General features: G+C 42.9%; 1 protein-coding gene across 3 annotated transcripts; it reads right to left on the minus strand.

The window, feature by feature from the left end:
• Positions 1-254: 254 nt before the first annotated feature.
• Positions 255-191883, minus strand: ATP11C (ATPase phospholipid transporting 11C (ATP11C blood group)). Of its 3 annotated transcripts, XM_088465807.1 has the most exons (30): positions 191277-191883; positions 116061-116180; positions 98742-98831; positions 96261-96341; positions 95250-95357; positions 90701-90829; positions 87350-87453; positions 82773-82820; positions 82354-82418; positions 81915-81996; positions 74148-74298; positions 71741-71938; positions 70918-71067; positions 68905-69062; positions 66188-66259; positions 52948-53021; positions 49722-49825; positions 48129-48310; positions 42144-42407; positions 41122-41290; positions 40208-40310; positions 37999-38144; positions 36255-36314; positions 34557-34684; positions 32292-32427; positions 25762-25827; positions 25193-25296; positions 23508-23661; positions 20016-20117; positions 7155-7232 (listed from the first exon to the last, which is right to left on the minus strand). In XM_088465807.1, the coding sequence occupies exons 1-29, from the start codon at positions 191301-191303 to the stop codon at positions 20019-20021; spliced, it is 3372 nt and encodes a 1123-aa protein (XP_088321933.1). In that variant the 5' UTR covers positions 191304-191883; the 3' UTR covers positions 7155-7232; positions 20016-20018. The 3 variants fall into 3 exon arrangements, with proteins under 3 accessions (XP_088321930.1, XP_088321933.1, XP_088321932.1); XM_088465804.1 differs by lacking the exon at positions 20016-20117 and having other exon boundaries at positions 255-7232; XM_088465806.1 differs by lacking the exons at positions 7155-7232; positions 20016-20117 and adding an exon at positions 22143-22232.
• Positions 191884-288358: the final 96475 nt, after the last annotated feature.

The raw sequence follows: 288358 nt of genomic DNA on the forward strand, positions 1-288358 counted from the left end.
TTAATGCGTAGGATGAACAATCCATGGAATTGATTTCTCAAAATGGCTGCCTCACGTCTGTATTATGTTTATGGTTTCTGTATCTTCTGTAAATGTGAATTGCTCTGAGTCCTACTAGAGAAAAGCTCTATATAAATTTACATATTTAATATTCTAAGACATCATCATTTCCTAAAATGCTATTTGTTACATTTTATTACTGTATCAAGTAGTATAATTAAAAACAAATGCAGTACAAATTGAAATCCGTATTTCTTTTTTTTTTTTTATTGCAATAAACATCTATATAAAAATGCTTGCAAGAAGGGGACACATTTAGATCCAAGCATTAAAAAGAATTGCAGTCATACATCCAATATTTGCAGCATATCACAAAGTAAAAAATAGGCTGTTTCTAACATGGTTAGGTCCTCATTACATTCTTAGATCAAACATCGTTCACAAATTTGTTGTCAGCAACCCTCCCCTAAGGGCGTGCTCACACAATAGTGTGTTTCGGTCAGGCTTCATGCAATTTGCATCTAGAATTTTTTTTAATTAAAAATGCAGGTATTTAAGCGAAAAAAGGAACTGTTCCTACTTGTGCAGTGGAGGCAGAGCATTTCAGCACAACACCTTTATTATGTGCATATACTACCGGTTTCTACCTCTGACTGTTTAAGTCATTACAAATGTGCCTGAAAAATACGTAATCGATTCTTACTAACTGTATAACACACAAAAGTGTGAACAAGCCCAAACATCGGCGCTCTGCACAGGAGCACAGACAAAAATTATTTGCATAAAATCACTGTTACATAGTGTTAGTGGCCATGATAAAAAGTTTAAAGTGTTCTCATTGCCATCATACAGTTCCTCAGTGATGTCACTTATTTCTAATGAAATCAGTGCTTACCTCGACTGTGTGCTTTATTTAAATCAATATATTCCAAATAAGTTGATAGAAATCACAATTGCAAAGACTGGTTCTTGTATAGGCGATGAGTACACTTTAAAGAGAACAGATGGCTTGTGTAACTAGAGGATTTTGAACAAACGCGGTACAGAATTTTACGTATAACCCTGAAACAAAGAATTAATTTGAATTGAAGCAGATCAATATTTTCATCATTCGGAAAAATTGTTTGATTTGTGGCTATGGGTCATTGGTTCCTTTTTTTTTGCCACAAGCTTATACCATATAAGAGAATATAAATAGTTTACATGCAGCTAGCTAACAATCATTCAACGTTATGCTAACATAACGTTTTAAACAGAAATGTACACTGACATAATGTCATTTAAATACACTTTATCAAAGAATACTTTATTTTATTTTATCAAGGCATCTTGTCATCAATTATAATCTTTACAGTGAAGAGTCTTGAGTAGACATTTTTTGCCATGCTAGTTTTTTGAAACGCTTTATACGTTTCTGTGTGTACAAAAATCAAGTGTGCATTACATTGCAATTTGACTTTGGGTATAAAAACAACCTGATTCAAACTTTGAGTTAAATACTTTAAAAATGCTAATTCACAAAGGAAAACAAAGCCGCAATTGCTCAGGTAAATCTAGTCTAAGAAGAAACATACACACTGCTACATGCTAACACAGACACACAATCAGACATCAACATAAGTCCAACAAAAAACTATAAACATCTGCGATCATCTCATTTTCTAATAATATATTCATTCAATGTTTACATTATTTACACTTTCAGATGAAACTAGTGGAAGAGTTGCTCATGCCGATATAATGCAATAAACAAAATAAATCTGATTCTCAAGTCAAAATATGTATTTTTTAATGTTAGGCTACCTGGCTGTTCTGAATTTGGTCTGTGGTTCTGGTTTGCATACTATGGTAAAATAACTTACACTTCATTACCATTCATTTGTAAAAGTTCAGCGTTTAATAACACATAAACAACTAATATAGTAGTTGATAGTTGCAAGTTGGTCCCAACTCAGATGTTGCACAATTTTTTTTTTTTGGGGGGGGGGGGGGGGGGGGTCGAATATATTATACTTTGGGGGCAGTTCAATTCTGTGGGATGTGTGCCTGCCATGTTCAGCTGTTCATATCCCTAAAAATGATGTTAGGCCAACATTGCACATTTTCCTGGGCACCTCTATGGGGTGCAAGGTAAACTGTGATTTTGGTGTCCAGTGGGGGGGGTGGGGGGGGGGCACAGCATTGCAAACACTTTTCTAGCACTTCATGGCTATTGCTCTGAACTGAATCGCCCCATAGAGAGCAAGTAAAACCACTATTTTAAGTTAATATATATCAAAGACAATGAATTACCAAAATGAATAGTATACTTGAAATAACTACATATGCCAAATAAGCTTTCTATCATTCCTCTGCATAGATTGACATGTTGCGAAGGTGCTTCTCTAACTAACTAGACAGAAAGAGAGTGGCAACACGGCCCACCCCACTATTCCCCTTTAGGCCATGAGTCCAGCTTCACAAAAAGCTGGTGCTGTGTAAGCAACCTAGCAGGTGTGTGACCATGCTGGCCCACAGGAAGCTACCGGTTCACACCCTTTCCCCATACATAATCTAACCGGAGTACCAACCCTCCCTATAAGCGCTACCACTTGGCCCATATTTCTTAATCTCCTAAATTTTTCTCAGAATCCCTGGCATTGTGAAATGTGCTCCTGCAAGATGCCCAAAGCTGAGTGAGGGTGGTACAAGATCATTTCATAATGATCCCAGTAAACACAAAATGGCACTGTACGAACACATACGTTTGTCATGCATCTGCTTTCCCACAGTCAGTAAAGAGTTTTGTGGTCACGATGTATACTGGGCAGTAAGCAGACCAAAGACAATTGGCATGAAAGCACACAGACAGCAGTGAAGATACTGTATGGTCGATGTATGGCACATTGGGACCTGTAATTCCAGGGATACGAGGGGAGAATGCAGGGTACAAGAGTAGATACGGACTACATATAGGGACACTGAGACCTTAGTAAGGCATTAATGTGACAGAGACCCATGTCTTTTACTACAGCTCCCAGCATTCAGAAAGAATGGAGAAAGGGGATTCAACTTGAGCATCCTCAATCATTTTGTAAAGTTAGCTCCTGTGAGCAAGATTGACTTATATTATGTTTATACTAATGGAGAGGTTCTTGGCTGAGCCAGCACCTCCCCACCCATCCCCCAGATTGTGCACATAGATAAATACGAAGTCTCAATGTGAAGAGTGGACGGGCTAGGAGGGCGGCTTGTAGAAGGGTAACAATGCCCTGTGTGGATTTTGTTCACCCCAACCATGATGAAGAGTAATGTTCTGCCCCACCAAGGGCACTAAAACCTCTAGTTATGGCTCTGACTACATGGTCCACTTTTTGTACAGTAGAAGATACAAAGAGGTCTACAGAGCGTTGTCTGTAGTGGAGGGGTGAGGTAATACTTCACTTTTTAACATAGCTGTAGGAAAATCTTGTCAATATTGAAGTAATCTATACTTCATCCATGGTTCCCATCTTAAAACTTTTGAGGTTTAGCAGTCCTTTTAAGGCTAAGGTAAGAGTCCTTTAGGAACCACAAAAGTGTAAAACTGCAGCATAAATGCCCTTTGTGGGGATGTAGTTATATTACCGCTGCCCAGAATGCAGAAGTTGGAAGTCCGACCTGGGACCAAATGTAGTTGTTGAAATCCTGACGCCTTTTTTAAGCCCGACAGCAAAATACCGTCGGCCAGCATCCCGAACGAAGTTAAGCGGGGATTGTTAGCTCTTAGCCACAGAGCGCGGGAGGGTTAGGTTTAGGCACCCCCAGGGGATACTTAGTGTTAGGCACCCAACCGGGAGGGTTAGGCTAGGGGGAGGGGGGTTAGGCACCACTGGGAGGGAGGTTAGGCCCCCCAAGAGGGTTAGGGTTCGGGGAGTGGTGGTTAGGAACCACCGGAGGGGGGGTTAGGCACCACCATGGGAAGGTTAGGGGGGGAGGAGGGGAGGGTTAGGATACTTACGTGCCCCTGTCGGGATATGTCTTCATCGGGCTTCCAGCGTCGGTATGAGAACTGGCAGCTATTCAGCCGTCGGTATTTCATACAGATTCCCCCTTTGTGACACCTATAGTAGTCTTTGCACCATTACACCAGGTTTCATGGGCAAGCTCAGAAACAAGATTTAATTTTGTGGCATGCCATTACTTAAACAAGATAAGGGGCATGGAGGAGGCACATTCTATAGGGGGTACCCAGACTTTTCCTCCCCTGCAAAAGGACTTTAGAGATGGGATATTATCCCTGTACTTATCATTGTAATCACATTGCACCTTCCAGAGACATTTGTGAGCAAACTTCAATCAATGCAATACAAAGCTTCAAATGCACTAAAGTGCCAGATGCACAAACAAAATACAGTTCTGATGTCCTCTAACAGTTATGATTAATTCAAGACATAGATGAGGCTCATAAGTATTTTAGGAAACAAAATGAAAGGTTTACATGAATTAAAGGGGTTGGACTGAAGTGGGAGTAGACTGGACTTTAATGTTACACACTTTTCATCCTGTGCTTTTTCTGGTGCATTCACCAACCTGAATTTATGCTCGAGTTTATACAGATGGTGTGGAGTAGAGATGCACTATGGACAAGTAGATGCACATAAAGAAGCATTTTATATCAACGGAATTTGCTGTTTATAAATTACCATATAATTGCCTGATCCCTGCAATTGGTTATATACAATAACCAGCAGGGGGTATCTAACGCTACCTTTGTAGGGAAGAGTTGTCTCTCTCCAGAGAGGACTAGATCACTCGCAGTCTTCTGCATACTCCCAACCCCAGCCCCTATCAGCTTTTAATATCATTGGCACAAATATTATGCTGGGTATGTCAGTACTGCTAATGATTGGCAGATGATGTAGTGTAGGGGGCCTGGGGATACACAGAGGACTACAAACAGTGCTCTAAAGTGACAATATTTCAGAATCTGCTCCCAGTAGTATCGTTGGATACATTCTGGTTGATAGTATCTAGCCAACCAGGGTTACCTAGAGATATCTACTTAACAATCTGACCCGTTTGATCTATTATCTTAGGCGAAAAAACATCCATGAGAATGTCTCTATTAAAAATCCTTGGACTACAACAACAAAATATATTATTTGTAGTTTATAAATGCTAAATATTTAGTGAAAAATCCCCCAAATTGATAAACAGGGAGACTACATCATTCGGACCACCAACATGAAGCAGACTTTCTAGCCATTACAAGACGCATCTTGTAATTCACTCCAATATCCCAAGCTAAAGCATAAAATGACACCTTATCCAACAGGCGACAATTTTAGCTACCATATACAATAACTGGTGAACAAATAAAGGGCAAAGAAAAATCAATTAGTAAAGAGACAAATCCCCCTCCCCAAACTATTTCTAAACAAAATCTATCTTTCTTTGTACTAACATTTTTCTTACATAAACAGGAAAATAACCATTTACACTGAGCATTTTACGATTCTTACTAACCTGGAAAATTGTAACGTACAAAGACAAAACATAACATTTGCAGTGTATTCATTTATAACAGGGATGGGGAACCACAGGCCCGGGGTCGTATAAGGCCCGCGGAAACATTTGGTCTGGCCCTCTGAGCATTTTTCTGCTAGCCTCATCTGGCTAGCAGGGTGCCTAGAATGGCACCCTGCAGCCAGAATCTATGCTGCATTGCCGCCTGGAGCATCCTTAGGACGCTTCAGACGGTCACACTGCTGCCCTTACAGCATTGCTGTAATCACCGGCGATTGTGGCCGTGCCCCGTGTGACGTCACACAGAAGGGGCGTGGCCTGCACCAGGTTCGCGAATAATGTTTTATATATATATATATATATATATATCAAAATGGCAGAAAAAAGGTTCCCCACCCCTGATGTATAACATAACAAAACATACCTCTTCATGTATGTTACACAATATTAATATCTGGAATGGTATTGATGGGTAAAATATTACACTAAAATCAGTGTAGCATAGAGATTACATGTAAAGTAAACACAAACTTTATTGTGCGTTTATTGTGCATTCTGAAAAAAAGGTTGTGTAATAGTACGATATAATTCAGATGTACTGCCAATTAGTCAAATAGTATTTTCATTACTGCTCTATTTTGAGAGCCCATAAAAAAATATATGTTTTTTTAATAAATAGTTTATATTTTTTCAGAGCACTATGTAACAAACCACATTTGACAGATTCTAGCAACCCTCTCCATAGGAGGTCAGAACACTACATTTGATTACTGTATTAGTGCCAAAACGCCCAAGTTCTTATATAAAAGACTGGATTTCAGAACAGATTAAAAAAAAAATAATGAAATTACACAAAATCAATAACATAGTAAAAACAAAAAGGCATGATGGAATGTTGACAGCAAATATAAACCACTGGAAAACAATAAACATGGAAGTATTCTAAAAAAAAAAAAAAAATGTTATGATTATATAAGAGATTAGTTTAAAAAAAAAAAAAAAATTAAAGTTAGATTTTTGCCCAATGAGCTTCTTTGAAATACAATACCAATAATGCATAAGAAAACTGATATAGCAATATTGTACAATGTGTGGAAAAATGGACAACAAAAACAAAACAAAAAGATATTTTCAGTGCAATAATGCCTGGATAGTCTGACATAAATTCGCTTCTCATGAATAAAAATAATTATAACAAAATAAAAAAGCGGAATACACATCTTTACATGTCAAGGGATGTGTAATATTTTTGCATATATGAGAAGTTATTGTATACGGCTCATGCACCAAGAAGTAGTTCAATCTGAAAAAAGCAGCATTGTCTGAACAAGCAGAAGTCTTTGCATCAAGTACAGGGTAGAAGTGTGTAGGCGTTTGTTTACAACTCAGGTCCTGTACTCGTTTAGTGCCATGTTGTCATCTTGTGGACTTTTGGGTTCCTGGCTTCGTTTTTTGTTCTGGTCACAGGTAAGAGCTCAGGCATGTGCACCCTATTTAGATAACAGTGTGTATGTGTAGGGGGGCTGTTTTCAAAGTTGTCTTTCCTCCCTAAAATATTCATTATAGATTTTGCACTGTCATTCATTAGTGGTTAGCATTGCACAGTGTAATCATTTATTTCATTGGTAAAGGTCTAGAGAATTCAACAAAGGGCTCCGTTTGTATTCCTCCATCTTCATTTGAGAGACTAACCCATTCTCCATGTTTTTGTAGGAAACCAGCATTGGCATCTTGAATTGTAATTTCTGAAAAATACAATAAGTAATAATTAGCTTTAATCTAATGTTATAGATGAGAATGTGCACAAATAATTGTGCTGATATTGTTTTGTTCTAGGAGTAAATATACCAGGATGACAGTGGTGGACAGAACGTCGCAGATAAACAGCCATCATAGAATGGGTACAACATGGACCATAGCCTATACAGAATATAAACCCAAGATAATGCGATCATGCTGATCAATTGGTGACAAGTGACCAATAAGACAGTGTAGAATACATTTCTGCCATTTCATCATTTCATACAGACATGGATGGAGCTTCAGGTTAATATCAGGATCGATTGGCAAAGGTGGATGATCAACATTTCATTCTGACCAGGGGGGTGAATGTGAGCTGTAGAGCCACCTATGGGCACCATTGGTATGTGACAGAATTGGTATTTGTTTAGTATCAATGATTTCTCCCCAATTACTGTTCTGATAATGTCATACATACCCGCAGAGAACTTAGAGATGATCATTAGGAGAAACATGGCAGAACTAAGATAGCAGCAGCACTGATAGAACAGACATACATGCCATTAATAGACACTGACTACATACACTGTATTTGAAAGCACATCTGTTATGGTTGATAGACACAGTCAGATCAGACAACGATAAAGATATCGTTGTCTGATCGTCCTGTGTGTGCTGGATGATCGTTATGGAACATCCAGCACAGCACCAACGCCCAAACGACTAAACGATCGCGGGTCCCTATAGTAACCTGGTCGATATCGACCAGGTTGGACTGCATGCACGGGCGAGGGTTATCGGCCATCCATGCCCGATCACCGTCCGTCGTTTGGGGGTTGGAAGGAGCTTAAAAATGGACGATATAAATGATCTAACGATATCGTTATCGTTTATATCGTCCTGCTAAATCTGACCGTGTGTATGCACCATTATACTAAGGCCCTCATTCAGAGCTGCTTGCAAAAAGCGAGCGCTCGCTCCGAATGAGGGCAGCCGCTTTTTTTTAAAAGCCGGCCTTCTGGCCACTCGCTAAGCTGTGGGTGAGCTTTAGCGAGTAACCAAGTGATGGTCGCGATGGTCTAGAAGATCGGGGCTTGCGACGAGACCCTTGCGGTAGGGTCTCGTCTACTGCAAGCCCCAGGTAGCTTCCTGCTCTAACAGAGCAGGAAGCTCCCTACTGACATCACTGGTGATGTCAGTAGGGCCGCCTACAAACGGCAGGTGTTCCTTCAGGAACGCCTCCGTTTGTCCGGCCACCCCGCCTACAAAACGGGGCGAGCTGTCGATCAACATCGACAGCCGCCCCGATTGTAGTGATCCCTGGAGCGAGTGAATTTGTCACTCGCTCCAGGGCTTGCGCACGCGCACTGCGAGCGCTGCGCATGCACAGACCCTCACCATCTACCCATTTGTGAGCGCATAGCGCTTGCGAGCGGGTCTGAATGAGGGCCTAAATGTTTCCCTTACATTCAACTCTTGAATTATTTCCCCAACACAAATAAATTCAAATCTTGAGTTTGTAATGTAGAAAAAACATTGCAATGTTTGCCTGTAAAACTTTCTTTGGAAATTTGGAATTTGGAAAGTCCCTATCCAGCAATGCCTCAGGAACCACAAAATTAGTTGTAAGCCTAGCAGAGTATTGGGACTGCATGTAGAAGACATCTGCAATGTTCTTCCATGTAAAATAAAATTGCAAAGATACCTCATTGAATGTGTCACAGAAAAAGAGAAAAGAAAAACTGCTTACACTACAGGATACTATGGAACACACCACAGTGTTTCTTTTATCTATGTACAATGCGTGCAGTGCTCTTTATAGAGATATGACATGGTGACTGCACACGGCTTCTGTCTAATGTGCATGGTGAGGTCCTGGACAAAGCCCACTTGCTACAGCTACTGTAACATTGTGTTAATCAGAGTCACACTAGCTATTTGTGCATAGTAACTGAAGCAGGTTGTCATACTAATCTCGAGGGTGACCTAAAGAAAGGAACAAACCAATGGAAGGGGCAGGTTATTGTTCACACTATAACAGGTATGCCTAACCCAAGCAAGGAATAAGCTCCAACACTAATCAACTAAGATATAGGGTTATATTTACTAAAGGTCAATTTTAATCGATTTGAAAATTGATCGAAATCGATCAACATTGATGTTGTGTTTATGGGGCTAAATCGCACATTTACTAATTCTTAAAAGAAAAATAAATCAAAAACTGTCCATTAGTATGATTTAGCCCCAGAATCACAACATTGATGTTGATCAATATAGATTGATTTTAAATCGATTAACATCAACCTTTAGTAAATACACCCCATGATCTATATTGGATCTGTGCAATTTAGGACTGTCATGGGCATTTCAATAGTAATAAGAAACTACTGGATCAAAGACAGCTCTATGCGAGTTGTAGACCTCCTAAATGTCATCATGCCCATTCCAAAAGGATTTGGTTAATGAAGGATGGGGCAATAAAGTCACAATGTTAGACCAATGTACAAGAACAACATCAATAAAAAATCTGCCCATGTGGCCAAAATTAGGGCCATATTCTATAAGAGTTCCTCAGAAGATGCTCAAATATTCAAGTATGTGGCATATATGTTAAGCCAGAGTTTCCCAAAAGCAGTTCTCAAGGCACCCCAACAGTTCAGGGTTTAGTGATATCTATAGTTTAGCACAGATGGCTCAATTCGATTTAACAACCTGTGCTCAACCATAGATATCTCTAAAACCTGAACTGTTGGGGTGCCTTGAGGACTGTGTTTGGGTACCTCTGTGTTAAGCCTATAAAATAAATCCTTAGTTATTGCTCCGATTGCATATGCAGTCAAAACTGTTGTCAAAACTGGATTATTGGCTGAGACAAGATCAGTTTAAAATTGAAGCGTGCGCGACGCCATCTTGCAAATGGCAGCTAGACTCCATTTTAGAAACAAGAATCTGCAAGACGCCATTTTGTGACCAGCGTCACTTTAAGTTACAACTCAGGAGCTAAGAACAGATGGCAATGTTTTTGTTAATCTACCAAGGGCAACTGGAAGAATAAGCTTCCTGAGTAAAAGTAAATAGAATAGACAATGGGTATTTTTACATACAAATTGGGAATCCCTGGATGCAGACAAAGTATAGTTGTAGCAATTGTAATATAATCCAGGCATTGATCTACACAATTGGATTTGTCTGAATCCTAAACAGGTCTTAGCCCCACACACAGACAGGATGAAGAGTGTTAGACCGTTTCCTAGAATTGGTAGTTTTGATAAGGATGTATTAGATAATGTCTGGGATCACATCAGTCTGATGCGCTCCCGAGAGGAAAAGGTCAATAATTTTGAATGTTTAAAATTGTGGCAGCATGAAGGGGATGTGTGGCTTAAAAATGTGCAAGCGACGCAAACTAGCGTTGCGAGCGCATTGCCAGAAAATACATCCGCGACGCTAAATTGCAATGCGGGCGAGCCGCAAAATGGCGCGCACGTGCGTCAAGGTAGCGTTGTGGAGAGTATTGCCAGCAGTTCACGCTCACCTCCCCCACCTTATGTGGATGGAGGTGCAAGTACAGTTACCGAAAATACCCATAAAAATGTAAAATGTAACAAGCAATTTGTACCCTCTCTTAAGCAACCATAAAGAAAATGTTTATGATATGGATGAGCCAATTGTAATGTCTGCCATTTCCCATGCTGTGCAAATGATAGATGCTGCATCACCACAATCACGGGTGGTGCCGCCTTCTCCATCGGTAACAGCAAGGGAAGTGTTAACACACTCTGCACCCGTAGAGGAAGTTGTTAATACCATACGTAGCAGCAGCAGATTAAACCCCCAGCCAGGTAACCAGGTCAGAGGTAGCAACGCTGCCGGTCTGCATCCCATTCGGACGATAACTGTTCCGAATGGAAATGCAGACGCAAACGGTGTGGTGCCCACGAGGGAAGTAGTAATGCATTGTCCATGGACAAGAGAACTAAGGCCCTCATTCAGAGCCGTTCGCTATTTGCGGTCGTTCGTTTAAAAACAAGGGGTGGCTATTCAAATGATCCGTACGCACATTGTAGTCTGTTCACACCTCTAAGTCTGAACGAGCGAGCAAAACATACGCTCGTTTATTTGTTAAAAACGCCCCCTGGCCGCTCGCATCCTACGTCATGTCCGCTATTTATTAGATTAATCGAGTACATCGACCAGCGTATGAACTGCTCGCTATTCTTGTGGTTGGTGTTTGCTACCACAAATTTGCGAGCAGTTCTGGCTATAAAATAACCCAGTGACGTGAACAATGACGCTGCTGTTTTAAATATACACACCCATAAAACGCCCGTTTTGACCTTTAAGCACGCCTGCGTTCGGATCTCCACTCCCCATTTTCAAGCACCTTCCCCTGTTACCACCCACATACGCCTCATTCTGTCATTCAAAATAGCAGGCACTCGCTATATTGCGTACCAACGATTTTTGGCCGCACTGACTGGTTCGCGCATGCGTACTAAAAACCGTACGCATGCGCAGATGTGCAAACATCGCTCGGAACGAGCGTACTGCCGCTAACGAGCGGCTCTGAATGAGGGCCTAAATTCCATCATAAATGATTTCCCCGATCCCAAAAAGGAACTAGCCAAATGTCAAAGATTTTTGAGAAATTTGGGTAGTTCACATGAGCCCACTAATAAAGATTGGTGTGTGGTCTTAAGGGCCTGTCTGCCACGCAATACCGACGTGACAAAATTTATCACGGATTGTGTATTGGATGGTGACGTTTCCTTAACAGACCAAGTAAACCAAGGTAACATTTCCCGCATTGTAACTCAATTGGGTGTATATTTTCCAGTAGTAGTTAACTGGAACAAAGGCCGTCAGTCAGAGCCGGACGCTCTGAGCAGAGCGCACGCTCTGAATGAGGGCCGTCCTCCATAAAAATGGAGCGTCCTCCTGGACGCTCGTATAGCTGTGGGTCATCACCCACAGCACATACGAGCGTGCAGGATGATGGTCGCGATGGTCTTGACCATCGCGACCATCGCCAGTGCGACCAGAAGCCTGTGGTCGGGTTTTTCGACCACAAGCCCTGGAGTGATTTTGGCTCTATCAGAGCCAAAATCACTCCCACTGACATCACTAGTGATGTCAGTGGGGCTGGCTTCTGACGGTAGGCGTTCCCTTGGGAACGCCTCCGTCTGGGAGGCACGCCCCCGGCACGCCCACCAAAGGGGGCATGCTGTCAATCAACATCGACAGCACGCCCCCTTTGATCAGACACAACGAGCCTTCGCTCGTCGCGTCTGGCGCATGCGCACGACGGAGCTCCCTCCGTCGTGCGCATGCGCAGTGCACACCATCGACCCACTTGCGAGCGGACAGCCGCTTGCGAGTGGGTCTGAATGAGGCCCAAAATTTTCACAATTAAGCAAAAGAAGAGTGAAACTGCAGAAGACTATTGCGACCGGGCTCTGCAGGCTATCACCCAGTACACTGGGATAGAAGATATTAAAGATAGCACTCACCACAGGGGAATGATAGTCACGGTACTCATGGACGGTCTGAAAGACGATTTAAAGATTCGGGTTCAGACCTCACAACCTGGCTGGAGGGGACTCACAATAGATAACCTCATAGAGTCTGCCATAGAACATGATAAAAAAAATCACAAAGACGAGAGAGACCCAGAGCGAAAAACTAATGGCTGTCAGTATCCAGGCTCTGGAAGGAATGACAATAACATCACAGCCAACCAACACACCTGCACCCACACACACATGCACCTGAACAACTACACGTCCTCACCAATCCCTCACCACAGCAAACACATCCTTACCCCACATATCATACACCACCACAGGACAGGCCTCATACTACCCACAAACTTCATACCTCCCACAATACCCTTATCCTTCACATCCTTACCTCCCTATCCTGACCCATACCCACCATCTTTCCCTCTTGCTCAAATCCCACAACAATCTTTTCATCCATGCGTTCAAAATTATGTTTTAATTGTCACCAAGTGGGACACATAAGTAAGTACTGCAAAGTGAAGAACACCACACAGGAACACGAGTTTCCCATGGGTTCATAGGTAACCCCAGTATCTTCTCCCAGGCCTTATATGACTGTTTACAATCTTTTCAACCTGCCAATGTATCTGTTCTAATGTAAAATGTGGACGATTTATTGTTGTATTTTAGATCATGTTTAAATGATATTAAACTGTTGTGCTTTATCTCCCACTCATAGGACGCAAGGTTGCTAAGGATAAACAGCAGCCATGCCAGGCTGAGGTCGACTACTCGGAATACTATCCAACCCAGTGGCCCAGACATTATTTAGAGCAGTAGCTATTAATAACAAGATTTAATTGCAGGAACCTGTATGAAGATACTATATCCCTAGAATTATTAAAAATGATAGGGGGGACTTATTTTACAGGTGACGTTTCCAAGAACATGTGTAAGATGATGGGTAACAACACTAAGATTATCCCAGACTATCTTTTCCTTTATTTGCCCCCCCTTTGAGATACTGTTCAAACAGGCAGCCTCATGTGAAAATATGATAATGAGGTTACTATGCAGGGTCTCACGAAGATGAATTAGAATAACCAAAATTGAAAGTGTTATTAACTAACATGTGTAATGCAACCTGTCATGATGTCAAATCTGGAAGAATTTGTTATGATCCAAATTTTTTTTAGCTCAGGTTGTTTGACTGATCGGTGGAAAGGGCCGTATCTGACGATACAGCATCCTCAAAGGGTGGCTGAGGAAGATACATGGGTCCATTCCACTCACTATCGGGAAGTTAACCAACCGGTGGAGATACAAGGCGGAGACAAGGCCGATAACGTGGACCTGTCGATTGCGAGCTTGTGCCGGAAAGGATTAAAAAGGTGACAGTGAGATATCTGAGCTAAAGAAATGTGTAGATCAGTGCTTCCAGCAATGGAGTGGTCTGCTGTGGTCATCCTAGTTCTTTTTTTCCAGAGTTTTTGTCGTGATGATCTGTTTGGGTATACTCAGTGTCTGTGATGGAGGACCGATAAAGGAAATGTGAGCTGACGGCAGAGCTGATGGAGTGGATTCAGGAGGAGGAGTGCAATGCCAATCAGGGGAGTGTCTGACCAATTTTAGTATTGTAATTGTTATGTTATTTGGGAAGAATACTTCCAGAAGTTATGACCCTCACACATGATTGAAATGCTTGGTATACATAAAAACACACCATCACCATATCTTCACACGCAATATGAACACAGAGGCAAGAGAAATATGATATCTGGGGACGTGCATAAAGCCGCTCAGTTAATTAGTGAGACAACTGGCTTTGAAGTTTTAGTCGCACTGGATCCCACCAGAATTGCTCGGGGTACATAAAATTTTAGATATATTCAGGAACTTGCTAAATTGATAGATAATATCACCGAGATGTACGATGACACATTCAGGTATACAGGGAGAGAATTGCAAGCGTACAAGAACGAACTGGTGCAACACAGGCTAGTGTTGAATTATTTAACTGCTGTTACTGGAGGGTATTGCGTAACGTTAGCCACCCAATTTGGAGTAAAATGTTGCACTTATGTCACCAATGAAACCAGCGACCCCAAGGAGGTGATAGACCGGAAGATGGATGAGATTCTGCAGCTAAAGTGGGAATTTCGTAAGAACCATAACGCTTCAGTGGCTGAAGTGGGGGAAAAGATAGAAGGATGGGTGTCATGGCTGAACCCAGTGAAGTGGTTCTCAGGTCTAGGGGAATGGGTCCAGGAAGTGATCGCCAGCATAGGCAAATTCTTGATCCTTATACTAATTGTCATCATAATAATTGGCATATGCGTCCGGTGTGTTCCTATTGTGTTGAAGTGTGGAAAATTTAAAAATAGAGTAAAACGAAAGAATGAAATTATGATAGTGGCCAGTATGAATATCGAGGTAAATACAGAACTGCATTACAACCCTGAGCTAGGAAATACCATCATTTAATGTATTATATTTAGCCATGAAAAAAAACATTTATTATTGAAATGTTTTTTTTTTTTTTAAAAACACCCCAAATAATGTAAAGTCTAAATTCCCCTTCAAGACTGCTTTTATAAGACTGGTGCATCCCCACACCTTTCACATGATCTTCCAAGATCCGCGGTGTGTGTATAATAGTAGTTTTATGTCCCCACTCAGAGACACATTATTGATGGATTAAGAACCACCTTGTGCCATCCCATGATAACACTAAATAATATGTAAATGTAAGCCTAAATTAAATTCTAATAGCAGATTGTGATAGCATGTTGTTCGCTATCAAAGGGTGGACTGTCAAAACTGGATTATTGGCTGAGACAAGATCAGTTTAAAATTGAAGCATGCGCGACGCCATCTTGCAAATGGCAGCTAGACTCCATTTTAGAAACAAGAATCTGCAAGATGCCATTTTGTGACCAGCGTCACTTTAAGTTACCACTCAGGAGCTAAGAACAGATGGCAATGTTTTTATTAATCTACCAAGGGCAACTGGAAGAACAAGCTTCCTGAGTAAAAGTAAATAGAATAGACAATGGGTATTTTTACATACAAATTGGGAATCCCTGGATGCAGACAAAGTATAGTTGTGGCAATTGTAATATAATCCAGGCATTGATCTACACAATTGGATTTGTCTGAATCCTAAACAGGTCTTAGCCCCAAACACAGACAGGATGGCCCCAACTTCCCAGCTTGAGATGATAACACAGTTTCCTTTGAACACAGGAAAGGTGGGGGCCTGCTGACAGAGGGCATGTGGAACTATCTGGCTCAGTATGTCACACTGCTAAAGTGCACCCATCTTCATACACACATTAATACTGTACGTCTTCATATCAAACCTCGAATACTCACACATTACATATTCACACATAAGGTTTAACAAGCTTTAAAGTGTATGATTTAAGTTGGTTCAGTTAGTTTAAATGCTGAGAAATAAAGATATTTGATAACTAAGGTATTATACATGCTAAACAAGTCGTGTTTGGTCTTGTACTGATGCGTACTCTTTTTACAGTATTCCGGTGTTATCGGTGGGGAGATCGCATCATGCATTCTCGAGTTATGGATCGCAGAGCCTACAAGCAACAAAATTTATATTTTAGGAACAACTGTTAGGATGCAGCATGGGGAGGCGGGAGGGAAAAGACCCTCAGTTGTTAGAGGCTGGGCGAGTCTATTTGAACCAGCCTGTTAAATGCACTGTAGCTTCTCCCCTGGGAACCAATGGCATACTTGGGGGTCTGTATAATTCCTTTGCGTCTAATTGTGTCTGGATCAATAGCGTGTAACTGACTGTACTTTTTACTTGAATAATACTTTGTGCTTTGGAACCACATGTTCTAAGTCTGGAGTCTCTATTTACTGTATGACTGCGTACGCAAATTAAGCGTCATCCTTAGAGGTTTATAGGTAGGATTTTAGAAGGTACAGGTAGGGGTATATAGAGGTTCAATTTTAAATATCAACACTGTCTAATAGTAAGGAGGAAACAAACATCTAATGGGGTGGTTATTTCATGTCACAATCTTTAAAATGCAACTATTGTTGTATGTTCACGGTTTGTGTATTGGTTAGCATTGCTGCCTCACTGTACTGAGGTCTTAACTGTGTGGAATATTGCATATTTCCCCCATGCTTGCGTGGGTTTCCTCCTACACTCCAAAATATACTGGAATGTGTGTGTACATATGCAGTAGGGAATATGGATTGTAGGCTCCACTGGGGCAGGGACTGATGTGATTGACTAAAAATATTCTCTGTAAAGCACTGCAGAATATGTGTGCGCTATATAAATAACTGTTCATTTACATAATATATGAGAAAGTATGTGTATCTATCGGTCTGTCCTTTATGCACGGCCAGAGTTTTGTATCTAGTTCCACCAAATTTGACATGGTGGTGTAGTTGACCAGGATAAGGTTTTTGGCTATGTTTAGGGTTAGTCAGGGCCATGGAGTCTCTGATTTGAAATTTTGGTTTAAGCAAGTTTGCTCAGTATGTCTTGTAGTGCTTAAAACTGCACTGATCTGAAGGCACAGAGGCTGATATGTACTAGTGGGGGGCAGGCAGAGCTCCAACAGAAGAGCAGTAAGTCGGAGGATCAACTGTCACACTGCACCTGCACTGACCGTTACTAATTTCCTTTTCCTCCAAGCACACTTTCATATGACATGGCCTCCAATGTTAGTCTGCAATATAAGAAATGAAGGCTGCAGATTTACTTCAAAGTCCATTCTTCAACCCGAGCAACGCTGGGTATCCCAGTTAGTAAATAATAATAATGTTCAATGTTGCAGTGACAGTGACAGAGAAGCTCACTACTAATACGCTGGGGCTTCCTTTCACCATTGGTTTGAAAATTTTAGGGAAAAATTTAAAACACGGGCAATTTTCATGCTTATATAGATGACCCATCACCAGCCAAAATTGTCTGCTTCCCTGTCTTGCAGAAAATGGAGTGAAAAGATCTTCTGTTTTTCTTGCGAGGGTATGCTCCATCCCAGATAAACTCGGTTACACACTTCTGAAAATTATATTACAGCACCCAGACCTGAAATGGGCTCAATTATTTCAAAATAAATAACACAGTATTTATGCATTAGTAAGAACAAAACTTATAGCCAGGCTAATGCAAATTGGAGGCAGATTCAATTTAAATCAATGTTATGTTACACTGTTTTTTTCCGGAGTAAGTGCCTGGAGCTATTCAGAGATCCATGAACAACCCAAAGGCAGCATTTAACATTTATTTCTGCTCACACTTCCAGAGGGTGCTGCTTTGTGGTTGATGGGGGGTCTCTGATTGAATAGCTCTGGGCACATCACCCAGTATACGAGACCACACAACAAAACCTGTGGGTAAATGAATCTGCTCCTAGAACGAGACAATTCATTCAGCAGCCTCTGTTGCGGAGCGACACATTGTGTCCAGCAACATTGCAAGTCTTTACTTGTACCCCATAGAGCTGCGCAAGAAAACCTGCGATGCATAGGGTACTGTAATGGGCAAACATTGTTGGAAGTTGGGTGGCAATCACCCTTAATCGAATTGGCCTGTTAAAGTCATCACAAAGTCAATGATATTGCAGTGATTTACTAAACAGATTTATGCCAACTGTCAGGCACGTATGGTATAAAGAACTGGAGCAAACCTATGCCTCCCTGATAAATATCCCAAAGAAATGTGAACCAATATTAGTTATTGCTTCTAAAACTGTGCTTTAAGTTGGCATATGCGCCACAAACTTTAGATTTAAAAAAAATAAATAAAAATAGGTACAAAGCTAATGCTGGCCATACACGCTACAATTATCGGGACGATCCGCCCGATATCGGCGGATCGCCGTGATAATTGTAGCGTGTGGGGGGGCGACCGAGGGTTAAATATTGCTCGGTCGGGCATGCTAGATTGTCCAGCATGCCTGTACGATGCGATATTTAGCGGGTAAACTCTCGGCCGCATCGGGCAGTGTATGCCGAGCTCAGCCGACAGACAGACATTTCCTGTGTTCCTTCCTATGGAAGGAACAGGGAAATGTCTCCTCCCCCGGGGGCGGAGCGCGGATGTCAGGCTATACACTGTGAGATTTCTCTCACAGTGTATGCCGGCGACATCTGCGGCTGGCAGCCGGCCAGATAAAATGTCTGTCGGTCTGACAGACATTTTATCTGGTAGTGTATGCCCAGCATAAGTTATAATATTGTTATTTATGACTGGATTGAGCTCTTTAGGACTCGGTATTTACACAACAAACGTATTTCTTTGCCAAAAGTTGCAGTAAACAATTCACATTTTAACTCTTTACATTATTGCTACTACATTAAAAAGGTATAATCTACAGTACGTAACAGTTTTAGTGGAACACCGACTTTCAATGTACATAAATGTGACTGTAAACATGGCCAGAATACATGTTTCCATGGTTTTAGATGAATACCTTGAAATATTGCAGGAAAGCAAAAATAAGAATAATCAATTAAGTTTATTAAGTTTATTTACATAATTGGAAGGATTTCTCAGAAAATATTAGTTTCATTACAATAATTGTTAAATAATATAAAACCTGTTTTGAAGTTTTATTTAGCAAAATGCTCTTCCATAGAGTGACTGATCTTACGGTCACCTACCACCATGCACTCAGCTAGCAGCACATGTTGCAATCTGATCTTATCTGACATTTTTTTTAGATAACTGTTAAAAGAACCAAAGACGTGTCTGTGTGACCGTCTGTCCTAGATCATAGATTGAAATGTAGATGGCAAAGTGTCTCACACATTTTGAATGGCAGGAGGATTGGCTTGAAGGGGCCTGACTGTATTGTAACTGCATGGTTAAAGGCTAACAACCCCACCAAACCTGCTACACTATGAATGCATTGCAAATGTTCCTGCTCAGTCAGATCATAATTGTAATGTGTGTGTGAAACAAATCACTTTTTTTTTTTTTTTTTTTTAAGATAAGATCTGGTTTAAAGCTATCACATTGCAACGTGAGTATCTCATTCGTATATTGATGAGGCTACATAGAAATTGTATGTGACCAGCCACAGACATTAAAGAAGAGGGGACAAGGGTTATATACAATGTATGCACCAATACCAGTTATGTAAACAAACCCTGCTACTTATTAAACAGATTCACTGGGCAGAACCACTAGGTAATTTGGTGGCCTCACCCCACTCTCAAATTAAGTATCAATCAGCAAAAATGAAATTGATTAGAGTTGATTGGATAAATTATATAATTTGGATTATGACGGTGTACCTCTTACAATACATTAGACTCATCTGAGAATGTTCGTAAAAGTAGAGGTCTGACAGTCGAACGGGCAGACTCTGAACCCACAGTTTTGGTGCTCATATTCCTCTAAAACAGTGATACAGACAAGATAAAAATAAAGAATGAACATGCTCGGTTATAGCAGAAAACAGGTGTATAAATTAGCTTTAAAGTCATTATCCTTGGTAACAAATGAGTGATAAGTAAAATCTACTCTCAGTGACAGGTCCTCTTTTGTTAAATAAAGGCTATTTAAATCATGTAGGAGTAAAAACTAAATCCCTGGGTTTGCCCAGGAGAGGGACAGTGAAAAAGCGAACTGAGTATGCAAATAAACAGTGATCGGCACACTTTCATTCCCCCTGCAGCTTATCATAGCACCATGCCAGTGTATATAGCACATTCACTGCTGTAAAGCACATATACGATGCACAGGGATGGCAGATGCTGTAAGTAGTATGTTGGTTCAAGCTGTTTAGCATGCTAGCCTGTTAGATTACCATGCCAGAAACCTGATTAGCATGCTAAATGCTCAAGTAACAAGCTACACCTGGGCTAACAGTGTGGATTTCTGTTTTGCTACAGGATATTCAAATTCTGCACTTAACAAAAAAGAACCTCTCATAAAAAGGATAGGTCCTCTTTAAATGTACATATATGACAGAGAATAGTAAAACACAGTCTAATGGTGCATACACACGGTCAGATCTGTCAGATGAACTATGAAATTTGAATGATTTTACCAACGATTAGAACGATTTTAGACAGTATTAAAATGAATGAAATCGTCAAAAACTGACTGCAAACACAGACGATGTTAGATATCGTTATCTGACATGCGGGAACGCACATCGTTCATCGTTGCAGGCCCACATGTCAGATTTTCTTTCAGATGTGAATGATTTTTACAATCGTTATTGTTCAGATCTGACACAAAATCTGACCTTGTGTATGCACCAATACATTGGTTTTTATACTTCCATACAATGTCATATTTGTTCTTCATCACCAAGAGCAAAAGCCATATCTAACAGCTCTTACATAATGTTCCCAAGATTGTTTGTCGAGCCAAACTATCAAAGTACAGTATAACAGTAACAATTGCTATATTACCATCATCCAGACCACTTAGTGATAATCCACTATCTGCGCACACTGCTTGTTACCTAGGAGACTGAAAGCCAAGCACAAGCTTCTGTACAACCCCTGAGTGAAGAGAGAGATTCTGCACATCTAAAAAAAATATTTAAAAGCCATCTGTTGTCGGCAAAGGGATGGACAAATTTAGGTAAATATAACTGTATTTGTTATTTCCGGTGTATGATTTAGCTGAGTAAAATACAGTCTTTGCAACATATTAATGTCTAGTAGTAAGTTTATTGCTCTTTAAGATATTAGCCATGAAAATCAAACCTAACAAGTGATCCTTAAATATTTATATTCAACAATAATGATTAAAGTGATCCAAAAGTTAAAAAATAAATTGATGTACGCTAAAAAGTAAAGGGTGGGTAAGTGAAACTTTCAGGCTCAAAGTTTTGCTTTTATACTGTTAAATAATGAGTATGAGTGGCTATGGCAATGTATTTGAAAGTGTGTGTGGGTGGATGCCCTTTAGCCAAGACCGATCAATGCATATAATGATTACATTAGCTTACTAGCGTCACTGAAAGTGTATCAATCACCTACTATCAGTGCCGGCAGACCATGTGATGGGTTGAACAAATATTCTTGAAAATGCAACCTATCGTCAGTACACTAGTGACATCACAGAAACAAAATGTACATTAATCCTCAATGTTGTCACTAATTTCTTATCAAGGCTTATAAATTGAATATTGGATTAGCCACAAAATAGCTCTCCCCACTGCAAATAGGTGATCAGTAACCTTAACGGGAATAATTGGTACAATATGCAACATTTATAGATGAATTAGGCAAACAGACAATGAATAGATTCAGTACGGCAATACTTATCACTTACATTTTACTATGTACTTATTTAGGTAAAAATCCACATACTTTCTAAAGGTGTTAGAGAGAAGTTATAGCTATGGAATCAAAGACATGAATAAACAGGACAAGGAAAGCGCCAAGGAAAGGAAATTCACCTTAATCGCTCCAAGGGAAACTGTGAGTGCTGGAGGTTTGAGAAAGCATGAAGATAGTGGAGGTTCCTGAGGAAGGCAAGTGTTTTGCAACCTGTTCCGCAGCAGCACAGAAGCACAGGGAAAGTAATAGGGTCAATTAGGGAAGATATATACAGGTAACAAGAGTAATACAAACACACAGAAGGAATAAGCAAGGAAAGCAGATTAAGGGGCAACGCAATTGATAGCTATGCAGATAGTGGTCGAAAGGGACACTGCATCAATACTGTTCAGTGAAAGGCATATTACTAAAGCACTCGCTGGGATACCAGCATAAAGTATAGTAGACTGAGAAGTTGAACCAGCTGAGTTATCTTATGTGTGCAGATTAGTTATTTCTGAGATCTAAACTGGATTAGTAGCCAAAATGCATAACTGTACTGTACCACCATATCCTTTAGTAAGATAACTTCGTCATGACTTGTACCCCTTTTACACCGACCTAAAAATCCTGGGTTGAGGCACAATGATCCAGGGACCCGGGGATCCAACTCGGGTACTTTGCAGGGTTGGCCACTGGTCGTTCTCGTGCCACCCTGCAGTGTAAACGACACAATCCGGGTCATGATGACCTGGATTGCGCCCTATGCTGCCCGATTGGCCAGCTTCAGTGGCGCTTGGAGATTACATCATCTCCAAGCGTCCACTGCAACGCCGGAAGAGCCGGGTCACTGCAGACCTGGCTGTGGGTTGCACGGCGCCGACTTGGGAATATCCAGGGTCAGCGCCGCTGTCTGAAAGGGGTTAGTTCTACTCTGATCCAGATTCGAACCCTGTTTCAACCCTGTTTTTGGTATAAAATAGGTATTAGAGTAGCAATTTGTATGATGTTTAGCATCAATGTAGGGCTGATATCACATGCTATGATCTGTTATAAAACGTACAGTACAGTTTGCATGAAGCTAGAATTTTAAAGTAATCTATTCAGTTTAGTAAATATACTGTACCATGAAAGGCTATAAGGGGAATTCAATTCAGCCCGTTAAGTTTGCACAGGTGAAAAAGGGAGGTAGCATTGGGCTATTCAATTAGTCTCCCTTTTTCACCCGAGCCAATTTTTAACGAGTGTTAACTCATAGAGCCCGTGAAGAGTTCACTGACCTATGCATCAACTGGGTGTTTTTACCCGTTAACTGCACACTTATCGGGATTTTCTGTTCAGGTCTCAGGAGACCCAAACAGAAATCCCCATTAGTGCGGGCTAATTGAATAGGTGCCGGCAATCAATTCGTGTCCATTAACTTAACGGGGCTAATTGAATCCTGGCCTATATAGGCTAAAATGAATACTTCTTACACATACAATGAGTAAATCCATTTTGTCTCACCTTTTGGCCTGCAGTCTTAAGGTTTTTTAGAAGTATCAGTAATATTTCTGGATAGAGGCTGACAAAAATCAGAAGAATGATTGCAAGCCAAACGGACACCGATGTCAGCATGTGAGAAAACACAAAGTACATTCGTTGCTGTCTGAGGAATGGCCTACAACACAATGACACAATGCATATAAAGGTTACTCTAGTACAATAAGAAAACATGACCTAATGTGCAATGCAAGCACTAAGTTGTATTAGGAAATTTACAAATGGAGTCCGTCTGGGGAGTATTGTGGGTAAAATGCCAAACTTTATTTAAAAAACAAAGTCTAAAGTAGAAATAGATTAGGCCTATGTTTATGTGGAATTGGAGACTCTCAAAAGATAAGAGGGGAGACGAACACGGATCATTGCTTCAAGTGGAAAAGTGTATTAGTGTGTAAACAAGGTTTTTACTAAAACAAATTATGAACATGGAAGGAGTTAAATACAGCAATTCAGATTTGTCCTTGTCTATGTCTAATATCTATTTTGTTAAAAATGTTACATGGTTCTGATTTTCTGTGGAGATAAAGAAGATTGCAGAATATTAGACATTATTATCTAAATAATTCTATCAGAAGACAAGAGGCAGTCTCTCCTGTGCAGAACCCCTGCCATCACCTGGATATTCAGAGTGACAGCGCCAGAGATAATAACAGGTAAGTAGTTGCTTCTTGAGACTGCAATTGACAATACTACTGCTGCAATATTATTTTACAATATGAAAAAATATTTTTTGTGTGGGGAATGAAAATATTTTCATAGCAAGTGTTGCTAGTAACAACTTTTAGAAGGATCCTGTTGTTCTCTTCTGGAGATTTTCTGTTGGATTGTTTAAGGACCACTGGACCAGACCCATTGCAGACGTATAATGCAGTTTATCCTTTTGCTTATATTAATTACATTCTTAAAATAGAAGTGCAATGAAACATTTTCGTCATGAATCAGTCTGCTCATAGAAAGTTATTAATCATTCCGTGAGAAGCCGCCAACCTGACCAGACAGTCGTCTCTCTTTGATCAATTAAATAATGGGAAGCCATTACAGACCAAGAAAACTTTTATCTATATTGACATAAACAGGTCTGAAGAAGTGGACAGCGCACCAGCGAAACGCGTAACATCAGTTTATGCAGATCTCCTTGTACATGCCTTATACAAGTTGATACACTGCTTTATTATAACATCTGAACCCACTATGATGAACTTTTAAATAAACTGGGAAGCCATTTATATAAATAAGTGGTACTTAGTAATTGGTAGGACCTGCCCCTAAAAAAGGATCTGCTATTTTCTTCATCTATGTCACAAATTACTGCCCCACCCCAACAACATCTGTCTTAAAAGAATACGATAACATATCCATTTAGGAAGGAAATTATTAAAAATCATGTCTAGAGATGACAGAGGGCTATCAGCATTAAGTATCAGATTAATAGTCACATGTATGTTACAGTGTATTAACCCCAGAGTGAAGAGACCATAACAAGAGAGTATTCTTAAAATCTTACTCATTTTATGTCATTTACTAATAACTGAGGAAGATTTGTAACCCACCCTAAGATCACATTTCTGTCCACTGCTAAAACAATGAACAATCTATATTAATTTCAACAAACCTGAGAGATAATTTCATGTAATAAGTGACACACTTACCAAATGATACCTCCCCAAAATATTGAGAAGATAACGTAAAACGCCAATGAACCCCATATCACCAAATGGTTCATCCATGTCCAGTATCGTGTATCTAATGCAAGCTGGAAAAAAATATGCATTTATATACTGAAAGTACAGAACATCTTTGAGTTTTCATTAATTTTAGTATCATTATCATCTCGGACAAATAGCAACGTACTAACAGCACAAAAACAAAACCTAGTAAGTCTATGAAGTGCTACTTTACCACAGTAAATATTTATTTACTGTCATATATAATATTTGAACTTTTACATTTAAAGTTTGATGATGATTGTATAAATCCAAATGACATTTATTTAGCAAGGCAAATACATGTAAAGGACATGATGCATTCACAGGTAATGTCCCTATACAGCACAAGGAGTAAATTGCTAGTTGAATTATTAAAGCTTTCTTCATCTGTCAAAAAAGGACTATAATTGTTACACATGTATACACAGACAACAATGACCCTAAGAGCCAATTACAGCCAAGACCATGCACCGTGATACTAGAAGTGTGCAATTATATAATTGTGCGCTTACCTTTAATGTAACTGTAAACACTAATGTAGTGAACACTATTGTTCCGAAAGACCAGTTTCCAAATACCTGAAAATAAAAAAAAAATTATAATCAGATTTTGATTCATACTGTTTGTTTGCTGACTAATATTATAAATCAGTGTATGATAGATCAGTAAAAATATAGCGAGCAGGCACATAAATATATATATCTTTATTTATATACATATACAGAGTGGAGGCACATTATTATAACCACCAGCTATTAGCCAGAGTAACCGCCGTGTGCAGCATGGGCAGCAGCTGATGGGCTGGGATTGACTCAATACAGTGGCGTCACAAGGGGGGTGCGGGCCGCACCCGGGTGTCACCCGCCGAGGGGTGACACCAAGGTGCAGTCTTCCCCTCATTGACAGGAGCAGGGTGCTGCACTGTATCATGAAGTGCAGCACTCGGTCACAGTGAGGAAGCCTGCACTGCCCCTCCACCACTCTCCATAATCTACACGGGCCGGGCACCGGGTTCGGGCTGTGAAGCCACGCCCAATTACTTGAGGCTGCGCACAAGGCATACCTCCCCGCACCAGGGGTCACCGCAGGGAGGAACGCCACTGACTCAATAAGGTGCTGGTAGATTGGCACAGGTATATGGAGCAGAGCTGACTGCAGTGCATCCCACAGCTGCTGGAGGGTGCGTGGTGGAGAACCCACAGAGCGAACACAACGATCGAGGAAGTCCCACAGATGCTCAATTGTGTTAAAGTCCAGAGAATTAGGGGGGCAGGGAATTACTTGGAAGGCTTGGTCATGCTTGTCCAACCACTGTCGGACATTTCTAGCTGTGTGACATGTCACATTGTCTTGCTGGAAGATCTCATCTGCCTCAGGGAAGGCAATTAGCATGTATCGGTGTACGTGTTCTGCAAGGATGGATTCATAACCAAATCGGTTGAGGTAGCCTTCCACATGGATGAGTGGGCCCATGAAAACATTCCCCAGACCATAATGCTGCCACCACCAGCTTGTGTTCTTCCAGCAATGGTTGCAGGCTGTTTGTTCTCCAATGTTTCTCGCCTGACACGCCAAAGTCCATCCGTTCGATGAAGCACACAACATGACTCATCAGAGTAGGCTACCCTTCGCCAATCAGCAGAGGTCCAATTCTGATACTGCACCTTTTCGGAAGTGATGCGTTAGTTAGTGAGGCATGATGAATGCCTGCAAACAGTTTTTTAAACTTGCAGCGAGTTTAAAACATAAAATAACAAGTGATAATTCTGAAATAATAAATAGGCCATTAGAGAGCAAACAAAGTTGGTATAGGCATCAGTTATCTTACCAACCCAATATACAGAATGTTCCCAAAATAAACAATTTCTGCTTTTCAATAGTAATAATGCCATACACAATGGGAGAAGCACCAATAACATACCTCCCAACTGGCACGCATTCAGTGGGACAGTCCCGTTTTTTTGGGACTGTCCTGCTGTCCCCACCCTCGGGCCGCTGTGTCCCGTGGTAAGGGAAAATTGGGGGGAGCACAAACCGCTGCGCATGGCATCTGTTCACTAGTGTAGGGAGAGCCCCACAGTGGCATAAAGTTTGGAGATATGCCAATAAGCAATTTAGTAAGAAGGGCAGTATAGGGAAAGACATGATTTATTATTAAATATGTGCACCATGCTCTCTCACATTTCTGCAGCAAGTTGCCCTGCTATGCACTTCTCTAGCTAAACTGGCCGATAGTGACTGACCTGCCCTGTAGACATGCACTGTGTATATTGCTGGTGCACAGGGACAGTTTTGTCACAACAACTCAAAAGGCTGAAATCACAAGCTTTGACCTGCATGACATCCCATCCGGGCCTTGGCCTGTAGGACATTCTGTAATGCAGCGTACAGGTAATATTTCTCTTTTTAACAAAACTGAATTGTGAATGTCGACATATGACATGTCAAACATCCTGAATGTCGACATTCAGGACATGTCGACATTATTCTGTTGACAAAATGTACCACACCCTTATAAAAATATAAGGAGGAACACAAACTGGTGATGGTGTTAGAATGACAACTGGAGATATGGGGAAATCGCCTTAATTAAGGACATGTCCTTACAATGACTACGTTTACAATGAGTAATTTGCTAAAGGAGCAATAATATTCCATTACTTATTCAAATTAAATATCTACAGTTGCTATATTTTCTACTAAAATATCATAATAATATGTTTGCACTGGTATAAGAGAGGAAATACATTGTGCAAAGTACCACTCCAGTCATGAATAATAAAAGAGATTATACATATATACATACATACACACACCATATATTTGCAGTACAGCAGAGCTAGTTCATGAGAAACACCTTGACAACAAATGAGTAGCTATCAGACTTTTCTTTGATCTTTATATATTTAGTTTTAAATGTTATCATTTATTTTTGGAGTTTATTTCAAGCACACAAAATATAACTAGTACACTTATTTTTAGCTGGGAAAGGTAAAGTTTCAAACAAATATTTGGATAGCAATACAGCAAATTCCAGGTTGTTTTGCAGCATCAAGTTATAGTCATATAATGATCTACAAATACAAACAAAATATCTAAGATACGTCACTGCATTCAAGGGGTGGAGAAATGTTCATAAATTTGCTTTTCAAGAATAACTGTTAAAGGTCATTTTGTTAAATGCGTGAGAGTAAAGCATTGCATTGTCATTTGTATTTAACGGGTGCCGGACTATAGATAATACAGTAAATAGGTAGACAATGTCTAGATAGATACCAGGGGTAAATTTACTAAAGTGAGAGTTTTTAGAAGTGGAGATATTGCCCATATCAACAAATCAGATGCTGCATAACATTTAAAAAGCACCTTCTAGAAGATAATAGCTAGAATCTGATTGGTTGCTCCACTTCTAAAAACTCTCACTTTAGTAAATTTACCCCCCCTTCCCCCCGGATGTTAGACAGTTAATAAATCGACTGGGACAAAAGGTTGACAGAGATAAAAGGTTCACACACTAAAGGTCAACATGTAAGAAGGTCGACAGGTACAAATGGTCGACGGGGTCAAAAGGTCATCATGAACATGGTCGACACAAAAAAATGGTTGACACATGATTTTTTGTTGTTTTTTTAGGGTCAGGTTTAGGGTTAGGCACTTACTGGAGGGTTAGCGTTAGGCACTTAACGGAGGGTTAGGGTAAGGCACTTATCCCGGTGGTTAGGGTTAGGCACCAGGAGGGAGCGTTAGGCACTAGAAGGGAGGGTTAGGGGCAGGCAACCACCCAGATGGTTAGGGTTAGGCACCAGGAGGTAGAGTAAGGGTGAAGATTAGGGCTAAAAATAAAAAATAATAATGAGTCGACCATTTTTATGTCGACCCTTTGAGCCTGTCGACCATTGTACCTGTCGACCTTTTGTCCAAGTCGACCTATTGACTGTCTAACATCTCGTGTCTATCTAGACATTGTCTACCTTTTTACTGTCTATCTGTTAATCCATACCCGTATTTAACATGATTTGCAGATTTGAAATTAATTTACAAATAGAAATGTGCTATGTAATATACAAATAGCAAATGAACAAAAAAATGTGAATTTGATAACCCTAAACTTATAAATTGCATATTTTTAAGGTAAACTTATTACTATATTAATGTATTTTTTTATACTTATAAGTCTAAAAGTGGTACAAACTATTGATATATATATGCAAAATACTAATGACTATAGGGGGTAATTTAGACCCGCTCGTGAGCGGCAGTACGCTCGCAAGCGGGTCGATGTTCCCCCACTGCGCATGCGCACGACGGAGGGAGCTCCGTCGTGCGCATGCATGAGACCCGGCGAGCGACGGGCTCTCCATCGCTCCGGGTCTCGCACCAAAGGGGGCGTGCTGTCGATGTTGATTGACAGCACGCCCCCTTTGGTGGGCGTGCCAGGGGCCTGCCTGCCAGACGGAGACGTTCCCATGGGAACGCCTACCGTCTCAAGCCGGCCCCACTGACATCACTAGTGATGTCAGTATGAGTGATTTTGGCTCTGATAGAGCCAAACTCACTCCAGGGCTTGCGGCAGCGAGACCCTACCGCAGGGTCTCCGTCGCAAGCCCGATGGTCGCGATGGTCTTGATGGTAACCCACAGCTATGCGAGCGTCCATGAGGACGCTCCAAAAAAGGTAGGAGGGCCCTGATTCAGAGCGAGCGCTCTGGTCAGAGCGTTCAGCTCTGAATCAGGCCCATAATGTATGCATCAAGAAGACTGTAATTTAAGAAGGCGAGATCAAAGAAAGATTCTCACCAAAAGCGCTCATGATCTGAATGCAGACATTAAACAGGAAGTGAAATATAAGAGAGTTCTCTTTTTTCCCCATGATGAAAAAACACCAAAATGAAGCTAAAACCCAACACAATTTGATGTAATAATGAGTTCAAAAATTACTTCCCATAGAATTTGTAATAAGAAACTGGAGTGGAAATGGTGCTATTATAATATGAATGTGTACTGTTTAACAAAATGCTATCATATAAAGGAGCAAGAAATCAATTTAAAATGAGTACTGGTTCCTTTTGTAAACGCTATTGTTTCTAAAAAGATAAGTGTACCTCCCCCTCCCGGTTTATCAGGACAGAAAGATAGTGCACTCAATATCCCAATAGCATCCAGAACAGCAGTGTGACCTTCCCCTTTCAGTAACAAGGAGGAGTAACATGGTGCAGGGGGCTGGCACAGTGCAATTAGCATGCTGGCAAAGCTGTTGTCCATCCTAATCACAATGCTGAATCGCCCTACCCATTGAGCTTCTATTGGAAGCGATTGTTTTCTTACAATAAATATGTAACAAGTTCTCTTTAACAGGTGTAGGCTGGTGTCCCAATTGCATGCCAAGTTCATTGCCAATTGTAAAGCGCTAAGGAATATGCTGGCTAATATATATTTAGTAAATATTAATAAAATAAATTATATACATGAGAGGTTTCAATCACTACAGGAATTCTAGTGCACATGACTGCAGTTAAAATAGTTATAAAGATGGAACTATACGATCAAGGAGGCCACCAAATTTACAAGCAATGTGTGTTTGAAGATTGCGATCAATACAATTTAAACATTTAGTTTAATCTATAAATGAATATCAGTCTGTACAGATGTGTACTCACGTACACTAGCCTCAATACGCCATGCAGCGCTAGATGACTGGCATGAGTGAGCTGCATGGTACTGTGAGACTCTACTTGCGCAGAGCGTCTTTTTCGGCCAAACATGTGTCTTAGTGGCACCAGGAGTCTGCACTGATTAATTTCATATGCAACACTGGTATATCTGTGTGCGACTGAGTCTGTACATGAAGCACAATGTAACTTGGCATGGAAAAAAGCTGTGGACGCTGAATCGAAGCACTTTGTATACAGATTCAGACTCAGTCGCACACAGATATACAAGTGTTGTGTATCAAATTAATCAGTGCAGTCTCTTGATGCGTCTAAACTTGCATCACTTTGCCACTGGCGAATGTTCGGCCAAAAAAGATGCAGAACCTGGCGTGCCGAGAGGGCCTGTTTGGCATGACTGCAGCAGGCTCTGTCTTAGCACTGACCTATGTCATGATTGGAATATCCATATATCCAAATATTACAGCACTGACCAAAAGAACAGCTGTATAATAGGTGCAGCCTACTTTTCCTGAAGATTAGTTCTCATGTGCATATTGTTACTAGGGAGTCATTTAAAATTTAAACCACTTCGTTGTTTCAGTGAGACACTCTCTATTTCAGAAAACCCCTATACTACACTGAGGGTCTCATTCAGACCAGCTCGCAAGCGCCTATGCGCTCGCAAGTGGGTTGATGTTGATGCCCTGCACACGCACAGCGGCTGCACTGCACGTGCGCAAGCCCCGGAGCGAGAGAGAAATTCTCTTGCTCCGGGACTCACTACAAAAGGGGCGGCTGTCAATGGTGATCGACAGCTCACCCCGTTTTGTAGGCGGGGCGGGTGGCTACACAAACGGAGGCGTTCCCGACGGAATGCCTGCCGTTTGGGGGCGGCCCCACTGACATCACTTGTGATGTCAACTTGCGGTAAACGAGACCCTACCACAAGGGTCTCGTCGCAAGCCCCGATGGTCTTGACCATCGCGACCATCAACCTGGCCACTTGCTAAAACTGTGGGTGGTCACCCACAGCCTAGCGAGCGGCCAGGAGGCCGGCTCTGACCATAGAGGCGGACGCCCTCATTCAGAGCAAGTGGCTCTGAATGAGGTCCTGAGACCCAATGAGGCTGCAACAGGCTGTCATCGCTCACCTGCATAACACTCCGACCACCCAGCGGGTAAAACAGTGATGGGGTGACCACGGTATAAATGGCATTTTACTGACCCCTTCTTTTGAGGAACAGATACTTATAAACTATTAAAAAGATTAACTGTGGTCTTAGGTGGGGGTGGAGGGGGGGAACAAACTGAAAATGTTGAATCAATTTTAGATACACAGGTTAATAAATATTTTAAGGGAAAAGAATTATCATAAATAACAGAATATCTTACCTGCCCATTGCCATCCAATAATGGATTCTGGAATAGCAGGTAAACTCCAAAGAAAAATACCAGTCCCTCAAAAGCCCCCAGTATAGTCCAGTATAAGAAAGGCAACCACTGCAACATCGCATTGTCAGATATTCTCCTGTATATTACAAATGATGAAAACAAACAAAACACCATTACAATATCCATGACTATACAATCTTAGCAAAGGCGTTGCTCTATTTGAGTGCCAACAAAGACGCACAATGCCCTGCTGAGAAAGAAAATATATAGAGCTATACATAGATCAACTATCTTCAATTTTCCTTCAGAAACAACCAGTCTGTGACATTGTGAAGGTGCTCAAACTACCATACTAAGCAACATCTAGATTATAAATCATCACCTTACATGAAAGAGTTGCTAGTGACAATCACATGTACATTTAAAAGACGTAGAAATTTATTAGGAAAAGTTATTTAAGATACTGTAAAGTTTTAATGGTTTGGGAGATTTTTCCTATGCTCTGCTGGCTTCCTGTATTAAAGTCTATAAACAGACACTGTATCCAGCTTGTCTGTCTGAAGTTGACTACTTTTATGATGGACCAAGTGCGAAGCAAATATAAGTATAATATCAAATATATCATGTTATGGCATTGCATACATTGATGATCGTTACAGTTTGACCTTTAGAGATGGATGTACTGTACACAGTTAAACTTCTTATTCTTCTGAAGATAATACAATTATACTTAATCCAATGGATTACTATCTCCACTGATCAAAACATCATAAAAATCATGGTTTAGTAAACAAGTATTGGGGGTTAATTGCATATCTGATACATGTTATACGCACATATTGTTTGTAAATACTTAACAGCACAGTGCAGATATAAGTACATGCTCTTAGCCCAATTTTGGGAACTGCCCCTATTAAAAATTATCTGCATTTATGTATTTCAATAGCAGATGCAAATGTGTGTGGTGGAAAAAGTGATACCATCACATAGAAAGTACTGCCCTATGTCACTTTACAAACACCTCCCTCATCCACTTAGAGTTTCTCCTAAAATACTGCTCACTGGAGCTTTATATGTATTAACTAAGTGAATATACTGAGGAGATATGAGTGTGTGTGTAGCTATATTTGAATCTCTTTATTAGATAAGTAGAATTACACACTTATCTATGCGTGTGAGTCCCTCCCTTCCTGGAACACTATCTTATAACACTTAGGGTTCAACTCAATTAGATACAAGTTAGCAAAAGCAAACTCACATCACAAAATACACATACACTATATTAAACCCCTCCAAGTTAATGATTATTTATTGGGAGGGGTGTAACTAGAGGTTTTCCTTACATTTTCCCCTGCTCAGAGGGGGTGCGCATAAAAAAAAACTTTTCTGGGAAAATGCAATGCGAGTTTGGAATTGAATTGCCCATGTAATTAGCTGTGCAGGATCCAACTCACTGCTAATTGAATTGACCCCTTTCAATCTCACGTATTTAAATAGGCCTGTAAATTATTTGGCTTTTACATGTGGCTGCAATACAAGGTGCATTTCTGCACCTGAACCGCACTAAAGGGCTGATGCATTAATAGTCACATTGCTTATTGCTGCACATTGTGGTAATAATTATCGGTGGTATGTGTCATTATTTCCTGCCAGGGACATGGGTTTGGAGAGGAGCCTGTCACTGCATAGTGTAAGAAAATACAGTGATTGCTTATGCATTCACTTTACGTCCGGGTTTTCGGACCTGGCCAAGTGGAAGCATTCCTCTCTGAATACAATCACAGTATAGTAGCCTATATAGGCCATCAAAGATGGTGTTTGCTGTAGGGACCCAAGCTTTAAAAAGTTATGCTTTTTGATGCTTAAACATTTAGCCGCATCGCAGTCTCCATAGAAACCTATAGGGACAGCTATGCCAAACGAAAAAAGAGGAACCACAGCGGATATCTCCGACAGCAGTTTCCTGGGGACTTTCCTCAAAACTGCATAGATACATCAGCCCGAGTGAGGGATACTCTGAATCAGCAAAGCTTCTCCGATCAGATGGTCCAGAATGTTGCAGTCTTCTGATGCTGCCATCATGACCCACTAAACCATGTACTTTCCCCTATAAGTGGGTGCGTTCACAGATAAAGACAAATCACATCACACAACCGGCTCCCCGGGTCTGGTTTTTTTTTTCAGCTTTGTTAAAAACTTTTAAATAACTAATTTTAAGAGGAATGCAACTATATTTAAAAGGTACAGATCATTGTTGAAACTTACATATATAATTTAGGATTGGCAATTAGGGTTTCAATGCTGATGTGCTGCTCCAACAGACTGTAGGCCAAGATCGGTAGTGAGGTAAAGCAGATGTTGTACATTGTCAGGTAAGCAGCATCATAAAGTGGCTATAACACAAAGGGAAGATAAACAGATTATATAAAAAAAAGTGAAATAAACAGTTATACTAATAAACACCTCTGATATTATATAATAATCATAGGACGCCAAGCACTTAAATGTGCAGAACTACATTTTTATACAATGTTATAAAAGTCTAAATATGTGCTTGCTATAGTAACTGCAAATTTGTGTACTTCACACCATATTGTAAAACACGCCCTACTTAGATGTTGGATAACATATATGAAGGTTGTGCGCACAAGAGAATGTTTTCTCCATACTTGCCGACATCCTGGCAGTCCCCTCTGGGAAAGGGCAGCCAGGACGGACAAGCAGGGGGGTGTGGCGCGGTAGAAGGGGGGCGCAGCCGGCAATGGGGCGGAGCAGGAGGCGTGGCCATGGAGTCGCCTCATCTTGGCCCCACCCCTGCTACACAATTCTGAGATGTTCAGCATTGTGAAGCAGGGTCATGATGACGTAATTCAGCACAAATCACATCATCAGACCCAGCTGCGGGGGTTTGTCTGGGATCTGCAGCCGGCCGGGAGGTGTACCTACTTTTCCGGAGGGCCAGGAGGCTCCCAGCCAAATCGGGAGAGTAGGTTTTCTCTCCTTAATTTATCTATCAATGTATGGTGGTCTGTGTTTTGTCAACCTGGACAAACAAGATCTTTTTAGATCAATTAGTTTTGTACAATATAGAAATCACACATACAAAACGTGCTACTCATCATTCTGTATGGTGCAAAACACAAAATTAAAAACTATGAAATTAGGAGAAAATAACACTTAATGAAAGTTCAATGTTTTTCATTTGCATGCATTTCAAATGTTATGTTTTTCTGGGGACCAGGGAAACTTAAATAAAATTTTAAAAAACTCCAAAAAACAACAAGACGTAAATATATCAATAACACCACAAGACTGACATAACAGGCCAGTAGAAGATAACAAAAAGATTCCCCTTTTCTGTTTTTTTTTATATCATAACAGAAATTAAAGTTTACGCTGTGCTAAACAAATCCACAGCTGGGCAAATTACACAGGGTTTAGGTGATGTAGTGCGGAAACAGTTGGCTTTACAGCAGGGGCGGGGAACCTTTTTCCTGCTGAGGGCCATTTTGATATATATAACCTTATTTGTGGGTCGTGTGCAGGCCACGCCCCCTTGTTGTGATGTCATACAGGGGTGATTACAGCAGTGCCTTGAGCATCCCGAGGATGCTCCGGGAGCTGTAAAGGCAACCGTGTGACCGTCTGGAGTGTCCTACGGACGATCCAGGTGGCACTGCTGCATAGATTATGGCTGCAGGGTGCCATTCTAGGCCCCCTGCTAGCCAGATGAGGCTAGCAGAAAAAAGCTTCAAAGGGCCAGACCAAATGATTCCGGGGACCTTATATGGCCCCCGGGCCTGAGGTTCCCCATCCCAGCTTTACAGCAATGATCAAGTACACCACACTCGGCTACAACCCTCAGACTCATTGAGTTTCACTTACTCAGTTACAGTTACTTTGAATCTGAGTAACACAAAGTACCAAATACTTTGTAGGGAGCAGTAATGAATATGTACATACCTGTTGTGAAAACCCGCAAAAGAACTGATACAAAAATTGTGGCAAAATGAAGCACAGGTTCTGAAAAAGAACAAGAAAGTGAGGAATTGGGAATCTTCAACAGAAATATCTGTATAAAACAACAAGGCTCTAACCCAGAGTTTCTCAAATCCCACCATTACAGTCCAGGGGGTATATTTACTAAAGTGAGAGTTTTTAGAAGTGGAGATGTTGCCCATAGCAACCAATCAGATTCTACTTAACATTTAACTAGCACCTTCTAGAAGATAATAGCTAGAATCTGATGGGCAACACCTCCACTTCTAAAAACTCTCACTTTAATAAATAAACCCACAGGTTTTAAGGATATCTATGCTTGAGCACAGGTGACAATTAGTATCTCAGTCAATTTGATGTAACCATCTGGACTCATCCTTAAATCCTGGACTGTAATGGCAGAGTTTGGGAAACTCTGCTCTAACCAATAGAACTTTGATGGACTTAACATTAAGATCTAGAAGGACGTCAGGGGCTAGGAGTACCTGAGGAGCTAGGAGGACGTGAGGTGCTAGGAGGAGGACGTGAGGTGCTAGGAGGAGGACGTGAGGGGCTAGGAGGAGGACGTGAGGGGCTAGGAGGAGGACGTGAGGGGCTAGGAGGAGGACCTGAGGGGCTAGGAAGAGGACCTGAGGGGCTAGGAAGAGGACCTGAGGGGCTAGGAGGAGAACCAGAGGGGCTAGGAGGAGAACCTGAGGGGCTAGGAGGAGGACCTGAGGGGCTAGGAGGAGGACCTGAGGGGCTAGGAGGAGGACCTGAGGGGCTAGGAGGAGGTGAGGGCAGTATCTTAAGATGTGCTCTGAGACATATGAAGCAGGGGTACTGAGGGATTTGAATCAGATTCTAGAGAGTATAGGGAGACAGTTTAGGGATTTTGAGAATGGTACAATGGATGGGGAGGAACAAGATGAGATTAATCTTGCGGTGTGATTTGGAATGGATTGCAGTGAGGGAAATGCCAGATATAACATTTCAGTAGCTGAGGTGGGAGATGATGTGAAAATGGATACCAGATCTGGATGCATCTTGCATAAGAAAAAGTGTTTTCTAACAGTGGACGTTATAACAATTGTAGCATAAGGAAAAAGATTTTAGCTGTAAAGTTTTTCATGTTCAATTTTAAAAAATAAAACAAATTTCCTATTGGACAGCTATAATAAACACATTTTACTTTGCACCACTTTTTATATTTATAAATGTTCTCCATTAGCTCTTCACTTAACAAGGCTGCAAATTGTTTCATGCTCTGTTATCACTTATGCCAGTGCATCTCAACTCCAGTCCTCAAGTACCACCAACAGGTCATGAAGAGAAAGCCTCAAACCAAGACCTATTTGAAAACTTGAGGGTTGAGGTTGATGAACTACTGACTTATGTGATGCCATTAATTACATTTTTTAAAGCATACCCGAACAATTTATAATTTTATATAATAATATTCAAATACTTTACAGAAAAGCTTTAATTACCTTCGCTAACAGTGCCTCCTGCAAATAGCAGCGACACAGCCTATTTGTGGGTTCACTATAGTTACTTTTTTTCCTATATATGGGTATTAAAAATATCCCCCCCCTTTCATATGCACCCCTCCTCCTTCCCATATGCAGGGAGAGGTAGGTCACTTCCTTATCATACATTTATGAGGATGGATAGACAGGATCACTCATGGCTATAACAATAATCATAGTCATACTGGTGAAGACCTTACCTTATAAAAGAAATACTGTACAAGGTGCGCTATTCTCACATAATACAAATGTCCATGAACTAAAAGGAGTTTTTTTAAGTGCTTAAATTTTGGCACGGCGTAGTCACTGTTTCTCGACGCTTGGCGACCTTCTTTTCCTTTAATACCTAGAAGTAAACGTTATAAAAGATTTATTTTTTTTTTCAATAGCAAAGCATGCACAGGAAGATAGCCAAAGGAAAGCAAGAGAAACGTCAGATTTCAAAACATAGAACAGATTAGAACAGCTAAATATTTGTGAAGTAGCATTGTGACACAAACACAGAAGTGTACCTGCTGCCCGCACATAGCAGAGATGGACATTCTGGTGGCCAAACCAATATTTGTAAAAATGCAGCTGGCCAGTTATGGATTCACTAACTTCACTGTCTCCCAATGAATTGAAGCACCGCATTCCACAACAAAATAACTACCTCCACTTTGCATATGAAGGCATTTATTTAAGAACCTGCTTTAGTGATTCTATAACTAGTATCGATCTTTATAGATTAGACCTCGATAGACAAAATAACTGCCCAATGAAGAATAAAGACCAGAAAGATCCGGTTTCTTTTTAGGAAATGAATATGGTCGTATAAAACACTCCTATACTAAATCTAGCTTATTAGTTTAGTTGCAGGTAAAAATATCAAATGATCATAAATATTAAAGAGTAACGTCATTTAAAAATGCCTTACTACTACTATGCAGTGTAGCACATATTGGGGCTTATGCTAATACCACGACTGATGTCATTAATACTGAGACGCCAGCTTGCAGTGTTGCAGTTCCGTCTCGGTTCATCTATAGACGCACCATCAGATACACCATTGAAACTTGCATCAGACCTATGGCAGGTGCAGTTTCTTCATCTGATCATGGCCTCATATGGAAGCGGCTGTGCGTCTCTGGACGCAGCAGCTAACAGCGACACGTCCGCATCTGCTTAGCCACCCTCTGTTACTGCTTAGGAACACCCACTTTCAGAGACTGTGTTTCTGTGCAGCATCGACACTGCATAAGACTCGGAATCAGGCCCATTATGAACATAAGTCCTGATAATTCAGATAGGACTTCTGCCCTAGACTGGCCATTGATGCCATTTGGCAACATCTGTAACCATGTAAAAACTGTGGAATGTGATGGTGGCAATAGTTGCCTGTCTGCCAAAAAGACAGTCACGTACGAGACTTTATACAGCTTATTTCAGTTAAAAGTCCTATTTCAAGTATCCGTACATGCAAAATGCTTTTACACAATTTTGTATTTCGTATCAGCGGAGTTACTATTTGCATGTCCTGCGGTGTGACACATTATAGGGGGGAGATGTACTTAGCCTTGGAGCGTGAGAGTGGAGAGTGATAAATTACACCAATCAGCTCCTGTCACTTTACAGGCTGTGTTTGAAAAATGTTAGGAGCCGATTGGTCACTTTCCAAGGCTTAGTACATCTCCCCCATAGCGAGATACAGTCTATGGCCCTCATTCAGAGCCGCTCATTAGCGGCAGTACGCTCGTTCCGAGCGATGTTTGCACATCTGCGCATGCGTACGGTTTTTAGTACGCATGCGCGAACCAGTCAGTGCGGCCAAAAATCGTTTGTACGCTATATAGCGAGTGCCTGCTATTTTGAGTGACAGAATGAGGCGTATGTGGGTGGTAACAGGGGAAGGTGCTTGAAAATGGGGAGTGGAGATCCGAACGCAGGCGTGCTTAAAGGTCAAAACGGGCGTATTATGGGTGTGCATAATTAATACAGCAGCGTCATTGACCACGTCACTGGGTTATTTTATAGCCACAACTGCTCGCAAATTTGTGGTAGCAAACACCAACCACAAGAATAGCGAGCAGTTCATACGCTGGTCGATGTACTCGATTAATCTAATAAATAGCGGACATGACGTATGGTGCGAGCGGCCAGGGGGCGTTTTTAACAAATAAACGAGCGTATGTTTTGCTCGCTCGTTCAGACTTAGAGGTGTGAACAGACTGCAATTTGCGAACGGATCATTTGAATAGCCACCCCTTGTTTTTGAACGAACGACCGCAAATAGCGAACGGCTCTGAATGAGGGCCTATGTTCTCCAATGCACAAGATGAAATACATTTTGTCCATTTTCAAGCACAAGTTTTCTATGATGAATGTTAGGAAAAGCAAAACTGAAAACAAAAATGCTTATTGATCCCTTACCTATTCCAACATGTGCTTCCAATATCATACTAACATCATTTGCGCCATCTCCCACAGATAATGTGATTGGGTTCCCTTTGGTATTCTTTACCATTTTAACAATCTGTTTAAAAAAAAGTTGATAAAAAAAACAACAATGTTTTAATACCACAAAGGCAAAGGATGTCACAGACCAACAAACTAAGGATTTACTTTGAACAATACTTTGTGTACTTTTTCTTTTTACATTTTTCTTGCGGAAATAAAGTTTGAAAAAAACAAAACAAAACCCCTCCCCATCCCACTCTCTAACCGTAACCTCCCAGTGGTGCCTAACCCTAACCCTCCCCCCTAGGGGTGCCTAACAATAACCCTCCCCCTCTAGGGGTGCCTAACCCTAACCCTCCCCCCTAGGGGTGCCTATCCCTAACCCTCCCCCCTAGGGGTGCCTATCCCTAACCCTCCCCCCTAGGGGTGCCTAACCCTAACCTCCCCACAAAAACCTAACCCTAGCCCCGCTACACTCCCTAAACCTAAAGGCTAACGCTAATGGCGCCCCGGACTTACCTCGTTCGACTTGGCGTCCTTCGGCATCGGGATTAAGATAGGCATCGAAATACCTATGCCTATCTTAAATCCCTTGTCGGGATTCCCCTGTCTATATTGATATTTCATAACTACCCCTTTCATGCACCTGAACAGTATTGCCAAATTGATTTGAGCAGCTTCCACTTTGTTATGTTTGGAACTCAAGATTGCAAACGTTTTGCCAATCTATTAACATACCTAAATGTATTTGTCGTGTACTAAAATTAGCATAATGCCACCTACATCTAGTTTTTAAAGCTGAATGACAGAGAAAAGCTATTTTAGTGCAACAAGTTATTATATACACATAGCATAATAACATTTCCTGATTGTGATATAAAACGTACCTGTGCTTTCTGCAGTGGAGCCATACGGCAACACAAGACTGCTGTACATTTCTGACAAATCTGAAGAAATATATTTTTGTAATGACTGGAACTACAGTTGGAATTTAATATAAGAGATAGTGTGAAACCATCAATTATCAACCCGTAATCTTGGTGTTCAGACCAGCTCCTGAAATGCAATGATTCGCAGGTTTATTCATACAGCACAGACAGATAGTGTATATACTCACACATAGTAGTACATACAGTAAACTGCGATAATTAATAAACAATAAAGCAAACTTACAAACAAAATGAATTCACAATAAACTAAATCAGTCACTGAAAAAGGTCTCTCTGTTATTATTTCCTAGTATACACAAGTAATTCATTCTCATGGACATCAGCTCAGCACTCCACTAGAGGTCATTTAAGAATCCTCTATTGGATTAATGTTTAATATGTATTTAGTACATGGGCTTGCAGAGCTAGACACTGGTGTTTGCAGAGGGGCCCATGGGAGGAGGTGGTGTGGAATGAGCGCGTTTTGCTTTTCCAGTAAGTAAAATCCTCAAGCACACAAAACTGACCTATGTAAAAAGTCATCTCAATGTCCCCTCACTCGCATTATTCATTTAAACCGCAAAACAGACTAAACTAAGCAGATATGTAGGAGAAAAAGTGAAAGGTAGAGGTCTCTAATTCAAATAAATGGGTGATAATGAAGTGGTAAAGATTGGACATTGGTGATGGTTACACTTTTGCCCAATGTGCTTTTTTCTCTCTCTTTCCATCTCTGAAAAACTAGACACACTACTAGCTGGCAGAGGAATTGCCAAAGAGTGGGACGTACAGTACGCCGACACCTTGATGTGCGCTGGGTGGAAATACAGGCTCGCCTGTGAGCAGTCAAGAGATTTGCAGTGCACATCCAGTGTGAACTGTAAATGAGGTTCACAATGCGTAGTAACGGGTTCACTTTAAAGTTTCTCATAATACTTTTAATAACAAAGTTTATGGTAGGGCCTGCATAAAGTTCTTACCCTTTACTGCTTCCTTTTATTTTAGGTGCATCTTGCACCAATTTTCGATGGTACTCTAGGAGTAGTTCTTGCAATCGATCCTCTTTTCTTTCAAACTCTTCCAAATTTTTAGTGGTCAGTTCCAGCAGTTCAGTGTTATTCTGGAACAGCCTACAGGCGTAACATGTGGACTTTGCAGTTTCCATTTTGTCTCCTGTTAACACCCAAACCTTCATCCCTGCTGCATGAAGAGCCTGAATAGTTTCTGCTGCTTGCTCCTGGAGCCTATAAACAATGGCAAAAACACCTCTAAATATGATCATCAGTGTAGTTCCTGCTTAAATTGACTAAGTGTATATATAACACACAATAGTGGCACTCTTCCTAACTATAACATGACATAATTAATTTGGATTACGACCGTTTACAGTGGTTTGAGGGAGTGCAATGAGTTGTGTCTTGGAACAAGCAGTTCAACAATAATAGCTGTAGCTGGTGCCTGTCTGACACAAAGATACAAATACACACTAGACATAAAAGGTTGATGCAAAGTTGGAAGTAAAATGGATATAATTTACTTAAAAGAAACATGCATGAATAAAATGGCGTTATTCCGCTGATATAGAGAGCTGTACGCACCTTAGGTTGTACACATCGCTGTATTGGAGGCTAACTACAAGTAATCATTATCAGTCTGTACTGCCACTTGCCTTATACAAGGTGCAAATAATAAGTCTCCTTACATGCTGATCCACATGAGCCGCATCTGTGTGAACACGTCCTTAAATGCAGGGTCAGATTAACAATGGCGGAGAAGACGCCTACCCTAGGCCTCCACATAAATGTAATCACAGCATGATGATGACTAGCCGCCCGCCCAGTTGACCACATGGTTGGTCAGAAATCATAAGTATCAAAATGTAATTACTATTTTGCTCACAATATTATGACTCTGTTGCTGCCCCACGGCCCTATATCTGGCTAAGAGGGTGCCTGGTAGGGCACACTGGAGCCAGTAGCACTACTGTAGTGCTGCTCAGAGCATCCAAAGGACACTCCTGGCACAATCCTACAGTACTTTATATAGAGTCGTCTGGGCAGCTGTACACGATCTCCTGCCGGCGGCCCTACCCCCACATGTTATGTCAAGTGTTCAGGGAAGGGGACCGCACAGGGCATCGGGGAGCCCTGCACCTGCGCTGATAGTGTACAGGGTGTATACTCCCACACGGCACTTGTCACACCCACAAAGCACTGGTCACAGCTCCACTGCTTCTCACAGCAGGCCCTTTATCATTTTTAGCCCCAGGCCCATGTAGCTCTTAATCCGGCCATGCCTACATGTGAACGCCCCTTCACATGCCTGTTCTCTCTACGGTCGTTAGTGTAAATATAATGAGCATGAGTGTGACTTGTAGTCTCGTGTTTGTGTGTAGATTTTCTGAGCATGGGAACCCAGGATACACTACGCAAACGGGCATATGTTCAGCTCCGCATCAGCCCCAATGTTAACACAGAACACTGAAGATGTGAATTCTCTCTCCTACATGCATCCCATCTGTGACACAGTATTCTGAAAAAAGGGGGAATGTTTTTCCAAATTTTTTTTTATTGGGATATGTTTTATGAAGCTGAAAATACACTAACTAAATAACTTTTCAAATGCTATCTCATACAATGGTTACATATGAACGCTATTGCATGTATTAGTCAGAACGTGGGTTAAAAAATAAGATCATCATCTGGGTGTAACCAATGTACTGGCCCACAAGCCATTAGATCAGTGCTTGTACAGCTGACAACCACAAACTTTGTATTAATATACGTTCAGTAATATGTACATTTCCTTTTCCAAATTTAAAAATTTGTTTAAAGGTAAAGGATGGAATGTACTAAAGGAAAAATGCAGTAAAAACCCAGTTTTCGGGGTTTTTACTGCATTTCCATATGTACTAAGCCCCAGCCGCCCTTTTATCGGTGCAGAGGGTAACACCAAAAAAACCTGGTGTTACCCTATAGAAGCCTATGGGCTTCTTGCCGCATCCTGCACCCGACGCCTCGCTGCCCAACACTGGTCCCCACTCACCTGATTGTCCTGGTCGCCGGCCCATGCTCCTCCTGGGTCCTCTGCCTCCTCCTCCTCCTAATCTTCTTCCGGGTGCAGGGAGGAGGAGGAGGAGGAGGAGGAGGAGGAGGAAGAGCCCGGGACTTCCTCCACCAGTCACCAGCAGGAAGTTCCTAGGGCTCGGAGGGGGCGGGGACCCACGGGGATCCCCTCACCCAGCATCGGCTGCTTCGCAAAGGGCAGCTCTTATCACAAGAGCTGTCCTTTGAGATACTAATCATATATGTTAGTACATATGTGATTAGTAAGGTTGTGGTGACTGGTGGTATGTACACTGCAACCTTAGTACAACCCGCCCAAAGTCCTTCTGGCATAAACATTTTCCGTCTCAGTTCGCCCTCCAATTCTACAGGTTCTAATATATGTGTTTGAGGAACAACCAAAACAACTAATTTTACTTACCTAGTTTAAATATAATAATATATATTTCATGCATATAGGCCTCCATCAAAACCCCTCCATTTTCAGTAAATGATATGCGCGTAAACATTCTCAGACTCGGTCATTGCTGTGGCCCTAATAGGAGTGCATGGGGTTGTGGCTTTAGTTTTATCCCCCACAGAGCAGCAAGAATTGAAACAGGATGTGACGCTGAGGACTAATGTCACACTGTCAGGGGCTGCCTGCGTGTCATTGTCACAGAGTCTGTGTATCGGTTATTGTCACTGCCTGTCTGAGATCTTGTGTTCTTATGTTTGCCACTGTAACTTCTAATGTCTTTGACCTTTACAGTAGGGGGCACATTATTCCATATAGCTTTGCTATATAGAGACACTTATGACAAAAGTATTAATTCACATAAAACAGATGTAAAAAAAACAAACAAACAAACATCTCAGGACTTTACCTTTGCTAATTACAATTATGGGCCGTATTCAATTAGAACTGAAAAGTCCGTTTCAGCGATACTTTTTCGCCAATGATGTCATTTTTGCCGATTCCAACTTATCCCCGTATTCAATTGTAGCGTCTTTTCGCCAACGCGATAACGCAATGCAATAGGCGAAAAAGTTTCGCCTATGAATACCCGGCGGAAAAAAGTGCAGAATTTAGGTTTTGGGGTGCAATGTCGCGGGAACCACACTGCACCCTTTGGACATCCTCCCCCCCCCCCCCCCCCTGACGCTAATACGGGGATACGCGCGATACTTTTTCGCACCTGAAACCAGCGATGACGGCGAAAACTCCGGCAACTGACTTTTCGCTTCTAATTGAATATGGGCCTATATTGTAGAGAATGAATTCACTGGCCTGTGATATGGGGCTTTTTTGAGTCAGGTCATGGTAAATCATAAAGACAGCACACAAAATCTAGAATAGACAACTCCTGTAATTTCTCAAGCGTTCGCTGAACCAGCAATGAGTAACCAAAAATCATCTATGTCTAGCAGAGACTGGATGACATTAGTAGTTCTGGTCTTCACTTAGTTGCGCAGTGCTCTGCAGGTTGGGTCTTTCACTACAATATAAAATGACAGCTTGACTCAATAACAGGGAAATTAAATAAAAACTGTCACTTATTGTTTTTTAAACATAGTTTTATTAAAAGTTAAGGTGCATACAATTTCGACACATCGGAACGACAAATCGTGTAAAATATGTCCAAATTGTAAGTGTCCACTCACGATCACGATGCACGTACCCGCTGGTCGTACATCGCATCTTCAGATCTTGCCTACTGCAGGCAAGATTTGCCAATCTCATATACGATTTTGTGCACGATAGATCTTAAGTCAAATTGGACACTCTTTAGCACCATATCGTGTCCTGGAGTGCTGGGGAGCTGCCGGGGAGAGTTCAAGGGAAATAGCTCACGATATTGAATCGTGAGCACATGGTCTAGTGCAGTGATTCCCAACCTCGGTCCTCAAGGCACACTAACAGTCCTGGTTTTAGTGATATCCATGCTAAAGCACAGATGGTTAAATCAAAATAACTAAGGTACTAATTAAGTCAACTGTGCTCAAGTATGGCTATCCTTAAAACCTGGACTGTTAGTGTGCCTTGAGGACTGTGGTTGGGAACCCGTGGTCTAGTGTGTACGCACCTTAAGAGGTGACGTCTGCTGGGATCAGAAGAAATCTACATATTAAAGGTGATTTTGCACTCCAGAGTTTAGTAGACCTATGTGACAAACATGGAAGGTCCCCCAATTTGCCTACTTGCAAATCTGTAGTTTTATTCACTGCCTCAGTAAGTCTGCTAGAGTGAGACAACTCGATTCTTTCGACCGTCATTGTGTCTATAATCCAGGCTGCAGGGCTCTATCACAATTTTGTATTCTTTACCATCTCCCTCACCTACTGTGTTCAAGGATTCATTTGAATTAGCTTGGGAACAAGACCTGGGGGCGTGTCTCAAGGAAGACGATCGGGCGGACGTGAGACGATGGGTGGCTAAATCCTCCATTAGTACTAATAAAAAGGAAAATTCCTATAACATGTACTCCCTCTCGTATATATATATGGTGCCGGAAAAGCTGCATCATATTTCCCTGGGTTCATCTGACCTTTGTGGTAATGTGGGTATATATGGTGGGCCTGCCCCTTGATTTCTAAATATTGGGATGAAGGAACGTCCTTGATGTCCAGAGTGATTGGCATTTCTCCTCCTAAGGACCCTTTATATCTGCTTTTGTACAAACCCCTGAGGTTCCTTTCTAAGTTTCAAAATAAATGTTGTGGCCACATTTACAACGCAGCAAAACTTCTAATTGCTTTGTAAAGTTGAAAGCAACTTGAAGCTCCATCCATGACTGCTCTGATTAATAAAATATGGTACCTAACCTCAATGGAGTATATAACTGCCCTTCTCCATTACAATGTGTTAAATTTTCATGCTACCTGGGACCCTTGTTACTCTATGTTTAACAGACGGTTACCCGGTACAGAGTGAAGCTGTCTTCACTTAGTTGCGCAGTGCTTGCAGGTTGGGTCTTTCACTACCCCTTTTTTTTCTTTTGTTTTCTTTTTTTCTGTGCTCCATTTTATTTATTTCATTATAGTCGCTCCTGCTCTGTTGCTGTTAATACATGACATTCGGTTGACAATTAACTGTGTTGTACAAATTATTTCTATGGTACAGTATATTGTTGGAACTATGTTGTAGATGTTTTGCATTTGTTGTACATGTTTTGCATTTGTACTATTCTGCATTTTGTGTCAACCATTCTAAATAAAGAGATTAAAAAAAAAAAGTAAGAGGTGACATAAGAGGGCCGACTATGGAATCAAAGCGTTACTTCCACAATTTCAGATGTGTCCGCATACATCTTACCTCTGTGCGTTACAAGTTGCGGTAAATATAACGCGAGAGCGCTGTGCAACTCGTCTTTTCGTGCAACTTTTTACCTTCAAATGTGTCTTATTCGCAAAGTGGTGATATGTGGCATGCCTATATTCTGTGTGCGACTGCGGGTGTATCTGCATGCAAAATGCTACATTACAGTGTTAGCGGCTGTGACACTAACATACTGTAGTATTTTGCATGCAGATACACCCGCAGTCGCACACAGAATATAGGCATGCTGCATATCATTTTAATCAGCAGCTGTGCAAATAAGACGCATTTGAAGGTAAAAAGTCGCACAAAGAGACGCTCAGCGCTACAGAGTCACGCCACGGTATGCCGCGACTAATAGGGCTGTTTAACGTGCAAGGAAGTAAGATGTATGTGGACACATCTGTATCAGCAGGTTTATGGCTGCCTACTCTGAAATGCTTGGAATAGTTGCTAGCTGCAACCATTTCCAATGCTGGTGCAACGTATTTGAAGACCGATTCATGCACTGGTATTCAAGCTATATGGACAATGAATAGATGTATATTTAGGCGTCCTTTCCCAATTCATCTTCTCCTTTTGGTTTTTAATGAAATTCTGACCTGTCTTCCACAGCAGTGGCTCCAAGTAAGTGCATGTCATCTTCTATGTCATCAAAAACTCTGGCCAACTTCTCTTCCCTATCATGTAAAGCTATTTTTGCCTCATTCAGATGCTTGTTAATTTTGTCATACTCCTCTTGGCTTAGTTCCTTACATGCCACACAGAGAGTCCGATACCCATCCTAAAAGAAAATTAAAACAGGTTTTACAATTGTTGTATTGAAGAAGGTTACCATCTTTCAAGCCACGATTGCAGAGGTCAGCAGTAAAATGTGCCTGCAGTCACTGTGGTCTCCAGTGTAAGAGGTTCTCAAGAGAAGTAAGAAGCAAAAAAATATTGACAGGGACAACATGATCAGGACTGTGGCAAACATTCCTTCTCAGATAAGTCCTATCACGTGAACAGAGGCCCTGATTCAGAGCCGGACGCTCTGACAGAGCGCTCGCTCTGAATCAGGGCCGTCCTTATCTTTTTTAAGAGCCGCCTCCTGGCCGCTCGCATAGCTGTGGGTGACCACCCACAGCTATAGCGAGCGGCCAAAATGATGGTCGCGATGGTCAAGACCATCGCGACCATCGGGCTTGCGACGAGACCCTTGCGGTAGGGTCTCATTGCCGCAAGCCCTCTATCAGAGCCAAAAGCACTCCCACTGACATCACTAGTGATGTCAGTAGGGCCGGCCCCAGACGGTAGGTGTTCCCATGGGTACGCCTCTGTCTGGGCAGCCACGCCCCCGGCACGCCCACCAAAGGGGGCGTGCTGTCAATCACCATCGACAGCACGCCCCCTTTGGTGCGAGACCCATAGCGACGGCTTGGCTGTCGTTATTCGGGTCTTGCGCGTGCGCACGACGGAGCTGCCTCCGTCATGCGCACTTGGCCACCATCGACCCGCTTGCGAGCGCTCAGCGCTCGCGAGAAGGTCTGAATTAGGCCCAGAGTCCTGACGCTCATCCTGAATTTACCCTTATATTAATATTGGTCTAATGTGTCATCGTCAGTCGGAGTACTTCCGTATTTCAGAATGCTTGTGCCTCACTGATGTTACTAATGCTTAGTGAATTTGTCTTAATATTGGTACGCCTCAAATTCTTTACTCTGGAAACACGTGCACTTTACCACACAAAGGGGCTGATTCTGAGTCTATAGTTGCATCTGTGACTAAATGCAAGGACTGAGATGCCCATTTTGGGGTGTCTTTATATGCCACCATAGATCAAACAAACAACACTTGTGCCAAACAATGTAAGGCCTCCAATGTGAGACATTAAGCGTCTGGTACGCAAACACTTCAGCGACAAGCCCACGATACTCCTATAAGGCGGACCATCCCTGTGCATCTAAATAGCCACCTCCCAGTCACTGCCCACCACATTTCCTATACATTTCCCTGCGTTTGGCTGAAATTGCCACTGCGACTCTATATGAACACAATCGAGGCACATGCGGGGTGCGACTTAGATGCATGCACAGTAGAATAAAACATCATAGTGTGCGTCTGAGAATCAGGCCCAAATTGTCATTGAGCTCTCACGCCTATAATAATCTTGCACACTCCAGTCTAGGCATGCACAGTACAGGTGTTAGACGTACCAGAGCATTCTGCTCAACGTGCACCTTAATCCGATCCACCTCATCATGCGCCACCCTATGAAACACTGAGGAATCGGCTCCCTTGCAGAAAAGGAGAATCTTTCCTGAAACAGAAAGTATGTGGTGATCACAAAAGTGACAGCAACCTGGAACTTTACCTCCAACTTACATATAAACAAAGCATTTAACGAGAACTGTAAACAAGGAGAGAAAATAAAGGTTTCTTTAATATCAATAAACATGTGTGTGTCATATAAGTCAGTATGCGTGTAATGTGTGTACATTATCACTTCCTGGGCAATAAGACTTGGAGAGAGGGGTATAGGTAAAGGTGCGTACACACTAGACGATTAAAATGAACGATTAAGACATCGTAATCGTTCAATCGCTCAATAATCGTTCAGTAATTGTGCAGTATAATGTCGAAAACGACCAGCGATGCGCGCTCCCGCTGGTCGTTTTTGACAACAATCATCGCCTGAACATGCAGGCCAACCTGCCGATAACAGGTTGGGCATGTTCGGGGATGAGCGAGGGTTTCTGCACTGAACGACATATCATTCAGTGTAGGCACATTATCCCACTGCACAGGAAGATGAACGATTGTATGATTACAATGTCGTAATCGTACAGTCGTTCCTCTATCGTCTAGTGTGTATGCACCTTAAGGCAGATAACAAATGTCCAAAATAATGTCATCTATCTGTTCTGGTTCCCAAACTCGGTGCTCAATGCATTTTTTATATGGTGCGTACAGACGTAGCAATGAGCCAGCGATACGATATTGCTAGCTGATCGTCATGCATCCTCCCTGGTGTGCTGGGTGATTGATATTGATCATCCAGCACACCACATACTTACCGGCGACTTTAGCAACCCACGATCAACGATCGCAGGTCCTTATAGTAACTTGTTCGATATCAAGCAAGTTGACCGACATGCACGGCCGATGGACGATATTGCTATCGTCCATGCATCGCTGGTCGATGGTAAGTTGGTAGGGTCCTTTTAAATGAGCGATTTGAACAATAAGGGTAACGATATCGTTCAAATCCTTCTTTAAAATCGCTACGTGTGTACGCACCATAACAGTCAAGGTTTTAAGGATATCCAAGCTCGACCACAGGTGACTTAGGCCCTGATTCAGAGCTGAACGCTCTGAGCAGAACGCTCACTCTGAATCAGGGCCCTCCTCCAAGAAAATGGAGCGGCCTCCTGGCCGCTCGCATAGCTGTGGGTTACCACCCACAGCATATGCGAGCGGCCAAAAAGATGGTCGCGATGGTCTTGACCATCGCGACCATCGGACTTGCGATGGAGACCCTGCGGTAGGGTCTCCCTGCCACAAGCCCTTGAGTGATTTTGGCTCTATCAGAGCCAAAATCACTCCCACTGACATCACTAGTGATGTCAGTGGGGCCGGCTTCAGACGGTAGGCGTTCCCATGGGAACGCCTCCGTCTGGCAGGCACGCCCACCAAAGGGGGCGTGCTGTCAATCAACATCGACAGCACGCCCCCTTTGGTGCGAGACCCGGAGCGATGGAAAGCCCGTCGCTCGTCGGGTCTCGCGCATGCGCACGACGGAGCTCCCTCCGTCGTGCGCAGTGGGGAACATCAACCCGCTTGCGAGCGTACTGCCGCTCGCGAGCGGGTCTGAATGACCCCCTTAATTAGTACCTCAGTCAATATGATTTAACCACCTGTGCGCAACCATGGATAAAACTGATGGTGTGCCTTGAAGATCGCGTCTGGGAACCTCTGCACTAATCATTAAACAGCAAAGGCCAGAGCCACAGGAGCAAATAAAAAGCAAATAAAAAAGCAACAATTTGCACCTTGACACAATCATGTTGCAGGTGGGATAGATTTAAGCACTTAACTGGCTAATATTTTTTCCCCAAATTTCCCCATAATTGTTTATTTTTATTAATTATTATAAGATTATGTGAATAATAGCTATGTAAACCCAATTCAGTATAATATTATTAACAAATATGCAGATTTGTCAAAATTATATTGAATAAGGGTTAAAGAGCTATTATTTACATAATTTGATAATTAAAAAAAATAAATGACATTTTGGGGACAACAATCAACAGTACAGTCAGCAGATCAGGCTAGCAGGAGACCCCATAAGGATCACCAATCACAACTGCTCCCCCTCCCCCCCAACAGTGACTGTAACTGGGGAGAGAAGGGAAACCGCAGTTTACCTATTCCCCCTGAGCTCAGTCGGCAGGAAGACTGCCTTCCTGTACCCGTGGGTGGGCGATCCTTTTAGGATTACCACCCTTCTGAAGCATGGATGGTATGACGGGGCTTAGGAGAAGTTGCTGAGCCCGGCAGAAGCAGGCTCCTCTGACACAGTTGCATCAGATGTGATCATGTCAGGGAAAGCCCAGCCTGGCGTGGTCGCATCTTATGTGACCACACCAGGCAAGTGGCTATATTGTGTGGAAAAACTTAGAACTCATAAGTGTGTCATAGATTAATTCTTAAAAAAATAAAAGCATTTGCAACATGGTTTGTTCCAGGAGCTAATTGCTCTTTTTTTTTATTTGTTCCTAACTTTGAATAAGGCCCCATATCAACAATTCAGAAGATTATATTGGAGACCTACAAAGTACTACAATGTTCAGGAATTATCATCTACATTCCGCCCCCTAGTGGAATAAAATGGTCATGTACATTTTCAAATCTAACCACTGTGCCCACAATTAAGATTAGCACTAATAAAATAATGTTATTTTCTATTTTCCCCTTGAATATGTATAACAGTGAGGGTTGGGGGGGTCACCTAAGGTTTTCAATATCGATTGTGCATAAGCGGTAAAGGGTGAACCAAGGCGGAGACTTTATGAGATTAATGCAATCAGTTCCCTTATGCAGTCAATTGAATAATTTTTATAAATGTGTTATTAAAATTGATTTCAAACATTAGTTTGTCTGTGAAATAATAGATCTACTCCTAAATTTTAAATAAAATTTAATTTTGGGTGGAAACGTACTTTCAAATGAACTCGCTTTTCCTACTGCCCTCTAAAAATTCTGTATTACACGTCAGTTGTGTTCTCCCTGATACCTAGTACAGCCGTCCCCTACCGCATACTCCCCGATGACTAATGCCATACAGCACAATGCTTTGTCAGACTTACAACACTTACCAGAAAATAAAGCTACAGATTACAAGCATACATGTACTTTGTGTGTATTTAGTAATACTACCTGCATTTGTTTTCACAAGTACACTCATACGTCGTCTCACTGGATCAAAGTTCAGCACATGAAGAAGCTGGTAGCTGTAAGGTGGAGGTACATCGATAGTTACTAACAACACCACTGAATTAATCTAATGTTTTCTGCTCTCTTACTTGTATAAACACATAAGAAAAACCGAGATTTACAATAAAAATGTGTTCTTTATTTACAAATATACATTTTTGTTAAATGGAAAAAAAATTTTATAACGTTAAGGAGACATCATATCCTGCATTTATAACAACATAAATAAGTTACCTATAAGTGGTGCACTGGTTATAATATAGTTAAATCCTAAAACTTTTTTTATAACTTTAAAAACATACACTACTAATAGACAGTGAAATATGAAAAACACGGGAAGGTTGGGTTATCTACTTGGGAAATGCAGAGTTAAAACAATATGCACAATTACAGAGACCAGGGGGTATATTTACTAAAGTGCAGGTTTTTAGAAGTGAAGTTGTTGCCCATAGGAACCATTTAGATTCTACTTAACATTTATCTAGCACCTTCTAGAAGATAATAGCTAGAATCTGATTGGTTGCTATGGGCAACATCTCCACTTCTAAAAGCCCACACTTTAGTAAATATAGCCAAAGGTCTCAGAACCGAACGTTATGACCTCTTTGTACAGGTAATGTGTATTGTGGACAATATTGGTGAATAAATGACTTTTTTAAGAGAAATCAACTATAAGTCAGTCTTTACTCACCCATTTACTAATGATGACTTATTGAAAAAACCATCAATACACACTAAAGCGAGATCTATAACAATCGCCTATTCCTGTTCTGATGGAACGTATCAGGAGAGCGTCAAAAAGATTATAGTAATCATAGTTTATGTCCCATGAAATTCTAAGGGATAAATCCATGCAATGCACTCTGGGCTTGATTCAGAGATTTACATAAATTTAATATTTATTTAAATCTCAGATGTTTAATGGTCATCTAAGGAGCCTTACTGGGCATGTGCAGATCTGTTCCTATCAGTGCCCAAAAAGGAGCAACATGATCGATATGCTGCTGGTGTTTGGGGACAACAGCATGGAGCTTTCCAGAAAATGGGATGTGTCGGTGTCATTTTCTGGGTGTGACAAAGCAAGTGCCTGTGTCCTTGGACGCAGATTCACTGGCCCAGGCACATAGACCGGAGGTTTACCTAGATGTCTGAAGGTCACGCAGAGAAGGCGGCAGTCTTTTTACTTAAGACACCTCCTATGGCATTTGTATAATGTAGCACAGCTGCTGCAAACAAATATGCAGCGGTGGGCAAATTAGCGTACATCTGAGTCAGACCCTCTGTTACTAGAAGCTCTCATGTAGGCAGATATTGAGATTGTGCACGCATGTATAATCCTAAAAGAAAATGAGTATATCACCGCATTCTATTGCCAAAGTTTGATATAATTCAGCCAATAGTGTTGTACTTATTGTCCCCTTCTTAGGCGTTCAATAGACTTCACCACATCTCCTCAAATCGGAACTGTTCAATGTTTGAGGCTGGACACAGGATAGTTAATCACAATGGCACTCTATATGCACTAGTTACAAGTGACTCAAGAGTCAGAGAGTAACTACAGTCCTCTGGCCGATTAGCCACAGCTTACATTTATAAGTCCATAAGTTATGCACTTGTATCAACATTGTTCAGAAAGTGTTACAATGATACAATGACAGCATTTTACATATTGTGCAAACAAGTTTTCATTGCATTTCAGTTGTCTCACGCTCATCAGCTGTACTGCAGAATAAACCTTTGATGTTATAGTGATAAATATAAAAAAGCACCATTTCTACATACAGTAGGTGTAATTGTTATCTCCATATCTGCTGTTATGCAGCAGTTATTTGTGCCTCTGTCTAGTTGTTATATCCAGGCAATCAAATCCCTCTTGTGTAAATTGCTACCGTTCCTGTCTCTTAAGTAGTAATAATTGAGGGAGTGGTATATCTCAAAGTTCATAAATCTATGTCCAATAATATATATGTCATGTACCAGAAGTCCCTATGAGACAGATATATATATATATATATATATACATACATACATACACGAAAAAAGGGGTGCACTCACTAGTCTTCAAAAAATGTTCTTTATTCCAGCAGTAGAAAATATTACATAGACAGGATCAACATTTCGGTCCCAAGTGTGGACCTTTGTCAAGACAAAAGTCCACGCTTGGGACAGAAACGTTGATCCTGTCTATGTAATATTTTCTACTGCTGGAATAAAGAACATTTTTTGAAGACTAGTGAGTGCACCCCTTTTTTCGTGTCTGTATAAAGGACCTGGTGGTTTTTTATGGGTGGTCACCCCAGCAAGCTTTAATCACATGACGTGAGTGTGGACACACTTTGACTATATATATATATTTATTGTCATTGCTAGCTTATAAAACAGCTGTCATAGAGCCATTCACTAACTCTAAGATTACATTGTCTCCGGTACAGCCACATAACCACACGGTATCTGGATAGAAGATCAACAATGTAAAGGTCGACAGTCAATAGGTCGACACCAGATGGCCGACATGCAATCGGCCGGCAGGGACAAAGGTCAACAGTGCAGAAGTTCAACAGGTATAAAAGCTCAACTGCAGGGGCGTTTCTAGAGAGGAGGGCGCCCGTGTGAAGTCTCCGACACAGGCCACCTCCTCTATGTCCGGCGGCCGGCAGCGCACTGAGCTGTGCGTGGCCAGCGCCGGAGTTATAGACTCTGGGCGCTAGAGTGCGCCCATAGTGTATAGAGTATGCGCAGGTCATGGGGAAAATGGCCGCAGCGGCCATTTTCCCTGTACTGCGCATACGACAGGATAATGGCCGCGGCAGCCATTTTTCAGTAATTTTTACAACGCCGAACCCCTGCGCCGACGTGGGACTCCGGAGAGGTAAGTAATACTATGGGTGCAGGGTGTGTGGTGCGGGGTCCCCCTGGACTCAGGGGCCCGTGTGCCCTGCACACCCTGCACCCATTATAGATACGACCCTGCTCAACAGGTTGAAATGGTCAAGAAAAAAAATGGTCGACACTTGTTTTTTATGGTCTTTCAACATTTTTAGGGTTAGGGTGAGTGTTAGGGTTTTTGGGAAGGGTTAGGCTGCCGGAGGGGACAGTTAGGATTTAGTAAATACTAAAAGGTCCATTGTTTGTATTTATTAGTTTAAATATAATGCTGCCGAAATGAGTTGTAATATCTAATGCATCCCTGGTGTTGTAATGTACAAAGTAATAAAGCATAGGATGATCAATATTTTGTTAACGGAAAAAAGATACATAATTATGTGTGAATCCCATTATAATTTATAGCGGGACGAAAAAGTACAAATGAATGCATTTAATGATTATTATTGTTAAAACTTGTGTATCCATTGATAAAACAGATCATCTATTTGTCGGACTCTGCAGGTGGTCCGGTCGCACACTGCAAGGATGCTTTGTTGTCCATAAAGTGGTGCTGTGTTGTTCATCATCTACAGTCAGGTGCATAAATATTGGGACATCGACAGAATTTTCAGATTTTGGCCTCTATTCACCACCACAATGGTTTTGAAATGAAACAAACAAGATGTGCGTTAACTGCAGACTTTCAGATTTAATTTGAGTGTAATTACATCCAAATCGGGTGAACGGTGTAGGAATTACAACAGTTTCAATATGTGCCTCCCACTTTCACTGCCTCATCAGTGAAGCATGGTGGTGGTAGTGTCGTGGCGTGGGCATGTATGGCTGCCAATGGAACTGGTTCCCTTGTGTTTATTGATGACGTGACTGCTGACAAAAGCAGCAGAATGAATTCTGAAGTGTTTCGGGCAATATTATATGCTCATATTCAGTCAAATGCTTCAGAACTCATTGGACGGCGCTTTACAGTGCAGATGGACAATGACCCGAAGCATACTGCAAAAGCAACCAAAGAGTTTTTTAAGGCTAAAAAGTGGAATGTTATGCAATGGCCAAGTCAATCCCCTGACCTGAATCCGATTGAGCATGAATTTCACTTGATGAAGACAAAACTGAAGGGAAAATGCCCCAAGAACAAGCAGGAACTGAAGACATTTGCAGTAGAGGCCTGGCAGAGCATCACCAGGGATGAAACCCAGCGTCTGGTGATGTCTATGCGTTCCAGACTTCAGGTTGTAATTGCCTGCAAAGGATTTGCAACAAAGTATTAAAAAGTGAAAGTTAGATTTAGGATTGTTTAGTTTGTCCCATTACTTTTGGCCCCTTAAAAAGTGGGAGGCACATATAGAAACCGTTGTAATTCCTACACCGTTCACCTGATTTGGATGTAATTACCCTCAAATTAAATCTGAAAGTCTGCAGTTAAATCACATCTTGTTTGTTTCATTTCAAAGCCATTGTGGTGGTGAATAGGGGACAAAACATGAAAATTCTGTCAATGTCCCAATATTTATGGACCTGACTGTATATAGTTGGTGCCCCAGTATGTAATATAGTGGCTATGATTGTTTTCAACGCCAAAGTAATAAATGAAATTCTATATAAAACATTAATAGTATTATTGCCCCCTATCTGTACTCATTAAATCATTATACAAGCCAATATACAAACATTTTTTTTTAAATATACTGTAGATGAATACTATCATATTATAAGAAGATAAAGTGGGAAAATAAGTTAAAAGTGAGTGTTTATGTCATTAGTGCATGAATTGTGAAAAAAAAAACTAATATTGAAATAATTAGCTGTACCAGTAGATGGTGAAAAAATGTGCACTAAAATAGTTGCTATAGTGTTTCATAAAATAGTTATGCAGATAATTGGCAGCTTTAAAAAGCCTCAGTTTAGTAAATATACACCAATGTACGAAAATGAATTATAAAAGTTTCCTGCTAAATGGATTTTTGATAGATGAGAACAATCTGGGTTTTTCCACACATTAAACTAATAATATATTTAAAACATATATGTGTCCATACTAAGAGCACTATAGGCTAATATCTGGATCACAGTCTGTTGCAGCGAAAAGCACGCAGCAGATGCGGGGCTCATATAGTGCACACAATGGGGTCCCACTGCCTCTTGAATCTTGCAGAAACATCCACCCTATGTGGAATTATCCATGTTTAAGGGAATCAATCCCCTGAGCAGACAGCAAATGCAGACTTACCTTTTACATTCATTATAGTGTGCATTGCGACTTCCTCATTGCCATTGGACACACGTCAGAGGACAGTAATTTAGCACACGTGACATAAATCTTTTTCTACTGAGCTCATAACTACCCTGCAGTACCCTCACAATGGTAATCCAGAGGCCTTTTTATTGGTTCACATTTATTTCTTCCACATTAGCACTGGGCATACCCTAAGTTAGGAATCATCTGTGCATTGGAAGGTTGTTTATCATTTAGAGTGCATCCGGAAAGTATTCACAGCGCTTCACTTTTTCCACATTTTGTTATGTTACAGCCTTATTCCAAAATGGAATAAATTCATTTTTGTCCTCAAAATTTTACACACAATACCCCATAATGACACGGTGTAAAGTTTTTATGAGATTTTTGCAAACTTAATTAAATAAAAAAAACTAAGAAATCACATGTACATAAGTATTCACAGCCTTTGCCATGAAGCTCAAAAATGAGCCCAGATGCATCCTGTTTCCACTGACCATTCTTTAGATGTTCCTACAGCTTAATTGGAGCCCACCTGTGGTAAATTCAGTTGATTGGACATGATTTTGAAAGGCATACACCTGTATATATAAGGCCCCACACTTGACAGTGCATGTCAGAGCACAAACCAAGCATGAAGTCAAAGGAATTGTCTGTAGACCTCCGAGACAGGATTGTGTTGAGGCACAAATCTGGGGAAGGGTACAGAAATATATCTGTTGCTTTGAAGGTCCCAATGAGCACAGTGGCCTCCATCATCCATAAATGTAAGAAGTTCGGAACCATCAGGACTCTCCTAGAGTTGGCCAGCCATCTAAACTGAGCGATCGGAGGAGAAGGGCCCTAGTAAGGGAGGTAACCAAGAACCCAATGGTCACTCTGTCAGAGCTACAGCATTCCTCCGTGGAGAGAGGAAAACCTTCCAGAAGGACAACCATCTGTGCAGCAATCCACTAATCAGGCCTGTATGGTATAGTGGCCAAACGGAAGCCACCCCTTAGTAAAAAGCACATGGCAGCCCGCCTGGAGATTCCCAAAATGCACCTGAAGGACTGTCAGACAATGAGAAACATAATTGTCTGGTCTGATGAGACAAAGATTGAACTCTTTGGCGTGAATGCCAAGCGTTATGTTTGGAGGAAACCAGGCACCGCATCACCAGGCCAATACCATCCATACAGTGAAGCATGGTGGTGGCAGCATCATGCTGTGGGGATGTTTTTCAGCGGCAGGAACTGGGAGACTAGTCATGATAGAGGGAAAGATGAATGCAGCAACGTACAGAGACATCCTGGATGAAAACGTGCTCCAGAGCGCTCTTGACTGGGGCGACGGTTCATCTTTCAGTAGGACAACTACCCTAAGCACACAACCATGATATCAAAGGAGTGGCTTCAAGACAACTCTGTGAATGTCCTTGAGTGGCCCAGACAGAGCCCAAACTTGAATCTGGTTGAACATCTCGAGCTTCCCATCCAACCTGATGGAGCTCGAGAGGTGCTGCAAAGAGGAATGGGCGAAACTGCCCAAAGATAGGTGTGCCAAGCTTGTGGCATCATATTCAAAAAGACTTGAGGCTGTAATTGCTGCCAAAGGGGCATCAACAAAGTATTGAGCAAAACCTGCGAATACTTATGTACATGTGATTTCTTAGTTATTTTTATTTTTATTAAATATCCAAAAATCTCAAAAAAACTTTTTACACATTATCATTATGGGGTATTGTGTGTAGAATTTTGAGGACAAAAAAGAATTTATTCCATTTTGGAATAAGACTGTAACATAACAAAATGTGGAAAAAGTGAAGCGCTGTGAATACTTTCCGGATGCACTGTATGCAGATACTAGGATATATTTCAGGAACGCATTCCAACATTTTCTATATCTTATCAGACTACTGTGAAGGAATCAGTCCCCAATTACTGAATGCAGAACTATCTAGCACACTCATTGTGCATTGCGGTGTTCTCATCGGTTGTTCACTGCCATGGGGCACATAGCAGGTAGTAGAAACCTAGCACTTCTAATTTTAGCCTTTTCTAACTGAACTTCCACCTATCCTGTGACATTTTTAATATAGTGTTTATACAACTATTGTCACTGCTAGAGAAATGGTGAATGCATTTGTGTCTACTATATGTGGATGGTATTTATTTTCCTGAATTATATTTGATTTATCTACTAATTGGCAATTACTAGACCAATGGTACATGTTTAATCTATAAATCTGTGCAGGAATCCCATTTTACACCAGATGATTCTTACAACCTTTGGGTGGTCTACTCATGTTGTCATTGATTTTGATATTTGTTGTCTGTCCATGTGCTATGTTTTGTAGTTTTGCTCTTAATTTTTTAACAGATACTCTAAGAGTGCCCACAACACTGAGCTACTTTTGTTATTTTTACAATTCAGATATCTATAATATGAACATAAGGGGCTCTGTAGTCTAAGAAATTCAGAAGAATTACAGTATTGTTTTCAGCACTTCCCATCATAAAAATGAGTAGTATGACTGGGAGTTGCTATAAATATAATGCAATATTATGCTGGGAACAGTGTCTCCTACAGTACCAATATCATGTACAGTAAAGTGATAGAAGAACTCAGATTTATGAAGCAATAACTAATGCTAATACTCAATGGTCAGGCATCATGTCACTCGTGTTATTTAGTAATAGAATGAGCAAATCTGAAATAAGAAATGCTTCAGTATTTTCCCTTTAAAACAAGGATTTGGAAACCAGTAAAACCATGGTAAAAAAAAAAGGCAATGAAGACCTTTCCGCAAATATGTTGTGAAGATAAAAACACAAGTGCATAAATCATAAGCTATGTCTATGATAGCCATGAAGAATACTAAAGGAACTAATACATTACAACAAAATCAACCAACAAAATACATTTCATGCTAAACTATTTTTCTAGAAGGATATTTTCATTAGAGAAATGGTGCTTGGGAGCAGGTCTACACCAACATAATTACCAAGTATTTAACTTCCTTATTTTCATTATTTCATAACAAACCAAGAGAATGTCCTTGACATCTTCTGTGAAGAAATGTAAAGTAGCCATGGCAGGAGATTATGGGCCATGGGTAGAAGCTGGCCTCCTCACCCACTTTACAATACACGTTGGCATACTAAACAGGAACCAACCACCTCCGGTCATTTCCATCATTTCACCTTCAACACACCTCCCTCCAGTAACTACATAACAAAACTACACACGCTAAATCACCATTCCCTCTGGTTCACATTAGCTGCATCACTTGTAGTCATGTTAAATCTGGCATCTGCACACCTCTAATCACATCACTATCCCGGTAGTATAAGACCAATAGGCACACACTGACCCCGAATTCCGTGCTCAGAACACTCTGACTGCAATGACTTGCCAACCTGCCTTCATCATTGACAGCTCTACATTCTGCCTCTCCACTCAAGGCTATAATTAGCAATATGACCTAGCTAAGTCTCTGTACAATAGTCTCACAGGCATGATCATGGCAATTTATACTGCAGCCTCACATACACTCACATTTCATAGCAATCTATTACTTTAGACTACCTAATAGCGTGACCCCACTGAACTTTGAGAAGGTGAGCATTCCGCAGCAGAGTTTACTCTACAGATTTTGTTTATGTCTATATCAGCAGGTTGGGATTACATTACTGGACACTCAGTGGGGTTGGTTACTTTAGCCACCTACTGTATACTGAACTGAAGAACCAGAAGTGAGAGGCGAAGGCAGAAATGCTCTGCCGTGCTAACCTCGTTTGCCCTCCTGTATGTACTAATTTCCATGTCTCCTGTACTCTGTGTGCCTACTGTACCACAGAAATAAAACGTGCAAACACCAACCATCAACTGGGTATCTTTTGCTAGTGTATGTGTATATATATATATATATATATATATATATATTAGGGATGTGCGCCGGACCATTTTTGCCGGATTTGGATTTGGTTCTAATTCGTCGTCCGGCTTTGGATTTGGATTTGCCAAACTGCGGTGACTGGCTTTGGATTTGGATTTGGATTTTTTTACAAAAATTGACAAAAAAAGCTAAAATCACATAAATTGGTCTTTTTTTTCTTCCTAGAGTATTATTAACCTCAATAACATTAATTTCCAGTCAATTTAGACCATATCACAGCTTATAATATTGTTTTCAACATTATTGGCCAAAGGTTGCAGTGAGCTGACTGGTTACTAAGCGACAAAGCAGCGGCACAACGACACCACAGTATAAAGCACATCTATGACACATTGCCACACAGCAGTGGCAGAAATGAAAAGTAGTGCACCCACCCAGTGGGGTACGGCCAGCAGAGTCACAGTACTTGTTTACAAAGTGGGCTACGGCCCTAGGAGTCACAGTGCACAATCTTATTAGCATTACACCGCACATAGGGCCTGATTCACATTACACCATAAAGTAGTGTCTCTTATTTATGTTACGACACACAGTAGTGCCCCTTTTACACAATGCCCACAGTAGTGACCCTTTTACACAATGCCCACAGTAGCGGTGTCCCTTACACAATGTCCCCCAGCAGTGGTGCCCCCTATGCAGTCCCCTTAGTAGTAGGGTCCACTATGCAGTGCCCCCAGTAGAATGCCCCCCAGTAGTATGCCCCCCATTAGCAGGCCCCCCCCAGTAGTATGCCCCCCATTAGCAGCCCCCCCCCAGTAGTATGCCCCCCATTAGCATGCCACCCAGTAGTATGCCCCCCCAGTAGTATGGCTCCCCCAGTAGTAGGCTGCCCCAGTAGCAGGCCCCCCCAGTAGTAGGCTGCCCCAGTAGTAGCCCCCCTGTAGTATGGGCCCCCCCTGTAGTATGGCCCCCCCTGTAGTAGGCTGCCCCAGTAGCAGCCCCCCCAGTAGTAGTAAGCCCCCCCAGTAGCAGGCCCCTCAGTAGTATGGCCCCCCCAGTAGCAGACCCCCCCAGTAGTATAGCCCCCCCCAGTAGCAGGCCCCTCTGTAGTATAGCCCCCCCAGTAGTATAGCCCCGCCTAGTAGCAGACCCCCCCAGTAGTGCAGACCCCCCCAGTAGTATAGCCCCCCCCCAGTAGCAGGCCCCTCTGTAGTATGGCCCCCCAATAGTGCAGATCCCCCCCAGTAGTATGGCCCCCCCAGTAGCAGACCCCCCCAGTAGCAGGCCCCTCTGTAGTATGGCCCCCCCAGTAGTATTGCCCCCCCCAGTAGCAGACCCCCCCCAGTAGTGCAGACCCCCCCCAGTAGTATAGCCCCCACCAGTAGCAGGCCCCTCTGTAGTATGGCCCCCCCAGTAGTATAGCCCCCCCCCAGTAGCAGACCCCCCCAGTAGTGCAGACCCCCCCCCAGTAGCGCCCCCGGACCTTTGACAAGTAAAAAAATAAAAATAATAAAACTTACCTGATTCCCCGCTCCCGCGCCGTCCGCTCTGTCACACGCTGAGGAGGGAGCCGGAAGACGGAGCTCATGTGTGAGCTCCAGCCGGCTCCCTCCGTGCAGCAGCCAATGAGAGTCTGTGTGACTCTCATTGGCTGCTGTAACAAACACACAGCTGCCGCTGGCGGCTGTGTGTCTGTGTCTGTGTAGGGCAGAGCGCTATCACTGCGCTCTGCCCTACACGCGAGGAGACCTGATGTCGGATTCTCTAGTGAGAATCCGACATCAGGCGGCCGCCGTTCGGCCCCGAACGGGGATCCGAGTCAGGCGGTGAACACCCGAACAGGGTTCGGGTGGACTCGGATCCCCAATGTTCGGAGCGGTTCGGATTCCACAGAATCCGAACCGCTCATCTCTAATATATATATATATATATACACATATATATATAGTGCCTTGCAAAAGTATTCACCCCCCTTTGCATTTTTCATGTTTTGGTGCCTCACAACATGGAATTAAAATGGATTGTTTGAAGGTGTGCATCATTTCATTCACAGAACATGCCTACAACTGTGAAGTTGTGTTTTTTTAAATATTGTGAATCAAACAACATTTAGGACGACATAACAGAAACTTCAGCGTGCATAACTATTCACCCCCCTAAAGTCAGTACTTTGTCGAGCCACCTTTTGCGGCAATTACAGCTGCAAGTTGCTTTGGATAAGTCTTGCCACATCTTGCCCCTGGGATTTTTGCCCATTCCTCAAGGCAAAACTGCTCCAGCTCCTTCATGTTGGATGGTTTCCGCTTGTGAACAGCAATTTTCGTCTGACCACAGATTCTAAATTGGATTGAGATCTGGGTTTTGACTAGGCCATTCCAACACATTTAAATGATTCCCCTTAAACCACTCGAATGTTGCTTTAGCAGTATGCTTCGGGTCACTGTCCTGCTGGAAGGTGAACCTCCGTCCCAGTCTCAAATCACAGGCAGACTGAAACAGGTTTTGCTCAAGAATATCCCTGTATTTAACACCACCCAGCTTTCCCTCGACTCAAATCAGTTTCCCAGTCCCTGCTGCTGAAAAACATCCCCACAGCATGATGCTGCCACCACCATGTTTCACTGTGGGTATGGTGTTTGGTGTTCTTGTGGTGATGGGATGTGTTCGGTTTGCGCCAGACATAGCGTTTTCCTTGGTGGCCAAAAAGTTAAATTTTAGTCTCATCTGACCAGAGCACCTTCCTCCATACATTTGGGGACTTGCCCACATGCCTTTTGGCAAACTCAAATCGTGTATTCTTATTTTTATCACTAAGTAATGTTTTTTTCTGGCCACTCTTCCATAAAGTCCAGCTCTATGGCGTGTACGGCTTATTGTAGTCACATGCACAGATACACCAGTCTTTGCTGTGGAACTCTGCCGCTCCCTCAGGGTTACCTTTGGTCTCTGTGCTGCCTCTCTGATTAATGCCCTCCTTGCCCGGTCTGTGAGTTTTGGTGGGCGGCACTCTCCCGGCAGGTTTGTTGTGGTACCATGTTCTTTCCATTTGATGATGATGGATTTGATGGTGCTCCGGGGGATCATCAAAGATTTGGATATTATTTTTATAACCCAACCCAGAATTGTACTTCTTAACAACTTTGTCCCTGGCTTGTTTGGAGAGCTTCTTGGTCTTCATGGTGTGATGCGTGGTGTTGCAGCCTCTGGGGCCTTTCAGAAAAGGTGTGTTTATACTGACAGATCATGTGACACTTTTTACACAGGTGGACTTCATTTCACTAATTATGTGACTTCTGAAGGTAATTGGTTGCACCAGAACTTTTGAGTTCTGGTGCAACCAACTTTGCTTCATAGCAAAGGGGGCGATTACATATGCACATGCCAATTTTCAGAATTTTATTTATAAAGATTATTTTTTATATATATCTTTGTAATTTCACTTCACCAAATTAGACTATTTTGTGCGAATCCATCACATAAAATTCAGATAAAAAAAATAAATTACAGGTTGTAATGTAACAAAAAAAAGGTAAAAAGCCAAGGAGGGTGAATACTTTGTGTAATATATATATATATATAATTATATATATATATCTATATATATCTATATAAATATATATCTGAGATTTAATCTTATGGATTTATTTTTACACCAGCTTTAAGATGGCATAGATCGGGTCTTGTTGAATATTTTTAATTGGGTGCAGTTTGCAGCTACCAGTTATACCGTGGCAGAGAAGCACATTTCTAGGCACATGTGTGTTTTTAAGCTTGGTTTTATATTCAGTAACAACAGTGCTGCATGAAATAAGGGCAGTCCTGGTGTGACCTCATTATTTATATAAGCCATTAATGAGGCTAAGACAAGGGATTTTAATTAATGAGGTGTTGGTTCTAAAGAAGTAGAAGATTGGACAATTGATGTGATGTTTGCACAGTGTTGCCACCTATATGCACACCCTGGCACTTTGAGTTTACCCAATGGACTCCCAAGAGCAGACAGGCACCTTGCTATATGCTGGCTATACGGGTTACACTGCACTTACATTCCCTGCCAAACAGCCAATCCGCCATCTGTCTCTCTCTCCATCTGTATCTGTCTATTCATCTCACCATACCTCTATCAGATATCTGCTCATAAAATAAACTACATTCACAGAGTATTGTTGCCCTAACATACTTACACTTCCAATTCATTATTTTGGTTTTTAACCTTCATGAAATCATTTTCAATTCCCATGTATGTAAATCCATACCTATTAAATAAAAAAAAATATGGGCAATTTAATATTTTGAATAAAACCTATATTATAAGGTCAACATTGCAAAATTAAATTTTTAACATATGAAATGCAATATTATAAATTCTACCAATAAGTGTGATAACCTTTTTGTGTGTGTGTGAGGGCCCTGCATGAATAAATGTAGATTATTTCAAAGAACTGGTATAGTGTTATAGGAAGCGTGTCTGTGTGTAATCTTTAAAAAGTGTTGCACACTAGATCTGAAAAATTCTGAGCTATACAATATTCTCTGAGAAGCGCTGTGCTATACATACAATCAATATTAATTATAATAATGTCACAAAAATTTGCAAACATAAATGTTTGAGAAGGTGTATTGTTATGCCTCTGCTTTAGCTCTGATTAAGTAGACTTTGCCCATTGCATGCTGCCGAGTGCTGGCATATGGCTGTGAAATTCTGTCTCACACGTCCTTATGCTCTCACAAAAGATATTGTAACAATTGGCACACGATAACTATGGCCGATAAATGTGCCTGTAGATAATAGATTATTCGTAACACACCACAGGCCATATGGTGCAAGAGGCTGGAACATGCGGCTCTAAGTAGAGGAATCAGCCCATTTGTAGCAGAAAATTAACCACTGACCTTACATAGAGAATACAGTATACCAGATGTTCCCAAACGCAGTCCTCAAGACACCCCCAACAATTCAGCTTTTAGAGATATCCATGGTTGAGCACAGGTGACTTAATTAGTACCTCAGTCAATTTGATTTAACCACCTGTGCTCAACCATGGATATCTCTAAAACCTGAAATGTTGGGGTGCCTTGAGGACTGCGTTTGGGAACCTATGCAGTATACAGCACTGTAAGCAACAATGTATACAGCAAGAATTTTAATTTAGCTTCCTCTGCATATTTCATATGTTTTTTTTTTTTTAAAGTTTAATCCCACTTGAAGCAGACGTTCAATAACTAACGGCGTTCCCAATGTATATATAAATGATGCAGATTGAGATATCAGTATAGGCTCGAATATGGGGGGGAATTTTTTTTTCTATAGTAATACTTCAAAGCGCACCTTTTAAAGACACTGCAGGGAACCTAAAGCTGGGTACACACGTAAAGATTTCCTGTCCAACCATCCAACTAGTTGATTGGTTGGAATGAAAGTCTGGTGAGGTATGAAAGCAAATGACAATCAGCAATCTGCTCCCAAACGCCGGAAAATGGACAAAAACAAACTGTTGTTTGAACAAATTGTTAGATCAAATATTTAACAAACTTGTCTGACGGCCATTTTCATCTGTTTTCTGTCGTTTAGGAGCAAATTGCTGATCATCAGTTACTCCCATACGTTACCAGATTTTCATTCCAACCAATCAACTAGTTGGATGGTTGGACAGAAAATCTTTACGTGTGTATGCACCATTGGAGAGTGGCTACTAGGTGATAATATCTTACACAGAAGATTTTTCTAGGACTGCACACAATAGCAAACATTTTAATGCCTGGAAGTTAGGGAACCTTCAACATAATGTATTCTGTTCTAGTTTATTTTAGTGGAACTTTAGCAAGGACTGCAGATCTACAGTTCTGTCATCTCCTGTTATTGATGCACAATATGCTTACAAATCACCAGCGGGGGAAACCATGACACTAAACCATGTTCAGTACTAGCAGCAGGATGTGTCTCCTCACATGAACCACAGTAACTAGAGGTGAGGGGGGACTTCTGAGTACTGGACTGTGAAATAAGATGACGATGCTGAAGCAACTGCTGAGAGAGATCATGAGTCACTAAAAGCAAATGTTGCAACTGCATATCAATTGATATTGTTTCACATGCAAAAAAAAATGATCAAGCATGCAAAATAACAGCACATGGAAACCCCATAGAGACACAAAGGGGAAGCATCAGCTTGCTCTGTGAACATGAACGGAAGGCCGACCTCTGATTTCTGCTCGCACCACTATAGGCTGTGGTAGAAAACAGCTAGAGAGACATCCTGCGCAGCCGCTAGAAGCATTCCTAGTGGTGGCTTGCAGGTAAATGAATCGACCCCAAAAAATCTAAAATGATAGAACCCAAAGGACCCATCATCTACACCACAGGTTCTCAAACATTACATGTCCTCCAGGTCTCCTTACAGAATAGTTAGCTCCACCTGTGGATCTTTTAAAATGTGTCAGTGAGTAATGATTACACCTGCGCTCCTGCTAGGTGACCTGGACAACGTGAACCGTGTCGGGGTTCTGAGGACCGAGTTTGAGAAACACTGATCTACACTTTACATGAAATCATACATTTTGTGGGCCGAACCCTATAATCATTATTGTACAGCCAACTGGCTCCCTAACTATGTGTTACTTTGTGTCTCACACTTCCTAGCAAATTTATATTGAATATTGCTACATCCATTTTGTGTAGGTGATGGATCACTTTTATAGATCCAGGGCTTGCATCGCCTGCAGCAGCAGATTCCTACACATTCCTAAGTGTTATTCTGTCATGCATATTACTGAGACCTGACATTTGCAGATATATCACCTGATACAAGGAAGCTGTAAGCATGCAGCCAGACAAAGCTTTGTATAAGCAAAAGAGGAAACCATGTAACACACATGTATTTATATAATATGTAACTCTCACCTCTTGGCTCCATTCACCAAAGCAATTTCGTCAGGAGAAGAAGAGATGTAGGAACATTTATTTTCTGATAACGCAATAGGCCCATCGCACTGAGAATCTTCTTTCAGCTGTACAGTGTGGCACAGGCACAGTGCGCGTAGGAACAGCTCCTCTCTGTCCTAGAAAGGAACACACAAAAAACAGCCCTGTTATGGAAACACTACTGGGCACATTTGTAGTCTTTCATTTATCTCTGGATGCCTTAAATTCCTACTTGTGTTTGGGATGTGGCTACTGTAATAGTGACCAAAAAAAGAATTCAATAGAAGGCAACCTTTACTATCATTCTGAACAATGCAAGTTGCTTTTTGTTTGGCCATTATGACAACAGTCACAGTCCAAATGCAAAGAGCTTTGGCACAGTGACGGAGAGATGAGAAATGGACAGAGGAGAATTCCGCAATCAATACAATGGACAGATGGGGGAGGCGCTTCTATCCTGGACACTGGTGAGCTGTATACTAGATAATGGGGATAATGGAGGTAGGGGTTGTATGCAGGGACTGGGGCAGTATAATGGGGGCAAGATGCAAGACACTGGATGTTGTGTAATGCACATGGTCTATATAACATGATACAATGTAGAAGGCATGCAGTCACTAAACCAATATTCACACTCTACACATTTTCAATGTTGACATTCAAAATGTTGACACCAGAATGTTGACATGGTGAAAATGTCAACACCTCAAAATTTCCAGCATGGATAAAATGTCAATACATGAAAAGTTAGTATTAGGAAACTGTGGAAATTAGCATTAGGGTTAGGGGTTATGGATAGGGTTAGGATTACCTTAAACAGACAGTGTTAACATTCTAACCAGGTCAAAATTTTATCAGTATCGACATGCTGAATGTTCACTGTCTACATCATGAATGTCTACCCAATATACCGAGCCCAGGTGAAATAGCACAGATTTCAACATGCATGTGTCTGTGGAGTGCATTTTGTGTGATAGCACTGTAAGGGCAATGCAGTGTCATACGCATTTTGTCCCACAATTGTTTGCGGAGCATAACTTGCATGACACACTTTACGGCAATGCAGAATTGTACGGATTTTGTTCATATCTACACTTATCACTGAAGAGGTGAAACTGGGCTGTAAAGTAGTTTTCTCACCTAGGCACAGCTCAGTGAGGACATTCAAGTGAAGACTAATTATGCTGATCAGTATGTTAGCGACTCATTTTTTTATTTATATATATTGTGTTAGAGGCACTGGAGAAGTTGGAGATGGCATGTATGTGTGTCCCAGATTCCTGTCATATGTTTTTTAAACCCTCAGGAAAAGTCTGTTTTACCAAGCAGATTTGAGTGTCGGCTATTGGTAAAAGCCGGATGATGGATCCTGGGGGTGTGGGTGTGAGAGAGAAGGGAGGGCTCCATCCACAGGGCCGCTTCAGGTGCTTTTCAGCCTAAGACCAGGCTAATTTGTGATTACACCTAGAAGTGGCTCCTAAGAGCTGTGCAGAGTTTTGATGCAGTGTCTCACACACCCTGGGGAGAACAGACATTGAGGTTTTGTTCTGAGACACTGTGACATCGGTATGTACTATGTTTGTGGTAAGGCAGTAGGCCCTGCCACATGTAGAGAGGGAGTTACCTGCCTAGTTAGAGCCCACACGGGCTAGGGTTTATTTTTATGTTTTGTTTGTTTGATTATTGGTGTCACACAATAAAAACTGGTGCCGACCAGCTTGCACGAAAACCCACAAATACTGCTGTTTCCTGGCTGCTGTGTGTAAGGAGGCGTCCGTCTACCCCAGGAGAGGGACCCCTACCCTGATCATATTACAATATATTATAATATATATATATATATATATATATATATATATATATATATATATATATATATATATATATATATATAAGACAGTAACCGCAAAGATGGCTCTTCTGTGTCTTATTACAGTTGGGAAAACCGTTTACTAAACAAACTGCAGCTTAGAACATATCTTAGATCACTACCTTAGAAGCTTTTCCAAAGACTCCAGCACCATCGGTTACAGATAGTTCATCTCCAGAGTCCTTGTATTTGTAGCCGTCTATGCAGCATTCAATAAACTCCATTGTATTTTCTGTGAGAGTCCCGGTCTTATCTGTAAACACATACTCCACCTGTGGAAAGAAATACAAATCAGGTTTACCATGTTAATCATGAATTAATACATTTTTGTTATGAACGTCAGTAAAAATATGTACTATTATACAAAGCTGCACCATCACCTTTGTCGTTTTTCAGAGGCATCTTTGTACCCTTTACATCCCCGGTCAAATACGTTCCGTGGGGGTGGGTTCTGTGTGAATGTGAGGACTAATTGAAAGCCGCAATCTTTTGAATGCAGCTTGTGATTGGCCATCTCACTAACCCCTCCCCCTTCTGTCACCATTTAAAGTTGATAAACTAAATTAGTGGGTTTCAGCTCCAGTGCTCAAGTACTCCCAACAGGTCAAGATTTCTGGATTTCTTTAATCATGCACAGGTGAATTAATCTATTTTGCTGGGTTAGTAACAATCATGCATCTTTCCCTAGACAGAAAACTTGAAAGCATGACCAATTGGGAGAACTAATTGTACTTTAAAACCACTGAACTAATTTCATGTAGGTGCCAGTACAGCTTTCATAAAGTAGTTTTTTGTCTTATTTCAAACTAGTTTAAAAAAATAATAAACTCAACCCTAAATATAAATCATAACACTTTGATTTTGGTAGTCATTTCGTCTTTGGTGGTCTTTGGCATCTTTGCATGGAATTATGTCAGGATCTGAGTAATATATGTCTTTGCTCACCTGCCCAAGCTCCTCGTTAAGGTCTGATGTGTTCACCAGGGCGCCTTCCTTTATATCCTCGTCGTACATTTCCTTATCCCACGCAATAAAGAAAGACCCCAAAAATTTCTGCATTTCCACAGTGACATACATGGACACAGGGATGATGAAGTTGAAAAGGACCATGAAGGACAGGAAATCTGTAAAAATCTTCAATAACTGGAATAAAAACATATGTCCAAAATAAAAAAGAAACGTGGAGCCGATAAGTACACATATGACACATTTGACACATACTAACGCTACCGGTATTTTAATTGGGCATAACAAGATTGACAAACTAGCCAGCACTGCCGCATGGCACCGTGCAATGTGGAGCAATTATACATCTTCCATACGCAGGCTAATAGTTTCCTCACTGTAAAATAAGCACACAGTTAACCTTACTGTTATTTAAATAAATGTCAGATGGAATTCCTTCCCTGGGATTGTCCAGTACTGCAATATCTGTGCAAGCTCACAGGGAAAATGGTGCCAACATGTGTATACGATGGCATGGGAAACACAGTACCGACAAAAGTGCACAATGTCACAGGGGACACTGGGCCTGATTCAGACCGGCTCCGTCGTGCGCATGCGCGAGACCCGCATAGCGACGGGCAAGCCGTCGCTATGGGTCTCGCTACAAAGGGGGCGTGCTGTCGATGGTGAGTGACAGCACGCCCCCTTTGGTGGGCGTGCCGGGGGCGTTGCTGCCCAGATGGAGGCGTTCCCATGGGAACGCCTACCGTCTGGGGCCGGCTCCACTGACATCACAAATGATGTCAGTGGGAGTGCTTTTGGCTCTGATAGAGCCAAAAGCACTCCAGGGCTTGCGGCAAACGAGACCCTATCACAAGGGTCTCGTCGCAAGCCCGATGGTTGCGATGGTCTTGACCATCGCGACCATCTTTTTGGCCGCTCGCTATAGCTGTGGGTGGTCACCCACAGCTATGCGAGCGGCCGGGAGGCCGCTCTAAAAAAAAGAGAGGGAGGGCACTGATTCAGAGCGAGCGCTCTGAAAGAGCGTCCGGCTCTGAATCAGGGCCACAGTGCTAACATAAGTGCACAATGGGCACAATTCTATTCAATGAGAAGTGAATAACGCTGGAAATCAGCTCACGGAGCTATTCAATTCATATGCGCTGCTAAGCCCGACTGTCCAGGCGCGATGCTGTTTTCTGCCCTTAGCACTGGGAAAACAGCATCACGCCGGAAAGTTTAGTCGGCGAATGCCCGTTCTCACACCTAAACACCCTGTTTAAGGTGAGAGAACGAGCTTTGCATGCCTTAACTTCTTGCAGAATTGAATAGCTACGGGAGCTCATTCCCGGAGCTATTCACTTCGCGTTTAACTGAATCGGGCCCAACGTCTTAAAGTAAAGATATGATAGCAGTGTGCTCTATGTCACAGAATATGCTGCCATCATATCTCTTGTGTATCACATAGAACATGCTGACATCATACAGTTGCGCCCAGTTCCATGGTTGCGGACCGCGCCACAAACGTGCGCACACATCGCGCCATGTGATTCCCTGCGCCTGCATGTGCTATGGTAGGATATGGCGTGCACTGCGATCGCACCATGCATCCCTATGGTGCTCGTAACCGCTCACGGGTGGCGTGGCACGATTTGACACTCTAGCGGCAAGGATGTAGCTGGGCATATCTGTATTTGTTGTGCATCACATAGAACACACTACCACACCTACAGTGTCACAACATGCTGACATCGTATACATTGTGGGTCACACAGAAGACGCAGCCGTCACATCTGTTGTCTGTCAATTAGAACATGCTGCTATCACATATATTGTCTATCACTGTGAACACGCTGCTATCACATCTGTCACGTGTTGTATAGAACACACTGCAATAATATCTGTCACATAGGACATTTTCCATCACAGAACATGTTAAAATCACGTTGTCATGTGTCACATAGAACACATTAGTGTCATATCAGCAGTCTGTCAAACAGAACACCGCTGTCATATCTGCATAACACCACACAACACACATCTGTAATAACCACACCATGCCATGAACAGCCACCTGCACCTTTCTGTCTGTAATATATCACATTCAGCACAGTACGTTACTATATGTCATATACAACATTACTGCATAGTGCCATCCTCAGCACACCTTGCCAATGTCATATAGAACAGTGTAGGGTAACATCTACTTAATGTCACATTAAACCTAGTACTGTCATTTCCACCCAAGGTCACATAAATCTAACCATCACTAACGTACATTTTCATGAAGCAGTACGACAAAAACAGCAAAAGTTTAACATGGACCACGCACCATACACTAATATCAGCACATTGTTATAATATAATATGGCACAAAGCAAAGTAATGAAGGAAACAAAGCCTGTACCTTGAATGACTCTCTTTCCTTGCGAGTCTTCTCGTTGTACCAGGGCTCATCGTTGCCAGGATTACTTTGCCATATATACTTTAAAGCAGTGCATATGGATGCTTTGGAGACCAGGATGGATAGATACACTATTAAAAAAGCATTTATGGATCTGAAAGCAAAAGGAAAAAGACATGTAGTGTTAGCAACATCTCCACGACACGAGCATCACAGCAATATATAGAAAAAACTTTGTAAGCTAATATGTGTATAATAAATCTAATATTATATATACATATCTATATACTAATGCTTCTAAGCATTTATCTACAGCCCCTCCCCCTCCTGCAGCGCTGCTAATGGGTGGGGGAAAGGGGTGGGGCCGCTAAGGAGCGCATGTGTGTGTATGGTGGGGTGAGGGGGGGGGGGGAGATGGGGTTTTAGGGGCAGCGGCGGCAGAGTTGTGTGAGGGAAGCGAGACAGCCAAAGCGGGTGGTGGGGCCGTGTGGGTAGGAGGGCGGGGACTAGATCCGTTATACTAGTCTATATGTATACAGCTATATAATAATTGTAAAAGGTCTATCCCGGCTCCTCAATACGTGCGCAGGGGAAGCTTGAGCACACGCTACAATGTCTCCCACTGCGAGGGAGACAGGACAGGAAAGAGAACACAGTAAATGAAGATTACAAAAAATACGTTGTTAGTGAACTTTTGGACAAGTGTCCGTCTCTGTAACCTTCATATCAAAAACTAGATTGTAAATAAATTATCTCTGTATATTATCTATTCTTACTATGGGTGGAAGGTGCCATATTGATTCAGTTGCTGAGAAAATGTTTTACCCAAGGATACAAGTAACTAGAAAGGTGTTTTCTGTAGGCAAATTACAATAACACAAATAAATACATCAGATTGTGTAACAATTCTTTAATTCAAAAGACTATGGAAAATATGAGATATGGTAAGAACTTACCCTTGTTATCTCTATTTCTACGAAGTCCATAGGGTTCCACAGGATACCTTGGGGTATAGGTGTGACGTCAGTCGCAGGGCACCAAAGAGTTAAGCTTTCAGCCTCCCAGGATGCACTAGGTCCCCCTCCTATACCCCGCCCCCGGGCCAAGGCACCTCAGTTAGTTACCAAGCCATAGGCCGGAGGAGGAGAAGGAAGAGAGAGAACAAAGATCTGGACACATACAAGAATCACATTCTCACCAGAGGGAGACGGAAAACCGGTGACCAGAGCAAAGCCCATCTGCAGCACAGGTGCGACAGGGCGGGAGTCCTGTGGAACCCTATGGACTTCGTAGAAATAGAGATAACAAGGGTAAGTTCTTACCATATCTCATATTTTCTACTTCAGGGTCCATAGGGTATCCACAGGATACCTTGGGGATGTCCCAAAGCAGTATCCTTTAAGGGTGGGGACGCTCCTGTGCAGAAAGGAGAATCCGCCGCCCGAAGGAAGCATCCTGAGAGGCGAAGGTGTCAAACCTGTAATACCTCACGAAGGTATGGACAGAAGACCACGTAGCAGCCTTGCAGATCTGAACTGCCGAGGCACCACGTCGAGCTGCCCACGAAGGACCCACAGACCTAGTGGAATGAGCCTTCAGAGAAGGAGGGACCGGTAGGCCTTCATGAAGATAAGCTTCAGAAATAGCCATACGGATCCAGGCTGCCAAAGTTTGCTTTGAAGCAGGCCAACCCTTTTTACGGAAGCCAAAGAGGACAAACAAAGCGTCCGACTTCCTAAACGAAGAAGTGCGGTCAACATAAGTCCTTAAGGCCCGCACAACATCCAAAGAGGCCTCACCCACGGAAAGACCCGGTGAGTTAAAGGCCGGAACAACTATTTCCTCGTTAATATGAAACTGGGAAATAACTTTGGGAAGAAACTCGGGCCGAGTGCGGAGCACTGCCCTGTTCCCATAAAAAACCAAGAAAGGGGGTCTACAAGAAAGAGCCCCTAACTCAGAAACACGTCTGGCCGAAGCAATGGCCAGAAGGAAAACAGTCTTAGCTGTTAGCCATTTAAGATCCACTGAGCCCAGTGGTTCAAACGGCGGTCCTTGGAGAGCCCTCAGGACCACAGCCAAATCCCAAGGCGCCACAGGTGGAACAAAGGGCGGCTGAATGCGGAGAACACCCTGCATAAAGGTGCGCACATCCGGGATTGTAGCAATCCTACGGTGAAACCAGACAGATAGGGCCGAAACCTGTACCTTCAAAGAAGCAAGGCGAAGCCCATGATCTAGTCCCGCTTGCAGGAAGGCGAGAATCCGAGACAGACGAAACTCCCGCGGTGCATAACCTCTCGGTCGACACCACTGGAAGAACGTATGCCACACGCGATGGTATATCCTCGCGGAAGACGGTTTCCGAGCTCGTAACATGGTACGCACCACAGAGCTGGAAAACCCCCGGGACCTCAGCATGGCCGTCTCAACAGCCACGCCGTCAAAGACAGCCGAGTCAGGTCCGGGTGAAGGCAAGGACCCTGAGACAGAAGGTCCGGTCGTAGCGGCAACCGCAGAGGAATGTCCACGGACAGACCCTGAAGGTCTGAGAACCAGTGCCGTCTGGGCCACGCGGGAGCTATCAACAGGAGCGTCCCTCCTTCCTGTTTGAATTTCCGGATTACCCGTGGAAGAAGGGAGACCGGAGGGAACAGGTATGCGAACCGGAACGTCCACCGGACGGACAGAGCATCCACCAGAGACGCCCCTTCGTCTCTTGTGCGAGACCCGTACACCGGCAACTTGTTGTTGTGCCGGGACGCCATGAGGTCGATTTCTGGAAGACCCCACCTGTCCACCAGTAGTTGAAAAACGTCCGGGTGCAGGGACCATTCCCCCGGATGAACGTCCTGGCGACTTAGAAAGTCCGCCTCCCAATTGAGCACTCCCGGGATGAAGACCGCTGATATGGCCGGAAGATTGCGCTCCGCCCAAACCAGGATCCGAGAGACCTCTACGAGAGCCGCCCGACTGCGAGTTCCTCCTTGCCTGTTTATGTAGGCCACGGTGGTAGCGTTGTCCGACTGGACCTGCACCGGGCGACCCTGGAGAAACCGCTGTGCCTGCTGGAGAGCATTGAAGACCGCACGGAGTTCCAAGATATTTATTGGAAGCTCCGCTTCTGTCGGCGTCCACCTGCCCTGGAACAAGTGTGGACCCGAAACTGCTCCCCAGCCCCGAAGACTGGCGTCCGTTGTCAACAGGACCCAATTTGGAACCCAGAACGGACGTCCCTTGTTGAGGTGGGTCGTCTGTAACCACCACGTAAGGGACAGGCGAACCTCCTGGGTGAGCACAATCGTCTGGGACTTCAGAGACTGAGTCAGCCCGTTCCACTTGGACAGGATCAGGTGCTGCAGAGGTCTGGAGTGAAACTGGGCGTATTCCACCATGTCGAACACCGACACCATGGAGCCCAGTAACCTCATCGCCGAGTGTAAGGACACCCGGCGGCTGTGCAGACAACTGCGCACCCTTGACTGTAAAGCAGAGATCTTGTCCTCCGTCACGAAGATCCTTTGCTGTCCCGAGTCCAATAAGGCTCCAAGATGCAGAATCCTCCGAGACGGGATTAGAGTGGACTTCTGCCAGTTGATTAGCCAGCCGTGCCGTTGCAGCAGTGCAATGGTCAGGTCCAAGTGGCGTAACAGGAGCTCTGGAGATCCTGCCACCAATAACAGGTCGTCCAAATACGGCAACATGCGGACTCCCTGCAGCCGCAGAGAAGCCGCCATGACCGCCATCACCTTGGTGAAAACACGTGGTGCTGTTGCCAGGCCAAAAGGTAACGCCCGAAACTGGAAGTGGTCGCTGCTGATTGCAAACCTGAGGAACTGTTGATGGCGCCAAAGAATAGGGACATGCAGGTAAGCGTCCTGTATGTCCAATGACACCAAGTAGTCCCCAGGTTCCAGCGCCAGAATGATGGACCGTAGGGTCTCCATCCGAAACTTCGGGACCCGCAAAGACTTGTTGAGTGCTTTGAGGTTGAGAATCGGACGATATGACCCATTGGGTTTCTGTACCAAAAATAGATTTGAATAGAAACCCTGGCCCCTCTGGGAGAATGGAACCGCCACTATAACTCCAGCCTGGAGCATAGTGTGCAATACCTTCCGCAGCTCCGTAGCCTTGTTCCGGTCTGATGGGAGACCCGTGGTGAAGAAGCGAGCCGGGGGTCTGTGCCGGAAGGAGAGGGCGTATCCGTGGGAAACCACCTCCAGAACCCAAGTGTCTGTCGTAGTGGTCGACCAACACTGGGCGAACTGTAGCAGGCGGCCTCCCACCCTGGGATCCCCCAAAGGGAGGCCCGGACCGTCAGGCCGCAGGCTTGCCATCTGGCTTGGGGGCCGGACGTCTGGTACTCCATGCCTGCTTCCGGGGCTTGACCGATTTCTTAGGGCCAGCCTGTCGAGTAAACGACTGTGGTTTGGGCCTGCCCTGGGCCCTAGATGACCGAAAGGACGATGGTCCCGAACCAGAAGGAGCAGCGGCCGACGGGAGACAGGCAGATTTGGCTGCCGCCAGCGTGGCCACAATCTTATCCAGATCCGGACCGAAGAGAACTTCTCCGGTAAACGGCAACGCTTCCAGACCTTTCTTGGAATCTGCGTCCGCCTTCCAGGATCGCAGCCACAAGGTACGACGAGCAGCTACCGCTGCTGAAGAAATTCTAGACACCAGAGTACTAATGTCTAGAGCCGCCTCGTTGATGTAGGTGGCCGAATCACGGAGATTGCCAATCAACTCCGCCTGATCGGCCGGACAGTCGGATTCAAAAGAAGCCTCTAATGAATCCGCCCAGCGCTCCATCGCTCTGGCAACCCAGCAAATGGCCATAGCCGGCCGTGCTGCCCCCCCAGCAAGGGAATAAGCGGACTTCAGGCAGATTTCTACCTTGCGGTCCGTAGCATCCTTAAGGGAGGACATGGATGGCATCGGCAATGTGGCACTACGGACAAGACGGGTCACGTGAGAATCCACCTGTGGAGGGGATTCCCACTTCGCAAAATAATTATCCGCGAACGGATAAGCCACCGCCAGGCGTCTCTGCGGCTGGTATCTTTTGCCAGGTTGTTTCCACGCCTCCTCTAAATGGTCCACCAACTGACCCGAAAGAGGAAAGACTGTGGCATCGCCCTTCACATCTTTGAAAAAGGCATACTTAGATTTAGCCGCTGGGGGAACTTCGTCCTCAATCACCAAGGCTGTGCGGACCGCCCGAATAAGTCCAGGAATATATACTTTGGACTTAGCATCAGCGTCCTTAGTATGGAGAGGTTCCTGATCGTAAGGATCTAGAATCTCCCCATCATCAGACGTCCCTTCGTCATCCTCATAAGGAGCGGACAGAGACGCCACCGGCCTTTTATGAGACCGCATCACAGACTCCCCTTGCAACACATCCGACAAGTGCTGTACAGAACTCGTCAGGGAGTTAACCCACGCTGGCTCCTGAGAACCCGGGAGCGGGGAAATAGGGAGACTGTGGGGTACCACCAATTGTCGTGGGAACCCCTGCATGGGTGACGACACCACAGACTGCTGGGACAAACCCATCGGAGTAAACGCGGGCTGCGGAGCTAACTGGCCCACTAAAGCTGTTAACGCCTGAGCGAAACAAGCCCAGGGCGGCTCCTGTACCGGTGCTGTAACCGTAATAGGCCGCGCCATGGACAAACACTGCCGGCAAAGGCCCTCCGCGCTACCCTCCCCCTCCGCTAACGGTACTTTGCACGTGGTACACTGTAGCCGGAGGGGAAAATCACTTTCAGACATGATGGCACCACGTATGTGACCTCTCTCACCAATTAAGTATTAAATAGGCGAGAGACCACCCTGCAGCACCGCACCGCAAGGGCTTTAGCAGAAAGAACAGGGACAGTAATAAAGCTGACAGTTTAGAGAAGAAAAGATTACAGGCAGCAGCGCTAGCACAGTCACATACAATGCAGAAAAATAACAATTCCTGCACTAACAGCGCTGATCACTCAACTACACAGACACAGGGCCTGGTAGGACACAGCGCTGCATACACAGACCTGACCACAGCGGAGGAGAGGTATGCGGGGGGACCCAGACCACGATGCTTCCGTCCAGCGCTTCCAGCAGCGTTCACCATGCGTTCTGGAGAAGATGGCCGCCGAGGAGCAGAGAGGAGGCTGGCCTGGGGGAGGAGCGCTGCCACAGGACCAGTCGGCAGCATGCAGAGAGGGCTGTGTGCAGCGGGGGAGGCGCCGGCTGTGAGACAGGGAAGGCGCGCTCCCCTGGCATGCATTTAACCCCTGGGACGCCGCAGCGCTACCGCTCTGCTGCGGTCCGCTGTCCCAGGGGGTAGTGGAAGCGCAGGTTGGTCGCCTGGCTCCACGCTGCAGCCAGTCCCCAGGGAGCCCCCTGCCTGGGGACTTAGGACCATGTGATCAGCGGGGACCCACCGCGGGACCCCGCTGCTTACCTCTGTCCCCCTTGAATCCGGCCATGGTCCGGAGCATCTGGGGTCACCGCTAGCTGTGACCCCAGACGCCCACCAGCATCCCCGGATCAGTACCGGCGTTCTGGTACCGGCGGGGTGTAGGGAAGACAGCATGGACGTCAGGACTGACTGTCCATGCTGTACATCCAGATGTGCAGCCACAGCTGCATGAAGAATAAGCTTCAGGGGCTCTTCTAGCCCCCACTCCAACAGGTGCACCCGACTCCGGCCGGGCACCAAACTAAACTGAGGTGCCTTGGCCCGGGGGCGGGGTATAGGAGGGGGACCTAGTGCATCCTGGGAGGCTGAAAGCTTAACTCTTTGGTGCCCTGCGACTGACGTCACACCTATACCCCAAGGTATCCTGTGGATACCCTATGGACCCTGAAGTAGAAAGGATGTTTTACACAGGAAGACACTGGAAATCATTATAGGAAGAGAAACTTGTAAAATCTTATATATCCTTATTGCATAATTTTCCTGCCTGTGGTACAGACAAAACCTATTTCTGCTGGTAATTCCCAATCACATAGGTGTTTCAGGGGCGGATTTACTGTATTAAGCAGCGACGTACGGTTGGCTGTGCGACTGCGCACATTTCAAAGTATTATGGGAGGTAGAACCTTGCTTATTCTTGTTCAAACCTTATGGACCTCAAGTAAAAGCGCGGTTTTCCTAACCTAATCTTCTGTGGAGTGTCACTGCTCAATGTTCCAAGGCCAATTAAGTCCACCCTATGATGTAGGAGGATGTAGAGTTGTGTCCTTGATTTGTGGTTGATTGAGATGTTTACCCCGGTAACCAGAGGAGCTGTATAAATACAGACAGTCACTAGAGTTACTATAAAGTTGCTGCATTAAGCGAACAGATCAGGCAGGTACTTTGCTTAGAATGCAGATAATGAACTGACCCCTGGAGATTTAAGATGATTTTCAAAGGTGGTTTATTAATAATCCACCTACAATACATAGTATTAACTCTAGATTTCAAATTAAAATGTTTTAATGTCAGCCTGACCAAGTGTAGATGTTATGCTTTAAATAACAGCATAGCATCTATGTTCTGTCCTTCAACTAACAAACAAGGCAGAGAGAAATCCTGCAGATATTTATAAACCTCCCCGATGGTTTTACTAAAAAAAAGTGTGAAAAAGCAATAACCTTGTCCTTGTGACTATTTAGAGGAAATGCCCAGGACAGCTTATTTATCTCAATTTACAAGTAGAACGTCACCAGTGGACCTGGGAACAAATAGTATAAACTTTAGCAAAGTAGTGTTTATATAATCAGGCTTACTTTTCAACAGCAGACCGTTTCTGTGACTTGCCTTGGTAGTTCAAAGCCATTTTGGTCTCCATGCCAGTATATACAGCAACACCTGCAAAACAATAAAGGCAGCCTACGTAACCAAAGCCAAATATTATTTTACATCTTTTTTTTACAGTTTTTATTACTACTACAACTGAAAAGCTTTGTAGACAATGCACTAATCGTCTAACGTAAAATAAAAACCACAACAAGCAGATACAGGTACAGCGGCTCATACATATGCCACACAATTTTTTGGGATTACACTTTTTTTTGGGAAAAATGAAAACACTATATAATAAATAAATACAGCCTCTTTTGTATAGCTTTCTGAGTTATGATCCCATCCATAGATATGTATATAACTGTCTAGGCTCCTGAAAAATTAGGGACTTCTAATGCTACCCATATTCAGATGTATATTTACCATAAATCTTCCTTGTATTTTTTAAGGTCGCTCCTTTCAGCAGCAAGTTGTCAGGTCCCAAAGAACTAAATAGAGTAAGGATTGTATGAAAAAGGTTATATATATATATATATATATATATTTATATATATATTTATATATTAGGGATGTGCAGGCTCGGATAGGTTTGAATTTTCCCGCCGAGTTCACATTTTTCCCGCCAAAAATCGGGTGTTAGAAAGAGGCAAAACGTCATCTTTCTAGGAGAGATGATGTTTGTCCATGAAAGATGACGTTTTGCCTCTCTCTGAGACCCGATTTTTGGCGGGAAATTTCGAACCTATCCGAGCCTGCACATCCCTAATATATAATTGAGATATTAAGATATTAATAAATTAGGTCATTTCAGTACTGTACTAGTGAGACTGACGATATTTTACCTGGCTTTAATCTCCTGGTTAGTGTATATGTTCATTCGTCCGACGAACCTGAACAAATAAAAATTCAAAGCATAGTTCAGACACAAAGAAGTCATAATGTCTAATTAATGCATCTACTCTAGATTTCACCATTTAAAAAAAATAAAATAAAAACAAACAAGAGTCTATCAAAGTTAATTATATATGTATGCTTTGCTGATCTCAAAAATGACCAATTTGGTACACAATTGTTGTATGTGTGATTTCAAAAATAACCAGCAATCTGGAACAAAATGTGATTGGGTATGATCCAGTAATAAAGAAGATTGGTAATCCACGGTTTTGTCTGACAGCCTCAGCGGAAATGCTGAGGGATGGAGAATGTAAGGGGGTGGGGGGGAGGGACGGGAGGAATTGGAGATAGGACTTTGGATATGAACACAATTAATCTTGATTTCTTCACTGTTTCTGTATTTGAACACATACATACTGTATATAAATTTTTTTTATTTTTTATTCAGTTATATATATTTAGCGTGATAGAACTGGAACTTCAGTACATCAGTCAGTATTATACAATAATTTAGCACCAGATGACATACACTAAATATGTATTTAAAATAAACCAAATAATATCTGCAGCTGCAACTTGGTTAGTCAGAAACAGCCAACAAGAGTAGATGGTATCCGGTTGTTTGATCGACCCCAGTTAGATCGACAATACATACATCGACCACCGTACATCGACTCCATCAAGGTCGACGGGTACTATAGACAATACAAAAAGGTATACATCCTAGACGCTGCCCTGCTAATAGCACATACCCTGACGCTACTTTCAACCATGGCACTTCAGGTCCCAGCCAGCCCTTACATCCCTACAAGCGCTCCTGGCAATGCAAGCCCCAACATCCATCCTGCAGCCCTTGTCCCTAATTGCTGAGCACCCCCATTCTCTGCAGTGCAATCCTTCATCAACCCCCCCCCTCCCTGTACTCCCCGCTGTTCCTGGAAGCCTGGACATGGGCGCATCTTAACCCCAGCAATAATATGCCGTCTAGATTAAGATGCTGCCGTCTATCTTAAGAAGCTGCCCGCTAGTAGTGGGGCAGCGTCTTAAGCTAGATGGCTTGTTATTGCCGGGGTGAAGATGCGCTCAGGTCCAGGTGTCCAGGAACAGCGGGGAGTACAGGGAGGGGGGGTTGATGAAGGGGTGCACTGCAGAGGATGGGGGTGCCCAGCAAATAGTGACAAGGGCGGCAGGGTGGATGTTGGCGCTTGCATAGTGTAGTGCCACGGTTGAAAGTAGCGGTGGGGGATGAGCTATTAACCGGGCAGCGTCTAGGATTTATACCTTTTTGTATTGTCTAACTGTAATGTGACGATCATTCATTTGTCGATCAATTATTTGTCTACCTATTTAGTTTCGATCTAGGAGAGTCGATCTATTGTTACCGTCAGACTTTACACTGTCTACTATTAGTTGTCGATCTAAGTACTGTTGCCCTTATATACCTGTCTATCTTAGATATTCAATATATTACATAACGATCTATTGTCACGTTTGACTATATTACAGTCTAACTAATGTTACTGTCGATCTACGGTAAGTCGATCTACACTCCCTGTCTAACTAGCGTGTACGACCTATTTATTGTCTATCTAGACACGGCCGATCTAATGATCCACACCCGAATAGATGGAGCCCCAAGACTATTTCCATAAATAATTGTAGTATTTGCAGCAGGCAGAGGAAATTGCAGAGAAGGGTTCAAATGCAAACTGGACCAACACTACATACTTTTACACCACTGACTAAATATATCTGATATAAACTAACAGTAAGGGGCCCTGTCACTTGGGGATGGGATTGGGAATATAATAGAAGGCAAAGCTTTGTGCGTTGTCATGCATTTTACACAGCATTCAGAGAGCACGTCTCATTTGAGGCAATGTTGAAGTCAACACAAAGTAAAACAATTGCTAAGAAAGTGTGGTTACACTTCTATTCAGTCACTTATAGTTAACAGTGTAATAACGTGTTTGGGAATGAATGATTTACATGTCTGTGTGTACGACCCCTATTACTTACATATTTAATTCATCATTTCAACAATCATTCCAAGGGACGAGGAATCAATAAGCCTAGCCAGACAGTGTAATGGGCAGCACAGACGGTGTAATGGTTAGCATTACTGCCTCACAGCACTGACTTCATGGGTTCGATTCCCACTACGGCCCTATCCGTGTAGAGTTTGTATACTCTACCTGTGCTTGCGTGGGTTTCCTCCAGGTACTCCGGTTTCCTCCCACACTCCAAAAAATATACTGGTAGGTTAATTGGCTCCCATAAAAATTAAGCCTAGTGTGAATGTGTGTGAGCAAGTGGTAGGGAAATTGGAATATAGATTGTAAGCTCCACTGGGGCAGGGACTGATGTGAATGGCCGAATATTCTCTGTAAAGCGCTGCGGAATATGTGTGCGCTATATAAATAACTGGTAATAAATAATAATAAATAATAGCCACTCTGAAGGCAGAGTACAACAACAGAAACACAATATAGACAACTTGTTTATGTGAGTTTGCAGTAATAATAAGAATGAGGCTTTGTTAGGAGGCTGTGTTTGTGACCTCGTGAAAACAATACATCACATTTCTGTAGATAAGACTTCTCCAGAATGTTAAAAACAAAATAACAAAACACACACATGCAAACCTAGAAACCCACACTCAACCCCTCAGAAAATCAAACAATTCTGTAATTAAGAACCCATGCAACACTTTAATTGGATGCTCTAGTTATTTTAATTAAGACAGGATTCTTAATTAATACTTTAAGCTACAGCCTTGTAATTTCTTTAGAAGTCTAGAGGACTAATGATTAACTATTTAAGGGGATGCTTGAATTACAATAAAGTATGAATACTGGAAACACAATTCATGTGTAACTGAATAACATGTGGCCAACCAGACTCATATTCAGGTTTAGTATCTGATTTAGGGGTGGACACAAATGCATTTGCGCATCATAAATTTTTCAAAACACGTACAATGGTTCACAGTGCGCACAACAGGGGCCAGTATTTCGAGTGCCTGCATCTAACACTCTCTGCCTTTTGTACTTCAAGTAGTGGATCAGGGGCACAAAGCACCCCCAAGTGTGTACTTATTTACTTAGAGTAACAACTGAAATCTGTGTTAGTCATGTTTATTCTTCACGCCTACACGAGGAAGGTGCCTATTCTAGGAGTCTAATGCAAATACCAACTTGCATGTTGGTTTCATCCAAATTTGCAACTGAGATGCGCCTGGGTATAATACAACTGTAAGTATGGAGAGCATGCACAGTACAAAAGCATGTAGTATACACTCTGCAAACAGTACATTCAACTCAGCATCGGTTTGATCCCCTGTGCCTGTGTGGAAGCGCTCTGAGGGAATGGAAGGACATATTTGGTTTGATTGTGCATGTTTTTACATTTGGTATCCTGCTTCTGGTAATTGGCCTGGGCACAGTACAGTACATGTAGAATGTGCGCTGCCTAAATCTGCATAGAGAGCTGAGTCAAGGTCTGTAATTTATGATCTCCAAACAAATCTTTAAATAGATTTTTCATCAGGTTGTATATATAATGCACTACATCCCTTAGCCAAACAGAGAGCAACTATAATTTATATAGCGCAGAAGCTGGACTTAGCAAGATGAAGTTTGGATTTGGAAAACCAGATGTGTATATTCCACGGAGGAAAGCCTACAAGATAACTTAAAGCAAACATCTGATTGGTTACTATGGGACATTTTTCATATATCCCGGTTGGTCTCCAATTAAGTTCCTGGGCAGGTAAAACATCATACTGTTTGCATCATTTCATCTTTCTAATGTCAGTGACACACACTGAGCTGCTGTCCATGCGGAAAGCACAGCACATGACATAGGGATTTATTGATCACTATCATTCCTTTGGATTGCACTTTCCATTCCTCATTCAAAGTGCAACGTGACTGCAGTCACTACACATTTGTCGAAACAATGTTTTGAATAGGTGCAGTGCAGGTACGTTTAAATGATGCTTCTCAACTGTAAAGGTGCGTACACATGTAACGATTTTTTGAATGATTTATCGTTAAGTCTTTCAAAAAATCGTCCAGTTTGAGAGTTATAACGATGAACGAAAACTACCAATGCGCGCTCCCATTTGTAGTTGATGGTTTTCGCTCATCGTCTCTTCTGACTGTACTACATGATGATTTTCATTAAGGAAAGGAGTTCTTTGTTCATCGTTGTTAAAATAGTTGATAAAATCGTTCATTACACTTTAAAAAATTGTTATATATTTCAAGAGAAAATCTGAAAGAAAATCATTAACGAAAATCGTTGGTTACAAAAATTGTACGTGTGTATGCACCTTAAGACAGACGAAAGTGGAATCATAATGTTTTATAATACTCTATTTATCAATAACAAGATATGAAATAGTAAATAGTAATAGTAAAAAACATAAAACAAAAACCACATTGAATTACCACATATAATAATAATAAAAAAAAAACAAAAACAAAGTAACATTCATCATGATGCCATGTCTGGGACTTACTTGTAAAGGTCAGGTTGGGGTTGTTCACATTCAATGGTAGCTGTGAGCCCATCAACTGCTTCATCAGTGCACATAGCAGAGGTTTCACGTACTGCAACATTGGTCTAAAATGGAACAAAACTGCAAGTAATCGTATGCCCTCAGCGTGCACATTTCAGAAATATTATAAATGATTGCAAAATAAATTCTGACTAATATGAGGAAACCCTTGGACTTTGGGCACTATTTTTAGATCCCAACTCTTCTATTACCAGCAGCCTCATCATTGATGGAAACACTGCTAAACCCTATTGCTAAGCTCCCATGCTATTTATAGAGCAGTCTAGAGATCCAAATTATTATGGCTGCCAAGATTTTGTTTTCCGACATATCATTAATTGGGTTACAGCCAGCAAGAAATGCAATGTACTGCTCTGCAGAAAATGACAAGTGAGGAGCAAACCTTATAAATGAGACACGACTAGCTTTTATGCAACTTGCTGACCTCCTAATGAAACGTGTGAGAAAAGAATTGTGGATAAGGATCCGACAGTCACACAAAAACATAAAAGGGGTCATGTGATTACAAAGCATAAAACAAATGTTGTTTTCTAGCAAGTTCATAAATATATATGCAGAAGATGTGAGAAATGAGAATTACAGCAAAATTCGGACTGTTGAAGATGCAATCATGAAAAGCAATGGATGCAGTAATCATTACACATTAGGGCATGTGTAAGCCCAAAAATTAAACTACACTTCAGATAAAAAAAAAAAAGCATCCCACATTTTTGAAAAAAACTGAGCATTTCCCTTTGATGCAGTAATACCTAGACAAATATTCAATGACATTACATCTCAAGACCTAAAGTAAAATTTTGAATGTCATAAGGCATCTTCTTTGCAGCAAAACATACTTAATGTAACTTACAGATGCCCAATCAATTCACCTTGAACACCAACTGCATCTAATGTAGCGATTTTAGACACAATATAACCTATAAGCCTATGTGCAAGTGTAGTTTACAGTAAACAGGGTGTTGTAGGGGAATCCGACGGACCCATGCCAGGCGGTTGGAATCCCAACAGCGGCATCCCGGCAGAGGAGGAAATTCCGATCGTCAAAGGTAAGTATATACTAACCTATTTCTACCCCCTAACCCTCCCTTAGGGGTGCCTAACCCTAACCTCTAAGTGCCTAAACCTAGCCCGCCCTTCCCCACCGCCTAACCCTAAGTCCCCCCTCGGGGTGCCTAACTCTAACCCCCCCTTCCCCTAGCCTAAATCTAACCTCCCGGGGGGGTGCCAAACCCCAAGTCTACCCTGGGAACCCTAAATCTAACCCCCCCCCCACGGCAATCTGCGCTAGGAGTCCCTTCGATCGGGATGCCGGGTGTCGGGCTCCCGGCGTATGTCTAATGGCAGGCGTTGGCATATCGACGCCTGTCTTTAGACCCTTGCTGGGATATGACAGTCGGGAAGCCGGCTATCGGGATTAGGTCCGCCGGCTTCCCGACTGCATACCGTTGTTGGCTGCATATCCCAGATCACTCTGGTATTCATTGGTGATGGCTCAGCCACTTTTTTGCAAACTCCCTCCATCCATGGTAACAGTGGAGTTGTGGATAGAGTTTATCCCTTTGAACCACGACTATCTGTTGTAAACAGCAGGGTCCTGGCATACATATAACCAGAAGGAAAAACCCCTTTATGCAAGGTAAAATAAAAAAAAACCTAAATTGAATTTACCTGTCCACTGACCATACACTATTAAGCAGGTCCACAGTAGCTGACTATGCAGCAGAGTAGATCTCTCCACTACCACATTTATCCTGGTTCAAACAGCAGTGCTGTCAATTAATAATTCTCCTTGAGGTTACTTAGTGTTCACTCAGGTAGTGCAAGAAACTGCTGAGATACAGACCAGGGTGTGCTAGAAGCACCAGAGCAGAGAGCAACACCCCAGGCAGGGAAGTGGAACTGCACGGGTTGTGACAGGTGCAGGGTGCTAGAATGAACACTAAATAAATGACGGCTCCTATCTTTTGCTTGAGGGGCGGGCTGCAAGTGTTCTCATGTGCAATTTGACATCCACTCACACAAGTGCACAAAAAACAAAACGGAAGCAAGGGACTGCATCTGTTCTAGCCCTGAGAAGGTAAACTTGGCAATGATATGCGGAAGTGGCTTCAAACTAGAAGCACTTTCTGCTAATTGCAAACCAGACTGGCAGTTCCAGACAGAGAACTGCCCAGGTACTGACAGTCCTGCGTGCAATGAGCAATAGAAAACGTTCCTTATGTGAAGTCAGCCGGCTTACTGGTGGGGGGAATTTGGTTACCAATCCTTAAGCTTGAGAAGTTTGTGGGGAAGTGGCTTTGACAACGCTGCTGTTAGTTTGTAAAAGAGCCGCCAGAGGTGAAGTAGCATATTTTCCGTCAAGTCGCAATTTTGTATATTTTACTTTGCTTAATTTCATCCAACTGACTAGCTATTAATATCTACATAACTCTATCCACTCCTTTTACTTTAAGTGGACTGCTACATGGTCAACAATGGTAAATTAGTACATCAGACAGTACATGTTTTTTAATACAGTGATATCAACTGCACATGGTCTGACTGTATGCATGTGATGGGTCCATGCATTAGCACTATATTTATCAAAGTAAATATTATGAGATACATGTAAGAAGCTAACCTTACATTACCTAGGTCTTATCATGGTGCTATTAAGTCTGCTTGCAGAGATCACCATTTAGTACAGCACTATTTTTAGCAATTTTTTCCTTTTCTATTTATATGAGTTTTTTTCTGGCTGGCAACCAATCATTACAGCAGCTGGGTATAATTGTCTAATTTAAATGATAAATTATTAGAGATGTGTGGGTTCCGTTTTATTCGGTTCTTATTGACAAATTATCGCAAGTTTGAATTTCTCTTATTGGCTATTCAAAACACGCGACAGCCGGATAGCTAATATGATGCCGTTTTTGAGATCCGAACATACCCGAGTAAAATCGAACCGCACATCTCTATATATTATACCTAAAGGTTGATTCCTTCTGTAGCGCATTGGCTATTTTCCCTTGTAGTAAACAGTGCTGTGCATGTTATACGATCAGATTAATTCAATGATGATGGGAGTTTGCTGAAGCTATGTTATATCAAGTGACACACAAGCACCAATATCGCTTGAGATATCTACAAATTGACCCAATATATCTGTTAATGCGACTCCAATTCAAGGTAAATATAACTTTTTACTTAAAAAATGAGTTCTGTTCATATCTGAAATTCACACCAATTTGTGTGAAATAAAACTAGTTACTGTAAATTAAGAGAGGGTACAGCAGATTACAGTAGCAGTACCTTGAAGTTGGACTCTCCATCAAGACTGGCTGTAGTAATGGTGCAGGTGCCATCGCTACAGCTGGAGGACAGCAGGATGAGGTCACATGGGAAGGTCTCATTGTCTCTCACTTCTACTATGTCACCAACCTAAAAAAAGAAAAATAGAAAATTGCAACTTTACACAGCACATGCAGTTAATGGTTCATAAAGAACACCAGAGGTTATATAGGCCTAGCCTGCTTTTGAAGATATATTTATTTTCTAACAGTGTGCTACCTTGTGTAGTGTTTATTGGGGGCCCACTTTTACCAGGGACCCAAAATGTTGGATGACTGCCACCTACTGGTCACATGACAATAAACAGAGAGCTCTGAGACCAGTAGAATAAGGGCCTGAATCAGATATGTACGTCATCCGATGATGAACGTACATCTCTGATGGTTAGGGGTCTCAGTGCTTGGGGGGGGGGTCCTGCGATCATGCTCACAGACCCACCTAAGCCAAAGTATGATTGACATGCTGCTGCGTTTGGGGGGGCGGAGCGGGTACGCGGATGGTCACCTTTCCCATAAACGGGGGCATGTTGTCCCCGTGTTTTGTGAGAGCCGAGGCCATGGTCTACATTGGCGGAGGTAGATTCCTGGCCTCTGAAGTGACCAGCACCCGATCAGGCTCTGGGTAGAATCAGTTTCTGCAGCCTGACCAAAGAAGTAACCATGGTTGCGATGGTGCACGCTAATGCAGCAAGGTGGTGTCCACCCTCCTTCTGCATTTGCATTAAGATGGACGGAATTGCAAAGCTGCTTGTGTGCGGCTCTGCGATTCCGTCCATCCCTGAATCAGGCCCTAATTTCGTCCCTATGAATCAGCTGTCAGAAAGGGAGAAGTGTAATGAATATGGCAGCTGATTGGACAAGATGTGCAAGCAATGCCTATCAGGTCCCTGAATTACTCGGCAAGGCATGGCCACTGCACTCAAAGCATCTTCAGTTGTGATTAGGTAATGATGATGGAAACCACTTGTGTGTCTGAACAAATAAAGAATTCATAATGTTAACACACAGTAAACTTAAGACACACTCTGCAATGTTTTGCTCAAACTGATAATTGGGATGATTTTTCGGCAAATTCACAGGCCCGATATCTGTGCTACACGCTATTCAATTTAAATGAAATACCTGCCAAATTTCACAGTGAATTTGCTTATGTCCGCCCACGAGGATGAGGAGGTAATCAGGAAAAAGCATAGGAAATATGGGCAGATTAGCGAGAATGCATAGACACTGCTCGATATCGGGAAGCAGAGGCTGAGATTTTTGGTCTTGACCGTCAGATTGGCTAATCGAAGGAATGCATTTGTGGAGGTTATCTAACTGTTTTATCAAACGCTGAAGATAAAATGGCGTGTTACAGACTGCTTAATAAACGAGAACTGTCTTCCCGGTCACACTCTCTTATAAGTGCACCTTTCTCTGAAAGTCATAAGATTAGTTACCAATAACTACAGAAATAAGAATTAAAAGATAAACAAACAACTAAAAGTGGAAAGACGATAAAGCTTTCAACAAAACGATCTCTTAACAATATACTATGATAAACTCAAGTTTGACAGCTCACATTAATGCTGTAACTAGTGCATCTGGCAGAGAATAGCCTCCTCTGTACTCTACTTTCAGAGTGATTATAATCTCCATTTATAGGTTGAATTGTATAGGTTATGAATAATTAAATAAATCTGGATAGGCTAAATCAGCCAGGTGCCCAAAAGATAATGTAAGACATAAAACGCTTCTTTTAAAACATTTATTAGGCGCGCAGTTTGGTCTCTGTATAGAAATGTAATTTCTTTTATTTTTCCTCTGTGAAGTAATAAAAAGATAGGAAGATGTCATGTGTTTTGCTTTATATGTATTATCTGCTTAACTACCCTCTGTTCTGTGCCTCTGCAATGACCAGCCAATACCTGGGGACAGTGACAAAGTATCGGCTTATTATACCTACTTTAAATGAGAACTGCTTGAAATACACTATGAAGACATCCTTTTCTTTTATTAACTTATTTTCCATTCTGCATTTCTTTGAACCATCTTTTTACATTACAGTAAGGTCAAACCTTTACTTCATACATGCTCAGCCTGTATCTGCATGACAATGTTTAGGCAAGCCTAACTCTAGCCAAAGCATTAAATATAGCACATAGTAGATTTGAGGCTCTTGTCAAATGGGTTGTGACAAAATAGGGGTGCCAGGACCATGAAAATAGTGGTTTAGCTTTCTGGAAACCCCTTTTCATCCAAACAGTGTTTAACATTGTTTATATTGTAACATGTTAACCATGTACGTAAGGAATTTATATCTATTGTATAATTCTTAAATGTAGCCATGTGGAGTGGTACACACTACAACCACCGTGTAAACATGCCTTCTGTATGTGTACTGTAATATGCCTCCTGGCTACTGCTTATCTCTCGGTGAGTATCCTGTTTTGCAGACATGCTGGAGCCACACACCACTGTGTACCTACATGTGAATGAACATCTGGAGAAGGTCCACAGACAGACACTTGTAATTGAAAATGTGAGAGGAGTTTAAAGAGAGGGCAGATCGAAGGCGGCGATTTATTTAACCCACGTTGAGGTTGAAAGCCAGGGGTGGCATGCATAATGCTGGGTATACACTATGTGGTAGGTTGTTCAATCAGCCAATGAATGACATATCGCATAATGCATCTGTATGTGTGTACAGAAGATATGTCTGTGAGCAATGTCGTTCATAGACATATTGCATCGGCCCTGCAGCACAGCAATTGCGATAATTTTTCCAGATATATCTGTGCATCTGGCTGTGTATACAGGCAACGCAACGAACGCCCATACACTTGCTGCACGGACCGCCGGTGACCGACATCTCAACTGAGTGTGCAAATTTAAATGCTCGTCCAGTTGTGATGTCAGGGCAGACACATTGCGTGGTAGATTGGTAAGTGTGTGTTGGCTTACCAATCGGCCACTCTGTCTATGAATCCATGGGATGGCGGACAAGTTGTCCAGGTGGGTACCCAGACTAAGGCTGGCCTACAATCGGATGCATCAATTGGCAGAGTGATTAAAACTAAACTGTACCCCAGTATTGTCAATATCAAATGCACATGTATATAGAAGGTTGCTACCTTAACTAACTATTAAAACTCAGGTCTTCTGAAACATCCTTTTTCACTTATTGGGTCTGCTCCCACAATCTTCTACAATGAATTCTGCCCTGCGCCCTCACATGTTCTCTTTTCTTCTGTAGTGAGATCATAGAAGAGAATAGGAGAGAAACTCCAAGACTTCCTATTTAACTGTACGTTTACTGAAAATTATTATTGTTCTATCTTCCCTTACAGTAGAGTGTTGTGGAAACTTATTTCTCTTTCTAAATTCTGGCTAAAAGACTATTTAAGTAGACATTATTGGGCTGAGAAATTAAGACGAGGCAGGGTAGATGTGTGTGTCATATGCAGGAATGGCTGAAATGTTTCATTTTGAGTTTGTTTTTGTTTCTTTTTAGGCTCATTGACTCCAGTTCTGTGTTACAAGCACACTGCAATGAAATGTTACTTAAAGTGACTGAATATGTCTGAGCAGGTCTAATAACGTCTGAGTGTATTTTGTTGAAAACTTGGTGTACTACAAAGCTAAGCACTGTACGTAGTCAGCCATTTCATCATGTTATTATCACCAGTAAATCCATTGCTCCATTAAAGTCCGTTTATGATATTTTTCAGTAGTGCACCAGATTTAATTGAGGTTAACAGATAAAAATAGACATAGAAAAAAATGTTTAGGAACAAACAAAACTAAAAAAGTAAAATTACCCCTATTTATATGTAATACAATCCAGTCTAGTGTTTGGATGTTATTACTTCTGTGAGCCTGTTTGGAGATACCCATTTGACCTTTTACTCTAACATGTAAAATCACTATTACAACGCTCTTGGGATCATTACCACTCAGAGGCAGGCAGTATAAACTCACGTGATGCACGTACCACAGACAGGAGTGTTTCCTTAATTGTATTATAGTGGAAAAATCTGTAGCAGAGCATGGTTGAGTAGTGTATACATTGAGATTCTTAGAATTAACATGGATTATATACCCATATATGATCCATATCTTCTACTAATAGATATATGACTGATTGTTTATATTATATGAAGTATTGACACTAACATAGGAAGTAATTTAATTATGTAGCAGCAAACTATTACAGTAAAGCAACACATAGTAACTAATTAACAGTTATCTTTCAAGCATTTGTGAGATTAAGGGGGAGATGTATCAAATCTTGGAGAGAGAGAAAGTGGAGAAGCTGCCCAAAAGCAACCAATTAGCTTCTGTTATGTTAACAACTGTGCTAGATAAATGACAAGAAGCGGATAGGCTGTAACAGGACACTGTTCCACTTTCTCTCTCTCAAAGCTTTGATACATCTTCTCCTAAACAAAACAATAGCAAAAAAAAAAAATCAGAGTAATATATTTCATCATATTTTTACTTTACAGCCCATTTGGAATATAAAGCTTTACCTTGATTTTCTCACTCTCTTTCTTGACACATTTAGAATTTTCAATAATGTACACTGTGCTCTTATTAACCTCATGGTCCGCTCGATGGCGCAGCCAGTCTTCATAGCCCTGGTGGGAGAGATATAATGTACATGCTTCTCAGTCGCACTTTTGCAGAATAAAACAAAGATATTTTTATTTATTATCTAAAAGATATTTTACTTCAAATGTATTGTGTTTTAATAAGAACATCAGTCTTAATCTGTTCAGCTGTACAAATGATGCATATTCTGTGGTATTTTTAAATGGAAACAGTATGATTTACCGATGGCCGCATGGCCGGTGGTTCAAATCCCGACAGTGGGAGCCCAGCAGTGAAGATCCCGACAGGTGAGTATTTAACCCTAACCCTGCCTTAGGCCTTAGGGGTGCCTAACCCTAACCTCCCTCCCAAGTGCCTAACCCCCCTCTAAGAGTCTAAACTTAACCCCCCCTTCCACGCAGCCAAGTCTCCCAGGGGGTGGGGGGGGGAAGGTGCCTAACCCTAATCTCCACCCAGGGGTGCCTACCCCTAACCCCCCCCCTTCCCCTAGCCTAACCCTAACCTCCAGGGGGAGTGCCTAACCCTAAGTCCCCCGTGCGATCCCCTAACCTAACCCTCCCCCCCCGCGGCTGTCCTCGCCAGGCTTACCTTCGATCGGTAAGCCAAGTGTCGGGCTCCCGGCGTAGGTCTAATGAAAGGCATCAGGATTTTGACGACTGTCATTAGACACCTGCCGCCGGGATTAGACAGTCGGGGTGCCGACTGTCGGCATTTAGACCGTCGGCATCCCAACTGCATACCTTTTAAATGGACATTATAATGACGAATTTGGGGTGAAGCGAGAGATGCACATTAACTAGACTGCATCTGATGAGAAATATCTGTATATTGATCCACTATGACAGATGCAACAAGCATAGAAGGCAATGCAATGGAGTAACTGAACAAAGAGTTTTGTTTTAGTGAACGGATTATAATAAGCGTATTACCTGTTTTATAGCTGTAACTGTGATGACAAAGAAAAGAGGAAGGCCACTTGTTACGGGGCTTGTTGGTGTATCAACAATTGCCTGTGGAGAAAAGAACAATGTGTCATTGTGTCAGAGGATAACAGTGACAGAAATGTGCAAAACAATAGTGAAACAAAAAAATCAGTTTGGTACTGTATTTATCATTATGGATATGGGTCACCTTAGAGTTCTCTGACCATATAAAAGCAGAAGATGTATTGCTTTTGTACAGGTCATAGAAATCCAAGGTGACTTCCAGTATATGTAGTAACTTCCAGTAGGAGGCACAGTATCAACCCTGCATAACTGTTCCTAATACACTCTGAAGTAAGACGTCATAACTCATGGTTTATATAGAGTTACAGGAGTTTATAAATATTTAATCATCACTTATGTACACATTACAAATTCAAGTATGAAACCTACTTATCCAGACAGCAAAACATTGGACAAGAAATGTACGCAAGTCTTATTCGCTTATAAAGATAATTTAATGAGCAGCTATTTGTGGAGTTAAAGTATTCCCATTTGCTTACACAGCGTGGAAGCTGCAATATTCATGACTCATGCCCTAATGATGTGGTTGTTGGGTTCCTAATTAATTAAAAAGCTGCATTCCTATGAAGTTTAGCTTCACAATTTAGTAGCTTCCACCATGTACAATTTAAATCCTCCTCCTTAACCCCTTTTCATGTTGTGGTTGTATGAGCTGTGACCATGCCAAGCTGTGGCTGGGATGGGAGAACGGGCTGGGGCAGATCTGATGGAGCAGAGGGTCCAGCAGCCTCTGCCGGAGTTTTATACACGGATGAATAAGATTTGACAGTGTCACAGAAAGCCCCCGACATGGTCAAATCTCATGCGACTGTATCAGATGAGATATCTATGAGCAACTATGCTAATTATTTCTCTCTCACCTTTCTGCAAGAATGAAAATATGATATAATGCAATTCTGACTTCTATTACCAATAATAATTTATATATGGAGGGGGGCACATTATACTTGAATAGTTTTCCTAATGAGCACTCTGAGGAGGACATGAGAATGTACCATTTACAAATATTGTTTAGAGTTTATTATCCACAAATTATTACCATAATTTGTGGATAATAAATACAATTTGTTAAATACAGAAAATATAAACTAGCCAGGCTGTTTGCATGTACATTAAGGGGGTTGGGTACAGGATCCCGGCGGTCAGAATACAGACGGCTGCATCCTGACAGTCAGAATCTCGACAGGTAAGCCCCTGGCCCTAACCCTTCACCTTTCCTGCAGCCTAACCTTAACCCTCCCGCCTGCAGCCTAGCCCTAACCCCTCCCCCTAGTGCCTAACCCTAACTGCTAACCCTAAATCTAACCCTCCCCCTAACCTCATTTTTATAATCAGGATTCTGGCGCCCGGATTGCGTCTGTTGTCGGGATTCTGGCACCGGTATTCTGGGAGCTGGCAACCCGACAGCTGGGTAACTTCATCCCCATTAAGATACAAATTCCTTTTTTTTTTCAGCACCATAAAGTATCTTCGTTAATGAGCAAATATCAACACCCAGTTTTTCTAATAATTGCATTTTCCAGGCGATATCTGCTAAAGTTGACCCATAATCTACATAGAGTGGATGCAGCTATTTTGTGGACTAAATATTCAACCTATGAATTTGTAGGAAAAATTTAAATCAATGGGCCATGAAGTAGAAAATCCCTAGAGATTGACAGGATGTGGTTTTATGGATAGCGGTTCAGTCAGAAAATTGCTGCCTTCATTCTGTCTAGATGGTGGACAAACGGTTAAAGATTGAAATATTTTTTATATCATATCCTTATAGATTACAATACTGAAGAGCAAATAAATGTAACAAAAATCATTGACAAAAACATCAGTGTTCTATTTGCTGTCATAGAGGTCAGTGTCCTCTTCCCTCATGTGTTTTCCTTCCCACACTTATACCATCGTCTCCTCCCAATTACCTACAACGACACCTACCATCTGGGTTCAGATGGGTATTATGACTGCATATGTAGCAGTGATTATATAGCTTGTATCCTATGTTCGGCGGTCCCCTTATGGTGCTATATCAATAAAGAATAATTGATATAATTTGATATAATAATTTACGAAGGTCTGTCCTGTCTCCAACGTGCGTGCAGTAGAACGGCTCCCTCTGCTAGGAAGATGGGACAAACCATGGGGGACAAGACAGACTGTGGAATTCAGGACTAGTAATAACAATAACAGAAAAAAACAAAGATATCGCGAACAGTTTGTAAAGTTAAATGCATGGAGATCTACAGTATATAAACATACTTACATTATCTAGTAAAAGAATATTGTTCTGTGTTACACATGTGCTAAAGCAGCAATGTTTATATGCAAATTTAATTTACACGAAAATTAACACAGAAAAATTCCATTTGGAAAAACAAAAAAAAAAACACAAAAACACAAACCCTAACTTACCTGAACCAAGAAGATGATAAGAAAATAAAAATTTGCGATTCTTCTAAACTGCTCAAACAGATTTTTTGGGATAAAGTTCCACACAGTGTACTGCAATAACAAAAAAGAAAATAAAGGGGTTTAAAATACATCCAAACAGACATGTTATAAGTCAACCATGATATATTTTATAGTTTAGTTAATAAAGGATTTTAAATAAAAATGGAAATGCAAAAATGATTCACTAAATAACAATGCCAAAAAATACTATGGAGAATAAATGAGGATGGTTCGGACATTGAAGATTTCAAGCTTAAAATAAATACAAGTAGTAAGCAATAGTTAGATGGAAACTGTGGTTTACAATGAATGCTTCTAAATATAAAATTAAAGGATTGACTGTTACCGCGGAAGAACTTACATACTGCCTTTTATAAGTGAGCAGGAGGGGGGAGGGGTTAAACACTGTATAATAAGTATTCCGTAAAAAATAAATAATTTTAAAAATTTTTTATAGATCCTTTCAGTAAAGCAATCAACAGTAATGTGAGAAACAGAATCCATTTCCCTGATTGGGAGAGGGTGAGAAGCTGAGTTTTCCTTTAGGGCAGTGCCAAAGGGCATTCAACCATGCTACAGTTTTCTTACCAGGACACCACAACACTGAAGTGATGATCAGGAAGCTCTATGTGGCATTTTGACAGTGGAATCTCTGGTGTGATACTGTTATAAGGTTGAGAGTATTATCGATTTTCAACTTCGTGTATTTGTACAAAATTATGCCGTTGCAAAGTGTTCACCCGGTGGATGCTGTCATAATCCCGACCGCTGAGAATCCGGCGTTCAGAATGCACTTATCAGTATACCGGCGCCGGCATCCCAAAGGTAAGTACTGGGGTTAGAATTAGGCACTAGTTGGGGAGGGAGGATTAGGGGTAGGGTTAAGGGTTAGGTTAGTGTTACTTACCTGGAGGAGTCGGGTTTGTAACCTGGTAGGGATGCTGGTGTCGGGATTCTGACCGCCATCATCCCGTACCCTTCCCGTTCATCTGACACAGACATACACATATATATATATATATATATATATATATATATATATATAAAATTAGGGATGTGCAGGCTCGGATAGGTTCGAGTTTGCACGTTGAGTTCGGATTTTTCCCTCCAAAAAAACGGAACTCAGAAAGAGGCTAAACATCATCTTACATGGACGAACATCATCATTCCTGGACAAAAAGGAATGATGATGTTCGTCCATGTAAGATGACGTTTAGCCTCTTTCTGAGTTCCGTTTTTTTGGAGGGAAAAATCCGAACTCAACGTGCAAACTCGAACCTATCCGAGCCTGCACATCCCTAATATATATATATATACACTGTATATATCTCAACTGAATATGTGCTGGGATGGTGGGACCACACCTATCTGATGCCCAAAGGATACAACTTATGTGAGACTGTGGCAACCAAGTAGGCTAGTGGAGCACAAAAACCTGCTAGAAGCAGGCGTGACTGATGCCACATACACACTAGACGATTTTTATGAACGATAACGTTCACCGATATATCGTTCATATCGTTCAGTGTGTATGCAGTGAACAACAAACGATGCGCGCTCCCGCGGGTCATTAACGATGTCTTTTGTCGTCCGCACATACAGGCCAATCTGACGGTATAATCAATAATTGCCTATTCAGAGATGTGGCAGGATGACTTCACTGAAAGAAATCTTTAAAGATATCTTTCAGTGTGTACACCCAATATCATTTGTCCTGCTCTACAGAAAGTTCAAGGGAAATCTTTCACCAATATCGTTCATACAGCACATCATCTAGAGCAGTGGTCAGGGAACAAGGGTAAATTACTCCACATGGGGTAAAAATGAAATTCCTGGGGGTAATGGACGGACAGCCGGGCATGCATATGAATCATTCTATAATATAGAATGATTCACATGCATGGCCGGCTGTGCCGCAGGGAGGCTCTAAGACGGACGCCCACTGAGATGTTATTACCAGTGGGCGCCCGGCTCCTTCCCTACAGCGCCGCGTTAGCCGGAGGCTGGAGTTCTCCCCTGAACTCCAGCTTCCGCCTCTCTCCATGCGCACTATGGGAGAGACGTCATGACATCTCTCCCATAGTTCAGAGGAGCAGCCGGACGGACAGGACGGTGGCGGACGCAGGAGCGGGGATTAAGGTAAGAGTTTTTTTTTTTTTTGTACAAGCGGCACTACAGGGGCATTATATGGGGGCACTACTACAGGTTTATTATATGGGGACACTACTACAGGGGTACTATATGGGGGCACTACTACAGGGGCATTATATGGGGGAACTACAGGGACACTATACAGGGGAACTACTACAGGGGCACTACAGGGGCATAACTATGGGGGCACTTCTACAGGGGCACTACTACAGGGGCATTATATGGGGGCACTACTACAGGGGCATTATATGGGGGCACTACTACAGGGGTACTATACGGGGGCACTACTACAGGGGCATTATATGGGGGCACTACTACAGGGGCATTATATGGGGGCACTACTACAGGGGTACTATACGGGGGCACTATATAGGGGAACTACTACAGGGGCATTATATGTGGGCACTATTACAGGGGCATAACTATGGGGCACTACTACAGGGGCATTATATGGGGCACTACTATATGATTTCCTTCCTTTCAAATCAAGGGGGTAATGTTGGCGTATCTAAATATATTTGGGGGTAAAAGGTAAAAAAGTTCCCTGACCCCTGGTCTAGAGCAGTGGTAGCCAACCCTGGTCCTCAAGAGCTACCAACGGAGCATGTTTTGCCGGTCACCTCACAGAATCAAAAGTGACATAATTAGCTCCACTTGTGGATCTTTTCAAATGTGTTAGTTAGTAATGAATACACCTGTGCACCTGCTAGGTGGTCTGGAAAACGTGAACTGTTGGTAGCTCACGAGGACCGAGGTTGGCTACCCCTGGTCTAGAGTGTATGAGCCTTGAGACTTTGCGTGAAGCTGTGTACAATCTAGCTGCCTTTGCTAGTAGTTAGGGCTGAAGAAGTAAGAAGATAGTGTCCTAAATGGGGGCTATGCTGTTCCCTATTTTCTGTAATATGTAAACAAAATTAAAGCATAATTTTGTCAGCTATAATCTGGACAAGCTGTATGGTGACCCTTATTTGAGCACCCAAACACTGCACTACTGACCACTCTATTGTGCAAAATACCCCAGAACATCTCTACCATATATATATGTATATATATATATATATATATACATACACACACATATATATACTAGGTGATGTGCAGTATTTACGGTTTCCAATTCCATCTCACCACTCCAGTAACACATTAATCCTTCACCTCTATAGTAATGGATCATCTCCCTCACTGTTATAGTAAGACACTACCCTTCCTCACCTGTGTACAAACACATTCCACCCTCTCACCTCTGTAGTAACAGATCATCCTTGCTCACCTCTGTAGTAAAACATTTCCCTCCCTCACCCATGTAGAAACACATTCCCCTTCATCATCTCTGTAGTAACATACTACCCACCATGTTCTCCGTGTCGTAACACATTCTCCTCCCTCACCACTGGAGTAACACATTGCCCTCCCTCAATTCTGTAGTAACACATAACCCCCAGGGCCGGATTAACAATGGGGCGGGTGGAGCTAACAATGGGGGCGGGGGAGAGAGAGAGACTTGTATATATATAATTTGTATTGTGCACATATATATATACACCATGTGTGTATATATATATATGTGCGTATATATATATATATATATATATATACACACACACACACACACACACACACACGCACGCACACATACATACACTGGGGCATATTTATAATGGGTACAGGGTGTGCGGTGCATACGGGCCCCTGGGTCCAGGGGTGGCCCGCACCGCACACCCTGCACCCATATTATACTTACCACTCAGGAGTCCCACGTCGGCGCCAGCACTGTAAAAAATGACTGGAAAAAGGCCGCCGTGGCCATTTTCCCGTTGTTTTGCGCATGCTCAGTACAGGGGAAATGGCCGCCACAGCCATTTTCTTGGTGACCTGTGCATGCACTATAGACTCTGGACACACTCTAGTGCCCAAAGTCTTATCAGTGCGGCACTGCGCTCAATGGGCTCGATTCAATTAAATGCGAAGTGAATAGCACCGGGAATGAGCTCCCGGTGCTATTCAAGTCAGCGCGCTGTTAGGTAGGGGAATGGCCATTCTCGCACCTTAAACAGGGTGTTTAGTTGCGAGAACGGGCATTCTCCGACTAAACTTCCCGGCGCTAGGGGCAGAACACAGCATCGCGTCTGAACTTTTGTCGGAGGGATGCGAGAAGAGATCCTTAGTCGGACTTAACAGCATGATGAATTGAATAGCTTCGTGAGCTAATTCCCCGCGCTATTCACTTCGCGTTTAATAGAATTGAGCCCAATGTGTGTGTATGTATATGTATATATATGTATATATATATATATATATATATATAAAATGAATATATAATGAATATATAAAAATTGAGAGTGGTGTTTGGAGGGAAGGAGAGAGAGTGGCGGATTTCCAACAGTGGCCGCTTAACCTTAAGGTAGGCGCCAGCAATACCTTCCATGGAACTAAACACACCCACATCACAGGCCGCACCCATATGTTTACCACACCTACACCACATTGGTCATGACCCCCCATCACCAGTCACACTGCTGTGGCACTTGTCACACCCCCAACAGCGGCACACAATAGGCCCCTCATGAATTTCAGCTCTAGGCCCAAGTGGACGTTAATCTGGCACTGATAACCCCATCTTACCCCTGTAATAACACATTCCTCTCATTCACCCATGTTGGAACACATTCCCTTCCCTCACCCTGTAGTAACACATATGACATTCCCCTCCCTCACCTGTGCAGTAACACATTTTCCTCCCTCACCTGTGTAGTAACAAATTTTTTCTCTTTCACCTCTGTAGTAACACATTCCTTCCCTCATACCTGTACTAACACATTACCCTCCCTCAGCTGTGGCCTAAGAGCTATTGAGGAAGCCATAAAAACACATTTTACCTCTTTGCAGTGCTGTCTGCCTCATAAGCCACGTCAGGATCATACGGTTAGTGGCGTCTTCAGATGTGTGGCTGCAGCATGGTTCAGTTTTCAAATAGGGGAGCCACATCAACAGACAATGATGTTTTGGCAGCACTTGGGGTGGCAGTTGGTGTGGCTCCCCTATTTGAATATTGAACTGTGCTGCAGTCACGATAAGTCAGTCAGTCAGGACACTGCACAGGGGGAGGAAATATTTATACCTTTTCACCCTCTTACATCATCATGATCCCAGTGCTGTTCTATGCACTATGCATGCTGTCTGTTTTTTTAAATTCCCCAATACAATCATATTGCATATAGATATTTTCTATCTGCTTTTTAGTAAAATTTTAATTATGGTACAAAAATGCATTTTGTTTGAAGTCTGATTGCTGCCCATCCCACTGTGGATTCAAGCAGCAGCAGAACTATGGGAGACAATGGAGATGCCTGCCGCCGGGCTCTAGCACTGAAGGGGCACCTCCTTCATTGCCCACAATATATTCAACCCACTAAGGGCTGTAGCTATGTACCAGGAGTGTACTGTCACGGCCGCCCAATACTTGGCACCTCTTCCCGGCACCTGAGAAGCCACCATATACTAGCGGAGAGCTCTGTGTCAGACCATCAGCTTCCCCCTCCGTCTATCTATAGCCTGTCCCTGCTCATTAGTGTCGGTGCTCCTCATCAGCTTCTTTTGTCAGTGTGACACGTCCGATAACTCCTCCCCAACAACGCTCTGTTTCAGTCCTCCCTGGCGGGTGTATTTGCATGCGAAATGCTACATCACAGTGTCAACGGCTGTGACAGGAGGCACCAAATTATAACTTGCCTCCGGGCGTCTGGCTAGAACTTACGCCACTGGACACAATACACTCTAGCTGAAAGCTGCGATTAGCGTCTGCCTTTCGGACATGGTGTTCTGGAAATCATCTTACAGAAACAAGTGGAGGCTGTGCACATGAATCATGTCTGCTATCCACATGAATTATGCATACATGCATTCTGAGCCCTTCTAGAACAGAAATCTGCTACTGTAAATGCAAGGGTCTGACGGGAAATTAGCCTTAACAGAAGTTCAGTTTACACCAGACATGTGGTTTAGATATATGCTGCATGTGTAATTGTGTATTAAGAAGGATTGTAGCTTAAACTCTTTACTTATGTTAGATTTATTAAAAGGGGCAAAAAAAACTAAATATAACCTAATAAAATATGGAACTTGTGAAATCAAATACATGTTAAGTCACTGTATGCAGAGTAATTCTAGCAGGTTTCAAAAATGCACCAGGAACCTAATATCTAGAATAAGAAGCTTTATGGGTTAATACATTTCCTGTGATAACAAATATGATCACCAAATTAAAAGCCACTATACCTGGCTAGTGTTGCTATTTAGTATTGACATCGCAACCGATGACCTCATCCATATGATCTCTAACTTCTAAGCCAACCACCAAAAGTTTTAATTGAATTCTATAAAGAAAGTGTTTTAAAGTAGGCTGTATTGGCCTAAAGTCTTGCTACTAATACCCCTTTTAAATATAAGCAAAAACCTGGGAATTTGTCAGGGACAGCGTCTCGAACCGGGTACTGTTTATGTCTGAAAGGGACTGACCCGGGTTGACAGTCCCGGGTCTGAGACCCAGCAATTGACCAGGGTTAATCCAGGTTTGGTATAAGAGATAGACAGTAATTAGTTAAACAATGTCTAGATAGACACCAGATGTTAGACAGTCAATAGTTAGACAGGGAAAAAAGTTAGACACAAACAAAAGTTAGACACACTAAAGTTAGACATGTAAAAAGTTCGACAGGTACAAAAGTTCGACATGAAAATGGGCGACAATTTTTTTGTTTGTTTTTTAGCCCTAATCTTCATCCTAACCCTCCTCTTGGTGCCTAACCCTCCCTCCTGGTGCCTAACCCTAACCGTGGGGGTAAGTGCCTAACCCTAACCCTCCACAGTAAGTGCCTAACCCTAAACCTAACCCTAATACTTAAAAAAAAATTTAAAAAATGTGTCGACCATTTTTGTGTCGATCTTTTTCATGTCGAACTTTTGACCCTGTCGAACTTTTTACATGTCTAACTATTAACTGTCTAACATCTGGTGTCTGACTTTTGTCTGTGTCGAACTTTTATCCTTGTCTAACTATTAACATCTGGTGTCTATCTAGACATTATCTAAGTAATTACTGTCTGTCTATAGTCCGGAACCCGGTTAATCCCAGGATTTGCAACCCGTATCAGTGCCCCAGCTTATGTCTGAAAGGCATGAGCCAGGTCTTGATGACCCGGGTTATGCCTAAAAGTACTTTATTGGCGTGCACAGTAGCGCTTGGAAATGACATCTTCAAGTGTCCACTGTTAGATGGAAGACATGGGTCACTGGAAGATCCGGGGTCCGGTGTGAAGGGTGACGACCCAGGAATAACCTGGGTCTATTATCAGGTGTGAAAGGGGGTAAAGTACTGAAACCTCGGCTTAAAACCGTGTTCAGTGTCCTGGGTCCGAGTCGGGTGGGTTTATGTCTGAAAGGGGTATTAGTGAGAGAGCATTGATAAGGATTTTGAACGGAAATTAAGCAACACTCCTTAACTAAACTGTTATTTTTTAAGTTACGGTTCATTTAATGCTCTTTGCTTCTTTGTACCTTCAACAAGGGAATATATTAACTAGAAATAATGTTATACTATGTCTGCTGTGCAGACTATGACCGCTCTCGACCACACAAACACCAAAATCTTCACGTCTACAGACCCATCCGTGATATCAAGCATATTCCTTGCCCCATGCTACTAAATTGTAAAATAGATATCAAATGCAGGACTGACAGTGAGCTCTTGGTGGAAATAAAAGTTTATGTAAAAAATAAGTCAAATAATGGGAACTCTACTAAACCTTGAGCTCTGTAAGCAGATTTATTATAGCATAAACTATACAAAACAAAAGCCCCTTTGCTATCTAGCGCACGGCCCCACAAGACGCAAGACCTCGTAAAATGTAACTTCTGGCTCACTGTTTTAAAGGATAGTTCATATAAATCTAAAAACAGATCAGCTAAAATAATGGTCTGCTTTCAGAGGGTCATATTTCAGGCTCATCTCTTTTGGTATGTAAATTACATATAAATACATTATTTGATCTAAGTGCAGATTGTATGACACTAGGGGCCAAATGTAATAGGGTGAGAGTTTGGAAAATTGAGAGTTTAGTAGTAAACTCTCACGTTGGTCGAGTTTTATCTTCAAAATGGAAAAACATCTGTATGAGAGTTTAAATCGTGAGTTTTTTGAGTCTAAAAACAAGTGAGTTTGCATGTTCTCGGACTTTATTACATTGGCAGAGTTTAAAAAGTATGAGAGATTACTGCTAAACTCTCACATTTTCTAATCTCTCACCCTGTTACACGTGTTGTCTAAAACTGCATAAAACAGCGAAACAATTTAAACTCTCATCCAGAAGTTTTCCCATTTTGAAGATAAAACTCGACCAATGTGAAAAAGTCAAGTCTCATTTTCTTATTAATGGCATCAGTTTCAGGGATCCCAGATGTAGATGACATATTTCTCCATAAGGTCTAGACATTCAGGAAGATACCATGGTTGGATTTCTGTGAAAATGTACCACCATCAGCATAGTTTCCATGGATAAAAAGTATAACAATTAACTTGCCACAGTTTTCTTTATCGTTCTTAGGCCCCAGGAAATCATAATTAGCTGAAACCTATACCCCAAGATTGGACCCCCAAATTGCTGAGACAACATCTAATGATTTTGCCTGCTGTCCACAAACCATGAGTGAAACCTTCCTATCTTAGAGTTCTCTGCTCTTGCCATGAGATTGATATGTGGGGATTTCCTCAATTGTTCACATTCTTCATGAAGATTCATCCAAAATCCATTCTCAGGTGCAATGTATTGAGAATAAGGAAATGAGGGCCCGATTCAGACCCGCTCGCTGCTGCCGATGACATGCAGTGTGTATGCAGTGTGCGCATGCATATGCATCGCAGTGCGCATGTGCATACCTTAGTGAAAGTTCACAATGCATCTGCTCGCTGTGCATAGACATCCCAGCAGAGTGAGTGACAGGGGAAGCCGTTTGTAGGTGGTAACAGGAGCTGGCCATTAAAAACGGGGGAGTGGAGGTGCAAACACAGGCGTGCCTGAGCATCTCAACGGTGTTTTGGAGGTGCGCATAATTAAAAGACAGCATCTTAGTACACGTCACCTGGCTTGTTTTTACACTGAAGTGCTCGCGGCAGGTTATGGTCAACCTCAAGTGCTGCGATAGCATCCGATGTTACCCGATGAACCGATGGTTGCATACACTTCCTGGACATGACGTGCACAAGTGGGCGTCTTGAAACAGGCTGGTGGGTATCTGCATACACTATGTGATCGTTCCCTAAGAAATACTGGGCGTGCTAATGCATTACAGTGCGGTAGCACTGCTTACGCAATTTGCATACACATCGTGCAAGCGTTTGCATCTAGCGAGCGGCTCTGATTCAGGTCCTGAGTTCTCAATCTTGTCTTTATGAGAATGTTACTGAGGTGAGACAATAGCGGTATCCACTCAAATTACTGCCATTATGACCTTCATGAATGTAACTGAAACAGTTGAAAAACTTATATGGAAGGCTTCTGAATTGGAAGGTCAGTGGAAGATAGGGAACCCGGAGACAGCTTCTGGGGTTATGAAGGTATGCTTCTTTGAAATAGTCTCCTGTTGGAAAATTCCATACCCACACTGCATTCAGGAAAGACCGCAGGGACTCCACCTTGAGCCACCAAGTTATTAAATATGTATTGAGGTGATGGTAAAAAAACAAACCATGTCCTCCTTAGTTCTTTTCTATAATGAAAATCTAGAATAGAAACATCTTTTGATAAAGAGGAACCCAGATGATTACTTCCTGATTCTGCAAACTGTACGCACTGTCTAAGGTGGCAGAATTTGGTGCCCTTGGAGATCGAAATCTTCAAACCTTGCTGTCTGACGGTGGTCTCTTTAATTCCAATGCATAACCTCACATCACAGCTCTCAAGACCCCTGCTTCAGTTGTCATTAAGGTAAATTCCTTGGAAAATATGGTAATTTTGCTCCCACATTGTGGGCTTCATTCAGAGGCGGCCGTACGGTCTACGACCACCTCGATGTTTGTCCAGTGCGCATGCGCACGAGGGAGCCGGCTCCTTCGTGCACATGCGTGAGACCCGCTACGACCGACAGCGCCGGTCATAGCGGGTCTCTTTCCAAAGGGGGCGAGCTGTCAATGTTGATTGACAGCACGCCCCGTTTGGAAGGCGAGCCGGGGGGGGTGGCAGCCCAAACGGCAAACGCCTGCCGTTTGGGGGAGGCCCCACTGACATCACTAGTGATGTCAGTGGAGAGCTTCCGGCTCTGACAGAGTCAGAAGCTCTCCGGGGCTTACGACAAGTGAGACCCTACCCTAGGGTCTCGTCGTAAGCCCATCGCGACCATCACCCTAGCGGTCGTTAGAGCTGTGGGTGTAAACGACCGAAACAGAGGCGGCCGGTCAGTTTCTGAGCGACCGCTTGCATCCTCCGACAGCCTCTGAATGAGGGCCTGTGTCCCCAGGAGAATTAATTCTTTAGGTATCTTTGAAAGGAAAATCTGGAGAAACATCAGGTCCTGCGCTCTGGATTTGAACCCTAGTATGTTAGGGACCTACCCTAAAGAGGTTACCTGGATATGGTGGGTAGGCCCATAACCTTGGCCATGATTATGCTAAAAACCTCTATTGATTGCAAAATGTTATTGCATTTATATATTACCAGTAATTTGGAGTTGTGCACCTGAGATTTGTCTGTTTCTGTGCCTGCAATTAGTCTCATCAGGTAGCACCTCCCATTATATATATTCAGGGTGTGCAGTCCAGGAACCTTTCCTATACTAAACATCAGGACTTTTCTGCCATGGATTTTTCAAAGTCAGTATTATTCATCCTCTCTAAATCTCTCTTGGCCTAGATTTACTTTCAACCATGAAAGGCCATCCTCTATATGCCCTCCTGTTGGGTATCTCCAGTGTCAACCATACAGCCTTTCCACAAAATAATCTTGAATTAAGAGAGTCTGGTTTTACTCCAAAAAGATATTCTCCATCAAAGAGCGCAGCCACCAAGCTCTTTGGGTTACCACAGTAAATGTCATGCCTCTGGTATATTATGTGCTAGAGAATATTAATGCTTCACATATAAACTCAATTGTCCTGTGTATTTCCAGTCTTAAACAGTTACCTTCGTTAGTTGCCATCCACCTGTTAAGTCCACGATTGTTACCCAGAATTCAAACAGCCCTGGACTTTGGTGCCATTACTAAATGCTGGTTTCAATGCTGGTGACTGGTGAAATGAAGCATGAGACTTTCAATTCTCCTGCCCATATGGTCTCTAGAAGAGTTATAATGTCTGCAACTGCCTTGTGGATTGGGAAAACGTGTTTCTTGGGTCCCCTCAAATAAACTAACAAAAATAAGCTGTTCCATTGCCTTATGGATGGATTAAATAAGGCAATCTACTTAACTTAAGTGCTCTCTTGTGGCATTTTCAAAGACTCTGTGAAGTGGGGGTGATGGATTGGTGGCTGTCAAGCAATTAGATATATCAGATCAAAATTGCCGTAACATATCTTCTGATCAACACAATATGTAGACCGCCTTTTAATTTGGACACTGAGACAATAAGCTTACATTGAGAGGGTCTCTAGTATGAGAGGATCTACTGCAGCGTTTTTTAACCACTGTGCCACGGCACACTAGTGTGCCGTGAGCGGTTGTCAAGTGTGCTGTGGCGGTCAGCTCAGCGCACTTGTACTGTAGTGTGTTTTATTCCTGAGTGGGCCAATGTAGTGAGTTTTATTCCTGTGGAGGCCAATGTGTGTGTATTTTTTTATGTGGGAGCCAATGTGTATGTTTTTTCATTGGTCACGCAGGCTGCATCGCCGGATGTCTTGTGTAGTGTGCCTCGAGTAACAAAAAGGTTGAAAATCACTGATCTACTGTATACACAAGGGCTCAGAAAGGGAACCCTAGTAAGAATCTATCAAGAACTCCCTGGAGCTTACCCTGAGTAATTGGGACTTCTTTTACTAATTACTGCTCTCCAGCAGGAAAAATCACTCACACGTCCAACTTATTCCAGAATTCACAGCCACTACATCAGCATGTTATGCATCATTTCTTTCAAAATTTAAACCAAGGCCTCCACAAGCATTAGCTGAAGTCCAGGACAGTAGGTACTTTACTCAGAAACATTTCCATATTCAGGCTGGTCACCCACCTTCCCCTGGCAAATACTGATTGCACAGTGCCATGGAGTTTTGCAAATGATGCATCTGCAAGAAAGCCCCTTAACAGAAATAAAATGGTAACTAAAGATTGTATCTGAGCTCAGCTTGTGAAGGACTGATAAGAAGGAAGGGGAGGTGGCCTTATATACTTCTAGAAGTGTTTTCTTTTCTGCCCTACCTCGGCTCGAAGGTAGACCAGTATAAACCCTTTAGTTTTTGTTGCCGTGGAAAAGGAAGAGGAAAGGAGAAATATTCTGATATGCTAAACTCTCTGCTTCAGGCCAGTTGGCAGGCACTTGTACTGAAAGGAGACAAGCGGTTACATGCCGCGGTTCACTGTAGTTCTGTGTGTTGCATGTTTAATTATATCTCCGGAGGATATCAAAACGTTTGTTCATTTCAACTTTTCACATACTCAGTCCTGATATATACATATATTTGTTTTACTGCATGTATTACTTTTTATGCGGTTATCATCATACCATGATGGTGATAGTGATAGGACAAACTTTAGAGAAGCCTTAACCATAGTCACCCTGTAATAGCTATCGCAAGCAAAACCTGATAAGGGCTTGTTACACAGGGAGAAGCTATGTCTCAGGTGAACACAGCAGTCACTGGCCAGAAAAAGCTATTCCTCTTTCATAAATAGGATTTACAGTGAAGTATATACGTATACTGAAGGCACAGAATGCTAGCAGCAGGGTAAATAATGAATATATATATTAATTGGATTAGGAAGATAACTCATACTTAGGGCAGGGTTTTGGTAGTCACATTTTAAAACATCTGTCTGTAATTGTCATAAAACCTCATTTGGCACAGTTACAGGGATAGTTTCAAAAAGATATAAACTTTTTAGTAGAATGCTCTGCTTGTAATTTAGATCATAACGTATTGTCATATAAATCCATTACTGCTGTTTATTCCTGCACTTCCAATTGAATATATAATTTTGGACTAAGAGTTAGTTCCGGGGGGTCAGGGGGTATATAGGTAATGCCTTCTGTATTAGAATAGTATTGCAACCACATAAAGTGTCTATAAGTCTAAGTAACATTTGAGAGAAACACGAGAGGAGGACAAATCAAGCAAAGAATCACTTGCAAATAAGGATTTTTACTAGTTGTGGGAAGGTTTCTAGTGCTAAAATAAGATGTGATAGTTGTACAGTTCTGCTGTTAGTAGGGATGGTAGTAGTATTACCAGTTATTTATATAGAGGGGATGTAGTCGGCGTGCGGGATACCGGCGCCGAAATCCCGACAGGTCCGGATCCCAGCACCAAGATCCCGACCGTCGGCATCCCGAAGGTAAGTATCAGGGTGTTAGGGAGAGGATAGGGTTAGGTAGCGGGGTTAGGCACCGGGTACAGAGTGTTAGGATTAGGGTGCTGGGAGGGGGAGGTTAGGTTTAGGCACTAGGGGGGAGGTTAGGTTAGGGTAGGGGTCAGGGCAGGGGTTAAAGTGGGCCGGAACTGCGTTCCGTCACTTCTATTTGGAGACTGAACCAGTTCCGCCTCCTCCGACCCACCTTAGCCCAGCGACGCAGAGAGGCTCCTTTTGTGGGGCGCCCACTGAGATTTTGTTCACTCCTGAGCTCCGGCTCCCGCAGTGCACTATTGGAGAGACGTTGGCTCCCGCAGTGCACTATGGGAGAAACGTCATGACGTCTTTCCCATAGTTAGAGGAGCAGCCACGTGGACCAGACGGCAGCAAACGCGGTAGCGGGGCTTAAGGTATCAGGTTTTTTTTTCTAATTAAGCGGCTTCAGTATAGAGGACATTACTACTGGGGGCACTACTACTGGGGGCATTACTCAGGGGACTTTTACTATTGGGGCATTACTCAGGGGGCACTACTACTTGGGGGCATTATTCAGGGGCACTACTACTGGGGGAATTCTACTGGGGGAATTACTCAGGGGGCTCTATTACTGGGGGAATTACTCAGGGGGCTCTATTACTGGGGGAATTACTCAGGGGGCACTATTACTGGGGGCACTATTCAGGGGACAATACTACTGGGGACACTACTACTGGGGCATTACTCAGGGGGCACTACTACTGGGGGCATTACTATTGGTGGCACTACTACAGGGGGCATTACTACTAGGGGCACTATTACAGTAGGATTAATAATGGGGGCACTGCATAAGGGGCACCACTACTGTGGGCTCTGCATAAGGGGCAACGCCACTATGGGCACTGCATAAGGGGTACTATCACTACTGGGGACACTGCATAACACTACTGCGGGCTCTGCATAAGGGGCACTACCACTACTGGGGGCATTGAATAACACTACCTTGGGCTCTGCATAAGGGGCACTATCACTGTGGGCACTGCAGAGGCACTACCACTACTGGGGGCACTGCATAAGGGGCACCATTACAGTGGGCATTGCATAAGGGGCACCACTACAGTAGGCATTATGTGTAAGGGGCACTACTACTGTGGGCATTGTTTATAAGGGGCACAAATGTGGGCATTGTGTAAAAGGGGCACTGCTGTGTGTCATACATGAATAAGGGACACTACTATGTAGTGTAATGTGAATCAAGATTGTGCTACTGTGTGGCGTAATTTGAAATGGAAATACTATTGTGTGACCACGCCCCTTTCTCTTGAGACCACGCCCTTTTTCGGTGCACGCCGCAGGCACGCGCTGTCCCTATATTGAAAAATCACCAAGGGAGGGCAAATACTTACTGACCAGCGGCATCCCGACAGCTGGGATTTCATTCCCAACCCATATAGAGCACACATATTGCACAGTGCTTTACAGCACTGTGTAATATACTCCTGTGGAGTTTGCAGCCTATTGGCCTGATTTAAAGGTGGACGCTTATGCATGCACGGCTGTGATTTCTTTCGGATTCGCTTTATCAAAAATATGTAAATGCAAGTCTCAGCCTTCTCCTTCTGTAATTGCCCATGACCATCAACACTTACAACGCCCTATGGCTGACGCAGTGCCGCCTTCTTTAATCATGGCCTCTGTGGCTGCGGACCTGCGTTTGAGAACGCAGCCGTGCTCACTGACATGCCTGTGACATTCCCATGACATAGCCTATATTTGCATTCACTTCAATCTGCCTCCCAGCCACCTCCCATGGCTGTCCTTCGCCAGCATTACAAGCGACTCAGTTCACAACCGCGATCTCTGCGTACACTCTCTGGTGCCATGCGTTCTAGGGGTTTCGCTAAGTTTTCGCACATGCCAGGTAGCAAATAATCACTCAACTACGCAAAAATCGACATTGTCCACCTCTGAATCAGGCCCTATATTCCTTACCACATGGACACACATTCACACTAGTGTTGATTTTTGTCAGAAACCACTAACTACTATTGGAGTGTGAGAGGAAACTAAAGCATCTGGAGGACACTCACCCAGACACATCCAAACTCCACACATATTGTGCCAGTCGGGAATTGAACTTGTGATCTCAGTGCTGTGAGGCAGTAGATGACATTCCATTAATTTTAAATTTAGGCAAGGGGTTTAAGTATAAGGTCTTTATTCCAATTAGAAGAACCCCCCTGCCCATGCCATGTTTTTTTCAAATCTTTCAACATTAAATGTCAAATCTATTGCTGTTATATATACCTGTGGCAATGTTATTAACTTTGCAGTATCTCATGTGAAAGCTGGTCCATAAGTAAGCCAAAATAAATTGTACCAGCAGTCGAGCACTGAGAACCCCATACAGAGTATAATGTTAGTTAAAGCCATTTCTGTTAGCAAAATAAAGGAGGCTGTTCATCTCTGATATATGGTGGTAAAGCATATAACCAATGGACTAACATCTCTTACTGTGAGGCATCATACTAGTGACATTATTTAAACTACATCATGAAACATGAGATCTAAAGCTGATCCAGGCATATGCTGCCAGGACCAGCTTTACGTATCATAAAGGATTATCATATTTTAATACGCAGTCATCATAGAATCCTCACACTTGAAGGCAACAGGGCTTTGTAAATAGAGAGGCAAATGTATATTATTGCAATTTAAGCTATTATAGTGAAGTTCCCTGATCTGTAGAAAAGCACTCTGCTTCTTATATAGTCACAGAACGCCTCAGTAGGGTCTAAAATACACCAGGTGTAACAGTATTATATAATGTATTATTACATATATTCATATATGGCACTGCCAATCGTAATACATAAAACTTACGATATCGGATCAAAACTGACGCTAATTACGGCCATCAGTGGTCCCTGCATGAAGTAACTTTTCTTTACACAATAATATCTCCACAGCGATCTGCACTCAGTCAATATAGTTCTGCCCAAGTAAAATATGTTTCAAGCTTTCTAACTTGGACAATTGAACATCCAGCTGTTCAGCATCTGAGCACAAACCCCAATAGCGGTCACATGCCGAATGTATTTTGGGCATGCTTAAAAATGAATGGATTGCTTTGATTGGGTTATTCTCCACCCAGGGCTGGATTAAGGTTTGTGGGGACCCTAGGATGACTAATTTGTGGGGACCCCTACCAATAAAACCATCAAAATGATATGCTGTCAATGTTATGTGTGAATACTCCCAACACCACAAATGTGTTAACCACATAATCCACATTATGCCACACAAAACCCCACTGGTGATGGTGATGTAGCTGTGTGTGGAGCCCCCCTGTGTGTGGAAGTCCCTGGGCCACCGCCCCAGCTGCCCTGTTGTTTATCCGGCACCACCTCTACTACTAAGCCTGGTATGTGGAGCCACATACTGACCTCAAAGCAATCTACTGATATTATAAGCTAAATTGCAGTGTGCATGGATAGCAAAAAAAACATAGTAATGATAAAGTGATAAATGTTAGAAACTTAAAAAAAATAATAATTTATTTCATGTAAACAAAAATTTAAATGTAATGTAAATAAAACTGACCAACCTTTGATGAGACAATTCTGTTATCACAGAACTTAGGTGCAATATAGGTATCTGTATCAGAAGCTGGGCGATGTCCAACATACACAGTACGTGTTCCCACACGGTTTTCTTCTCCGGGACACTGAAACACGAGAGAAGACTTAACTGAAGTTACAGATTCCTCAGTTTAATGCAATCATCCATTAGGGAACACTTATGTAATATTACGTTCATTGCCAAATAGTCATTTTGCAGTTTCCCCTCCTGGTTAAGAGCACATTCCCGATACATTAGGCACCGTAACACTAGTGATTCCAAAGCACTGGCTTATTCCGGGACACGAGATGTGTTGAGGAATTATTGGAGCAGTTCCATTTAGGAAATTGCAGGAGGAGGACTTCTTTTTTTACATGTTTCTCTCATCCTTCTGTGTCAGCAAGGACAGCGCAGTCTAATCTCGGCCAACACTAGAGCTACAGATTGTTGCTGTAGTCGTGCCAAACAGCCCCTCTCGGCGCACCAGGTTCTGTGCTACTCTGCTTGCGCCAAGTGTCTTTTTCGGATGAAAATGCGTCTTCGTGGCATGAGATGTGATGCGACTAAAACGCACCAGGACTGTACTGATTAATTTAATATGCAACACTAGTATATCAGTACTGAGACTGAATCTGTATACGAAATGCTATGATGCAGCGTCCAGGGCTGGTTTCCACGTCAAGCTCCGTTATGCTTAATTCCCATACTCGGGGCCTAATTCAGATCAATAGAGTAATGCTGGGTACACAGTAAGCGAAATGTCGCCTGATCCAGCGTATCGGAGCAACATATCGGGAACATCGGCCAGTGTGTACCTGCTATGTCAGTGACGAAGTGTGCTATCGTGCGTCGTTCGCAACATTGCCCGCATCATTACCGAGGACTATGCTGCTGAATGCAGCATGGCCCCCATCATCACTTCGTCACTGCTGGCAGCCCGCCAGGTCCTGTCGCTATCGAGGTCAGTACACACTAGACATCATCTAGTGTGTACCGGGTAATGGTGCACCTGGACAAACCATGCAGCAATACGAGGGGTGCAAATACATACTATTTTTTGCATGTGGGGTAAAGACTGGCTGCTTTTGTATATAGGCCCTGATTCAGAGCCAGACGCAGTGACAGAGCGCTCGCTCTGAATCAGGGCCGGTCTTTTTTTTTTTTTAGAACGGCCTCCTGGTCACTCGCATAGCTGTGGGTGACCACCCACAGCTATAGCGAGCGGCCAGGAAGATGGTCGCGATTGTCAAGACCATTGCAACCATCAAGCTTGCGACGAGACCCTTGCGGTAGGGTCTCGTTGCCGCAAGCCCCAGAGGGATTTCGGCTCTAACAGAGCCGAAATCTCTCCCACTGACATCACTCGTTATGTCAGTGGGGCCGCCCCACAAACGGAGGCGTTCACATGGGAACGCCTCCGTTTGGGCAGCCACTCCCCCGGCCCGCCCACCAAAGGGGGCGAGCTGTCCCTTTTGTTGCGAGATCCAGAGCGGCGGAGTGCCCGTCACTATCCAGGTCTCGCGCATGCGCACAACGGAGCCGGCTCCTTCGTGTGCATGCGCACTGGCCCACCATCGACCCGGGTGCGAGCGCACAGAGCTTGCGACCGGGTCTGAATCAGGCCCATAGCCCACAAATGCTGAACAGCTTTATTTTTACACTGCAATTTAGATGTCAGTTTGGAGTGGACACACCCTTCCCAAATCTAAATCTCTCTGAACATTTTAATTCTGCCCCACCTGCAGTGCAGCATGATTTAACCAAGGTGCACAATTAGTTGCAATTTCTAATGCCGCGTATCCACTTGCCGATTAAAATGAGCGATTGAACAATAACGATATAGTTATAGTTCAATCGCTCATTCGTGCAAAAATCTGACATGAACATGTCGAAAACGACCAGCGATGCGCACTCCCGCTGGTCATTTTGGACATCTATCATTGTCTGAACATGTTGGTCAATCTGCCAATAACGACAGATTGACCATGTTCAGGGATGAGGGAGGGTACCTACATGCACTGCAAGGGAAGAGGAGCAACTGTTCGATTACAATTTTGTAATCATACTGTCGTTCCACTATCTGTAATGGAAACGCACCTTTACTCTATTCACAACTCTGAATCAGAGCCTCAGTCACACACATATCAAATGAATCAGTACAGTCTCCTGATGCGTCTTAGTCACATGACCTTGCGTCTATCAAAGCATTTTAGTCAAAAAAGACGCTGGGCGCAAGCAAGGCCGCACAGGACCTGGCAGGTTACTCAAGCCAAGCTTCTCGCGCCACATGGCGTAGGGGGCTAGATGGGCACATCTGTATGCAGCAAAGGTAACAGCCTTGGCTCAAGCTCTGCTTACAACTTGTGACAACAAACACACACTCAAATGTTTCCAACATGGGGCAGTATTCAATTTGAATTGAAAACTCACTATCAGCGCTCATTTATCGCCGATGACGTCATTTTCGCCTGTTTTACTTATCCCCGTATTCAATTTCAAAGACTTTTCGCCGATGCAAAAAACCTTTGTAAAAAAACGGGGATAACTTTTCTCCACACAATAGGTGGCGAAAAAAGTGCAGAAATGGGGTCTAGGGGTGCAGGCTTAAAAAAAATAGCCTGCACCCCTGGGAATGTCCACTAAAATTAATGTGTGTCAAAAAAAAGGTTTCAAAATAAAAATCGGGACACCCCCAAAAATTTAAATTTTGGGGTAAAAAAAAAAAAAACTATTGGGGACAAAATCCTAAAAGTAGCAAAATAAATTCCAGAGGGGTTCCCAAGTATGCGGCAGGTGTTTTCTTCATTGCGGGTGGTAGCGGCAAGTGCATTTTTGAAGAATTTTTAAAAATGACTTTAGGGACTTAAAAATATGCTTGCACCCATTTTAGTGTACCCCAAATTTGATGGAAATAGTTATTTAAAAAAAATAAAATAATAATAATCTAAATGCTATTCTTCACCCCTTCTTCTAAAGCCGCATTTATGTACCTGCCACGGCTATTAAAAACCCCAACTTCCTTCAGCAGGCAAAAACGGGGGTACCCATAGTGATCCCCTGGACATCTTTAGGGGGGTCGTAGGAACATTTCACGAAAACTCCCTAATTTTTTCAATACTTACCTTTCCGCCGGGTCCCGTTTTCGCTGATTCCTAATTGAATACGGGGATAAAGCGGCAACGCGCCAGATACTTTATCCCCGTCAAAACCTCCAATGTGGAGCGAAAAGTCCAGCACGTACTTTTCGCTCCATATTGAATACCCCCCATGATATGTATTTTGAGCAAATGAGATTTATTTATTTTCCCTCTATACCCAGCAGCGCAGGGTGGCGGAGGCTGGAGATGAGCAAAATTGTTCCCACACTGTAGCTCCAGCCAAGACCCCCCTGCGAGAGTGGGCCCTGGGGGTACTCGCCCCATGTGCCCCTCCCTAATGTTTCAAGTGTAGGTGGCCGCGGCGCAGCACCAGCGCGATGCTGTCAGCTGCTTAGAGTCTTCGGCCAGCCAGCAGGCACAGTGCGCGGCGCCGCCAGACACCACCGGCGCCTGGAGCTCGAGCTCCATCGGAACCGCCCTCCCTACGCCCCTGTCTATACCAACTCTATAATATTAAGGTTGGCCACTAATAATACACGTAATGGTTATCGGTGTTCAGTAATTGCTGCCAATTTACTAAATTATCATTAACATTTTACACTGAACCTGTTTTACACAGTGGAGCCAGCAATTTTGTGAACTGAACCCATAGTCGGCAGGAGGGGTAGCACTTTTTTGCGAAAAATAAAAGTAAAAAACAAAGTAAGAAATATCCTCCTACCGATTGTCTCTCTATTTTGCAGCCTGATCAACTAACCATTTAATCATTAGAATGCTGCCCATTAATTCACTGGGATTCCCTGACATCATTTAAAAGGACAGGAGGAGGTAACAAGTTCATGCTAACTAGTTTTACAAAACAGGGTTCTCAGAGGAAATTAAAACTATATAAAAGCATGGTGCTGGCTACACATCCCCGATATACAATCATGAATATGCATGTTTAGTATTTTATACTCTATATACCTATCCATTACTTGATTAGTGCTGTGCACCTTGCCATTGATTATGACAGTCAGCTATAAAATGACAGAAGGAGAGACAGGAGGATAGTTACTGATGGAGTGAGCTCTGCTATGAAATAAGCACGTTTACCCAGCTTATTACTAATTTACGACAGACTTACGTCACAGACACCATAGAAAGAGGCTTCACGGACAATTTCCATCTGTCATGGTTACCCTATCATGGAAAGGTAAGTATTAGGCAGCAAAATGAAGACAGAAGTATGTGGGAGACGGCGCCTCTAATCCACCCTGACAAAAGGATGTATTTGTCGTATGGTGAAATAGACGTTCTACAGCACCTTTTGTTGGATAAGTGGAAAAGTATATGACAGGGTGTAAAACAGACACATCCATAAAGTTGACAATGATTATGTGGCATATTCGGAGTCCTATTTCTGGGTATTACTAGGCACTAGCCTCTGGCAATGGATAACAAGAGTTATGTGTAAGATCAAGAACTAACTTAATCTTGCTTGCAGTAATTAGTATGTGAAATAAAAGTTCTACAGTTGCTGCGTTGGTAAAACAGAAAATGATTATGGAAATTACAAACTGTATTGTATTGTATGCAAGGAAGATCCATGAACACTTCTAAATTGGAACAAAATTAATGTGCACCTCAAATCCCAAACTATCATTAATGGGGCACTATTTATATTAATTGCTGGACAGAAATATATAACCAAAAGCTAAATGACAAACGTACAATAGCTGAAATGTTTCCAATTTTTTTTTTCCACCATGATATCTGTCCAAAACTTCTACTGAAAGCAGAAATCATTAATAACAAAATATATTTAGTATTAAGGATCTTCTTCATTTGTATAGTTTGAGTAAAGCAGAAAAATTTGAGGTGCAAAGACAAATGCTCTGTACAGGTTGGTACATTCCTACACAAGGATAAATGACATGCCCTGCTTTTTCATTTCATCTTTTCTCTCATCTCATATATGAACTGCTAAATGTCCTCATACCCATTGCCAGCTGCATAGATGATCACAACATACCAATGCCGTCTCTGACTATGCTGGTTGCTGTTCCTTCCATGAACCTCAGCAGTGAGAGTGGCATGAGCAATATCAGATTAGATGTGTCAATTTTGTTGACATGGGGTTCTGGTTTTGTATACTGACCATCACTGCACTGCATGCTGGTTATCAGATATTATGATTTATGCCGGTCAGAATGTCGACAATCAGAATGTTGACACCAGAATGTCAATGTTCTGAATGTCAACAATCTGGATGTCGACATGGCCATAATGTTGACATGTTTTGTCAACATTGTGCATATTGACTGTCAAAATGTCGACATAGCAATTTAGTGCTAAATTTAGTCTAAAATAGTGAAAAAAATGCTATGTCAACCTTCTGACTGTTGGACTAATGAACATGTTGACATTCAGAACATGTCAACATTCTGGTGTAAACATCCTGAATGGCCATATATAATACCACAACCAAATAGATACTACATGCTGACTTCTATAAGTTATCATTTTCTGCTGGTTAGAAGTTACATTGATGGTATCTAATCTTGGCGGTACAATGATAGGAAAAAACAATCGGCACAGGTTCCCTCTTCAATACTGTGAGATTTAAAACAGAAATAAAAAAAAATAAAAAGTCAGATGTCATGTACATTATTACTGCAGACAGGTCAGTTAAATTACTACCCAAAGCCTGAGACTTGGGACTTTGGGCCTGATTCAGACCCACTCGCAAGCGGCTGTCCGCTCGCAAGTGGGTCGATGGTGTGCACTGCGCATGCGCACAACGGCGGGAGCTCCGTCGTGCGCATGCGCCAGACGCGACGAGTGAAGGACTTTCCTTCGCTCGTTGTGTCTGATCAAAGGGGGCGTGCTGTCGATGTTGATTTGGTGGGCGTGCCGGGGGCGTGCCTCCCAGACGGGGGCGTTCGCAAGGGAACGCCTACCGTCAGAAGCCGGCCCACTGACATCACTAGTGATGTCAGTGGGAGTGATTTTGGCTCTGATAGAGCCAAAATCACTCCGGGCCTTGCGGTTGAGAAACTCAACCGCAGGCTCCGGCTCGCAGTGGCGATGGTCGCGATGGTCAAGACCATTGCGGCCATCAACCTGCACGCTCATATAGGCTGTGGGTGGTGACCCACAGCTATACGAGCGTCCAGGAGGACGCTCCATAATTATGGAGGACGGCCCTCATTCAGAGCATGTGCTCTGCTCAGAGCGTCCGGCTCTGAATGAGGGCCTTTGGCCCCATCCAGACAAGTGTAAATGCAACGGTAACGGAGCACATCAGAGACACTTATGAAGTAGCAGATGGTCAGTGTACGATAGAGAATCAATAAAGAAAAAAAAACACACACACCAAAAAACAAATAATGTAGTAGGCTGGCCATCGGTTTCCATGTTCATACATTCAGGTAAATGTGGAATATGACAGCTTTCCGTAAGCATCTAATAAATGATTCTTTGAAGAAATAAACCTGGTCTGACCTACAAGAAAAGATAACATTTGACAAATCCCAACCAATATTCAACAAATTCAATTATTTCTTCATGTTTATGTATTTTTTAAATAATTTACTTTATGATGCAGCTGAATGAAAATATCCCACATCCAGTTTTGACAATATATGTAAAACAGATGTGATGGGTGTTGGTTTTTGGACCCCAAGTCAAATAGTTGTAGCGGTTAGCTGCGCCTTTGTAGCTGAAAAAGGCTGCACCCATCACAAAATATGAACTTGGAAGGCAAGAAGTGTATGTGAAACTACTACATAGACACATGGTGTGGCCACAAATCAATCCCCTGAATCTGTGTATACAAAACAAAATAGGCCTAAATGAATACAAATTGTGCTTTATACTGTTTTCCAAAATTTCTTTAACAACCAACAAATAATAAAAATCTGTACAAGACCAAAAAAAGTCTGTTAGATTTCATTTAAATCTGTGTGGATCAAACACTCAAATGCCAAATTTGTACTTTAAAAATATTAAATTTAAGCTTATCTATAATTCTTTAAAAGGATACCATTACCCTTAAGGTGGGTATCCACTACTAGGTAACTAAACGAGAGCCCGATTACCACATTGGAATCGTGCTGTCGTTTGTATATCTAGTGATGTGCCTAGACTGAACGTTCACTCATTCAGTCCAGGCACATCCATCATCCCCGCACATGCTGAACCTGATGGGATCGTCAGGTTGACCTGCATGTACGGGCGATGATAGATGTCGGAAGCGACCAGCGTGCACGCGCATCGCTGGTTGCTTCCGACCAAAACATGCCCGATGCATGTGCGATTTGCAAGCGATTGCACGATAACGACGAAGTAAGAAAAATGGGAACACTGTTAAATTATACAGGTTCTAGGGCTAGCTCCAGTGGAAATTGGTAGTCTGCCAAAAACCTGTGAGAAAGCTACAAAAGTATCCCGTTAACCTCAGTCTGAGCAAACTTGATGACTCGTGCAAGTTCATATTAAATCCAGAGCCTCTGTGTTTGCATGCTAGGACAAGAACTTTCTGGGCCACATAGCAAGATCTTGAAAGGGACTCTTCTCCCCCCCCCCCACCCCGAAGGTAAAAAAAACACATGCATTTATCCCCACGCAGAGCCCATTCATCTTATGCCACACAGAGTCCATTCATGTTATGCCACACAGTAGTACCAGTTATACACATTATGCGACGCAGTAGTAGAGCCACTTTACATAATAGTAGTGCCACTTTACATAATGTCACACAGTAATGCCCCATACACATTATACCACACAGTAATGCCTTTTACAGATTATGCCACATAGTAGTAGTGTCCCTTATAACACATTATTTCACACAACAAAAGTGCCCCTTACACATTATGCCCCCCCCAGCAACTCACCTCCCCGTGTCCCTCCAGCAGCCTCTCTCCTCCCCCTGGTTTGCCTGGAGGGAGGAAGGAAGGTATCCGGGACCTCCTTATTAATACTCACTTCATCACTCCTTACTAGGAGCCAAACCCGGTACGGTTCAATTTTTTTATTGATCACGGAGGATTTTTCGACTTAATAAAAGTGCTGTTTGAATTTATTATTTTTTAATAAACTCATTTTTTCTATTTTAAAGAAGTTTACTGCACTATGTTTTGTATTTGATTTTTTTTTTTTTTTTACAAATGCGAATGACTACAAGCAACTTTACTACGTTTGGTCTACAAGCCAGTATTTGTTTAAGGATACGGTTTGATTCAGCATTTCCATATACTTTATGAACATATAAATTTTTGTGAACTTTTTAATATCCGGACGTATCAGATGATCTTGTTCTTATTTACTGATATTAAACGTCTGGACTTAATCGTCTACTTTGTCTATACAGGTTGAGTCTCCCATATCTCAATATTCCGAAATACAGAAATTTTTTAGCATGACTGAGATAGTGAAACCTTTTCTTTTTGATAGTTCAATGTACACAAACTTTGTTTCATGCACAAAATTATTAAAAATATTGTATTAAATTACCTTCAAGCTACGTGTATAATGTGTATATGAAACATTAATGAATTTCATGTATGTCCACAAACTTTGTTTGAGTCACAAAATTATTGAAAATATTGTATAAAATTACCTGCAGGCTGTATGTATACAGTGTATATAAAACATATATGCATTCTGTGTTTAGATTTGGGTCCCATTCCCAAGATATTTCATTATAGTATGCAATTATTCCAAAATACGGAATATTCCGATATCCCAAGCATTTTGGATATGGGAGACTAGACTCAACCTGATTGCCATTTTAAATTAGAAGTGGACTCAAACTATATATATACTAATGGGATTTTAAGTAATTATGTATTTTTGATTGGATGTTACATTTTGTGTTTAAAATGATTTCCATATCAACTCTATTTCCTTATTATAGTAGGTAGCGCCAAAGGTGTCTTCCAACGCTTTCGTCTTTATTTTGACAAAATATACAATATCCCAGCCTATGGCATCAATAGTTTCCTATGTAACTGTTCACAGGAGTCAAGGTGCACACACACACTAGGAAATATTTTCCACTATCAGCCAGATTCCGACGCATCGGGACGACAGATCGTGTAAAATATGTCCTAATCGTGAGTCTCTGCTCACGATTACGATGCCGATGCGCGTACCTGCTGGTCGTACATCACATCTTGCGTGCTGCAGGCAAGATCTGAAAATCTTATCACGGTGCACTGGAATAGTTTAGGATGTACGATAGATCGTGGGTCAATTTGGATTGTTTTTAACACCAAATCGTGCCCACGACTGCAGGGGGAGAAATCAGACACAATATTGGATCGTGACCTGAACGCCTAGTGTGTGGGCACCTTAATACAGAAGACAAGTCCTGCTGTTCATCTGGCTTCAGATCTCTTATAACAGATTCACAGCTTACTGATAAAACAAATCAGCTGTCACTCACAACTGGAATGAAGCATGGGAAATGTCTCTAGTGTCCTTATTGCAGTTGCTTAAGTAACTAATGTTAGCATTTGCAGAACATAATAAAGACCTATGCAGGAGTTCAAAATACTAAAATGCTAGCTTCTACAATGCAAAAAGATAAAAAAAACAACAAGTGCACTTTTTAGATGTAAAAATATAAGCGATTTCATAATTATACCTATACAACAGTATTAAAAAACAATAGCATGTGTTCTTGGAATTTAGTATAGCGCAAGTTAAATTTTAGTTATTTGCCATTTTAATGTCTCTGCATCATTATGTTTATTTACAGAAAGTTAAATGTATAACAAAAAAACCTTCACCATATTGGGTCACATACTTAACACGCATTTCAGAATGTAGTAATCAAATTGTACTACACAATGCAGCATGTTTTTGGCTATAAAAAAAACAAACTTTAATAGAATCCAATAGTTTAAAAATTTGTAGATGTTGCACAATTAAAATGTACTAAAAGCACAACAACCAGCCAAAAATACTCAAAAAAAAGAAGAAAAAAAAAAACAACACACAAGAAAACGGCAGCCTTACCCATAATGACCACAATCTAAAGCAAGATTCATCATTTGTTTCTGCCTGCATTTCACTCAAAACAATAGCCACGATTTAAGTTCCTCAGCAGAGCCGTACAGTAATTCAGCAGCTTGCTGGCGTTCTAGAATGCTGAGTGGACAAAGGTCGCCAGAAGAATTTGTACAGAGTTAACCATAACACAATGCCAACAAAAAGCAGAACAAGATGCAAACATTAATGAAATCACTGAGAAATACATTAATGAAATCACTGAGAAATACATTAATGAAATCACTGAGAAATACATTAATGAAATCACTGAGAAATACATTAATGAAATCACTGAGAAATACATTAATGAAACCACTGAGAAATACATTAATGAAACCACTGAGAAATACATTAATGAAATCACTGAGAAATACATTAATGAAATCACTGAGAAATACATTAATGAAACCACTGAGAGATACATTAATGAAACCACTGAGAAATACATTAATGAAATCACTGAGAAATACATTAATGAAATCACTGAGAAATACATTAATGAAATCACTGAGAAATACATTAATGAAACCACTGAGAGATACATTAATGAAACCACTGAGAAATACATTAATGAAACCACTGAGAGATACATTAATGAAACCACTGAGAAATAAAACTTTGTTAATAAAATGTGATCCACACTGAAGTCACCAGTTCTGCTTGAGCTCTATTTTTAATTGAAAAGACATATTCCTCAAAACTCATATTTCATTTACATTCACCTGCCACCTATACATAATTGTGATAAACTTCTGTGGGTTGACAACATCTTCATGAGAATGTAGCTGGCAAATTTAATGTGAGCCCACTGATGCAAGATGCAAGCTCAACAAATAATCTATGAGAACAAAACTAACAATTTATTAGGCCCCAATTACATCACAGAGGGTAAACTATTTCTGTACTTCAGAGATATCACTAATTCTTTGTGTAGAAGACCCCGATAGAATCGGTAAATACCCTAACCTTCCCCCTCCTAACCCTCCCTTAGTGGTGCTTAACCCTAACCTCCCCCCGGTGGTGCCTAAGCGTAACCTCCCCCCTGTGGTGCCTAGCCCTAACCCCCCCCCCTTCCCGTAGCCTAACCCTCCAGGGGAGTTCCCCAACACTAATCTCCCCCCAGGGGTCCCTAAAGCGGACACCCCCCTCCGCGGCTAACAGCTAACATGCCCAGCTTACCTTCGTTCAGGATGGCGGCTGTTGGGGTTTCGGCATCCGGCTAAAGATAGGCGTCGGGATTTCAACACCTATCTTTAATCCTGAGTCGGGATTTGACGTCGACATTCCGACGGCCGGCATCTCGGCAGCCAGTAAATTAACGACATCCCGATTTTCATAACATCTTGCAATTATGCAATATTGTCATACTAATATGTGCTGCTGCCATAAGATTGTCATCAATAGGTAATTCATTTTATCGTAACCGTCTCAGTTAGCTGCAAGTCATACTTCAAGTAAATAATATGCTGAGAAACAAGGTCCTGAGGAAATAGTAAGTTATTCTCTCATTGTTTACTATACGTTTAAAGAAAAATAAAGTGTAAATAAATCCTATTTTTAAACAATATATTTTCTCCTTAAACCCTCCAAGACTGTTAACGATTAAAGGTATTTCTAAGATGCAGACTATTTTTATTCCTGCAGATACAATTCTAAGCATAAATAAAAAGAAAGAATAAAGAGTCTATGGGGCAAATATCTATAAACAGGAAATCTAACATCTGACCCAGCAGCAACAAACAGTATATACAGCACAAAAACACTATTCACGTATCAAAAGATGTTTTTAGGTTAAAGGTGTCCAAAGACAAACAGTCTGCTCTACACTCAGCTATTCTTCCTTCATCTACACCACAGGTTCTCAAACTCGGTCCTCAGGACCCCAAACAGTACAGGTTTTCCAGGTCTCCTCACAGAATCACAAGCGAAATAATTAGCTCCACCTGTGTCTCTTTTAAAATGTGCCAGTGAGCAATGACTACACCTGTGCACCTGCTGGGTAACCTGCAAAACGTGACCTGTGTTGGGTAATGAGGACAGAGTTTGAAAACCTCTAATCTACACTGATGTACTACGCAAAAATTCAATGTCACTCAACAATATAATGTAAATGAGTCAATAGATGACAAAATAAACCATATATCCATTTATTTGTATTAGTACATCTCCAGTCAGTGGCCGACAATCCACACATCTTCAACATCCACAATTAAAGAAGTAAAAGCCCCAAATCTTTGTCAGAATTCATGGGAGATAACCATTTTCTAACTTCAGTGGATATCCATACCACAGGTTCTCAAACTCTGTCCTCAGGACCCCAAACAGTGCATGTTTTCCAGGTCTCCTCACAGAATTACAAGTTAAATAATTAGCACCACCTGTGGATCTTTTAAAATGTGTCAGTGAGTAATGAGTGCACCTGCTGGGTCACCTGGAAAACGTTACCTGTGTGGGGTCCTGAGGACAGTGGGCCTGATTCAAACCCGGTCGCAAGCACTGAGCGCTCGCAACCGGGTCGATGGTGGCCCACAGCGCATGCGCACGACGGAGCCGGCTCCGTCATGCGCATGAGCGAGACGCGGCTAGCGACGGGTAATCCGTCGCTCCAGGTCTCGCACCAAAGGGGGTGAGCTGTCGATGTTGAGTGACAGCTCGCCCCCTTTGGTGGGCGGGCCGGGGGGGTGGCTGCTCAAACGGATGTCTCGTGATGTCAGTGGAGAGATTCCGGCTCTGTTAGAGCCGAAATCTCTCTGGGGCTTGCGGCCACGAGACCCTACCACAAGGGTCTCGTCGCAAGCCAGATGGTCGCGATGGTCTTGACCATTGCAACCATCATCCTGGCCGCTCACAATAGCTGTGGGTGGTCACAGCTATGCGAGCGGCCTGGAGGCCGCTCCAAAAAAAAAAACCGCCCTGATTCAGAGCGTCCAGCTCTGAATCAGGCCCAGAGTTTGAGAACCACTGATCTATACTAATAGTCCCAAAGCATTCTAAATTAATAATAACATCTCTTTAAGGGGGAGATGCATCAAACCTTGGAGAAAAAGTGGAGAGAGATAAAATGCCAACCAGTTTCTGTCATTTTTCAAACATAGAAGCATATAGCGCCATATATCGCGCTTCATGCTTCCTTATGCATAATCAATGGGTGAGTGTGCGCTAACCCAGTGTTAACCATGCGGAGAAAAGCTAATTAATAGAATAGCTTTTCCTTGCATGGCGCAATCAATTAGCTGCGGGGGATATATCCGGCAGCTAATTAAATACCCCCTAAGAGAGCCAAGTTTTTAGAGTAAGGTAGGCATCACAAGACATGTTAGCAATCACCTATCAGGAGTATTATACTACAAGCACAGCATCAGGTGAGCAGCAGAACGGGTTCACATCAGAAGGAAAAGAGAGATGGCACCAACAACTTCTACATACAGACCGGAACACACAAAATAATTGTAATAATATTGAATTAGTGCTTTTATCTAAGCTTATATACTAAAACTAAAAAGAAAAATGAAGGAGCATATTGCTTGGCCTTTCATAACTCTAGAAGACAACCTCTAATTGGAATATAAAATAATGAGTTCACACAGAACATAGGCGTATCATGTAACTATTGTTATATTGGTATTATAGCATTATATAAATTAGCAGCTTTTTCATATTGAACAAATATAAAAAAAAAAAAAAAAAAAAGTATAAGTTCAGCACAAGAAACCTCTAATGCTATGTATAGCAAGTGTATAGAAACACAATGTTTTGTTTATTAACAATAAGCCATAAGCTGACATATCGTACTGCGGGTACGCATTAAAACGATGTAATGAATGATGGAACGGTCACTCATTCTGTCCTTCTTTGCCTGCAATGGGTCCGCATGCAATATCGTCCGGTTGAATGTGCAGCATGGCCAACCGGACGATATCGCATGCGACCACGGGAGAGCGCATATTGGCCGTACACACTGAGCGATGCGGCCAATATGTCGTTCCGATTCAGCTGGAAAAAAAATATCACGCCGACCTTGTCTCAGTATGTACCCAGCTTTAGTCTATCACCAGGCTTTGTAGTCTCGCCACATCCCCACACACACAGATATAAAATATATAGTCCACAGAAATATGCCACTATACAGCATCCATTGTAGGCCTGCACCCAGAGTCAAATGGCATACACTGACACACCTTTTGCTATGCCACTATGCCCACATGATATCCAGTCACTCTACCCAACTAACTGACGATATGGGCATGCAGTCATTATTTAGACACCAGCATGTCAACATGTTGACATACCGTCAATGTTGACATTCTGAATGCCCACATTTTATATCACACCTGATGATCAGATATCGGACACTGGTCTCAGGGCCTGATTCAGACCCGCTCGCAAGCGGGTCGATGGTGGCCCAGTGCGCATGACGGAGCAGGCTCCGTCGTGCGCATGCGCGAGACCCGGATAGCAAGTGATGTCAGTGGGAGAGATTTCGGCTCTGCGAGAGCCGAAGTCTCTCTGGGGCTTGAGGCAACGAGACCCTACCACAAGGGTCTCGTCACAAGCCCGATGGTCGCGATGGTCTTGACCATCGCAACCATCTTCCTGGCTGCTCGCTATAGCTGTGGGTGGTCACCCACAGCTATGCGAGCGGCCAGGAGGCCGCTCTAAAAAACATGACGGACGGCCCTGATTCAAAGCGAGCTCTCTGTCAGAGCGTCTGGCTCTGAATCAGGCCCTCAGTGTCTGATACCAGTTCCGCATCATTTCAGGCCATGTCACGGTAGGCCAAAGTACCAATCCTCTGTGTGTGTGTGTAGAGGCGCCTTGGATCTCTACCACCTTTCTTCTTTCCTTTCTATGTTCATTACCATAACTGATTGATTGAAAAAAAAAAAGAAAAAACACAACTTTGAAACTTTGTACACCCTAGAGAACAAAGCATGCACTCTCCGCTCTACATGCATCTTCCACCACAGCATGATTTACAGCCCTCATGTCATCTTTGCTAGGTTTAATTTCTAAATTGATTGGAAGACATGGGGAAATGATGAGTCCTTTCATAGAACAAATAGTGCACTCAAGCTGTAGCCTCATCAGTAGTAGAATTGAATAATTAAAAGAGACTATAAAAACTCCCATTATACAGAGAATATAAGAGGTAGTATAAAGAATAACGTATGACTTGCAGCTTTGAAGGGAAGAAAGGCGCATTTAATTGCTATGTTTCGGAAAATACTAATTAAAATTCAGCACTGAAGGACTTACTAATTACAGGGTTGTGCGTGTACACTGTACCTAGATTATTCAAAAGAATATCACATGCAGATATTATACAAATGATCTACGTGAGAAAGGTGCACTCGGGGATATACAGAATAAACACCCACGGACACAATAGTGCCATGTTTACATTTAGCTCTTTGATCCCCATTTGAGAGTTTTCATCAAATAATATGAATAGCTCCCTGAACCAAAAAGTCAATAAACCTAAAATAACAAAAGGTCTAACATAAAAAAAAAAAAAAAACTCTATAGAATAGATGTGTAAAGAATATAGGTTTATTAGATCCTTAGGGGTAGATTTACTAAAGCTTTTCAAAATGAAAAGTGGTGGTTTTGCCCAAAGCTACCAGTCAGATTCTGCCTAATATTTCCTAGGATACAATAAAGAAATAAGATCTATAATCCGATTGGTTGTTGTGGGCAACGCTGCTGCTTTTCAGTTATAGAAGCTTTAGTAAATCTACTCCTTAAAAAGGTTTTTTTAGCGATATATTGCCTGCCTTTTCTAACGTCCTCCGCCATAGTCTATGTTACCCAGCAATATGAAATAAAGCTGTACTCTACTCACATGGGGCTCATGCAGTCATGAACGCAAGCTGGCTTTGCGGACATATGTTTTCACCCTGTGCGCGCTCCGGACATAACTACAGGCAATGCAGAGTCCTGAACAAAAGTCAGCTGAATTTCCACTTGTGGCTGAAGGGGCAAAACTGGGTGGTAACAGAGGATTCTTCCATAGGCAAAGTTCATGGTGTCGGAATTGCAGACTGTGCAGAGTTGTGCCTGCGTGTAATTACCCTCGTTTTTGGATGGTATATGGCCATGGCATGTGCGCACTGAAAGCGTATACATAGGACTGTTCTAACCACAGATTGTGTACAGTTCTGCATAGGTGAATATACTAAACTTTCTCCATACATACAATACAAGAGCCCCATGGACAGCAATGAAATTTACATTGGGACGTAAATACAAGAAATTGGTGTCTACCTCATTCCGTGCCACATATTTCATCAGTATCCATAATACAGCATAGAAATCATTAGATCCTTCGCTGGTAGCATTTATCTGGACTACTTAGCGTATGCTCTGAATAAAACGGACTACATTGATATCTGCCTGTGTAGACAATTCCTTAGAGCTTGTAATATATTATATATAATATATTACAGCAATAAAATAGCAAAGACAGACGACATCTATGCAAAGTTTATCTCAACCATACAGATAACATACAGTGCCTTGCAAAAGTATTCACCCCCTTTGCATTTTTGAGATCTGGGCTCTGATTAGACCATTCCAACACATTTAAATGTATCCCCTTAAACCACTCGAATGTTGCTTTAGCAGTATGCTTTGGGTCATTGTCCTGCTGGAAGGGGAACCTCTGTCCCAGTCTAAAATCACAGGCAGACAAACAGGTTTTGCTCAAGAACCTCCCTGTATTTAGCACCACCCATCTTTCCCTCAACTCAAATCAGTTTCCCAGTCCCTGCTGCTGAAAAACATCCCCACAGCAAGATGCTGCCACCACCATGTTTCACTGTGGGGATGGTGTTCTTGGGGTGATGGGATGTGTTGGGTTTGCGCCAGACATAGTGTTTTCATTGGTGGCCGAAAAGTAAAATTTTAGTCTCATCTGACCAGAACACCTTCCTCCATACACATGCCCACATGCCTTTTGACAAACTCAAATCGTGTCTTTTTATTTTTATCACTGTAATGGCTTTTTCTGGCCACTCTTCCATAAAGCCCACCTCTATGGAGTGTACGGCTTATTGTGGTCACATGCACAGATACACCAATCTCTCCTATGGAACTCTGCAGCTCCTTCAGGGTTACTTTTGGTCTCTGTGCTGCCTCTCTGATTAATGCCCTCCTTGCCCGGTCTGTGAGTTTTGGTGGGCGGCTCTCTCTTGGCAGGTTTGTTGTGGTACCATGTTCTTTCCATTTGATGATGATGGATTTAATGGTGCTCCTTGGTCTTCATGGCGTGATGCCTTTGCTTAGTGGTGTTGCAGCTTCTGGGGCTTTTCAGAAAAGGTGTGTTTATACTGACAGATCATTTGACACTTAGATTTCACACAGGTTTACTTCATTTCACTAATTATGTGACTTCTGGTGGTAATTGGTTGCACCAGAACTTTTGAGGGACTTCATAGCAAAGGGGGTGATTACATATGCACATGCCAATTTTCAGAATTTTATTTATAAAGATTCTTTTTTATATATATTTTTCTCATTTCACTTCACCAAATTAGACTATTTTGTGCAGATTCATCACATAAAATTCAGATGAAAAAATAAATAAATTACAGTTTGTAGTGTAATAAAAAAGGTAAAAAGCCAAGGGGGTGAATACTTTTGCAAGGCACTGTAACAAATACATATTTTTACAAGCAAAAATGAAGTCACATACTATGGCAGTGTCTGCTTTATAAGGTTGAAATGTGTTATATGAAGAGACTATTTATATTGGCACAGGTTAGAATGATTCTATTGATCGGTAGAATAGAGTGGGGAGGGGGTGGGGATTGTTCTATTCCGTGGAAAACTAGCTGATGAAGGATGTCGAATGCGAGCTATTTATACTATTTATACAGTCATATCAGGATGCATTTTGGGAGCTTTCAAAAGATTTAAAACTCTGCCATTACAGTCCAGGTTTTAAAGAGATCTATGCTTGACCACAGGTGACTTAATTAGTACCTCAGTCAATTTGATTTAACCATCTGGACTCAAGCATGGATATCCTTAAAACCTGGACTGTAATGGCGGAGTTTGGGAATCTCTGTGTTATTCCTTCTTCGTAAACACAACAAAATTTCAGTCAAACTTGAGCACACATTGGATTAGGAATACCGAGAAACCGTATCTATTACTAATCCGCCACGCAAGCCCCTGCAGATCTGAGCAGCAGTGGAACATGGGGATGCAAGTATAGCCTGAGGACAATGGCCCACACAGGCAGTCAGCCACAATCTACATTTATAAATATACATGGTAACTATCTAATCTAGATGTATTCTCTGACCTCACGCTTTTTGGAGCAACACATATTGAGTTATGAGGGCCAAACCAATATTCAGCCATTGAAGGGGCAGCTACAATACAGCTGACAAATGAGGACTATAACATGCAGTAAAGTATATAAGTTACATGCAATGACCGTACCGCCTTGTCAGAATATAAACAGTATCTGTCAATGTTACAAGAGAGTTTTTCATATTGGATCAACTTTGTACTATAGACTTAGTAGCATTTAATGTCAGTCCTACTACTGGGGTCAAGAAACGTGGAGTTATCAGAGATCAATTTCAGTGTTTTATGATAGTAGAAGGCATTCTCATCATAAATGGCTGTGTTTAAATGATCATTATCACAAGTCATTATCACAAAAGCAGAAAAATATTCTTTACACTTATATTTAGCAATTCGAATGAAAGATGCGACAAGATTACATAATATAGTGACAGATAAATGCTGGAACTGCAATGAACACACAAAAGGAAACACTAGCCACAAAATAAATGTGCTTACCTTAGTGTTCACTCTAGGGTTGGAGTGGGACAGAGTGCCTGTGAGAAAGGGCAGTATTGCGCACGACAAATGCACACGTGCGTCAGAAAAACAGGGCATGGTCACTCAAAAGGGGCGTGTCCTTAAGACGTGCCCATTTTTTAGCACTGTAGGGGGCGTGCCAAGCAATCACGGAGATGCTGGGCAGCCCTAAAGCTCTCCCTGCAGTGTGAACAGATGCATGCTATTCACCCGACGGTAATTGTTTCACCTCAGATGACATTATATCCAAATGTCCACTGTAATGCCGGTAGACCTGGGTCATGAAAGACGAGGTCCGGTGTGAACGGCTGGACAGAAGAAATAACCTGGGTCCAGCCGTCAGCGTAAATGCAGGAAAACCCGGCTTCGACCCTTGTTCACTCTGTACTCAGTGTCCAAAGTTGGAGCCAGGTTTTTGGTGGAAAAGGGCATTTGTGCTTCTATTGACTGCAGCTAACTTTCATCCTGTCTCTTCTAGTATGCTACTAAGCCTTAATGCAACTAGGGCTTTCACCATGGTCTCTTGGCCCTATCTCTACGAGACTCTGGCTACATTGGGGTTTGGTCCGCTTCATTATCCTCATTATTATTATTTTTTTTAATATCCTCCCTTCTACATCTTTGTTAATGACTTGCAACACTGGTAATGAGCTTGTAATATCTGGAGCTACAAGACAGGATTGCCCCTTATCACCCTTGCTCTTTAGCTTAGCCTTAGAGCCCATGCTCATGGTCCTTCAGAACTGGCCGCGAATGAGGAGTGTCCAAGTTGGGGGTGAAATGGTTAAAATGTCAGCTTTTAATGATGTTGTTCTTTTATATTTGTCAAATCCAATGGAGATCCTTGGACCCATGGGGGGGAATCCAATTGGCTGCGGGGTTGCTCTTCAATGAAATAGCATTTTCCTAGCGCAGTAAATCAGGGGTTAACGGGCGGAAACTGAGGATTCAATGGGTTTCCCCACACGTTAAACACCAGATTGTGCCTTTTTCTCGCTGACTTTTCCTCGCAGCACCTAAAGCTGTGATGAAATGTCCACCTAGGGGAAGTGACGTGTGGGCTTTACCCTGCTGAGTGATTGCCAGTCACGTCCTATTAGATACCCTCCATGATGGAGCTAATTTGAGATTTTAGTTTATCTGTTAACTTAGAAAAATTCACCAATCTCTACCTTCAAGTGGGCTGCATACAGCCGGCCTGCTCCAGGGTTTCTCCCTATTGTGTGGTGCGCAAAACGCAATAACAAATTTGGGAATTCAACTGCCCAAAAATCTCATTAATCTCAATATGCATAATATGACTCCACCCTCTATGTCCCTAGGCATCACTAGGGACATTGAGGGTGGAGTCATCTTTCCTACTTAGGATCATTTTCACCAGATTGTCTCTCCCTGATTCCTAGGTTTTTTTCCCTAACCAAACCCTTCCAACAGTGCTATCCGAACAGGATACTTTGGCTATGGAAAAGGCAATATATATCCTCATTTGGAATGATCAAATGTCCTGTATAGGTCTAGTGAAAGTCCTGCAGCTCAAATCCAATTGCGGTATTAATTTTATTATTATTCTTTCATCATATGGCACCACAAAAGTTCTGCAGCGTCTTACAAAGTACATAGATAACAGAGACTGACAGCCACTTATAGCCATGCTACCTATCTACACTATGAGGGATTGGTTCCATGGTGACAGTACTTATACAAATTTGTTGTTGGAGACTGAATTTCTCCAGCTACGTGGCTGTGAAGTGCTCACAACAGTTTAATCCAATGCATTTCTGATGTCCACTCGAAAAGTGTGGAACGACTGCCGATATAAACATAAAGGGAATCCTTTCATTTTACTTCTTCTTACCTTGCTATGCAACCCGAACTTCCAACATGGGGAGACTGACTTTCCCATTACTAGCTGGTCTGCTGCGGGCCTTAACTTTTTAGACAATTCATAGAAAAACTGACATTGTGACAGCCCTCTGAAACATATAACATAATTAGACCATTTCCTCTAACCTACCTTAAAACTCAACATTGTGCCGCCACAGTTTCGAGGGGACTGTCCTCGATTGATCATAATAACCCAATAGACAGCCTGTTACCTACACATAAAGCAATCTCTATATATTATTGTTTCCAGAATGAACCACTCCAATATGACACATTGAAAACCGGATTGACACAATGGAGGGAGCACTTTCCTACTCTGGACACAATTATTGCGGCCTCTCTGTGACTCAGTTTAGTTGACTCCAGCAGCAACATATGCTGAGCTAAGGTTTTCCATAAGGCATATCTCTCCCCCACTGCAGATATTTGTGGAAGAGCCATGGCAGACTTGGTACACTGTCTCTGGGCGTGTCTTATGGAACAACGCTTTTGGACACGGTGTGGTGATTTCTTAACAGTCTCCTGGTTAATTATTTACCTCTCTATCACTCCAATGGACCATATTTGAGATTTTACCAACAAGCACGCGGGTGACTACAGGGGCAAGTCAATTGTTATTATCTGCATCAGCTGCAGCCGATACAAGTTACCACTTCTTGTTTTCGCTTTTTCTTGAGAAGCTATTCTGTGCCTCTAGGATGGATTGGTTGAAGGCAGAAAGAGGCTCACTCAGAGTTTCTTTGAGACATGGGAGAGCTTTATCGATACTCTAATAGTATCCTCTGACAAAATTTAGTACATGAAAAAGGTTTATTTCTAAAGAAACATGTATAGTAATAAAATATAATTATAATGAAATACACTATTATGAGATATTAATATGTGAATCCTAATACCGGTATACTAAAACAATATTTAGACAAAACAGGGCAAAACGACATAAATATTGTAATGCAATTGTTGATCCGTACAATTATATGTGCTCAAAAATTGCGACTTCTATAAAATAAGGTTACTGAAGGGTATATAAGTATGCAAAAAGGTAGTCACTTAATGAGTTCCAGACAGGATAACTCTGTGCATGCGTCCTCTAGCACAAAGTTAGATGTGGATATGAGCAAACAATTTCAATAACTCTCCACAGTATAGTCCTCCTATAGATAAAAATCTCACACAAAAAACTTTAGTGGCATTCCTGCAATAGGATTCCTTTGCGGTAGACAGTACAGCTGTACCTTTTTCATGTACTAAATTATGTCAGAGGAATTTTTCCATACACATGTGCATGATATTTATAATTGACATTCATTTCATTATTGTTCATTTGATGGTGAGCGCTGGATTCCAATTTTATCAACTAGTCATACTTTAAAACAGAGTAGGTAGATCCCTGTTCATCCTAATTTTCTAGCAGCTACCATTAAATACTAGGTGAAGCGCAGCCCTACACTCTTGCTTTTCTACAAACTCATCGATACTCAAAGTCTGTTGCTTCTTGCGGACCCCTGTCCCTGTTTCATGACACAAGATTGCCCCCGTCCAAAGCAGCCCTGTCCAATTTACACAAGCGGGCATAGTACAGATCCTATGAGGACAACAAATTCTCATGATTTGATTGGCTATGCTGTGAACACTTGGATTGGCTGATAAACATGATACAGACAAACAGATGAAGACTGAAAGAAGAAGGAGGTCAGTAAGTGGTCATAAAACCTTGAAAAGGGTTTTATTTTCATCAGACAGCATTACAAAATAAAATCACTGGCAGGCTCTTAATTGTTCATCCTGCTTTATCTGAAGCTGCAGACTGCATTTATCAGATTGATTTATAAATCCCTATTTTTAGAAGAATTTAAGCTGCAGACATGTCCAGATGAATGTGCCACCATGTGTCAGTGCAAATCTGCCCACGAGTACAGTCCCACTGCCAGTACGAGTATGTGTCACTTTCCTGATGCCCTATGAAGTGAAGAACTAAATCACAGTGAATTTGCCAGAGGTGTGAATGCAGAAACAGAGGTATGCACATATATATGTAACTCCGTTGTAAGTTTCTGTGAATTGCAGCTCCACAATTTCTGCTTTGACGGACTTTGAAAATAAATGTATCTAAAGCTGGGTACACACACTTGCCGATATATTGTCCGATCGATCGACGATCGATATATTGCGAGTGCATCGGTTGGTGTGTACACCCAATATGTCTATGAATGACGTTGTTCACAGACATATCAGATGGGCCCTGCAGGCCACGCGATGCCGATATGCCTGCTTACAAGTCGGCCGCTCGTTTAAGTGTGTACCCAGCAAAACAACTGCCAAAATGACAGAACTACATGTGCCTCATTCAAAACTATATTTAACTTTACATGTCTGGTTTATGTATATGTCAACCTGCTCCAAAATATTCGTGCCTATGTATTATACATATACAAACCTCCTTCCCATTCACTTTTACTCTGAGTCTAACCTTAACTGCAGCCTGAACCTAACCCTAATCCTAAAATTGGGTGTCAACATTGAAAATATCAACATTATGCCAGTGTTGACATTGGGAATATCAACATTCAAACCATTTCAACATTCTGGTGTTGACAAACTGACTACATACCTATATAAAAGCTATTGCCATAGATTACACACAGGAAAAAAATAGAAATAATAAATTATAAGCTTGCATGGCATGGAGGATTGTGTGGGGAAACTTCTAAGTAATGCTGGGCATATATTACACAGGATCGCCCAGATGATTGCACAGAGTATTTACGCAACAAATTACAAATATTGATCGGTGGTACGTGCCGGATAGTCCAGCATGTCTATCCAGTGCAATATTTTTGGAGTTACAAGTCGGCAGCATTGGCAAGTGTATGCTCCTGCGGCCGACTGACACAGAGGAGGAACGGGAAAATGTCTCCTACTCAGGGGTGGAAGCAAGGTATCATGTGGCCATACAGTGTGACATATCTCACAGTGTATGGCCGCGATATCTGTCATAAATTTCTGTCAGTGCGATAGCCATTTTATTTGCCAGTGTATGCCCAGCATAAAGCGCTAAGGGCTCTATTTATTATCATTATTTTTACTAAAATAAAGTGAAAAGGGGTGTTTTCACACCCTTTTCACATTATTTTAGTTCCACCTAAAGTTACTAAAGGGCAATTGGAGTAGAATTCATAAAATTATACTCCAACCCCTAATTATCACTTATTTTTAGTAATTTCCCATCATTGTAATGGGAAATGTGATCTGCCTGGTAGTTACTAAAAATAATTTTTGAAAAAAATACTGGGGGAAGCCCTGTGATAATCCAGGGTCTTCTCCGGTTACCGGACTCCTGCTCCGCTCTAACAGGCACAGCAGAGCCCGGAGTCGGCCCCAGTAATCAGCTGTGTGGTCTAAACAGACCACACGCTGATACACTGCAAACAAAATAAAAAATAGTAAAAAAAACACCACTTACCTGAGTCCAGGGACCGGAGTTCAGTGCTCCGATTATGTCCTCCCTCCGGTCAGCTGGTCTCCCATCCTACACTGGGGCCCGGTCATCAGGTAACCAGTCCCAGTGCAGGATGTGATGTCAGCTGACCGGAACCGTGGAGGACATCACCGAAGCCCCAATCACTGCAGATAAGTGCAATTAAGTGAGGGGGGGATCACGATTCTGGGGGCGGGCTTAGCGACAGGGGTTAACAGCGGCCGGTCGGCACATGCACAAGCACTTTATGGTGTTTTTTGCGAAAATACCGTGATAAGTGTGAGGAGGGGATTCGCAGGGACAGAGCTTTATCGCAAGCTCTGTCCTTGCAAGGGATTTTTTGTAAATCCCTGTGATTTTCTCTATGCGAATTCAGTCGGTAATATCACACTACAATCTGCATTCAAAATGCGGATTGTAGTAAATAGAGCCCTAAATGTTTTAACACTGTTACTAAAAAATATTAACAAAATAAGTAAAACAGAATCTTAAAAAAGTGCCATGCCAGAAAAACAGTGTTATGAAAAAAAAAAAAGGCAGACGGAGGGATAATGATCAGTTTTGATAATGAACACAGTGCAGAATGTTCAGCAGTCTATCACCAGATGACAAAGAATTACGTTCTAATCAGCTTGATGGTGATTTAGTAAATGCAGCAACACTTACCAACTGTGTAATTTACTGTAATTTCTTAGGCGACAAAGTCTTGACAATGTAGCATGTAAGAGGCCTGAACCCAGCATTGTGCAGGACAGACAAGGGTCCTAACTAGTTAGTATTTTGGAATATGCTATAAATGTAAGCCTAAAGCCGCACATCCACTAGGCGACTGTGAAACAAGAGCAAGATTACGACATTGTAATCGTGTAGTCGTTTCACAGTCTGTGATGTGCTTACAGTGAATGATCAGTCGTTCAGTGTAGGCACATCAATCATCTCCGAACATGGTTAACCTGACGATGTCGTCAGGTTGACCAGCATGTACAGGCGATGATAGATGTCGAAAACGACAAGCGCGCATCGCTGGTCATTTTTTACTTTAAACTGTCCGATTTGCGGACGATTACTGAGCTATTGCACGATTACGATGTCGTAATCGTGCACTCGCTCAGTAATGTCGCGTAGTGGATACGCGGCATAAGCCTTGTGCTGCATTCTAAATGTTATGATCTAGTAGAAAATTTTTGGGTAAGATGCAGAGTTGAATGCTGTGATTGCTCCCGCATTGGGTGTACGGGACTAAAGACCTCATTCAGAGTCGGTCGTTGCGGTCGTACGCCACCGATGTTCGCTAAACTTCGCATGCGTAAAATTCGAAATGCGCGTGCGCAAAACTATCTATTACGATCAGAAATTGCTCTCTCCTTCAACTTGGCCAGGTCGTTAGTTTGAGTGACAGGATGAGGCGTTTGTGGGTGGTAACAGGGGAAGATGCTTGTGAACAGGGGAAAGTGGAGATCCGAACGCAGGCGTGCCTGACTATGCAAACGGCGTTTTATGGGAGTGCATAATTAACTAAGTAGTGTCATGGCACATGTGACATGGGAGGTTTTTACACTGACTTGATCGTAGTGCTTAAGAGAGGGTATGGTCAACCTTAAGGTCTACGAGCAGCTCCGATGGTTCCCGATGGTCTCGATTAATCCTTATATGCCCGGAGATGACGTGTAATGGGAAAGAGAAGGGGGCGTATTTTTAGTCTTACGGCCGCATCCTCCCCTCGCTCGTCCAGCTAACGATCCCATCTTAACGACGCAACTTGCGAGCGCTTCATTTGCATATCCGGCCCCTTTTACCTTACGACCGTGCGGCCACAACGACCGACTCTGAATAAGGTCCTAAATACTTATATTTGCCCGTATGCAGATTTGTTTGCCTCTCTATCAGCTCTGTCGGACTGCCGCTATCCGTACACTTGGTTTCAGAGACATCATCATTATCAGTGGGCCCTTGCGCAGCCCTGCACAGCCGGTACTTGTTTTACGCTCGGCACAGAAGCATGAGCATTGGACACACAAAATATGTCAGCAAAACCACCTTGCCTTAAACTCTGCCTCCAAAAGCAATTCTCAACTAATTTGTTGCTTGACTACAACATTCAGGGGCGCAAAGATGGAGTTTGGGCGGGTACTGATTACCTGACCTTGACTTGTTGTAGAGGCCCGGGTCATGTGCTGAGGGAGATATCTGCCCCCCTTTGCAGCTTTGCAATGCCTCACACAGTACTGTCTAAAAAATAAAATAAAATCTGTAGGGGTCGTGGCCACACCTCCTGGATTTGCCCCTCCCTTCATCCCAGTACCCGGGCCCCGATCAGCTCTCATCGACCCTTCTCATTTAAACTTCGGGCATAGCAGAGACTGTAGAGGAGTAACCAAAGTGACAATCAGACAGGGAGACGAGGCAACATACTATAGAAAGGAGCATACTTCCATTGTATCTACACTTATGTCACAAGCACAGGGAGGTGCAGGTGCCTACTAATGATGATGATGTGTAGCAAACCAAGTGTACGCATAAGGGGCCGTTGCATTGCAAAATGCATAAAACTCAGAATAAGAGTAAATATGAAAACATGATTTCTGTTCGCAGTTTGGGAGCAACATATGCGATATTTACTTTTAACTCTGCATCATCCCCAAAACAGGTAATGGTAGAACATCTAGTAGCAAGCGTACAATGTTAATAGCAGCAGAAAGTATTTTAGCTCAGCCAGGCATACCCATATAAAAGGCACATTTCAGGTGATAGAGACAAGGGAAATGCAAAGTCATTCAGAATATCTACAGAATATCTAATATGTAACAGCACAGAATAGTGATGTGATGCTCATATCAAACTGACGCTGGAAGCCTATAGTGTCAAACGCACTTATAAATAAATGCATCAAGTTGCTTTAAAAAAAAAAAAAAAAAAAAACTTTACCACCACCGGCTCATATAAGGACAATCTAATGGAGAGAAAGTCAACAGAACACAAATAAGAGATTTAATTTTGTTTAATCTATGTCAACAAATCCCAGCCCAGATAATACTGAGTAGTGTCCCATGTACAAAGAGCAGGGATTGGCATGTTGACAGTAGAGCAGATGTCCATAGTCATTCATATACATACCCACAGACCATCCGACAAATTACTGATAAACACGGTACTCACTGTTCCTAGACCAATGCAGTAACAAAGAGACCATGTTAAAGCCTGTATATGCATCATTTGGATGCAGTTTTTATGTTGTATTAAAAGCATAGAGATGGGCAGATAATGGGCCCGATGCACAGTCATATACAAAGTAGCCACATATGCATCACACTGCGCATACATTTGAGGCGGCCATAAGCATCTCTGCAAATCTCCCGGCCATTCAGAGTCGCATACAACGGAGGTGGATCTCTATTTGTGGCTAAATGGGGTAAATGAACAGCAACTTGGTGTTTTGGCTAAGTAGAATGGGAGTGTTTTGGACATGTAGGCGGAGTTGCGACCTATCCAGAGTTATACATAAACAGAGATCTGGTTGATTTCAGACAGATCTCTAGCATCAAGGTTAAAATGCGTGCTGATACTGATGATGGCTAATTTCAATAGTAGATGACTAGAGGCTGTTACATGATAAGAGGTTCCCTTTATTACAAGTATAAATTAATCAGAGCGCCAAGCATTTTTATCTTTAAACCTAATTAAATCTTTGTATTTTTAATAAAAAAAACACAAAAGACTCGTACAATATTATAAATGATCAGCTTATCTGTCATGTACCTTAGAGGTGGCCAAAGGAGGTCCAGCTCAACGTGTTCCATCCCTATGTATAATCTGGAGACTTCTTCAGGGGAAAAGCTGTATTGAATTGTTTTATTAAAGTGTTTCTGTTTTAATATACCACACGATTGGTGGCTCTTTCTGTTGTATTTCCACTAATATATGAGCATACACTGATCGATAGGACCAGATGCAGACGACCATTACCCGTATCTGCCTTTAAGTGAATACAGTCGGAACGAGGTGTATATTGTTTTTGTCTCGAAATAAGTGCTGGGAGCCTATACTAAGCACGAGTGGAGTGCTTTTTATACTACTGGTGTTTTATTTCTTTTTTTGTTTGGCTGAATCTCACAAACACATTTCTCTGCATGAGAGCTGCACATACATGTATATGTATCAGTTTTACACTATGTTTGCTTTTGTTTGTTTTATTATGGTTTAACATTGTGGGAGTACCGTATGAAGACTGCCTATTAATATCAATAGGGAAGTCTCGGAACCCCCAGAATAAATTGGAATATATTATTCACCACTAGAGGTTTTGAATCAGAGTTTTTAGGCACTGCTTTCTTCACTTTTGTATCACTACATATACATTATATATATAGCCCAACAAATACGAGAAAGGGTGCTAATAATAATTATGACCTCCTACTTTAATCTTAGGTATTTAGTTTAATTATAATCACTCCTTTTTGAAAATAAAATTAAAAGTTCTTAATTAATGATATACAAGGGTATCCCACAGGACTCTATTTCTTCTTTAAAATAAAAGCTCCATGTGACTTCTTTCAGTTGAAGAAGACCCTCCAGACCTGAGAATGCTCTCAATTGGTATTATTGGAGACTTTAACGGTATCAAAAAATACAGGCCAATAGAATACTTCTTTCATCAATATAGTCCTCATTTTTGGGTTTCAGTTGTAAACAAACCCTCACACCAAGAGACACCCAAAAAATAAATTAATATACCAATAGTAATATTTGTATATTTATTAGAACATAAAAGATTCATAAAATATTTTCAGGTACATACCATATTTACTGTGGTGATTGTACAAGATATAGCACCATTTTTGGGTATAATACAAATGTTTTCCCACCTTAAAACTTCTGTCATTCACATCAGTGGGAATCCAACAAATGTGCCAAGTAAGTAACCCAACGCGTTTCATCTTTATAAGGACTTCTTCAGGGGTAACACTTAAAATTGTGCTGCACCTGGCAAATGCAGAGGATTCTCTGAAATCCACACAATAAATGATCTCTAAAGCTATACAGATTCTACCATAAGAGTGAACACAACTTGTCTATGAGAATGTGCCGATACGAGCACCTGGACCACAAAGTCAGCCCACCTGTCTCACTAATCGTATCGGCACATTCTCGGAGACAAACGGTGTTCACTCCTATGTAGTGTAGAAATGAGGATTCAGACAGTCAGGTATTCGGTAAAGCAGTGTCTTTTAATGGCAGCAGACACTGCACTTTAGCATACATGAGTTTAGGCCTGTATACACACAGGCACATAACAGAAAATAAGCAAACAAACATAAAAGGTTCCAGCACTCCTTGTGCTTAGCAGTCAGCAATTGGCCATGCTCTCCCAGCATAGCCCTTGGACCCTGGCACTACAACACACTAGCTAATACCTGGCCGCTAGTCAGCAAGCATCAGAGCAATGAGCAACAGGTGTATGTGAGTTTTAAACCCTTCCGATGTTGCTCAGTGATGAGTTACAGCTGGACCTGTGCAACTGTGAAAACAGAGTTCCACACCTCCCTTGCTGCAAACTGGACAGCGTTCACTCAAGACCAATTCAGGTAAAAGACAACCCCTCTCAACCACAATATAATATATATATATATATACACACACACACACACACACACACACATATATACACACAGGATCCGGCACTCACTGCAAATGTTTAGATACTTTACCCCACTGCCCTCAGAGTATAATGCCCGGAAGCATGAAAATTCAGCCACACAAAGAAAGCAGCACTCAGGGATTGTGATGATAAACCAGAAGTCTCAAAGTTGTCAGCATATCAATCTTACTGTAACATTTTGGTCCTGACGAAACTGTCCCGACATTAAGACATATGATTCAGACTCACTCGCTAGATGCGATCGCTCGCTTCCAGCTTATGCAAATCTGGCACACACCCAGCAAGGCAAGCGATCGCAAGGCAAGACATAAGCACTCGGCAGCATGGCCCCCACCATCGCTCCATCGAGTGTGTATGCACTTACCAATGCGGGGTCCCCACTGGGTCCCATCGTGAACAAGATCGTGCTGGGTACACATCGTTTAGGGTGTACCCAGCATAAAACCTGCATGGGAAAATTACCTACACAATGGTGAAATCTGCCTCAAAATAGGTTCAGTGGTTGCGAAATGTAAATTATCGCAATCAGACAAACAAATAAACCAAGAGACAGACTCTCTCACTTATCGGTCTCTCGCTAGGCAGAAGTCTCCTTCCCTCAGTGGGCTGCACTCTGGTGGGAATCGGTATGTAATGCCGGCGGCTGATTAGCTGCTGGATGAAATACCGACGCTGGAAGCCTGAATTCTCTAAATCCCGACTGGTGCTGGTAAGTACCCTAAACCTCTCCTGTCCCACCCGAACCCTAACCCTCCCTTAGTGGTGCCTAACCCCAACCTTCCCCCGGTGGTGCATAACCCTAACCTCTCCAGGGTGGTGCCTAAGGGGGGCTTCCCGCACCCTAGACCTAAACCTAATCCTCCCTAGGGGTGCATAAACCTACCCTCTCCCTGGTGGTGCTTAACCCTTACCCCCCTTTCCCTAGCCTAACCTCTACCGGAGGTCCCTATACCAAATCTTCCCCCCCTCGCACGGCTAACACCAAACATACCCCACTTATCTTTGTTCGGCACGGCGGCTGATGGGCTAAAGATAGACGTCTTAATCCTGTTGCCTATCTTTAAACCAGTCAGGCTTCCCGCATCAGGATTCTGGTGGTCGGCATTCCGGACGCCGGTAAGTTAACGACATCCCCTCTGGTGATCTCTGACACTAGCTCCCTTGTACTGAGCTGCGCCTCCTGCACAGGAACCACCTCTAGGGAATTGTACTGGGCTAGCCCTTCTGTTTTCTTCAGTGACTGCCCTCCAGTAATCTTGTCACTGAGGTTTAGTGCTGCAGCCTCCCTAGATGACAGGGAACACCACCGATCACTGCGCATAACGGGTCCCAAAACAGCAGGTACACCAGCGCTTTTGTAATGTGTCTCCTCAGGTGGCAGCTGCCCGCTTTACTACAAGCTCTGGACTCCTGTTCACAGCAAAAACTTCTATTCGGAGTATAGGGATAAAATATTTTAGAGTTGCCGAGAGCAGTGCAGGGGAGCCCCACCCACAGACCCCTGACGACTAATCGTGATGATCCTTAGCCTAAAATCTGCCTGGAAAAATTAATTACAGAACGTTGAACACCACGTCACAATCGGTTCAGTGTTTACGGAGTTTATCGCAATCACAAACAAAGTTTGTTTGTGATTGCAATAAACTCCGTAAACACTGAACCGATTGTGACGTGGTGTTCAACGTTCTGTAATTAATTTTTCCAACGTTCTGTAATTAATGTTTGTTTAACAAACATTAATTCTAATTTATAAGATATATAGAAGATTGACTATATATATATATATATATATATATATATATATATACACAGTATATATATATAATCAATCAGATGTGTCCACATACATACCGTGCCCGTTTTGATAGCACACCGCTAAAACAGCCTGCGGGTGGGAAAAATTGCGCTGCTGCGGGCACCGCCTATTTACTGACACTGAAGAACTTGGGGGCAGCCCAAGAGTGATGAAAAGGGGGCGCATCTTAAAGACATGCCCCCTTTACTTGTGTTCACGCCCCCTTTTTGAGCCGCCCAGCGCTGGACCTAGAGTGAACACTACATACATCTTACCTCCATGCACTGCAAGCTGCGTTAAACATAAAACGAGCGCTGTGCGACTTGGTAGCGCCAAGTGTCTTTTTATGTGACTTTTTACTGTCAAATGTGTCTTATTCGCAAAGTGATGCAAATAGGACACACAAGCAGCCTCTGCGGATAAAACCTTGCCAGTCAAATAACCTTTACAACTGCAGTAGATAAGCCATAGATAACCAGCTTAATGTAACATACCATAGAGCAGATATAAGCAGTTTCTGATATCCCAAGCAGTTAAGGAGTGCTGAAACAGGAGTCATAAATGTAGCCTGCTCAACAAATTCTCAGTAAGTAGCAAAGCACTACTGAATGAAAACATTGCTGTTAACATAAAGCCAGCAGGTATCTCAAGAGACAGTGAATCTGTTTGGGAACACAACCTAAGCCAATTGGTCCATTCACAAACCTCAGCAAGGTCTTCAGTAACTTTTAGTCTACAGTATATCCTGTCTCTTACACAAGTAAAGTGGTTATAAAAGAGGATGTTTCAGATGATAATTCATGCCAAGAGTATTGCAACATTTATCTAGATATTGTAAAAATCTTTTTACCAACCAAGTCTGTTTATAGCTGAGAGGAACTAAACACAAGTGAAATCCAAGATCTTCAGGATGTAAGTGCTACAGTAATGCGGGATAATGCATACTATGAGAACCTACCCTCAATATCCTTGAGTTGGCTTTACAGAATAAATCAATCATGCAATCACTCCTAATCAAATTAAGTTCTTTATTTGCAGACAGGATCCATCATGGCAATATACAAGCTCTGCAATAAAAAAACTCTTAATCTAAAAACTTTCTGAATAAATTATTTTTAAAAAGTTGTGTTAATGGCAATTGTTTTCTTTATTTATTCATTCATCTGGGCTGTCATGGTCATATTATTGAGCTATTACACCAGTCATATTGAAACATTACAATACTCCTTGACATTATACTTTTAAGTTATGAGGTTTTGCTTCCTGAAGCTGACTTGTTTGATATAATCCAAATTATCTCATATAAATCAGGTTTACGGGGAGGGGCATCGACAACTTTGCTGTATATCTGAGTCAGTCCAGCATAGGAATGGCAAGGAGTACCAGCACTAGACACTTTGCGAACTGCTGAAGGTCAGGGCAGCTGCTCTTACGGGAAGTAAATCTCTGTATGTTGCTCTATATAGTTGGGTAGCAGACTAAGGCAGGAATAGCCAACCTGTGGCTCTCCAGCTGTTGTAAAACTACAAGTCCCAGCATGTACTGCTTCAGTTTTGCCATTAGGGAATGCTAAAACCGTGGCAGGGCATGCTGGGATGTGTAGTTTCACAACAGCTAAAGAGCCACAGGTTGGCCAGGCCTGCACTAAGGGGTCAATCCAATTAGCCGCGATGATCTCGCCGGCGCGAGTCACTGCGGCAGTGGATGCACTTTACGGCAGCAAGAATGAGCGGAATTTTGCTCGCAGCCCCATAGAGCTGCGAGCAAAATTCTGCGAATTTGGGCTCAGAGCGGGCCGCGAAGGGTGAGAGATGCCAGTCCGTTGCCGGCATTTTAACGCCGTTGCAACCGCAACTCGCACCCTTCGCAGCTAATTGAATCAACCCCATAGGGATACCCAAATAAAATGAACTCACTATATTTTATTATATAATATAGTAGCAGTTTTCAGCTGCAACTAAAAATGTTGTGTCACTACATTATTTTAAAATGATCAACACTAAACATTTCTATACACTTTTTTTATCTTGCACAGCAGATACATTCTAAATTATTTATAATATTTACATCTGTGAGCAGGGTTCCTAGCAGTGTCTGGAGTTATGTGCTTTTAAATTCCCGGCTAGTCTCCCCACAAATCTATTGTTCTTCTTATCGAAAGTCCAGAGTCTGTTAATTTCCTGTCAGCAGGCAGAGACCTGGAAGCACATCCTAAAGAATAAACAAAACTAACCCACAATCAGCTGACGAACGACGGAACCTCTACCCTTCCTTGTAGGTATGATGTGACAAAAGGATGACAGGACATAAGGATACCTTGTAAAGTCTCCTAGTGCCTGCCTTATCTCTCTCAGAAGAATTTTTTTTAAATAAATTTCCCAAATAATGAAATAATGATTACAAAACAGCAGCCTCACTGCTCAAGTGTAATGCTTTCATTCTGTAATGTCAGAACGCTGATTGCTCCTTTATCAAAGGGTTTCACAAATAAAATAAAGTGTAACAAGTATTTGCCTTACACAACAGCATTATACACAATGTAGCTACAGAGTCACATTCAGGGCAAATTCATAACAGCAGAACATTGTAACAAAAGCAGTGACACATATATAACAGAGTATAAATGATAACATAAATGCTACTAAGTATATTTATAAGTTAATGATCTACAGGATAATAAAAATATGTAAAAAAATATTAATGTTATTAAAAATATTTTTTTTTTCCCTCACAAACTGCAATAAGATGAAAAAATTATATTGATGTCACCATCCAAAAAACAAGAACAAACCCAGAAAAGCCTTTAACTGCAGCTTCCCTCCGACTGCTCCCAATCTGATTTATCTGACTTCTGTCACAATGCAGGAAGGTCCCACAGGACCCACAGATTGCAGTGTGCTCTACGCTGTGTGCTCTCTCTCCTTCCTATGCAGTCTCCAGTAGTAATAGCAAGTAAAGCTGGAGGTGATGTGAGGCATGTGGGTGAGGAGTGATAGGCATTTAATGGACATGTGTCAAGGTCTGGAAGGAAAGGTCATCATATTCCTGGGCCCTTCTACTACTACTGTTTAATTGGATATTAGTACTACGGTTAGTGGTTTCATTCTAGGCCTTGTTGTACAGTTGGCATACATTTGGGCACTACAATTACTGCCATGATTTTGTGCATCACCAATGCTGGTGGATTACTAAGCATTACTCTTACTGCTGCCATATTACTGTGCAGTAGGACTAGTACTGATATTATATTGGGCACTACTACCGCACATACAGTATATCCAGCAGAAGCAGTAATAGCAAGGAGCCTCTATTAGTAAATATACACTAACTGTGACTGGTCTGGTCATGAACACTTTCAGACACTGTGCACTGGCACCGTGACGTCAATGGACCCATACAGGCTGCCGGACAATAGCAAAGCTCCAGCAGCTGACATTTTGCATTGCTGATGCAGTCTGAAGGGCATGCAAGACTTTCTAAAGATTAGGTGCTGTCTGATGGCAACAGTATTCCTTGAATACAAAATTTTATTTGTGTTTATTGCTGGGGAGGTGGCACCGGGTTTGGTTAGACATACATATGTCCATAAAAGTTAAGATAATTTAGCGATCTGTGTATGCTCCTTCTTTCACTGCTTTCTGTCAAATTTCCAAGCCTTTGGATTTGAATGCCTTGAAAACTTGTGGGTAAACAGGGTAGCAGTAAGGTTCCAGGTGATCTATGGTTCTCTACCAGCACCAGTAATGAATAGGGTGCTGACTTTACAGTTTATATGCTACATTTGTGGTTTGCAGCCAAAAAGTACTGAACAGAGCTGCAATAATCTGGAAAGAGACAGCAGCAAACTGTAGCAAAAAGAAAATATCATTATTGTACGAATAATGATAATGAGGAAATTCAGGTGACAAATTACTAGCAACATTTTCATGAACTGAAAAGCTGGTTAAGTAAAGCTGCAGACACACGGTACGATCTGTACTGGTGCATACACAAGGTCAGATCAGACAATAACAATATCGTTGTCTGATCATCCTGCATGTGCTGGATGATTGATATCGATCATCCAGCACACCACCAACCACCAAACGTCTAAACGACCCGCGATCGTCGATTGCAGGTCCCTATAGTAACCTGGTCGATATTGACCAGTTTCGCAGCATGCACGGGCGAGGGTCTTTATAGTTATCGACCATCCGTGCCCACGCATCGTCCGTTTGGGGGTTGGAAGGGGCCAAAAAATGGACAATATAATGATATCGTTATCGTTTATATCATCCTAGAAAATCTGACCGTGTGCGCGCACCATACCACCAACGACTTGAAAGATATCTTTCATCCTGCCACATCTCAGAACAGGCAAAGTTGACGATATTGTCCTCCCGTGGAGCCCTTCTGCTCCACGGGAGGTTTCTGTCCTCCCTGAGCTCGCCTTAGGACACCTGCATTACGGTTTGACAGGTGTACCGCCCCAGTCAAAAACCCCACCTGCCTGCATGCATGGACGATGAAATATATCATTTTCGTTCATGCAGGAAAGTGCATCGTTGGTCGATCTTTCACTGCATAAAAATGAACGATTTATCATTGAACGATATCGTTATCGTTCATATAATTCAGGAAAATCATCCCGTGTGTATGCAGCTTTACAGATACAAAAAAAAAAAAAACATAAAAATATTTCAGGAAACATGAGAGAGAGAAAAATAAATTAAAAATACTCCTTACTAAAGATGAAAAACATAGCAAAACCAAATGTAAGTTGTTCTAAATCAGCCTGCACAGAATCAGTAACATCCAATTCTAAAACTACTTCTGATCCTGAGCACTATGTGGTATATATCAATCAGATGTCAAATGTGACTGGCAGAAAATACAATTAGCCAATGACTGTAATCTGTAAGTGTGTAATTGCATAATCTGAGTGTGTACAATTGTGTAATCTGAGTGTGGTGACTGTGGTGGGGAGATGTCACAACAGGAGTAATGCTGGGTATACACTATACAATTATCTGTCAGATATCTGGCTGGTTGGAATGAAAACCTGGCAATGTATGGGAGCAAATGACAATTTACCATTTTCTCACAAACACTGGAAAACAGACAAAAAAGGTCGTTCAGAGAAATTGGTTAAAACACACGAATTTAACCAATTTGAACAATTGTTTTTTTGTCCGTTTTCCAGTGTTTAAGACCATATGATCGACTGTCATTTGTTCCCATACATTACCAGGTTTTCATTCAAACCAGCCAGATTATACAATTATCTGTCAGATATCTGTCCAGTGTATTCCCAGCATTAGAGTGCCAGCGCTACTGCATATAGTCCCAGTCTGTTAAATTTAAATTACTCCCAAAACAATATCTGAAAGCAGGGCTTCCATCAGAAATTGTAGGGCCTGGGACTGAGAAAATAGACAGCCCCCCCCCTTACTATTCCAACGGTTGATGTAATCATTGACATGTACTGTACTGTATAAGCTAGCTGTCCCTTCATTCCTCACTTCACAACACAATAGCACATTTAATAACTGACACAATACCAAGTACAAGGGAGAATACGGCAGCAGCTTTTTGTTTAAATTTCACCATATCCCAGCCCCCCCTTCTGTGTAAAATAATGTACATTATTCCGACTGTTATTAAACTCACAGACTACTGTATAACAAGAGATATGGTAAGAACTTACCTTTGTTATCTCTGTTTCTACGAAGTCCATAGGGTCCACAGGGTTGACCTTGGGGTATAGGTTGGGAACCAAATCCGGGCACCACGCAGTTAAAGCTTTTAGCTCCCAGGATGCACTTGGGTCCACTCTCCCTATAACCCCACCCCCAGCCAGAGGCACCTCAGTTTGTAAGTAGCCAAAGGCCAGAGGAGGAGAAAGAAAAAAAGAGAGAAAACTGGAACACTCGATAACCATACTCACAGAAATGGGAGACAGAAAACCGGTGACCAGTCACACAGCCCATTTGAAGCCAGGTGCGTCAGGGCGGGCGCCCTGTGGACCCTACGGACTTCGTAGAAACAGAGATAACAAAGGTAAGGTCTTACCATATCTCTTGTTTTCTACTTCAGGGTCCATAGGGGGTCCACAGGGTTGACCTTGGGGATGTCCCAAAGCAGTTCAACCAAGGGAGGGGACGCTCCTGTGCTGAGTGGAGAATCCGCCGCCAAAAAGGAAGCATTCTGAGAGGCAAAGGAAAACAATGCCTAGAACCTTAAAAAGGTGTTGACAGAAGACCACGTGACCACCTAGCAAGGCAAAACAGCCAAGGCGCAACAGCGAGCCACCCACGAGGGTTACATGGCCCGAGAAAAAACAAGCAGCAACAACAGAAAGGCCTACCCATGGGTAGGCCCCTAAAGAAGACATACGGGGCCGTCCAGCCAACATATGGCCATAGGCCGGCCATCCTTTCCTGTTAAAACCAGAAATCTCAGACCACCAATAAGGAGTCCGATTTCCGTCAGGAACTTGAATGGATCACATAAATCCACAGAGGCCGGACCACAGTCAATGAGGCCACACCAGCCGAGAGGACTGGGGACTGAATGGCCGCACCATAAGTTCCAGAATAATATGGAACCTGAAAATCACTAAGAAGAAACACAGGGTGAGAGCAACTCACACCCTGACAAGATGCCCTCCAGAAGAGGGAGCCACATGAGAACGCTCCCAATTCCGACACTCACCTGGTTGATATAAACTCCCTGATAGAAAGAGAAAGCCAAAGCAATAGACCATGTAATGGCTATCACAACCAGCGGTTCCATTAACTTTCCCCGGAGTTAACGAAGAACCACTCCTAACTCCCAAGGAGTCCGTAGGGAGGACAAATGGAGGCATAATCCAGAAAACACTCCAAAGGATGAACTGGATATCAGAGCGGAGCAATTCCATAACCTAATCATACTGACAGTGTAGAGATCTGCACTGTCAGGAAGGCCAGGCCGAGGGTGAAACCCAAGCCAGCCGGAAGGAATGCCAGAATATCTGGAAATCCTGGACACCAGAGGATCGTATCGATAGGTATAATACCACAAGAATTATGGCTGCCACAGTTTGTGGTAGGTCCCAGCAAAAGCTGATCCATGTGCTCCAATCATTCCAACGATGACAAAGCCATGGAAGCCGTAAGACCACTGTAGGGACGTAGTCAAAGACAAATGACCCAGGTCCAAGGCAAACCCCAGGACCCTGAGACAACAGGTCTGGGTAGTGAAGCATCAGGAATGGAGTATCGATGGAGAGACTCCGAAAAACCAAGTACCCCTGACATCTGGGGCAATCAGGAGCCACCAGCAGGAAAGCATCTCTGTCTCGATTGAAACACTTCCCTCGAGGAAGAATGGAGACTGGAGAACACAGGTACGCAAATTGGAAGAACCCCTTCACCGACAAAGAGTCACTGAAGGTTGCTTCAGAATCCCCAGAGTTGGACTGTAACACCATAGTGTGATAGAGTCAGAAGGCCATGAGTGTCACCTCAGGAAGGCCCCCCCCCCCCCTGCTCACCAGGAGATGAAACCTCTCTTGGGGAAGAGACTAGTCCCCGGGATGCACGTCGTAACGGCTGAGGACTCCCGCTTCCCAATGGAGAGCACCTGAAATGAACACTGTCGAGATGGTCGGGAGGAGACCCTCAGACAATGTCCGAATGTATGACATACCTGACATTGCCACCCAACGAACAGTATTGCTAAAAAGGAAGCCACTGTTCTGACCCTGTCGGACTGAACTTTTTCAGGTTCACCGGGAAACAAGGGCTATGCCAGAGTGAAGGCCCAAGACAGGCTAAAGTTCCAACAAGTTAATTGACAGGGTGGAATCGACAGACATCCAATTGCACTGAAATGGATGCGAACCAGACACAGTCCTTAGCAAAGAATACCCTGGACGAGATGGTCATAGTCACCCGAAAAGGGACAGACTTGCCTCCGGGGAGAGCAGCATCATTTGAACAGTGATCAGACAGAAAAAAACTTGTTCCATCTGGAGATAAGCCAATTATGGAAAGGCCTGGAATGGAACTAAGCCCATTCCACCCTTCCAAAGGCAGACACTGAATAGTGGACCATGCATCCCAGAGTGCAAAGACATATGTCGACTGCGCAGACATCCATGTACTCCTAATGGAAGAGTGGAGATGCCGTCTTACGCCAGAAGAATTCTCAGATTCTGAGAATCCAGCAGGGCTCCTAGGTGAAGAATACCCAGAGAGGGATGCAGGGAGGACTTTTTCCCCATTGATTAAAGTTCTGCACCCTGAAGAAGCCACAGTCAACCTGACCCGGCTGTAAAGTACCCCGGTGATCCTGCTAAGAGCAGGAGGCCATCCAGGTACAGGAGCATTGGGATATACTGAACAGAAGAACTGTCAGAAAATCCAAAACGCTCTTAAACCCCTGTGGGGCTGAGAACAGTCCCAACAGGCAGAGCCCGAAAACCGTAAGTGCTGTGATACAGCAAACCTCAGTCCATGCTGAGGCAAGGTCTCTGTAAGTGCCCGTAGGCACGTGTCCTGTATATCCAGTGATACCATAAAGTCCCCAGGTTCCAAACATAGTATGATGGAGCATAGGGATTGCCTCCTGAGCCCAGGTAGCTTTAGGAACTGGTTCAGGGAATTGAGACAGAGAATAGGCCAAAGAGGACCATTCAGCCACCGCACCAGAAAGAAAGCAGAACAACCAGTCCCTCGCTGAGAAAGTGGGGATGGCCCAATTAGCTCCGCTTACCCCAACAACTGTATAGCTTTCTGGATTCGTAAGGCCCTGTTTGGGTCCGAATAAGGGCCTGCGTACCATCACATGGAAATAGGCCGCCTGAGCAAAGAAAGGGCGTACCCTCCTACCCACATAGCCGCGGCAACTAGACACTAGTACTGGGCGAACTGAGAAAATCGCCATCTCCCAGTGGTAGGCCTGTCTCGTCATGCTGACGATATATCCGTAGGTTCAGAAGCAGGATCGGCTGGCAGTCCAGGCCTGCTCGGTTGAAGAAACAGACCTTTAGGCTGACCCAGAGGACAAAAAAGACTTAATAGACTTAGTCTGAGGCCCTGTAGTGGGCATAGCTGAAGGCGGGAAATTTGTACTGCCACTGTCAAGGTCAGGACCCAACAAGATCTACCCTATAGATGGTATCTGCACCTCTGCGTTCCCAGAGCGCAGCCATAGGGTATTACGGAGGATACCGTCGCAGCCGGAACTCTGAAAGTTAGGAGACTGGTATCCAATATAGGCATGTCCACCTATGACAACTGCATATATTACATGAGCGACCAAATACATTTGAACCCCAGACGTGTTGGTGGGGAAAAAACATTACAAATGCATCAGCTCAGTATGCAATAGTATTAACCAACCATGCTATAGCCATGGTAGGATGGGTAACAACCCCTGAAAGCGAGTATACTGATTTCAGGCAGAGTTACCACCTACGGATCAGAAGAATCCGACCACGCAGGAATGGGATGCATAGTAACGTCTGTAATCTGACGAGTAACACGCCCATCCACCCCATGAGGGGCTCGTGATGACCCTCAGGGAATTTGGGACAGGAGGCCAAACACTGTTGTAATACCTCATAACTGACAACAGCCAGAGTCCCGCCATGCGATCCCCCCGCTAGTCAGCAACAGGGAACCAGAAGGCACGCAATACTGAGGGTGTATGATACAGGTGCAGGTCAACATTCGCTCTAACCAGAATGGACCTGCCACCAGCCCAAAGCAGGGATAATAATACTTGAAATAGGCTTCCCCCCGTGTAAGAGGGAAAGAGCCCAAAACAGTATCCAGTTCACGCAGAGCCAACTGGGAAGTAACCACAGGGCGTCAACCACGCCAATTTGCGTTTCGTAGAAAACGACATCCACCCAGGGTGGCCGTGGGAATCCCTGCAAGGGGAATGACAGACTATGGTGGCACCAGGGGGATTTCATATACTGCGAAAAACCCCTGCAGGGAGCAGTAGTCTGTGTCACAGGGGAAGAGTGCAAGAAACTGCGAGATACCCTGAGATGAAAAGGGCATTATGGTGAAGTAACCCCCAGGTGAGGTACAACAATGGGGCCCACCCGGCGATCCGCAATTGAGAGGATCCCGAGAAAACAAACCTCCCAAGGGGGTCGTGAAAGGGACCGGCACCAGATGACGCCACACACAGAACCCTTTATGAAACAAATCCTCCGCACTAACACCTGCAGCACATGACTTGCAGGATAGCAAAAATGGGTGCAGTATAACGCTCTATCTCCTCGTCAAACATATCTGACCAATCTTGGCGGAAATATCAAGCAGTGCTATACTGGTCCTGACTGATGCTAAAATTAGCCGCAGGGACCCATTTTCAGCGTATGCAACACACAGTTCCAACGAAAATGTGGCAACGTGCAGCACGCAACAGTATGTGACAAACCTCACAAATATCAAAGAGTATATAAATGTGAGGTCTCAGAACCACCCTAAGTACAGCTGTATTAGGGCAGATAAGGAAAAGGGATAGATATACACTGACAGGTGAGAGAATTAAAAACAGACAGTCAGCACTAGCATAAGTCACATACCATGCAGATATATACATATATACATAAACATGTCATACAATATACTGCACTATTACACTGCATTCAACTTACCCAGATTCAGTGTCTGGGAAGGCTACAGCACTGTGTACACTGACCTGATGGTGAGGTACGCAGGGGGACTGGACTCACTGCCATCTCCGGAGCTCTGCTGCTGCACCACAAGAAAATGGCCGCTGGAGACCTCAGAAGAAGCGTGGCCCGCGGAGGAAGCAGCTCAGCGACGCCAGACTATACATACTGAAAGGCGCGCTGAGCTGAGGGGAGGAGCCGCTGTAACAGGGAAAGCTTCCTCCCCTGGCCGGCTATTAACCTCCCGGGACGCCGGCTCCCAGCGCCGATCAGTAAGTCCCTGGTGGTCTAGTGGACACACGGGGTATGGGGGGCCCGCCGCCACTGCCGGCGCCTCCGGTCTGTCCCCGGAGACCGGAGGCACAGGACTGCATATTAAATGCGCGGATCACCGCAAGCGGTGATCCGCGACCTTACCTGCTCCCCGTAGATCCGGCAGCAGTCCTGGGCGCCCGCAGAGTCCGGCTAGTACAGACTCTGGGGTCCCGCTGAGATCCCCAGATCTGTACTGGCGTCTCAGCGCCTGCGGGGTGACGGAGCGGCAGCTTAGACGTCCTATGGACAGTCCGACGCTGCCGCTCTGAAAGTCCAAAGTAAAAATAAAAAAACTCTGTACTTAGAAAAAATAAAGCTATGGGGCTGTTAATCAGCTCCCCACTGCACTAAACGGTGACCCGACTCCGGCCGGGCACAACTTAAACTGAGGTGCCTCTGGCTGGGGGTGGGGTTATAGGGAGAGTGGACTCAAGTGCATCCTGGGAGCTAAAAGCTTTAACTGCGTGGTGCCCGGATTTGGTTCCCAACCTATACCCCAAGGTCAACCCTGTGGACCCCCTATGGACCCTGAAGTAGAAATAGCCCTCTTTTGTGTCTCCTATCCTGCTTTGTCTGTCTCTTGTCTCCAGCTAGCCCCCACACTTGACTTTCCCCTCTTGTTGCTCCTCACGCCACAGTTATGGCTCCTGTCAGCGGCGCGGTGCAACATGATGTCACGCACGCCGGGCTAAGTCTCAAAAGAAAAAAAAATACTTTATTGCATGGCCTGGGGGGCGAGCGCCGGGCAGCAGGATGGATTGAGGGCAGATTGAATTGCGGGAGGGCCCCTCTCTACATCCAGGCCCCGGACTCCAGTCCTGGCAGTCCCCCCCTGATGGCGGCCCTGTCTGAAAGGAGTAATCAAAATAAAACCAGCCCAGTCTGTCCAAATATATATATCACATTCACTATGAAACACAAAGACCTGCTGCCACTAAAATTTAGCTGAAGAGTTGGCACTCAGCAGTTGGAGATGGCTGCACTTTAGATTACATTGGTGCTTAACCCACCATATAATCATCGTCCTACAGACATGAAACATCTTAAAATGTGTGAAGGCAGCCTGAAATTATTGTGGTGGTGCCAAGGAATGTCACCACCCCACGGATAAGGTTGTATAGAATACCTACTGGAATGCCACTCAGTCCAGCTGCTAGACCCAGTGAATTTAATGCTCATTATTGTTGCCATCACTGTTCCTCCTTCGGTAATCCAGCTGCCTCCTTGGTGACAGCAGCTGCCAGCAAACATGGCATGGACAACTATCTTGGCCATACATATATGCAGCAGCTAGCATGATGCCACAGAAAAACACTGGGCTATGCACATTATTAGACTAATAGAGAACCACAAAAGTGCATGTACAGCACAAAAGGAGAAGCCTTATCTAGAACCAGTAGAGAAAAGATGCTCACTCATGGCAGACAGCGAAGGACAGTTATGGTTGCTAGCAGGTGATTGTTTTATTTGCAGTTCATTTGGGCAGGGCATATGTACATCAGGGACACTTGTAGAGTTAGAGAGATGATGAGTAAAGTCTGATTCTGAGAAGGGTACTTTAATATAGGCATATTCTGGATATGTTTAGATGTATGTAATATGAGTGTGTTTGAATTTGGGTAACATGGGTAACAATAAAGTTCAGACTTCAGGGATATTGAATTATCTAATGCATTTGAAACCTTACTCAACACTACTATATTCCGCAGGCATAGTCCAATGCTTAAGAAAATTTCAAGCTGCCTAAAGAAATGTATCGTTGACATGATCCAGTCTGATGAAACAGCAAAGCAGGCTGCAATAAGGAGAATTTAAAAACTCCTGAAAATAAAAATGTGTGGGACACTGCAAGGTTTTACATCTGTAACTCGTGAAAAATATATTAGTCTTATTTTAAGTAAGAAATCTCCTTGTGAAAGGTATCTGGGAAAATGAGAGGGGATGACCAGTAACACCAATCACTATTATCTGGCCTGGGGGAGACAGCCCATAGGTTTACTCACAATGTAAGGGAAGGTAGGGTGAGGTATATTGGTGTGCTCCCAACTTCTCCTCCTATGCAGTGAAAGAGCAGTTGTCTCACTTGATTAGGAGGAGAACCAAGGAAGAACGGTTCCCGCACCCATTTGTCACATCCCGCGTTCACAAGGACCTTTCCTGGCAATACAGACTGACTTCATACAGTTTCCACCCAGTAGAGATGGTTTAGATATTGTGGTGTAAAGTATTAATTATACAGATGAAGGTTTTCAAGTTATTTAAATTTTAGTATACTATGATCAGGGTATACATGTCACAGGACAAGTATTTCTGGGTGAACTGCACCTACAAGCCACTAGAAACGTAAAATGAATTGTCAAAAGTCACATAGGATACAGGAATGAATTGGGTGAATGCCCTACCCAAGTCTTGCATAGCATCCGGGTTATTCCCAGGTCACAACAGGCCATGACGTGATGTCTGGTGAGTGTGTGTATAGTAAGTACATTTTCTATGTTCAGGATCATTTATAGATCGTACCAGGTATTCCTAACCACCTCCACATCAGTAAAGGTTGCTGAGAAGCCTACCTAGATCCAAGCTTCATAATGTAAGAGAGTAGCCGACCCGGCATCTTCCAGCTCTCGAGCAAGAGGCGCCTATGAGGAGGCTGATCTGACCCCTGCTTTGGAGGCACTGTTCAAACAGTGACTAAGGAAATAGCTTGGTATGGTAAGGGGGTAATAGAGGAGAGTGGGACAGGTGAGGCTTTCCTGCTCAACCCGAACCCCACAAAGAAGAAGGAGGATAATAAATCTTTAGTACTTAAAAAGTTTCTAATAAAGTTGATTTTAGAAAATTAATAGTAGGAATGTTAACCTTCCAACTGGCTGGAGATCTGGAACCGTGCTGTGGTAAGCAGGTAGCAACACCCACCTATGGGTCCTATGTGATTGTTGACACTGTCCATTACCTCATTATCATGAAATAAAAGAATAATAATACCTGGCATTATCATTACAGGTGCCAGTTGTTATCTGAAGTTCCCTATTGTATATGTAAATATTGAATTAAACTGTATCGTTCCCATAGTTTCTTATGTAAATAGAAGAAACCATTATGATAGTTAGAGATGGTAAATTTTAACCTATACAGATAAACCTGAAAGTTTTCATGTAACAAAATAATACTGATAATAGTATAGAGGAGGTCCAAGATTAATTTTAAATATCTGGATAGATATTTACCAAAGGGTATACTTTTGGTATGTGGGAAAAGTGCTTATTCTTACTTTCCATCTAATTCTTCTGGGTTTGTTATTTAGGACGACTGACATTTCTTGCAGCTCACATCAACAAAACCTCTTTAACATCTTTAACACGAGGGAAAAGGTCATTACCTCCAGATTGTTGGTCAGATTTGCCTCTGTATCTGATGCACAGTATAAAGCTTTGGGTTTCTCTTTATTGGGGATCCCAGGTCTCAGTGTGTACAATGCCAGGGTCATAAATAGTATTGCTTGTGGAATGGCTAAAACTATAAATGCCACTAGCACTGCTATTTCTGTGGTCAATCAAGAATTTAGAGAGGTTTGAGATGTAATGTTAGAAAACAGAGTAGCCATAGATTACGTGTTACTAAAAGCAGGTAGTGGATGTGAACATTTCAAAGGCACATGCTGTTTTAATATTTCAGATAATTATAATCCCATTGAGAAAAAATAAAACAGTTACAAGATATACAAGAAAAGCATGCACCAATATCAAGGCAGGGATGCTTTCGGATGGATAGGAAAAGGTATAACTAATTGGTTTATGCAAATATCGCATTTCGTCATGATGGGTTTGTTAACCAGTGCTTTAGTATACATACAGTCAAGTCCATAAATATTGGGACATTGACAGAATTTTCATATTTTGTCCTCTATTCACCACCACAATGGCTTTGAAATGAAACAAACAAGATGTGATTTAACTGCAGACTTTCAGATTTAATTTGAGGGTAATTACATCCAAATCAGGTGAACAGTGTAGGAATTACAACGGTTTCTATATGTGCCTCCCACTTTTTAAGGGGCCAAAAGTAATGGGACAAACTAAACAATCCTAAATCTAACTTTCACTTTTTAATACTTTGTTGCAAATCCTTTGCAGGCAATTACAGCCTGAAGTCTGGAACACAGAGACATCACCAGACGCTGGGTTTCATCCCTGGTGATGCTCTGCCAGGCCTCTACTGCAAATGTCTTCAGTTCCTGCTTGTTCTTGGGGCATTTTCCCTTCAGTTTTGTCTTCATCAAGTGAAATGCATGCTCAATCGGATTCAGGTCAGGGGATTGACTTGGCCATTGCATAGCATTCCACTTTTTAGCCTTAAAAAACTCTTTGGTTGCTTTTGCAGTATGCTTCGGGTCATTGTCCATCTGCACTGTGAAGCGCTGTCCAATGAGTTCTGAAGCACTTGACTGAATATGAGCATATAATATTGCCCGAAACACTTCAGAATTCATTCTGCTGCTTTTGTCAGCAGTCACATCATCAATAAATACAATGGAACCAGTTCCATTGGCAGCCATACATGCCCACGCCATGACACTACCACCACCATGCTTCACTGATGAGGTGGTATGTTTTGGATCATGAGCAGTTCCTTTCCTTCTCTTCTCATCACTCTGGTACAAGTTGATCTTTGTCTCATCTGTCAATAGGATGTTGTTCCAGAACTGTAATGGCTTTTTTAGATGTTTGGCAAACTCTAATCTGGTCTTCCTGTTTTTGTGGCTCACCAATGGTTTACATCTTGTGGTGAACCCTCTATATTCACTCTTGTGAAGTCTTCTTTTGATTGTTGACTTTGACACATATACACCTACCTCCTGGAGAGTGTTCTTGATTTGGCCAACTGTTGTGAAGGGGTTTTTCTTCACCAGGGAAATAATTATTTTGTCATCCACCACAGTTGTTTTCCGTGGTCTTCTGGGTCGTTTGGTGTTGCTGAGCTCTCCGGTGCGTTCTTTCTTTTTAAGAATGTTCCAAACAGTTGATTTGGCCACACCTAATGTTTTTGCTATCTCTCTGATGGGTATGTTTTGATTTTTCAGCCTAATGATGGCTTGCTTCACTGATAGTGACAGCTCTTTGGATCTCATATTGAGAGTTGACAGCAACTGATTCCAAATGCAAATGTCACAACTAGAATCAACTCCAGACCTTTTACCTGCTTAATTGATAATGAAATAACGAGGGAATAGCCCACACCTGTCCATGAAATAGCTTTTGAGTTGATAGTCCCATTACTTTTGGCCCCTTAAAAAGTGGGAGGCACATATTGAAACTGTTGTAATTCCTACAACGTTCACCCGATTTGGATGTAATTACCCTCAAATGAAATCTGAAAGTCTGCAGTTAAAGCACATCTTGTTTGTTTCATTTCAAAACCATTGTGGTGGTGAATAGAGGCTAAAATATGAAAATTCTGTCAATGTCCCAATATTTATGGACCTGACTGTATGTATAAAGTGTTTTCCCATAATGATACATGGATTCAAGAACGTGTGTACCCCAAAACCAGGATCCTCAACTACCTATCTTATGACCATAAAGCCTGTTCTGTATGTACCCGCAATATAAATTCAGCTTACACATATTACTTTTCCTCCCAATATTTTCTGCTTAAATACTTGCATGCACACAAACCAGCTGCTGAAATATATATGGTAACAAGGCTTGGGCCTCGATCCAATGAAGGACTGAAGAATCTCTTACTGTCGCAAATCCCCAGGTTTTCACCAACTCTGGCGGGGGTGGTGCGCTCCACACCATTACCAATAGCCCTGCGTGACGAAACCAGAGCATGTACTATATCCCCATATCCTCATTTCCTTTTCCTATCTCACTTAGAAATATATTTAGAACTGTGTAATTAGCACCATTTTGATTTAAGTATTTTTAGGTGTTACTTGGCATTAACAAGCGGTGGAATTGTTGATGTTAAATAAAAATGGAGTCAGTATTGCCTGAAATAAAGGAATTATTAAGGTTTTATATTCATATATGTGTTTGTAGCTTTTACAGTGATTCGGATGGATAAGGGTTAAAATGTCTTTTATAATCAGAAAAGAAGTCATAAAACTGTCTTTTACTGTGGACTACGTGATATATGAAGTTGGACGCCTATCAGACTGTGGCGTGATACATTTGAGCCTATTTTTATGTTTGCTTGAAGAGATAACCCCAGCCTTTCGAGAAGATTTCATCTAAGATGTCATGATGCCTAGAGCATAATATGTCAAAGATCACAGACTCATCATCTGATATTAATTACTCATTTACTAAGAAACCCAATCCCGTTACATGCATTATTGTATACTGTCACAACCCTTTCCCTATGCATCAACCAATCAAATATCTTGATTGTAATTTATATGTAAACACCCTCTTGATAATGATTTTGTAATTTATGTAACTATTGTGTATATGGGCCCTCATTCAGAGCCGCTCATTAGCGGCAGTACGCTCGTTCCGAGCGATGTTTGCACATCTGCGCATGCGTACGGTTTTTAGTACGCATGCGCGAACCAGTCAGTGCGGTCGAAAATCGTTGGTACGCAATATAGCGAGTGCCTGCTATTTTGAATGACAGAATGAGGCGTATGTGGGTGGTAACAGGGGAAGGTGCTTGAAAATGGGGAGTGGAGATCCGAACGCAGGCGTGCTTAAAGGTCAAAACGGGCGTTTTATGGGTGTGTATATTTAAAACAGCAGCGTCATTGTTCACGTCACTGGGTTATTTTATAGCCAGAACTGCTCGCAAATTTGTGGTAGCAAACACCAACCACAAGAATAGCGAGCAGTTCATACGCTGGTCGATGTACTCGATTAATCTAATAAATAGCGGACATGACGTAGGATGCGAGCGGCCAGGGGGCGTTTTTAACAAATAAACGAGCGTATGTTTTGCTCGCTCGTTCAGACTTAGAGGTGTGAACAGACTGCAATGTGCGTACGGATCATTTGAATAGCCACCCCTTGTTTTTAAACGAACGACCGCAAATAGCGAACGGCTCTGAATGAGGGCAATAATCCCTTATTTACTGGTATATTGCCAGAGGGATCTGACTGATACTCCATGTGCTAACCCCTCCACTTTACTCTGCGCAGAATAGTGGTGGTATTGCTTTAATAAAACCTATATCTGCTTTATCACAAACTGACGGTCTAAGAATTCTTCCTTATCACATGTATATGTATACAATTTGTTTGCGTCACATGAAGATATACCTTAATGTATGGGGCTGCATAATATGTCAGAACTGTGTGATTAAAAAAATTGTAATAAAAGTAATACTACCTGACAATACCATTATAACCATTTCAACACATATTGTTACTTTACTTAAGAGGGAGAAACAAATATAAAGGAAGGAAGTGGAGAGGAAATAAGGAGGGAGATTATGATATGACGGGATGAAGTCATATGACTGGCGGCTGAAAGGCAGCCGGTCACAATCCCGACGGCAGAATGCCGGCTAGGGATTATTGATAGGTGTTGAAATACCAATGCCTATCATAATCCAGAAGCCAGAACGATGCGGGACCGAACGAGGCAAGTACGGTCTGCGTGTCCTCATAGCGGTGTGGGGGGGGAATATTAGGTTTAGGGCACCCCGGGGAGATTTAGGGTTAGGCATCCCCCTGGGAGGGTTAGGCTAGGGAAAGGGGGGTTGGGGTTAGGCACCCCTGGGGGAAGGTTGGAGTTAGGCACCCCCCCCCGTGATGGTTAGGTTAAGGGTGCGGGGAGGGGGGTTAAGTTTAGGCACCCCGCGGGGGAAGTTAGTTATAGGCCTAAGGGGGAGGTTAGGCACCCCTAAAGGAGGGTTAGGTAGTTTACTCCCCTCCATCGGGATCTCTGCTGTTTGGCCTGCCGGCGTCGGGATTTCGACCGCTGGGCTCTCGTCCGGTGGTCATTCATACCGATCCTGATATGGTCCACAGCAGCCAACCATAAGTGCTTAATACAAATATTGTCCAAGAAAGACTACAAAGCCAATGCTGAAACCTAAGCACTATCTTAATTTACTGTAAGTCTGCCAGGACATCTGCGCCAGAAGATGCAGACCCTAGCCTACGCACTCCAACAAACAAAGGCCTCCATGTAGGGAATGGTCCTCATCGCCGTCCATTCTCCGCCCTCAAAGGACCGCTGCCGCGTTCAGGACACTGCTACTGAGGTCAGAGTGACATCTCAGCGCTTGCATGCTGAGTACACCCACCATTGGACTTGTACGCAAACCATTGGGCCCTCAAACCTTCATTTACCAAACCTTAATTTACTAAAGGTTACCTAGCGGTTCTCACCATTGAAGTCAATGGTGGGAACCATTTATTGGCTGAGAGAGAGGAGGCTCACCTCTCTCAGCCAATGAACTCTCAGCACTGAGATTTCTATAAAGAAATGCCGTGGCTGAGCTGTCATTCGGGAAGTACTGTCCTCAGAGGACGGTACTAAGACTTGGAGGCCTGCTTGGACAAGAGGACCTGTTCAGGGATTGAATGCGAGTATGTGTGAGTGTGTATGAATGTAATAAACTTATACTTTCACGGTGTGTGAGAGTGTTGTCTTTATTTTAACATTACTTTTGCAGCTGAACTACAGATACCAGCCCTTTATGCCCCGAATGTTGTGGTTCCCCAAGTACCAGCATGCGGGGGAGGCTTGCTGGGACCCGTAGTTCTACTGTAAAAGACAATGTTATTACATCTATATTTATACAACACTTTACACAATTAACCCAGCTCCCACCGCCCAGGGGTGCCGAGGATAGCCCCGGGCTATCAGTCCACGCTTGGGGTGCCCTGGAAAGAGGGACCCCTTTATTGGAGAGGTCCCCACCTCCCCAGGGTTCCCCCGGCATGGGCTTACTAGCGGTCAAGCATAGTGCTTTGGTCGGGGGACACGGCAAAAGGGTTGCCCTGGTTGCGGCATTACACCCCCCACTAGTAAGAGTGCGATGCTGGTTATGAAAAATACAGGGGACCCCTACTCATTTGGTCACCTGTACTTCCAAAACTAGGAACGGCTCGCTGAGCCCAGTGCTGGTTGTGCTAAATACAGGAGACCCCTACGTCTTTTGTCCCCTGTACTTTCACAACCAGGACTGGCTCTGAAAAGACCAGGGCTGGTGGTGCTTTCAGGGGAGGCCCCAGGTCAATTTTTCTTTTTTTTTTTTTTTAGACAGATGCATGCACGGGTCTCACAGTACAGCCCCCTATTTAAATTTTTAAGTAATCTTTAAGATAGTCATCAGGGGTTTTGGACTGCAAACAATATATTGTTAACGATCTGACAATTTGGAAATCGGTAAAGATGAATGATATATCGTTTGATCGTTAGTAAAATTGCACAGTGTGTATGCACACACGTACTTCAGTAGGACTCTTGGTGGGCCCTCTTTTGTAGACGTCTCTGCATTCCCAAATTACAGGACAGTGCAGTAGCCCCGACACACACAGATGGGGGAATTCAATTGTTTTTCCGCAAGCTCACGCTCCCAATCTCCCGTCTAAATTGACAGAGCAAAATTAATTTGTTTTGGGTGATTATTACTTTTCGAGCATGTCGCGCCTAAACGCACCAGGTTTAGATGTGTAAAGTGGCTAAATCAGTCTGAACTATTCGGCGTGTTGAAAAAAAAGTGTAGTTTTGGCCCAAAAGCCAAACTTTTTGCGCATTTCTGCTCTCCATTGTAGGAGGGTGTGAGCAGAAATAATGGGGGCCCGCAGCACTCATGCCCGATCGGTACAACAAATTAATATCTCCATTGAGAAAAAACAATTGAAGATCCCCCAAGAGAGGCATTATTGTAGTAGAAAGAGTAAGGCAAAGGAGTAGGACAGACCTAAATCGGGGATAGGATTGGAGTGCCTGCAGTAGGTGACAATGTACGATTTTCTAAAAGTAAGAGAAATAAAGGTCCCAAACTGGCTATCTATGTAGCAGCCACTTGTATAACAGAGAGCCACTCCCAAAAAACTCTATGAACAGGTATACAAAAAACAAAATATACAATCACTGCCACTCACATATAGTCCCAAATAATGGAATAATCTCCTGCGATACACAATTTTCTGCATACAGATACTTATCAACAATGTATGTAGGATATAGAGACATTTCCCAACAGAATTATCACACTAAATTGTCCCTGGTCAAATTCTGAGTCTATTATTGTGCATCTGTCTTTTTGAAGAGCTTATATGCAGTATACGCAGTGAAGCTTAACTGAAGCAGGCGTCACATATAACCAAGTGTATGTACCGTATGCCTTATAATGTTAGACTGGAAGCTTAAAGATTCTGTAGTATAGATGCTTGCCGATATATCAAGCTCAATAAATACTGTTCAATTAAGGTAAAAAAGTTTCTCTCACCTGGCCGGGACTTATAAAGTAAACATACTGAATGCGATATATACTGCAGTGCTTAAGGCATATATGTCCAGTCTACATTGTTCTGTGCCCTTGGAGACGTTGTGGCTATTTGGAATCCTGACGGGGGCATTGTGGAGCCCCCTCTATTCCTTAAGTGATTCAGCAGGTGCCTCGCTGTCTCCTTGTGGACAGATATCTCTGACCGTCTTCTGGACGCTTTCAATACTCTGCTCTCTTTTTGCTCACTAGCCCATCCATGTTCCCTTTAGTCCCAATATTTATCTCAGAGCACCCACTGTGTGACTGTTCTCAACCTACAACTGTTTTACATCTTGTCAGCCTTTGTCTCTATAGACTCTGCCATCCTTCCACTTGCCCTTTACCCTCAAAAGTGTTAGCTGTTCTACTATCCCTCTGGTCCTGAGTATTATTAGGTCCTCCTATCCTACTTCTATATTTCTTCTCTTCTCTGGTGGCTGACCTATTTAACCCCTCCTATGGTTTCCCTTATGTCCCTTTTTCTGCTCTCTGTTCCCCTTTCGTCAGCTGCATTAAAGCTATCTATATACAGAATATATTTTTTCCTTATGCCTCTTTTTCCTGTCTTTTCACAGTCTCACACCTTTCACCCCTTCACCCACTTTGTGCTCTCTCTCTCTACTCTTACAATAGTCTCCATTAAGTCCATCTACCCTTATTACCACCTTATAATTTTATTTAGCTTTCCTCCATTACCACTCCACTCATTTCCCATCCCTCCTGCTGAAACACTCCTGATGCCCGGCTGTAGATGCGCCTTGTCAGCACAAAGTCTGCTGTTACAGTCCAGCTGGCGCTCAAGATGCTTTTTTATTGTCTGTTGTTTGGGAGCACATGGGGTCTCACTGGTCACATAATATTACTGCTCCATTCATCTCATTTCACCATTTCCCTGTCAGCATCAAATGTACATTAACCAACCACATAAATATTGTCTAATAGTACATACCAATCATTAGCTCTTCTCTAAAAGATGTACAATAAAAATAAACACTATCTAACCCTACCAGAATATAGAAGTAACTTGTGGGCTACATCACTTATACTGAAACTTTTTTTTAATCTATATATACTGTGAAGAGTAGAAGGTTTTCAGTATACAGTGATGCTAGAAGACCAAGGGATCTATTGCTGGCCATACACGGGACGACTGATCACACGATTTGGACAGTTTCTACAGGTTGGACAGACCAATCATTTGAAAATAGTTGTATTTTGAGTCTTCGGCGACCCCGATGCGCGTCCCCGCCATCGTTTAGTTGGATCGCAGATCAGATGGTTTTGCAGAGAGAACTCAACTGATCGTGTAGGAATTGACACACAGTATGTGATGTGATTGCTCAAATCGTATGGTCTCATGTGAAATAGTTGCATTTTAAATACAAATCGTCCTGTATCTGAAGGGAAGAATTTTCAAGGGAAATTGTACAACTGATCTGACCAACTTTTGAATCTCATCGTGTATGGCCACCTTTAGACTTATACAAAGTTGGTGTGAATTGGTTATCTCATGTTACACACTATGCAGCAGTCTATCAAACAGTAACTTTTATTTCAGTAGCGTTCTAATCCATGTGTACACACTAGAAATACAATAAATCACATCAAACCTAAAAGGTAATTTAGGTCACTTTAGAAGTTATAGTATGGATACTTGGTTGTGCAATATACATTCTACATATACATTTTATAACACGAGGGTGTGCACCAAGTACATATTTTAAGAACAAAGGGCCTGATTCAGCAGTGAACGCAATTTCACTGCTGATCACAGATTCCCGATTATTGGGTATCTACGTGTGCGAGTGTGCAGAATGGGTCCTGCGTAGTCGCACGCAAACCTTTGAATGTCTCTGCCTGATAGACAGGCAGTGGGATTTATAGGGCGGTGCGGGGGTGCTGCCTTTCCCAGAAACAGGGGCTTGTAATCCCCGTTTTCCTGGAGTGGCTAGCGCTGGATCTGTGTTGATCACCGCAGTGTCCTGGGCTCGCAAGCCGGCCAGCCTGAGTAAATTGAGGCTTACTCAGCTGGCAGGAGGCCCGGCACCGTCCACCATTGCGATGGTCATGATGGTTATATCAGCCTGCGACCTCTACCGCTGTGCTGGGATCGCAAATGCAGTAGAGGGTGTCATACACCTCCTGCTGCACTTGCATTATTGCAAGGATCGTAATTGCAAAGCTGCCTGCGTGCATACATCATATATCTATAGCCTGCGTGCAGCTTTGCAATTGTGATCCTTACTGAGTCAGGCCCAAAGTCTGAACACACCTCAACATCATATTTAATGGTCCCTTATTCGACGCAGATTATGTTATAGGTTAACAGTTGCACCTTTTTATTACGATTTCTTATTATTATTCTTATTATTCTTATTATCAACAATTACTTATAAAGAGTCAGCATATTCCGTTTTGCTTTACAATTGTGACCAAAACAGCAATAATACAACCAGGCAGGGGTGTTCACTCTCTCCGCTCATCTTTGCATTAGTTATTGAGCCCCTTGCCTGTAGGATCCGTGTGATCACGGGCATCAATGTTGGGGACTCTAACTATAAAATATCCCTTTTTGCTGATGACATTCTTCTCACTTTGTCCAGTCCCATAATCTCTCTCCCAAATCTATTTCAGAAATTGTCAATATATGGGCACTTCTCAGGTTATAAAATAAACCATGACAAGTCTGAAGCGCTACCTTTGCACATCCCGAAGTCAACTATTGCTCTCTTGCAGCTAAATTTCACTTTCACCTGGCGTAGGATTCCTTAAATTACCTTGGCATTCATCTGACAAAGTCCTACGATAGCTTATATAGGGCCAACTTTCCACCCCTTTTCAGATCCATTGAGCAAGATATCGTCAGATGGCACAAATATTTCATCTCCTGGATAGGTCGCATAAACTCAATTAATATGAATGTTCTCGGGGCGTGGCTTGGCTCTGGTCGGAGCAGGCAGCTGGTTGCATGAGCTCCTGGTAAACATCCGTTTTTTATCCTGTTCCCCTGGTGGTATTGGGCTGAAACTTGAATCACAGGTGCATTACATATCACTGCACCTCACGGTGGTAGTTTTGTCCCTCTGCGAGCCTGCAAATTCTATTTAATGGCTCCTATACTGAAGACAGTATCCTGGCCTAGCTGAGGTCCCGGCAGTGTCTCTCCCTGCGCTGTTCCAGGCACTCCTGTGCGGTCTGGTCCGTGGCGGTCCTCACTGTCTGGTGTTTGAGGTGTGTGGTCCGAAGATCGTGGCTGCGGGTTGGTGCTCTGGCTCCTTACTGATGTACCAAGCTGTCAGTCTGTCCTGCGGCCATTTTAGGTGAGGACGCTGTTTACAGTCCCTGCCCTGCTTCACTAAGGTTACTGGATCCTGAGTACATGTGGAGGGGCAGTTTCTCTGCAAGACTGCCCACACTGTAACCCTTGGTCATAGAATTGTTTTTGGGCCCCACCCCAGCCTCCATTACACAGCTCCTATACCCAGTCCTTGTTGATTTCTGCTATCATCACACCTGTACAAAACAAACATGGAGGCCTCTCTACAACAGATCCTGCAAGCTATCAATGCCTCTGCTCAGAGACTTATCAGCAAAGTTGGGAATTTACAAATGAATATTCTTGCTTCCTGATGTATCCCTTGGCAACCCCGGGAGGAGACTGAGATGTCTGAATCTCCATTTTTTGTTCATGCAGTTCATACTCCATTTGAGGAAAATCGGTTCATGTATTTCTCCTTCCATCTGACTGTGGTTCTCTCTGCATTGGCCAAATTCAGATGTTTAGCCGTGTGGGGTCTGCCGTGGTTCCAGGACTTGCTGCTGTTATATTTTAGGTACTTCCCTGTCGGATTTCGGGCATGCTGGAATGGGACTGCTCATTATGGTGCATTTTCACAGGTGTCCGAAGCTTGGCCGGACTGATCTGCATCAATTATTTTGCCTTACCAGTTGTTATATGCAAGTTGTTAGTAAGATATGACCTTCCATAGTATATTTGAAAATTCTTCTGTAATTGCCTAGTACTTTATAGTATTCTTGTATATATCCTTTTTATCACATATTTGTATGTCATTTAATATCATTTGTGATTATTATATTTTATTTGGTTATATGTTTGTTATATGAGACTCCTGCTATATCCAGATAATCTGTTTTATATATATTTTGCTGTGGCTATTTTTATGCTTCTATTTTATGGGATTACAATGCTTTCCTGGTAAAGGTAAGTTCTCTCTTAAAGCACCTTAGATATACATAATCTGTTTGTTTTTTAGCCTATTATATTTCAGTATTTCTGTATATATTTATAGTCATTTTACAGAAATGCAGGAAAGTAGTTTATGGGAGCAGCCGGCTGCCTGCTTCGTCCTGGATATGGCCATTTTTGCCCCAGTCAGTTATCCAAATATCTATCCTTTCAAACGGGGGGAGGGAGGGGGCTGTTAGTAGTAGGTTAGTTTAGTTAGGGAGGGAGGGAATTGCGGGATCCAGGTATACCTGAGTTGGGGACAGGCTATACAGGGTGTGGGGTTAAAGAGTAGGTTTGCTTTGGGTGTATTTTGTATTTTAGTTATTATTTTTTATTATTTTTGTGGTAAGTCTTATGGTGGGACATTTATATAGGATTTCCTTGGTTTTTTTATGCACCTCCTATGCTTGTTGTTTTTGGTTTCCAGCACCTGCTTCGGGAACCCAACTGGCGCCTTCGGGTACTCATTATGTTTTCTTTTTTTTTTTTTATATGTTACCTGTGACATGTATGTATATCCTAAATAATATGACCATACCTTATACTTTGTTTTGACTGCATGTATATGTCACAAAACGTACTTTTCATACTTGCCGCACTTTCTTTTATTATCAGTGTTCGCAAATACGTGCTATTGCGCGTATTTTACCCAATATCGGGCACTGGGGACTCACTTTTTTAAAGTAGCCGGATCCCCGAGGACGCGCTTTGCTGTGGCCAATCCCTACCAGCTGGCTGCAGCACAGCGCGTCCCCCTGCAGAGACAGACACAACGCTGTCTGTTAGAGCAGCCAATGAGAGTCAGATAGACTCTCATTGGCTGCTGCTGTGGAAAGCCGTGCTGGGATCAAGTGTCTGATCCCAGCATCGGCACAGCGTCCGTGCCCAGCGCTGGGACAGTGTTTGTTCCCAGGACCGGATAAGCCACCACGGCGGGTACCTGGTGAAGGGACCGCCTGGTCCCTTCCACCAGTGGCGGCGGGAGAAGCCTGGCTCCGGGGCCTGAGCTGAGTGGAGCTCGCTGCCCGGAAGCCAAGTAGCGGCGGCGGTGGTTTGGCACTGGCCGCGAGCTTTTGGCACGTGGTCCAGCAGCCAATAGGAGGCAGACGCGAGGAGCCAATCGCGGCTCTTCACGTCATAGCCCCGCCCACTCGCGGCGTCTTGTATAGACGCTGCTTAGCGGGAACGTTCAGTCCGTCGGCGGAGGGGAGGAGTGAAGACCTCCCGAAGACAAGTGAAGAGCGGTGCGGCAACAATTCCGGTGGCCGCGCAAGAGGCCAGAAGACGGCGCGATCAAGAAGGTAGAGGCAGCGCCGCTGGCCAGGACGATCAGGCCAGCGGCAGAAGACTGAAGCTGAGGACCGGAGAGGACTGCGGGGGTGGAAAGTAAGAGCTATCGAAGCTCCCCCCGCAGCCTCTTCCACCGTGCAGGTAGGCGGGTTTGGGCCACCGTTATTTACCCCTCCCTAGACCACCAGGGTTGTCGGGCACTAGGCCCGTGGCATAAATTCAAGCAATAGGCCTGTAGGTATATAGGCGGGCACAAGGCCCGGGCTACATAGGGGGCATTAGGCCCAATTGAAGGTATCTGCCCTCCCCAAATAGGTGTGTGACCTGCGCATTAGGCCCAGGTCGCTAAAGTGCAAATAGGTGGGTTCCCAGTAGTTGACCCACCAATTTGCCTTTTAGTGACCTGGGCCTAATGCCCATGTCACTCCTATTTGAAGGGCAGCTACCTCCACTGCATAGGGGGTCTGAGAGGCATATGGGCTACTCCATGGGGGCACTGCATAGGGGGACTACTACTGGGGGCACTGCATAGGGGGACTACTACTGGGGGCACTGCATAGGGGGACTACTACTGGGGGCACTGCATAGGGGGACTACTACTGGGGGCACTGCATAGGGGGGAACTACTACTGGGGGCACTGCATAGGGGGGAACTACTACTGGGGGCACTGCATAGGGGGACTAAAGGGCATTAATGTGCAGCATCATTTGTAAGGGGTATTACTGCATGGCATGATGTGTAAAGACCGGGCATTAATGTGTGGCATAATGTGTGAAGGCTGGGCATTTCTGTGTGGCATAATGTGTAAAGGGCATTAATGTGCGGCATAATGTGTAAAGACAGGGCATTTATCCTTTGATAAATATGCCTATTACCTAAAGCGTTATTCATAGGCTAACCATACTATCGCTTTAAAAAGGGACACATAAATTAATTACAAAGGTTCTGTGACTGGCTGACTACAGAACCTGTGTAATCCAGAAGTGTCCCAGTTTAAAGTGATGATATGGTAAACCTACTTATTCATTATGGGTTTTGTGAACAGACAAGTCATATTACCTGAAAGATCGTGGAGGCATTAAAACATGCATTTAAGGGGCTTGTGGGGATATCTGATGCTGTTGGGGGTATCAGATGGGTATTTTAGGGGGATGTGGGGAGGTCTGAGAGGCATATGGGGAGCTCTAAAGCATAAATTATGATGGGACCCAGAAATGGTCAGACAGGACCCCATTTTTTTAAAGTGGTGGGTCCCTGGGACCCACAAATTTTGTCACTCACCGCGATCACTGATTATTACTATTTTTTTATTGGGTGTATTTCAAAACTTTAAATAAAAAAGTACTTCATTTAAAAAAAAAAAAAGATGAATGTTCTCCTTTCCAAACCCTCCGTCGTGGTTCCTGCTCAGGTGCTTGCCTCCCTACAATCCTCTTTCTGCAAATTTATTTGGAATGGTCGGAGGCCTCGTCTGCGTAGGGCAATTCTCTTTAAAAGTTCTCTTGACGGGGGTTTGGGCCTACCAGCTATCTCCAAATACTATCAGGCAGTTTGTCTTAGCCAGTTGGTCGCCTGGCACTCTCCTAGGGGATCCAAGCGCTGAGTGGACCTATGGGGCCTCTCAGTTCCCTCGGTGGCTCTTACCTTATCTGTTTGGGATTCTCTTGCCACAAAATATTAATTATATACCTATCCCTCTCCCCAAACACCCTTGTGGCAACATCCCGCAATTCCTCCAGGCCAATCCCGTCGTATGGCTTCTACTTGGACAGCAGCTAGTATTACTTGTTTTCGACATGTGTCAGACAGTTTTGCTTCCCAATCCTTTCTGGAAATCCAGGAAAAGCACTCCTGACCTTCCTCCTGATTTTTTCAATACCTCCAAATCCGTAGCTTTGTGGATTCATCTTTTTCTTCCTCTGCTACACCCGGTGCCACCACCCCAAAGGAACGCCTATGTATTTACTGTCCCTTGGATAGCGGTACCATATCCCAATTGTACCACTCCAGTCTGACACCGGAACATCCTCCCCTGGCCACCCACGAACTCACGTGGGAGACGGACCTTGGGTCCTCCTTAGGGGAGAGTACTTGGGAGGCAATTCGGTCTAAATGTGTCAAAGTGTTCCATTAGTGTTTCCATTACGGAGATCTCTTATAAGGTGTACACTCGCTGGTATCTAGTTCCGAACCGCTTACAACTAATGTATCCCAATGTCTCACAGTTGTGCTGGCGCCATTGTGGTCAGATTGGCACCTTTTTCCATGTATGGTGGGCCTGTCCTCTGATCGCACCCTTTTGGGCTATGGTCAAATCGCTCATTTCCTCAATCGTGCCCTCACATTCTCCCCTCTCCCCGGCCTCGCTACTCTTGTGTGCCCCAGTCTGCCAGTCATCTAAGCAGGTCAACAAACTGATCCTATATATTTCGTGTGCAGCTAAATAACAGATTGCTAGGGCCTGGAAGCAGTCCTTTCAGCCCTCTCGCCGGGAATTAATAGAATTTGGTATGTCTCCAAAATGGAGTACATAACTAGTCTTCAGAATAACACATTGGACAGGTTTCATGAGGTTTGGACGCCTTGGTATCTCTTTCAAAATGTTCCTCTCCCCGGCAGCTAACACCATCAACCTGTTTTTTCTTTTTCTTTTCATATATACTTTTTGTTTGTTTTCACCCGTCTCACCTCCAGGCCCTTTGCCCTTCCCCCACTCCCCATTTTTCCTGGCTAGCATCTCTATTTTTTTATTTTTTATATCACCCCTCTCTCTTTTCAATTGAACGAGGTACTTTTATATTTGTTTCAGTACATATGCATTTGTATTTCTTATGTTTCTAAATCGACTGATTTAGATTATTTTTATATAGCTTGTTATATATATATATATATATGTATATATATATATATATATATATATATGCTGATGTTTTGTAGTTTTTGCTTCTATTGGTTCTACATTTGTAGACCCATCTGTATCTCTCTTTGTATGACATTTCATTTTCAATAAAAATTTGTGATGTAAATAAGAAAAAAAAAAAAAGTACAGCAATAATACAATACACTGTACTGTGTAAAAACAGATAGACAAAGAGGAAAGAGGGCCCTATTTGCAAAATTACAATAGGGACAATTTCTGAAGTTCTCTGCCTTTACATGGTGTATTAAATAAAAACAAGACACTTATTTCAATGCCCCTGGCCCCAATTACCCACTTGTCCAATGAGAGCAAAAGCGAGAAAACTATTGTTATGAATAGTGTGCTTATTTACAATTGAATTGTTAAAATGCAACGATCACACAACAAAGTTAGCAATTTTATATCAATATTCAGGAGAGATTATCCTATCATTTAATAAGAACCACTAAGGCACAATATGAATACTGTCTGTTTCAGGACATGAAATAGTAGATTACATGGTGTGTGCTTAAGTACCTTAAAGTTAATTTGTTCATTACACACAATGAGGCAAACATTTTGGGATCTGACCAAATCAGGGGTGAAGCTATGCAGAGCTAGGAGGGAGTAGAAGAATAGACAGGGTACAGGAGAGGATGGGGCGAGGTCTTAGGCCAGGACAGAGGAAAGTAGAGGAATGGATTCTAGACAAGGAGGGGTAGAGGTGGAGACCCAGGGTCTCAGCCAGGGACGGGGGACATTTGCATTCTGCAACACAGGCAGCTACCAACTGCCAATAACTAATCAGTTTGCCAGGCTAGCGCCACTCATCCTCCATCACACGTTGTATGTACCCCCCTCCAACTGGTCACCACATATTGCAGCTTACCAAAGTAGCCACAAATCACTCTCTAAGCCATAAAGATCTGTTTATGATGTGGATACCCCCTTCCCTCCTCAAAGGTTAGACCAGAAAATGAACAAACATATATTAGATTGCATGTAGTATGTAGGTTTTTCTAAAAAAGAATTTAGCAGATAACCGCCATCTGCCTAGGTCTGCAGTCACGTAATCTGGTGAAACTAGGCACAATAAAAACACAACCTGTATTTTGGTCATCCAGCCAAGTGCTAGTCCCAGTCCTTAAAATGAACATTTTTTAGAAAAGCTGTCACTTCTCAGGTAATAATACTGAAATAGAACGAGTGAATGTAGTTAATAGGTATATTTTCAAGTCAAAACAAAGAAATGGCCTGAAGACATCTGTGTATGGGAGGGAGGGAGAGAAACAAAAAACTTACTCTTCAACATTGCTTGGCATACTACCGTATGGGTGAGGAAGCAAGTTAGAACAGGTGACTAATGGACACTTTGGGCCAAATGTAATAGGGTGAGAGTTTAGAAAATGTGAGAGATTAGCAGTAAACGCTCACATTGGTTGAGTTTTATCTTCAAAATGGGAAAACATTTGAATGAGATTTTAAATCATGAGAGTTTTTAAAGTCTAAAAAAACATGCAAGTTCGCTCTGTTACTTTGTTTTTGGACTCTATTACTTTGGCAAAGTTTAAAAAGCGTCAGAAACTCTCACTTTTCTAAACTCTCACTCTATTACATTTGGCCCTTTGTATTTGTTGTTTTCCCCTTGTGACCAAATAGTAATTCTCTAAGATCAGGATGGTTAAATAATACACAGAATAATAATGATTTCTAAGTGAAAACATTGTTACAAAATTCGATTTAAAAAAAACACAGTAAAATACCGTAATTAATGCATCACACTTACCTCCGGATTCAATGAAACAGGAAGCCGCCGGGACCAATATCTTGGCGATATATACCTTACAGCCATTATGGGCTTAGATCTGAGGGGTCTATTTACGAAGCAGTGTTAGGAGACAGAGTGAAAAGTGATAAGGTGCCAGCCAATCAGCTCCCAACTGTCATCTCATAGGCTGTGTTTGAAAAATGACAGTTGGGAGCTGATTGGCTGGCACTTATCACTTTTCACTCTGTCTCCTAACACTGCTTAGTAAATAGACCCCTCAGTTACATGCGAAGGCGTATGCAGCAGTGTTTGCGAGTTTATGCACATGCTGCTACAAGACTCCTCCCCATGTGTACATCTGTGTGGCCAAATGTGCAAGGACTGAGGCCCTGATTCAGAGCCGGACGCTCTGACCAGAGCGCTCGCTCTGAATCAGGGCCGTCCTATTTAAATTTGGAGCGACCTTCTGGCCGCTCGCATAGCTGTGGGTTACTACCCACAGCTTATGCGAGCGTCCATGATGATGGTCGCGATGATCAAGACCATCGCGACCATCGGGCTTGCGACGAGACCCTGCGGTAGGGTCTCGCTACCGCAAGCCCTGGAGTGCTTTTGGCTCTATCAGAGCCAAAATCACTCCCACTGACATCACTAGTGATGTCAGTGGGGCCGGACCAAGACGGTAGGCGTTCCCATGGGAGCCACGCCCCCGGCAACGCCCACCGAAGGGGGCATGTTGTCACTCACCATCGACAGCACGCCCCCTCTGGTGCGAGGCCCGGAGCGACAGCTTGGCTGTCGCTAGCCGGGTTTCGCGCAAGCGCACGACGGAGCTCCCTCCGTCGCGCGCATGCGTATTTGGGTAACATCGACCCGCTTGCGAGCGTCCTGCGCTCGCGAGCGGGTCTGAATGAGACCCTGAGACGCCCACTTTTAGCTCCCATGCACGTTGTAATACCGATTGGTGCATCCTTATACACCACTGTACAAACTTGCACCAGCCCTATAGCAGGAGCAGTTTCTCCATCTGATCATGGCCTCCTATGCTTAAGCGGCCCATACACGGTGCGATAAATCAGCCAATCCAACGGATTGCTAAGATTTGGCTGCTATATCGCACCATGTATGGGCATGATATCGGCCAGAGCGTGCACCCGTGGAGTCGTACATCGCATCCCCAGATCTTACTGCAGGTTCAGTCAATCAGGGGATGCGATGTGCGATCCCATGCAGCGCTATGCGGGTGGGGGGGAGCCGGCATATCAGGCGGTCGGCCACCCGATTGCACAGTGTGTGGGGACCGCCCGATATGTCGGACATCGGATCCCCCGTCGCGTTGCACGGTGCATATCGCACTATGTATGGTGCCTTTATAGCTGTGCTCTGAGAACTTGCACTGGCACAACCACTGGATGGACAATTTTTGCATGTACTAAGAACCATCTCCCAGTAACGCCCATCACTTTTCCTCCACTGATACTGGTTCTTCCAAGCGCAACAGCATCTATGTGCATGCACTCTGTTTAAGGTAAGTACCGTAGGGGTTGTCAGAAAATGTCACTCATGCGCAGTTACAAATAATTGCTCAAGTATGTGAACATCGATATTGCATGCAGCTCTGATTCATGCCCTATAAGTGCAACGCAAGCATTGGCAGCTCACTTGTAATTGAGGGGTATATTTACTACAGTGAGTTTTTAGAAATAGAAGATGTTGCCCATAGCAACCAATCAGATTCTACTTAACATTTAACTAGCATCTTCTGGAAGAGAATAGCTAGAATCTGATTGGTTGCTATGGGCAACATCTCCACTTCTATAAACTCTCACTTTAGTAAATATACAGAGTTCGGCCTTTGGAGAACTTGATATCGTTTTTGTTGGTGGAACCTTGAAGAATTGGCCCCATACATATCAGATCTTCCTTAGCGATGCCAATCCGCCAAGATATGATACTGCAAGAGGAGGTTTAGAGCTAATAGTACAAGGATAGGTTAGAATGCGCATACTTTTCTGGCCAGGAGAGTTGGCTACTGACAAACTGTAGTGAAAGGAAATCTCAGTTTCCCAGTTACATGGGTAGTTCTTCCCAAACCAAAAAGGAAAACCAGTGGGTAAATTTACAATGAGGCACGACTTCGACTTCAGCAGTCTTGGACATTGAATTTTTTAAAAAAGCAATAATATTAAAAACAAAACCACCAAAGATTTGTCAGTGTTGAAAAGTGCTATATAGTAAATTTCCCTATGTGTCCATCTTATGGGCAGCATTGTAAAACACCTATATGGAACTATGAAGGGGGTTCTGGGGATTATTAGAAAGAAGATTTCCGTAGGCTTAGTAACATCAGTTCTGAAAGCAAGAATATTCCTACAATAATAATAATAGAAATATACATAGTTGACAGAGAAAACGCACTTCCCTGACATATAACAAGATAAATTAAAGTACCTCAGTTTTTCAAAACTTTAATAAACTGAAAGTACTAGTTTCTATTTTCCTAGTTATTGTAGGTTTAGAGGTCTTTCAAAATGCTCCCATTTTGCTTATGTCATACTTATCCTGAATGTAAAAATAATAATCCCTCTTCCATTAAGATTGCTACAGTTCAGATCTGCCCAAGCGATTTCTGTGGTGTCTTCACAGCTATTTCATGTACGTACATTCACCATTCAAAGCACAAAGCAAAGTCATCGTCTCAGAGTAAAGGGCCTGTTTTTGTGCGATGCTGAGAATTGCAGCGCCACCTCAGCTACAAAAGCTTGATGCAGTCTACTTCATAAGTCGCCAATGAATTACGTTTCATTTATTAAAGTCCATCCAATTTACACAGCTTTGTATGTTGAGGGAGCCATGATACAAATCAACAACATATAATAAAATGAAACAAATAGTGAATATGAGTTTACAATCTAAGGAAAGTGGGGCACACATGAAATGTAAAGTAGTGGAAGACAGAAGCATTATAAGATTCTAATAATAAAGCAGCCATTGGTGACTGGCATTTCTATGCTGGTGGTGCATGTGGCACAGTGGGATGGAGGAGAGAGAGTGGAAGGTGGAGACATGAAAGATGAACCATTGATTGTAGCTCAGTTAATATGTGGTATATTTATTTAGTATCAAACTCACTGCTGAACACAGACACTAAAGTTACACTCTACTAAAACATACACTCATACTACGAGACAGACTTATTTCACTTCCTCCACATCCAGTGGCTGCCCTTGACAACAATGGTGTAGATCCTGTTAGGTACACGTGGGCGAAGTTGGTGTGGAAACGCAGGCACCACCACCACAACTCGCCCTCCTCGTGGTCTGATATGGTTCTGGGCTTGCAGATTTTGTGACGCAGCCCTATGGGGCCGTGAACATAAATGAGCAAGCCTGGAGGTACAGCGAGTGTGGCATATAGCTGCAATTACTCACACCATGAGCTGACTTGCAGCTTATAGTTTTGACCCCTATGTTAATAATGAAAACCCGAGCTGCTGCAGCATTACTATGGACCCCAACATCCTGGTTTTGACCTGACATGACCTTAGCATCTCTAAAGTCATGTAGAAATATTTTCACTACAACAGTCAGCTAATACATGCAGTGGATGTGTGAAAATTAACTGTTTTACAGTGAAGTGCATTGGAAAACTTGAATCAAGATGGAAGATGAAGCACTGACTCCTGAATTCAACAACCAAATGAAGAATTAAGTGACCCGCACAGACTCAATTGAAAAGCTAATTTCATGAGGTGCTTCATTAACTATCTGTAGCTAAAAAAATACAATTAAGTTCCAGCGCTCCCTACTAGACCAACTGTCCCAAAATTCAGAAAAATAAACTTTTTCCAGTCTTCATGGATTTTCCCACATCTAGAGTAATTCTTCTCTTATTCCCCACAATAGTGTCCAATGGAACATGATTCAAGGGTACATAGAAAGAGAGAAATATATGCCAAATATAGTGAAGTACCGCTTTAATTTCACAACATATACAGATGTGGAGGTGTATATGTACACCAGGAAACATAAGCACCTGTATTCACATCCACTGATGTACTCCAAGTCCCTCTGGATAGAGGTTTTGTGACCTCTATTGAATTGCTCTAGCTGCACCAGTTATTGAAGCGCATTTTTATACATATTTTATTATTTTTATTGTAGCTGCCAGGCCTGACAGTAACCTTATGGTGCATACACACGGTCAGATTTTTCTTCAGATCTGAATGATAACGATTTCAAAAATCGTTCAATCGTTCATATCTGAAGGAATATCTGACATGTCTGAACGATGAACGATGCGCGTTCCCGATGGTCAGATAACGATATCTGACATCTGATGTGTTTGCAGTCATTTTTGGACGATTTCATTCATTTTAATGCAGTCTAAAATCGTTCGTAGTTCAAATCATTCAAATTGTTGGTCAAATCATTCAATCGTTCATCTGTCACATCTGACCGTGTGTATGCTCCATAAGAAATGCTCGCCCAGCAGCACAATGCACGGGAGACCTATCAAAACTTGGAGACAGATAAGGTACTAACCAATCAGCTCCTAACTGTCATTTCACAAGCTGTATTTAAATAATAACAGTTAGGAGCTGATTGGTTGGTACTTTATCTCCCTCCAAGGTTTAATGCATCTTCCCCATCAGCAGTCGCTTTGTGGGTTGAAAGCTCAGCCAATGATTAAACAAAAACTAGTGACATCACTGAGGTATGAGGCAAAACATGCCTCAGGGATTCTAGCCACTCTTCGTAAATATATATAGCGTTCCCGCTAGGCTGTTTTAGCGGGGCGCGGCGCCCTGGCCTCCTTCTGGAGGGCAAAAAGCGCCCTGCCCTCCAGAACGAGGACAAAAAGTGCCCTGCCCTCACAGCCTGCGGGTGCCGTCTTTACCTGCGGGATGCAGTGTCCCGCGGGTGGAGAAATGTGTGGTGACCCGGTCACCGCCGGAGAATAGACGCCGGGCGCATGCGCCCGGCATCTATTCTCACTGTATGCAGCGCTTGGGGGCTGCTTGGCGTGTCCATAAGTGCCGGGCACGCCCCCAAGTATGACGAAAAGGGAGCGCGTCTTGTACACGCCCCTTTTCATGGCCACGCCTCTTCTCCGGACGCGCGCGCACAAAGTTGCCCTCTCTAACTCCGGCGCCCTGCCTGCTGCCAGAGCTAGACTGAACACTATATATAGTGAACATTTTTCTAAACATTGGTTCAACCACAAAATGGCTGACTCAGATGTGGCTAGGCGATGGGTCTTCTTTAAGAAAAGAAATGCTGCCCTGTAGCCCACATACAGAACAAGTTCACTTATCTCTGTGTAAGAACACAGACAGATGCGGTCAGACCTCTTGATATAAGATGTTGTCACTTACAGGAGAAATTACCACAAACTCATACTTCCTCCTCTATGGCCAGCAAACCTAAAATCATATCACAAAGTAAATATCGGCTATTTACACTTCTGTATGTCTATAGTTCTGTTTCCCATGTGTTTTAAGAGAAACCTCCCTTAAAAAAAAATCAAGCCTTTTTTTTTTTATATATATATAAATGAAATATGCACATAAGTTTAAACATTAAAGGAGAAATATGTCAAACTATTATGAAGAGCAGTGGTCTCCAACTTCTTATGCTGCATACACACGGAACAACTTGAACAACCATAGATATCGTTGATAGATTTCCCTCCAACTTTCTGTAGTGCAGGTCAAACGATTTTGGTTGTACACACTGATAGATATCTATGATAGATATTTCAGTGAAGCTATCTTTTACAGGCAATCTTTACAAAATCATAGATAGTGTTCACTCTAGCTCCGGCGGCAGGCAGGGCACCGGAGCTAGAGAGGGCAACCTTGTGCGCGCGCCAAAGGCGTGCGCGCGCCCGAAAAGTGGGTGTGGTCATGAAAAGGGGGCGTCATACTTGGGGGTGTGCCCGGCGCTTACGGACATGCCGGGCAGCCCCCAAGCGCTGCAGAAAGGGAGAATAGATGCCGGGCGCGTCTATTCTCCAGCGGTGACCGGGTCACCGCATGTTTCTCCACCCGCGGGACACTGAGTCCCGCGGGTGAGAAAGGCACCCTCAGGCCTTTTATGGGCAGGGTGCATTTTGCCCTCCTCCTGGAGGGCAGGGCGCCGCGGCCTGCTAAAACAGCCTAGCGGGAACGCTACATAGAAGTTGGCATGCCTGCATGCATGAAGGACTATAGATATCGTTATCATTCATGCGGGAACGCGCATCGTTGGTAGTGGTCAGGTTTGTGACTGCCAAAACGTGAACGATATGAAAGATAACGTTATCGTTCAAAACGCTCATAAAAGTTGTACTGTGTGTACGCACCATTAGGTATGGCAGTATTAATATATCCCAGTCTTAATTTTTCCAAAAGTGATCAATTAAATAGTTATTTTTAATACCTCACACATAAGCTGGCCATGCACTAGACCAATTTACATCCAACTACCCAACTAGTTGGTTGGTTGGAATGAAAATCTACTAAGGTATTGAAGCAAAAGACTATCAACCATTGCTCCCAAACCCTGGAAAACAGACAAAAACTGTTTAAAAATAATTGTTTTAACCAAACATTTAACCAACTTGCCTGAACGACCGGTTTAGTCTGTTTTCCGGTGTTTGGGAGCAATTTGCTGATTATTATTTGCTCCCATACCTTACCAGATTTTCATTCCAACCAACCAACTAGTTGGATAAAAGTTGGTCTAGTGTATGGCCTGCTAAACTCTTTAAGCGCAACTCTCCCACTTACTAAAGCAATGATAACCAAGTTGGCCCTCTAATCTTCAGTAGGTCCATTCTTACCCTTAATCTCAGTAATAAGTTAAAACAATATATTTCATGAAAGAAAGAGACACTAATCTGTTATAGCATAATAACAAACACCTTAAACAAGTATAACAAGCTCTAAAAAAAATTTGAGGCTAAAGGAGAAGGGGACTGGGGACCACAGGTGAACGCTAGGATGTCTTCTTGCTGACTATCACTTGTGTAATGCCATTCCAGACTTTACCTGAAGAATAAAATAAGACACTAAACACTGATTGGCGCGATTACAGAGTAGGGAGCGCAAATAGCTCTCACAACAGAGAATGAGAGCTGTTCTATGGATACAAGCGGCTAGGATAAAAGTGGCATTTGATTGGATGGTCACAGCTCCTATTATGTTGCTGCATATACTACACTCCTCCAATTAGAGATTTTAATAAACTTCACAGACTTAAATGCTCTCTACTCCTCTATAGTCTGATCGCTCTGGAAAAGCCTGATCTCCCAGCTTTTCGCAGGTAAGAGGGCAGATCCGAAGGGGGGGATTTCCATCTACACTCAAGGGCCAGTTATTAAGAGGTGACATACCCTTTTATTTCCTTTACATGCAACCTGTGGCATGAAAGGATTGTGCCACATCCCGCCAGCCGATAACTTTACATATATTTATATGGCTGTAACGCGCCACAAAACTCTGCCTCATCGGACATTGGAATTAACAAAATCATATATAAAAATAAAACCGTTACAAGTGAGGATGATGAATACGGAAAGGGTGAGAAGCAGAGGATAGAGAGGGTCCTGCTCACCTCCCATTTCTCTCTGCAAGGACCAAAACCTACAGGGCCTTTTGGACAACCGATAAGCCAGGATCGAAATAACATGCCATACCCCAGGGAAGGTCCCACTGTTTTGTCAGTCATATTAAATACTGTGAACAGCTGTTCCTGCAGGAATGGAGTGATGTACATTACCAATACATATTAATATTACTTCAACTACGTAACTGGTTTGTCTAGACATGTACAAATTAAAAACAATAGTGCCACTAGCAGACGCTAAACCCACACAGAAATACATCATCTATGAACATAAGTGGCAGGCTCCCTGCAACTATTCTTTGCAGAAGGTTAATTACACACCATGTATCCATATAAAAGAAAAATATCTTTGGTACTATTTCAATTACCCATTAATGGCGTCAATGGTTATTTTGAGAGGTTTGCATCACCATCTAAATAATAAACCAACAGAATGAAAAGATGTATGGCCATTTTACATCAGAAAGGCTGTTTATAGGTTTTACATAGGTTTGTTGACTGTATCCAATTAAGCTAATAATATGTATTTTATTTAGTTAGGTTCATACATAAATTAGTAAGATATACAGCCAGAACACTTGTGTGCACCGTCCTTATCTATATTTCTGCATTCATCAAAATAAATTGCAACTGCCATGCCGCTTCCTGAGCCAAGCTAAAAATGAAAAAACAGCCATAAATATCAATGAAGCTTGCTCCCAGTGGGCAAAATCAATCAGAAAACTCCAACAAACATTCTAATTGTAGTGTAATAACTTAATGAAAGGAGAGTTTTTACCACTTTCATGACTAGACAGAGGTTTATGTTTTGGAGATGCATTAGATTCACAGAAATAATTTTTCTATTTTTAAAGGAGTATTTCACTAGGGTCTGACTACCTTATTGTATTCAATTAATGGGCATTATTCAATTAAACGGGAATTGAATAGCGCCGGGAAGGAGGTCCCAGAGTTATTCAATTCAGCGCTGTTTTTTCGGAGAATGCCAGTTCTCGCTCCCCTTGCACCTTAGACATGGTGTTTAGTCGCGAGAACCGGCATTCTCCGACTAAACTGCCCAGCGCCATGCTGTTTCCACGGCTCTAAGGGCAGACAACAGCATCGCGCCTAGAGTATTGTCGATTTCTGCTCGCACCCCAGGAAGGATGCGAGAAGAAATCCTTAGTCGGGGTTAATAGCGCGCTGAGTTGAATAGCTCCAGGAGCTCCTTCCCAGCGCTATTCAATTTGCGTTGAATTGAATTGAGCCCTTTATCTGCCTTAAAACTAATTGTCACTGTAAATCTAGTGGTTATCTTGCCAATATCACGCCAGGAACAGCAAATCAGATGCTATTACATTTGGTCCTGAGAATTAAATACAGAAAGGAGCACAGTTCCGAATATCACAGACTAATCCTTCAGTTCAAGAAGCAAAAGTCGCAGATAGACCTGCACAAACCAGTAATTTAAAGTTATCAAAATATATAATTCTCGCATCAGCTATTAGTGAGCCACATTAAAGGAGATATTTATTAATTATCGGGACCTAGTCGCGATAATTATAAATTCTTATCGCCGCTTATCACAGCAATAAGAAACTAAGGGCCCCATTCATCAACGAAACTTAATACCAACGGCATATTTTGTTTAGTATTGCAGTGATACAAATAAACATGCCACTGGTATTCATCATTACTTACTTCACCAACGAGGTCCAGCAACTTCTCCCGCATCATTGGTGGCCTCCGCCCAACTGCTGTCAGCCTTTCGCTGCCAGCAAAGGGCTTCTATGTCATGTGCATGCGCGATGGTCAGTCTGCGCATGTGCATGACTGTTTCACCCAATGAGGACCCAGCAGTGCCTGGAAGGATTCACTGAAGCCAGAAAGGCTACAAATAGATAAATACTGAAAGGATGACATAAACCCTTTAGCGAGTGCTAAAGGGGTTATGTATCATTGTTACATGGGGCCTTAAATATCTCCTGAATTCACATCCAGGGAGTCCCTGCGACGTGATAGAAGTAAAGTGAAGACTAATATGATCACTTTACTTCCAGGTTCGGGACCCAATCGTGCATGCGATAGCGCCCATTGCCGGTGAGGGATACTACAGAACATTCTCCCGATAAATTGTGCAATCCGTAGCCCATAGGGCATAGGCTATGATGGGTAATGCAATCGGAAGATGGCGTTAGCTACTGGGGCCAAGCTCTGGAATGCAAAGTAAATTCAGCATTTCAACAGGCAATAGACAACTATAGGGGCTGCTTTTGTGAACAACAATCTCTGATATCTGCTGTGGTCCCCATATATACATTGAGACAGTCATTAATATTAGCAGGTAGCCCCAAAAAACATGTTTTTAGGGAATATCCTGCACATTTTTTTTTTTTTTTAGAAATATGCCCATAATTGATCGCTATGCTAAAGCAAATGGCCATGACTTTGTAAACAAATATAAGATTTAAACTGAGCATGTCAAAGCAGTGAAATTACTATTACACACTAATAAAAAGAGACTAATAAAATAATAATTGGCATTCATTGGTTCTCATGCTGCTACATCTCAGGCCATATCCATTAATAAATATAACATAACATTCTGCTATTCCTTGTATCAGTGATGGTTTATATCTAACGAATTATTATTATTATCATCAGTTATTTACAACTGGTAATAATAAATCAGCACTTTACAGAGATATTTGGCTACGCACATCGGTCCCTGCTGCTGAGCATACAATCTATATTCATGCTGACACACGGATGTCGGTGCTCGGGAAATCAAAATCCCGATGCTGGCATCCCATCTTCTCCCTCCCCAGTGCCTGAACCAAACCTCCCCCCCTAGTGCCTAAACCTAACCCACCCCTCAACCCCACTACTTACCTCTGGGATGCCGGCGCCTGGATTCTGACAGGTGTCTGGATTCCGGCGCCGGTATTCTAAGTGCCGCAATCCCCTGTTTCGGGATACTGAACGTACCCCACATACACATTAGGGTTAATTTTTGTTGTGAGCAAAATAACCTGCCAGTATATTTTTTTTAATGTGGGAGGAAACCCACGCAACCACAGGGAGAATATACAAACTCCACACAGTTAGGGCCGCAGTGGGAATTGAACCAAGAACATCAGTGCTGTGAGGCAGTAATGCTAACCATTACACCATATGTGCTTCCTGTGCTACCAATCATTGTGCACATTTAAAAGCCAATTTAATGCATTTGTTTGTATTTCACATAAATATGTTGTACAATGTATTGTGCATTGTCTGTGACAATTCTGCCATGTGTTCATACAAAATAAGGTCAATAGAGACAGAGATAGGGAATGGTATTCTGCTAACACCTACTGTGCTAACTGAATAGGGGAACACCAACAATCATGCTACAGTGCTAATGTGCAGACAGATGAGGCATTAGCTAAAATGTGCTAGCTGCTGTGAGTAAATAGGCAAACAAATCAAAATAGAGTATTACCTTGTCCCAAACCACTGACAAGGAGACATCAGAGCCATACACACAGCAGGGGATGTTATTCTAAACTACACATATAAACAAAGAGATGAAGCTACCAAGCTTCAGATGTAAATGACAGCTCTTAATAAAGACGCTACAATGTCTCCTAAATGCATTGTGTGCTTTATAGAGAACCATGTTTGTCACCCAGGAAACCCAGCACTGCAATGCATGCATATCATACAGCCCTGGCACACTGACATACAGTAACATATACCTACACAGCACCTACATAGTATAGTGATAAAATGCAACACTTCATAATGACCACAAAAAAGATGCAATGCGAAAGTAAACACAAATTCTCACCCACTGACTGTATATAATGTTTTCTCTAAGAAGGATCTCACACCTCATGCTACATACGGCTATTCCACTGACTGTATATAATGTATTCCCTGAGAAGGATCTCACACCTCATGCTACAGTACATATGGCTATTCCACTGACTGTATATAATGTATTCCCTGAGAAGGATCTCACACCTCATGCTACATATGGCTATTCCACTGACTGTATATAATGTATTCCCTGAGAAGGATCTCACACCTCATGCTACAGTACATATGGCTATTCCACTGAGATTATGGGTTAACAATTAGATATTGCAGCCTGTCAGTGACGCTAAACCGGGTATGTCATTAGGAGGATTGGGGAAGACATGGGGTACTTACCAGGCGATTGCAGAGCAGACGGAACATTGCGGTGCAGTGCAGAAGTCACATCTCAGTCACACTATGTACACCATACAGGCAGCAGCATGGGGGAAGAGCTGAGCTGCCGGGTACCAGGTGTAGGTTCAGTATCAGACCCCCACACATGTACTGTCACACTGAGCCTAGCAATAATACAGCAACACCACTATGCCCCCGGCAGTGTCAGATCACGGTGCCGGCCATCCCTACCCCCTGCTGCTGGGAGATGAATGATGATGGGGGGTGTAGTAGAAGACTGCAGCAGCGTGTAACTCCCGGCGCCCTGCTCCTGGGAGGCTGAATGATGGGTTGTGTAGTAGTAGTAGGAGAGGAGACTGCAGGAGCAGCAGCAGCACCGAGTATGTAACACCCGGCTCCCGCCCCCTCACTACTATCTCTTCCTTTCCGCCCCTCAGGAGGAGGAGGAGGGCGCGCAGGCACACACGGGCCACCTAACCCATAGAGCGGCTAAGGCTGTGGGGAAGCCCCTAGTGTCAGTATAGTGTCAGTATAATGTAGAGGCCGCCGGCCGTACACCCATAGCACTGCGGGAGGAGCCGGGCACGGCGCGCTGTGTGGTGGTGGCTCCAGCCTGGGCACACAGCTGCTTGCACTGCCTGCGTGTACTATGTGCTATCTCCGGCTCCCACAGTCCGCCTGCCCGCCTCTGTGTGTAATACTCAGGACAGCCTTCTTCTCCGGGGAACATGGGACTTGTAGTATGTGCACTGCAGCGAGCCGGCACACATTCAGGAAGTGCCAACACATAGGCAGTATCCGAGAAGGTCTTCTGTGTACTAAGCTGTACACTACTTACCACACTTACATAGATATATACATTCAGTATCCGAGAAGGTGCTCTGTGTACTAAGCTGTACTCTACTTACCACACTCACATAGAATTATACAGGCAGTATCCGAGAAGGTGCTCTGTGTACTAAGCTGTACACTACTTACCACACTTACATAGATATATACATTCAGTATCCGAGAAGGTGCTCTGTGTACTAAGCTGTACTCTACTTACCACACTTACATAGATATATACATTCAGTATCCGAGAAGGTGCTCTGTGTACTAAGCTGTACACTACTTACCACACTTACATAGATCTATACATTCAGTATCCGAGAAGGTGCTCTGTGTACTAAGCTGTACTCTACTTACCACACTTACATAGATCTATACATTCAGTATCCGAGAAGGTGCTCTGTGTACTAAGCTGTACACTACTTACCACACTTACATAGATATATACATTCAGTATCCGAGAAGGTGCTCTGTGTACTAAGCTGTACACTACTTACCACACTTACATAGATATATACATTCAGTATCCGAGAAGGTGCTCTGTGTACTAAGCTGTACACTACTTACCACACTTACATAGATATATACATTCAGTATCCGAGAAGGTGCTCTGTGTACTAAGCTGTACACTACTTACCACACTTACATAGATCTATACATTCAGTATCCGAGAAGGTGCTCTGTGTACTAAGCTGTACTCTACTTACCACACTTACATAGATCTATACATTCAGTATCCGAGAAGGTGCTCTGTGTACTAAGCTGTACACTACTTACCACACTTACATAGATCTATACATTCAGTATCCGAGAAGGTGCTCTGTGTACTAAGCTGTACTCTACTTACCACACTTACATAGATCTATACATTCAGTATCCGAGAAGGTGCTCTGTGTACTAAGCTGTACACTACTTACCACACTTACATAGATCTATACAGGCAGTATCCGAGAAGGTGCTCTGTGTACTAAGCTGTACACTACTTACCACACTTACATAGATCTATACATTCAGTATCCGAGAAGGTGCTCTGTGTACTAAGCTGTACACTACTTACCACACTTACATAGATCTATACAGGCAGTATCCGAGAAGGTGCTCTGTGTACTAAGCTGTACACTACTTACCACACTCAGGGCCGGATTAGTAATGGGGCTGATGGAGCTACAGCTCCAGGCCCACCATCAGAATAGGCCCACAGAAGCCAACTACTGAGTATGCTGCTGTAGACAGGAGTTTTACTTGCTTCTACAGCACCCTGCGAGTGGCCGTCCAAGGCCCCGCCCCCCCATCTGCACGTCACCCCCTGCCCCGCCCCCCCCCCGCGCAGCTCGAAAAAAGCCGAATACATAATAGTGATGGCGGCGCATGGAGGGCTTCACTATCCCTCCCAGCGCCGCTAACGCACAGTGTTGGCAGCGACGCCGCCTATTCGCCACGTGACGTCACTGCATGTGATGTCACATAGGTGCCGCCCGCCACCTCCACACCACCTTGAAGCAGCCCACCTGGTCCCCGGCTTAGCCGATTATGTCCTCCAAGATAGCAGCTCCGCATGAAGGTGGCCTGGCAGCAGCAGTCCTGAAGTGAAGTATGTATCAGACCTGCTTGCAAGGCTACCAAGCTGCTGCTGTATAGTAATATAAATTTTATACATAACGCAGAGCGGGCAGAGTTAGTTTTGAAAGCTTAATAATTATATATATTTTATATTTATAATATGAACACATTTGTGTAAAAATATATATATATACACACTATATATAATTATACACTTTATATATTTATTCAATGCATATATTTGCAATGTTATCACAATGCCCGTTTATGTGCCCAGGTCATAACATGGCATTCTGGTTATCATGGGAACCTGGACACATTCCATGGGCGTCATTCACAGTTAGCAGCTGCCCTTGTTGTGTATCACTTCCTGCGTAACGGCTCACTCGAGACCGGAAGCGGGAGTACGGACACCGGGCACATGGCCTCAACATTTGGGGGAGGGTTCTGTTAAGTAAGTACTTAAGTTGCACTTGTTTTATCTGTCACTGTGTGTCCTGATGACGGGGGAATAACCCTGAAACTTTGAAATAAAACACAAGGTTTTTTTTTTTCACTTTGATGTTCGGGAGTGCTGCCTTTTATCTGGTAATTATTATTGGAGTATGGCACCCTGGCAAAGGAAGCAAAGGAATGGTATTGGCTCGAATTATTGAGTGCCAGATTGTCTGGTGTGTGTATATGTATATATATATATATAATATAGCGTTCCCGCTAGGCGCCACGCCCTGCCCTCTTCCTGAGGGGCAGAAAGTACCCTGCCCTCCACCGTGGCGCCCCGCTGAAATAGCCTGTGGGTTCTGTTCTCCACCTGCGTGCTGCGGTGTCCCGCGGGTGAGGAAAACGTCACAGCAGCGGTCACCGCCGGTGAATCCATTCACAGTGACCGTGGAGCTTAGGGGCTGCCCGACAAGTCCATAAGTGCCGGGCACACCCCCAAGAGTTATGAAAAGGGAACGCGTCATAAAGACATGCCCCCTTTTCGTTGGCCATGCCTCTTTTCGGGGGCGCGCAGAAGTGCCCTTGCTCTAGGTCCGGCGCCCTGCCTGCTGCCGGACCTAAAGTGAACACTATATATATATATATATATATATATTTACAACGCAGCCGCAAGCTCAGTGTGTGTGTTGACACATTAACACGGTATGGAGGGAGTGAAGGATAGAGGAGTAAAGCTGCATACACACGGGACGATTCGCTCCATTAGTGACATCATCCCGTGTGTCCTCGGCAGGGGTGTGCTCAGTGTCATTAACGACAGTGAGCACAAACATTGAACGATATCATGAGCAATATCATTCAGTGCCGGCCTCCCTCCCTCATTGTCGAACATGTTCAACCTGACAATATCGTCAGGTTGGACGGGAGGTTCGGGCGATGAACGATAATGACCAAAGACAAACGGGAGCGCGCGTTGATCGTTATCGTTCATCATTTTAGGGTAGAAACTGAACGATATTTTGGACGACTTAACGATATCGTTATCATTCTGTCGTCGAAAAAATTGCTGCGTGTGTACGCACCTTTAGGCGGGCTCGGGACTGTGCTGTATTATTGATATAGATCTGCCAGCTGCTTGCTATCTGATTTATCCAATTTCAGGAGCCATAGTGTGTGACTGTGATGTTCTTTATAGTGTATGGCGGCCACTTGGATGCTTAATGTATTATATGGTGGGCACTTATGCTCTGTATTATATGGCGCTCACTGCAACGCTCTCTGTATTATATGACTGCCACTGTAATGCTCTCCATATACAATGTTGGAGACTGCGACGCTCTCTGTATTATATGGTGGTCACTGTAATGCACTCTGTATTATACGGTGGTCACTGTTATGTTTTCAGTATTATATGGCATGCCCCCCATGTGTGTAATTGATTTTGAACTTCTTGCCAGAGAGGGGTTGTACAAAAATGTCCCCGTCTCCAAATAGCCACACGTTATGCATCCGAGACACCTCACACACCCTTTCCTGCATGATAGAAATTTAGTCTTTTAGGAATCGCATAATTTTGGCCCCGCCCCCTGCTTCACACTGCCTGTAATATCGGCAGTGTGTAGCGGGGGCGGGGCCAAAATGACGTGATTGCGTAGCTCCGCCCCGCCCGCATACACTCGTCATCTGGCCGGCTCCGCTCCTGTTTGCTGGCCACGCCCCTCCCCCAGTCATGCCGAACTGGCTGCTCTCTCCCACAAGGGGCAGCCAGATAGTCGGCAAGTATGCAATAGGCCCTTCATAATTTCAGCTCCAGGCCCATGTGGACCTTAATCTGGCACTGACCACACTCACATAGAATTATACAGGCAGTATCCGAGAAGGTGCTCTGTGTACTAAGCTGTACACTACTTACCACACTTATATAGATATATACATTCAGTATCCGAGAAGGTGCTCTGTGTACTAAGCTGTACACTACTTACCACACTTACATAGATCTATACATTCAGTATCCGAGAAGGTGCTCTGTGTACTAAGCTGTACACTACTTACCACACTTACATAGATATATACATTCAGTATCCGAGAAGGTGCTCTGTGTACTAAGCTGTACACTACTTACCACACTCACATAGAATTATACAGGCAGTATCCGAGAAGGTGCTGTGTGTCCTAAGCTGTACACTACTTACCACACTCACATGGATATATACAGGCAGTATCCGAGAAGGTGCTCTGTGTCCTAAGCTGTACACTACTTACTACACTTACATAGATATATACAGGCAGTATCCGAGAAGGTGCTCTGTGTACTAAGCTGTACACTACTTACCACACTTACATAGATCTATACAGGCAGTATCCGAGAAGGTGCTCTGTGTACTAAGCTGTACACTACTTACCACACTTACATAGATATATACATTCAGTATCCGAGAAGGTGCTCTGTGTACTAAGCTGTACACTACTTACCACACTTACATAGATCTATACATTCAGTATCCGAGAAGGTGCTGTGTGTCCTAAGCTGTACACTACTTACTACACTTACATAGATCTATACAGGCAGTATCCGAGAAGGTGCTCTGTGTACTAAGCTGTACACTACTTACCACACTCACATAGAATTATACAGGCAGTATCCGAGAAGGTGCTCTGTGTACTAAGCTGTACACTACTTACCACACTTACATAGATCTATACAGGCAGTATCCGAGAAGGTGCTCTGTGTACTAAGCTGTACACTACTTACCACACTTACATAGATCTATACAGGCAGTATCCGAGAAGGTGCTCTGTGTACTAAGCTGTACACTACTTACCACACTCACATAGAATTATACAGGCAGTATCCGAGAAGGTGCTCTGTGTACTAAGCTGTACACTACTTACAACACTTACATAGATCTATACATTCAGTATCCGAGAAGGTGCTCTGTGTACTAAGCTGTACACTACTTACCACACTTACATAGATCTATACATTCAGTATCCGAGAAGGTGCTCTGTGTACTAAGCTGTACACTACTTACCACACTTACATAGATCTATACATTCAGTATCCGAGAAGGTGCTCTGTGTACTAAGCTGTACACTACTTACCACACTTACATAGATCTATACATTCAGTATCCGAGAAGGTGCTCTGTGTACTAAGCTGTACACTACTTACTACACTTACATAGATCTATACAGGCAGTATCCGAGAAGGTGCTCTGTGTACTAAGCTGTACAATACTTACCACACTCACATAGAATTATACAGGCAGTATCCGAGAAGGTGCTCTGTGTACTAAGCTGTACACTACTTACCACACTTACATAGATATATACATTCAGTATCCGAGAAGGTGCTCTGTGTACTAAGCTGTACACTACTTACCACACTTACATAGATCTATACATTCAGTATCCGAGAAGGTGCTCTGTGTACTAAGCTGTACTCTACTTACCACACTTACATAGATATATACAGGCAGTATCCGAGAAGGTGCTCTGTGTACTAAGCTGTACACTACTTACCACACTCACATAGAATTATATACAGGCAGTATCCGAGAAGGTGCTGTGTGTCCTAAGCTGTACACTACTTACCACACTTACATGGATATATACAGGCAGTATCCGAGAAGGTGCTCTGTGTCCTAAGCTGTACACTACTTACTACACTTACATAGATATATACAGGCAGTGTCCGAGAAGGTGCTCTGTGTACTAAGCTGTACACTACTTACCACACTTACATAGATATATACAGGCAGTATCCGAGAAGGTGCTCTGTTTCCTAAGCTGTACACTTCTTACCACACTTACATAGATATATACAAACAGATGCAGAGTCTGGGTGCTCTGTGTTCTATGCTACATATGCTGTAGACTGCTTATTACATACATATACAAACATACATACACAGTTCGGGGCTCTGTATTCTATACTATAAAGGCTATACACTGCTAACCACATACATACACAAATACGTACATACATACAGTCTGGGTGCTCTACAGGGGCGAAAAAAGAGGTATGGGGGCCCCAAAGCAAAATGTTCTCAAGGCCCCCATATGTCTAACTGTACAGTGCCCCTGTAGTTGTGCTCATTATGCAATGCCCCCTGTAGCTGTGCCCATACAATGCCCACAGTAGTGCCCTTATACAGTGACCCCAGTAGTGCCCCTTATACAGTGCTCCCAGTATTTATACAGTGACCCAAGTAGTGCCTCCCCCCCCCCCATTAATGCCACTTATGCTGAGTCCCCGGTAATGCTCCAAATGCTGTGCCCCAGGTAATTCCCCTTATGCTGTGCCCCCTTCGCTGTGCAGTACTTACCTGTATTCATGCTTGTCAGCGCTCCAGCTTCACCCAGGCATCTGTGCCTGCTGCTAACTGGATCTAGCTAGATCCAGCAGGCTCCTCACATGTCAGGTGATGCGGGTGACGTCATCACATCATCCGCACACTGCATCACTGGGAACGCTGGCCTCAGAGGCGATCAGAGGTGTCTCTGATCACTTCAGAGACCAGATTTCCTAGTTGCACCAGTTAGAGGGTGCAGGGGGATGCTTGCTGGGCTGGCGGGTTCCCTGATAGGGTGTTCTATCCAGGAAAAACATCAGGGACAGTCTGATCAGCGACGTATCTGGACGGCAGTGCGCCCTGTGCAGCACTGCCTCCCCTCTCGCTCCCTCTCCGCCCTCTGAGCGCTTACCATTCCTTCCAGGGGGTGGAGGGCGGGTGGGGTCCTGCGCCGATGTTCTTTGTGCGCTGCACACCACTGCCGGAGGTCTCTTCCTGCAGACCTCCGCCGCCGGAAAGTGCGTGGCCTGTGCCGCTGGACTATTCCACCCTGTGCGGAGGCACCGGCCACACCACCCTCCCTACGGCCCTGAGTCTGATATTCTGCAAAAGGTACAGGGATTGGACCGCCGGTCTCAATCCCGACGCTGGAACCCGACAAGGGACTTAAAATAGGCATCGAAAAACTGATGCCTATCTTAATCCCGACGCTGGAATCCAGGAGGACGACAGCCCGAACGAAGGTAAGCCTGGGTGCCCTTAGTGTTAGCCGCGGGGGTGAGGGGGGAGGGTTAGGTAGCATAGCGTGGTTAGTGTTAGGTTTTGTGAAGGAGAGGTTAGGGTTAGGCACCCCTAGGGGGGAGGGTTAGGGTCAGGCACTAAGGGGGGAAACTTAGGTTTAGTCACTAACGGGGAGGGTCAAGGGTTGGAGAGGGTTAGGTTTAGGCTACAAAAAGGGAGGGGTAGGTGGAGAACGGGGGAGGGTAAGTATACTTTCCCAACCCCTGTCGGGATACCAACCATCGGGATGCCGCTGTCAGTATTTTGACAGGAGGCATCCCGACAGCCGGCATTACATACCGAGTCTCATCATGATATATAGTACTGACACTTCAGGTTGCAAAATTAATAGTTTTACATTACATTAGGCTGCAAAGCTACACAGAGGGTATGAATGCAGTTCTCTACTTTGCATTGTTTTGGGGGCATTTTTGGCTTTTTGACCTTCCTTCTACCATACAACATCTTGTGGAGCTTTCAGTTTATCACTTTTGTTTGGTACACACTAGGACTACAGATCGGCCAGCAGACCGATTCGCTGTCAATCGCACCGATCCAAGTGTTTTGGCTGACATCACAAGTGAGCGGTCGGTGAGTCGTCTGTACACAATAGCCAGATGCACATATATATAGGCTGTGCGATGTCACTCGCCGACATATCGGGTGTACACACCCGCCTGTGCACTCATGATATATATCGCTTGTCGATAGAACAAGTTTACCCAGCATTAGACACACAGGGATGTTGTAACTTGTTGGCAATTGCTGGTTTTCATGTATACTTTAAGTTGTCAGACAAGCTTATCTTGTTTCCTTGATGGGAGACTTTGCTTTAAAACCTTACCCCTCCATGTTTGCATTGTTGTGAAACATAATACTGTATGTCTGTGTTCTTTCCTTAGTCATGAGAAAACAGCTTCCTTGAGGTTAAAATTGCCTGTTAAATTATATTTGTTGTTATTTGTGTTAATTCTCTTGAATTTATATTTTTGTAATAGCTTTGATATTGTTGTGTTCATGTTTGAATTTGAAATAGTCTGGATATTATCTCAGACCTATTGTATACATTGTAAGCTCCAATAGGGCGGGGATGATGTGAATGGCCAATTTTCTCTGTAAAGCACTAGGGAATATGTGTGAGCTGTATAATAACTGTTAATAAACAATATTGGGCCTGATGCAGAGTTACATGGCAATCGGGTGTATGTTGCGTGCATGTAAAAAATTAGTTTGTTCTTCCGCAAGCAGACTTGTATGTATCTTATCTATATGTATGCTTGGTTTGTTACTAGCCATCATCATGGACATTCACTTACCCTATACTAAATGCAAAAGATAAACCTCTAAACAGGCTTAATTAAGCTAATAAGCTAAATTATATTGTGCTCCTGGCTGTGTTTGAGCAGCTTTCAATTAGTTTAGTCAGTGAAACTGACCAATATACAAGTTTTACATTTATAGAGAAGCGCTTGTGATAGTATGTAACTGGGGCTTGAAACAATGCTATTTAAATATGGGAATGCATTTTAAAAATGGCAATGGAAGATTGAACCTAAAAAAGTGGGGCTAAAATGCTTCTTAAAACTAGTATGATAGACATGCAGGGAAAGAGCTCTGAAAGGAGTCCGTCCCTGCAATGTCTCCGAAGAGCTTATGGCCAGTGCAGGGGGTGCTGCACATGCTCAGTCCCGCAGACGGTACATGCACAGCCGCCATAGCCGGGGAGAGTTCAGACAATCCCTCCGCCGGCTAATTATGCGCGGTGTAGCCCATAGGCATTCAATACATAAAATCAAGCATGTTTAAAGCTCTTTCTGTGAAATAATTGTGTGTATTTAAATGTTCCCCGGAACTGACATAGGCGGCTGGTTCAGGATCAGCAATGTGTACAGCTATGGCCAAAAGTTTTGAGAATTATACAAATATTGGTTTTCACAAAGTTTGTGGCTGTAGGGGCCCATGTATCAAAGGGAATTTGAGGTAAATTCCCCGAAAACACCTGATTTCGGGGGTTTACCTCAAATAATAAGTATCCCCCGAATGTATGAAGCAGGGACCGCAGCAGGTATCCCTCCATTGCCGCTGGCAGCCGCCTCCCCCATTCATCAGAGAACATAACTTTACCCCAAGTCCTCAGCAGTCCAATCCTTGTACCTTTTGCTGAATATTAGTCTGTCCCTGTTTTTCCTAGAGAGAAGTGGCTTCTTTGCTGCCCTTCTTGACACCAGGCCATCCTCCAAAAGTCCTGTGTCATGCCAACAGTAAAGCATCCTGAGACCACTCGTGTGGGATTGCTTCTCAGCCAAGTGAGTGGGATCACTCACAATTTTGCCTAAGAACCCAACCGTGAATAAAGAGGGTACCAAAATATCCTCCAAGAGCAACTTCTCCCAACCATCCAAGAACAGTTTGGCGATAAACAATGCCTTTTCCAGCATGATGGAGCACCTTGCCATAAGGCAAAAGTGATAACTAAGTGGCTCGGGGAACAAAACATTTACATTTTGAGTCCATGGCCAGGGAACTTACCAGACCTTAATCCCATTGAGAACTTGTGGTCAATCCTCAAGAGGCGGGTGGACAAACAAAAACCCACAAATTCTGACAAACTCCAAGCATTGATTAGGCAAGAATGGGCGGCCATCAGTCAGTATGTGGCCCAGAATTTGATTGACAGCATGCCAGGGCGAATTGCAGAGGTCTTGATAAAGAAGGGTCAGCTCTGCAAATATTCACTCTTTGCATAAACTTAATGTAATAGTCAATAAAAGCCTTTGACACTTATGAAATGCTTGTAATTTTATTTCAGTATACCATAGTAACATCTGACAAAAAGGACTAAAAACACTGCGGTAGTAGTACGGAGTCAGCCAGCTGTGTGTAGTCTCTGTGGGTCTGCCGCTAGATCTTCCTCTTGTCGGGATAGCATCCTATCCCCCGGCTACTTGCAGATAGCCACCACGCCTCACTCGTCAGTGTTTGTATTCCCGATGTCTCGTGGTCACTCCTAGGGTCGCCTGTAGTGTGAATGGCATGATCCGGGTCATGCCTAAAATACACTGATTACCCGGCTCAGTGTCCAAGGTCCGAGCCAGGTTAAAGCTGGGGTTCATGTGTAAATGGGGTATAAGTGAGAACACACCATTTTAGCCTAGTTCCGCCTGTTCAGTTATAAGTGTGGATACATTTGGAATGCTTTCTACACTGCATAGTTCGTATTTGCATATACTTTTGGTGTACGCATAGTGCAAAAACACACAAGATATGCTCCACCAACAGTTGTACATTGAACTCGGCATCAGTTTTATTGGCTATGAACACATTATGCAGGGGCATTTTGGATGTGTGTATTTAATTTTTGCTATGTACATCTAAACTTTTGGCAGCAGTATATTAAAATCTAGATATATAAAATATAAATTTGCAACTTGATACATTTTGTTCTGCAGAATCCTTGTCATCTAGTGACAGGAAATGGAAAAGACTTCTGGCTTTTCCACTCACACAAGGAATTTTAAATCACACTAGACACAATCCCATACATTTCAAACCTTTTTAATTATATAATTAAATAGCAAAAGCAGTAAGCACTAATTACAATTACAAATGTAAGTGATCTCGAATTCACTGTCACATTAACGCAACACAATTATTTGAATTTACAATCATGGAGAAGATTAGCTGGACAAAGCTTATCCCACAGGTATTGTATCAATCTGTGTAGTCCGGTTGAAGTTATGGGACCCATACACTAGCGACGGGCGATCACCAGATGCCAGGTCAGAGGATCAGTGAAATCCAACATGAAATCCGATCACGATCAAAATATGATTGTGATTTGCAAATCTCTGATATCTAACATGGAGAATTTCACCGATCCCCCGACTGATCATGGAACGTCGATGGCTGCCGGTCGGCATTTCTGATCCCATCGCAGGATCCGGCAATTCATCGGTAGCTGTATGGGGGCTTAAGGTGTGCTGCCTTGAACCTTAAACTGGTAACGTGTTAGATGCAGCATAAGTGAACTGCACCAAGAAAAATCCTCTCTCCAAACCAGAGGCTGGTAAATTGCAATAAACTCTAGTACATTCAGGAGGTAATGAATGAGATTTAAAATCGGCAGATCAATCAGAACATACATAGCTGACGCGATTCGTCTCAGCTGGAGACTTTATAAAAAATATATATATTTTATACACACATTATGCTGCACAAACCCCAAAGAGTGTAACCACATGCAGTTTTATTTCCCTGTGAATAAAGTGCTAAAATAAGTAAAGCTTATTTAAACTAGGGATGTGCAGGCTCGGTTCTACTCGGTTCCGTTCGGTTCTTTTTACCGAATCTTATTGGCTATCCAAAACTCGTGACAGCTGAAACCCAATAAGATCCGGTAAAAAGAACCGAACGGAACCGAGTAGAACCGAGCCTGCACATCCCTAATTTAAACTTCTGGTATCTAATATACATTACAGATACCAGGGTGAAGGCTGGTATAAAAAGCAGACTACAGTTTTGTTGGGTAGTGTGTAATACAGACCCCAGTTTTAAGCTGGGTCGCTTTATGCAATGTTGGATTACATACTGCATGTAGATACACCGCGTCATTCATTGCATCGTCCCATTTGTTGGCCAGGACCGCAGATGGGACGATACAATGAACGACAGATTGACAGTACATAATATACGATGTGTGCGATATATAGTTCCAATCTGCATTTGAGCGATATATAGTACTATACATCGTAGTGTCTACAATCAGACCACAATCTGATAATTAGCATATTGGCAGCACCAACAAAACTGTTTCAGTCAAGAGTAGATATTAAAGCAAAAACATTTTTTTTTAATTGATATATTCAGCTATCCCATAATAAGGCAGTGTTATGAAATAGCTGAACACAGGACCCTTTATGAAGTTCATGCAATGCTATGAACCATGATGGCATTGTGCTGATTATGGGTCATAATTCTTATAGGCTTTGGCACTTTAGATTTTCTAATAGTTTTCACTACAGACTACAACCTAATGGTTAGGGGTATATTTACTGAAGTGCAGGTTTATAGAAGTGGAGGTGTTGCCAATAGCAACCAATCAAATTCTACTTATCATTAATCTAGCACCTTCTAGAACAGGGCTGGGGAACCTCAGGCCCGGGGGCCATATAAGGCTCTCGGAATCATTTGGTCTGGCCCTCGGACCTATTTTCGGCTTGCCTTATTTGGCTAGAATGGCACCCTGCAGCCAGAATCTATGCAGCAGTGCTGCCTGGAGCGTCCTTAGGACGCTTCAGATGGTCACCGTTGCCCTTACAGCTTCATGGAGCATCCTCAGGATGATCCGGGTAATGCTGTAATCACTAGCTGTTGTGGCCCTGTCCCCGTGAACAATGTTATATATATCAAAATGGCCCTTGGCAGAAAAAAGGTTCCCCACCGCTGTTCTAGAAGATAATTGCTAGAATCTGATTGGTTGCTAAGGGCAATAACTCCACGTCTATAAATCCGCACTTTAGTAAATTTACCCTTTAGTGTACAATAAAGCCCTTAGCCTAGAACAGCCGTGCACAGCCTGTGGCTCTTCACGTTAGATACAGCCCTCTGGTGGAAGCCCCAGACAGGGTCGCCACCCTTGTGGAGGTTATTTTTTTCTTCTTCCTTATGAAGACTTTTCTTTACTATTTTTTTCTGCACTCGACACTGGGAAGAGGGGTGAGAATTACTCATCGATACGTGACTCGAGACATACGTGCGGAAGGTTGCCTGGCAGCCAATCAAATTAGATGGCAGGCACCTGTCGTTGCAGAGAAGTGACAGCGGCACTCTCAGTTTTGATAAGGCAAAGATTATATTGTGAGATTGCCACTACTTGCCTGCTCACTGCTCTAGTTGTACTCTGACAGAAAGACTCGGGCGGATTGGGATGGAAAACCAGCCCGGGAAATTTCTGGAAGCAGCCCTAATGGGGGCGGGTGTGTTGAGGGGGCAGAGTCTGTGGAGGAGGGCAGGATACTCCCTCGTCTTAGGGCTTGGAGAGTCTTTTGCAAGCCACTGAGGGGAGCAGGGCCGGCAACAGAAATCTGGGTGAGTGATACCCTTTTTTTGGGGGCTCCCCATCTCTCTGCGCTAGGTGCAGGCCAGTCAGTTTGAAAGCCTTTTAATACCTATATGGTGGTTTCTCTGCAATAGGGAACCGCTGAAGAATTTGAGCCTCACTAGGCCGCGTCTTCAGCCAGTATTCACTATTCATGTAGAAGATCACATTTTCTGGATAGTGCCTGTTTATGTAGAAATATAACTAATGTCGTCATCATAACCTATAGTAGCAGAAATTTTTGCGCAGGGCAAAATTAATTTTCATGATCAAACAATTTCTGTGTCCCCAGACATCTCTCCATTCCCAGGCTCCCTCTGTCTCTCCATCTCCAGGACCCATTGTCTGTGTGTATCTGTCAGCTCCATTCCCCAGTGTGTATCTCTTGGCCCCATTCCACCAGCCCCAGTGTGTGTCTCAGCACCATTCTCCCAGCCCCAGTGTGTGTCTCAGCATCATTCCCCAGCCCCATGTCGTCAGCTCCCCCTCCCATCCCCCCCGCGTCGTCAGCCCCCCTCAGCCGACACTGCCAACACTTACCTGATGATGCTCTGGCTGCCCGCTGCTTGTCTCTGTGTGCAGCCGCAGGCATCACCTGCTGCTCTTTTGGCTGCTTGTGTCTGTGGCCGGTCGGCAGCGTCAGCAAGCAGGCTGCCTGTGCTTGTTGTTGCAGCATGCATGAAGTGGGGCTGCGGAGGGTCTGGAGGCGGAGCTGTCAATGGTGACTGACAGGCTCCGCAAAAGCATGTTGGAGGAGCTGCTTCTGCTGGGCATGCGCAACACCTCCCCATTTGTTTTTTTCATTAGTAAGCTTGTACAGAAACTGTGCTACTGAAAAGCTGCTCAATTGGAGGCAGCGTGTAGGTAAGTAGAGGTTGGCCATAGTAGGGACAGGCCCAGCGTGAACCAGCCCAGCTTCCTGGCAGCCCAATCCGCCCCTGGATAGACTGAGCCATAGCTTATAGCCCAGTACTTTTTTTTCATAAATCCCCACACTTCATCATTATTAAAGTTATGATACAATGCATTATGGAATAAGCCAAAATGTTCAGACAACGAATTTAGCAATGGCTTTTGTTTAAATTAAAGGAATTAAAAAGAGTAATTTTATTGCCTGCTTACAACAAATGTTGAATGTGTTGGGTATACGTTGTATTTTAGTGAAGTTTGCATAGTTTACTTTCATTCAGTAGTCAGAGCCATCTGGGCTTTTAATGTACATTTTTGCATACAAAGTTCACAAGCTCAGATTTATTTACATGTCTGAAGCAAAATATCTTCCTAAAACTAATGTCACAGTGAGTGCAATTATTCAGGACTGCATCTGTTTGATGGAACCACTACTGACCCTACAGTAGGGGCAGCTACTGTAAATGGAGAGAGTACTGTGGCAGAGCAGGAGGATGTGTTGTGCAGGGCCGGATTAAGGCGTGTGGGGGCCCAAGGGCAACTAAGTTGTGGAAGCCCCCTCCAATAAAGCTGACACGCCACCATGACTATGCCCCTTACCTTGCCGCCCTGTTTGCTACAAAGTGTCACCACCCCCCATGCCACAGAGTAATGCCGCGTACACACGGGACGATGTGCTGTTTGAACGATATTGATGGAAGATTTCCCTTGAACTTTCTGTAGTGCAGGACAAATGATATTGGGTGTACACACTGATAGATATCTTTCAGTGAAGTCATCTTGCCACATCTCTGAACAGGCAATTCTTGACGACATCGTATGTACAGACGACCAAAGATATCATTATCGTCCAGCGGGAGCGCGGATCGTTGGTTTTTCATTGCATACACACAGAAGGATATGAACGATATATTGTTGAACGATATCGTTATCATTTATATCGTTCACAGATATCGTCTCATGTGTATGCTACTTAAGTACTCGCCTCCCATGGCATGGCCAGCTTCACTTGAATGCTTCCGGCGTCTGTGTTCTGCATACACAGTGCATGCAAAGCAGAGCGTTTCCCGAAACTCCTCATCAGTGTCACCAATGTGATGTGTCATGTGCCGCTAATGAGGGGACTCAGGAGCCGCTCTGCTCTGCATGCAGAACACACAGGTGCGACAGCCCCTGCCTGGGAACAGCTGGGCATCTGTTTTTGGCAATTGCCAGGTCAGACCGACCCTGTGTTTGGGGCCCCCAAGGTGACTGCCCCGATACACTCTCTCTCTCTCATGCCCTGGTGTAGTGGTGTTGCTGCAGAGGTGAATATGTTAATACAGGGGAAAGGGGAATATGTTGATACATGGGACATCCTACTTTTCGGCATTGCACACATTTCTGTCTCCATAGAGACCTTTTAACAATGGTGCAAGGCTTTTTCCACGTATAAATTGTATGCATTTTACAACTTTGAACTTGGAAACTTTTATTATGGCGTGTCAATTAGTGCAATCTCCCAATGTGGCGCTCGGACTAGAAAAGGTTGTGCACCCCTGCCCTAGAATATATTATACAGTATATGCAGTATACCAATCTCATGGGCAGTGTATAATACAGATTCTAGTCTGATTCATTTTATACAATACAGATGCCCAGTTGATGACTAGTGTATAATACAGTCCTGGATTCTGGTGGCTAATTTAGAAATCAGATCCCAGTTCTTCTGGGTAGTGTAATAAAATCCATGTTATTTAAAATGGATAATGTGTACTTTGCATGTCCTACCATAGTCACCTTGGCGTCCCATATCAGTATGAAAGCAATTTGGCAAGGCGCCTTGTTCTTTACCTCCTAATATCATACATACTACAGTACATTATGTTATCAACTATACAAGCTTCAGAACTAGTGCTCGAGAGCTGCTTATCAAAAAATGTTTTGTACTTGCAGCACCGTCGAATTATCTCCGTACAGTACTAAGTATGGTCAGAATACTGAAAAATCTCTTGTCATTTTAAAAGTACTTCAAGTACAGAATTGCAGATTTTGGGGGCAGGATTTAAAGTGGCAATTTTTAAAATGGTAAAACCCAAAATGTTGACTTGGAAACTATACATTTTGACAAATTGCAGTTTAGTAAATAAACAAATGTCAAGAAAAAAAAAAAAAAAGTTGCTAATGAAGAATTAAAAGCAAGTCGCCAATAAATACACTGACATTGTGTGCATTGTGTGGAACTAATCCAGATATTTGCCGATATACCAAGTTGCATACATCTATGCGACCACACAACACTACCTCATTAAATTTTGCTGTTGTATAGAGAATATTTGTACTTAATAAGAAAAAGTATTATGTGCCAATGTGAAATCCATATCCCTCATAATCTGTCTGTATTTTAGAAAGAACAAAAGAACATCTATCTTGGAAGCATTGGCATCACTATGGGGATGGGGCCATGGGGGAGGGGGGGAGGACTGGGTGGCACCAAAATGCTGATTCCTCCTCATTGACCTAGAGATGGGTGCTGCACTGTGGTGTTATTGTGCAGCGCCCAGCTACCGGTCACTGTAAAGGAGCCGGCAATGTGGGCAGTTTCTGGGGGCAAACTGGTATCTCCGGGAGTACTGGGCACTCTCACAGAGTGATAAGACTGTGGGCGTGTCTCGGGGCCACACTCCTTACCCATGAGACCACACCTCCTTTTTGGGTTGGACTAATTAGCGCACTGGATGTCACCAACCCCAGTGACGCCACTGCTTTGATGATATGTCCTGTACGCAGATGTCTGTTGCCTTGTCTCTTAGTATTTGGCACAATAAAGATGCACAAAGCCGTATCTGATCATCTAAAGGCACTAACAGTGGGCTACTCAGTCCTTGCACATACAGACACACAATGTACACCAGGGAAGGGCCTGTAGCAGTATCTGCATAAAGTTGCCGAAGCAATACCTGCAAAGACAAACACACGGACACTGCAACGTCTGATTCATAATCAGGCCCATAGTGTGGGAACTACCGTGCTCTGTCCAATTAGAGTCAGATAGTGACCTGTCATTAGTGATGGGCTTCCAATGAAATCAGGCCCTGATTCAGAGCCGGACGCTCTGACAGAGCGCTCGCTCTGAATCAGGGCTGTCCCTCCTACCTTTTGGAGTGGCCTCCTGGCCGCTCGCACAGCTGTGGGTGACCACCCACAGCTATAGCGAGTGGCCAAAATGATGGTCGCGATGGTCAAGACCATCGCGACCATCGGGCTTGCGACGAGACCCTGCGGTAGGGTCTCGCTGCCGCAAGCCCTGGAGTGCTTTTGGCTCTATCAGAGCCAAAAGCACTCCCACTGACATCACCAGTGATGTCAGTGGGGCTGGCCCCAGATGGTAGGTGTTCCCATGGGAACACCTCCGTCTGGGCCGCCACGCCCCCGGCACGCCCACCAAAGGGGGCGTGCTGTCAATCACCATCGACAGCACGCCCCCTTTGGTGCGAGACCCATAACGATGGCTTGGCCATCGTTATTCGGGTCTCGCGCATGCGCACGACGGAGCCGGCTCCCTCGTGCGCATGCGCACTTGGGCAACATCGACCCACTTGCGAGTGCTCAGCGCTCGCGAGCGGGTCTGAATCAGGCCCTCAGTTCAGTGATGTTTATAATTTTTTTGCCACTTCTTATTATCACCTATCCTGCTGTCTGTCAGCACATAAACAGTTTATATGCTGACAGACAGCAGGATCTGTTGATAAGAAGTGGCATGTCTTGAACGGCCCATGAGGAGACCGAGGTCGACGAACGGTATAAGTGAACACTAAGGGCCAAATGTAATAGGGTGAGAGTTTAGAAAAGTGAGAGTTTCTGACACTTTTTAAACTTTGCCAATGTAATAGAGTCCAAAAAAAAGGAACAGAGCGAACTTGCATGTTTTTTTAGACTTAGAAAACTCTCACGATTTAAAATCTCATTCAGATGTTTTCCCATTTTGAAGATAAAACTCAACCAATGTGAGAGTTTACTGCTAAACTCTCACATTTCCTAAACTCTCACCCTATTACATTTGGCCCTAAATGATTGATGAATGTTAAGTTAAGCTTATATACAGTGGATTTACCGGACTGTTGCAATAGATATCCCACAACATGAAGTGGTTGTTAAGAAAGTGTCTCTTGTTTGGGAAGCAGTGCAAGTGCATGGAAATGAAACACCATTAAGAGGCTATTATCTTTGTGTATCTGGGCTCTATTTATTAACATTATTTTTACTAAAATAAAGTGAAAAAGGGTGTTTTCACACCCTTTTCACATTATTTTAGTATCACCTATAGTTACTACAGGGCAATCGGAGTACAATTCGTAAAATTCTACTCCAACCCCTTAGTATCACTTATGTTTAGTAAGCAGATCGCATTTCCCATAATTGTAATGGGAAATGTGATCTGACCAAAGTTACTAAAAATAAATTGTGAAAAAATACAGAGGAAAGCCCTGTGATAATAATGCCACCTGGAGGTGGTGTTATCCCCGGTTACCGGACTACTGCTCTGCTCTAACAGGCAGAGCAGAACCCGGATCCAGCCCCAGTGATCAGCTGTGTGGTCTAAATAGACCACACGCTGATACACTGCAAAAACTTACCTGAGTCCAGGGTCCGGTGATCGGGGCTCCGGATGATGTCCTCCCTCCGGTCAGCTGGTCTTCCAGCCTGCATTGGGGCCCGGTCGTCACCTGACCGAGTCCCAGTGCAGGATGGGATGTCAGCTGACCGGAGCCACGGAGGACATCACCGAAGCACCGAGCACTGCAGGTAAGTGTAATTAAGGGAGGGGGGGTGGTCCGCGATCGAGGGGGGTGGGGCTTAGTGACAGGGGTGGGCACTTGTCATGGTATTTTTTGCAAAAATACCTTGATAAGTGTGCGGAGGGGATTCGCAGGGACAGAGCTTTCTCGCAAGCTCTGGGCCTGATTCAGAGCTGGATGCTATTTGCGGACGGTTGTTCTAAAAAAGGGGCCGGATATTTAAATTGAGCGCTCGCTCTTTGCGGTGTGTTGACGCCTCTATGTCTGAGCGAGCGTTCAAAAAATGCGCTCGCTATTTTGTAAAGACGCCCCTTTGCCGTTCGCATCACACGTCATCTCCGGTATTTATTAGATTAATCAGGAACATCGAAAGGCATCTGAACTGTTCGCAGTGGTTGTGGTAGGATTTTCTTACCGCTATCACTGCGAGCAGTTCAGGATAAAAGACAACCAAGTGACGTGGTCGATGATGCTCCTTTACTAATTATGCACTCCCATTAAACGCCCTTTTGACCATTAGGCACGCCTGCGTTCGGATCTCCACTCCCCCGTTTTCAAGCACCTCCCCTGTTACCACCCACAAAAGGTACATTCTGTCAATCATATTAGCAGCCCCTCGCTGTTTTACGAGCACACGATTTCCAACCGCAATGACTGGTTTGCGCATGCGCATTACGACCCATACGCATGCGCAGTTGTGCGAACATCGCTCAGAGCGAACGAGCGGCCTCTTACGAGCGGCTCTGAATCAGGCCCTCTGTCCCTGCAAGGGATTTTTAGTAAATCCCTGTGATATTGCCTGAATTTGCAATGCGAATTCAGTCAATAATATCACACTACAATCTGCATTCAAAATGCGGATTGTAGTAAATAGAGCCCGTCATTCTGATGAATGCTATAGAGAAAAGCAACCAATAGTCTGGTCACAATTGTTTTCTGATGAACAAAATCTATATGAGTGTAATCTGATGAAAAGCTGCTTAAACAATGATGGCCATGTGTTCACTTGTAAATTATATGCCGAAAATTATATGATAAAGTCCGATGTTTTAAACTAAAGCCTGATGCTGAGTCACTGGGTGAAATGTCAAAACTACAAATAAATGTGTATTGAAAGCTAAGTGGACGTTTATATTTGGAGAGTGCCCGTGCAAGAAAAATATATGTGATTGGTCGCCACAAATGGACATTGCGGTGGATCACTGCTTGAGCACCTCACAAGTTGATTCACGATGGTAGAGTGCAAGTGCTCAAAGACTATATATATATATATATATATATATATTGCCATTCAAAAGTTATTTTCGAAAGAAAAGTACTGTTTTCTTCAATGAAGATAACATTAAATTAATCAGAAATACACTCCGTACATTGGCAATGTGATAAATGACTATACTAGCTGCAAACGTCTGGTTATTAAAGGAATATCTACATAGGTGTATAGAGGCCCATTTCCAGCAACCATCACTCCAGTGTTCTAATGGTACATTGTGTTTGCTAAGCGCGTTAGAAGACTAATGGATGATTAGAAAACTCTTGAAAACCCTTGTGCAATTATGTTAGCACAGCTGAAAACAGGTTTGCTTGTTAAAGAAGCTATAAAACTGGCCTTCCTTTGAGCTAGTTGAGTAACTGGAGCATCACATTTGTTGGTTTCGATTATACTCTCCAAATGGCAAGAAAAAGAGAACTTTCATGTGAAACTCGACAGTGTATTCTTGTTCTTAGAAATGAAGGCTATTCCATGCGAGAAATTGCCAAGAAACTGAACATTTCCAACAATGGTGTGTACTACTCCCTTCAGAGAACAGCGCAAACAGGCTCTAACCAGCCCCGGTGCACAACTGTGCAAGAAGACAAGTACTTTAGAGTCTCTAGTTTGAGAAATAGATGCCTCACAAGTCCTCAACTGGCAGCTTCATTAAATGGCACCTGCAAAACACTAGTGTCAATGTCTATAGTGAAGAGGTGCGACTCCGGGATGCTGACCTTCTAGGCAGAGTGGCAAAGAAAAAGCCATATCCGAGACTGGCCAATAAAAGGAAACTATTAATATGGGCAAAAGAACACAGACACTGGACAGAGGAAGATTGGAAAAAAGTGTTATGGACAGACAAATCGAAGTTTGAGGTGTTTGGATCAGACAGAAGAACATTTGTGAGACGCAGAACAAGTGAAAATATGCTGGAAGAGTGACTGACGCCATCTGTCAAGCATGGTGGAGGTAATGTAATGGTCTGGGGCTGCATTGGTGCTGGTAAAGTGGGAGATTTGTACAAGGTAAAAGGGATTTTGAATAAGGAAGGCTATAACTCCATTTTGCAATGCCATGCCATACCCTGTGGACAGCGCTTGATTGGAGCCAATTTCCTCCATCAACAGGACAATGACCCAAAGCACACCTCCAAATTATGCAAGAACTATTTAGGGAAGAAGCAGGCAGCTGGTATTCTGTCTGTAATGGAGTGGCCAGCACAGTCACCAGATCTCAACCCCATTGAGCTGTTGTGGGAGCAGCTTGACTGTATGGTACACAAGAAGTGCTCATCAAGCCAATCCAATTTGTGGGAGGTGCTTCAGGAAGCGTGGGGTGAAATTTCTTCAGATTATCTCAACAAATTAAAAGCTAGAATGCCAAAGGTGTGCAATGCTGTAATTGCTACAAAAGGAGCATTCTTTGACGAAAGCAAAGTTTGAAGGACAAAATTGTTATTTCAAATAAAAATCATTATTTCTAACCTTGCCAATGTCTTCACTATATGTTCTATTCATTTTGCAACTCATTTGATAAATAAAAGTCAGATTTCATGTAAAACACGAAATTGTCTGGGTGACCCCAAACTTTTGAACAGTAGTGTATATATATATATATATATAAATATATATATACAGTCAGGTGCATAAATATTGGGATATTGACAGAATTTTCATATTTTGGCCTCTATTCACCACCACAATGGCTTTGAAATGAAACAAACAAGATGTACTTTAACTGCAGACTTTCAGATTTAATTTGAGGGTAATTACATCCAAATCAGGTGAACGGTGTAGGAATTACAATGGTTTCTATATGTGCCTCCCACTTTTTAAGGGACTATCAACTCAAAAGCTATTTCATGGACAGGTGTGGCCTATTCCCTTGTTATTTCATTATCAATTAAGCAGGTAGAAGGTCTGGAGTTGATTCTAGGTGTGACATTTGCATTTGGAATCAGTTGCTGTCGACTCTCAATATGAGATCCAAAGAGCTGTCACTATCAGTGAAGCAAGCCATCATTAGGCTAAAAAAAAAAAAAAAAAACCATCAGAGAGATAGCAAAAACATTAGGTGTGGCCAAATCAACTGTTTGGAACATTCTTAAAAAGAAAGAACACACCGGAGAGCTCAGCAACACCAAAAGACCCGGAAGACCATGGAAAACAACTGTGGTGGATGACAGAAGAATTATTTCTCTGGTGAAGAAAAACCCCTTCACAACAGTTGGCCAAATCAAGAACACTCTCCAGGAGGTAGGTGTATATGTGTCAAAGTCAACAATCAAGAGAAGACTTCACAAGAGTGAATATAGAGGGTTCACCACAAGATGTAAACCTGTGATGTGAGCCTCAAAAACAGGAAGACCAAATTAGAGTTTGCCAAACAACATCTAAAAAAGCCATTACAGTTCTGGAACAACATCCTATGGACAGATGAGACAAAGATCAACTTGTACAAGAGTGATGGGAAGAGAAGAGTATGGAGAAGCAAAGGAACTGCTCATGATTCAAAACATACCACCTCATCAGTGAAGCAGGGTGGTGGTAGTATCATGGCATGGGCATGTATGGCTGCCAATGGAACTGGTTCCCTTGTATTTATTGATGATGTGACTGCTGACAAAAGCAGCAGTATGAATTCTGAAGTGTTTCGGCAATATTATATGCTCATATTCAGTCAAATGCTTCAGAACTCATTGGATGGCGCTTCACAGTGCAGATGGACAATGACCCGAAGCATACTGCAAAAGCAACCAAAGAGTTTTTTAAGGCTAAAAAGTGGAATGTTATGCAATGGCCAAGTCAATCCCCTGACCTGAATCGGATTGAGTATGCATTTCACTTGATGAAGACAAAACTGAAGGGAAAATGCCCCAAGAACAAGCAGGAACTGAAGACATTTGCAGTAGAGGCCTGGCAGAGCATCACCAGGGGTGAAACCCAGCGTCTGGTGATGTCTATGCGTTCCAGACTTCAGGCTGTAACTGCCTGCAAAGGATTTGCAACAAAGTATTAAAAAGTGAAAGTTAGATTTAGGATTGTTTAGTTTGTCCCATTACTTTTGGCCCCTTAAAAAGTGGGAGGCACATATAGAAACCGTTGTAATTCCTACACCGTTCACCTGATTTGGATGTAATTACCCTCAAATTAAATCTGAAAGTCTGCAGTTCAAACACATCTTGTTTGTTTCATTTCAAAGCCATTGTGGTGGTGAATAGAGGCCAAAATATGAAAATTCTGTCAATGTCCCAATATTTATGCACCTGACTGTATATATATATACATATATATATATATATATATATATATATATATATGTAGCAAGCAGGTGTTCATGGCAAAGGACCAGGCAACACTCACAAAGACTTTGTGAAATTAAAGAACTTTAATTTATTTCCGTTTCAAGGCTACGCAGGCCTTTTCATCAGACATTGAGTAGCCTTGAAACGTTGGAAATAAATTAACGTTTTTTTATTTCACAAAAGCAGATGTTTATGGCAAAGGACCAGGCAGCACTCACAAAGTCCTTGTGAAATGAAAAAACTTTAATTTATTTCCAACATTTCAAGGCTACGCAGGCCTTTTCGTCAGGCATGCATAGCCTTGAAAAGTTGGAAATTTAACGTTTTTTGATTTCACAAAGTCCGTGTAAGTGCCGCCTGGTCCTTTGCCATGGACACCTGCTTGCTGTATTGTATTTAAGGAAGGCATCCCGGAATTCATACCAGGGAATCAAGAGTGCCCCTCTACATGATTATATATATATATATATATATATATTGTGATAGAAGCACTGGGGGAGTGTGGAATGGCTTCTATGTATGTACTAGGTTCCTGTCATATGTGTTCTGAAACCCCCAGGAGAAGTCTGTTAGGAAAGCAGACTAGTAATGTCAGCTTTTGGAAAAGCCAGTTTGGGTCATGGGGGTGTGGATGTGAGGAGAGGGAGGGCTCCATCCATAGGCCACTCCAGGTCTTGGGCCTTTCAGCTTGGGAGCAGCCTCATTAGGGCTTCCACCTGGTACTGGCTGATTTAAGCTGGGTTTGTTTCTGGCTGAGTGTCTCACACCTGGGAGAGCAGGCAGACTAGCCTGTTCAGAGACACTTGGCTACTTTCCTTGTAAGTACTCTGCACATGATTTGTGGATGGTGAGGGAAATAGGCCCAACCACTATTATAGAGAGGGAATCGGCTATGTAGCTAGTGCTAGGACTTATGTTTATGTTTTGTTTATGTTTGCATTCATTTGGCACAATAAAGACTGGTGCTGGCCAGTTTGTACGAGAACCCCAGACTTGTATCCTGTTTCTACGGCTGCTGTGTGTGTGTAAAGAGGGAGTCCATCTACCCCAGGAGAGGGACCCCTAACCTGACTGTGTCACATTGGTGGAGAATGCGGGCAATCACACACTGAAGTTTGCAGCAAGGAAAAATTTTCATTTAAAATTTGAAGGGACAGATACCAATTTGTCAGGGTGGATATAAAGTTGTGTCCTTTGAAGTCCATAGAGGTGGCATCCGCAGATGCTTACGGAAAGCCAGATTCTGCTTCCAACCTACACCTCAGGACAACATGGAGGACATTGTCAAAGCCTTGCTCCAAGCTGCGGCAGCTTAGCAGGAAACGAACAAACTGCAGCAAGAAGCTACCAGGGCTCAGCAGGAAACAAACAAAGTTCAGCCAGAAGCTACCAGGGCTCAGCAGGAAGCTACCAGGGCCCAGCAGGAATCCACCCAGGTGCAACTATTGGCCTTGGAGGCAGCCCAGAGGCAACAACAAGTCACCATCGAGGAAACCCACCAGGCCATAGCGGAAAACAGCCAGGCCATAAAAGAGGTGGTACAACAGCTTATAGTCTGGTCTGGAGATGCTTCCCCTGCTCTTCTAACTAACACTCACACCATAGGGGCCAGTCACTTTCTGCAAAAGATGACCCAGAGTGACGATGTGGAGGTGTACCTTACGGCCTTTGAAAGAACCGCTGAAAGAGAGAAGTGGCCTAAAAAGCAGTGGGCAAGTCTTGTGGCACCCTTCCTGTCTGGAGAACCACAAAAGGCCTACTATGATTTATGCCTGGATGATGCCAAGTTAAAACGGGAGATCCTAACCCGTTTGGGAGTCACCTCATTTGTTCGGGCCCAATGAGTCCACCGCTGGGAGTTTTAAATGGAAAAACCTCCACACTCACAGATGCATGACCTCGTCCATCTAACCACAAAATGGCTGCAGCCCAAGATGCTGACAGGACCACAGATTGTGGAAAGAGTCGTGATGGACCGGTATCTGCGATCGTTACCTGCGTCTCTGCGCAAGTGGGTGAGCCATGCAGACCCTAAGTCTGCAGACCAGCTAGTCGAACAGGTGGAGAGGTACGTGGCGGCTGAGGAGCTGATGAGTGTGCCCCACCGAGCCCTGATGGCGCATCGGCAAACTTCCATTGACACATTGGTAAGACTGTTCCAGGGGAGAAGGGTGCTGGGTGGTGGAATGTACTCAAGACTGGGGGTGTGGAACCTGGAGATGGGCCAGCCAGGCCAGGAAGATTCCATCCCCGTAAAAGACTAGATATTAATGTAATTCAATGTTTCTGATGTGGTGGTTTTGGCCATATTGCGGCTAATTGTTCACTTACCTCTGAACCTATGCAAGGTGATACTGCTCATGTCGACCGCAGGATATCTTTCTTTGCACAACCAGCCTGTACTGCTGACCAGCAGGTTGAGACAGATAAGCACATGTGTATACTCACTGTAGAAGGCAACCGAGTAGAGGCTCTGTTAGATTCTGGTAGCCTGGTGACACTTATGAAAGCTGAACTGGTGAACCCCTTGAAGCGTAAGTGGAAAACTGTTGGTGTGACCTGCATATATGGGGATACCCGGTATTATGATACTGCAGAAGTGAACATAGAAACACCATGTGGTTCCGTGATAGTCTCTCTGGGTTTGGTTCAGGGCTTAATGTATGATGTAATATTGGGCAGGGGACTTTGCTCACTTCTGGAAGTTGTGGGAAAGCCGATTTTGCACAGAGGTCAATCACCCTGACTCATTTGAGAGGGTTACTGATGTAGTAGCAGAGTCAGAGATGTTCCCTTATTCTAGTATGATTGGCGAACTAGACAATTCGGAGCCTGACGATGGCTCGCCAAGTGGTGTGCCTCCCACTGAGGTAGGGAATGTTATTGAGCCTGTGGACCACCTGCCTGATCTTGAGGTCAGGAGAGAGGTCTTTGCCGTGGAGCAGTTGAATGACCCTACTTTGGTAAAAGCCAGGGAGAATGTCAAGGTGATTAATGGTAAACCCATAGACTCCGATAGTCCTTTGTCATATCCTCACATGGCAGTATGTCAGGATTTGTTGTATCAGGTGACTAAGAAGGGAGAAGAAATTGTGGAACAATTAATAGTTGCCAAAGCATACAGAAGAACATATTAGATCTGGCCCATGGTCATATAATGACAGGCCACCTAGGGGTAGAGAAAACTACTGAGCAGAGGTTTTTATGGCCCGGGGTCCCTAAAGAGGTATCTGACTATTGTGCATCCTGCCCTGAATGTCAGTATCATGCTCCAAGGCCACATATCAAAAGTCCCCTGGTTCCGTTACCCATTATTGAGGTTCCCTTTGAAAGAATAGCTATGGATTTGGTTGGGCCATTAATGAAATCTGCCCGCGGCCATCAATATATTCTGGTGATAATGGATTACGCTACGCGGTACCCGGAAGCAATACCATTACGCAATACGTCAACCAAGACCATTGCTAGAGAATTAGTCCATGTCTTTAGCAGGTTGGGAATACCTAAGGAGATCCTGACTGACCAAGGTACCCCATTTATGTCAAAAATCATGAAAGAGTTATGCCGCCTGTTTAAAATTGACCAATTAAGAACCTCTGTGTACCATCCCCAGACCGATGGGCTAGTGGACAGGTTTAATAAAACTTTAACACACTTGCTAAGGAAAGTAGTGGACAAAGATGGTAGAGATTGGGATTACTTGTTACCTTATTTGCTGTTGGCCATAAGAGAGGTTCCCCAATCCTCCACAGGGTTTTCCCCTTTTGATTTATTATACGGGAGACATCCAAGGGGGCTACTTGACATTGCCAAAGAGACATGGGAGGGGCAGTCCAGTCCGTATAAAACAATTATTGAGCGTGTTTCTCAAATGCAAGAAAGAATTGCTGCTGTGGTGCCGATAGTAAGAGAGCACTTGGAACAGGCCCAACAGGCACAGCAGAGGGTATACAACGGCAATGCTCGCTTATGCAACTTTGCTCCTGGGGACAGAGTGTTGGTGTTGGTTCCCACAGTAAAAAGTAAACTTTTGTCTAAATGGCAAGGACCCTGGCAGACAAGGAAATGGCAGAACAGATATACCATGTAAATCTTATAAAACCCTGGAAGGATAGAGCAGCACTGTCAGCCACCCGAGCCCCTCCAGTAAACCCAGGGCCCATGGTACCAGAAGTGACAGTGGCAAAAACCCAGTCAACAGCAGGAAGTTAAGGAATTTCTGATCAGAAATAGTGTGCTGTTTTCTGATCTACCAGGGAAAACCACGGTCATCAAACATGGCATAATCACTGACCCAGGGGTTAGGATTAACCTGAAACCCTACAGAAGCCCAAAGAGAATCAGTGTTGAAGGAAATTAAAAAAATATTAGAGTTGGGTGTAATTGAAGAATCTCATAGTGAGTGGTCAAGACCCTTTGTGCTCATTCCAAAACCCGACGGGAGTGTGCGATTCTGCAATGACTTCCGGAAATTGAACAGTGTGTCAGAGTTTGATGCCTACCCTATGCCTAGGGTGGACGAACTAATTGAAAGGCTGAGGACAGCCAGGTATTTAACTACTCTTGAGTTAACCAAAGGGTATTGGCAAGTGCCGTTAACTGAGAACGCCAAAGGAAAGACCACTTTTTCTGCACCAGAGGGGTTGTTTCAATACAAAATGTTGCCCTGTGGGCTACATGGGGCACCTGCTACCTTTCAAAGAATGATGGATAGGATTCTAAGGCCCCATAGATAGTATGCTGCTGCTTCTCTGGATGATGTGGCCATTCATAGTCCTGATTGGCAGTCTCACTTGCCCAGAGTACAAGCAGTATTGGACTCCATCTATAAGGCAGGTTGACAGCCAACCCAAAAAAGTGTTGTCTGGGGATGGAAGAAGTAAAATATCTTGGGTACACCATTGGCAGAGGTTTGATAAAGCCACAGCTCAATAAGATTGAGGCAATCCAAAACTTGCCAAGACCCCTGAATAAAAAGCAGGTGAGAGCCTTCTTAGGGATCACTGGGTATTATAGGAGGTTTATACCCAATTTTGCCACCATTGCAGTCCCACTGACTGACCTTACCAAAGGCAAACAGAAAGTCATGGTGGAATGGGGTCCTGAAGCAGAGAAGGCTTTCCAGGAGTTAAAAATAGCGTTATGTACCGAACCAGTTTTGGTGACCCCTGCTTTTGACAAAGAGTTTGTTGTACAAACCGATGCGTCAGATGTAGGCATCGGAGCGGTCCTGTCCCAAAGCAAAGAGGGTGAAGAACACTCGATTTTCTTCTTAAGCCGTAAATTAAATGTACATGAAAGAAACTATGCTACGGTCGAGAAAGAAGCATTGGCCATAAAGTGGGTGTTAGAGACTCTCAGGTACTACTTGGTGGGAAGAAAGTTCAGATTTATCACTGACCATGCCCCTCTGAAGTGGATGTCAGAAAACAAGGACAGTAATGCGAGAATAATGAGATGGTTCTTGGCATTACAAACCTTTAAATTTATGGGCCAGGAAGCCAGCTTGCCAATGCAGATGCTTTGACACGTGTCCATTGTTTTAGGGCTGCAGTTGTTCTGCCCCACAGGTTGAAACAAAGGGGGGGATATGTGATAGAAGCACTGGGGAAGAGTGGAATGGCTTCTATGTATGTACTAGGTTCCTGTCATATGTGTTCTGAAACCCCCAGGAGAAGTCTGTTAGGAAAGCAGAATAGTAATGTCGGCTTTTGGAAAAGCCAGTTTGGGTCATGGGGGTGTGGATGTGAGGAGAGGGAGGGCTCCATCCACAGGCCACTCCAGGTCTTGGGCCTTTCAGCTTGGGAGCAGCCTCATTAGGGCTTCCACCTGGAACTGGCTGATTTAAGCTGGGTTTGTTTTTGGCTGAGTGTCTCAAACCTGGGAGAGCAGGCAGACTAGCCTGTTCAGAGACACTTGGTTACTTTCCTTGTAAGTACTGTGCACATGTTTTGTTGATGGTGAGGGCAGTAGGCCCTACCACTATTATAGAGAGGGAATCTGCTGTGTAGCTAGTCCCCAGCCGGGCTAGGACTTATGTTTATGTTTTGTATATGTTTGCATTCATTTGGCACAATAAAGACTGGTGCCGACCAGTTTGTACGAGAACCCCAGACTTGTATCCTGTTTCTACAGTCACTGTGTGTGTAAAGATGGAGTCCATCTACCCCAGGAGAGGGACCCCTAACCTGACTGTGTCACTATATATATATATATATATATATATTTTCCAGCAATGTTGGCACTCACCAAAGTCCAACAAGGTGTATTTATTAGATAGACTCACATAAACTAAAGTCAATGTTTCGGCCCATACTTATGTCTTTGTCAAGACGTTTCAAATCAAAGCAACAGGGGGCAGAAGTAAACAAAACAGAGCAGGGTCCATCAACTTGAAATTTATGTGAGTCTGTCTGATAAATACGCCTTGCAGTGTGGAAGTGCAGAGTCTTTAGGCCGAGGGGGATGTTGTTGGGGTAGGGGTTTCATTGGGGGCATCAGTGTACCAGGCCCCAAGATTTCTGTTGCTGGCCCTGCCCATGAGATGGCCTTGTTTTGTTTTTACCTCAGGTCACCTCCCAAGAATGGCCATGGCTTTCCCGCCACGGTCTCTGCATACAGTCAGTGTACACAGAGGTTTCCAAGACTTTTCATGCAGTAGCAAATAATCGCTCAACTGAGCAAACTTCTACACTGCGTCCACTTCTGAATCAGGCCATCTGTGATCTATTGACTAGCAGTAACAGAAGAGGCTTAAAGTGTCCTTAACGCGTTTCTCCTTGACTTGGCACACAAGTTTTTTCAGTAGGCAGTGATATTGAATTGCTGTTTCTGTATTACAGAATCGGCATGGTGCTGGCAAAAAAAATATTTTCCTAGGTGTTATCTGAAACTTCCAATTACCAACTATGGAACCTTGTGTACAGAATGTTACTCTTTACAATTTGGCATGAATTGATACATTACTCCACTGCACAGAATAATGTGCAGCTCTGACATCGACAGTCATCAAGAATAACAATCCAATCCTATAAATATACTTTACAGTTGACCAGGGGCGCCAAAAGGGCGAGGGAGGGGGGCAGGTACTGTTTACCCAGGCTCAAGCTTGTTGGAGGGGTCCAGGTCAGCTGCTGAGGGGGACATTTGTCATTGTCCCCTTTTGCAGTAGTTTGCCTGGGATGTGAGTCACATATTACATCATCTGACATGTAAGAGACCCTGAAGAAGAGTATGCGCCAGGAGCCGTCACTCTGGTACCCAAGCTCTGTGCCACATACCACCCCCTTCTTAGCTCTCGGCGCTCCTTGCACTTTTTTCAGGGATTTTTTTGTGGAATGAGGTGTGACCACCCCTGATTTTGCCCATCTCTGCTCTCAACGGCCCTGCAGTTGACTGGCCTAATTAAGGTACGATGCATCCCGCCACTTTCCGCAATCTGAAGATGGTGTTACCCACCACATGCAAAGCTTTCCGAAACTTGGTACATAAGAGAAATGTAGTCAAGCCCCCAAAAACTGCATTTTCGGAGTTTAACCATATTTTTGGCTTTGCTGCATCCCACCCATTGTCTCAGTGTTGCCCTCTCCCTCCAGACTGTAATCTTCCACGAGCTGGTCCCTCTCTAAGATCTATCTCATGTCTGTACCTCCTTCATCAACCTCATCTGTACATGTTCTGTTTTTATGTGTGATTTTGTATGATTTAGATCTCTATTTACCTCAATCAAAGATTACAGGAATCATAACACACCCAGAAAACCCCTGAAGCTGGCACTGCCCTAACACCTCTGCCATGCAGCTACCAGTCACGAACATAAATAATAACTAAAGCCAAAACATAATGTAATAATTAGCAATAAAATGAATCAAATCTTTCCTGTATTATAAGTAAAAAAATTCCCGTTAGCCATTTTAAAATGGCTGCAGAGGGATGTGATTTGGAGGACCAATCAGCAGTAATATCTATGCGATTGTGACTTCTGATGGTTATCTTGTGCTAACGAACCTTCACCCAGATCCATCCCTGCATAGCATCACATAGCCTTGTTTTCAGTGAAAATATTACCTTAAAATAGATTATACATTTATAATTCCAAATATTATCTTAAAAAAGATTATACATTTATAACTCCAATGGTAAATCTATCTATCGATCATCTATCTCTTTATATTTCAGTGATATTAAACATATGTTTTAAAACCACTTGTATTTTCCATTCCTCCCAATAATAAGTGCTAAATTTGAAATTGATGCCTGCAACACACTTAACAGTTATTTTATTCCATCCAGGTTTATTAAACAGAAGTGGAAAATGGGAGCAAAACATTTAGTAACATTTAAAAACAGTCAATTATTGAAATAAAATCCTGCAGCCAAATTGCAGGCACAAAAATACTCTATATTTCTAAAACAAATATAATGGTTGGTTTTATAAATGGCCCCTGATAGCAGCTATTATGACCTGCGGTCCTTTTGTCTGTTGCTGCTGCTATTTATTGCAGCATGGGTCTGACCAATACGTTCTGTTATGTCATGCCATGGCACAAATCCATTTTATGTACAGGTTTGAAATGAATGGAAATTCTAGCTTACATAGATATAGATACAATAGACATATACTGCTCTCAGGAGAGAATACATTATTTACTGCTTCATTTTGTACACGTACCACACTGTGTTATATGTGACAGCTCCCCTCAATAACTATTCAATAATGTTCAGGTTAATAACAACCATAGCAGTCAACCTGGTGGTTACAATACATTTTAAATGTTAGTATATGTCTAGAAATGTGTATACTATTTAATGTCCTGAGATATGCTGACTGATATTCTCTATACTGGAAGGACACCTAGTGGTCTACTTTTGATTTGTCTTAAAGAGAATATGTCACCAGGTTCTACATTTGAATTTTTATTTTCTTAATACAAAGGGGTATTTATTCATCATCACTTAATTTCTACAAAATCATGTGAAAATTAACTTTCCCATACTTTTGAAAAAATGAAGTGTCAGGGCCAGTCATCAAGTTCCAAAAAAGCATTTTTTTTAGAACTTGATGGTGTTACTGAACGACATCCTGAGATGGCGTTCAGCCCTCGATAATCTTCATAGGCTGCCATTTTCACAGCAGCCTGTGAAGATTTACATGGCAGCCCAACCACTGCAGCCAGCAGAGGGTTCTATTGAGCCCCCTCCCTGCTGTAACTGCACTGAGAGCTGCCTCCTGCTCCAACTCACATGTCACAGTCTTCTTCCTGTCCAGGCTCCATGGCGCCGCTCTGGGTAAAAAGAGGAGACAGGTGAGAGGGAGTGGGGAGGCTGACAGAGCGCACACTGGGGAACAAATGTGGGGGTGGGGGGAGTGGGGTCAGCCCGCACAATAGGATGCCGGGGTTGGGACGCAGCAGCAGCAGGGGAAGGAGAGATGGGATGACAGAACGGACACCGGGTAAAGGATGCAGGGGGGAGGAGAGATAATACAGAGGGCAGTGGGTTTAGCAGGGGCCAAAGACGTCTGTAACTGTGGTCGGATGGGCACAGACACCAGCAGCTGCGGGGAAATCTACAGGGACATGGCAGATGTATCACTTTTCCGAAAAGCTGACTCTGTAAAAAGAGCAGCTTTTCGTAAGTGATACGTTACTTAGTGAGGCAAAACAGTTTTTTAATCTCGCAGTCAGTTTAAAACATAATTATCACAAGTGATAATTATGTAATAATGAATAGACCCCTTAGTGGCTTATGTAATTATGAAACAATGAGGTTTCTCCAGTTATGCCCCTGGTAAATATGTATACACCAACAGACAACAAAATTGCCGTCTTATGGAGCGTACACACGGTCAGATTTGTCAGACTTGTCAGATTTGTCAGATGAACGACTGAACGATTTAACGATTTGAACGATTTGGACGATTTGACCAAAGTTTTGAACGATTTGAACGATTGAACGATTTTTGACTGCATTAAAATGAATGGAATCGTCCAAGTCTGACTGCAAACCCATCAGATGTCAGATATCGTTATCTGACAAACGGGAACGCGCATCGTTGATCGTCCATCGTTCAGGCATGTCAGATATGAACAATTTTCCATCAGATATGAACGACTGAACGATTTTTAAATCGTTATCGTCCATATCTGAAGAAAAAATCTGATCGTGTGTATGCACCATTACATGTATATTTTGAATTCTTACTGATTTTAATATACATGGAACTGAAAGTGTAGTGTAAACATGAAAAGAGCACTTAATGATAATGACTGTCATATTTAAAAAAATATATAAATAAATAATAATAGTGGTATGTCCCCATAATAATAATAATAATAATAATAATAATAATAATAATAATAATAATAATAATAATAATAATAATAATAATTTTTTTTATATAGTGCTTTTCTCCAAAAGGACTTAAGGCACTTTACAGATAGAATGAACATAATGTTTAGATTATCATAAAGCACAGAAACCATGAAAATAAGACAGAGATTTAGATTTACATAAAGTATAAAAACCATGAATATAATACAAGGTGTGGCAGACATCAGTTCCAAGGGATTATCCATCCTACCCATGAAGGATCCAGGTGGCGCAGCCATTTTAGGCACACTACATAGGATTACACTGGGCAGAATAGGCAATTCTTGAAAGAAATTACAAACATTGGCAGAGATAAAAATGCTAGGCAAGACCCTTGCAAAATCATCAGAACTCTGCATTATTCATTTTATACAGGCGAGGCAGCCAAGTTGGGCGCACTACATCGGTTACAAAGTGCGTAAAGCAATACATGGTAATAAAACATACAAGGGTAATAAGAAAAGTGACTAATAGGATACCCACTACTTAAATAGTTCATCAGGTGTTCATCCTGCCCTTGAAAGTACCAGGCTAAGCAGCCAACTAAGGCACACTGCATAGGTTGCACTGGGCAGGATGAGCAATTCATAGACGTGTAACATGCAGTGAGAAATTACAGAGAAAAGAAAAAGAACAGTAGGTTGGAGTGGGCGGAGGTACTAGGTAAATGGGATTGGGAAGAAGAGGGACATGGATGGATGGTAGAGTAGGGAGTCCATGATGCACAGTAATGAGAGACATACAAAGTAGTCAGTCATCATACGATTTCCCTCCGACTCCGCGGAGCTCCCTTAAAAAGTCCCAGCAGCATATTTGTTGTATTTTTTAGCACAGGATCTGTCGTAATATCGATCCTGTGTCTCACAGGCTCATAAGGGAAACAGTAATTGAAATTACTTGAATTTCCGCATGATGGATCGCATGAATGTAATCCTGGTTAAGGGTTAAGACCATACTGTATTAATAAATATATATATAAGGCAAAATATATAAATACATTTCATATATTTACAGGTGAAGGGATGTGAATGGTTGGAATTGGTAAATGTGTAGGGACTGCAGTACAATACAATATATGTAAAATTTACAATGTAATGTAATCTATTTATGTACATATTCTGAGGTAAAATGTTAACAAATTCATGCTATATATGAAAAAGTATACATATATACTGTGTGTGAACAAAGGACAATTCATATATATATATATATATATATATATATATATATTGGCATTTATTAAATAGATAACTGTGGTAATTCTGGCTATAACATATACTATGGTACAAGGGGTGGAGTAATATAGCTGGGAGTGATTTGGTTCCTGTAAGGAAAAGAAGGTCCAGTTAGAGATAGGTATATAACAGCTATCAGGAGTAGCTGACAGTTCAGGGGGACATCCACTACACGATTTTAGCAGGCGATTGAACGATAACGATGTCGTTATCGTTCAATCGTTTAAAAATCGTTTATAAATCGGGCAGTGTTTGGTCGTTAATGATCAAAGATGCGCGCTCCCGCTGGTCGTTTGATCGTCTCGTGAGTCATCTGAACATGCAGGTCAATTTCACTTGATGTATTAAAGATAGTTTGCAAATCGTTCAGACTGAAAGATAAAATTTCAAGGGAAAAAATCAAAGGAAAATCATTTAGAGATTGGACAGGGAGTAGATCGTCTAGTCGATGTGCCCCATTAATCAGGAAATCCCTTCCTTGGATGCTCATGCTCACCGCCCTGTGTCCTGCCAGGCACAGGGTGGTGGAGTTGGTGAGGGAGCCTGTCACAGCAGGAGCTGTGAAGATGATGGGAGCCAGCTCCCAACCTGCTGGAAAGGCAGCCACCGGTGGTGCCCGGCAGCAATGGACAGTCAGGTGGCCAGGAGGCTGTCAGTGGCAGATTACACAGCGGCAGTGACTGACAGCAGGTGGTAGGTGAAGCAGCCAGCTGAAGGGCCATACAGGCTAAAGGAGGTGGTGTGATAGCCAGAGGCTAGTCTCCCTGTCCAATGGACAGAAGTGTTGGATAAGCTGTATCACACCAGCACCTAACATCACAGTAGTGGCCAGGCAGCAGGGACAGGTCACAGAGACGCAGCAGAGTGATGGAGGTGGTAAGTGCTGTTCAGAGGACAAGAACAACAGTAGTTATCATTAGTGGAGCTGCATCTCAGGTACATACCGCTGCGGGGAACAGACATAGATTACCAGCACTCCCTACCAAGCTAATTCATCCAAATACAGGGGATTATAATATAAACCCCCTTTTTTACATAAGTTACAAATATGCTGTTATAGTTACTCTACTAAGGAGAGAGCAGGGGAGTATTTACATGCTCACTTACTGAGAATAATGGTGGGCACACACTGGGCGATATTACTGAGCGACTGCACGATTACGACATCGTAATCATGCAATCGCTCAGTAATCGTGCACCTTTATGTCGGAAACGACCAGCGATGTGCACTCCCGCTGGTCGTTTCCAACATTGTCCATCGCCTGAACATGCAGCACAACCTGACGACCTCGTCAGGTTGCTGCATGTTGGGGAATGGGGGAGAGAGGCCGGCGCTGAACGATATAGTTAATGATATCGTTCAGCGGCTGTGCTCAATGTCATGAACCCCATTGAGCACAGCCTGCCGGGGACAACACTACACGATATCGCTCAGGGAGCATGTCGTGTAGTGTGTACGCACCATAAGTGGGCACTACTTACTTATAGTCAGAGACTATATGATCTGGGGGCTGTATTCATCCTCAAACAGCAAGTCACATTACTATCTTCCAGATAATAATCCATCAATGTTTAATGCAACTGGAAGAGGGACATGGATGGATGGTAGAGTAGGGAGTCCATGATGCACAGTAATGAGAGACATACAAAGTAGTCAGTGTATTGCACACAGAAGTACAAGGCCAAATAAATGAATAGCAGAGATGTAACATTTGTGAAGATGGAATGCAGTAATAACAATAGTCAATGATAAGCAACAAGGTGACAGATTACCAAGTGAATATACAGCAACAATGCTATAACTAACAAAAGAAGAATGTTGCATCCAGTACCAGGCCAGCAGGCTGCTTGGTCACACTATGGGGCCTATTCATCATCACTTCATTTTTACAAAAGCAGGTGAAAATGAACACAAGTTTTCTGGTCATTCATCAATGAGGTAAAGCAGGAGATATCACAGATATCACAGATATCTCCTGCTCACCTTCCTCTGGTGGAATGGCCAGCTGTCCCCATATACTAGTATGGGGACAGAATTCATCAATCTCCGCAAATACAATATTTTCGGAGCCTGAGTGCATCTTCAGATGGCAAATGCTCCCACTCCAGGCTCACAAGCGATCACTCCTTTTGGATCCCTTTGCACCTGTCTGGCTCCTCCCGCTGGATGTCAGGGCTCTTGTGCGCATGCATGACCTGTAGGTTACGCATGCGCACTGGTGTCACTGTTCCGAAAGGAGCAGTGAAGCGGCTCGTGGGATAGCTGATTTTCGGATCTGCTGTCACCACGCCGGAGCAATGCTGAATTGCTCCGGATTCCATGGTCAGTTAGAATGTTAATTATTGGGGTTAACATAATGAGTAGACCCCTATTGCAGGGAGGCCACCATCATAATGTGACCCTGGCCCCAGCACTGTCAGCAGCAGGTGCAAAAGATAAATCAATAAATGTTAATAAAATAAGAAAGAATTAAAATTACATAAATAATAAACAAACAAATTTGCTTATTATTTATGTAATTTTAATTCTTTTTTATTATATTAACACTTATTGATTTATCTTTTGCACATCTATACTTTACACTTCACTATCACCTTTCTTCCATTTTTCGTATAATGCCCTGGGAATGGTCCTTGGCTGGATTCTTTTGGGGTGCCTTGCGCCTCAGACGTGAACCCCTTAATGTTAGGGACACTGGTATAGAGGAGCCTTGACGTTGGCCCGGTGCTTAATCATATATTTGCAAATGTATGCAACTAATACCTCTGAATTTCTATTATCATGTAGGATTCAAGTATTTTTGCCAATATTGCTGCAGTGTGCTGGAGGGAATATCCCTTTTGTTTCTTTCATACACCTACACGACCAGCATAAGATCCTATTCATCATACGATTTCCCTCCGACTCCGCGGAGCTCCCTTAAAAAGTCCCAGCAGCATATTTGTTGTATTTTTTAGCACAGGATCTGTCGTAATATCGATCCTGTGTCTCACAGGCTCATAAGGGAAACAGTAATTGAAATTACTTGAATTTCCGCATGATGGATCGCATGAATGTAATCCTGGTTAAGGGTTAAGACCATACTGTATTAATAAATATATATATAAGGCAAAATATATAAATACATTTCATATATTTACAGGTGAAGGGATGTGAATGGTTGGAATTGGTAAATGTGTAGGGACTGCAGTACAATACAATATATGTAAAATTTACAATGTAATGTAATCTATTTATGTACATATTCTGAGGTAAAATTTTAACAAATTCATGCTATATATGAAAAAGTATACATATATACTGTGTGTGAACAAAGGACAATTCATATATATATATATATATATATATATATTGGCATTTATTAAATAGATAACTGTGGTAATTCTGGCTATAACATATACTATGGTACAAGGGGTGGAGTAATATAGCTGGGAGTGATTTGGTTCCTGTAAGGAAAAGAAGGTCCAGTTAGAGATAGGTATATAACAGCTATCAGGAGTAGCTGACAGTTCAGGGGGACATCCACTACACGATTTTAGCAGGCGATTGAACGATAACGATGTCGTTATCGTTCAATCGTTTAAAAATCGTTTATAAATCGTGCAGTGTTTGGTCGTTAATGATCAAAGATGCGCGCTCCCGCTGGTCGTTTGATCGTCTCGTGAGTCATCTGAACATGCAGGTCAATTTCACTTGATGTATTAAAGATAGTTTGCAAATCGTTCAGACTGAAAGATAAAATTTCAAGGGAAAAAATCAAAGGAAAATCATTTAGAGATTGGACAGGGAGTAGATCGTCTAGTCGATGTGCCCCATTAATCAGGAAATCCCTTCCTTGGATGCTCATGCTCACCGCCCTGTGTCCTGCCAGGCACAGGGTGGTGGAGTTGGTGAGGGAGCCTGTCACAGCAGGAGCTGTGAAGATGATGGGAGCCAGCTCCCAACCTGCTGGAAAGGCAGCCACCGGTGGTGCCCGGCAGCAATGGACAGTCAGGTGGCCAGGAGGCTGTCAGTGGCAGATTACACAGCGGCAGTGACTGACAGCAGGTGGTAGGTGAAGCAGCCAGCTGAAGGGCCATACAGGCTAAAGGAGGTGGTGTGATAGCCAGAGGCTAGTCTCCCTGTCCAATGGACAGAAGTGTTGGATAAGCTGTATCACACCAGCACCTAACATCACAGTAGTGGCCAGGCAGCAGGGACAGGTCACAGAGACGCAGCAGAGTGATGGAGGTGGTAAGTGCTGTTCAGAGGACAAGAACAACAGTAGTTATCATTAGTGGAGCTGCATCTCAGGTACATACCGCTGCGGGGAACAGACATAGATTACCAGCACTCCCTACCAAGCTAATTCATCCAAATACAGGGGATTATAATATAAACCCCCTTTTTTACATAAGTTACAAATATGCTGTTATAGTTACTCTACTAAGGAGAGAGCAGGGGAGTATTTACATGCTCACTTACTGAGAATAATGGTGGGCACACACTGGGCGATATTACTGAGCGACTGCAATCGCTCAGTAATCGTGCACCTTTATGTCGGAAACGACCAGCGATGTGCACTCCCGCTGGTCGTTTCCGACATTGTCCATCGCCTGAACATGCAGCACAACCTGACGACCTCGTCAGGTTGCTGCATGTTGGGGAATGGGGGAGAGAGGCCGGCGCTGAACGATATAGTTAATGATATCGTTCAGCGGCTGTGCTCAATGTCATGAACCCCATTGAGCACAGCCTGCCGGGGACAACACTACACGATATCGCTCAGGGAGCATATCGTGTAGTGTGTACGCACCATAAGTGGGCACTACTTACTTATAGTCAGAGACTATATGATCTGGGGGCTGTATTCATCCTCAAGCAGCAAGTCACATTACTATCTTCCAGATAATAATCCATCAATGTTTAATGCAACTGGTAAAGTAAAATATAATCTACCACTCAGGAGAAGGGTTCTACTCTATAGAATTTAAGAGGTACATGTATCCAAAATTGTTTAACATCCTTTTTCAGTGGCAATAGACTTTAAGTTACTAAAGATAGCTGGAGTCATACACTAGCCGGCTGCTGCAAATACAGACTCCAACTTTTCTTATACCAAGGAGGATACTGGCATAATACATTAGTTATAACAGGAACCTGGTGCTGTTGGCTCAATGTGCAGATAACTAAAAGTTAAAAGGGACCTGGACTCATAATTACAAACGAGCACCCTCATATTAAAGGATACGCTGTAGACTCTACATCATTTTTATTATATGGATCCATATATACATATATATTACTCTGATGCAGTATTATAGTATTGTTCAGTTACATTCTATGTATTGCTAGGTATCAAACTGTATGTTATAAGTTATGTAATACAAAAAAAATAAGTTCATGGTTTTATATGCATGAATATGTTGTCTGTATACATTGCGTCAAAACTAAACTACAGAATGGTGTCAACTTACTGGTAAGAGTTCTTGGAGAACACACAAATCCAAGAAGTACAGTATGTGATCAGGAATATGGATATACAGTATATATTGTGTTACTTACACCACATTACTTAATCGCTATTAGCATTTGGGTTTTCCCAAGTAGGCCCCTACCGACCACAAATACTTGGGTGGAGACACTGATAGGAAAAAGGTACACCACTTAGAGAGAGTTTAAGGGTGTGTACAGTACACTAGATGGGTGTTAGTAACCCGGTGACCCTACAGAGGGAAAAAGTGGGGTTACATGAACAAAATAAACGGCATGATCTGCACACGATACGATGGACAAGACGTGCTGCACATCTGATCATAAAATTAGAATCATAGGAGCTGCGGGAGCGCACATCGGATCATATCTTGCTAAAAAAATATACGATTTTCCAAGATCCATCTTATGACCCGTCGAAAATTGGGCAATCAGCCCGAAATCGTGCAGGTGTATGGCCAGCTTAAGAGGCATATTAATCACACCCACATCTCAGATGTGGATTGGCCGTGATAAATTCGCCCAATATTGCAATGTTATATTTGACTACATCACAAGGATGTATCAAAAATTGCATGCAGGGACAGCTTGTGACTGCTAATTATATATATCTATATATCTATATATATATATACATATATATATATATATATATATATATAAATATATATTAAAATTCTATTTTGTGTAGTAAATGTCCCCCCACGCCTTCCCTTATATATATATATATATATATATATAGCTCATCACTCCCACCCCTTTTAAAATTTATTGAAATAATTTAGACTCACCCTTACCCCCACCTCTATATAATATATTTAATGCCTCCCCACCCCTTAAATAATTAATGTAATTATTCTCACAAGCAGCTCATATATTTAATGATTATCCCCCCTAACCCCCAGCTCCTCGTAGTGAAGGCTGAAAATAAGCAGAATCTGCTCCCGATTGCAGCACCATAGACAGGTTACAGGTTGGAGGAGCTCCGGCTGGGGGGACACCCTGAGCGAGGGAGGCCCGGGGGTACTACTCCCCTGTCCCCCCCCCTCCCCATTTATACGGCTCTGATTGGAAATACAATTTGTGATTCTCTGTAATATACAGAAGAAAAAATGTGGATGAAATAATATTGGTGCTGTACAGTTTCCACTGCAAAATGTTTATGTTGACAATCCACTCTCCAGTACATGGCTCTAACATATAACCCAGATTGTAATTGTAATAAATAATTACATTGGTAAGGTTCTATGTGTATTACTGTTGTTAATAAAATACAACATTAGCCTTTTCAGATATTATTAATAATGTGTTCCTAAAATAGCATTACTAAGCCAAACCAATAATAAGTATTATAATAATAACTACTAATTAAATGCAAATTTGGAAAATAAGGATTGTAACTGTGGGACCTGACCAGCAGGGTGAGAGCCTTTGGCAGAGGCAATATATAAGGTATAACAGGACCGCCAATATAAAAGGTGTCCCTGTTACTGATATCATATCCCCAATAGCAATATTGAAGTAATTCTGCATTGCCATATTATATATTTTATATTATAAGCTCACTATAATAGTCCCTGCCAGGTCTAGTTATAAATATTACAGTCCCAGCCAGGTCCTAGTTATAAATATTACAGTCCCAGCCAGGTCCTAGTTGTCATTATTACAGCCAGGACGCATTATAATGGAGCTTCGGCTCATGCTGATGTTATAGACTGTAACAGTGTCTTTCAATAGGAAGCGGTTGGAGGAGTAAGACTCATTATATCTTTGTGTGAAAAGATAATTATTGGATCATTTTGAATTACTACATACGGACAAGAAGAGGCGGTAAAAGAAGCGGAAGGTAAATTGACTCCTCAGTTATTTCAACTATTTTTAAAAGCAGAAAGAAAGTCATTTTATTTGGCCAAATAGTGACACATTTATACTTCAGCAGATAGTACACAGCTTACTGTACATTACACCAAACCTCACACAACACTACAGCAGTCATACAGTGAGTGGTAATTATAATTCTAAATATATCTTGTAAGAACAGAATTGGGATGAAGTGTTTGTCTATCAGCCAGGCAGATGGGATTATTTTTTATTACCCTTGAATATGACACAGATCTCTGTGTATTGGATACAACTGTAACTATATACCGGTTCTGCATTTAAAGGCAAAGCTGATAATTAACATTGCCCGGGTGATATAGAGACATTTAATGGAGAAAATCCAGAAGGTAGAGATGTGCCAGTACCAGTCCCTGCCTAACATGCATCGCTGGTACAATACAACATATATTTCTTGGTACCTGAATATGCAGATATTGAAGATCCATGTGCAAAAAAAAAAAAATTCAATTGCAGGATGAGATAATAAAAAAGATCTTCCAGTGGTAAGTGTTGGAGAACATCCCCAGGATAGAGGGAGCTCAGAACCTTACCCTCAAAATGGAATTGACTTTCACTCATCTTGGAGTTGCTATAGATCAGATATTGGTCTCCTTTTACACCTTGCATTTCATGTTGGGTGGTCCTTTGGAAGCGTATGTGCAAAAATGACAATGTATAGAAACCATTGTAGCACACATGTGAGACATGAAAATATATACAGTCTTAAGAGTATATTTACCAAAATGCTGGTTTTTAGAAGCGGATTCTAGCTATTATCTTCTAGAAGGTGCTAGATACATGATTAGCAGAATACGATTGGTTGCTATGGGCAACAACTCTACTTCTAAAAACCTGTACTTTAGTACACTCACTCTCATGACTTATCTATGACATAAACAAGGATGGAATGATCAATATTTTTGGGGAATAATGAAATGTTGATGTAGCCCCGGAACCTCCAATAATACAATACGAAAACAAGATCAAGGGTTATTATTGAGGAAGCACTGACTCTAGAAATGCACGGAAATGCCCCTGTGCCTTATAGCTCATACAAAGTCACCACCATTTTATACCTATTTTCAGGGAAACTGCTGCGTCTAAGTGCGTCATGTGCCATACTGTCTTATGGCATTTTGGAGCGTTACAACTCCCATCATGTACTGATGTGAAACATAATGTAGCTTTTTCCACATTAGTTATTGCTCTTTACTAGCCAACACATGACTAGTAACAGTAATAAGGATAGTAATAGTAATAAGAATTACATCTGCAAAATAGACAATAAGGATTGTTATGGTACAGTTATTCAATACTCAGCAATACAGATATTTCCAGGGTCATACATATCTAGGATCAGGGGCACTACAACGTTTTTAGGTTGGGTGCCAAAACATAATTTCAAGGGGGTGGGTGCCGCAAGGAGGTTTGGGGGTGCCACAAAGAGGGGTCAGTTGTGCCGTGAGGGGGGGTGTTTGGGTCCAAGGGGGAAGTGAGAAAGTACAAGGGGGACCTGTGGGGTAAAGGAGAGGAATATATAATGTGGGAGGTGAGATAGGCGCAAAACTGGTCCCAGAGGAGGGGCAAGCCCACAGTTACTAGCCACTGTAGGGGATGGAGCTAGGTGGAGTGGGGAGGAGGGAGGAGGCTGTCAGAGAAGAGCTGTGGGGAGGGAGGAGGTGAAGCAGCTGGAAAGGGGAATATCTCTGTGCCCGGCCCCTTGGTAACCCTGCTCCCTATGACCCAGTACATATACAGGTGCCTCTAAAATATTTTTTTGGGGGGTGAGTTGCCTACTTGCCCCCTCCCCTCCTTCTCATTCCGGCACCTATGCTAGGAATACATCTGTACATCCTGGGGCAGACCGTGGAGATTAAGGCCATTTGGCAACTTTGCAGTTAGGTTGGTTGTGTTTAGTAGAGGGACCTGGATCTAATTACCATGAGCAGATAGGAGCCCACTCCTCAGATCTCTCCTAAATCATGGTAGCCGGCCCATGCTTTCTAGCTCAGGGACTGTGTATAGAGAATATAAAGGTGCCAGTCTGCCTTACTTTAGTTATTACCTATATTACTAATTCTCCCCATGTTATGGAAGCCGCTTTGCTGTTTTTATAAATGTTTTACATATTGAATTGCTATGTGTAACATGGCTGTAACTGAGAAGAATAATTCTCCTAATGTGTTTCTTTCTTGTACAGTTGACATCAGACTGATGAACTTACCGTGGACCACCGATAATTGGCGCACATTATTAATTGCAGTTGGTGTATGTGGTCTGGCTTTTATCGGCCTTCTTATATACATTTTCATTAGGTAAGTTACTAACATCATTTACACATTGTATTATGGTTTATTTACCCACATGTTTTTGGTCTTGGTTCTAAAACCCTTTTTCTGTTTTGGTTTTGGCAAACCTCCCTGAAAGATGTTGTTTTTGCTTTTGTATGTGAATTTCCTTACAAATGCTTAAATATGTAAAATTGTATATTTTGTAGCTTTTTGTTCCTACATTAGTATATCTATCGTTAATATCTATTTAAAGTCATTAAAAGTAATTTAAAGTAAATTTTTCAATGATCCTCTCACAACTAGCCCAACTACAGCTACTGTCATTATTACTGTTATCCCCACCAATCTGTCATGTGATCCTACTACTATCTCCACCCAGCTATCATGTCCCTACTATGATCCCTACCCAGCTGCGACCATATTTCTACAACTACCATCCCCAGCTATAATGTGTCCCTACTAATACTAGCCCCCATTTATAATCAAGTGTCCCTCCAAAGACTACCTATTCCTAAATAAATATTGTGGTTGGTATGTTCATTAAATGGCCTGGACAATGTTAGGGAATGTAAGAGGGATGTTGCAGGCTTTAGGTAGTGGGAAGAGAAGGGGCACAGTATACAGTGGCTGAGAATAGTTTGTGACAGGGTAAGAAGTGAGGAGGGGAACAATGGTGAGAGGGAGATGGATCTATAGATGGGGGGAGTATTGGTGTTGGGGGAGGTAAGTGGAGGGACAGGATGGCATGGTAAGAGACTGCAGGGCGAACTAGTAGTACAAAATAGTCAGTACATTTCCTTTTGATGTTAAATAGAGTTTGATTAGTGGTTTTAGTAATATCACAAGACAATTGTCTCAAGAATTGTGACATTACTAAAATCACTAAACAACCTCTATTTACCATCAAGAGAACATTTACTGATTTTTCATGTTAATCTCTGATTTTGTTACATGTGGACAATTACTAGTTTTTGAGAATAAACCTTGTTAGACCACAAGTGATCTGTTGGGAAAACCTGGTTTAAATGTAAAATTACTACACAATACCCAATTTCATGAACATAGGCTGCTTGTCCAACTTATTTTCAAGACGTGTCATCTATGCAGTAACTTTATATATTTTGTCTATGTATATCTTTCTGACTATGGGCCTGATTCAGCAAGGATTGCAACTGTGATTATGCACGCAATCGGCCGAAGGTTACGTTCTGCACATCCGAGCGCATCGCAGTGATGTGCGCAAACACTCCACTGCCATTGGGACTGCGTCGCAGTCACTACGCAGACCCATTGCAAAGTGATGGTGAAGGGCGGCTGGAGGGCGAAATGCAGGAGTGGCAGGGCGTTTAAACGGCATTGCAGGGGCGTGCATAAATTAACCATTGCGATGCCATATGCAGCTTGTGTACTCACAGCGTGTGAAGAGGTTACAATTCCTGAGTAAGGTCAGAGCTTGTACAAGTGTGCATGAGGCTGCGATGGTACTCGATGTTACCGATGGCTTCACAGTCTTGCTAAGTATTACGGATGTGTGTAAGGTAAGGTGGGCGTCCTTATGTTGTGCTGCGACGGCATAGCGATCGCAATGGATTAGCATATCTTCACTGTGAGACTGGGTACGTAATCACTATTGCAATCACAGTTGCGATCCTTGCTGAATCAGGCCCTATATCTTTTATACCTTGATGTGATTTGTGTATTGTTTTATTTGATTGCAGCAGCTAGCTTTACTTTTATTTTATTTGTTATGATTTTACATTTTTATTTATACTAAAATATTTAATAAAATTGATGTTTATTAATGTATCGGTTCTTCTCAAATTGTTTTACAGATGTGTCCTCCGTGTCAAAACACCATACGGCACAAAATACCTAGCGTGACTGAGACGCTCCGAGAGGTGTAGCGTAGCGTCTTTTCTTTACATTTTGCATCTTATTTGAATCAGAGATGCAGCAAAACACCACTAAAAATGTTATAGAGGTGCTGGTCTGTGACTTTAACCGCACAGGAATTTGTTTTTTCTAAAACAAGTTTTATTGAAGCATCATTCGTCAGATACTGTACACATAAAATTTGGAGAATGACAATACAAACAGAAAAGAACACATGAAATTATTTATAATAGATAATATGTGCAAGGAAAACAATGAGGAACCAAAGAGGTCCAAATCATATGGAACCATAACAATATATGACAATACAATAAAGTATAAAGTCAATAAGAAAAGGTGCCTCGCCCCACCCCCACTCACAGAAACCCCACAGAGAGCGATGAATGTCTGCAATGGTAAAAGTTGAAATCCAGAAAAAAAGGAACAGATTAAAATTGTATAGGAGGGTCATTAGCTACAAGTCGTGTTAAGTACCAGGACTAACTTTTCAGGCTATGATGAATTTGAGTCTTTATGGGGATGAAAACTGTATCAATGTGACTTTTCCACATGAGAAAAACTTCTCTATTTTAGATTCTTTATCTAAAATGACCTTCATCCAAATCAATAAACATGTACTAAAGTCGCAGATGAAGCACAACGGAACATGGCGTGAGAAAAAGATTCAGTCTCAGTCTCACACAGATGTACAAATATAACACATCATATTCACTAGTGCAATTTAGCAAAGTAGTTTTTGTTGCTTCCAGTTGTTTTATTCATGCAAATAAGATGCACATCTTGAGCGGGAAAGATGATTGTCACGGACAAATTGCTCGGGTCCTAGCACGCCGAGAGGGGCTATTTGTGCAACTTTAGTAACATTCTATGAGGACACATCTGTATGTTTTTATTCTGACTTTCTTGAGTGCAGTTTTCTCTATGATTTGTACTTATTGGAGATGGCCACTTTTTTATTTTTTTTGTTTGCTGCTGTGATAGTTGCACCATTACCATTAACCAGTGCAGAAGGCTTTTGTTTGTTTGTTTAGATTAAGTAAAGCACCCATATTGGCATGACATGACTATAGTGGGTAACCTTATATAGGTCCTGCCACTGTGCTGTGGGCAGGGGACATCTCATTGGTCCAGGAAGCGAACCTGGAAGGTTTTCCCTGTGATTGGGAGATAAGATTTCTCAGGATTTATACACTTCCCAGCAAGCGGATGTAGGAGATAGGGGAGAGCAGCGTCAATATCTGGTGCGGAGGTGGGAAATATAAAAAGCAGGTGCCCGCATGCATTAATCTCTATTTAATCTTCTCTTTAATCTTCTCTTTATTCTTCTCGCTGTTCAGTCATCTGGACCATTATGGACCGATTCTCAAAGATGGTGCATATTGTTCCCCTCAGCAAACTGCCCTCAGCTAAAGAATTGGCAGTACTCTTTATCCAACATGTTTTTAGACTTCATGGACTTCCGTGGTACCCAATTTGTTGCTCGGTTTTGGAGGTGCTTTTGTGCTGATCTGGGCATTCATGTCAGTCTGTCATCAGGCTACCACCCACAGTCCAACGGACAGACGGAGCGGGCCAATCAGTCTCTATAGCAGTACCTCCGTTGCTTCATCTCCAAGTGCCAAAACAACTGGGTTACTCTTTTGCCATTCGCTGAATTTGCATTTAACAACTCCTGCCATTCTGCTTCGTCAGTGTCTCCTTTTTTCTGCAATGTTGGGATTCACCTTATGAGTAATTCCTTTGAGACTACGTCAACCGCAACTCCTTCTTCTTCATCTGCATCCAGGTTATGGTCAGTCTGGAAGAAAGTACATAATTCTCTTCTTCAAGCTTCTGGTCGTTCCTAAGTTTGGGCTGACAGATGTCGAAGGCCCTGTAATTTCAAAGTCCTCCAGCAACATTAACCTGCGCCAGAGATCACAAAAGTTGGGCCCCAAGTTCATTGGCCTTTTTTAGAATTATTTCTCAAGTGAATCCTGTGGCCTTTCGACTGAAGTTACCTGAGACTCTCTGGATCAATAACACGTTCCACTGTTCTCTCCTGAAACCGATTTTTCTTTCCTCCTGTATTACTCCTAGGTGTTCAGTCAGGCCTCCACCAGTGCTCATCCAGGGGTGCCAGGAGTTTGTTGTGGAGAGGATCCTTGATTCCAGAATGTCTTCAGTTTCTTGTACACTGGAAAGGGTAGGGACCGAAGGAGCACTCCTGGATTCCTGAAAGGTCTTTGCATGCTCTTACATTGAAGAGAATATTCTTAGAGAACTTTCCTGGCAAACCAGGGTCTAGGGGTTCTTTAACCCCTCGTCAAGCGGGGGGGTACTGACACAAGCCGCTGCACTGCGAATGCAGGACGAGACGAACACTGGGCGAGCGTTTGCTGAAACTTCTCCTAAATCCTGTCCGTCATTCTGGGATCATTTTGGATTGGCTCCTGCATCTATTTCCATCTCGTGCGAACGCTGCTCCGATGCCGGTGATAGCGTTTCATGTGTTTCCGGTTTTTGGTGTTGTCTCCTGTTAGCCAGTCGAGTACCCAGTTCTCCTATCTGCTCTTGTTACCTGCTGTTTGTATCATCTAGGCGACACGGTCAGCATATCTACTACCTGCCGTTTGTGTCATCTAGGCGGCACGGTCTGCATATCCACGCTCTGCCGTTTGTGTCATCCAGGCGGCACAGACTGCACTCAGTTCTGCGTCCAGCTCCTTGTGTCACCCCGGCGGCACAGGCCGCACTTCAGCATCCAGCTGCTTGTATCAACCCAGCAGCACAGGCCGCAATCCAGTGTCCAAAGTACGCAATCCATCATCCCACTGCTTGTATCAACCCTGTGGCACTGGTCCTTCTTCAGACCACCACAGCCTGCCAAGGCTGCTACATGGCCTAAATGCCGCATCTTCTCCTACGGCCCACAGGCCACAACCAGCAAAGATTTACCAGCCCTCAAGGCTGCTCCATGGCCGCAGCTAGCCAAGCATTACCAGCCCTCAAGGCTGTTGCAGGACAACCTTCACGGACAATGCCTCAATTCCTAACAATGACTCTATAACACACAAGTACTTTGACTTGCAGTGAGTGTTGATTAGTAAATAAATACATAAACCTAGTAGTTTTGTACAAATTGAGTGTTTTCATCAATATGGATCACTACTACCAACCGAGTGTAAAGCAGAAGCAGCAAGAAATTGCTAGCAGTGCAGCTGCTGCAACCAGCCATGATGACGATACTAGTCATTCACTATCATCTAAAGCTGATGCTCAAGGGTGTAGAGGCTTTAAAAAAATAGGGTATCTGAAATAAAAAAATTGAGATTTCACAGGGGTAAAGACAAAAAAACTCTAAATGTTAGAAAAACAGAAAATTGGCAACATACCATTCACCACATGAAGTGGCAAGGAAAGGCTCAGGCCTTTGCTTTTAATTGTTAGTGGTGGTTCTGCAACTGTTAGTGAGGCATCTTCTGCCTCTCATAACAATGAAAGACCTTTTCACTCAGACTATAGAAGCAGTGTAAAAAAACTGAAAACTACTAAGGCTAGATCAAACTGTGCGTTCAGAAACACAGATGTCAGAAATCCCTGAGGAGAGTCTAAGTCTGTCCATGAGTGTTATGTGTGAGCCTGACTTTTCAGAGAAGCTGTCTTCCACAGTTTCTGCTCCCTCTGTATTTGTGGGGACAAGCAGCATAAGTACAGCTGATGACATAGAAATTGAGGATGACAACGTAGAAATGCAAGAGGATGAGGAGGATACTTCTGTAGCTGACACTGGCACTAATGAGGATATTGAGGATGAGGATATTGTTTGTGTAAGTCAGGCGCCGATGGAAGCAGCTCTTGGCCATGATGAGAAGAAGGACATTGTCATGCCTGGGCATAGGACCAACAAATCCACCTCTTATGACTGGAATTATTTTTACCCAAATCCTGACAACATTTGTCAAGCCATTTGTAGCCATTGTGGAAGGACAGTAAGTAGAGGTAGGGACATTAAGCATCTAGGAACCTCCATGCTATTACGTCATCTGCAGCGAGCTCATGACAAGTATTTTATAACATCAGAAACTGGTGCTAAAAAAATAACAACAAGCAGTCCAGCATCAGCTCCTTCTCTCTACTAGATCCCAGCATCTGCAATTTTCACCGACAACACCTCCATCCTCAATATCCTCAGTAATGATCAGAGGTAGTTGGCATCCAATTTGCTAGGTTACTCATCCTCTTTCCAGGACTCCTCAGAAGAATCCTTGAGCGCTAGGCCTGCTGCTGCTGCTGTGGGTAGATCTTCATCCCAGAAGTGGACCAATAAGACTAATAGTAGTTATTTAGCAAAACAATTGACTGTTAAAGAATCTCTTACAAGGGGAAGCAAGTATGACAGCTCTCACCCAGTCGCACAGCCGATCACTGACGCCATGACAGCTATGCTAGTATTAGCTATGCATCCAATATCTGCAATTAATGCAGTGAGTTTTACACAATTAACTGATGTCCTGTGTCCCCAGTACCAAATTCCATCTCGGTTTCATTTTACCCGAAAAGTCATTCCTCGGCTGTACCAGGACTTTAAAAAGAACTTAATTACTGCCCTACAAAATGCCACTGTAGAAACTGTCCACTTAACCACAGATATGTGGACAAGCGGTAGTGAGCAAACTAAAGTTTACATGACTGTGACAGCTCACTGGGTGGGTGAATTGCCTTCAGCAGCAGCAGAATCTAACAAACAATGCCAGCTCATTCAGAGGCAGGCTACTATGTGTATCACCCGATTCAATACGAGGCATACCACTGACAACCTCTTAGAAAACCAAAAAAAAGAGATGTCATAGAAACATGGCTTATCCCACTTGGACTCTCCTCCAGGATTTGTGATTTCTGATAATGCCACAAATATTGTAAAAGCATTACAGCAGCGTGAATTTCAACACATTCCCTGTTTTGCTCACACAATCAACTTAGTGGTGCAGTTTTTTTTTAAAAAGGACAGGGGTGTGCAGGAGATGCTGTCTGCGGCCCGAAATATTTCAGGACATTTTCGACATTCAGTAACAGCATGCAGGAGTTAGTAGCACCTGCAAGAGCAGTTTAATTTGCCCTGCCATCAACTGAAGCAAGAGGTGGTAACAAGGTGGAACTCCACCCTTTAAATGCTTCAGCGGATGGAGTAACATCAAAAAGCCATCCATAGCTATACAACAAGCCATGACATTGGGAGAGGAGAGGGAATGTACCTTAGCCCAAAACAGTGGAGACTACTTTCTGTCTTGTGCAAGGTGCTCAAACCATTTGAAGTAGCCACATGTGAAGTGAGTGCTGACACTGCTAGCTTGAGTAAGGTGATTCCCCTAATTAGGCTTTTGGAAAATCAGCTGGAGAAATTGAAGGAGGAGATTAAACAAAGCGAGTCCACAAAGTATACTGGACTTGTAGAGCAAGTCCTTTATTCGCTTCTCCAGGATCCATGAGTGGCCATGATCTTGAAATCTGATCACTATATTTTAGCAACCATGATTGCTCCCAATTTGAAGTTGTATGCTGTGTCTTTCTTTCCAACTGACCCAGATCTTAAAGGATGCAAAGAGCTACTGGTGAGCAAGTTGGCAAGTGTCACAAGCACTACGACGTCTCCTCCTTCAATTTCTTTAGCAGCAGCCAGAAAAAAAATCAGCTTTCTCAAAAGACCCAGTGGGGTTACAAATAAGTCAACCCAACATTTTGACATCTGGTCGAGTCTACAAGAATTGCCAAACATTAGTGACACCTCTATCGTAACTTCATCTGATACGATTACTATCCAAAGAATGGTGGAGGATTATTTTCATGACACCATACAAATAGACATGTCACAGAGTTGCTTCGAGTACTGGAAGGAAAAAAAGCCAATTTGGAGGCCCTTATTTGAACTGATTTTGCATTACTTAAGCTGCCCACAATCCAGTGTGTACTCAGAGAGAGTTTTCAGCACAGCCGGGAACCTTGTGAGCGAATGGCGTAGGAGACTACTTTCTCAAAATGTGGAAAAGATGATGTTCATCAAAATTAAATGGAAATTTCTAAAGGAAGACCTTTCCCGGCAACTACATCACAGTACAGAGTCTTCTGTTATGGTGGATTCCAGTGATGATGAATTAATATTGTGTACATACTGATGAGGGTGAGGATGGCAATGACGCAATGACGGTGACATCTTGCCATTGTAAAGCTGTTTCCTTAAGCCAATTGGTAGCTTGTTTTGTGGGGGCCCAAACAAACCAAGCATTTCAGCCACAAAAGTGGCAGTCCCTGTCGCTGAAATGCTTGGTTTGTTAAAGTGTGCATGTCCTTTTTAATATCCAACATAAGGGTGGGTGGGAGAGCTCAAGGACAATTCCATATTGCACTACCTATCATTTCTGCCACCGATGTGTGGCAATGTTTCATAAATGTGCTTTAAACTGTGGTGTCTGTGCCACTGCTCTGTCGCTTAGTAACCAGCCAGCTCACTGCAGCCTTTGGCCAATAATGGTGAAAACAATATTGTAAGCTGTGATGTGGTCTAAATTGACTGTAAATGACTGGAAATTAAAGTTGTTGAGGTTAATAATACTCTAGGAACAAAAAAAAACCAAATTATGTGATTTTAGCTTTCTTGGAATTTTTTGTAAAAAATCCAAATCCAAAACCAGTCACAGTAGGTTTGGAAAATCCAAATCCAAAGCCGGCTGATGAATTAGAGCCAAATCCAAATCCAAAATGGTCCAGAGCACATCCCTAATATCTGTGTGCAGCTCAGTCTGTATACAAAGTACATTGGATCTTGTCGTGGAAAATAGCAGCGTCCACTGCTTCGTAGCGCTTCGTGTATAGATTCATAGCAGGGGCATAACTAGGTGCATCCTCCTCATATCACATTGTGACTAAGATGCATTTTCTGCAAAACAGACACAAAAAAGTCACCTGGCATTAATAGAGTCGTACAGGATTTAGGGCACTGAGAGGGGCTTTTTAATCTATAGTATCTGTTATATTGCCTACTACACCCCTCATCTTTAAGTCTAAGTTATTTAAAGTTTTGTAATTAGGGCTGTAACCAAATGCTGCCACTAGTGATCTAAACGGTACTAGGAAGTTATACGCTGCCTGTTTAGCTGTACTGTACTGTAACACCATATTCTGCCCTGTAATACATTGTACCATGATATATTGCTATCTGACATCATACAGGAACTGGTGACTTACTGAGAACTCATCTAACGTTTCTGGCTTGTTGTAATCTCTTATTGACCCTTTTTTCTTATTTTTGCAGTTGCAGGAAAATGTTTATAAGAAAAGCTAACACTGATATAGAATTGGCTGCTGACCTTAAGCAAGGTAACAATAACTAGATACAGGATCTATATTATAATAAATTGTTACAAGGATTATCACGCTCAGCCCCTATATATGTAATTTACGATTGTCTTATGTGTATTGTGGTAAACCGGGTACGAATGTATAACTAGTAAGAAGGACTCACTCATGGATATAGAACATGATTTTATTTGTTAATCACAGTGTTAACCTATTGACATACAATGTTAGCATGCAGGGGTACGAGAACACATGTCCTTATACAATAGACATGTTTTGGGTGGGGGTAGGTGCAGGCAGTATATTACACAATAAAGCAATAAAACTTGAAACAATGAATATGAAAAATAAAAATGTCAGGAATAGTTGTCCACAGATAGTTGTTCAGAGCAGTCAGTATTATGATAAATTGTGTACAGTCTCATATGCTGGTTAGAGAATGGTATTGCATAGAGTGGTGTCGCGCTGTGATGCTAGGAGATATATTCAGTTCCAGTCTAATGCTGGGCTTCAGTTACCTCAGTCTGTGATGTATTTGCACTCTAGTCGGCAGCTTGTGGCAGTGTGTAGGGTTGGCTTGATTCCTTTTAAGAGATGCTGCAGACGACGTACCAGTTTCGAGGTGACCGTTGGGCATCAATCTATAATTAGTAACTACTAATCTGTCCATTTACTAGAGAAATGAAAACTAAGTTGAGTGAAAATTGTTTTAGATAGGGCTTCTGCCTACTTATCAATGACTACAACCGTGCTATATCCACTTATTGAAAGGCACACATCTAGCATATAGCAAGTGTTAGACATGAACAAAATCACTAAAAATGTTTCCTGATTGTCTGCTTTCCACAGATATACTGGCAGCACCTACACCAGTATCCCCAATCCTACCAACCCCATCCCCCCCACCTTGCCCATCACCCCTACCCCCAACAAACCACACCCATACCCATCCCCAACTCCAATACCCTTATCTCAATTACCCAGATATTTCCACCTCTTTCTGCCCCTACTGCAAGGCTGTGGTATCAAAGTAAGGGTTTATCTCGCCACCTCCTTGACCACCAGAACACTCTCAAAACTCTCCCCATCACCACCCCGTGTATGTGTTGTGTCTGTCTCCCTCCCATAGATGTTGATAGACATCAACAGGTACCACCAAGGATGGTGCCTCCAAACCTCTCACCACTACCAACACCTCCTCTACCTGAGTTCCCAACATCTCAGGAGAGAATAACAACTAGCATGGAGAGAATGGCAACAGGCCAGGAGAGGCACAATATATTTGGTAAATGCCTGCTGGAAAGAATAACTGGCCAATTAAGTCCTGCACTAAGTGATATGGCACAGGTGAGACTGAGAAATAACTAGCATGTGCTTCCCCTCCTGCGGCCTCTGATACGGACTTCAAACAACAACCTCAAGTGGATGAGGGAAAAGAAGGTCCCATTTTGTCATTTCTAAATAAAAAAATGAGTGAAAATTGTTTTCATGTTCTCATAACATGTAAGTCCTTAAATATGTATTTAAAGATACAATGGTCAAACTAGTGGTTTCTGCTGAAATACACTGAAAGTAGAAAAAGCAGGTGCAGTGGACTTGTATGCCCCATTCATTACATAGGTTATGCTATATGTATGCGTCATTTACATTGTTACCCCTTACACTGACACAGATTCCTTCATGCTGCCACATCTGTGTAAGAAACTGGTAAGCATACCCACATTACATATACAAAATGCTATAAAATGGGTTATGGTTAACCCAAAATATGATGCATTTTCCACCAATGTTTTGGGTGTGAAGTGTTAATGGAAACTTGGAAGGATGACCTCTTATATGTCCATTACTATATTAACTATGAACAAACAGGAGAAGCAGATTTTAAAGCTGCTTTCGTTACATGCCCATTACATGTATCATTAACAAGCATGATATTGGCTCCAAGGTTAGCCGAATGTGAGAGGGCGCCCATAGGCAAATGCAAGGGGGGTTTTCGTCTGCCTGGAATCCCCCCTCCCCAGCAGACATCATGACCAATAGAAATAGTAATATAATACAATGTTACTAGTTCTGCCTGTTCTCAGTATCACAAATGAAATGATTAGCAACACCTGTGGATCTTTTACAATGTGTCAGCCAGTAATAAATACACTTGTGCACCAACTAGGATATGTGGAAAACATGCACTGTTAGGGGTGCACTGCTATAGACCATCAATATGGTAAATTATTACTGTATAATAATACACTATCCAGGACATAAGGAGACCAGTATGTACACATATGTCCAGGGCAGTGCTAGGTTCTTCTGCTGCTCCCCCAGACTACTGAACTTGCTCCAATGCTCTGGAATGATACCCGCATCTGAAAAAAAACATTCTGCTCACACAGGATGGATCTACTGCCGCATCTAATGGCTCACTGTGATCGCTGGTCCTGTATATGCTGAAATTATGCAACACAATATACCTTGTATGTAACATATTAAAGCTGGCTAAGTGCTAATTATACCCTCTTCATGGACTGGCCACACTCACTCTAAAATCAAGCATTTGGAAAACCCCCTCTAGAAATCCTGCGTTTGTCACTGAGGGCACCTGCAAAGGTGCTGAGCCTATATGTATATTGACAATGAACAAACAAGAGAAGCAGATTTTGAGGCTGCGTTCAGTACATGACCCTTATATACAGGGCTGCCATCAGAAGGATATAGGCAACATGCCTATATGGGGCCCTGGCTGGCAGTGATGATGCCAATTGCCAGGTTCCATGTTTTTAATATTCTGCAGAGGCTCTCACTCATTGTGAGTGGGACCCTAGTCTTACTGTTGTAGAGAGAGCTGTGCTGGACCTGGCACCCTGGTCTGTGCAGTTTAAACATTGCTATGTTTCACATTCACTCCCATGGGACCTCTGCTCTGCACCACTTTCTTTGTGACCATCAGGGCTGTCTAAACAGCAGTGCAGGCCCCTGGGCAAAGCAATGCACTGGGGCCCCTATTAAACAATCCTCTGCCTGGGATGGCATGCTATCTGTGGAGGCTGTGCCGGAGGGAAAGGGGGGGGGGGTGTTGGTTATCAGCAGAAAAACAGAAGTCATTTACAGGAAAAGTCACAGTCTGAACATGTACAGTACAACAAATTTCCCATGCAGTGCCCCTTATACAGTGCCCCCAGAAGTGGTTCCCCCTATGCAGTGCCCCACTAGTAGTACCCCTGTGCATTGCCCCCAGTAGTAGTCCCCCCTATGCAGTGGCCCTAGTAGTCCCCCCTATGCATTGACCCCAGTAGTAACCCCCCTATGCATTGCCCCCAGTAGTAACCCCCCTATGCATTGCCCCCAGTAGTAGTCCCCCTTATACAGTGTCCCCAGTAGTAATCCTCCTATGCAGTGCCCCCAGTAGTAATCCCGCCTATGAATTGTCCCCAGTAGTAGTCCTCTTATTCTGTGCCCCTAGTAGTAATGCCCCCTGTGCAGTGCCCCCAGCAGTAATCCCTCCTATGCAGTGCCCCCAGTAGTAATCCCCTCTATGCATTGCCCCCAGTAGTAGTCCCCCCATACAGTTCCCCCAGTAGCGGCCATCCGCCCCATACCTACAGTACATATGCTGCCCAGAACAATGATATAATATGGTGGCTATGTCATATCATTGTTCAGGGCAGCATATACTCAGTGTATATGCTGCCCAGAACAATGATATGACACAGCCACCATATAGTACACAAGACAGCCTGCTTATTGGTGCCATCTATTCTAGCCTGGGTGTGGAGAATGTAACATCCATTCCCAAATCCAAACCCTAATGAAGGATGCAATGCCAATGCCCAGTCAGAGACCCTGTCACAGAAAACAGCCTGGCTCTTACCTGCTGGGTCAGGAGGCAGTGGCTCGCCAGGCTGAGTGAGGAGTCCTGACCCACGTGACTCCTGAGGACTCGGAGGTGACGACGGACAAGACGGACCCTCCAGTGACCAGTCCGACTCCGGCACCAGACAGAGGTCACTACGCAGCAGGCGGCGAGAGCGGCTAAGCGGCACACTCAAAGGAGCCAGCAGCTGCTGGCCTAATCGGAGCTGCTGTGGCTCGCAGATCAAGGCAACCAGTCAGTAGTCGTCTCTCAGGGAGACTCGGTCTGACTGGCATTGGTAGCAGTAGAGGACAGGAAAGTGTAACGGTGGTGAGTACTCGTCAACCACCGGAGGAGGGGAGGGGGGTCATTTGTCACCAGGGGAGGGGCCTGGCGGATCAGAACACAGTACTGAAAATAAAATAAAACATTTAACAATTGGCCATGGCTTAAGGGGGGTTGGCGGGTCCCATGAATCTTATGGCCCTTCCAATAAGCCCAATGGAAAAGATGACCCTGGTGACCATGCCCCTTTTTAGTATGCACGACGTGAAGTGTAACAACTCCTCCACTGAGGTTGGTGCTTCCTATAAATACCTTTCTCATGCCCAATTACTGAATAATGTTCAGCTCTGAAGCTTGTTGGAGGGGTCCGGGTCAGTTGCTGAGGGGAACATTTGTCATTGTTCCCTTTTGCAGCAGTTCGACCTGGAGGTGAGTGACATATCACATCATCTGACATGTGAGTAAGAGACCCTGAAGAAGAGTACGCATTGGGAGACGTCACTCTATTACCCAAGCTCTGTGCCACATACAACCCCCTTCTTAGCTCTCGCCGCTCCTTGTAATTTTTTCAGTGGATTTTTTTTGTGGAAGGGGGTGTGACCATCTTTGATTTTGCCCTTCTCTGCTCTCAAAGGCCCTGCAGTTGACTGGCCTAATTAAGGTGACCAATAAAGTATGCATGCCCAAGCTGAGGGGTCACTTCTCCCCACTCATCCTTCTGGACCTTTCTGTAATTTTCAGTACAGTTGACCACTCTCTTCTCAACATCCTTCAGACGCTTGACACTCTCCTGGATCACAACCAAACCTTTTGAACACTCCTTCAGTGTCTCTACTAACACATCATCTGCTTGCTTTGCTCTTGGCCCACTGCTTTTCTCTCTTTATACCTATTCCTTCCACTAACACCTCTATGTTGATGACACACAAATCTACTTTTCCTCCCCTGATCTTTCTCCTTTTCTCTTATCCCATGTACCTCTCTGCCATCTTAACCTGGATGCCTTAACACTACAATGAGCTCAATATGTCCAAAATGGAGCTCTATTTCTACTTTCTTTTTCTTTGCATGTTCTACCAGCTGCAGTGCTATGTCCCAGTAGCTTCTATTGGGCAGTATGCATAATGCATCGCATTTGGGATGTGATGCATCGTATTTGGGATACGATGCATCCCGCTACTTTCCACATTCTGAAGATGGCGTTGCCCACCACATCCAAAGCTTTCCGAGGCTTGGTACATAAGATAAATGCGGTCAAGCCCCCAAAAATTGCATTTTCGGGATTTAACCATATTTTTGGCTTTGCTGCATCCCGTCCATTGTCTCAGTGTTGCCCTCTCCCTCCAGACTGTAATCTTCCACGATTCCCGTTAGCCATTTTAAAATGGCTGCAAAGGGAGGTGATTTGGAGGACCAATCAGCAGTAATATCTATGCGATTGTGACTTCTGATGGTCATCTAGTGCTAACGAACCTTCACCCAGATTCCTCCCTCCATAGCATCACAAAGCCGGGTTTTCAGTGCAAATATTACCTTAAAATAGATTTTATAATTCCAAGTATTACCTTAAAAAATGTTATACATTTATAACTCCAAAGGTAAATCCCAATGGTAAAATTAGTGAATAAAATAATACAATCTGTGGTTCAAATATTCCTCAACTAATACAATGTTTCATATCTATCTATCTATCTATCTATCTATCTATCTATCTATCTATCTATCTATCTATCTATCTATCTATCTATGTATCTATCTGTCTGTCTATCTATCTATTTATATTTCAGTGCTATTAAACATGTTTTAAAACCACTTGTATTTTCCATGCCTCCCAAAAATAAGTGCTAAATTAAATAAATGATGCCTGCAACACACTTAACAGTTATTTTATTCCATCCAGGTTTATTAAACAGAAGTGGAAAATGGGAGCAAAACATTTAGGAACATTTAAAAACAAACAGTAAATTATTGAAAAAAAATCCTGCAGCCAAATTGTAGGCACAAAAATACTCTATATTTCTTAAACAAATATAATGGTTGGTTTTATAAATGGCCCCTGACCTTGCTAAACAGCAGCTATTATGACCTATGGTCCTTTTGTCTGTTGCTGCTGTTATTTATTGCAACATGGGTCTGACCAATACTTTCTGTTATGTCATGCTGGGCACAAGTCCATTTTATGTACAGGTTTGAAATGAATGGAAATTCTAGCTTACATAGATATAGATATAGGGGTGAGCGGGTTCGGATTTCTGAAATCCGAACCCCCCCGAGCCCCCCGATCCGAGTCAGGCTCGACTTTTCCCGCCTGACTCGGATCTGAAATCGAGGCAAAACGTCATCATCCCGCCTTCTGGGTCTCGCGGGTTTTGGAACCTATATAAGGTACCCGCGTCGGCGCCATTTTCTCGCTCGGCTGTGGACAGTGAAGAGGGAGGGTGGGAGTTAGGGCTGGCTAGGCTGTGTAGTGTAGTGTAGTGCAGTGTAGTGTTGTGTTGTGCTGCGCTGTGCTGCTGTTGTCCATAAGGGCTGTGTCCACTCCTCCAAAGTCCATAGGGGCTGGCTGTGTTGTGCTGTGCTGCTGTTGTCGATAGGGGCTGTGTCCACTCCTCCAAAGTCCATAGGGGCTGGCTGTGTTGTGCTGTGCTGCTGTTGTCCATAGGGGCTGTGTCAACTCCTCCAAAGTTCATAGGGGCTGGCTGTGTTGTGCTGTGCTGCTGTTGTCCATAGGGGCTGTATCCACTCCTCCAAAGTCCATAGGGGCTGGCTATGTTGTGCTGTGCTGCTGTTGTCCATTGGGGCTGTGTCCACTCCTCCAAAGTCCATAGGGGCGGGCTGGACTGTGTTGTGCAGTCAGTTGTCCATAGGGGCTGTGTCCACTACAAAGTCCTGTGCAGAGTCCCAGTCCTAAAGGGGTGCTGTAGTGTTGTCCAGGGGGTGCTCTGTCCATCAGGGGTGCTCCCCCCAAGTGCAAAAAAAAATAACATATTTTCTGTGTTTGTGAATTGTGTGTGCAGTAGCCGCATGTGCATCAACAAAGTAGTGCCAAGCGTGCGCCTGTGCCATAAGTAAAGGGCCGGCTGGCTTGACCGATAAAGGGTGCTGTAACCCCCAAAGTACACTCCAAACAAAATAAAAAAATATTTTCTGTGTTTGTGAATTGTGTGCGCAGTAGCCGCACGTGCATCAACAAAGTAGTGCCAAGCGTGCGCCTGTGTCCCATAAGTAAAGGGCCAGCTGGCTCATTTTTTAAAGGGTGGTGTAGCCCACAAAGTGCACTAGTCTCCGAAAAAAATAAATAATTATTTTCTGTGTTTGTGTGCGCCTTAGCCGCACGTATATATCAATATAACATAAATGGAGGACCAAACTTTCTCCGATAAAAATAAAATAGGGAAAGATCAAGAACCACTTCCTCCTAGTGCTGAAGCTGCTGCCACTAGTCATGACATAGACGATAACATGCCATCAACGTCGTCTGCCAAGGCCGATGCCCAATGTCATAGTAGAGGCCACATACAATCCCAAATTACAAAGTTCAGGAAAATGACCTTGAAAAAAACATTTAAATCATCTGAAGAGAAACGTAAACTTGCCAATATGCCATTTACGGCACGGAGTGGCAAGGAACGGCTAAGGTCTTTCCCTATGTTCATGACTAGTGGTTCAGCTTCACATGACGATGGAAGCCCTCCTCCCGCTAAAAAAATCAAACGAGTTAAGCTGGCAAAAGCACAGCAAAGAACTGTGCGTTCTAAGAAGATATCACAAATCCCCAAGGAGAGTCCAAGTGTGGTGGCGGTTGCGATGCCTTACCTTCCCAGCACTGGATGGGAAGAGGTGGCTCTTTCCACCATTTGCATGCCCCCTGCAAGTGCTGAAAGGAGCACCCACAGTCCACTTGCTGATATGCAAATTGAAGATGTCACTGTTGAAGTACAACTGGATGAGGATACTGGTGTAGCTGGCACTGAGAAGGAAGTTGGCGAGGAGGATTCTGATGGTGATGTGGTTTGTTTAAATCAGGCTCCAGGGGAGACAGTTGTTGTCCGTGGGATGAAAAAGCCCATCACGGTCATGCCTGGGCAGAAGACCAAACATTCCACCTCTTTGGTCTGGCAATATTTCTATCCAAATCCGGACAACAACTGTCTTGCCATATGTACCATATGTAAAGGTGAAATAAGTAGGGTTAGGAATGTCAACCACCTAGGAACATCCTCCCTTATACGGCACCTGCAGCGCGTTCATAAAAAGTTACTGTCAAGTTCAGAAACTTTGGCTAAGACCGTAAGCAGTCCAGGGACACCTAAATCCCTTTTTCCTGTTTTATCCAAGGAATCGGTGGATGAGGAGGATGAGGATGACATCTTGCCTCCGTAGAGCCAGTTTGTGCAGGGACACATTAATTGCCAGCTTGTTTTGTGGGGGCCCAAACGAACCAATCATTTCAGCCACAGTCATGTGGCAGACCCTGGCGCTGAAATGATTGGTTTGTTAAAGTGTGCATGTCCTATTTATACAACATAAGGGTGGGTGGGAGTGCCCAAGGACAATTCCATCTTGCACCTCTTTTTTTTCTTTGCAGTATGTACTGTTTGGGGCCTAGTTTTTCAAACTGCCATCCTGTCTGCCACTGCAGTGTCACTCCTAGATGGGCCACGTGTTTGTGCCGCCCACTAGAGTCGCTTAGCATAGTCATCCAGCTACCTCGGTGCAATCTTTTGGCCATAAAAACAATATTGTGAGGTGTGAGGTGTTCAGAATAGACTGGAAATGAGTGGAAATGAAGGTTATTGAGGATAATAATTGCATAGGAGCAGAAAAACCCACAAATTCTGTGATTTAAGCTGTTTTTATGCTTTTTTAAAAAAAAATACAGATCCAAAACACAAAACCCAGAACCCAAAACACGGAAGGGTGGTTTTGTCAAAACCAATCCAGATCCAAAACACGAAGAAAGATCCAGATCAAAAACCAAAACACAAAACACGAAAAGTGGCCGGTGCACACCCCTAATATAAATACAATAGAGAATACATTTATTTACTGCTTCATTTTGTACATGTACCCCACTGTGTGCTATGTGACAGCTCCCCTCAATAACTATTCAATAATGTTCAGGTTAATAACAATCATAGCAGTCAACCTGGTTAAAAAAATACATTTTACATTTTAGTATATGTCTAGAAATGTGTATACTATTTAATGTCCTGAGATATGCTGACTGATATTCTCTATACTGGAAGGACACCTAGTGGTCTACTTTTGATTTGTCTTAAAGAGAATATGTCACCAGGTTCTACATTTGAATTTTTATTTTCTTAATACAAAGGGGTATTTATTCATCATCACTTAATTTATACAAAATCATGTGATAATTAACACTTTCACATACTTTTGAAAAAATGAAGTGTCAGGGCCAGTCATCAAGTTCCAAAAAAGCATTTTTTTTTGGAACTTGATGGTGTTACTGAACGACATCCTGAGATCGTGTTCAGCACTTGATAATCTTCACAGGCTGCCATTTTCACGGCAGCCTGTGAAGATTTACATGGCAGCCCAGCCACTGCAGCCAACAGAGGGATCTATTGACCTCCCTCGTTGCTGTAACTGCACTGCAGAGCCCAGGGAGCTGAGAGCTCCAGGCACTGCAGCCCACACTGCCTCCGGCTCCAACTCACCTGTCACAATCTTCTTCCTGTCCAGGCTCCATGGCGCCACTCTGGGTAAAAAGAGGAGACAGGTGAGAGGGAGTAGGGAGGCTGATAGAGCGCACACTGGGGATCAAATGGGGGGGGAGTGGAGTCAGACCGTACACCAGGATGACGGGGACGGTCCACAGCAGCAGGGGAAAGAGAGATGGGGTGGACAGAGCGGACACCGGGTAAAGGATGCGGGGGGTAGGAGAGATAATACAGGGAGCAGTGGGTTTAGCAGGGCCAAAGACGTCTGTAACTGTGGTCGGATGGGCACAGACACCAGCAGCTGCAGGGAAATCCACAGGGACATGGCAGATGTATGGAGAAAAGTATCACTTTTCAAAAAAGCTGACTCTGCAAAAAGAGCAGCTTTTCGGAAGTGATACGTTACTTAGTGAGGCATGATGAATGCCTACAAACAGTTTCTTAATCTCTCAGTGAGCTAAAACATAATTATCACAAGTGATAATTATGTAGTGGCTTATGTAATTATGAAACAATGAGGTTTCTCCAGTTTTGCCCCTGGTAAATATGTATACACCAACAGACAACAAAATTGCAGTCTTACATGTATATTTTGAATTCTTAGTGATTTTAAGATACACGGAACTAAAAGTGTAGTGTAAACATGAAAAGAGCACTTAATGATAATGACTGTCGTATTTTAAAAAAATATATAAATAAATAATAATAGTGGTATGTCCCCATAATAATAATAATAATAATAATAATAATAATAATAATATTTTTTTTATATAGTGCTTTTCTCCAAAAGGACTTAAGGCACTTTACAGATAGAATGAACATAATGTTTATATTATCATAAAGCACAGAAACCATGAAAATAAGACAGAGATTTAGATTTACATAAAGTATAAAAACCATGAATATAATACAAGGTGTGGCAGACATCAGTTCCAAGGGATTATCCATCCTACCCATGAAGGATCCAGGTGGCGCAGCCATTTTAGGCACACTACATAGGATTACACTGGGCAGAATAGGCAATTCCTGAAAGAAATTACAAACATTGGCAGAGATAAAAATGCTAGGCAAGACCCTTGCAAAATCATCAGAACTCTGCATTATTCATTTTATACAGGCGAGGCAGCCAAGTTGGGCGCACTACATCGGTTACAAAGTGCGTAAAGCAATACATGGTAATAAATCATGCAAGGGTAATAAGAAAAGTGACTAATAAGATACCCACTACTTATATAGTTCATCAGGTGTTCATCCTGCCCTTGAAAGTACCAGGCTAAGCAGCTAACTAAGGCACACTGCATAGGTTGCACTGGGCAGGATGAGCAATTCATAGACGTGTAACATGCAGTGAGAAATTACAGAGAAAAGAAAAAGAACAGTAGGTTGGAGTGGGCGGAGGTACTAGGTAAATGGGATTGGGAAGAAGAGGGACATGGATGGATGGTAGAGTAGGGAGTCCATGATGCACAGTAATGAGAGACATACAAAGTAGTCAGTGTATTGCACACAGAAGTACAAGGCCAAATAAATGAATAGCAGAGATGTAACATTTGTGAAGATGGAATGCAGTAATAACAATAGTCAATGATAAGCAACAAGGTGACAAATTACCAAGTGAATATACAGCAACAATGCTATAACTAACAAAAGAAGAATGTTGCATCCAGTACCAGGCCAGCAGGCTGCTTGGTCACACTATGGGGCCTATTCATCATCACTTCATTTTTACAAAAGCAGGTGAAAATGAACACAAGTTTTCTGGTCATTCATCAATGAGGTAAAGCAGGAGATATCACAGATATCACAGATATCTCCTGCTCACCTTCCTCTGGTGGAATGGCCAGCTGTCCCCATACACTAGTATGGGGACAGAATTCATCAATCTCCGAAAATACAATATTTTCGGAGCTTGAGTACATCTTCAGATGGCGAATGCTCCCGCTTCAGGCTCGCAACCGATCACTCCTTTTGGATCCCTTTGCCCCTGTCTGGCTCCTCCCACTGGACGTCACGGCTCTTGTGCGCATGCATGACCTGTAGGTTACGCATGCGCATTAGTGGCACTGCTCCGAAAGGAGCAGTGAAGCCGCTCAAGGGATAGTTGATTTTCGGATCTGCTGTCACCACGCCGGAGCAATGCTGAATTGCTCCGGATTCCATAGTCAGTTAGAATATTAATTATTGGGGTTAACATAATGAGTAGACCCCTATAGCAGGGAGGCCACCCTCATAATGTGACCCTGGCCCCAGCACTGTCAGCAGCAGGTGGAATTTCTTAGGAGAACTGAGACTGCCAATGGCTGCCCACAGCTCACACTGCCTGCCTTGTCCCCACCGTTGCTAGGCAACTGGGATGCTCTGTGACGTGACACTAAATAGGCCGCACTGGTTTCTGGTCTGGGCTAGTGTCAGACATGAAAGAAATATATAAAAAATTTGTTTCTTGATTGTCTTATTCCCATAGACCAACTTGCAGCACCAACACCATTATCGCCAATCCTACCACCCCGGCCCCTTTCAACACTTTAGCAATGGCTCCACCCACAACCTCAAGTGGATGATAGATAAAATAAGGTCTAAGTTTTTAATTTATAAATAAAACTAATTTTTAAATGAAATGTGACTTTGCATACTTGACTGAGCTACACATCCTGCATGTTACATGTAGGTCCCTAAACATGTATTTTAAGGTACAATGGTCAAACAAGGGGTTTCTGCTTGAATTCACTGAAAGTAGACAATACAAAATAACAGGTGCAGTGCATTTCCAGGCTTCATTCATTACATAGGTTATATGCATGAGTCATTTACATTGTTTACCATCTTATATTAAGTATGAACTAACAGGAGATTTGAGGCTGCATTTCTTACATGCCCATTACATGTATCATTAAGAAGCATGAAAGTGATAAACAACAACATTTTGCCAACATATGTCTTTGTCTGCAACTGGAAACTAAGGGGCTGGTGGGTGTTTAGAGCCGGGCACTGGAAGTTGGAGACCTCAGCAGGGGCACCTTAAAGGGGGTACCAGAGTATTCATTAAGTGCCCTGGTGGGCTATTAGTACAGCTGGCAGTTTTGCACCAGCAGTGTGCACAGGAGGCCCGACAATTACCACTAATGCTGGCCATACACCTACACGTAGTAAGTATGGTGGTCGCTCAAATCAGCTACATGATATTGGCCAGGTGGTTGTAAAGGGCGGGGTATACATTGAACCAGAGAAAAAAAAGGGATATTCCCTCCAGCACACTGCAGCAATATTGCCAAAAATACTTGAATCCTACATGATAATAGAAATTCAGAGGTATTAGTTGCATACATTTACAAATATATGATTAAGCGCCGGACCAACGTCAAGGCTCCTTTATACCGGCGTCCCTAACATTAAGGGGTTCACGTCTGAAGTGTAAGGCACCCCAAAAGAATCCAGCCAAGGACCATTCCCAGGGCATTACACGAAAAATGGAAGAAAGATGATAGTGAAGTGTAAAGTATAGATGTGCAAAAGATAAATCAATAAATGTTAATATAATAAGAAATAATTAATATTACATAAATAATAAACAAACCAATTTGTTTATTATTTATGTAATTTATGTAAGCGCCCTTAAAAAGTCCCAGCAGCATATTTGTTGTTTTTCTTAGCACAGGATCTGTCGTAATATCGATCCTGTGTCTCACAGGCTCATAAAGGAAACAGTCATTGAAATGACTTGAATTTACACATGATGGATCGCATGAATGTAATCCTGATTAAGGGTTAAGACCATACTGTATTAATAAATATATATATAAGGCAAAATATATAAATACATTTCATATATTTACAGGTGAAGGGATGTGAATGGTTGGAATTGGTAAATGTGTAGGGACTGCAGTACAATACAATATATGTAAAATTTACAATGTAATGTATTCATTTATGTACATATTCTGAGGTAAAATGTTAACAAATTCATGCTATATATGAAAAAGTATACATATATACTGTGTGTGAACAAAGGACAATTCATATATATATATATATATATATATATTAGGGGTGTGCACCGGCCACTTTTCGTGTTTTGTGTTTTGGTTTTGGATCTGGATCTTTCTTCGTGTTTTGGATCTGGATTGGTTTTGCCAAAACCACCCTTCCGTGTTTTGGGTTCTGGGTTTTGTGTTTTGGATCTGTATTTTTTTGAAAAAAAGCATAAAAACAGCTAAAATCACAGAATTTGTAGGTTTTTCTGCTCCTATGCTATTATTAACCTCAATAACCTTAATTTCCACTCATTTCCAGTCTATTCTGAACACCTCACACCTCACAATAGTGTTTTTATGTCCAAAAGGTTGCACCGAGGTAGCTGGATGACTATGCTAAGCGACACGAGTGGGCGGCACAAACACGTGACCCATCTAGGAGTGACACTGCAGTGGCAGGCAGGATGGCAGTTAGAAAAACTAGGCCCCAAACTGTACATAATGCAAAGAAAAAAAGAGGTGCAAGATGGAATTGTCCTTGGGCCCTCCCACCCACCCTTATGTTGTATAAACAGGACATGCACACTTTAACAAATCAATCATTTCAGCGCCAGGGTCTGCCACACAACTGTGGCTGAAATGATTGGTTCGTTTGGGCCCCCACAAAACAAGCTGGCAATTAATGTGTCCCTGCACAAACTGGCTCTACGGAGGCAAGATGTCATCCTCATCCTCCTCATCCACCGATTCCTCACCCTCTTCAGTGTGTACATCCTCATCCTCACAAAGTATTAACTCGTCCCCACTTGAATCCACCACCACAGGTCCCTCTGTACCTTCTGGAGGCTGGTCTCCCTGGAAGAGCTGATAATTCATTTTGATGAACATCATCTTCTCCACATTCTGTGGAAGCAACCTCCTACGCCTTTCGCTGACAAGGTTCCCGGCTGCACTAAACACTCTTTCGGAGTACACACTGGAGGGGGGGCAACTCAGGTAAAATAGAGCCAGTTTGTACAGGGGCCTCCAAATTGCCTCTTTTTCCTGCCAGTACAGGTATGGACTGTCTGACATGCCTACTTGGATGCTGTCACCGATGTAATCCTCCACCATTCTGTCAATGGTGACAGTATCATATGCAGTGACAGTAGACATGTCAGAAATTGTTGCCAGGTCCTTCAGTCCGGACCAGATGTCCAAACTTGGTCCTGCCTGCCCTGCATCACCGCCAGCGGGTTGCTTAGGATACCTAAGTTTTTTCCTGGCAGCCCCAGTTGCGGGAGAAAATGAAGAAGGAGCCGTTGACGTGTCACGTTCCGCTTCAGCTGACAGTGTGTTCACCAGCAGGTCTTTGCACCTCTGCAGGCTTGTGTCGGCCGGAAAGAGAGACACCACATAGGCTTTAAACCTAGGATCGAGCACGGTGGCCAAAATGTAGTGGTCTGATTTCAACAGATTGACCACCCTGGAATCCTGGCAAAGCGAATGAAGGGCTTCATCCACAAGTCCCACATGCCGAGCGGAATCGCTCCGTCTTAGCTCCTCCTTCACTTTCTCCAGCTGCTTCTGCAAAAGCCTGATGAGGGGAATGACCTGACTCAAGCTGGCAGTGTCTGAACTGACTTCACGTGTGGCAAGTTCGAAGGGCTGAAGAACCTTGCACAACACGGAAATCATTCTCCACTGCGCTTGAGTCAGGTGCATACCCCCTCCTTTGCCTATGTCATAGGTGGATGTATAGGCTTGTATGGCCTTTTGCTGCTCCTCCATCCTCTGAAGCATATAGAGGGTTGAGTTCCACCGCGTCACAACCTCTTGCTTCAGGTGATGGCGGGGCAGGTTCAAGAGTGTTTGCTGGCGCTCCAGTCTTCGGCACGCAGTCGCTGAATGGCGAAAGTGGCCAGAAATTTTTCGGGCCACCCAAAGCGTCTCCTGCACGCCCCTGTCGCTTTTCAGAAAATTCTGCACCACCAAGTTTATTGTGTGAGCAAAACATGGGACGTGCTGGAATTTGCCCAGATGTAATGCCCGCACAATATTGGTGGCGTTGTCAGATATCACAAATCCCCAGGAGAGTCTAAGTGGGGTAAGCCACTGGGCGATGATTTCCCTCAGTTTCTCTAAGAGGTTGTCGGCGGTGTGCCTCTTACTGAAACCGGTGATACACAGCGTAGCCTGCCTTGTAACGAGCTGGCGTTTCTGAGATGCTGCTACTGGTGACGCTGCTGCTGTTGCTGCGTAAGGTGATACATCTACCCAGTGGGCTGTCACAGTCATATAGTCCTTAGTCTGCCCTGTTCCACTTGTCCACATGTCCGTGGTTAAGTGGACATTGTGTACAACGGCATTTTTCAGGACACTGAGGACACTTTTTCTGACGTTTCTGTACAGTCTCGGTATCGCCTGCCTAGTGAAGTGGAATCTAGACGGGATTTGGAACCGGGGACACACTACCTCCATCAATTGTCTAAATCCCACTGCACTAATGGCGGATACCGGACGCACGTCTAACACCAACATAGCAGTCAAGGCCTCAGTTATACGTTTTGCTTCAGGATGACTGCTGTCGTACTTCATCCTCCTCGCTAAGGACTGTTGGAGGGTCAATTGTTTAGTAAAAGTAGTGGTGTTCCTACTTCCTCTCTGGGATGATGAACGACTCCCAGCAGCAGCAGCAACAGCAGCAGCGGCAGCAGTAGGCGTAGCAATGCAGGATCCTCCGGAGGAATCCCGGATAGGAGAGTCAGTCATGCCAGTGATATGGCCTGCAGGACTACTTCCGATCCTGACTAAGGAGGAAATTGACGAGGAGGGAGTTGACGGTGTGGTTTGCAGGCGCTTGGATACAACAGGACAACGGGATTTAGGTGTCCCTGGACTGCTTACGGTCTGAGCCAAAGTTTCTGAACTTGACAGTAACTTTTTATGAACGCGCTGCAGGTGCCGTATAAGGGAGGATGTTCCTAGGTGGTTGACGTCCCTACCCCTACTTATTTCACCTTTACATATGGTACATATGGCAAGACAGTTGTTGTCCGGATTTGGATAGAAATATTGCCAGACCAAAGAGGTGGAATGTTTGGTCTTCTGCCCAGGCATGACCGTGATGGGCTTTTTCATCCCACGGACAACAACTGTCTCCCCCGGAGCCTGATTTAAACAAACCACATCACCATCAGAATCCTCCTCGCCAACTTCCTCCTCAGCGCCAGCTACACCAGTATCCTCATCCTGTTGTACTTCAACAGTGACATCTTCAATTTGCATATCAGCAAGTGGACTGTGGGTGCTCCTTTCAGCACTTGCAGGGGGCGTGCAAATGGTGGAAAGAGCCACCTCTTCCCGTCCAGTGCTGGGAAGGTCAGGCATCGCAACCACCACCACACTTGGACTCTCTTTGGGGATTTGTGATATCTTCTTAGAAAGCACAGTTCTTCGCTGTGCTTTTGCCAGCTTAACTCTTTTGATTTTTTTAGTGGGAGGAGGGCTTCCATCGTCATGTGAAGCTGAACCACTAGTCATGAACATACTAGGGATCGACCTTAGCCGTTCCTTGCCACTCCGTGTCGTAAATGGCATATTGGCAAGTTTACGTTTCTCTTCAGCTGATTTAAATGTCTTTTTCAAGGTCATTTTCCTGAACTTTGCCATTTGGGATTGTATGTGCCCTCTACTATGACATTGGGCATCGGCCTTGGCAGACGACGTTGATGGCATGTTATCGTCTATGTCATGACTAGTGGCAGCAGCTTCAGCACTAGGAGGAAGTGGTTCTTGATCTTTCTCTATTTTATTTTTATCGGAGAAAGTTTGGTCCTCCATTTATGTTATATCGATTTGATATATACGTGCGGCTAAACACAGAAAATAAATTTTTTTTTGGTTCGGACTGGAGTGTACTTTGTGGGTTACAGCACCCTTTAACGGTCAAGCCAGCCGGCCCTTTACTTATGACACAGGCGCACTCTTGGCACTACTTTGTTGATGCACGTGCGGCTACTGCGCACACAATTCACAAACACAGAAAATAATTTTTTTTTTGGTTTGGACTGGAGTGTACTTTCGGGGGTTACAGCACCCTTAACGGTCAAGCCAGCCGGCCCTTTACTTATGACACAGGCGCACGCTTGGCACTACTTTGTTGATGCACGTGCGGCTACTGCGCACACAATTCACAAACACAGAAAATAATTTTTTTTTTGGTTTGGACTGGAGTGTACTTTCGGGGGTTACAGCACCGTTAACGGTCAAGCCAGCCGGCCCTTTACTTATGACACAGGCGCACGCTTGGCACTACTTTGTTGATGCACGTGCGGCTACTGCGCACACAATTCACAAACACAGAAAATAATTTTTTTTTTGGTTTGGACTGGAGTGTACTTTCGGGGGTTACAGCACCCTTAACGGTCAAGCCAGCCGGCCCTTTACTTATGACACAGGCGCACTCTTGGCACTACTTTGTTGATGCACGTGCGGCTACTGCGCACACAATTCACAAACACAGAAAATAATTTTTTTTTGGTTAGGACTGGAGTGTACTTTCGGGGGTTACAGCACCCTTTAACGGTCAAGCCAGCCGGCCCTTTACTTATGACACAGGCGCACGCTTGGCACTACTTTGTTGATGCACGTGCGGCTACTGCGCACACAATTCACAAACACAGAAAATAATTTTTTTTTTGGTTTGGACTGGAGTGTACTTTCGGGGGTTACAGCACCCTTAACGGTCAAGCCAGCCGGCCCTTTACTTATGACACAGGCGCACGCTTGGCACTACTTTGTTGATGCACGTGCGGCTACTGCGCACACAATTCACAAACACAGAAAATAATTTTTTTTTTGGTTTGGACTGGAGTGTACTTTGGGGGTTACAGCACCCTTTAACGGTCAAGCCAGCCGGCCCTTTACTTATGACACAGGCGCACGCTTGGCACTACTTTGTTGATGCACGTGCGACTACTGCGCACACAATTCACAAACACAGAAAATAATATTTTTTTTGGTTTGGACTGGAGTGTACTTTCGGGGGTTACAGCACCCTTAACGGTCAAGCCAGCCGGCCCTTTACTTATGACACAGGCGCACGCTTGGCACTACTTTGTTGATGCACGTGCGGCTACTGCGCACACAATTCACAAACACAGAAAATAATTTTTTTTTTGGTTTGGACTGGAGTGTACTTTCGGGGGTTACAGCACCCTTAACGGTCAAGCCAGCCGGCCCTTTACTTATGACACAGGCGCACGCTTGGCACTACTTTGTTGATGCACGTGCGGCTACTGCGCACACAATTCACAAACACAGAAAATAATTTTTTTTTGGTTTGGACTGGAGTGTACTTTCGGGGGTTACAGCACCCTTAACGGTCAAGCCAGCCGGCCCTTTACTTATGACACAGGCGCACGCTTGGCACTACTTTGTTGATGCACGTGCGGCTACTGCGCACACAATTCACAAACACAGAAAATATATTATTTTTTTAGCACTTGGGGGGAGCACCCCTGATGGACAGAGCACCCCCTGGACAACACTACAGCACTCCTTTAGGACTGGGACACTGCACAGGACTTTGGAGTGGACACAGCCCCTATGGAGAACTGACTGCACAACACAGTCCAGCCAGCCCCTATGGACTTTGAAGTAGTGGACACAGCCCCTATTAACAACAGCAGCACAGCACAACACAGCCAGCCCCTATGGACTTTGAAGTAGTGGACAACAGCAGCACTACACTACACTACACTACACAGCCCTAACTCCCACCCTCCCTCTTCACTGTCCACAGCCGAGTGAGAAAATGGCGCCGACGTGTGTACCTTATATAGGATCCAAAACCCGCGAGACTCGGAAGGCGGGAAGATGACGTTTTGCCTCGATTTCAGATCCGAGTCAGGCGGGAAAAGTCGAGCCTGACTCGGATCGGACTCGGATCGGGGGGGCTCGGGGGGGTTCGGATTTCAGAAATCCGAACCCGCTCACCCCTAATATATATATACAGTATATTGGCATTTATTAAATAGATAACTGTGGTAGAGATGGCTAGTGAGTGAGTGTCTCAACACACTGACTCGAATCATTCAGATGAGTGAGTGAATCGAGTCACTCAGTGTTTGGTGTGTCGAGACACCCACCTCCCCAGCCTCTCTGTCAGTGGGAGCTAGAGTTAATGGCAGCTCCGCCCCCTACACTGCTGATTCGACCTGATCATACTTCTCCACTGTGTCAGATCAGCAGTGTAGGGGGTGGAGCTGTCAGTGACTCACTCTGAGTCGCTGGCTCCCCTGCTGGCTGCACTATCTAAAGAGTCGTGTCTCGAGACACTGACTCGAGACACTTCACTGAGTTGAGCTATGTGGCTCAACTCAGTGTAGTGAATCGTTCACCCCATCCCTAAACTGTGGTAATTCTGACTATAACATACACTATAGTACAAGGGGTGGAGTAATATAGCTGGGAGTAATTTGGTTCCTGTCAGGAAAAGAAGGTCCAGTTAGAGATAGGTATATAACAGCTATCAGGAGTAGCTGACAGTTAAGGGGGGCATCCACTACACGATTTTAGCAGGCGATTGAACGATAACGACGTCGTTATCATTCAATCGTTTCAAAATTGTTTATAAATCGTGCAGTGTTTGGTCGTTAATGATCAAAGATGCGCGCTCCCGCTGGTCGTTTGATCGTCTCAACATGCAGGTCAATTTCACTCGATCTATTAAAGATCGTTTGCAAATCGTTTGCAAATCGTTCAGACTGAAAGATATAATTTCAAGGGAAATTATCAAGGGAAAATCGTTTAGAGATTGGACAGGGAGTAGATCGTCTAGTGGATGTGCCCCATTAATCAGGAAATCCCTTCCTTGGATGCTCATGCTCACCGCCCTGTGTCCTGCCAGGCACAGGATGGTGGAGCTGGTGAGGGAGCCTGTCACAGCAGGAGCTGTGAAGATGATGGGAGCCAGCTCCCACCCTGCTGGAAAGGCAGCCACCGGTTGTGCCCGGCAGCAATGGACAGTCAGGTGGCCAGGAGGCTGTCAGTGGCAGATTACACAGCGGCAGTGACTGACAGCAGGTGGTAGGTGAAGCAGCCAGCTGAAGGGCCATACAGGCTAAAGGAGGTGGTGTGATAGCCAGAGGCTAGTCTCCCTGTCCAATGGACAGAAGTGTTGGATAAGCTGTATCACACCAGCACCTAACATCACAGTAGTGGCCAGGCAGCAGGGACAGGTCACAGAGACGCAGCAGAGTGATGGAGGTGGTAAGTGCTGCTCAGAGGACAAGAAAAACAGTAGTTATCATTAGTGGAGCTGCATCTCAGGTACATACCGCTGCGGGGAACAGATATAGATTACCAGCACTACCTACCAAGTTAATTCATCCAAATACAGGGGATTATAATATAAACCCCCTTTTTTACATCAGTTACAAATATGCTGTTATAGTTACTCTACTAAGGAAAGAGCTGGGGAGTATTTACATGCTCACTTAAGGTGCATACACACTAGACGATATGCTCCCTGAGCGATATCGTCTAGTGTGTCCCCGGCAGGCTGTGCTCAATGTCGTTTATGACATTGAGCACAGCCGCTGAACGATATAATTAACGATATCGTTCAGCGCCGGGCTCTCTCCCCCATTCCCTGACATGCAGCAACCTGACGAGATCGTCGGGTTGGCCTGCATGTCAGCCCGATGAACGATGATGACGAACGACCCGCGGGAACGCGCGTCGTCGTCATCGTTCATCTTTTTGGGCTTAAAAATGGACGATAAAGTGGACGACTGAACGATAATGATATCGTTATCGTTCAGTCGTCCACTTTATCGCCCAGTGTGTACGCACCTTTACTGAGAATAAGTGGGCACTACTTACTTATAGTCAGAGACTATATGATCTGGGGGCTGTATTCATCCTCAAGCAGCAAGTCACATTACTATCTTCCAGACAATAATCCATCAATGTTTAATGCAACTGGTAAAGTAAAATATAATCTACCACTCAGGAGAAGGGTTCTACTCTATAGAATGTAAGAGGTACATGTATCCAAAATTGTTTAACATCCTTTTTCAGTGACGATAGACTTTAAGTTTCTAAAGACAGCTGGAGTCATACACTAGCCGACTGCTGCAAATACAGACTCCAACTTTTCTTATACCAAGGAGGATACTGGCATAATACACTGGTTATAACAGGTGCTATTGGCTCAATGTGCAAATAACTAAAAGTTAAAAGGGATCTGGACTCATAATTACAAATGAGCACCCTCATATTAAAGGATACGCTGTAGACTCTACATCATTTTTATTATATGGATCCATATATACATATATATTACTCTGATGTAGTATTATAGTATTGTTCAGTTACATTCTATGTATTGCTAGGTATCAAACTGTATGTTATAAGTTATGTAATGCAAAAAATATAAGTTCATGTTTTTATATGCATGAATATGTTGTCTGTATAAATTGAGTCAAAACTAAACTACAGAATGGTGTCAACTTACTGGTAAGAGTTCTTGGAGAACACACAAATCCAAGAAGGACAGTATGTGATCAGGAATATGGATATACAGTATATATTGTGTTATTTACACCACATTACTTAATCGCTATTAGCATTTGGGTTTTCCCAAGTAGGCTCATATCCCGACGACAAATACTTGGGTAGAGGCACTGATAAAAAAATGTACACCACTTAGAGAGAGTTTAAGGGTGTGTACAGTACACTAGATGGGTGTTAGTAACTCGGTGACCCTAGAGAGGAAAAAAGGGGGGTTACATGAACAAAATAAATGGCATGATCTGCACACGATACAATGGACAAGATGTGCTGCACATCTGATCATAAAATCCTAATTATAGGAGCTGGGGGAGCGCACATTGGATCATATCTTGCTAAAAAAATATACGATTTTCCAAGATCCATCTTATGACCCGTCGAAAATTGGGCAATCAGCCCGAAATCGTGCAGGTATATGGCCAGCTTAAGAGGCATATTAATCACACCCACATCTAGGATGTGGATTGGCCGTGATAAATTCGCCCAATATCGCAATGTTATATTTGACTACATCACAAGGATGTATCAAAAATTGCATGCAGGGACAGCTTGTGACTGCTAAATATATCTATCTATCTATCTATCTATCTGTCATATATATATATATATATATATATATATATATATATATAAATATATATAAAACATTCTATTTTGTGTAGTAAATGTCCCCCCACACCTTCCCTTATATATATATATATATAGCTCATCACTCCCACCCCTTTTAAAATATATTTAAATAATTTAGACTCACCCTTACCCCCACCTCTATATAATATATTTATTGCCCTCCCACCCCTTAAATAATTAATGTAATTATTCTCACAAGCAGCTCATATATTTAATGATTATCCCCCCTAACCCCCAGCTCCTCGTAGGGAAGGCTGAAAATAAGCAGAATCTGCTCCCGATTGCAGCACCATAGACAGGTTACAGGTTGGAGGAGCTCCGGCTGGGGGAACACCCTGAGCGAGGGAGGCCCGGGGGTACTATTCCCCTGTCCCCCCCCTCCCCGTTTATCTGGCTCTGATTGGAAATACAATTTGTGATTCTTTGTAATATAAAGAAGAAAAGATCTGGATGAAATAATTTTGGTGCTGTACAGTTCCCACTGCAAAATGTTTATGTTGAAAATCCATTTTCCAGTACATGGCTCTAACATATAACCCAGATTGTAATTGTAATAAATAATTACATTGGTAAGGTTCTATGTGTTTTACTGTTGTTAATAAAATACAACATTAGCCTTTTCAGATATTATTAATAATGTGTTCCTAAAATAGCATTACTAAGCCAAACCAATAATAAGTATTATAATAATAACTACTAATTAAATGCAAATTTGGAAAATAAGGATTGTAACTGTGGGACCTGACCAGCAGGGTGAGAGCCTTTGGCAGAGCCAATATATAAGGTATAACAGGGCCACCAATATAAAAGGTGTCCCTGTTACTGATATAATATCCCCAATAGCAATATTGTTAAATCTTTTTATTGAAATTTTATAATAGTTACATTCAAAAGACTTAGATGATTTGTGTTAAGTACAAATAGATATTATGGTAACAATTTGACATATATGGAAATTATAACCAGAATATAAAATATATATAGTCGAACAACTAACTCACTATACAACAGTAACGATATCTGAAGTGATGATGCACATAGGGGTTTTAATACTAGTTTGAGAAAATATGAATATCTGTACTCAGAGGCCTGCTCTGAATTTTTCCCCATTCGTGCAATTTGAGAACACAACAAAGAAAAAAAAAAAGATAAGAAATCACTGTCTACATGAATTAAACCAGATTAACAAACATTTACATCATTTCTCGTTTGTACACCATTTCAATAAGTACAATTATTCATAAAAAGGGGGAAGGACACACAAGACAAACATACATGTGGGGGAAACACGATAGGTAGGGTGGGAGGGACATAGGGAAGATTCTCAAAAATAAGTTGTATGTCGAACCTCACAATTTCTCCATCCGTATATAATTAGGCTCCTATTTTTCTGTTTCTGTCAGTCATATCCGCATATCATCACAAATAAACTAATAGTATATATATATATTATTCACTTATAGTGTAATATAATACAATCATACCCTCTATATTTAAATCAGCTGTCTCAGCAAATACCAATTTGTATTTTCAAACACCTGTAATATTTGGGTTTGGGTCTGTTGTGGCAAATAATCAATATAAGGACCCCATCTCCTGTAAAATTGCACTACTCACTTCTCGACATCCGGAAATGAAGCCCTCCTATCAAAATATACATTTTTAAGTAGTAACTGTTGTACCTCAGAAATAAAGGGTGGGGTCTTACTGGTCCATTGTTTTAAAATAACTTTTTTGGCCGTAGTTAAAATAATAGAAAGTAAAGGAATAATGGATCTTTTATGTGGTCCCTGTTCCCAATTGGTATAAATAAAACATAAGACCGCTGAAGGGTCTGGGCGTAAATGTAAGGAAATTTTTTTATTAATAAATACAATTGTTTTGTTCCAAAAATGGCGAATCTTCCTACACTCCCAGAAATTGTGATAAAAGGAGGCTGATTCATGATGACATTTAAGACATCGACCTGTTTCGTTAGCAGAGGGAAATAGTGGATTATCACAGATAGAGATAAATGGAGTGAAATGCCAATCCCTTTTCAGTCTGCGGTTAATCGCTATCCAGGCTAGATAGGTGCTATTAAACAGGGGGTTTGCTATAATTTGTTGGGGAATGGATTTTCTGGGGGTGTGGAGAAGAGCACTCAGGGAGTATGGTTTAAATAACTCTCTCTCCACATACAGGTAGGTATAAACAGAATGATTCAGTAACCAATCTGAAATATATCTAAAGGCAACTGATACAGAAAAAATCTTTAGATCAGGGACCCCCAATCCCAAATTTTTTGGAGTGCATATAGATCAATTTTGGTAAGGGAGATCGGCAACATCTGCATAGGGTATGACATTTTGGGGAATATAACACTCTTCAAGATGGCAATGCGTCCCAGTAAGGACAATGGTAAGGATAACCAATCTGTTAGTAAATTTGATATTGATCAGAGTAATGGGGTGTAATTCACTGAGTATAGTTTCCCAGGATCAAAAGGAATATGTATCCCCAGATATTTCAAGGTTGGGCGTGCTAAACGAAAATTTGAGAATATGGGGATTGAGTGAAAGTCCTCTGGTGCACCAGACAGTGGTAAGTATTCCGACTTGGCTAACCCTGTAACCCGCAAAAGATTCAAATAAATCCATGAGGCGCATCACCTCCGGCATCGAGGAAGCCGGGTCGGACATAAATAAAAGCATATCATCAGCGAATAATGCTACTTTTAGTTCTACTGTGCCAACCCGGATTCCCCGAAACACTGTGGAGGCGTGGAGCGCCATAGTAAGCGGCTCCAAAGCGAGTGCAAACAGGGGTGGTGACAGGGGGCAGCCCTGTCTGGTACCCTTGCAGATAGGGAAGGGATCTGAGGCATAGCCATTACAGACAATTTGTGAGGATGAGTGAGTATATAGTGAGGTAAGAAGCATAATAAAATCTGACTGGAATCCAAATTTTCAGAAGAAAGTTTATGTGAATTCCCGCACAGAATTTCTTGACAAAAGTCTTAAACCTCCTATTAATATATTTTAGTTAGTATTGCATCTATAATGTAGTTATATTTTGTTCTTCACATACTTTAATATGGGGGAAGTGGTGCTACCTTGCTCACTAAATAAATATGATATCACATCAAAAAGGAGAGGAACAATGTGAGACTATTTGGGTGCACACAAAGACACTCAAAATTAATAGATTACTGAAATAATAAAATTTCATTGTTCCTCTCCTTTTTGATGTGATATCATGGAATCCAAATTTATGGAGTGTGAAAAACAAATGGTCCCAAGATACCAGGTCGAAGGCCTTTTCGGCATCAAACGATAAAATAGTATGTAAATCCCTGGTTCTTAATGACTGTACCCAATTGGACGCTGCCAGTATTCTATGTATATTGGCCGTCGAGTGACGTCCCCATATAAACCCAGTCTGATCTTCATAAACCAGCCTAGGGAGTACTACTTTCACTCGCTCGGCCAATATTTTTAATAATATTTTGTAGTCATTATTAAGAAGAGAAATAGGCCTATATGAGCCAGAGCATTCCAGGTCTTTGCCTGGTTTGGGTAGGACTTTTAGGATTGCTGAGTTGAAGTAAGATGGTAAGGTCTTAGAAGTCAAAATGTGATTATATACAGACGTTAATGTATCTATAATTTTGGGGGAGAGAAATTTATAAAATTCCCCGGTAAGCCCGTCAGGGCCAGGGGCTTTACTCAAACTCATACCTTGTATAATTTTTTGTGCCTCTGATTCAGAGATCGGGGCGGTTAAGGAAGCAGCCAAGTCGGAAGGCAACTGAGGAGGGGTAATAGTAGACCAGAACAAATCTCTGTTTGATTCGTCAGGGGGGGACGCAGCATATAGTTTGGTATAAAAAGAACAAAATTCTTCGACTATTTGTTTACTAGAGGAAGTGTAAGAGCTGGTGGATGTGCGGAGTCTTTTAACCAGAGTGGATGGTCGTGGGCCCTTTAAAAGATTGGATAAGAGGCGACCGATCCTATTGCCGTGCTTGTAAAATTGAAACCCTCTTTGGAATGTGTGCCTATCTCCCTTGTCAGTTAGGATAGCATCAAAATGGGTTTTACAGCCCAAGTACAATTGTTTATGTGCGGGAGTAGGAGAAGTTTTAAATTTCGAAAAGGATTCTGTAAGTGCTTGTTGTGCAGATTTAAAAGTTTTCAAAAATCTTTTTCTATTATAACTGACATATGAAATCAATTCCCCTCTGAGTACTGCCTTTTAGGTCTTCCAGAACAACAGAGGGTCTTCTTGCTCATGTGTTTGATTATCCTGCTTGTAGTTTTGCCACAAGGACTCAATTTTTTTACGAAATTTCAGTGAGGACATTAGACTGGACGGAAAGCGCCATTGGCGAAATGGGCCCTTATCAACATTGACTGCAAGATCAACCCAGACCAACGCCTGATCTGAGAGACATATTGGTTCGATACAACTATCAAGTGATTTAAAAAATATGGAGTCGGACATCAAAATATAGTCCAGCCGGGATAATAAGCCATGGGCAGCCGACAAGCAGGAGTAATCTTTTTCAATGGGATGCTTGGCTCTCCAAACATCAATAAGCTGCAGTTGTTGCATGACATACGATATACCATATCTGGGCATATGTGCAGATCAACGGGATGGGTGTTGACAATCCATCTCCTTTGATACTATTAAATTAAAATCTCCACATAATATTACGTTCTCATTACATATAGGGTATAGTTTTGAAAGAACAGATCGTAAAAATCTCTTGTCATACCGGTTAGGTGCATAAATAGTACAAATCACATAAGGCACATCATAAATGGAAGTTTCCTGGATGGCAAATCGTCCCTCAGGATCTGTCTCAGTCCCAAGGACTGTAACAGGTAGATCATGTCTGAATATCACCACCACACCTCTAGATTTGGAGTTGTATGGGGATGACGCCAACACTCTCCATCCCATCATATTAAGTTTAGCAATCTCTGTCGCAATTAGATGTGTCTCTTGTAAACACACCAAATCTAGATGTAATTTCTTTAAATATATTAGAATTTTTTTACGCTTAATTGGGGAGTGGAATCCTCCCACATTCCAAGTGCCAAATCTTATTTGTGACATAACGTTAATTTAAAACGATTCTAATAGGATATGTGCTATAATTCCAATGAGCCAAAATATCAAACCTATCATAAGGACATGGTGAAAAGAAAAAAAATTACATACATGGACAGGGGGAGGGGGGGTGGACACAGTGGGGAAAAGACATACAATAGGGCAATAGTAACACAGCCATTGTAAAAGGCGCTGATGAATACTTGTAATTACAAACAGGCTGTTTCATTATCAAGATTGAGACTTCCGGTTGGCGCAGGTGGATAGGCGCCAATAATAAAGAGTCCTGGCCAGTAAACTCCTAACCAGACCCAGCACAACAATAGTAATATAGCCTTCAGCAGAGAATATTTTCACTTTTGTAAAACAACGTGTATTATAACTGAATGTATTATCCATTATCAACCAAAGGAGGTGACACAAGGTAGTGAATTAAACAGCAATGTCAGTAGAACACATTATACTCAGGCCTTCGTGGGTGAAATAGGAGAAGACAGTGCGGAGTCTTTTTCGGATTCAAATAACTCCCGAGTATAAGCTTCAGCATCTGCTGCAGTGGTGAAATCTTTATATGTGTCGCCGTCGTATAATCTCACACGTGCTGGGAATAATAAAGCAATGCGACGACCATGTTGGATTAAATTTTGGCAGATAGGGGAAAATTCCTTCCTAGCCTTGGTGACTTATGTAGAAAAGTCTTGGAATATAAATAGGCGGTGACCTTCCCATGTAAGGTTACGACATTTGCGGTATGCTGACCATATAATATCTTTATGGACATAATTCAGACAACGGAATAAGACAACTCGGGGTCGCCTGTCAGGAGTGTTTCTTTGCGGGCCCAGACGATGCGCTCTCTCCACAATCATATCCTGACAGATCTCAGCAACGTCTATAAGTGCCGGGAGTTGTGTAGTTAAAGGTCTGTCCCTTTAATGGTCTCCGGGAGACCTATGACTCTTAAATTGTTCCGACGTGACCTGTTCTCAAGGTCGTCAACTTTAGATAGTAGTTGCTGGTGAGATTTATGTAATGTACTAAATTCAGCTTTTAAAGTGGTAAGTTCATGAAAATTAGATCCAGGCACATTTTCAGTTTCAGAGACTCTTTGAGAGATCTGCTGCATCTGGCCCTTTAAGGCAGACATTGCTGAAACAGATCTGCCTGTTCCTGAAGCATAGGTCCCATAGCTTCTTTAACTGCTTGGACCACCTCCCCATAAGTTATGAAAGAATCAGCGGTACCTGCAGCAGGCTCTGAGGATGTCTGAGCTGTTTGCTGTGCCGAAATAGGAATCGATTCTCCCTGCTGCGGAGTCGCGGCCGCCATCTTGGATTCGGAGGGGCGGCGGTCAGCGCGGATCCTCTGTGATTTCCCCGGCATTAAGGAGGGGAAATACTTTTCCCAACAGGTAAGCGGGGTCTCGAGTGTCTGAAGAAGCTTCAGAGGGCAGATTGGAGGCTGTCAAACAGCCCTGTGGTGCGTAGTTCACCGGGTCTGGAGCGGAGCCCTAGCCACACACAGCTCACTGCATAGTGGGCGGAGCCGGAAGTCCCCAATAGCAATATTGAAGTAATTCTGCATTGCCATATTATTTATTTTGCTTCATAAGCTCACTATAATAGTCCCAGCCAGGTCCTAGTTATAAATATTACAGTCAGCTGTACACATACCGACTTGCTCCTAATCAGCCGATGTACACAATTTCCCCTGAACTCTCCCTGAACTCTCTCCAAGCAGTCGTGGTCACGATTTATAGTTAAAAATGTCCAATCTGACTAAAGATCTATCTTGCAGCCAATGCATTGTATCCCAGATTGGCTAATCTGCCCTACAGCACAGCAAAACTGAAGATGCGATGTACGACGAGCGGGGACGCACATCAGCATCGTGATCAAGTGTAGAAACTCACAATTTGGCCATTTTTTACATGATCTGTCGTCACGATGCGTCAAAATCGGCCAAATTGGATGAAAAGTCGGTATGTGTGTGGGCACCTTAAGACTCATTATATCTTTCTGTGAAAAGATTATTTTTAATAATTCTTAATGACTACATACGGACAAGAAGAGCCGGTAAAAGAGGCGGAAGGTAAATTGACTCCTTAGTTATTTCAATTATTTTTTAAAAGCAGAAAAAAAGTCATTTTATTTGGCCAAATAGTGACACATTTATACTTCAGCAGATAATACACAGCTTACTGTACATTACACCAAATCTCACACAACACTACAGCAGTCACACAGTGAGTGGTAATTATAATTCTAAATATATCTTGTAAGAACAGAATTGGGAAGAAGTGTTTGTCTATCAGCCAGGCAGATGGGATTATTTTTTATTACCCTTGAATATGACACAGATCTCTGTGTATTAGATACAACTGTAACTATATACCGGTTCTGCATTTAATGGCAAAGCTGATAATTAACATTGCCCGGGTGATATAGAGACATTTAATGGAGAAAATCCAGAAGGTAGAGATGTGCCAGTACCAGTCCCTGCCTAATATGCATCGCTGGTACAATACACCATGTATTTCTTGGTACCTTAATATGCAGATATTGAAGATCCATATTGAGATCCATGTGCAAAAAAAAAAAATTCAATTGCAGGATGAGATAATAAAAAAGATCTTCCAGTGGTAAGTGTTGGAGGACATTCTCAGGATAGAGGGAGCTCAGAACCTTACCCTCAAAATGGAATTGACTTTCACTCATTTTGGAGTTGCTATAGATCAGATATTGGTCTATAAATATATACTCCTTTTAAACCTTGCATTTCATGTTGGGTGGTCCTTAGGAACCATATGTGCAAAAATGACAATGTATAGAAACCATTGTAACACACATGTGAGACATGAAAATATATACAGTCTTAAGAGTATATTTAGCAAAATGCTGGTTTTTAGAAGTGGATTCTAGCTATTATCTTCTAGAAGGTGCTAGATACATGATTAGCAGAATACAATTGGTTGCTATGGCAACAACTCTACTTCTAAAAACCTGTACTTTAGTAAATATACTGCATAATGTCCACTCACTCTCATGACTTATCTTTGATAAAAAACAAGGATGGAATGATCAATATTTTTTGGGAATAATGGAAATGTTGATGTAGCTCCTGCACCTCCAATAATACAATACAAAAACCAGATCAAGGGTTATTATTGAGGAAGCACTGACTCTAGAAATGCTCGGAAATGCCCCTGTGCCTTATAGCTCATACAAAGTCACCACCATTTTATACCTATTTTCAGGGAAACTGCTGCGTCTAAGTGCGTCATGTGCGATACTGTCTTATGGCACTTTGGAGCGTTACAACGCCTATCATGTACTGAAGTGAAACATAATGTAGCTTTTTCCACATTAGTTATTGCTCTTTACTAAATATTGACTACTATAGCCAACACATATGACTAGTAACAGTAATAAGAATAGTAAAAGTAATAAGAATTACATCTGCAAAATAGACAATAAGGATTGTTATGGTACAGTTGGTCAATACTCAGCAATAAGGATATTTCCAGGGTCATACATATCTAGGATCAGGGGCACCACAACGTTTTTAGGTTGGGGGCCAAAACATAATTTCAAGGGGGGGATGGGTGCCGCAAGGAGGTTTGGGTGTGCCACAAAGAGGGGTCAGGGGTGCCGTGAGGGGGTGGTGTTTGGGTCCAAGGGGGAAGTGAGAAAGTACAAGGGGGACCTGTGGGGTAAAGGAGAGGAATATATAATGTGGGAGGTGAGAGGTGCAAAACTGGCCCCAGAGGAGGGGCAAGCCCACAGTTACTAGCCACTGTAGGGGACGGAGCTAGGTGGAGTGGGTAAGAGGGAGGAGGCTGTCAGAGAAGAGGTGTGGGGAGGGAGGAGGTGAAGCAGCTGGAAAGGGGAATATCTCTGTGCCCAGCCCCTTGGTAACCCTGCTCCCTATGACCCAGTACATATAGAGGCACCTCTAAAATGTTTGGGGGGGGCGAGTTGCCTACTTGCCCCCTCCGCCTCCTTCCCATTCCGGCACCTATGCTAGGAATACATCTGTACATCCTGGGGCAGACCGTGGAGATTAAGGCCAGTTGGCAACTTTGCACTTAAGTTGGTTGTGTTTAGTAGAGGGACCCGGATCTAGTTACCATGAGCAGATAGGAGCCCACTCCTCAGATCTCTCCTAAATCATGGTAGCCGGCCCACGCTTTCTAGCTCAGGGACTGTGTATAGAGAATATAAAGGTGCCAGTCTGCCTTACTTTAGTTATTTTATTACGTATATTACTAATTCTCCCCATGTTATGGAAGCCACTTTGCTCTTTTTATAAATGCTTTACATATTGAATTGCTATGTGTAACATGGCTGTAACTGAGAAGAATAATTCTCCTAATGTGTTTCTCTCTTGTACAGTTGACATCAGAATGATGAAGATACCGTGGACCACTGATAATTGGCGCACATTATACATAGCAGCTGGTGTATGTGGTCTGGCTTTTATCGGCCTCCTTATATACATTTTCATTTGGTAAGTTACTAACATCATTTACACATTGTATTATGGTTTATTTACCCACATGTTTTAGGTTTTGGTTCAGAAACCCTTTATCTGTTTTGGCTTTGGCAAACCTCCCTGAAAGATGTTGTTTTTGCTTTTGTATATGAATTTCCTTACAAATGCTTAAATATGTAAAATTGTATATTTTGTAGCTTTTTGTTCCTACATTAGTATATCTATCATTAATATTAATTTAAAGTCATTAAGAGTAATTTAAAGTAAATTTTCCAATGATCCGCTCACAGCTAGCCAAACTACAGCTACTGTCATTATTACTGTTATCCCCACCAATCTGTCATGTGATCCTACTACTATCTCCACCCAGCTATCATGTCCCTACTATGATCCCTACCCAGCTGTGACCATATTTCTACAACTACCATCCCCAGCTATAATGTGTCCCTACTAATACTAGCCCCCATTTATAATCAAGTGTCCCTACAAATAATACCTTTTCCTAAATATATTGTGGTTGGTATGTTCATTAAATGGCCTGGACAGTGTTAGGGAATGTAAGAGGGATGTTGCAGGCTTTAGGTAGTGGGAAGAGAAGGGGCACAGTATACAGTGGCTGAGAATAGTGTGTGACAGGGTAAGAAGTGAGGAGGGGAGCAATGGTGAGAGGGAGAGGGTCTATAGATGGGGGGAGTATTGGTGGAGGGGGAGGTAAGTGGAGGGACAGGATGGCATGGTAAGAGACTGCAGGGCAAACTAGTAGTACAAAATAGTCAGTACATTTTCTTTTGATGTTAAATAGAGTTTGATTAGTGGTTTTAGTAATATCACAAGACAATTGTCTCAAGAATTGTGACATTACTAAAATCACTAAACAACCTCTATTTACCATCAAGAGAACATTTACTGATTTTTCAACTTAATCTCTGATTTTGTTACATGTGGACAATTACTAGTGTTTGAGAATAAACCTTATTAGACCACAAGTGATCTGTTGGGAAAACCTGGTTTAAAAGTAAAATTACTACACAATACCCAATTTCTTGAACATAGGCTGCTTGTGCAACTTATTTTCAAGATGTGTCATCTATGCAGTAACTTTATATATTTTGTCTATGTATATCTTTCTGACTATGGGCCTGATTCAGCAAGAATTGCAACTGCGATTATAAACGCAATCGGCCGATGGTTGCGTTCTGCGCATCCGGGCGCATCGCAGTGCATGTGTGCGAACACTCCACTGCCACCGAGACTGTGATCGCAGTCACTACGCAGACCCATTGCAGAGTGATGGTGAAGGAGGGATGGAGGGTGAAATGCAGGCGTGCCCGGGGAGTTTAAACGGCATTGCAGGGGCGTGCATAAATGAACCATTGCGATGCCATATGCGGCTTGTGTACTCACAGCGTGCGATGAGATTAGCAATTCCTGAGTAAGGTCAGAGCTTGTACAAGTGTACGTGAGGCTGCGATGGTACTCGATGTTACCGATGGTTTCCCAGTCTTGCTAAGTATTACAGATGTGTGTAAGGTTAGGTGGGCGTCCTTATGTTGTGCCGCGACAGCATAGCGATCGCAATGGATTAGCATATTTTCACAGTTAGATTTCGTGCGTAATCACTATTGCAATCACAGTTGCGATCCTTGCTGAATCAGGCCCTATATCTTTTATACCTTGATGTGATTTGTATATTGTCTTATTTGATTACAGCAGCTAGCTTTACTTTTATTTTATTTGTTATTATTTTACATTTTTATTTATAGCAATATATTTTATAAAATGTATGTTTATTAATGTATCGGTTCTTCTCATAATAGTAAATTGTTTTACAGATGTGTCCTCAGTGTCAAAACACCATACGGCACAAGATTCCCAGCGTGACTGAGATGCTCCGAGAGGTGTAGCGTAGCGTCTTTTTCTTTTAATTTTGCATCTTATTTGAATCAGAGATGCAGCAAAACACCACTAAAAATGTACTATAGGTGGTCTGTGACTTTAACCGCACAGGAATTAGTTTTTCTTTTAAAATTAGTTTTATTGAAGCATCATGTGTCAGATACAGTACACATAAAATTTAGAGAATGACAATACAAATAGAAAAGAACACATGAAATTACATTATAATAGATAATATGTGAAGCAAAAACAATGATGAACCCAAGAGGTCCAAATCATATGGAACCATAACAGTATGTGATAATACAATGAAGTATAAAGTCAATAAGAAAAGGTGCCTCGCCCCACCCCCACTCACAGAAACCCCACAGAGAGCGATGAATGTCTGCAATGGTAAAAGTTGAAATCCAGAAAAAAAGGGAACAGATTAAAATTGTATAGGAGGGTCATTAGCTACAAGTCGTGTTAAGTACCAGGACTAACTTTTCAGGCTATGATGAATTTGCGTCTTTATGGGGGTGAAAACTGTATCAATGTGACTTTTCCACATGAGAAAAACTTCTCTGTTTTAGATTCTTTATCTAAAATGTCCTTGATCCAAATCAATAAACATGTACTAAAGTCGCAGATGAAGTACAATGGAACATGGCGTGAGAAAAAGATTCAGTCTCAGTTGCACACAAATGTACAAATATAACACATCATATTCATTAGTGCAAAGTAGTTTTTGCTGCTCCCAGTTGTCTTTTTCAAGCAAATAAAGCTGGCCATCCACTATACAATTTTCCGTCAGATATCTGTCCAATCTGGCTGGTTGGAATGAAAACCTGGTAATGGATGGGAGCAAATGACAATCGACCATTTGCTCACAAACACTGGAAAATAGCCCAAAATGGTAGTTCAGACAAACTGGTTAAAACACACAAATTGAACTAATTTGAACAATTTTATTTGTCCTTTTTTCAGTGTTTAAAACCATATGATCGACTATCATTTGTTCCCATACATTATCAGGTTTTCATTCCAACCAGCCAATTATCTGTCAGATATCTGACAGATAATTGCATAATGGCTGGCCAGCTTAAGATTCACATTTTGACCGAGAAAGATGATTGTCGCGGCAAAATTGCTCGGGTCCTAGCACGCTGAGAGGAGCTATTTGTGCAACTTTAGTAACAGTCTATGAGGACACACCTGTATGTTCTTATTCTGACTTTCTTGAGTGCAGCTTTTTCTATGATTTGTACTTAATGGAGATGGCCACATTTTTTTAATTTTTTTGGTTGCTGCTGTGATAGTTGCACCATTACTATTAACAAGCGTGGAAGGCTTTTGTTTGTTTGTTTAGATTAAGAAAAGCACCCATATTGGCATGACATGACTATAGTGGGTAACCTTATATGGGTCCTGCCACTGCGCTGTGGGCAGGGGACGTCTCATTGGTCCAGGAAGCGAAAATTTCTCAGGACTTATACACTTCCCAGCAAACTGATGTAGGAGATAGGGGTGAGCAGCGTCAATATCTGGTGCTGAGGTGGGAAATATAAAAGGTAGGTGCACGCATGCATTAATACTTTTCAGTCAGACATCTATCCCACTCAGTTATGGGGTGATTTAGGTTCTTTTTGAGATGATGCTAGGCTTTCTATCACCCTGGGTAAAGACTCTGCTCTGCTTCACCCTTCCTGTAGATCAGGGGTGGGGAACCTTTTTTCTGCTGAGGGCCATTTTGATATATATATATAACATTATTCGCCGGCCTGATGCAGACCACGCCCCCTCTCCGCATGATGGCACCACAATCACTGGTGATTACAGCAATGCCCAAAGCATCCTGAGGATGCTCCGGGGAGCTATAAGGGAAGCTGTGTGACTGAAGCATTCTAAGGACGCTACAGGAAGCACTGCTGCATAGATTCTGGGTGCAGGGTGCCATTCTAGGCAAAGCTCCAAGGGCCAGACCAAATGGCTCTGAGGGCCTTATACGGCCCCCGGACCTGAGGTTCCCCATCCCTGCTATAGATAGTAGTCATTCTCAGGGGCACCGAGAGGGGGGGGGGGCGGGTACAGATTACCGGGGCCCGGGCTTCCTGAGGGGCCCCGCGGGGGCCCAGGTCCGGCGCCGCTCCCCCTCCCACACAGCAGCCCAGCACACAGCGTGTGCTGAACTGCAGTGGAGACTGCTCGTGGCTGCTGAGCAGCAGCCACAGCAGTCTCCTATGCCTGTGGGGGGGAGCGATCGCACCCCCACTGGCTTTGAGCAGGGGGCCCAGAGCGCCAGCGGCGCTGCAAATCTTTTTTTTTGTCGGGAAGGGGGCGTGGCCACGCCTCCAGTGATTAGGCCACGGCCCCTATTACCCGGGCTCGCCGCGGCTCTCAGCGGGCCTGGTCATCCTCAGTGTACTGATGAATTAGAGCCAATTCCAAATCCAGCAAAAATGGTCCGCAGCACATCCCTAATATCTGTGTGCAACTCAGTCCGTATACAAAGTACAATGGATCTTGGCGTGGAAAAAAGGGGCGTAACTAAGTATTTAAGGGCCCATAGCAAAGGTTTGTAAGAGCCCATATGTACCACCCAATGGTGAAAAATGTATCAAATCAATCAATAATAAAGTCTCCTCGTCACATCACATTGTGACTTATGCTGGCCATACATGCTACAATTATCGGTACGATCCGCCTGATATCGGCGGATCGCCGCGATAATGGTAGCGTGGGGGGGGGGCGACTGAGGGTTAAATATTGCTCGGTCGGGCATGCTGGATTGTCCAGCATGCCTGTCCGGTGCGATATTACCCGGTAAACTGTCGGCCGCATCGGGCAGTGCATGCCCAGCGCAGCCGACAGACAGACATTTCCTGTGTTCCTTCCTACGGAAGGAACAGGGAAATGTCTCCTCCCCCGGGGTCGGAGCGCGGATGTCGGGCTATACACTGGGAAATTTCTCTCACAGTGTATGCCGGCGACATCTGCGGCTGGCAGCCGGCCAGATAAAATGTCTGTCGGTCTGACAGACATTTTGTCTGGCTGTGTATGCCCAGCATAAGATGCATTTTCTGCAAAACAGACACAAAAAAGTCACCTGGCATTAACAGAGTCGTACAGGATTTAGGGCACTGAGAGGGGTTGTTTAATCTATAGTATCTGTTATATTGCCTACTACAACCCTCATCTTTAAGTCTAAGTTATTTAAAGTTTGTAATTAGGGCTGTAACCAAATGCTGCCGCTAGTGATCTAGACTGTACTAGGAAGTTATACGCTGCCTGTTTAGCTGTACTGTACTGTAACACCATATTCTGCCCTCTGATACATTGTACCATGATATATTGCTATCTGACATCATACAGGAACTGGTGACTTACTGAGAACTCATCTAACGTTTCTTGCTTGTTATAATCTCTTATTGCCCTTTTTTCTTATTTTTGCAGTTGCAGGAAAATGTTTACCAAAAAAGTGAATACTGATATAGAAGTGGCTGCTGACCTTAAGCAAGGTAACAATAACTAGATACAGGATCTATATTATAATAAATTGTTACAAGGGTTATTGCGCTCAGCCCCTATATATGTAATTTACAATTGTCTTATGTATATGGTGGTAAACCGGGTGTGGATGTATAAGTAGTAAGAAGGGTTCACTCATGGATAGAGAACATCATTTTATTGGTAAATCACAGTGTTAACCTCTTGACATACAATGTTAGCATGCAGGGGTATGAGTACACATGTCCTTATACAATAGACATATTGTGGGTGGGGGTATATTACACAACAAAGCAATAAAACTTGAAACAATGAATATGAAAAATGAAAATGTCAGGAATAGTTGTCCACAGATAGTGGTTCAGAGCAGTCAGTATTCACACTCTAGTCAGCAGCTTGTGGCAGTGTGTAGGGTTGGTTTGATTCCTTTTAAGAGATGCTGCAGACGGCGTACCTGTTTAGAGGTGACCGTTGGGCATCGATCTATAATAAGTAACTACTAATCTGTCCATTTACTAGAGAAGAGAAAACTACTGAGTGAAAATTTTCTAGATAGGGCTTCTGCATACTGATCAATGACTACAACCATGCTATATCACCTAATGAAAGGCACACATCTAGCATATAGCAAGTGTTAGACATGAACAAAATCACTAAAAATGTTTCCTGATTGTCTTGTTTCCACAGATCTACTAACAGCACCAACACCAGTATCCCCAGTCCTGCCAACCCCATCCCCCTCAATATCCCCCCCACCTTCCCCATCAACCCTACCCCCAACATACCACACCCATACCCATCCCCAACTCCAATACCCTTATCTCAACTACCCGGACATTTCCACATATTTCTGCCCCTACTGCAAGGCTGTGATATCAAAGTAAGGGTTTATCTTTCCCCCTCATCGACCTCCAGAATCCTCCCAAACCTCTCCCCAACACCACCCCCATGTATGTGTTGTGTCTGTCTCCCTCCCATAGATGTTGACAGACTTCAACAGGTACCACCAAGGATGGTGCCTCCAAAACTCTCACCACTACCAACACCTCCTCTACCTGAGTTCCCAACACCTCAGGAGAGAATAACAACTAGCATGGAGAGAATGACAACAGGCCAGGAGAGGCACAATATATTTGGTAAATGCCTGCTGGAAAGAATAACTGGCCAATTAAGTCCTGCACTAAGTGATATGGCACAGGTGAGACTGAGAAATAACTACCATGTGCTTCCCCTCCTGCGGCCTCTGATACGGCCTTCAACCAACAACCTCAAGTGGATGAGGGAGAAGAAGGTCCCATTTTTTCATTTCTAAAAAAAAAATTGAGTGAAAAGTGTCTTCATGTTCTTGACTGAGATACACATCCGGCATATTACATGTAAGTCCCTAAATATGTATTTAAAGGTACAATGATCAAACTAGTGGTTTCAGCTCAAATACACTGAAAGTAGAAAAAGCAGGTGCAGTGGATTTGTATGCCCCATTCATTACATAGGTTATACTATATGTATGCGTCATTTACATTGTTAACCCTTACACTGACACAGATTCCTTCATGCTGCCACATCTGTGTAAGAAACCGGTAAGCATATCCACATTACATATACAAAATGTTATAAAATGGGTTATGGGTAACCTAAAATCTGATGCATTTCCATAAATCATTAGGGTGTGAACTGTTAATGCAAACTTGGAAGGGTGACCTCTTATATGTCCATTACTATATTAACTATGTTTTAAATTTCTTTTATTCATCAGAGCAATAATACAACAAAAATATGACTGTTGACAAAATTAGCAGGCAACACATGGAATAAAGAATCATGAATGGCAGTAACATACAAATAGTGTTAAATCAATAAAATGTATAACATTTTCTTCTTTGAGTAGAACCAGAATAAACATATATTCCTTAAGTAATCTAGACACGGCCGGCACACCCCTCAAAAATAACAAGATATCCGAATTCCCACCAGAGACATGTTTCCTCTTATCCCGTGATAGGAAGCACAATAGGCGGATCGTCTTGTAAAATTCTTGTTTCATACCAAGAGATATGTCTAAAACATAAATAAATTTGGCTACGTATTTCCACCGCAAGGGAGTCTATAAAACCTTCCCATAATTGAAAAAATTCTGCTGTCTTAGCCTCCTTATGTAGTGTAGTCTCTAGCCAGTCCATTTGAAAAGCAAAAAATAATTTAGATTTAAATAAAGAAATCGACGGGGGATCTGCATGGGTCCATCTCTGTAATATACATTTACGAGCTACCGCTGATACAATCAGTAATAGTTTTTTACTATCTCTCGTACCCGAAACATATGGTGGTAAGATACCCAAAAGCGCCCATTCTGCCGACAATGGGAGGTAATTAACCAGACATCTTGATGCAAATCTATTAAACGTTGACCAGAATCTACGTATAAGGGGACACTCCCACATACAGTGGGTGAAAGTTGCTTCAGAGGCCCCACATTTAGCACAGTTACTATCATCAGACAATCCCATCAAGAACGTGCGGTGAGGGGAGAAATACCCATTATGATAAATGTTATAAAACATTTCTTTGTACATGCTCGATGAGAGTACTGATTGAGAATAGAGGAATGAGCGCAATAGACCCTCCACAGTGATATGAGGAAAGACCCTACACCAAGTAGATAATCCCGTAGAGACTTTTGAATGATCTAAAGGAATCTGAAGAATTTTGTAATGGAGGGAAATTACTCCCCTGCCTCCCATAGGTCTATTTAGTAGCAGGTCCAAGGAGTTGGACCAATCTACTGGAGAAAAGACATGTATCATAGAGCTCACATAATGCTGTGCCTGATACATTGCCAAAGAGTGGGAATGAGGCAAATTATATGTATTCACCAGTTCCGCCACTCGATAGGCTCTACGGTTCTCAATGTCGACCAATGCCCGGACATAAGATATTCCCCTATCTGGCCATGACGAGAAAGGCGCAGAAGCCTCTCCGTTTTGAAACTCGGGATTTAGTAAAAGTGGGAGGAAAAGAGAATGGTGAGAATTTAAATCTCTTTGTTTTCTAGTGTATTGCCAAACTCTCCATGTAACCATCAGCAAGGGATTATTAATAATATCCTCAGAAATCTCCTATCTATGGGAATGAAGGAATTCCAATATGTGTTGGTCAGGTAAAAAAAATTGGTCTATCTGTGAATCAGTATATAGATCAGTCTTGTGTATCCAATCTCGTATATATCTCAAAATACCAGCATGACTATATAATTTTAGGTCAGGTAGATTAACCCCTCCGTTGGCCCTAGTTTGCTGAAGTTTCACTAAGCCAATACGAGGTCGTTTGTTCTTCCAGATAAATTCCCTAAATGTTTTATACAGGGACTTTTCATCTTCCTTGGAAAGCAAAATTGGCAACATCTGTAAGGGATATAACAATTTCGGGAAAGATATCATTTTCAGTAAATGGATTCTACCCAAGTATGATAACATGAGGTGTCGCCATTTAGACAAATCCCCCACCACCTCCCGAATAAGTGATTTCATATTAAGATCATATAAATCCCCCATATTTTGAGGTAATTCAATTCCCAAATATCTAAGTGAAGTAAGGACCCATACTACCGGATATAAATCCCCCCAACGCAGCCTTACTGTAGGACCCAAGAACAGTGCTTCTGATTTGTCTGAGTTAATACTAAAACCTGAAACCTTGGCAAAATCTGACATTTTATAAAAAAATTTTGGTAAAGTTTGTTCTTGATCCGAGATATAGAGTAATAAATCATCAGCAAAAGCCTGAACTTTAAGTTCGTGAGAACCCATCCGGATACCTGTAAAATCTGGCCAGGACTGGAGAACACGCAACATTGGGTCTAGGGCAATGTTAAATAACACTGGTGACAAAGGGCATCCTTGTCTAGTGCCCCTCATCATTGTAAAGGAGGAGCTACAAGTGCTATTGATCATCAATGTAGTGGTCGGTTCATGATATAGAAATCGAAATAGATCCGAAAAGGATCTACCGAAATCTCGTAATTCAAAAATTTTAAGCAAATGATTCCATGACACTGTATCAAATGCCTTTTCAGCATCTAAGCTCAAAAGCATTTCTTCCAAATGGGATCGGGAGCTAGAGTGAGACACTATAGCTGCTAAGGCCGTTCTAACCCACTTTAACGAAAACCTACCTCTTGTGAAGCCCAATTGATGGTGTGTTAGGATGTCAGGCAAAATTAATTGAAGACGATTGGCCATAATTTTGGTCAGTATCTTGAAGTCTAGGTTCAGAAGTGTAATAGGTCTGTAGGACGTAACTAATTCTGGGTTTTTAGAAGGCTTAGGTATGACTATGGTAAATGCATCATTAAAATTTGGATAATGTAATTGACCCTCCAATATTCCCTTAAATAAGGTAGTA

Source organism: Taudactylus pleione, unplaced genomic scaffold (genome assembly GCF_031769625.1).
Source record: "Taudactylus pleione unplaced genomic scaffold, aTauple2 ptg000064l, whole genome shotgun sequence".
Taxonomy (NCBI): Eukaryota; Metazoa; Chordata; class Amphibia; order Anura; family Myobatrachidae; genus Taudactylus; species Taudactylus pleione.

Coding starts and splice junctions, on each gene's coding strand:
- ATP11C (XM_088465804.1), bottom strand. CDS start 191,303: ATGTTCCGTCTGCTCTGCAATCGCCTG. Junction 82,419..82,772: donor AACCAGGAGATTAAAGCCAG/GTAAAATATCGT, acceptor TACTCTATTTAG/TTCTTTGGGACCTGACAACT. Junction 25,297..25,761: donor TGTTTACAGTTACATTAAAG/GTAAGCGCACAA, acceptor ATTTTTTTCCAG/CTTGCATTAGATACACGATA.